We start from the raw sequence: 277912 nt of genomic DNA, 5'->3' as shown, positions 1-277912 counted from the left end.
AAGTCCTCATATCAAAAGCCTTCATGATGCTATTTTAATTGTCATGTATAAAAATTTACTAATTTATCAAGAATGCTCTAAGATTTTTTTTTTAAAGATTTTTATTTATTTATTTGACAGAGAGAGACACAGTGAGAGAGGGAACACAAGCAGGGGGAGTGGGAGAGGGAGAAGCAGACTTCCCGCAGAGCAGGGAGCCCAATGTGGGGCTCGATCCCAGGACCCTGGGATCGTGACCTGAGCTGAAGGCAGACGCTTAACGACTGAGCCACCCAGGCGCCCCAATGCTCTAAGATTTTTAATGACAGAACACTTTGGAAATTAGGAGTCCCGTGTCTTCAAAAACCTATGTTTATATCTGAAAGCTTTGTGAAATTATTTTTTAATAGAGTAGTTTTAGGCTCACAGCACAATGGAGTGGAAAATACAGTTCCATATACCCCTCCCACCAACCTACACGCCCTCCCAAATTATCAACATCCCCCATCAGAATGGTACATTTGTTACAATCAGTGAACCAACACTGATTGGGTGATTAACACCCAATGCCCATAGTTTATATTAGAGTTTATTTTTTTGTGTGTTACACATTCTATGAGTTTTGACAAATGTGTAATGACATGCATCCACCCTTGTCGTATCAGATGGCATAGTTTCACTGCCTTAAAAATCCCATGCTCCACCTATTCGTTCCTCTCTCCTCAGTGAAATCATTTTTTTAATAAACTTTCCTGCCCCGAGGTTCATGTCACAAATGCAAAAATCCGTATCAGTCGGAATAAATTCTAACCACGTAGAAAAACAAAGCAAAACATCAAATTCATTAACATGAAATGATTTCTCTTCACTCTGTATAATGTGATTTCAAAGAGGGAAAAAAAAAAAAAAAGATGTGTAGTGGTGTCCAGTTATCTTACTAAACATTAATGATTATCAACTCAATCTTCTGACCAAAATTATGAAGCAGGAGGGTGGGATTTTGAATGTAGCAATATGGGTATCTTGTGCTAAGGCAGAGACAAGAGAAATGTCTATAGCACTGTCAAGGTTATGGAAGCAAATGAAGATACAGGGCACCTGGGTGGCTCAGTTGGTTAAGCATCTGCCTTCGGCTCGGGTCATGATCCCAGGATCCTGGGATCCAGCCCCGCAGCGGGCTCCCTGCTTGGTGGGGAGTCTGCTTCTCCCTCTGCCTCTGCCTGCCATTCCCTCTGCTTGTGCTCTCTCTCTCTTTCTCTTTCTCTCTTGCTGTCAAATAAATAAATAAAATCTTAAAAAAAGAAAGAAAGAAAATGAAGATGCAGGACCTTCCTTTGGGATAGCACCCTATAGCTCAGACTCCCTATAACCTTCTATACTCTCACCTATGAAAGGACTAGTGCTTCATACCAGGATTAGCTGAGGATTCTCTGCCCCTCAACCTACTGCACAAGATATTTATGCCATCTGCTTGTTCCATTTTGTATCTATGTAAAAAAGCCTAATTCCGATTTATATTTTTTGAGTAACAACTGGAAAATCTCTTGACTGTCCCAAAGAGTAATTTTGAATAGAAAACTACTAATGTGTTTTTGCTGATGAATTTCTATGACGTAGAGGAATAAAGTAGTCACTTCCTTGGCACTGGAGCTAAGGAAAGACCACCACTCAGCAGGGGCGGTTATAAGGGAGCATAAGCATCAAATGAATGATGAGACCAGGTGATTTTTGAGAGTTTTTCAATCCTGACTTTCAGTGATTCCACCTAAAAAACAGTGCTCTACCAAGCCTTTTTTTTCAACCAATGAACAAACAAAAAGCCTTTTCCTAACATCATTTAAACATTTTAGAATTATCCCTTCCAATTTGCAGCATGAGCATCAGTATCAGCAATTCAGTAAATGGCCCATTATCCCGTGTTCCCACATTTAATAGCTTGAACTGGAAAGTAGCTATAAATTGCAAATTGAATGAATGGAGCAATCAGCAGCCATATATTACCAAATTTTGAAATAGACTAGATTACACTAATGCCCAGGAAACAGGACTGTAGTACACTTTGAGAAAAAAAAAATAGCAAGAAAAACTTTCTGACTCAAAGATCTAAACTAACAACTAGCTGATGTTTAGATAAAAAGAACTAATTATTGTGGGGTTATTTTAATGGGGTTGATGGTTAAGGAAAACACTTAAAAATGTCCAGATAACAGTGTCAGAAAGAACTATTTGGGAGAAAACCACCAGGCTGTCTTGGAATATTAGTACACCATTGTGTCACTGTTCATGGCAACAGCATTAGCAACATGAGGACTTTTCATGTTATAAAGATACCCTTTCCATCCCAGAGTCAGTATCTCCACCATGACTATCTTTGTATTTAAAAAAGAAGTATGTTAACCAGAAATTTTATTTCATTTCCAAAAAGCATACAGAAACCAAAGTATAGCCATGTCTCCCACCCCCTCACCTACCCACCAACCTGCGTCTGCCTTTTCTCCTTTGCCTCCACCCGTTACACCCCAGCTCTGTTCCCTTTGCTAACCGAAGGGCGTTGCTCTAACAATTCTCTCATTGTGTTCTGCATGATGGATTTCCCACTCTGCAGACGGATTCCATCAATATGTAAAAACATGTTGCAAGTACTCCCACCTTTTAAAAACACTTTCTTGACCCTATTTCTGCCAGGTCTTTCTTCCTACAGAACACTCCTTAAAATAGTTAACTATATTTGCTGTGTCCAATTCTGCTCCTCCTGTTCTCTCATTAACCCACTTTAATTGTTTGTCCCCACTGCCCCCACCAAAACTGCTCTTATGGAAGCTCCCCACTGACTTCTTTATTGCTATATCCAAGATCAGTTCTCAGTTCTCATTGACCTGACCTAAAGCAGCATTGGGCACTGCTGAGCACCTTCTCCTTGAAACACTTTCTTCACTTGACTTCCCCTGGTTTTGCTCCTGCCCCTTAGTTTCTTTCCTCTCAATATTTTTGCTGGTTTGTCCTCATTTCCATGGCCTCTAAATATGACCTTCTTCGGACACCTGGGGGGCGCAGTCAGTTAAGACTACAACTCTTGGGGCACCTGGGTGGCTCAGTTGGTCAAACGCCTTTGGCTCAGGTCATGATCCCGGGTCCGGGATCAAGCCTCATGCCTGGCTCCCTGCTCAGCGGGAAGTCTGCTTCTCCCTCTCCTTCTGCTTGCTGCTCCCCCTGCTTGTGTTCTCTCTCTCTGTAAAATAAATAAATGAAATCTTAAAAAAAAAAAAGATTCCAATTCTTGATTTCGGCTCAGGTCATGAGCTCAGAGTTGTGAGATCAAGCCTTGCATCAGGCTCTGCACTCAGTGGGGAACCTGCTTGAGATTTTCTCTCTCCCTCTCCCATTGCCCCTCCCTCCTTCCCCCCACTCATGAGCGCTCTCTCTCTCTCTCTCAAATGAATAAATAAATCTTTAAGTATGGCCTTTTCTTTTGTTATTTACTCTCACTCCCTTGGCGATTTCTTCCCATCACTTTGAATGCTGTCATATGTTAGTGGCTCCCAAATTTCTATCTCTAGTTTAGACCTCTGCATTCAGTTACAGACATATGTCCATCTGCCCCCCTGATACATTTGCTTTGATGTCTAATAAGCATCCTGCTCCAACATACTCCTCTTGACATCTTTGCCTTGTCAGGAAATGGCAACTCCCTACTTCCAGTGAGTCAGCCCCAAATTCTTGATGTTTTATTGTCCTTTCTCTCTCTTTCTTTCTCACCCCAATCTGGTCCAATAGAAAATCCTGCTGCTCTTTCTTAGTTCAGGCCACCATTGTTTCTCATGCAGATCGCTGCAAAAGCCTCCTAACTGGTCCTCCTGCTTCTTTCCACACTTGCCTTTAATTTTTTCTCAACCAAACACTATAGCACTCTTGTTAAAACATACATCAGATCACGTCATTCCTCTGCCTATAACCCTTCAAAGGCTCCCTCCTTGCTCCTCATAAAAAGCCTGAGTGTTTACAGTGACCTCATGTGATCTGACCCTCATTATTCTCCACTTGATCTTAGCCAAAAGTCCAAGAAGTGATGACCCTCATTATTCTCTAACCTCATCTCTATTTACTTTCTCCTCAGCATGTTCATCCTCAGCCAGATTTGCCTCTTTGCTGTTCTTCAAACATACTGAGCAAGCTTCCACCAACCTTTGCAACTCCTGTTCTCTGCCTGGCATACTCTCCTTCAACTACCAAATACCTATGTGGCCTGCTCCTCCACCTTTTTCAGATACTCACTCAAAATTCCATTTCTTGGAGCACCTTCCATGCCTAGAATTGTAATTCCCCCTGCCCTGATACTTCCTCTCTTTTCTCTGCTTTATCTTCTCCTTAGCACTATTTTTCAATACTACCTGTTTTACTTATCTTGTTTATTTCCTTTCTTTTCAACTAAAAAAGTAAGACTCCTCTGCATACAGAATAGCACCTGACACGTAGTAATCACTCAATAACTATTTGTTGAACAGATCAGTTAGCAGTGTAGACTTTATGCCAAGAGTTTTCTAACCCATAATACGGACATGTCCTACAATCCTCATTTACAAAAAATAAACTTGTGAGCAGTTAGGATAATACAATTGCCCTGGCCAAGGATGAGAGTAGGGTTCCTGTTTAGAATAGCTGAAACAATGCATGGGGACAAAGAGTGAAAGTAACCCCTGAAAGATTTTTCTGGTGCTCCAGGTCATGGGAGAGTACTGAGGGGAAGTACTGTCCAAGACCGTTATATTATTCTTGGTTCAGACTCATGAGGTAAGATGCAGTGTCATGACATAAGTATAATTAACCCAATGTTGTATAATTTGTTATTTGATACATGATGAATGATTCCCTACTGCACTTCTCCCGGTTCTCTCCGAATGGGACTCACATGGTGGGCACATAAATGGAGTCAGGCGGAAAAGGAGGAGTTGCAAAAGTTCAATTGATCCATGAAGCATAGTGCCTTTTGCCAAAGTCACCCACTGGTTTTTTAGGTAGTGCGGAGTTGATCCAGATACAAATGTTTCCAGTGCTAATCTTCCTTTTCAGCCTTTAGCAAACAGGAAAACATTTTCTGTAAGCATACTTACCTTTTCCAGTGTTGTGTCTTAGTGCAAAATTCATAGAAATCTACCAGAACAGGTTTAAGCAAGGAAGAATGTATTACAAGGACACAGGAGGGACTCATGGACCACAAGAGCAAGGAAGCAGCTAGGCTACAGGAATAAACTGGAATTAGGGACCCCAAATTCCTGGGGGAATTTCAGAGTTTCTCATCTCTCTGCCCTTTCCTGGCTGTCAACTCCTCTTTTGCATCACACAGCAGCTTTCTCAGCTTCTCATTTGCATAGACACAAACCATGGCAGAAACCCTTTCTCTAAGATTTACTTCTCATCCTCTCTAGAATAAGGTTATAAGATTATAACCAGTTCCAAGTTTCCAGATACTGCCCAAGCCCGGTACCCAGCTCCGAATCACCATATTTGTATAAATATGGATACTTTTATTTGAACGGGGTGGACGACAGTGGACAGTTGTCAGGACGTTTGGGAGTGGGCTGGGAGCAGACTGATGGAGACAACCCAGCAGACATCCACTCTATTTAGGCTTCGTGGACATTCATGATAAAAATGTTCTGTTTGTAATACTACCTTTTCTCCTACCTCTCAGTTCAGGGTCAGTCTGACTTCTCAAAGAAGGCAGTAGTATTTTATAGTAAGATTGGGGCAACCCCTAGTGAGCTTAAATAAGGGAGAGAGTGGGATTGTCAAAAAGAAGGGGCAACTTTAAGCTCAGTGAGCATATGGAAGGACCATGCCTGATTTGTTTACCACTGAATCTGCACTCAAAGTATCAGCCTATGATTAGGACTCTACTAAGGTTAGTTGTTACTATTACAATAAGGATGCAACAAAACTCAATGAATGCTGTGGATGGGGGGGGGGGGGGGGAAGAGTTACAAGAGTGTCCCCAATAAAAGCTTCTGATGGCACAGATATTTCCATTTCTCTGACTTCCTTATAGAACCAGAATATGTGGTGGTGGTAGCAACTGACAACAGCCAGGAGGATTTAACATTGTTAGGGCTCATTGCAACAGAAGAAGAGAAATTAAACAAATGGTTAGCTAGATAAAGAGGATCCATAAGACATAAGCCAACAGTCCTAAATAGACTTGGCAACCACCAGTCCCTTACATCCATTAAATCAGTCCATCCAGAGATGGCCGGAGTGTCAGTGTCTCTAATTCTTTCAACCTGTGTTTGTAGTCTGGGATAGGATTTTCATTCATGGTAATCTTGTATGCATCCTTACCACAAGGAACAGACATCTAAAAGGAAGATCAGATATCACTAGTGGTTACTCTTGGCTTAATTTCCCTCTCCTGTTTGACACATTCATAGAAACGGTAACAAAAACAACATACCCTTGTTTTACTTGGGGGAGAACAGGAGCTCCTACCAGGAATGAGCTCTCTACATGGATTGCTGCCCGGTCACCATGACTCCTTTCTTCCCTCCAGGGGAAAGGGAAAGTAGCCTTTCTTACCCCAAGGATGGAGAACAGCTCACGTCATCAAAAAAAAGACAAAACAAAACAAGGTCTTATACTGCAAGGAAGAGGAAGTGGATCTGTACTTTATACTGTGAAGAAGTTATTCCAAACAATAGACTGGGAACCAAGGAAAATAAAGCTATTAAAAGGGCTAGTGAGCTGAAAGCTGATTGTTGAGTAGAAAACAAAGGAAATTTGTGCTTTCCCCTTAGGCAATTGTAGATAACATCACTCTGATTAGTAGGCTGCAGGATGAAGTAGTTCAACCTCAGGCTACCCATTTATCTAAGATCCTTAAATGAACTAAAGTGATTTTACCTGCTTCAGTAGATACAAACTCAAAAGCTCTCTTGAAGGAAAACAACTCCGATTTAGGCACTCAGGATTGCCACCTGTTCACTGCAGTCAACCGTGAACTCACCATTTTGGAAAAAAAAAAAAATCAAATCATTGGCTATCAGTAAAAGTCCGCAGAAACAACAAATAACAGATTTATGCCTCAAGACTCCAAGTATGGGAATGATCAGATTCTGAATATAAAGTAACTATGTAAGACATGGTTCCGGGATAATCAAATTAAATGACCAAATTTAAACAAATGAACAGCAAGGGATGATTGAAGTTGATATAAAAACAATAACAAAGAAAACATTTAAAAAATGCAAAATATAAGTGTTGCAGGATTACTTTTCCTTTAGTGCCCGCGGTTCTTGATGAAGATGCTTCGAAGAATTAAGAGGTGGACCAGACAAAGAACGGCGAGCAGCAAAGCAAAGTTTATTGAGCGATAGTATAAAGTTCCCCAAGAAGGAGGGGACCCGAGAGGATTGCTGATTTGGTGGTTAATTCTAGGTGTTTTTATGGGCTCTTTGGCGTGGGGCTGTTTTACTGTGATAACCCTCCCGCACCTGTCACCCAATCAGGTTTCTGTCCACACGCTCAGCTACCTATCAGATAGTTAGTTGTTCACGTGGGAGAGGGTGGAGGCTCCTTCCAGGGTGGTGGTTCCTAGCTTCGGGGATGAAGAGCACGGTGGCCACCACTGCCCTTAACATAGGCCTGCTAGCCTCAGGCCACCAGATGAAGCTCTTTGTTTAAATATCCCATTGGCGACAAACCATGAGAGACGATGGACTCTGAAAAACAAACAGGGTTCTAGAGGGGAGGGGGGTGGGAGGATGGGTTAGCCTGGTGGTGGGTATTGAGGAGGGCACATTCTGCATGGAGCACTGGGTGTTATGCACAAACAATGAATCATGGAACACTTCATCTAGAACTAATGATGTAATGTATGGGGATTAACATAAGAATAAAAAAAAAAGAATAAATAAATAAATAAATAAATAAATATCCCATTGGCTGGGGCGCCTGGGTGGCTCAGTGGGTTGGTCGTCTGCCTTCTGCTCAGGTCATGATCCCGGAGTCCTGGGATGGAGCCCCGTGTCGGGCTCAGGGAGCCTGCTTCTCCCTCCGCCTCTGCCGATCCCCCTGCTTGAGCTTGCTCTTTCTCCCTCAAATAAATAAAATCTTAAATAAATAAATACATATAAAAAAATCTTTAAAAAAAGGAAATGAGAAAAATCTTTTTTTAAAAAAGATTTTATTTATTTATTTGACAGAAAGAGACACAGCGAGAGAGAGGGAACACAAGCAGGGGGAGTGGGAGAGGGAGAAGCAGGCTTCCCGCCGAGCAGGGAGTCCGATGCGGGACTCGATCCCAGGACCCTGGGATCATGACCTGAGCTGAAGGCAGATGCTTAACGACTGAGCCACCCAGGTGCCCCAGGAAATGAGAAAAAAATCTTAAAAGCAATCATGGAGACGAGGCAGATCACTTCTAAAGGAGTAACAGACAATTAAATAGGCTTCTAGAAGCAGCAATGAACAGAGTACAATAAAAAACTTCAACGTCTGAGAGAAAGTAAGTGGCAACCTAGAATTATGTATCATCAAGCCTATTTTCCAAAAATGAGGGCAAAGTAATGACATTTTTATATTAACTAAAGCCAGAGAGATTATCTCTAACAGACACTTGAAAAAAAAAAAAAAAACACCTCATAGACTGGGGGAGCCTGGGTGATTCAGTCAGTTAGGCGTCTGACTCTTGATTTTGCCTCTGGTCATGATCTCAGGGTCATGGGATTGAGCCCCATGTCAGGCTGTGTGCTCAGCGGGGAGCCTGCTTGAGATTCTCTCTCTTCCTCTCTCTCTGCCCCTCCCCCTGCTTGCTCTCTCTGTCTCTCGTCCTAAAAAATAAGTAAATCTTAAAAAAAATCATAGACAAAGGTCCCCAAAACAAAAGTCTAACATGCAAGAATGGATAGGTAATCAGTAAAAACAAATTAATATAAATATACACTATCTAGTTTTTCTTTTTAAAATTACATTAATACCTATCTAATGAGTTTAAAAAGACAATAATAGCAAGGAAATTGGGAAGGAATGATCAGGTAATGTTCTATTTTTTTTTTTAAGATTTTATTGATTTATTTGAGAGAAAGAGTGAGCATGAGCTGGGGAGGGGGAGGAGCAGAGGGAGAGGGAGAAGCAAACTCCTTGCTGAGCAGGAAGCCTGACACGGACCTATCCCAGGACCCCCAGATCATGACCTGAGCAGAAGGCGCTCTTAAAGTTACTTTGTGAAAATAAAGGTATATATTTATGTCTTTTGCACTCTCCTGGATGTTTGTTATACTTCTGTAAACACACACATATGTATGTATATGTACAAATACTTATCTATTTTCCTATTAATGCATTTCTTTTTCTGAGAAAAGAAAAATGCTTGTATCTGGCCAGTTTAAAAGCAAGTTTTACCAAAACTTGAAAGGAATCATCATTCCAAATTTGTAAAACCTCTGGAAAATAAAGACAGAGGAAATAGTCTCTTATTTGTAAAACCAGACAAGGACAATACAAGAGGAAAAAGACAGGCTAGTTTCAGTCATGAGTGAGATGTCAAAATCTCAAAACTGTATCTGATATAAATAAGATAACAAAGTTTAGTTTATTACAGGAATATAAGAATGGAATAGCATGAAACAATTAATACAATTCAATATACTAACAGACTGGAGGAGAAGACCTATATAATCATCAATGGATGCAGAAAAAAAACTCAGCTATTAGCTTTAAGAGGGAAAAAGACTCTAGCAAATTAAGAATAGAAGGGAACACCTTTTTATTTTTTATTTTAAGTAGACTTCATACCCAACATGGGGCTTGAACTCATGACCCCAAGATCAAGAGTTGCATGCTCCACCAACTAAGTCAGCCAGGCTCCCTGAAGGGAATATCTTTTATTCAATAAATTGTCTATGCCAAAAATACTGCAAACATATACTTAATGGAAGATCTTTAAGATAGTAAACAAGGTAAGTGATGCCCAACATCATTGCTACTGTCTAACATAGTATTTTGAGGTCCTCACCTACACTATGTTATAAGAGGTTAAGAGATGTGTACTTACATAGAAGATGGTCTGAGGGGAAAAAGAAAGGAAAGCTATCCCATGATTTGGGATGGACTACATCCATATTACAAAAACATCAATTATCTCCAAATTACTCTCTAAATCTAGTGCCATTCCAAACAAAATTCCAGTTGGATTTTTCTTGAGAAACCAAATAAACTTATTCTAAACCTTATATAGATAGACATCCATAAATAATTAAGTCAGTTTTTAAAAAGAAGAGAAAAGAAAGAACTTGCCTTTCTAGGTATTATAACATAATCCAAAGCCATTTAAATAAATTATAAAATGGTGATAGTAGCCCAAGTACAGATAAATAGCCCAACGGGACAGAAGAGAGAGCTTTGAGTTAGAATACATGTATATGGAACCTAACACACCCTAAAAGCAGTACCATAAATCAATGCCTGGGTGGCTCATTTGGTTAAGCGTCTGCCTTCGGCTCAGGTCATGATCCCAGGGTCCTGGGATGGAGTCCTGCATCGGGCTCCCTGTTCAGCGGGGAGCCTGCTTCTCCCTCTGCCTCTGCCTGTCACTCCCCCTGCTTGTGCTCTCTCTCTCTCGCTCTCTGACAAATAAATAAATAAATAAAATCTTTTTTAAAAAATGAAAGGCAAAACTATAAAGTGAATAGAGAATGATACATGATAGCATCTTTGGAACTAAAGAGGTGGCAAAGGAATTATGAAACAATTTCAAAAATACAAACCACATTGCTACATTTTATTTCAACAGAATTAAAGGATTTTTGTTCAATGAAGGATGCTGTCACCAAAGTTATGGAATGTAACAAAACCAGCCTGTTATCCTTAATGTCCCTCCAGAGTGTGAAAAGTAAGCTCAACCCGACAAGATTTATTACATGTAAGCATTACAATGGTCAGTTTGGTTTTGTCTTGGGTCACTTGCCCTAAGTGTGTAGCCATTCGGAACCATGGTTACACGGTTACATGGCTAGGCCATTGTGGGTCCAGTTTACGAGCAACAGCCTGGGAGCCCTGGATCCTGTTCCCTGGAAATTCTATACAGATATTTCATAAAGCTAAGGAATAGTAGGTACCGCTCCACACAGCCACCCAGTGGGAGAAAGACCAAACAGAGGACCGAACACTTGGTCAGGGAATGATGGATATGATATAAGGGGAACAATTCACTTGTTTCACTTGCTAGTGCCCCTGTAAGGCTCACGGCGTACCTTCAGGCAGTTATCAAAGGCATTACCTTCTCAACTAAAAAGTATCTCAAAAGGATGTCCTTGGCTCAGAATTCCGGAGAAGCTGGAATGGTATCCCAAGGCCAATGTAATGAGGGAAAATGGGATTTAACTCAATTTGGAAACCTTCTCAATTAAAGTTACTGTTAAATGAAGTAGCTTTTTAAAAAAAAAAAAAAAAAGACTTTATTTATTCGAGAGAGAGAGCACAAGTAGGAGGAGGGACAGAGGGAAAGGGAGAGAGACAAGCAGACTCCCTGCTGAGCACGGAGCCCTATGCAGGGCTTGATCCCAGGACCCTGAGATCATGACCTGAGCCAAAGGCAGACACTGACTGAGCCACCCAGGCACCCCTAAATGAAATAGCTTTATACAAAGTCAATGTAAGATAGAAGAATACTAAAATAAAACTACCGGGAAAGGAATTTTATGTGTGCAGTTCTTCAACCCCCTATGAACTGCACGTAAGAATGGGCCTTGGGTCTGGAACATTTCTTACCAAGAGATAAAAAGTCACCACATCCTCTGTTGAACTTGTCACCTTGTGTGGGAATATCTTTCTCTGTTTCAGACTCAGTGTGTGATCCTTTGTCCTGCTTAAGCATCATATGGCACCTGGCCAACCCCACTGCTATATCTGACCCCTGTGGGGAGGGGATGGGGTCCTTCTGCTGCAGTTCCAGAGGGGTGCAGGAGAGCCAACTGCCCCACATCTGTTGGGGGAGGGGTCTGCTGGCCATGGGAGACCAACACCCACTACTGAAGCTGATCTTACTTGTCCCTTCTCCTCGTGAGTAAAGGGATATTCCATCCAGTGCTGGACTGCACTGTGTTCTCCTTGGTGACTCCAATAGCAAGACATAGTGGACAGAAGTGTTCAGACTTTTCCTCCTGCCAATAAACAAGCAATGCTACTTGCTCAACAAAAACTTAAAGCAAACCCTAAGGCAAATATATAAATTAGAGACAAATTTGGAATTGTGAATAGTGATCCCCAGGCTGTTGAACTAAAAATAGGTTTGCCTAGAAATTCTGAATTATGGTTATCACCAGATTAGGAGTTATTATTTTGTTATTTGTTATCATGTCAGATGAACATTAGCCCCCTATTTTTAATTTAATATAAACAAAGACCAATATAAGAATATACTATGCCTCAAGAAAGCCTTCCCTCATTTGTCTCCATTCAATAGGAAAAATCAAAGAAGAATCCTTCCATGGAGCCAAGGCTTCCATGGAGGCTTTCATAAAGTCCCCAGAGAGCGGAAGTGGGCGCCATAACTGACAAATCCTAAGACACTAGGATGCGCTTTAGTAGCAAGGTCCTAGTTCTTGGTTTATCTTAGAGTTCTTGGTTTTACCAGTTGTGGTTTCGAATGAGCTGTACAGCTACAAAGAACCTCGGCATATAACATTCAGTCTTTCTGGGGTCCTGGGATGGAGCCCATGTTGAGCTTCCTGCTCAGCGGGGAGTCTGCTTCTCCTTTTCCTTTGCCCCTCCCCACACTTGTTCTCTCTCTCTCTCTCAAATAAATAAATAAGATCTTTAAAAAAAATAAATAAAATCAAGCTAATTTAAGACTACAGTGAGGGGCTGAGTTATATATAATGAGTGAGCATAGAATCCACATCTCAAGGAGCCCCCATCCCCTCTGTTTGCTCACCATGCTAAATATTTTGCAGGGAAGGTTTTAGACTTTGAAGATTCAGGAAGGAAAGAATGGCCAACTGAACGTAGAAAGTTCAGGTGAAGAAGATTGTGAAGATATCATTAGCACTCTGTGTTTGGGTATCTTTTCATGGTAAACATGCCTTTTCCTGTTAAAAATGTCTATTCTCTGTCATGGAGCTACACAGGTAATTCATTACAAGACCACAAATCTTCAAAAGCACATGTTCTGATGTAAATAATACTATGCTCTACTGTATTTGCCATTTTTATAAGATTGTTTTGTAAGAGAACATTTAAATCAATCTTTCCTCTTCTTTTAAACTTTAGAGTAGTTTTTAACGGATCATTTATTTCTTCTCTTCCCCAAAGATTTTTATTTCTTATTCCACTTATACATATAATCTCACCTCAAAGTACTTCCCATGCCTAAATGCTAAGCTGGTGGCCATCTCCCTTCTACTCCCTCTGACCCACAAAGGAAAGAATTTCTTGCAAAGACTTCATTCTTCAGTTGAGGGTTCAAGTATAGAGCAATGGTCTTTGATTTTTCTTCTTATAGATTAATCCTAAATCTTTTAAGTGAATAAAATGAGTGTTTAGGTATTATTATTTACAGACTTTTTAAAAAGATTTTATTTATTTATTTGAGAGAGAGAAATAGCACAAGCGTGTGCAAGAGAGTGAGAGAGAGAGTGCACACAAGCAGGGGGAGGGCAGAGGGGCAGAAGGAGAGGGAGAAGCAGACACCCCACTAAGCAAGGAGCCCAACACGGGGCTTGATCCCAGGACCTGGGATCATGACCCAAGGAGAGGGCAGACACTTAACTGACTGAGCCACCCAGGCGCCCCAATTTACAGACATTTTTTAAAAATAAAATTGAACCATGATTAAAAACTACATACAGCATTTGTACACACACAGATAAGATCTGGACAGAAAATATGGACAAATGAAAGCTGTTAGATATATTTGCAAGAATGTAGGTACATTTTGGGGCGCCTGGGTGGCTCAGTCGTTAAGCGTCTGCCTTCGGCTCAGGTCATGATCCCAGGGTCCTGGGATTGAGTTTATCCTGGGATCGAGCCCTGCATCGGGCTCCCTGCTCAGCGGGAAGCCTGCTTCTCCCTCTCCCACTCCCCCTGCTTGTGTTCCTGCTCCCGCTATGTCTCTCTCTGTCAAATAAATAAATAAAATCTTTAAAAAAAAAAAAGAATGTAGGTACCTTTTAATTTTTTATTTAATGTTAATATAGTTACCTAATATGTGAAATAATTTTGTAAAAATATTATAGTGATGACACTAAAGACGTCATATTGGCTAGGGAGAAAGATAGGATGGGGGCCTGTAGGTATATGTGACCAAATCTTTTTCTGAAGATTGTGATCTTTAGTTTTTTGGGGTTTTTTTTTTAAGATTTTATTTATTTATTTATTTGAGAGAGTGAGAGCATGAGATAGGGGAGGAGCCGAAGGAAAGGGACAAGAAGACTCCATGCTGAGCACAGGGCTCTATCTCACAACCCTAAAATCATGACCTGAACCAAAATCAAGAGTCTGATGCTCAACCAACTGAGCTACCCAGGCGCCCCTTGAACTAACAGGTTTTTTAATACTGTATTCCTATTTTAAATTACCGTGAGTTTTGGATGAAGACAGTGTTGCAAGCTATTATAAAGTTCAGCCTACACTCAGGAAAGCAAGGACGTACCTCAGTTCCCCATCTCTCTGCCCAGGCTCAGCTCAGTACAACCAATGCCAGGGTCAGATTTTGCTCAAATTATCTTTCTCTTCCCTCATTCTCATTTCCCTTTTTTGTTTTCAGGGAAAGGAAATGTTTGCTCCAAAGGTCCAAAGTATGTTTGTCTGGCTCCTGAGAGACAGAGAAAAACAGAGAGAGAGAAAGAGAACTTTTTACAAAATGACCCAGAAATGAAAAATTGTAAACCATTATAAGGCAGTTCATTTGGCTCATCTTTTATCATAAGACTATATAACATAGTAAACAGAAAGGATAGTTAGGAGGCCCTGTAACCAGAACTGAATGAACTGTGAACTGCAACTCATCCAGCAAACACTCTGACTTGCACCAAACTACAGTCTGCTAATTACCTATAAGGTTTGAAGAGCCAAGGATCTCCTTAACGCTATATAATACCTCAAGCAATATATTGCTATTCTGTATAATCTCCATCCACATTGTTCACGTCCACAATTACACAATATGTAGGGTTCAAAGCCAAACATAAAGTATTGCCTAAGCGAACAGCCATTAGAATATATTTTCCAAATTTCTCCCTGTTTGGGCTACCTTCCATATCAGGTAGAATATTGAGCCCTGCATTCAGACCCTAATATGGGCAACATTCTCATCAGCTTCTCCATGTAGATAACCATGAAGACCACTCTTCATGTCCACATGACAAATATCTGTTGCCTGCTCTTGTATTAACCTCTTGGCTTGGGGCTGAGCATTCAGTTGGGATCAGTACAGACCCTGTTCCTGCCTTCATGGAGGTTAAAGCTTGGTGTCATTTGGTGGAAAGTTTGTCAGAATCTTCCTTTCATAATTTCATAATCCAAAATATGATTCTAGTTTAGCCCTTGTCTTTATTATGCCATTGGATCTGCTGACAAAGCTTGGACAAACCATTGACATTAAAGGAAAAGTACTTAGAAATAGCAGAGTCAGCACCAACAAATCCTGTTATTTCATTTTACTCTTGCAGTGACCTTATCAGGCTTGAGGAAGGCAGGGGTATTTGCCCTCACATTACATATGAGGCTACATGGGGAGGTGAGCTGACTTAGCAGAGGTCACTAAAAGTTACTTGGTAGTAGAAAAAGTACTGGAATTTTGGTTTCATGCCAGGTAGGTTACCAATGAGTGACATCACTATTCTTTGCTCTTTTTGGGCCAAGTCTACTTTCTATTTTCCTCCAAAGTGCCCACCTTTGCCTGAAAAGAAAAATTCCCCAGTGGAAATCAAGCATGATCAGAATTAGCATTTCTTACAGCCTCTTTACTCAGTTGTCTTACCATATTCTTCCTTCAAGAAATCTTTTCCAGAGACTTCCCGTGTTCTGAAAGTCTGAACTTAGGCTGTTTCCTAGAGTTGGTAGTGAAGCGTCAAGAACTGGAAAGGTCATGTAGATAGTTGAAAGTTTACCTTGGTTTAAAAGATCACCATCTTCAGGGGCGCCTGGGGGGCTCAGTCGGTTGAGCATCCCACTCTTGATTTTGGCTCAGGTCATGATCTCAGGGTCATGAAATCGAGCCCTGCCATGGGCTCCCCACTCAGCACAGAGTCTGCTTAAGATTCTCTTTCCCTCTCCCTCTGCCCCTTCCCCCACTCACTCTCACTCTCTCTCTCCAATAAATAAATAAATCTTTTTAAAAATGTAATTTAGGGGCACCTAGGTGGCACAGTTGGTTGAGTTGCAGCTCTGGATGTGATCTCAAGGTTTTGAGATCCAGCCCCCTGATGGGCTCTGTGCTGGGCATGGAGTCTGCTTGAGATTCTCTCTCCCTCTGTCCCAACCCACCAAGCTCTCTCTCTCTCTCTCTCTCTAATAAATAAATCTTTAAAAAAAAACCCATAAATTAAAAACTGCAGTCCTTTTTTATATGCTATTACTTGCCTACCCCATAGGTAACAATACAATTTCTTTAAGGGAATTAATTATTTGCCCTTGATATTGCCAGACAAGATTCTCTCTAACGGAAATACTGAAGAAAAGAGGGTAAAATATGAAGTTAATCTATTAGAAGCATTCTTCCATTTTTCAGATATGGAGATGGAGGTGGGGGAAACCATCCCAGAGGGAGGACCAAGAAAAATAACCAAGCTGGTTGGGAGACTGAAGCCAGGGTAGCCCAGTCACCTGAGTCCCCCTCTGTCCTCTTCCGGCAAGGGGTCAGTAAAAAGGGAGGGGAATCAGCTTCTAGGCTGGAGTTGTGAGGGTGGGGGGCACATCCTGCCTCTCCCTCATTCTCACTAGAAATTGGCCAACATTTGTTCGTGGTGCTTCCTGAGACTCTCACTCCCCATCTGAAATGGATGTACAAACAGAGGCCATAGACATTATATAGAGTCTCAACTAGGAAGATAAGCCCATGATCTAAAATTACCAAATATTAGGGCTAGCTGACACTATGGAAGAGAGAAAATAAAGGGACTTATTTACTTGGGAGAAAACACAGGTAACCGAGCAAATAGGGCAGAACTTTATATATTTTAGAAGTATCATTAATGTCTTCAAACACTGAAGAGATCACATACATAAAAGTTCATTATATATTACAAAATTTTTAGAGATCTTGGAAATGAAATATCTAGTTGCTTAAAAATCACTTTGGGCCATCAGCAGATAAACGAAATGTGATATATATGTATAATGGAATATTTTTCAGCCTGGACAAGGAAAGGAATTCTGACACATGCTACAACATACATGAACCTTGAAGATATGCGAAGTGAAATAAGCCACTCACAAAAGAACAAATATTGTATGAATCCTCCTATATGAAGTACTGACAATAGGCAAATACATAAAGACAGAGAGTAGCATAGAGGTTCCAGGAGCTGGGGCGACCAGGGAATGGAGACTTAATGTTTAATGGATACCAAGTTTCAGTTTGGAATGATGAAAATGTTCTGGAAATGAAGAGTAATGAAGGTTGCAACAGCATTATGAATGCATGCATGCCACTGAATTGTACCCTTAAAAATGGTTAAAATGGCAGGGTGCCTGGGTGGCTCAGTGGGTTAAGCATCTGACTCTTGATCTCAGCTCAGATCTTGATCTCAGGGTCATGAGTTTAAGCCAGACATTGGGCTCAGAGCTTACTTAAAAAAAAAAAAAAGGTTAAAATGGCAGTTTTTATGTTATGTACATTTTACCACTCACATGCAAAATCACTTTGGGTTATATAGGAGAACGAGTTTAGCAGCTGATGAAGAATTTCACCCACCAATAAGAGGCATGGCAGATACATTTGAAAGTTCTAGTACTGAGGCACCTGCGTGGCTCAGTCGGTTAAGCATCTGACTCTTGATTTCAGCTCAGTTCGTGACCTCAGGGGTGTGAGATCGAGCCCTGCATCAGGCTCCATGCTCAGCGGGGAATCTGCTTGAGATTCTCTCTTTCCTTCTCCCTCTGCCCCTCCCCCTGCTTTCTCTCTCTCTAAAAATAAAGGAAATCTTCAAAAAAAAGCTCTAGTGATGATTTGCATACATTTTATTGACTTTATTGTCATCATTCCTCATCAGCGTCTCTACCAGAGAAATCACCGTAAGGGCCCGGCCCAGTCCACCCACCTAATAAGCCCCAGCTCTGCAGGGGTGGATACCTCCATGGCCCGACCTCTTCTCTTCTGAAGCACAGGTATCAGAAGATGAGAGACTGCAGAACCAGTGTTTCAATCACTCAAAAGTGCCAGAAAAATCTTCCTCTAGCTTCCAGTAATCCCAGGGGAAAAGCTGAAAAGTCCAGTGTCCTCACTTCGTCTTCTGCATGCCCCTCTTTGCCCCCGCTTCTCCCTCAGCCAGACCCCTCCAGGGTCATCGCTTTGTGGCTGGAGTCCTGTCTCAGCACCTCCAGATCCCCAAGCAAGGTAGGGAGGAAGCAGTCGTGTGGGTAGGAAGCAGGGCAAGCCCATGACCTTGGGCACACAGGGAAGGGAACTAAGGGGCCTGCCCATAGAAGGAAGAGGCAGGCTGAATGCTGCTTCTCTGGGCTGGGTTCTCCCCACTCAGCCTCCAAAAGAAGTGGCAGCACATTCGCCCAAATGTGCTCGGGTTTCCATCCAGGCTGACTACCTGCCGAGACCCTATCTGGCCCCCGTAATTCATGGGCTTGGTGTCTCGGAGTGAACCTGCTCCAGGAGAAGCCTTGTCCCGGGCCTGGTGACACCAGCAGGTGCCTTTCTATATCAGCCCAAGAAAACAGTCCGTCCTAATCATTTATTCATTAAATGACTGATATGTGACGGTGCAGCTGAGAGTACCCTCGCTGGTGGCCCATGATGTCAGCAGCAGACTCATCTGAGGGCTCACTGCATGTCAGGCTTGACGGGTGGTGCTGTTTATGGATCATGTCATCAGAACAACCATGTGAGGCAAGTGCTGCTTTCTCCTGTTTTTGACATGAGGAAATTGAAGCTCAGAAATGGTTCATAATTCCCCAAAGTCACAGAGGACACAAGAGGTGATGTCAGATGCGGCTCCGTGCGATCTGATTCCAGGGTCCGGGCATCGTGTTCCTGGAGTCTGGTTTTCATTCTGCTTTGACTCCCTGCGTGACTTTGTGCAAGTCATTCATCTGTCCCGGCTTCTCTTTCCTTATCTGTAAGGGATCATTAAGCTGCTTTTGACCTAAGGTTTTATGACTCTGATGCAAGCACTTGCTATGTAGAAGGCCTTCGCTGATAGACGTTGAGCTAATAAAAATGTTTTTGGTGTATATTAAGTTCCCAAGGCCATTTAGTTCCAGAGGCCTCTTTTGATTTCTAGACTTTGCTGCCTGGTTTGCCACTCAACCCCGAATTGTTCTAGTACATCCCCAAACACGTACCAAGTGATAAGCTTTTAGTTTTCTCTACGTTTGGACAAAGCTTTTTATATGGAGTCCGCTGTTTCTGGAGAAGCTTTTTTCTCCCCTGAGCTCTGGGTTGTAAGACCTACACCAGCTCTGCCTTGTGAATCTCCCCTTATTGCCTTGAACCTGTTTTCCTCTTGGAAGAGCTCAAACGATTATTTATAAGGATGTTTACTGCAATCAATTCCTATAATATACCAAATTCCATTGCAGCCAGGATCCACAGCAAAACCTGGTTATGTACAAATCACATATATGAAGCAGTCAGACAAACCCAACATCATTATGAGAAAATTTGGAAGGTGGGGTAAATACACCAGAACACTGTATTTGGATTTACACTGGAGTTCAAATTTCGGCACCTACTTTTTTTTTTTTTAAGCAATGTGACTTTGGACAAGTCATTTAGCTTCTCTGGGGTCCAAACTGGACCTCAAATTTCCAAAATAACATTTTTCCTATAATAGCAAACAACTGTATGGTGTGCTGAGTATTAACTTATTTCATCCTCACAACAACTTCACAAATAGGTATTTTACTATCCCCATTTTACAGATGGGGTAAGCTCAGACAGGTACTAAGGCGGGGGTGGAGTCAGAATTTGAATCAGGCAGTTGGTTCCAGAGCTCAGTCTCTAACACAGCAGAACGTTAACTGGCCTAAGTAGCGGGTATGTTATGACAACTCCCAACTCCCTGGCCTGCCTTTTTCCTTTCTATTAAAGTATAATTAACAAACAACATTATGTGAGTTTCAGGTGTACAACATATTGATTCGACAATTTTTAAAAATATTTTATTTATTTATTTAAGAGAGAGCGTGTGCACACAAGCAGGGGGAGGGGCAGAGGGAGAGGGCAAGCAGACTCTGCTGAGAGCAGAGCCTAATGTGGGGCTCGATCCCATGACCCTGAGATCATGACCTGAGCCGAAATCAAGAGTCCTGTGCTTAACCAACTAAGCCACCCAGGCACCCCATTCATTCAACAATTCTATACATTGCGAGATGCTCACCATGGTAGGTGTAGTCCCCATCTGTCACCATGCAACGTTATCACAACATTATTCCCTGTGCTGTACTTTTCATTTCCATGACTTACTTATTTTATAACTGTAAGTTTTACCTCTTCATCCCCTTTATCGATTTTGCCCTGCCCCCACCCCCCTCCCCTCTGGCAACCACCATATTTAAGAGTCTGTTTGGCTTGACTTTTATAACTCCAAGCTCTCAGTGATTTGTTATTGAAGAACCTAAGTACTAACCAGTATATAGGAGGAAAGTGGAGAAAGGGCAATACCTATAACTTTCATGCTCTTAAATCCCTGGCAAAAGTAGCTGCAGCATTTCCCATGATTTGATTCAACTCAGAAGATTTCCTCATGACTTCTGGGAAGGGATGGGGGCCTCTGCTGGTTCTGAAACTGGTGAGAGATTGAACATTGACTTTGAACTCCCTCTTCAGGGAAGGACCTGGCCTAGCCCATGGGGACACTGTGCAAAGCTTAATCATGGGTAGTCCACAAAAAGCAGAGGGGAGAACTTCTGATGTCATGAGCCCTAGGTTTAACTGAGAAGAGCCTAACATCTGTCCTCAGTATCTTTCAGCTTCTTTTGGGAAATGTTCTAGTGTGAAGGTTTCAAGTTGGTGGTGAATGGGCCCCATATGGCCCCCAGAACTAACTTGTTTGGCTTGCAAATTGTTGGGCCTACAGATCATTTAAAAATGTAATTAGATGGCAACATTTAGCAATAAGAAGGGTTCACATTTATACCCAAGTTGCTGGCCTATTGAAAAATCTGAAGGTCTGACAACAGTCCCACCTGTCAACCATCGGCTGGAACTTAGCAGATGCCATTAGATGGGTCCATGCACCACTTCCCTGGAGCTCCCCCCACCCCAGCAGCCCCCAGCAGCCCAGCTCACTAACGTCCACACCTCCTGGCCTCTGAATAGCCACGGCAGTGGCCATCCTTATCCCAGCCTTTTACGGTTTTCCCCTGACATTGGCCCCTTTCACCAGATGTTGTCCACTTCATTTGCTCAATTAGGGACTATTTCCAGGTTAAAAAAAACCTCAGCTTTGCTAAAATGCAAACATCTGCTTAGAAGACATTAAGGTAATGGTGTTAATAATAAAGATTCCAGGCATCCGGGAAATCCACTTTATCAAATGGCCTTTTGGCAAGGCTTGCTTAATAATAAATCATCCTCAGAGCATAAAATATATCCATTTTAAGACTCCAGGTTTTTAAAAGTTTTTATTTCACAAATGAACCTGTTGAAAGATGAGTAAGCCAAAATGCCAGAATTATATAGATAATATGCTCCAAATGTCATGCTTGCAGAAAACTATAATGATGATCAATGTATAGCTAACTTACAAATTGACTGCTTTTCTTTATCAAAGATTTTATTTATTTATTTGAGAGAGAGAGTGCGCGAACAGAGGGGAGGGCCAGAGGGAGAGGAAGAAGCAGACTCCCTGCTGAGCAGGGAGCCCCACATGGGGCTCGATCCCAGGACCCAAAGATCATGACCTGAGCTGAAGGCAGATACTTAACCAACTGAGGCACCCAGGTGCCCCGAATTGATTGTTTCTTGAAAACCCCTGAAATAGTATGCACATAAGACAGAGTTCTTCACAGAGAGAATTTTCTTCATGACAATTCTTCATGAGAAAATTATCAAAAAAAAAAAAAGAAAATTTTCAAACCTCTAAAATTTTCAAACCATATATATATATATGAATGAAAGACTAGGAATGAAATCCTAGTCCGGGTTACTTTTAGATATACTTCACCACTTATTATTCTTGACAATAGTTAAACCATACTAAATCAAGACCTCTGGAAAATCTAGAACTATAGTCCCACATATAATGAAAATCCACTCATTTGTGGATATGAACCAAGATAGCAATATCACCAAAACCACAGTTGAGAATATTGCTTCTCCCATTAGCAATCAGTAATTACAGATTTATGTTATATTTAGCAACTCTTAGAGCATGTACCATACAGTATAAGGAGCATAATAATTTTATCATTTCTCCACCAAGAATGAGAAAGCAGTGCTGACAGGCAGGTGTGCTATCCAGAAAGAATAAGAAGTGCTAAATAAAATCACAAATGACTAATTTCGTTCAATCTATGCGTCTATTTTTGTGCCAGTACAATACTGTCTTGATCACTACAGCTTTGTAATAGAGCTTGAAGTCTGGAATTGTGATGCCTCCAGCTGTTTCTCTTTTTTCTTTTCTTTCTTTTCTTTTTTTCTTTTTTTAAGAGAGAGAGAGATCATGAGCAGGGGAGGGCGTGCAGAGGAAGAGGGAGAGAGAAAATCTTAAGCAGGCTCCATGCCCAGCATGGAGCCAGATGTGGGGCTTGATCTCACGCCCCTGAGATCATGACCTGAGCCAAAATCAAGAGTCAGATGCTTAACCGACTGAGCCACCCAAGTGCCCCAAGCTTTGTTTTTTTTTTCAAGGTTGCTTTGGCTATTTGGGGTCTTTTGTGGTTCCGTACAAATTTTAGGATTATTTGTTTTAGCGAACGAAATTAAAAACCCAGAAATGAACCCACAACCATATGGTCAATCTTCAACAAAGCAGGAAAGAACATCCAATGGGAAAAAAAAGACAGTCTCTCAACAAATGGTGTTGGGAAAACTGGACAGCAATGTGCAAAAGAATGAAAGTGGACCAGTTTCTTGCGCCATACACAAAAATAAATTCAAAATGGATTAAAAGACCTAAATGTGAGAAGTGAAACCATAAGAATCGTAGAAAAGAACACAGGTAGTAACTTCTTTGACATCTGCGGTAGCAACTTCTTTCTAGCTATGTCTCTTGAGGCAAGGGAAACAAAATAAAAAAGCTTCTGCACAGCAGAGGAAACAATCAACAAAACTAAAAGACAATCTACTGCATGGCAGGAGATATTTGCAAATGCCATATCCAATGAAGGGTTAGTATACAAAATATATAAAAACTTATAAAATTCAACACCTCAAAGATGAATAATCCAATTTAAAAATGGGCAGAAGACATGAATAGACATTTTTCCAAAGAAGACATGCAGATGGACAACAGACACATGAAAAGGTGCTCAACACCACTGATCATCAGGGAAAGGCAAGTCAAAACCACAATGAGATATCACCTCACGTCTGCTGTAATGGCTAAAGTCAAACAACACAAGAAACAACAGGTGTTGATGAGAAGGTGGAGAAAGGGGAAACCCTTTGCACTGTTGGTAGGAATGTAAACTGGTGCAGCCAGTGTGGAAGACAGTATGGAGGTTCCTCAAAAAGTTAAAAATAGAAGCAGCCTAAGATCCAGCAACTTCATTACTAGGTATTTACCCAAAGAATACAAAAACACTAATTCAAAGGGATACATGCACCCCGATGTTTATAGAAGAATTATCTACAATAGCCCAAGTGTCCATTGATTGATGAATGGATAAAGAAGTGGTTATATAGGGGTGCCTGGGTGGCTCAGTTGGTTAAGCGACTGCCTTCGGCTCAGGTCATGATCCTGGAGTCCCGGGATCGAGTCCCGCATCGGGCTCTCTGCTCAGCAGAGAGTCTGCTTCTCCCTCTGATCCTCCCCCCTCTCATGTGCTCTCTCTCACTCTCTTTCTCTCAAATAAATAAATAAAATCTTAAAAAAAAAAAAAAAAGAAGTGGTTATATATATGTATGTATATATATGGAGAGAGAGAGAGGGAAACCAAGAAACAGACTCTTGACTATAGAGAACACACTGATGGTTACCAGAGGGTAGGTGGGGGGGGGGGGTTGGGGGAAATAGGTGATGGGGATTAAGGAGCACACCTGTCGTGATGAGCGTGGGGTGATGTATGGAAGTGTTGAATCACTACATTGAACATCTGAAACTCATATTACACTGAATGTTAACTAACTGGAATTTAAATAAAAACTTAAGAAAAAAAGAATAAGAAGCGCACATCATAATTTGAAGTCAAACCTAGTCCTCGATGTACCACATTTGACACAATTAAAATTATTTTCTGTCCTTTAAATATTTATAAAATAACTCATGGTTTTGGTTTACCTTTAATTTTCACAAAACACTTTAACCACAGCACATCAGAAAGAAAGAAGGCAGCCACCTACTTCTTCTATTGTATGGGACACCCAAAGCTACCTGCCACTCAGCATCACTAGGCTTTGACAGTCCCTGAAATCACAGCTGTTGGAGACACACGGTGCTGCCAACAAAATCTGCACCCTCTCTGACATTGATATCTTCTCAACTCATAAAACCACATTTCTGCCTATCTGCACTCTCTGTCATCTTTAATTTACCCCATCTCCAGTAAGCAATAAAAATCGGTATCTTCATTTCATTTTTCTCTATCAGTTACATTATTACTGTTGCTAGTATTTCCTACTCTATTTAGACCACTAGTCTCCAAACACTTTTTTTTTTTTTTTGGTAACAGCCTTATTGAGATGTAATTTACATATCATATAATTCACCCATTTAAAGTGCCCAGTTCAATGCCTTTAGTATATTCACAAATTTTGAAAACACCACCACAATCAATTTTGGACCATTTCCCCCAAAAGCAACCCCATACCTTTGGCATGCATCCCCCATTTCCCTCCAACCCCTCAGCCCCTCACTGTCTGTCTCTGTAGCTTTTTCCTATTCTGGACATTTTATATAAATGGAATCATACAATATGTAGTCTTCTGGGACTCGCTTCTTTCACTTGGCATAATATTTCCAAGGTTCACCTGTGTTCTAGCATGTATTAGCACTTCATTTCTTTTTACTATCAAATAATATTTCATTTTATAAATATGCCACATTATGAATCTAAAGATACTAAGTATTTCAATGATGTGGAATGATGAGAAATTTGCTGTATTCCTAAAGTAAAATTTTCAAACATTGTGAACTGGCAATACCACCATGGTTTAAAAAGTGGGTACCTAAGGACATAGCAATTACAGTCTTAGGTATGAATTCTATAGAAATGTTTGCACAGGTGTACAAGACACATACATGTACTCTCAGCTTTGTAATTGCAAAAATTATAATCCTTCTTACTATTCATGAAGAAGAGAATGGGTATACCATTCTCATGAACAGTATATTCATTCAATGGACTATTTCATAATGAACTATAGACATGGATGAAATCTTAAACATATGCCAACAGAACAGCTTTCCAGAACACATATAATGTGACATAATGTATATAACTCTTTAAGATTTTAAATAATACTATGTACCTACTTTTATATTTCTCTAAAAGTATTTATTTATTTCCAAAAGCTAGTCCCTTTACCCCTCCACAGCTAGGGTTCTTTGAAGTTTATAAGCAATAGAAAATAACTCTAAAATTTTTCAAATCAAGGGGATATACTAAGATATACTGAACAAGGATATATTAAGATTATACTGAACAGTCCATATAGTCAAAGAATGTGCTGAACCATAAAAATCTTGAAATGGAAATTATGGCAGCACCGAAGTCCTCAGCTGCAGGAACTTCTCTGTGGGCCCTGCCATTTTGACTCTGCTTCTGACCTTAAGTCTATTGTGGGTTTTCTCCCTGGAAATTGAAATTCCTGAAAGGCTATGTCATTGACCCACTTAGTCTCACTTCCCTTGTGGTAGGAGTGTGTAGGCTGACATGTTCCCTTCTCTTACTGATTGTACAGGCCAGGGGAATGAGCCTTTCAGATCTCTGACTGCAGGCTTCTGATGCTGTGAATCCATGGCCAGGCTGGCTCAGAGCCCATGATCCCCCCAGGCTGCTCCCAGCTAACCTGTGAGCTCAGCTGGGATGTGAGGCAAGCCTGGAAGTATCCAGGTCTGACAGCTCTCCCACCCTTTCCCAGCTCCCTCCCTATTTTCTCTCATAGGCATTTCCCCCAAAGAAATCTCTTTTAATCCCATTTTGCCATCTGATCTCAAAGGAACTGAGCTAACATATCAACTACCATGTGGAGTGGGTGAAGACAGCTCTCCAAAGATGGGTGCTGGGCAGAAAAGACACACCTATATTCCAAAACCACCATATTCTAGTACTTAAATTCCCAGCACACACACATTTATACACTCTAAATCCTTCTTCTGAGGCTTTCCCAAAATGTTCCTGAGATCCTGCAAGTTTCCACATACAACTGTAAACACTCTCATTCTCTTACCAGTGAAAGGCAGCCCAAAGTCATGCCTACCTCTTGCATCTAGAAATAAAGACTTGAATGTTTTCTGAGTTTACAAGCTCCCAATAATGTCCATTCCATTTCTGATTCCATCCCAATATTTCCTTAATATTCTGAAGTCCGTGGTGAATTTAACCATTGCCCAAACTCCTGCTAATAATGCGAGAGGTAAGCATAAAGAGAAGACAATTTTTCAAATAAATAGAAGACAAAGAAAATAAGGAAATACAGATTGAAGTAAAGCATAGTCAGAAGATACAGCTGGTGCTCATTGCTTCCCTCCTCCCTGTCACATCTGGCCAGCAGCTCTACTGGTCAGGGGTCTATGCTCAGCAGAGTATCTGAATGCTTTATTCCTGAGGGCTCTGAGACCATGATCCTTCTGCCACTGTAGGGTACCAGTAGTCCTCATGCACCTTTGCTATTAGGACTAGTGATTAAAGAAGATCCCAGGGCGCCTGGGTGGCTCAGTTGGTTAAGCGACTGCCTTCGGCTCAGGTCATGATCCTGGAGTCCCGGGATCGAGTCCCACATCGGGCTCCCTGCTCGGCAGAGAGTCTGCTTCTCCCTCTGACCCTCCCCCCTCTCATGTGCTCTCTCTCATTCTCTCTCTCTCAAATAAATAAATAAAATCTTTAAAAATAAATAAATAAATAAAAATAAAGAAGATCCCAGAGTGGACCTCCGACTCTCACCATTCTCTTCATGACCTCGTTGTATTACAATATATCAACATATCAATTTAGAAAATCTCCATTTAAAACTGAATAAGAAACAATCAACTTTATTTTCTCAAGAACGGGAAGTCAGAAAGTAGATTAAGTTTCAGGCGCATTTTGGTCAGAGCTCCTGCTCAATTTCTGGAATCTTCTCCTTGGTCTTCCCTCCTTTGTGGGTCAGCTTTTCTATGCTACCAAGGGTGACATGATGGGGGATTGGCTCCTGCCTTTCAGATACCTTGAATTAGTGACACATACAGTTTTTTTCTTCCCGTATAAGGATGCACAGATGCAGGAACCCAAGAGGAGAGCTGTGTGAGGGAGAGAAGAGGATTATTTCCACAGTCATAGCTCATGAACCACCTGCTTCCTTTCCCCAGGACTCTTGGCCCTATGGGTCTAAATGTTTAACTGATGTGTTCTCCCTCTTTCTATACTCCCTCCCAGGACATAGTAAGTTTTTTGTGGAGAAACAGAAGTTGCAGTTGCCACCTGGCTGTTTTTGTTTGTTTGTTTGTTTTTTGTTTTGTTTTGCTTTTTTTTTTTTTTGCTCAACCAGGAAAACAGACAACAAGGAGGGAGCTAGAGTTACAATGTTGGCAAATATGTGGCCCTGACTCTGGACAAGGGAAAGAGAATTTGTTCCTTATGGACACTCTTCCCTCAGCATCTGTCCCTCCCTTCCACCTTTGCAACAGATCTCCAATATTCATCAATCATTTATTTGTACCCCTTATGACTTATGTGATTCCAGAGACGATAATCTCATTCCTAGCCACAAGGGTGGGTCTTGATTTGTCTAAGCCAAATATGGTGATTCCATTGACCTTATGATAATAGAACCAGAAACCAAAATTAGAACCAATCATGACACCCCCAGGCAATTATCATTGGTTCAAGGTGGGGGAAGTGACCAAAGTTGGTCCAGTCAGACCTCTGGAAAGAGCTTTTAGTCTATGACCAGGATAGAGGTAAGTGAAGAAGTGTCTTGTCCTACAAGCTAGCAGCTATCTTGTGATCTTGAGGGAAGGCAGTCTGCAATCTTGTCTGCAACATTGCTTAAATACTTAATAAAGGTTATTGGATTCATGTTTACACAGTTCATTTCTAATTAATTTTAAAAGCACACTGCTCAAAACAGAATTCTGTTTTTCAAAATTTATCAAAAGAAAGTCAGAACTTTCTTCATTCCTTAACATTTCAACTACTAATTGAATGTCTGTTACATAATGCAACTGATCTCTTGCAATTTAATATTTCTTTTCCATAAGTAACCAAGTTTTAGCCACAATATAATGATTTTTAATCAGATTTATAATCTTAAAAAAATATTTTGATTATTCTTTCTAACATGTTCCACTGTGTTTTATAGTCCAAAATGGCTTGTCCCATTACTTGATTCTCAATCATTTCCTGTTGCAAAAGAGAATCCACACATAACGATGCTGGGGGAGGCAGGGCAGACAGAAAAGGCAAATCCAAATGCAGAATGTGTCTGTACTGGTGAAGGAAAAATTCCTGCCTTTTCCAAGAAGAATGAAGTCTAAGGTCACTGGCATACCACTAGGTAGCTGGCTGGTCATCTCAGGCCAGGGTGCCAGATTGGGGGTTCAGGGTGAATGATGGTGGCCAGCAAATTAGGCATTGCACAGTGACAGGTTTGGTGATTGGAAGTCCATGTAACTGAACTTTCACATAACTTGAATTCCTGCCATTGAGCATGATGGATTCATGAGCATGTTGGGTTGGCAAGGGAACCAGGAGACTAACATCCAAAACTTAGGTTGTCTTATGTCCTTAATTGAAAAGTTCCTCTGCAAGGGATAAAAATAATTTTCTTGTCTTTTGGGGAACACAGCAAGGGCATGAATGAGAATAACATTCATGCGGCTCAAAGCCAGTATTCTCAACATGCCAAGTCTTGGCATTCCTTCCTCTACATCAGGGTTTCTCAACCTTGGAACTACAGTCATTTGGGGCCAGATAATTCTTCACTGTGGGTGCTGTGCTGCTCATTGTAGGATGTTTAACAGCACCTCTGACCTCTATCCTGGAGTGCTCTCAGTTGTAACCATCAAAAATATCTGTAGACAGCTAATTGTCTGAGAACCACTGTTCTATTGTGCCAACGGATTACTTATCTATTTATATAATTTAACATGGGCACCATGAGGTCCAAGCTTGCAATAGGTAACCGAGAAAACTGTCGAAATGTAACCATCTATTAAGGTTAGCATATTGAATGCACACCGTGGTGATCATACCAATAGCAATACTTTTATCTGGATTCAAAATTATAATCCTCTAGGTCTATGGTCAACTAGGTGGCTCAGTTGGTTAAAGGTCTGCCTTCAACTCAGGTTATGATCTCAGGGTCCTTGGATCAAGCCCCACATTGGGCTCCCTGCTCAGTAGGGAGCCTGCTTCTCCCTCTGCCTGCCATTCCCCCTGCTTGTACTCTCTCTCTCTCTCTGTCAAATGAATAAATAAAATCTTTTTAAAAAATTATAATCCTCTTGGTCAAACACCTTTAAAATTCAAGTCCCACAAATAGTCTCCCAATTTCTAAGAAATAAAATGGTGAATTCTTACAGTTTATTTTTTTAATTCCTGTTCTGCAATCGGGCAGACCCCAACCACACCAGGGCTACACTGAGCCTGAAACTGGATTACTCGGTAAGCAAGTATTACTATTACTACAGTAGCTGCCTCTAGGACTGTTCCATGGCAGGCTTTGTGCTTTTCCCTTTACAAGTATTAACTTATTTAATTCTCCCAACAACCCCAGTGGGTTACTACTGCACTATCAAGAAGTTGCCTGAAATCACGCCACAAATTAGTGGCAATGCCGTGGGTGGGGGATCATTTGCTTTTCCCAGCTAGGAAGGCAACTCTGGCTAACAAAGAGGGAAGAGATGAGAGGGGCTGTGTTCTCTTTCTCCTGAGTTTTCAACAAGGGAGGGACCGTGAAGAGTGTTGTGTATAGGTGGACACTTGTGTAATTCTTTCCTAAATTCTTTAATTGGGTTACTGTATTTCTGGAGCCCTTATATATTCTTTCTTCTGATCCTGACTAATAAAATGATGGCTCAAGTCTGAGACTGCAAATGTCTAACTAGCAAATCTCTAATTCATGAAATCTTCTGAAGTAAAATGATCAGTGACCCAGGTAGCGTTAGAAGGCAACATCTGCTCAGTGCTACAATTTTAAAGATTGTTAAATATATGAAGGCTGAGAATTTTCTTTAGGGCTTCGTGATGGTAAGATTATAAATCCTCATCCACACTGAAGCAAAGTATTGGATATGGGACAGGGGGTTGGCTTGAAAGTCTAGGATACAAGAGATTAAGGGTGAGGGAAGTCCTGGTATAGGGTCATCTCCTTATTTTTTTTTTTAAGATTTTATTTACTTATTTATTTCTTTATCGTGCATGCATGCGAGCAGGGGCAGGGGCAGAGGGTAGGAGAGAATCTTAAGTCGACTCCTGGCTGAGTGTGGAGCCGGACTCCGGGCTCGATCCCAGGACCCTGAGATCTTGACCTGACCCGAAACCAAGAGTTGGATACAACCACCTGAGCCACCCAGGTGCCCCTAAATTTAATTTTTTTAAAAAAACTAGTATACTTCCTTGAGAGGATAAAATCAATGATGCAAGCCCTTTTGAGACATCAACACTGAACTTGTCATTACTCTTGGACAGAGAAAAAGAAGGAGGAAAAATATTTACTTCATCAGTCATCATAATGACACAAAGAGAAAAGAACACTACCCAAGTGGGGTTAAGGAAGGGCTGAATGTACTCTGAATTTTAGCATTATGAAGTTGAGTTTCTGGCTAATTCTTTATCTATGAAGGGTGAAACAATGTCCTGTAGTAATCTATTTTTAAGTACAAAAATTTTTTCCCTCTCCTATGGAATTTAATTCATAATCCTGAGTTTAGGGTTACAAGTGTGTTGTAAGAGGCTGCATTTATTATGTGTTTATTACAGGGAAATAACATTTTTAAATTCATGTGTTGTAGAAATTGAATTTACTCACCCAAGCTTTAATGTCTATGCCATCACTATGATGATTAGCTTATCTTTGTTCTATAACTTCACCAGTATACATGTGGCATGAATTCACTTTCTAGGCAGAAAGCACTGGGCGCCTGGGTGGCTCAGATGGTTAAGCGACTGCCTTCGGCTCAGGTCATGATCCTGGAGTCCCTGGATCGAGTCCCGCATCGGGCTCCCTGCTTGGCAGGGAGTCTGCTTCTCCCTCTGACCCTCCCCCCTCTCATGTGCTCTCTCTCATTCTCTCTCTCTCAAATAAATAAATAAAATCCTTAAAAAAAAAAAAGAAAGAAAGCACTAAGACACGTTGTCTTGACATTCCTTCTTAAGGTTTGTTTCAGAAAAGCACATTTTATGATCTTAACAGATTTGCCTAAGTAAAACGTGAATCTTGTTTCTCCAATAGCCTCAATATTCCTCTTAGATGGCTTGCGTATGGCATTTCTTGAAAAGGCAGTAAGGCGAAAAGTGATCTTTCATTAGCAAAGGATATACCTTCTTCCAAAAAGTTCATCAGAGAATCAAAATGTCTACATGATTATCCTACGTGTTGGTACTGTAACCAAACCCAAGCGTGCCAGCCTGGTGTGCAGCAAAGACCATCACCGAGACATCAAGTATTCAGCAGGGAAAAGGCTGATCTGAGAGGCAGCCAAAGGAGAGATGCGAGGGAGAGCCCAGATCTGCCTCACCCAAGGAAAAGAGTCAGGGAAACCTAAAGGCGGATGGATGAACAAGGCCTGAGGAAAAAGTTGTAGTTCTGCTTATTAGTCTGTAGCTGTGCTTATTAGTCCCTTAACCTTATGGTTACCCGTTTCAGGACCAATGCAAGAAATCCCACCTGCTCAAGGTTTTCTCTGAAGCACTCTGTTAAATGGCTAACAATGAAAAAATAATAATAACAAAGGCTTCAGGGCGCCTGGGTGGCTCAGTTGGTTAAGCATCTGCCTTCAGCTCAGTGGGGAGCCTGCTTCTCCCTCTGCCTCTGCCTCTGCACAACCCCCCCACTCCCCCCACTCGTGTGCACGCGCACGTGTGCGCTCTCTCAAATAAATAAATGTTTAAAAAAAATAACAAAGGCTTCAGAGCTCCTCGTTAGATTGCCACAGTGTTAAGAGATTGTGTGAATTAAATTGCACTATTTGCATTTCCATGACGCTAGCAAATGAATTGCCATTCTACCGCGACTGTGTTTCCGTTGACTTGTTTTTTTACTGAACGAGGAAACAGTTGACTAAACAGTTCTACTTCAACCTGAAGGTGCTGGGATGAAGATGTAATAACACACTTTGTATTTTTAATGGCAAGATGAATTTGTAAGAGTGAACCAGCTGGATACTGGTGCTCACAAATAATGTACTATAAAAGGGATAGTGGTGACTTGTTTCTTGGATTTTTATTTGTGACTTATATGAGTGACTTTTTGCTTGACATTAGGTTTTCAGGCCTTTTCTCAAGACACTTCTCTTTCTTTTGGGTGCCTGGGTGGCTCAGATGGTTAAGCGTCTGCCTTCGGCTCAGGTCAAGATCCCAGCGTCCTGGGATCGAGTCCCGCATCGGGCTCCCTGCTCCTTGGGAGCCTGCTTCTCCCTCTGCCTCTCTCTGTCTCTCATGAATAAATAAATAAAATCTTAAAAAAAAAAAAAAGACACTTCTCTTTCTTTTAAAAAATAATAAGAATGAAAAGTAACCAAAGTGAAAGACTGCTTTCTCACCCCATAGCATTTGAGTATAAAACTTTCTTCTATCACACAACAGAGGAAAACGTGAAATAATTCAGAATCATTAACTCTGAGTTTATAAAAAGAGAAATGTCACATGAAGAAAGATCTTTATTTTTTTTTTTTTTAAGATTTTATTTATTTATTTGTCAGAGAGAGAGAGCACAAGCAGGGGGAGTGGCAGGCAAAGGGAGAGGGAGAAGCGGGCTTTCCGCTGAGCAGGGAGCCCCATGTGGGGTTCCATCCCAGGACCCTGGGATCACGATCTGAGCCGAAGACAGACACTTAACCAACTAAGCCACCCAGGGGTCCCAAGAAAGAGCTTTTAAAAATCACCAACATATTGAGCTTGGCTGGCGTTCAATGTGCTAGACATGTTTGGGAGACTCTAAGATTTAAAAAACATAAAACTCATGCCATAATTCTCCATTTTTTCACACATTAACTTCTATAAGGCAACTCTTAATAAGATTAAAACAGATCAGAGAGTAATGTAACAAAACCAGCACATTAGGACCCTTTCCTCCTTTTCTCTCTCTCCACCCCCTTTTTTTTTAGATTTTATCTATTTGAGAGAAAGCATAAGTGGGGGGAGAAGCAGTGGGGGAGGGAGAGGGACAAGCAGACTCTGCACTGAGTTCAGAGTCCCAGGCAGAGCTCCATCCCAGGACCTGGAGATCATGACCTGAGCCGAAACCAAGAATCAGATGCACTCAACCTCAACCTCAACCTACTGAGCCACCCAGGCGCCCTTGAACCTTTTCTTAACTCTTCCCACTTTCCTGCTCTCTCCCGCTCCACCCAGGACCCAGGGGAAATCACAGTGAGGACTAGCACCACCGCTGTTTAGACAGTGGGAAATAAACCTCACCTGGTGGAGCCCAGGACAAGGTCATGGAGAGACTGACTGCAGACAGGGAAGGGCTGATTGCACAGCCCTGCTGATCATAGATGGCTAGTGAAGCTAAGTTTGTGTTGGCACTGAGTTTCTCCCTTCTGTCAGTCTGTACCCCAAGGCATTGAGAACCTCACAACACGGGGCTTCAGCACCGCGCGGGAACTCCTCAAGGTCAATGCCTCCCCACCCCCTTCATTCAAAACCACATTGATTGGCTCCATGTGGTTGCTCCCTTTTGCTTCATACTGCTTCTTCTCAAAGGATAGATCCATCACCTCCCTGAAGAGCCTGGTGCTTCCTGTGCAGGCCCCGTGGAGCAGGTCTCTGCTCCCAACCATCTGATCCTCCATCTCCACTCAGGAGTAGAGTCCCTTCTGTCTTGTCGCTTTTCTCCATCACTGGGGTCCATTCTCTGACTCCCTTCAGGGACTTCACCTTCTCCTTAAGAAGACTGTAGCTTGGGGCGCCTGGATGGCTCAGTTGTTAAGCGTCTGCCTTCGGCTCAGGTCATGATCCCAGGGTCCTGGGATCGAGCCCCACGTCGGGCTCCCTGCTCCATGGAAAGCCTGCTTCCCCTTCTCCGACTCCCCCTGCTTGTGTTCCCTCTCTCGCTGTGTCTCTCTCTGTCAAACAAACAAATAAATAAATCTTAAAAAAAAAAAAAAGAAGATTGTAGCTTGTATTTCTAATGCTGCTCTCTTGTTTGGGAAAAAGACAGCAGAGTATGTGTTCTGCAAGTCTTCAAATCAGTCCTTTGAACTTGGTCCTTATGTGAGTACTTAAGAGGATTTTCATTTTGGGGTATCACTAATGGGAGCGACTGCTGGGCTGACCCACATTCCTGGGATACACATGTCCCCCAGTGTGAAAGAAGTCACTTATGCCACCCCTTTCCTTCCAGACCCTCCCCAAACATCAGCTCTCCAGCATAATCCATGGATTTCTAATCTTACTATCTGGCTTTTTAGCATAGTCAAAGTACGGATTTTTGAAATGAAAAATTCGAGTTATTTTATAATAGTGCACAGAAAGCCAAGTATAAAATACAGGTTATACCCATTACAATTATAATATATATAGTTATATATAATTATATATGGTTATGTGAGTTATATAGTTATATGAATTATACATATATAAAGTGAATGCTCTGTATTGCTTGGTGACAAACAACCTCCTGGAAAGTAAGTGCAGGGTGAAGGAGCTATGAGAAGTTGTTTTTGAGTTATTGCTAACATTTCTGGTTCTGATTCAAATAGCGCTCCCACCCATCCCTGACCAGCTCTAGTGTGCGGAGCATCTCTTGCAGGTGGGGAGAGGGTATAAATGACCCCTCGATCTCTGCTCCAGCACCGTGAGAACAGAGCATCCCCTGCACAATGGTAGCTCCCATTTATTCAGCATTTGCTGTGTGCCAGGCACGGTTCCTAGCGGCTTACAGGTACTGAACATCTTTAATCCTCCCGGTAACACTTCAGAGCTCTCTTTCTTTGGAAAAGCATCATAACTCACCCAAGGTCGCATTCCTATGGAGTTGTGGACCCAGGATTTATACCAGTGAGTCTCTCTCCAGCGTCTGTGCTTTTACTTTTAGGCAGTCCTACCTCAATCATTATACCTTACGCTGGTTTTTACCTTTCTTCTAAGGGACAAGTGTAGGAGGAGAAGTCACCTCGTTCCAAAATATTAATGACTCCTGGAATATACTAGCATTGGCTTTGAAACACGTGCTTCTAATTTTTGTTTTCTCTTCAGCCCTTAGCAAATGGAAAGTATTTTCTATGAAATGCGTGCATTTCCAGAGGTCTTACCGCTTTCGTGTTCTGGTGGCTGGTGGCTGAAGTTGGCTTATGCCAATGGGGGTTGCAGGGCATCTAATCCCAGAAACAAACTGGAAGTGGGCAACCGAACACTGCCAAGACCCACTCCCTCGTACCCCTGTTCCTCTCTGAACATCTCTCTTCCCTTCAGCTCGCCCTGCAGACCAGCTTTCTCTGCTCCCCAGTTTATACAGAAGGACACGGATGGCCCCAGCACCAGGCTTCCCCTACCTCCCTCTTCAAACCCATGTGGTCTCTGAGGGGTATCTTGGTAATCAGTCCAAATTCTTAGCAAAGGCACTTTGACTGGCTAAGTGTGGTCAGGTGTGAACTCTTGTGCCGGGTCCTGGGCCTCGGGCAGGGCCGTTTTATCCAAATGGCCACTCCCTCAGCCAACCCATTAGAGATCTGTTGGTATGAATGAGCAGTTTTCAAAGGGATGAAGGTTAGGGGTGGCAGTGAGAAGGATAAACAGACCATCTAATAGGTATCTACTACACTTCAATTTCACTGAAACTCAACTGGGAGATAGTTGTTAGACCCCCATCTCTTCCTGAACCCCTTGGCTTAGGCTTAGTTTTGTGAGTTGGCAGAATAAGCTGTGGTCATTTGAAAGCGGGATCTGAAGCCATTTCCCTCTGTGGCATTTTAAGTAATGCCTTTGAAAAGCAAAAAAAGGATAGTCCGCAAGAATAGCAAGCTTTATTAGGTCTCCTTAAGTGGAAGATTTGCTCCTCCAGCCTGCCCTGACACAGAGCAGACATTTGGTAAATAATAGCTGCTATTTTAATTTTTGGAGAAGGCACAAAATGAATAGTATTAGATGTTGTCAAAGTGGGGTTATGGAGACGGGTGCTCGCACCTGAACTTGCTTAACTTCTCTAGAACAAGGCCTATCACAGAGCTATCAGCTGACAATACTCAGTAAAACTTAATATTTATAGGGGCACCTGGGTGGCTCAGTCAGTTATGCTTCTGAGTCTTGGTTTCGGCTCAGGTCATGATCTCAGGGTCCTGAGATTGAGTCCTGCATTGGGCTCCTCGCTCAGCAGGGAGTCTGCTTGAGATTCTCTCCCTCTGCCTCTCCCCACCCCTACGCATTCATGTGTATGCAGGTGCTTTCTCCCTTTCTCTAAAACAAATAAATAAATCTTTTTTTAAAAAAAAAACCTTAATATTATAAAGGACCATGTTATCAGGATAAGAAAATTTAAAACAAAGAGACAAGTATTTAAAAGACCAAGATTACATAAACTATGTTGTATGTTTAGATTAGATTTTCAACAGGGTTCTTTACTGGATGTTTCCTTCCAATAATTTGACATTTCCTTTGCTGTCCAGCCTGTCAACCTTTCTTTATCTTACAATCTGTATATATGAATTCCATAACATGCTTATTAGTTGCTATGATCTTGAAGCATTAATGTCACAAAAAATTGCTATCTTAAATTAAAAAGCTAGCTTAAAATATTAAATCACTCATATTAGTTATGTATTTACTAATACATTAGGTTAAATAGTACTAATATTAGTTTTAAATAGTTTGTGTCTTTTTGCACCTGAACTCAACTAAGTTACAGACATTTCCCAGTAAAGTGTCATTACGTCAAGCAGGATAATGGTCACCCCAGGAGAAGTTTGTTCTTCAAGCCTACGACTGTCATAACCTCAGCCTCTCTCCTCTCGGCTCTGTGGTTGGTATGGATGCTAGTCAAAGCCGGGGTGGCCCCGGACCGCTCGGGAATAATGGTCTTACCCTTCTTAGAACCAGGCATTCCACTACTCTCTAGTCCAGGTGAAAGGAAATGCAGTGAACCCTGCTGAGGTGAAAAGACTTCTGGATGGGGCACCTGGGTGGCTCAGTGGTTAAACGTCTGCCTTTGGCTCAGGTCATGATCCCAGGGTCCTGGGATCCAGCCCCGCATCAGGCTCCCTGCTTAGCAGGGAGCCTGCTTCTCCCTCTGCCTCTGCTGCTCCCCCTGCTTGTGTTCCCTCTCTCTTCCCTCAAATAAATAAATAAAATCTTTAAAAAAAATTTAAAATCTTGGTAAGTCTGATCCTACCCTTGGCATAAGCCCACTACAATTCAGGGGATACTATAAAAGAAACCATTAATGCATTTGAAGGATAGTAATATAAAATAGAAATATTATATTCTAATCTTATTAGTTCAAGCTTTTCTGTAATACTAAACTTGAGCTATGGAGAGCAATAGTTGCCCTTGGTGATCTACCTGAAGAATGCTGAGAAGCCCTCCCCAAGAAGCATGGATAGACTGAAGCACCCTGAGCTCAACTCAAAACATATTTCAATTTTTTTTTTTTTTTAGAGAGAGTGTGCAGGAGCAGGGGGTGGGGATGGACGGGGTTGGGGGGTATGGGATGGGGGCAGAGGGAGAGACAGAATCTTAAGCAGGCTTCATGCCCTGATTGAGCCACCCAGGTGCCCCAAGCGTCTGACTCTTGATTTCAGCTCAGGTCATGATCTCAGGGTCCTGGGATCTAGCCCTGCATCAGACTCCCTGCTCAGCAGCAGGGCGGGGGGGGGGGGGGTTGTCTGCTTCTCCCTCTCCCTTTGCTGCTCTCCCTGCTGTGCCCTCTCTCTCTATCTCTGTCAAAAAATAAAAAATAAAAAAATCTAAAAAAAAATCAGGCGCTTAACTGAGTCACCCAGGCACCCCAAAACATATTTCAATTTCATGTAGCTTCAGAGATTCATGGTCAATACCACTGGTAAGCTCTAAACTCATAAATCATTTCATCAGCATTCAGAGATTTTCTATTTGAAGGGTTGTTACAAAAGCTTTGAGGAAGGATAGATGATCCTTCTGTTGCTAGTCTAAGTATCAATTGGGAACTAGAAAAGAATATTCTCTATGATTATCTGAAGCCTACTTTTGTATCTACAAGATGACTTAAAAGAAATCAATCTTTATATATTTTACAGCACAAAGTATCTTTTTTGCATAGAAGTTTCTGTAAAAAAAAGTAATGTTTAATATGTTGTACGTTTTTATTTGACATTACCATAATATATGCCCATTTACTTCTCAGTTATGAAGAGACAATAAAAATACAAAATTTTTTGATACCTCAGATCACCCTATCATCACCATGACATAAAGATGGGGAAAGTGACCCACAAAGGCTTCATGTCTCCCTTTGAGCCAGGCAGCAACACGAGGAGGGTCTGCCTTCAGGCTTGAGTTCCTTCCAGACCACCCTCCGTGTTGTGGAAAGACCCCAAGTTATCAGGGTCTCTCAAGTCAAATTTGTTAATCACCAACACTCACACATCTCTGAGGAAAAACCAGCATCATTAAAGAGAGATGACAATCTCTATAAATGGATCATCTTTTTGAAAGGGCTGAATGGGGCTCTAAACTAACTACAGTTAATTTGTTTTGTTTTGTTTTATTTATTTGAGAGGGAGAGAATGAGAGACAGAGAGCATGAGAGGGAGGAGGGTCAGAGGGAGAAGCAGACTCCCTGCTGAGCAGGGAGCCCGATGCGGGACTCGATCCCGGGACTCCAGGATCATGACCCGAGCCGAAGGCAGTCACTTAACCAACTGAGCTACCCGGGCGCCCTACAGTTAATATTTTTAGTGGCTCAGAGACAATGGCACGTGCAGAAAATAGATGAGGTATGGAGACAAGATCTTGCAAGGGGAAGATAGTTTTTACAGCAAAAGAATTCACCAGATGGGCTGAATGTCAGAAAAGACACAGCTGAAGAGTAAATCAATGAACAGGAATATCAAGCCAAAAACTTCTTTGAGAACACAATACAGAGTGAGGGAAGACAGGAGAGAAAGTTGAAATATATAAAGGATGAACCCTCAAGTTCCAATATCATTCCCTAGTTGGTCTATTTACGTTGCCATCAGCTCCTTCCTAGCCAAAAATAAATCACCTGAACCAGCCTATTCTCCTCCCGAGTTTGGGGCACAGCAAAGCCCACCATAGGGGCCAAGGGCACCACTGCACCTGATGAGCTGAGCCCATTTGTACTTCCACACAGAGCAGGCACCAGAGAGTCCGCACTCCGCCCTCTTGTGCCCCATGGTCTGTGGCAGCCCCTCCTTCTGGACCCTGCTCTGCTACTTTTCCTTCCCAAACCCTGGTCTCAAGTAAAGGATTGCTCCTGGAGGAGGAGCACAAGTAGATGAGGCTCAGGAGGGCTTCGTTGCATGGAATCTCCGTCTGGTGAATGCACAGCCCCAGCATTTTGCCCAGGGCCTTTCAAAACGCAAGGAGGCAGATTTCTTTTCTCTCACTCTCTCTCTCTCTCTCTCTCTAGCCTCATACCAACCGGGAGTTCTTAGAACTTTCTTCAGTGGCTTCTAGGTGTAACTTGGCCACCGTTTTCACTGAAAGCCCAGTTTAGCGTGATCACCACCATTCAAACACACACATAAGCAATTACATTTTTTAAAAAACAACAAGCCAATGTACACAAACCTTCGGCAGCAGCACAGGGTGCATGAGTGATTGGAGTCCCTACCTTGGGAAATGGCAACAGAGGCTCGGTTCGGCGACCCAGGACTCTGGACCTTTGGCAGTTTCCGTAGTTGCAAATCCTAACGTGCCAAATCCTGAGGGACAACCTACCAACTGTAAAAGAGCAAAAATTCATCAGGATTCAAAGAGTGGAAATCAATTTGTACTGAAAAAGAAAGAAGCAGGCTTGCTGTGAATTGGCTGGGAGGACAGGCACAGATGAAGGCCGCTGTATGGGTCATGAGAACCATTGTTTCTTTAGGGTCATGCTGTCTCTGTAAAATGCTATGAGGACTCCCTCTTGGGGAACTCCTGCTTTCCTACCAATGACACCCCCCGATCTGCTTTGCTAGTCCCATGGATTCCTGGGGATACCCAATTGCTAAGCTACCCTGTCCTCATGACAACACCAGTTAATGGACTGAATGTTTGTGTCTTCCCCAAATTCAATGTCAAAATCCTAACCCTTAATGTGATGCCATTGGGAGGCATGGCCTTTGGGAGGTGATTAGGTCAGGAGATTGGAGCCCTCATGAATGAGATTAATGCCCTTCTGAGAGAAGACCTGAGAGCCTGTTCTGCCTGCTGTCGGCCATGTGAGGATACAACAGGAAGATGGAGGTCTGCAAACAATGAAGCAGGCTCTTGCCGGACATCAGATCTGCCAGGACCTTGATCTTGGACTTCCCAGCCTCTATAACTGCAAGGAATAGTAAATGTCTGTTGTTTAAGCCACCCAATCTATGGTCATTTGTTATAGCAGCCTGAACTGACTCAGGCAGGGCCCAAGTCCTGGTTAATCCCTGCTTCTCTACTAATTTCCCCTCAGAAAGAGCATCCGATCCGGAACTGACCTCTGCTTCCCATATACCTGCTTCAGACTCCTTCAGTGGGAGCCCAAACTTTGTAAAAGATGCTTTCCTCGTGGCAACCAGCACTCTATGGTTCCTGAGGAAAGTCCTCCCTCACTGTATTGCGTCAATAAATCTGATTTTAACAGACCATGGGCTTGTTCTTGGTGGCCTTCGGAAGATTAGGCATTAGCCCTTCTGAGAAAGTTCCTGAATGGCTGCTTCATGAAGGGGCAAACTGTGCCCCCAAAGCCTGTTTTGCCACCTTCTAATCACAGATGCACAGCTGAGACAAGACCACCCAGGTGCTGGTTTCTCACAGCACCTAATGCTTGGGCTTAGAAGTTCCTCATATGACGGTTCTGCTTTCATCAGTTTTTGACAAAACAGCCAGTTGGTGGTGGGTACAAAGTGCACTGATAAGCAATGTTAATATTAGGGAACAATTTTTTGAGTGCCAAGCGTGTGTGCATACACACACATCCACATACTGAGCATTGCGGTAAATGTCTGACAAGGACTAAAACATTGAAAAGACCCATTCGCTGATATTGTTATTATCCCTACTTCCTAAACTATGCAACAGGGTCAGAGAAAAAGAAGTGACAAAAAGGACCAAGATTTGAGGCAGCTACACTTCACAGGCAGCCTTGGACCAATAAGCACGTACACCTGCATCCAGTTTCAGCTCTGTGTACCGTTGCCATGACCTTGGATAAGCCCTTCATCTCTAAGGTTCAGGCTCTTCATCTGCAAATTAGGAATGTTTCAGGACCTATAACTTCTAGACAATTCCTGTGAACTCCATACTTAAAAATTCAGCTGCCTACTTTGCTTTTTATCAGGAACTGTGAAGGATCTGAAATTTTTATTGTGACTAGCCTGCTACAATGTCATGGACACTGGCAGGAAACGCAAGGTATTTGAGTCAAAAACAAAGGACTTTATTGCTAATGGCACAGCAAGTAGCATGAACTTCATGTTCACATTGGTTCGCTCATTCCCCAGGTACCATGGAGGAAACATGGGGCAGCCCAGGTGGATACTGTGCATGCTGAGGAATCCTGAATATAGGGACCCCAAATCTTTTATAATGGGCAGTAAGCCTGGCTGAAGTTTCCTTTTTTTTTTTAAGATTTTATTTCTTTATTTTAGCACACAAGCATGCACAAGAGAGAGAGAGAGTGTGTGGGCGTGTGCTCTGGCATGCAAGTGTGCGCAGGAGCAGGGGGGAGGGGCAGAGGGAGAAGCAGACTCCCAGCCAAGCAGGGAGCCCGATGTGGGACTCGATCCCAGGACCCTGGGATCATGACCCGAGCCAAAGGCAGATACTTAACGGAATGAGCCACTCAGGCACTCCCCTGGCTGAACTTCCCTTAGAGGGAGACATTATCATTATTACACAGGACAAGAAGCAAACCCTCCTTCTGCTCTGGAAAGAGATACTCTTTCCATATTTCAAAGATATTCACTATATAAACATCCTTAAAAAGATAGTCTGGAACCAAGGCTTCCAATGCCTCTGCCCACAAGATGTGCAGACATAAATCTGTGGAGAACCGTCTCCCACATTATCCACTCCTTATTTCTACACTCTGTTGGCTTCTTGTGAATTTTCTCTCAAGTGAGACATTCTGATGACTCTGACCAGTAGAGGCTAGGCCAAATCCCCTCATTTGGTCTCATAGAGCATTTAAAGTTACTATCAATAGGACAGGATGAAGGATGAAGCTAACCTGTGATATTGACCTCAGCCATGCCCTCCAGGCTCCTGGACCCAACCAGCCAAACAAATCTCATAAACCATCATTGTCATTAAGGTTCCGTACTGACCTTTCCACATGGTGCAAGGCTTTAACCCAGGTGTAGCAGGATGCATTAGTGATTGCACTGTCTCTGCCTTGGCCCTTCAGGAAGAAGTCTAGGCAGTGAGTTGAGACTGGCCTGACTGCTTCCCATAGCCAAACTGGTGGTCACTTCACTGAAGTCGGAAACAAATTTTGTACCACCTTTTCTAACTGGATGACTCCCATTGTAGGGAAAACCATCTGCAATATGTGCATAAGTAATAAGTCAGTCATCGCTATGAAAGATTCGCCTGAGTAACCAAAAGTAGCCTCATTTTAGGTGGAGCTCTGCCATCATCTTAGGGCTATATGACCTCCTGGTGGTCTTTCCTTAGGCCCACCCTTAAAGTACAAGTCCATGTCTTTTGGGAAGGAGGCAAAATAATGCCTGAATTCCACACAAGAAGTCCAGTTCTGGAGGTCCACTGCACCACCCAGGCACCCCAGGAATAAGGAATTTGATCAGATAATAAGAGTGTTAAGATATCAGGGTACCTGGGTGGCTCAGTTGGTTGAGTGTCTGCCTTTGGCTCAGGTCATGATCTGATCCCAGGTCCTGGGATCAAACCTGGCATTGGGCTCCCTGCTCAGCAGGGAGTCTGCTTCTCCCTCTCCCTCTCCCTCTCGCCCTCACTCATGTGCATGTACTCTCTCTAAATAAATAAACAAAATCTCAAAAAAAAAAAGAGTGATAAGATACTAAGGGTGAGAGATAAGGAATTTGATCAGATATCAAGGGTAGGATAAGAGATTTCTGAAAAATTGACTCAGCAGGATTCTTGCTAAAACTGGAATAAATGGGCAGAGCCTGAGTTCAGGGCCTAGGCACAAAGAGGACTCAGAGGAACCTGACTCAAGTTTGGTCAAGAAGAAAGTCTCCATCATGCATGACTCACTGTATTTTTTGCAGTCACACATTTCACTAATTCTTTTATCAGACATTCAGCAAACAAGAAACATTAAAACAACAGCAATAATAATAACAAATGTAAGCACTCTAGCAGAGACAAAGGCAGTGCAGAATCTGCCTCATCAGGTTTAGAATATATATACATGATTGAGTTACTACACCCACTTGACTTAATTGTTGAGATTAAGATGTAGCGCAGAGAATCATAGGGGAAGGGAGGGAAAACTGAATGGGAAGTCATCAGGGAGGGAGACAAACCATGAGACACTCTTAACTATACGAAACAAACAAGGTTGCTGGAGGGGAGATGGGTGGGGGGATGGGGTAACTGGGTGATGGGCATTAAGGAGGGCACGTGATGTGATGAGCACTGGGTGTTATACACAACTGATGAATTATTGAACACTATATCTGAAACTAATGATGTATTATATGTTGGCTAATTGAATTTAAATATTTTTAAAAGACACTAAAAAAAAGATGTAGAATAACTCACAAGATCCTTTGAGTGGAAGAATGTGTGGACTTTCTACACCTGTGCTGTCCAAATACCATGGCTAGCAGCCACCTGTGGCTCTTGACCACTTGAAAGGTGGCCAGTTCAAACGGAGAAATGCCGTAAATGTAAAATACACACTGGCTTTCAAAGACATATTATGACCAAAGGTTAGATAGTATTGCAACCCTCACATTGCAAACATTGCATGACATCTACAACTAATGGGGGTGGGACCCAAGATGGGAGAGGTCAGCCTGAAAGTCCATGATGTCAGAAAGAACATGGAGGAGAAATACTTATAATCCTGGAGTGAATGAGATAAGGCCAGTCAGGATGCCTTTTTTTTGTGCGATTCTGTATATGGACAAGGAGAATTCACTGGAGATGACATCTGTGTGCCTCACATTTTCAAAGGAATATTATCAAAATGCATAGAGACCCACAGCCATTGGTTAATTATGCTTGAAATGTATTCAGACCTACCCCAGTCCAGTAAAGTGTATCCTTTCACGTTTAGCTTCTCAATTTTGCTCTTCGGCTCCTCCCATTCTTGAAATCCCAACACAAATCCCATCTCTTGCCTAAGGACCATGAACTACCTCACTATCAAAGGCCATAGTGATTCATTCAAAACAATGTAATCTTGAGAGATGTGTCAGGTGCTGTTCTAGGGATTGGTGACACAGGGTGAACAGAACAGGTAAAGATCTCGCTCTCATGGAGCCTATTTGGTATTAAGGGGAAAATCCTTTACTTATCAACATGAATAGACTTACTATGGATGCTTAGAATTTCAGTTTTTTCTCGGAGATATCTCAGGTGATCATTTTGGAGGTGGTTCTCCTGAAAATCCCCTTGGAGGACTGATTTGACCTTCAGAGTCAGGAACTTTCCTAAAGACAGTGGCAACAGGAAAGGTGACAACTGGCACTCTTGCATTAAGAAAAAGGATCACAATGCTTGAAACACAGATATGCTGCTCAGCTGTCAAAAAGTCCACAAGGTTCCAAATGTGTGTGGCCAACTAACGGAACCTGTCGCTCAGAGGTTATCATCCTGAAGGGCAATGGGAAATCCCTCTAGTTAATGACTCTCCTTGACGGAGTCTTGACAATGGCCTTGATTCATTTACTATGATGTTTAAGTAATTGTCCACATTAAGGAAAGTGCACTGGGCACTTACGTTTCCATGATACCATCAAGGATATTGTTGTTCTATTAAAATTTTGCATCTACAGCTTTCACCTATGGAGTGGTTAAATCACTATGTGGTACAGATGAAACTAATGTAACATTGTGTGTCAGCTATAATTCCATAAAAAAATTTTTTTTGTGTGGTTTCTGATCTAGGAATCAGCCAGTGAATAATTCTATATCAGTGTCCAGTAACCAGGATAAACATGGAATTTATTTGTACTTCTGAGAGTAAGCTGAACTGTGATCAATGAGCCAGCTGGGCTCTCGTCACTACTCATTTACCCGGCATAATAGAGATACAAGAAGGTAAAAGGCACCTGAGGAGACCGATGATTTATATATTGAATAACATCTTGACAGGTACAAGTTGCAATTTGTGCTTGGTGATAAGATTTTTGGTATTTACTTTCTCCTTCCCTCAGCAAGTCAAGAGGGTTAAAAAGTAACTAGAGTTGAGTCCATTGTTTTTCTTTTTCTTTTTTTTTTTTAAAGATTTTATTTATTCATTTGAGAGAGAGCACAAGAGGGGGGAGAGTCAGAGGGAGAAGCAGACTCCCTGCTGAGCAGGGAGCCTGATGCGGGACTTGATCCTGGGACTCCAGGATCATAACCTGAGCCGAAGGCAGTCGCCCAACCAACTGAGCCACCCAGGCGCCCGAGTCCATTGTTTTTCTTAAATGTTTACAGAGCTATGGAACTCTCCAGTTTTCTTTACTAGACAGGATTAAATATATTAGTCATAAAGTTTAGAATGATTTATGTTGCTAAAATGAGAACTGTCAGGTTGGAGAAAGCTCATTTTTATAACTAACAGATTGACCGGGCTAGAGATTAATGAGTGCTGTGCTTAGGGTATCGAGAGTGATAAATTCAATGACTGGTCAACCTTGTTCTGTAATCCCTCCATCCCTGTGTTCCGCAGACCATCTTCTTCAGTACTGCACTTCCTGTAATTGCATTCAGAAAATCAGTTAACAGGACTAGGCTATTTGTTTTGCTTTTAAATCCAAGCCCCTCCGCACTCCTTGCCAGCCATCCTCTGGTAACTGACCACCGTCTTGGAATCTGCTTGTCACCCTAGAGTGGGAAGGAAGGACGGACCGCTCAGGACCTGCTCTTCCTCCATGATCTCGGGATCCCTTTCTCCACTCTTCTCTCACGCTTAACAACTTGGCCATGCCAGATAACAGCACCAACTTTCAGCAATCAGAAACCATCCCCAGATGATAAAATCACCAGCAAATGGAAAGAAGAAATGCCCTGCTTCTTTTTCCACCAACTTGATGAGCCCATAGAAGACAACAAAGTCCTTTTACAGAGCAGACACGTCCAACCCTGTAGGCGCTCGGTGGGGTTGCACAGTGGCTGGAGAAGACAGAATGGGAATGGGACAAGGAGAACAGTGGGTTTCAGCTTCTTGGAAACAGAGCCCACATCTAGTTCTATGTTTATCTCACCACTATAAACCCAGGTCAAAGTGCGGAGCCTGGAGCAGAGTAGTGGAAGCGCTCCAGAACTGATAGCTATTGCTATTTATACTACTAAAATTCCTTCCACAAAGGGCCAAGTGTCATAGCTTCCCCTGGCTTCCCACATTGGGCTGCAGCCAGGCCCATGGACTTAATGCAATGAAGAATCAAACTATTAGATTAAAGATGGCGAGAGGCATTTAACAGGACCCAGATCACAGGAGCTATATTGTATTGCAGGACCCAGGGTCTTACCAGTGACGAGGTGTTCACTTCTCTTAAGAGACTAGCTCCTTGGATCTCCCTCTTCAACCCTTTGCACCTATGTCTGGAGTCCAGCACCAGCACCCCATTTACAATCATATTGAATTTCTTAATATCACAGGAGAAATCTCATCAGAAATAAAAGTAAACATTACTTATTCCCCTTGTTTATTTTATATTATTTATTTATTTATTACAGAGAAAGAGAGACAGAGCACAAGCAAGGGGAGCGGCAGAGGCAGAGGGAGAAGCAGGCTCCCCAGGCAGGGAGCCTGATGCGGTACTCGATCCCAGAACCCTGGCATCATGACCTGAGCCGAAGGGAGACACTTAACCGACTGAGCCACCCAGGCATCCCTTATTGCCCTTGTTTAAAATTTAATGCAGGGCGCCTGGGTGGCTCAGTTGGTTAAGTGACTGCCTTCAGCTCAGGTCATGATCCTGGAGTCCCTGGATCGAGTCCCGCATCGGGCTCCCTGCTCGGCAGGGAGTCTGCTTCTCCCTCTGGCCCTCCCCCCTCTCATGTGCTCTCTCTCTCTGTCTAAATAAATAAAATCTTTAAAAATAAAAGAAAAATGATTTAAAATTTAATGCAGTCTCTCTCTCTCTTTGTCCCCACTCTGTCACTCATAAACACACATTCACAGAGTCAAAAACAATAGCAAGGTATTTCCCATTCTAATTCGCTAAGGCACTATGAGCTTAAGCTCAACCAAATCACTTTGTCTGCTGTCGCTCTATCACTCCTTGCCCCTCTCTCTGTCCCCAGAAGTGTCCGAAGTGTCACGGTGATGGCACCTTCTGCCCTCCCTCCACAAGGCTGTCATCAGCACACTCTACTCCCATCCCTCCACTCCCAGGCACTGGCTCTGCATTTGGCCCTGTGGTCTGCCCACTCCCAGAGCCTTTCCACTCCCCCCAAGGGGAAGACAACCCTTACTTCTCACCAGTGGCTGTCACGTGCCCTATATATATTGTGATGGTCAGCCCAGTTAAGAGTTTGGGAACCAAAGGACCTGCCTGTGGTTATGGATAAAACTGACTCTGGGGCTTGGGATGCATGATACCAGCACATGGTGGTAGATTGTAGATGGGTTAAGGAATTAACCTGAGTTTTCACATTGGTTTGTTCACACAGAACAAAGAAGACGCCCCAGATTTCCTATCTCCCCGAACAGTACTCTTTAAGTAACTTACAGCACCATCCTTCTCAGGCTTTGGGGGTGGTACCTTTCCAACCCCAAAGTCTTGATTCAATGCAGCACTTTGGGCTCTGAGACCTGTTCACGCCAGAATCACTCCTGGCTGGCAGCGATGGTTGGCAGAGGCCTCCCAAATGTCTTCCCTTCAGAGTTATCCTTGCGTCAAACTCAAAACTGTGGAACATATGGGACTTCCCTGTTGGCCTCTAGCACTAAAGCCCTATTGGACTTCAGAGGTGCTTTTTTATACCCACCTTTCTTAGAACATCACAGTGTGACTACTCTAGAATTCACTCTGTGGTTTTTCTCCTGCAGTGACTGTTTTTTTTAAAATTTTATTATGTTATGTTAGTCACCATACAATACATCATTAGTTTTTGATGTGGTGATCCACGATCCATTGTTTTCGTATAACACCCAGTGTTCCATGCAGTACATGCCCTCCTTAATACCTATCACCAGGCTAACCCATCCCCCTACCCCCCTCCCCTCTAGAACCCTCTGTTTGTTTCTCAGAGTCCATAGTCTCTCATGGTTCATCTCTCCCTCCAATTCCCCCCGCCCATTTTTCCCTTCCTTCTCCTAATGTCCTCCATGTTATTCCTTATGTTCCACAAATAAGTGAAACCATATGATAATTGACTTTCTCTGCTTGACTTATTTCACTTAGCATAATCTCCTCCAGTCCCATCCCTGTTGATGTAAAAGTTGGGTATTCATCTTTTCTGATGGCTGAGTAATTTTCCATTGTATATGTGGACCACGTCTTCTTTATCCATTCATCTGTTGAACGGCATCTCGGCTCTTTCCACAGTCTGGCTATTGCGGACATTGCTGCTATGAACATTGGGGTGCATATGGCCCTTCTCTTCACTACATCTGTGTCTTTGGGGTAAATACCCAGGAGTGCAATTGCTGGGTCATAGGGTAGCTCTATTTTTAAATTTTTGAGGAACCTCCACACTGTTTTCCAAAGTGGCTGTACCAACTTGCATTCCCACCAACAGTGTAAGAGGGTTCCCCTTTCTCCACAACCTCTCCAACATTTGTTGTTTCTTTCCCTGTCCATTTTTGCCATTCTAACTGGTGTAAGGTGGTATCTCAGTGTGGTTTTGATTTGGATTTCCCTGATGGCTAATGACGATGAACATGTTTTCATGTGTCTGTTAGCCATTTGTATGTCTTCTTCAGAGAAGTGTCTGTTCATCTCTTCTGCCCACTTTTTGACTTGATTATTTGTTTTTTGGGTGTTGAGTTTGAGAAGTTCTTTATAGATTTTGGATACCAGCCCTTTATCTGTAGTGTCATTTGCAAATATCTTCTCCCATTCTGTGGGTTGCCTCTTTGTTTTGTTGACTGTTTCCTTTGCTGTGCAGAAGCTTTTTATCTTGATGAAGTCCCAGAAGTTCATTTTTGCTTTTGTTTCACTAGCTTTTGGAGATGTATCTTGAAAGAAGTTGCTGTGGCCGATGTCAAAGAGGTTACTGCCTATGTTCTCCTCTAGGATTTTGATGGATTCCTGTCTCACATTGAGGCCTTTCATCCCCTTTGAGTTTATCTTTGTGAATGGTGTTAGAAAATGGTCGAGTTTCATTCTTCTGCATGTGGCTGTCCAATTTTCCCAGCACCATTTATTGAAGAGACTGTCTTTTTTCCATTGCATGTTTTTTCCTGCTTTGTCAAAGATTATTTGACCATAGAGTTGAGGGTCCATATCTGGGTTCTCTATTCTGTTCCATTGATCTGTATGTCGGTTTTTGTGCCAGTACCATGCTGTCTTGGTGATCACAGCTTTGTAATATAGCTTGAAATCGGGCAACGTGATGCCCCCAGCTTTGTTTTTCTTTTTCAACATCTCCTTGGCAATTCGGGGTCTTTTCTGATTCCATACAAATTTTAGGATTGTTTGTTCCAGCACTTTGAAAAATGTCATTGGAATTTTGATCAGGATGGCATTGAAGGTATAGATTGCTCTGGGTAGCATAGACATTTTAACAATGTTTATTCCTCTGATCCATGAGCATGGAATATTTTTCCATCTTTTTGTGTCTTCTTCAATTTCTTTCATGAGTGTTTTGTAGTTCCCAGAGTATAGATCCTTTACCTCTTTGGTTAGGTTTATTCCGAGGTATCTTATGGTTTTTGGTGCTATCGTAAATGGAATCGTTTCTCTAATTTCTCTTTCTACAGTTGCGTTGTTAGTGTATAAGAAAGCAACTGATTTCTGTGCATTGATTTTGTATCCTGCCACATTACTGAATTGCTGGATGAGTTCTAGTAATTTAGGGGCAGAGTCTTTTGGGTTTTCCACATAAAGTATCATGTCGTCTGCGAAAAGAGAGAGTTTGACTTCTTCTTTGCCAATTTGAATACCTTTTATTTCTTTTTGTTGTCTGATTGCTGTTGCTAGGACTTCTAGTACCAAGATGAACAACAGTGGTGAGAGTGGGCACCCTTGACGTGTTCCTGATCTTAAGGGAAAGGTTCTCAGCTTTTCCCCATTGAGGATGATATTCGCTGTGGGTTTTTCATAGATGGATTTTATGAACTTGAGGAATGTTCCCTCTATCCCAATACTCTGGCGAGTTTTAATCAGGAAAGGATGTTGTATTTTGTCAAATGCTTTTTCTGCATCAATTGAGAGGACCATATGGTTCTTCTCCCTCCTCCTATTAATGTATTCTATCACATTGATTGATTTGTGAATGTTGAACCACCCTTGCATCCCAGGGATAAATGCCACTTGGTCGTGGTGGATGATCCTTTTAATGTATTGTTGGATCCTATTAGCTAGGATTTTGTTGAGGATTTTGGAATCCATATTCATCAGGGATATTGGTCTGAAATTCTCCTTTTTGATGGGGTCTTTGCCTGGTTTGGGGATTAAGGTAATGCTGGCCTCATAGAATGAGTTTGGAAGTTTTCCTTCTGTTTCTATTTTTTGAAACAGCTTCAGTAGAATAGGTATTATTTCTTTTTTGAATGTTTGCTAGAATTCCCCAGGGAATCCATCAGGCCCTGGACTCTTGTTTTTTGGGAGGTTTTTGATCACTGCTTCAATCTCATTACTGGTTATTGGCCTATTCAGGTTGTCAATTTCTTCCTGTCTCAGTCTTGGCAGCTTTAGGTTTCCAGGAAGGCCTCCATTTCATCCAGATTGCTCAGTTTATTGGCATATAGTTGTTGATAATAATTTCTAATAATTGTTTCTATTTCCTTGGTGTTAGTCATGATCTCTCTCCTTTCATTCATAATTTTATTAATTTGGGTCCTTTCTCTTTTCTTTTGGATAAGTCTGGCCAGTGGTTTATCAATCTTATTAATTCTTTCAAAGAACCAACTGCTAGTTTCGTTGATCTGATCTACTGTGTTTCTGGTTTCTAATTCATTGATTTCTGCTGTAATTTTAAATATTTCTCTTCTAATGCGTGGCTTAGGCATCGTTTGTTGCTTTTTCTCTAGTTCTTTAAGGTGTAGAGTTAGTTGGTGAATTCGGGATTTTTCTATTTTTTTGAGTGAGGCTTGGATGGCTATGTATTTCCCCCTTAGGACCGCCTCTGTAGTATCCCATAGGTTTTGGACCTATGTGTTTTCGTTCTCATTGATTTCCATGAATTGTTTAAGTTCTTCTTTGATTTCTTGGTTGACCCAAACATTCTTGAGCAGAGTGGTCTTTAGCTTCCAAGTGTTTGAATTTCTGCCAAATTTTTTCTTGTGATTAAGTTCCAGTTTTAGAGCATTGTGGTCTGAGAATATGCAGGAAATCATCTCAATCTTTTGGTATCAGTTGAGACCTGATTTGTGACCCAGTATATGGTCTATTCTGGAGAAAGTTCCATGTGCGCTCGAGAAGAATGAGTATTCTGTTGTTTTAGGGTGGAATGTTCTGTAAATATCTGTGAGGCCCATCTGGTCCAATGTATCATTCAAAGCTCTTGTTTCCTTGTTGATTTTCTGCTTAGTTGATCTGTCCATTGCTGAGAGTGGAGTATTGAGGTCTCCTACAATTAACGTATTGTTATCAATATGACTCTTTATTTTGGTTAACAGTTGGCTTATGTAGATGGCTGCTCCCATGTTGGGGGCATAGATATTTACAATTGTTAGATCTTCTTGTTGGATAGACCCTTTAAGAATGATATAGTGTCCTTCTGTGTCTCTTATTACAGACTTTAGTTTAAAATCTAATTTGTCTGATATAAGAATTACTACCCCAGTTTTATTTTGAGGTCCGCTGGCATGGAAGATGGATCTCCATCCCTTCACTTTCAGTCTATACATATCTTTAGGTTCAGAATGAGTCTCTTGCAGAGAGCATATGGATAGGTCCTGTCTTTTTATCCAATCTGCAACCCTGTGCCATTTTATTTGAGCATTTAGGCCATTCACGTTGAGAGTGATTATTGAAAGATATGAATTATTGTCATCATGTTGCCTGTGAAGACGTTGTTTTTATAGATTGTCCCTGTAAATTTCTGTTGTATATCACTCTTGGGGTCCTTCTCCTTTTATAGAACCCCCCCTTAATATTTCTTGCAGGGCCAGCTTAGTGGTCACATATTCTTTCAGCTTCTGCCAGTCGTGGAAGCTCTGCATCTCTCCATCCATTCTAAATGAAAGCCTTGCCAGATAAAGTATTCTTGGCTCCATGTTCTTCTCATTTAGTACCCTGAATATGTCTTGCCAGGCCTTTCTGGCTTGCCAGGTCTCTGTGGATAGGTCTGACGTTATTCTGATGTTCCTCCCTCTGTATGTAAGGAATCTCTTCCCCCTAACTGCCCTTAAGATGGTTTCCTTGGTTCTAAGGTTTGCAAGTTTTACTATTACATGCCGGGGTGTTGGCCTGTTGTCCTTGATCTTAGGAGGGGTCCTCTCTGCCTCTAGGACTCGAATGTTTGTTTCATTCCCCAGATTAGGAAAGTTCTCAGCTTCGATTTGCTCAAATACATCTTCTAGTTCTTTCTCTCTCTCCACTCCCTCCGGGATTCCAATTATTCTGACATTGGAACGCTTCATGGTGTCACTTATTTCTCTGATTCTATTTTCATGGATTCTGATTTGTTTTCCCTGGCCTCCTCTTTTCCCTTTGTATCTATTATATTGTCTTCCAGGTCGCTTATTCTCTCTTCTGCCTCAGTTACCCTAGCTGTTAGATTATCTAGATTGGATTGGATCTCATTGATAGCATTTTTAAATTCTGCTAATTCACCTTTTATTTCTGCCCTTAGAGACTCTATGTTGCCATTAATTGATTTCTTCATTCTAGCCATTGTCTTCACAATTGCTAGCCTGAATTCCATCTCCAACATCTTGGTTATATCTGCATCCATTTGTAAATCTGCAGCATAAGTCATAATCTCTGAGTCTTTTCTGTTTTGGGGGCTCCTCCTCCTAGTTATTCTGTTGATGGGTGTTTGAGGGAATGTATAGAGTCCAAATTATTGACCAGAACCCAAGCAAGATGCACCTGTTTTCTTGGGACCTTAGGGTTGCTGGCCTCTTGTTTTCCCAGCCTGTCTTCTGTGGGAGGGGCCTGCCACACTGTTACTCAGGCAACCCTGTTGGGGCAGAGTTGCCCTGCGCCCCTGTGGCGGGGGATGGGCTCAGTGGGAATCAGTCTTTGGGGCTTTTGTTCTCTGGCGCCTTTCCCTGGTGGCTTTCCATGTCTCTTCCTTGAGTCAGAGCAGAAGAGACCGTTTCCAACCCTCTGCCTCAGAGCAGAGAGACCTCAGTCTGTTCTTCAGTGAGCTCTGCAGGCCACACTGTCTCCATTTCTCTCTGTGCTGCTATAAACTGCAGCGTCCTGGGTTGTGCGCCCCTCTGCAGCGCTCCCAGTCCTGCCTCCAGGTCGGGGCACGTCTCTGCTCTTTGTGCTTCTAAAACCGCCAGCCACTCCCAGTTCTCATGCCCGACCCCACCGCTCCGGGTTTCCGCCCCCAGGGCTGCAGTTCACATGTGTGACCCCTCCACTCCGGGTTTCCGTCCCAGGGATGCAGTTCGCAGGCGCGACCCAGCTGCTCTGGGTTTCCACCCCGGGGGCTGCCCTAAAGTCCTTTCCCCGCCGCTACCGGTCTGGGAGTCTGTGCCCGTCCGCAGGGCGCAAGGCTGTCACTCACCAGCGGTGTAGGATCCCCACGGCCAGGCACCTTCCCGCTGCCGTTTATCCTCCAATATCTGCCCGCGGAATCACGGCTCCCCGCTTCATACCTCAAAACCAACCACCTGCGATGTTCTGTTTGTAGAGATCCAGATCTTCTTACATCTCAGGCTGGTTTCGTGGGTGCTCAGAATGGTCTGGTAGATATCCAGCTCAATTCCGGGGACCAGTTGAAAGAGGGTCCCCTACTCCTCTGCCATCTTTCCCCCTGCAGTGACTATTATGGACTGAATTGTGTCCCCCAAAAGTCATATGTAGAATTTCTAATCTCCAGTGTGACTGCATTTGGAGATAGGGCCTATAAGGAGGTAATAAAAGTTAAATGAGGTCACGAGGGTCCTAATCTGCTAGGACTGGTGTCCTCATAAGGGGGAGAGACACGACAGCTCTCTCCCTGCCTCCCCTCTGAGTGCCCACAGAGAAGAGGCACAGTTGAAAAGATAGCTATCTACAGGCCAACAAGAAAAGGCTCGCTGGAAACCAACCTTGCTGGCACGATGATCTGGAACTTCTGGCCTCCAGATCTGTGAGAAAATAAATTTCTGTCATTTAAGCCACCCAGTCTGGTTGTTATGGCAGCCTGAGCAGACAAAAATACACTGATAAAGCCTTCTTTCAAGCTTTGGAGAAACTTTCTATACACTGTGCTCCATGCTTTTGGGTCTAACCCTTATCTCCATAGCTGTTGCTAATACTTGAGCCAGAGAAGTCATAAATACTAGGAATGTTGGAATTGGATAGGATATCAATAACCATCCAACTCAGTATCCTCAGCTATGAAGAATTCACACACACACACACACACACACAGAGTACAAACATGGTTATCCCACTTAATTACATCAGTGATTTCTTGATACCCAAACCCAAATGCCAGCTCCCCTTTAGAGTACTAACCTCACTGCTTCCCTGTGACCTACCCACCTCCATGCAGACCCAGGACCTTATACCTCAATTCCTGCCAAGCCAACAATAAAAGTTCACGATTCAGTTCTTACCTCTCGTGCTTTATTCATTACCTCCTAAGGTCTAGTAACCCCACCCTCCTCTTCTTTCCAAAAAAAAATCCACTGTTTCCTGGGAACCTTTCAGATGTTTTTTACCCCTACAATCTAGTTGGCCTCTTGTTTTCCCAGCCTGTCTTCTGTGGGAGGGGCGGTCCCGCGCGCCGTGTATGCTACGTATTTGGTACCCTATTCTGTCTTCTTGAGAGAGCTTGTTTGGAGGTTCTAGCAGGGGAGCGCAGCTACTCATATACCCTTGACCGAAGAACGGTCCTCCTCTATCGGGGAAGGTCGTCCTCTTCGACCGAGCGCGCAGCTTCGGGAGGGACGCACATGGAGCAGTGAGGGAGGAAGGGGACACCCGCCTAGCCAGCCAGATCAGCCGAATCAACCCTGGCGATCAATGGGGTGACAGATGTCGCAGCCAGATCGCCCTCACATCCCTATTCTGTCTTCTTAACAATCAGGGCTTTGACTTCTTGCAAAGGCCTCTGAAGGCCCATCACCTGCAGTAGATTGTACGTAGCTGAAGGTAGACTTTAACTAGAGTCTATTGTGCAAATACCTGAAGCAGTAAGTCCCTTGAGTGGTGAATGAGGCATGCCCACCTCCAGAGGTCTTGAGGTCCTCTCTTCAAATATACACAGTCACTCTGAACAGTCACGCCCTCCCTGAGGGAAAGGATGACCATCCAAAATCAGCATGTGGCCTCAGAGAGTTGCTGCTAGACTGTGCAGGCAGTGTTAAAGTCCCCCCATTTCCTTGGCCTCTCTCAGTGCTAAAAATCTCCCTTTCTATACACGAGCTTCCTCTCAAAATTCTTACCAATCAATAGAGGCAACTGGGTAATTTTCTATCTACATAACAAAAGTTCAAGGCTATGTAGTTTGAAGCAAATAATTTTGTACTCTACTGGGTTTGCTATTTTAGTAGACATATGTGTAAGAGAGGCAGTTAGAGAGAACTTTTGATGTACCAATTTAAATCTGAACTTATTCTAAGTTAGTCATTTATTCCCTCCCCTCTCTCCAGTGAATTTCTTTCAGGTCCTTAAGAGAACTGAGAGTTCTTATATAGAATATGGATGATCAGCATGACTCTTCGGTGCCTTGCTTGACCAAGATATAAAAGTATACAAACATCAACTTTCAAAGGATTACCTCCAGCAAATTCTTATGCTTACCATAATGTTAATTTTAAAAATTAACAGTTAAAAAATTAACTGTTTAGATGCAGTACAAAGAATCAATGTTTGTCATTTCTGTAGCAAATTATTACTGGTTTTTCATTCATCTTTGAGAATCATGGTGAAGATGTTTGGTTCCCTTTCAAGTACTGAAAAGAAGATACTAAAAAATATTTGGAAGGGCTCCTCTGTCACTCTTTCCTACCATCCCCATTTGTACATGAGGAAAGGGGGTGAAAACCTGGAGTGAGGAGGCCAGCAGAAAATGAAAAGGGAACTGGCTGAGAGACTAGAACCGAAGCTTCACCAAAATAGAGCCTTTCAGGAAGTAGAAAATGGGATATTTGCTTCCAGCTTGGAGCAGAGAGTATAGGAACTTTACCCAAGAAACAAACAAAATCCTGATGACTATCAGGCTCAGGAGGAATGGGGTGGGGTACCCAGGTGACCAGTAGGTTACAAACCTTGACTCTTCCCATTTTCCTCAAAAAAAAAATTAAAACCCTGCAGTTCCCTCCTCCTCATCCCCCTCCCTCCTGCAAAGAGAGTAAAAAACAGTGACTCTCAGGGTATAGAAAAATTAGTGAGACATAAACCAACAATCATAAACGTTGCCGAAAAACCAAACCATGAAAAAAAAGAACAACTTTAATATGTTTTATCCTTCTTTTCAAGAGAGAATTTGCACCTGAGTGGGGGGAAAAGTGATTAAGACATTAACATCAGTACAATTAAATTAATCATAGGGATAAGCCCGAATATCATATCATGAAATGAGAGCAGGCAGCTATGAAAAGAATTAACCGAGATCTTGGAAATACAAACAGCTACTGAAATAAAAAGAAACCTTTCAAGAGATGAACTGAATAGCAGAATGGGCACTGCTCAAAATCAAACCAGAGAGCTGGACTATCAAGCTAAGGAATTCTCCCAGAAGGCTACACAAGGAATAAAAAGATAAAAGCTATGAATGACAGGTAAGGAATTATAGAAGACAGATCTAAAAGTTTCAGCAGAGGTCTACAGACATCCCATTGGTTTGGCTGTCATCTTTCTTGCTTATCTTCTCAGGCAAAAGTAAAGCACCTCAGCGGTTGGGTTTTTTCCCAGTTATTGTTGGCTTCCGGCTTGGAGTCTCAAAGTGCTGGTTTGGGCCCCAGTTTCCCCCCACCCACCCCGGGATTCCCCTACCAGCACCTGGAACTTCTTCAGACAGGCTCCCCAGGAAGCCTAGGACTACCAGCGGCTTCAACGCTAGCTACCCAGTCGCGAGCCCTGCGCCTCCCCAGCTAACACTTTGGCACACTCTGCCCATTGAGCGCCCGGCCGAAGCGACGCCCCGGGACTTGAATGACTCCAGCCGTCAGATGCCAATCCAGCGAGGAGAAAGCTCCTGAGCTCCAGGAAGCCGCGTGTGGAGGCGGAGATGCTGGGCACCAAGACACCGGCATCACGGCCCCGCCCCTCCACGCAGACCCCGCCCCTTTATCGGCCACGCCCCGTCCGAGCGCGACGCCTTGTGGGAGTTGTGGTCCCGCGCGGCCGGGAGTCTGCCTCCTGCCGGAAGGCGGAGCCGGCGGCCGGGAGAAGCCGAGAACTACAGCTGCGGAGGCCGCTCCGCCTCCCCGGGGGCCTCGGGCTCCACGGCGGCCAATGAGGCAGGACCACGCGGGCCTCCAAAACAAGAGGAGGTGCGGGCGGGCGCCTTCCCCTCGGCCAGCAGTCTCCCCACCGCCGTCCCGCACTCCCGCGAGCCTCCTGGCAGGCTCGGAGTTCAGCCCTTCTGCCCTGCACCTGCACCTGCACAGCCCCGAGGCCAGGATTCGGCCCGGACCGCCCAAAAGTAGGGCTCTCCTCCTCTCTGTCGCCTTTCTGTGACCTCCTGCCTCCAGGCACTTACCAGCCACGCCTCCCCTGGCCTGAGAACTTTCTCCAGGTAGTGGGGTGAACAGTCGAGGACTCACCAGCTTTGGTTTTTGTCTCAGAGATCATCGTTCTTTGATGTAGAGTTACTTGAAAGCCATTGTTTCATCTATCTTGTCCGTTCTGGGGCTTGTTTCAGGCTGGACAAGGAATCGAGTCCATATCACTGTATCTTTGCTGGAAGCAGAAAACTAAGGGTGGCTTTTTTTCTTTTTTGATACTGTCTTAAACATTTTATGAAATCAACAGATCAGGATTCCAGAAAAACAGAGTGCACCAGAATTCATGCCTAGTGCTTGCTGATGAAATGATCCGTTTGTTCGCTATATTCTTGAGATTGGAGCTGATAACATCTAACTTTGTAAGTAGTACCGAATTGTACATACACGCGATAGCAGTATTTTTCAAACCCCACACTGGGACGTTTGGACTGCGATTTTTAGGCTTAATAATTAATAATTCATAGGAAGAGACAGTACTCTAACTACACGTTTACTGACTGATTCTGGTAGAAAAATGGAGAAAACAAAAGAGTTAAAGACTCCTTCCATAAAAATTGATGGTCCATTTGGTTTTAAAATTAAATACACTCCGATGGTATTTTCTTTTTAGAATCCTGTCCTTCACATCAATAATCTTTCATTACAGATTCAGGTTACTTTTGTATTACTGAAGCACATGTTCTTAAAAACAAAAAAAAAAAGTTTAACATGTAAAACCAGATTATACTACGAGTGAAGAAATAATGCTGAATAGTAGGTGTGCCCTTCAGAAAGAACAAGATGAAACAGGCATGTTTCTAGTCCTTAATTTCCAATCCCAGTACCTACTGTAAAACATTCATAGTCCAAGTAAAATTAATTTCTGTAATTCTAAAATTTCATCCTAAAAATGTCATCATGTAACCCATGATATTTATCACTTTCAACAGCACAAACAAATCGCTGGCTGGCATTTAGGGTCTTCTTCAGTTGAGCCCTTCCACTTCTTTCCAACCTTATCTCCCGAAGAATCTTTAGGAAAATGTTCTCTTATTATTGTTTGATTTCTCACTGAATGACTATCTACACTGGCCCCTTGTCTGCATGATCTTTGTTCCCATTTCTCCTCACCCCAGCTCCCATCCAATCATTCAAAGGCTAATGATAGTTTTTAGCTCTTGTTAGTTTTGTGAACTTTACAACTCAAAGGGACCTCTTTTTCTCCTATTTCTATCTCTTCTGAACTTTGTAACACTTACTCTGTATCAATCATTTGACTCTCCATTATCCAGCTATAGACATTATTATTTCACTCTATATGTCTTACCAAGAATATGTAAGCTTTTTGAAGGGATATACCTTTTTAATGAAATGATAATTAAATTACGAAATTATCATTCATGTTATAGACAAAAAGATTTGCTAATTACTTTCGGCATAAAGGGTCCTAATTTAAAATACTGTATTCTTAGAGAAGGCCAACACATTACCACCACTGACACCATAGCATATGGCCTTCCATCATTAATTAAGGTGTTGATAACAAGAAGCATCACTAGTAAATTTTGGTTATGGGAAGTGAGGTTTGGGAAACCACAACGGAGTGCCCTGGGCAGTCAGAAGGGGCTTGAGGGCTCATGGGGGAAGAGCAACATCCCAAAGAGGAGCTGGGAGCCTTGGGAATGATGGAGAAGGCCTGGAATGTGTTTTGCAGAAAGCTGTCTCCCACTGGGTGTGAGCTGATGACTCTTCCAGCTATTCAAGTGATACCAAAAATCCATCATGGCTCCCCATTCCCCGAGAAGATTCAACTGCCTTTGATGGGAACAACAGCAAACTCGTTTGGGAGGTGCGGTGCCTGGTGGTGGTTCCTCACTACTCTGTCAAGTTTCAAACAGGCAAAGAACTCGTTACTGTAAGATGCCAGGTTTCACCAACCCTTGTAGCTCCTACACAAGTTTTAGATCTTCCTCCTTCACCGACCTCTCCCTCCAACCCAATTCTCAAGAGTTAAAGGTTGCTCAGCTCCCTTGCAACTCGCTGGTTCCAGCATCAGGCAGGGGTCCCTCAAGCAAAGGCCTGAGTGCCTCTCAGCACCCGCTGCTCTCCCAGTGGTCTCTCCAGGAGGGGTCTTCTCCAGATCTTCTAGCAGGAGATGGGCACTTCCCATCTGCCCCTATTGCCAGACCAACAGTTACCTAGCCTGCAGGGTCATACCAGTCTGGCTTTTTATCTGTTCTCTTCCCAGTGGATACTTTGTCCTAAACGCTGTGCCTTGCTTCTGTCAGGACTCACCCTGGACTATCAAAACCCTTTTTCTTGTGCCAGTGAAGCCTAAGAAACACTCCTGATGAGTGAACCAGGAACTCGGATAAATCATATTTATCCTGAATGTTCTGTCCAAAATGAAAAATATTTACATTTTTGAGGTGCCTCAAGATCTCTGAGAAGGGACATTTCATAGACTCTATCATGTAGTGATGTCAACTCTGATTCTGTGCCAATTTTCCTACTTTCCCAGCTAGTAATTCTCTACCTCAGAAAGCCAACTCTCAACGCTTTCCTCTCTGAAAGGCCATTGCTCTTAGAGTCTGCACATGGTACATGGTGACTGATGGTATTTGGCTGCCCTCTCTACTTTGGGTCTAACTGCTGTGGGGTGTTAGGAAGGGAAGGATACCCAGCACGTCTCTTGTTCTAAGATTTAAGATAGTTTGGGGCACATAGCAAACAATAATCACTTTTTTGTTGATCCAAATGTTCACACTTTCTTAATTATTCTATTACCATAATTTACTGGTTCTAAGATTTGTCCTCCCCCCCCCATTTTAAAATCTCTTAAGGTGGCAAGCAACTTGCACTTGACATGTCATAGTTTCACAACATTTCTCTTTCTTAGCAGAACATAAAATATAGGGCATCTTACCCTTGATAAAAGCTAAGATGCAATTAAGTACTCTATTACAATTATGATTCCACTACTTTAAATCCTCCGGTGGCTCCCTGTGCCCCTACAGTGTAGTATCTCAGCTCCTCAGCATAGTATACTAACCATCTCACCCCCAGTGTCAAGTTCTGGGCTCATCCTCTATCCCCAGCCTCCCCCTCCCACCCAATGCTGCCAGATTGGTTGTCCTGAACTTACTGTAGTTTCCCAAATGCACGGTGCAGCCTCCTGCCACTTGGAAACCTGGCACATTCATACTCATTCTTCTGCGTTGCATTCACGTCTCACCTCCCCTGAAAATCTGTTGCTAAGTGGCTCCTTCCCAGCTCCAACCGACCATTGGCAACCTTTTATCTCCCTCTAGTAAAGAGCCTGTCACATTGTACTGTGGACGTGCCTGTCATCCCCCTGAGAAGAGGAAGGAGCGGTGAGGGCACCGAGCATTTTCAGCTCCAGTGCGGAACCCCATGCCTGGCTCGCAGGAAATGCCAGATCCTGAAGACAAATGGAGGTCATCCTCTGGCTTCAATGGGCTCTTCTTTGCCCACCACAGGGTCTGGATCAATAAATAGTAGCTGGTTATTATTGCTGTTGTTCTAGGGATTTCCCCCCATATATTTCCCAGATCTTTACTTTTTTTACATCACTTTAATTCAGGCCTCAACCATTTCCTGATCAGATGAGACGAAGCATTTTCCTTTCTGTACCCTCGATGTATTCCATACCTAGTAATTTATAACCTACATGGATTTGCTGCATCAAATAGTTCCATCTTCTCCAAATATAATTTTGATCAAGTCACTCGCCCTTCTTAGAAGCATGTCATACCTTGAGTAGCAAACTTGAAATCTTGGCCGTTGGTTTTGATTTTTGTTTTGGTTTGGTTTGGTTTGGTTTTTGTAACTTTAAAAATCCCTCCAGCACTTGGCTCTGTCTGACCTGAATTGCTTTCATCTGTTTCTGCAACAAAATGGTCCTGGCTGCAAAAACTCTCATTGTCGTCAGTGGCGCCCCCTTCTGAACGCCCCCATTAGTAGAAAGCTTTTTTTTTTTTCCCCCTATGGTAAATATGTAACAACAATGAGACATTTCAAAGAGGTGATTCACAGATAAATTTCTCTAAGGGTGGGATGAGGGTTACTCAAAAAGGAATTTTACAAGGTTTTTAAAGACACTGATAATTATTACAACTTAACATAACTCATAGTTATTATGCTCTTAACTGGCCAAACACTTGGTGGCATGCAAGAAAGAGTAACATGATTCTAGATGGTTCTAGCCAGCATTCCAGCACAGGGTCTCTTGAGGCATGGATTTTAGCCACTCACTGGGCAAGGCATGAGGCCTGTTAGTGATTCTATTTCTTCCTCTGCAAAATGGGCCCCCAGGTCCTTTCCACCCAAATAAATAATGTGGTGATTCTCTCAGTGAGTTATACTTTGGGTTTAAACAGCCAACTGTCTTTTAAAAGGACTTCAATCATTTTTTTTAAATCCCATATTTACTCCGATCCTGGAACTTTGTCATTTTGACCCTCTCTGCTGATTAAAATATTCTCTCCAAAACTTCAGTTATTTGCAGGTACTTGCAGTGTAGACATTCTTTACATATTAAAAAAAATCCATTCACAAGCTTCATTTACAATGACAATAGCAAGGCTTCTTAGTGAAAATCTCAGGAATCTAAAAGACTACCATTTGCTATTCATCAAATAGTTACGGAGTCTGTACTAAGTGCCAGGGCTTCAGAGAATGTGAGCTGAGAGGGATGTAGCATTTTTTCCACCTTCTGCTACCATATTCATTTCTTTGTTACTCAGGGGGGGCCTTCTTTGTAGAACATATTATCTGATCTTTTAAAAATCATAAAGCTGAATTTAAATTCTGTCCCTTCATTCCCCACAACCCTTATAAAGCCAAGAAGTATTGGATGGAAAATAATTTTGTTCCATTTCTTAAGAGCCCATAGATGGCATTTTTTAACGTTTTTGAGTTTTCGTCACTATTTATTTATGTTACTTCTGCTTTGGACAGATAAACAATTGCTAACAACAATGTGAACTTCCTACAAATGTACAACCAAAAATCCCTAGGTACACATTACTCAAGCTTTTTGTCCCCTTTAAACATTATTTCTCTCTTGATATGCATTCTTGTTTTGTATTGTCTTACATTACAATTTTTTTTAAAAATAGACTTCATGTTTTAGAGCAGTTTGGGGATCACAGTAAAATTCTCTTCCCCCACATACACACAGCCTTCCCTATTATCAACATCCTGTACCACAGTGATAATTTGTCACATGCACTGACCCTACACTGACACATCATTATCGCCCAAAGTCCACAGTTTACATTAGAGTTCACTATTGGTATTGTACATTCTATGTGTTTTGACAACTGTGTACCGCTATGTATGTACTATTAAAGTATCATACAGAATGATTTCACTGTCCTAAAAATCCTCTGTGCTCTGCCTATTCATCCTTCTCCTCCTTAACTGCTACAAACCACTGAGCTTTTTACCATCTGCATAGTTCTGCCTTTTCCAGGATGTCATATAGTTGGAGTCATATAGCATGTAGTTTTTTCAGATTGACTTCTTTCACTTATTAATATGAATTTTAAGTTTCTTCCATGTCTTTTCATTGCTTGATAGCCATTTCTTTTTATTGCTGAATCATATCACGTGGTCTTGATGTACCACAGTTTATTTACCCATTCTCCTACTGAAGGACATCTTGGTTGCTTCCAACTTTTGGCAATTATGAGAAAAGCTGTTATAAACATCTGTATGCAGGGTTTTGTGTGCACAGTTTTCAACTCTTTTGGATAAGTACCAAGGAGCACAGTTGCTGGATCATGTGGTAAGAGTATGTTTAGTTTTGTAAGAAACTGCCCAACTGTCTTCCAAAGTGGTTGCACCATTTTGGTGTTCTCACCAGCAATGAATGAAGAGTTTCTCTTGTTCCACATCATCAAAAGCCTTTTATGTTGTCAGTGTTTTGGATTTTAGCCATTCTAATAGGTGTGTAGCGATATATCATTGTTGTTTTAATTTACAATTCCCTAATGATACATGATGTAGAGCATCAGAGCATCTTTTCATAGGTTTATTGCCATGTCTATATCTTCTTCAGTGAGGTATCTGTTCAAGTCCTTTGCCAATTTTTAAATCGGGTTGTTCATCTTCTTATGTTTGAGTTTTAATAGCTCTTTGTATATTTTTAATAACAGTCCTCTATTAGATATGTTTTTTGCAAATATTTTTCTCCCAGTTTGTGGCTTCTCTTCTTTCTCTTGACAATGTCTTTTGTGGAACAGAAGATTTCAGTTTTAAAGAAGTCCAGCTTATCGATTATTTCTTTCATGGATCATGCCTTTGGTGTGTATCTAAAAAATCATTGCCACATCCAAGGTCATTTAGGTTTTCTCCAATGTTGTCATCTGTTTTATAACTTTGCAATTATATTTAGGTCTATGATCCATTTTGAGTTAATTTTGAAGGGTGTAAGGTCTTGGTTTAGATTCTTTTGTGTGTGTGTGTGTGGATGTCCAGTTGTTCCAGCACCATTTGTTGAAAATAATATTTTTGCTCCTTTGTCAAAGATCAATTGACTATATGACGATATTTATGTGGGTCTATTTATGGGCTCTTTATTCTGTTTCATTGATCTGTTTGTCTATTTTTTGCCAATCATACTATCTTGATTGCTGTAGCTTTATAGTAAGTCTTGAAGTTTGTAGCTTTATAGTAAGTCTTGAAGTTGATTTTTATCAGTCTGACTTTGTTTATCTCCTTATGTTGGCTATTCTGAGTCTTTGACCTCTCCATATAAAATATAGAATAAGTTTGTTGATATCCACAAAATAACTTTCTGGAACTTTTGTTGGGATTCTGTTGAATCTATAGATCAAGTTGAGAATAACTGACATCCTATCCATGAATATGGAATATCTCTCCATTTATTTAGTTGTTCTGATTTCTTTTCTTTGGGTTTTATAATTTTCCTCATATAGATGTTATACATATTTTGTTAGACTTATAACTAAGTATTTCATTTTGGAGGGTGCTAATGTAAATGGTATTGTGTTTTTAATTTCAAATTCCACTTGTTCATTGCTAGTATACAGGAAAGCGATTGACTTTTTTATATTAACCTCGTATCCTGCAACCTTGCAATAATTGCTTATTAGTTCCAGGAATTTTTTAACAATTCTTGACAATTTTTTTTTAATGTTTTATTTATTTATTCATCAGAGTCAGAGAGAGAGAGAGGCAGAGGCAGAGGGAGAAGCAGGCTCCCCGCCTAGCAGGGAGCCCAATGCAGGACTCAATCCCAGGACCCTGGGGTCATGACCTGAGCTGAAGGCAGACGCTTAACCATCTGAGCCACCCAGGCGCCCTGACAATTTTTTTACATAAATGATCATGTCATCTGCAAACAATGACAGTTTTATTTCGTCCTTCCCAATCAGTATACTTTTATTTCCTTTTCTTGTCTTATTGCATTACCTAAGACTCCCAGTGTTAAAAAGGAGTGTTGAGAATGGAGATCCTTATCTTGTTCCTAATCTAGTAGGAAAACTTACAGTTTCTCACCATTAAGTGTAATGTTAATTGTATTTTTTGGTACATGTTCTTTATCAAGAATGTGTATTCTGCTGTAGTTGAATGAAATCGTTGATAGATGTTGATTATGTCCACTTGATTAATCACGCTCTTGTGTTCAACTATGTCCTTACTGGTTTTCTACTAGATCTGCCCATTTCTGACAGAGGGTGCTGAATTCTCCAACTGTAATAATGAATTCATCTATTTCTCCTTGTAGTTCTAGAAGTTTTTGCCTCATGCATTTGATGCTCTGTTGTTAGACACATATTAAGAGTTGTTAAGTCTTCTTGGAAAATTGACTGCTTTATTATTATGTAATGCCTCTCTTCATCTCTGATAACTTTCTTTGCTCTGGAGTCTGCTCTGTCAGAAATTAATATAGCTACTCCTGCTTTCTTTTTATTAGCACCAACATGGTGTATGTATCTCCATCCCTTTACTTTTAATCTATATATGTGTCTTTATATTTAAAATAAGTTTCTTTTTTTAAGATTTTATTTATTTATTTGAGAGAGGGAGAGAGAGAGGGAGAGAGAGAGCATGAACGATGGGAGGGACAGAGGGAGAGGGAGAAGAAAACCCCCTGCTGAGCAGGGAACTTGACACAGGGCTCAATCCCATGACCCGGAGGTCATGCCCTGAGCCAAAGGCAGATGCTTAACCAACTGAGCCACCCAGGCACCCCTAAAATAAGTTTCTTATAGACAACATATAGTTGGATCTTGTTTTTTTGATCCACTTCAACAATCTCTGTCTTTTAGTTGGTGTATTTAGACCATTAACATTTAAAGCAATTATTGATATTGTTGGATTAACACCTACCATAGTTGTTACTATTTTCCATTTGGTGCCTTTGTTCTTTGTTCCTGTTTTTATCTTCCTCTGCCTTTTGTAGTTTTAATTGAGCATTTTATGTGATTCCATTTTCTCTTCTTTTGTAGCATATCAGTTATATTACTTTTTTTTTAAACTTTTTTTAGTGGCTGTCCTAGACTTTGCAATATAATAACTAATACAAGCCACTTTCAAATAGTGTAGGTACTATAAGATATTTTCTCTTCCTAAAGAACTTCTTTTAACATTTCTTGTAAGGCAGGTCCACTGGCAATTAATTCCCTCATTTTTGTTTACTTGAGAAAATCTTTACTTTTCTTTCACTTTTGAAGGATAAGTTTGCAGGGTGCAGAATTCTAGGTTGGCATTTTTTTTCTCTCAACACTTTAAATATTTCACTCCACTGTCTTCTTGTTTGCATGGTTTCTGAGCAGAAGTTGGATGTAATTCTTACCTTTATTCCTCTGTAGGTAATGTGTTTTTATTCTTTGGCTTAGTTTTTCTTTATCATTGCTTGTTTTTTTTTCTTTTCTTTTCTTAATTTATTTGACAGAGAGAGAGAGCAGAAGCAGGGGGGAGTGGCAGAGGGAGAAGTAGGCTCCCTACTGAGCCAGGAGCCTGACATGGGGCTCAACCTGGGAACATGACCTGAGCCAAAGGCAGCCGCTTAACTGACTGAGCCACCCATGCGCCCCTATCATTGCTTTTCTAAAGTTTGAATATAATACACTTAGGTATAGTTTTTGGTTGGTTGGTTGGTTTGGTTTGATTTTCTTTTTTTTGTCATTTATCCTGCTTGGTGTTCTCTGAGATTCCTGGATCTGTGGGTTGGTCTCTGATATTAATTTAGATAAATTCTCAGTCATTATCCCTTCAAATATTTCTTTTGTTCCTTTCTCTCTTTCTTCTCCTTCTGATGTTCCCATTACATGGATGTTAAAACCTTTGTAGCTACCTCTCAGTTCCTGAATATTTTGTTCTAGTTTCTTTTTCTGTCTTCTTTCCTATTTCTTTTCCATTTTGGAATTTTCTACTGTCTTATCCTGAAGCTCTGAGTTTTTCTCCTCAGCCATATCCCATCTGCTAATGAGCCCATCAAAGGCATTCTTTATTTCTGTTAGTTTTTTTTTTATTTCTAGCATTTAAAAAAAATTTCTTCTGAGAATTTACATCTCCCTGCTTAAGTTGCCAATCTGTCTACTTTATCCATTAGAGCCCATAACATATTGATCATAGTTTTCAATTCTCTGGCTGATAATTCCAACATCCTTGCCATGTCTGAAGCTGGTTCTAGTGCTGTTTCTTCAAACTCTGTTGTTTGCCTTTTTAGTATGCCTTGTAATTTTTTTCCTGATAGCCAGACATGATGTACTAGGTAAAAGCAACTGCCGTATACAAGCCTTCAGTAATGTGGTGAGTGTGGGAGACAGGAAGCATTCTGTAGTCCTATTATTTGCTTTCAGTCTTCTAGTGAGTCTGTGCCTCTGGACTGCAAGCTTCACAAATGCTTCTCAGTCCACTCTCGCCCCGAGATGAGACAAAATTGCTAGAGTGGGTTGGAGTTGGGTCATTCCTTTCCCCCATGTGGAAGGTTAGAGACAGCTGAAGTTGGACACTTCTTTCCTCCAGGTTGGTTAGGCTGTGGTAAAACCCCAATAGTTTCGACTATGGTAGAATAGTTCCTCTGAAGGCGAGGCCTTTTTAAGAACAGAATGCTGTGGGTATTTCAAAATTATTCTGTTTCTCCTCTTGCTGCTGATATTCACTGTGAGAACCTGGTCAAACTTATGAGGTAAAATTCATAAAAATGTGTGGTCACACATGGAGTTTTTATTTCTCAGAAATCCACACTGAGCCTTCAGCAATTGATCAATTACAGTGCAGGTTTTCCTGCCTTAATACTAATTCCAATGAAGGTTTCTGTTTATGGGTTTCTGTTCTGGTAGATTGTAATCCTCTGTACTGGCCTGTTGGATTCTCCAATTTTGAAAGCAGTGGTTTGCCCTGTGACCCCACTTCTCTGATGGATCTAAGGAGGGCTGTTGACTTTCCAGTTTGTTGAGCTTTTTACTTGTTGTCAGGGAGGAGTGGTGATGACTTTCTGGCTCCATGCTGGCCATTATAAGGTTTTAAGTATTTGAAAGGAAAATAATGATTTTATTGTTGTATCAATATATTTTTGTGATTATCATTAAGGTATCATAATTCAACCACTCTACTATTATTGAACAATTAAGTGCTTCTACTCTTCTTTTATTTCTTAGTCATACTTCAGCTGAAATTTTATTATCTTTGTGCACTTAAAATTATTCTTCTTTGGATTATTTTCTTCTTATATCCAAGTTCACATCCATAACCCTCAATCCCAAACTCTATTAAGAAAATGACTGTGATATTCATAATTGATTGGATCTTTTGGTTGGGAGATGAGGATTAGTCCTCTTTCCACACTTTCAAATCTTTGCACTGATTGAAATGGAAAATGTCTGAGTATCATAAGGAGTTGCCTGTTGAAACAAGTTAAGTGACAATCCACCCTCTCAACTAAAGAAATAAGTAGTCCTGAAACTGAGAAAGCTTTTATTGAAATGCTGGTGATGGGCATTTCTAAAATGCAAGTTCTCAATGATTATAAGAGAAAGGTCAATTAAATTCTGTTAACCTATGAGAAATTATATTCTACAATGTGCAACTTAAACTTCCCCTTCTGTTTCAACTGAATTAAATTTCTCTACATGCTAATTGTGTCAACTGTAACTTACTGATAAAAAAGTACACGTTTCTTCCACTGAAACTGCTAGTACAGATATTTGTTTGAGATTGTTCATGCACAGGTCCTCTGTACTTGTGTTTGCCTTTAGTGCCCTCTACCTTCCCTCTCAGTGCACTTCCTTGCTCCTCTTCATTATTTCCTCTCTTCCTAATGCTCCCCTGTTCCCCAGAGAACTGATTGGATAAAAATAATTGATAATAGCATGAAACTATTTGATTTTTAAAAGAGATCAAAATAGTGTGACATAGAGGAATGAAATGCTAATTGGTATATAATCTCAGATAGGAGAAGTCTCAAACCATTTCAAATATGCCAACCACCACTTTTTCTGTAAAATGGATAAAAAATCAATTATTACTTTCATATTTATGTCATAGTCTGCAATATTGAACATTTCATAGTCTGGGAAATGAGGAGAATGAAGGAAAATTTTTCAAGTGACTAAATCTTTGTAAACAGGTCAGCCTGAAACAGTGTTTATGGGGGTAGGGGACCTCCCAGCAGGTCAAGACTGATTTTGTTAAGCAGGCACCCTTATGACAATTATTCCCAAATTTTCTATTTAAAATTTTAATTAAATAATATATAAATATTTATGCATAAAATTAGAAAATTACAGAAAAAGCTAAAGCCTCTTTAAGCATTAATCTCTTCCAATCCTGGTTATCTTGCCCTGTTGCCCAGAGATAGCCATTATTATAGGTTTGGCATGTATCCCTCCTTAAAAAAAAAAAAAAAAAAAAAAAAAGCTTTATTGGGGTATAATTATCATACAGTCAACTACACATATTTAGAGTGTACATTTTGATAAGTTCTGACATACATATACATCTGTGAAACTATTACCCCAAGCTCTATGTGGTGAACCTATCCATCCCCCAAGTTTACTCATTTCCCTTTGTAATCATATTTCCCTGCCATCCTCCATCCTAGGCACCAATTGATCAGCTTTCTATCACTACAGATGAGTTTGCATTTCAATAGGTTTATATAAATGGAGTCACATATTACGTACTCTTCCTTTTTTCTGGCCTCTCTCACTCAGCATAACTATTTTAAGATTCACCCATGCTATTATGTGTACAATAGTTCATTCCTTTTATTACTTTGTAGTATTCCACTCTAAAGTTATACCTCAATATTTTTACCCATTTACCTGTTGATGGACATCTGGGTTGTTTCCAGTTTAGAGTTATTACAAATGAAGCTGCACTGAACTGTGCACGAGTCTTTATCTGGACATGCAATTTTTAAAAACTTGGATAAATATGTAGAATAGCAAGAGCATGTTGTAGGTGTATATTTAAATTTTCAAGAAACTGCCAAATGGTTTTCCAAACAGGTTGTACTCAACACTGCAACCACTGGGGCAGGAGAATTCCTGTTCCTCCATATCCTTGTCAACATTTGGCATGATCAGTCTTAAATTTTAGTCATCCTAACAGGTGTTAAGTAGTATCTCATTATGGTTTTACTTAGAAATTCCTAAAATACTAGTGATGTATCTATTCTTGTGTTTATTTGCCATCTTCCTTGGTGAAGTGTTTCTTTGAATGTTTTGTCCATTTTTCATTGGGTTGTTTGTTTCTTTATGTGTTGAGGGTTCTTTTCATATTTGGGGGGAAAGTCCTTTTTCAAACACATGATTTGCAAATATTTTCTCCCAGCAGTGGCTGGTCTTTCCATTATTCTAAATTTCTTTAGAAAAGGAAAAGTTTAAAAATTTGATGAAGTCCAGGGCACCTGGATGGCTCAGTTGGTTTAAGCGTCTGTCTTCAGCTCAGGTCATGATCCCAGGGTCCTGGGATAGAGCCCCAAGTCAGGCTCCCTGCTCAGCCGGGAGCCTGCTTCTCTCTCTCCCTCTGCCCCTCTGCCCTGCTCATGCTCTCTCTCTCTCAAATAAATAAAATATTTTTAAAAATTTGATGAAGTCCAATATTTCAATTTTTAAATTGGTATGTATTTTTGGTGTTGTACCTAAGAAATCCTAGCTTAACCCAAAGTCACAAAAATTTCTCCTCTGATTTCTTCTCTAGAAGGCTTATAGTTTTAGGTTTTATATTCATGCACAATTCTTTTAGACCTGTTTTAATTGCTCTTGAATGAATAATGATGGAATGGTTGGACCATATGGTAGGTATATATTTAATTTTTTTAAAGAAACTGCCAAGTTGTATTATTTCTGACTTCATATTGTCTCCTTTCTTGGCTTACTAAACCATAACTCTTGTTATTTTTGTGGTTGTTTTAGAGTTTATTTATACATCTTTAACATACCACAGTACAGCTTTAAGTGATATTTTAACAATTCCTGCATTAGAGCCTTAGAAGTGTATACTTCCTTTTCTCTCCTCCAGGTTTTTGAGTCATTGTTGACATTAATTTCACTTCTATATAGATTATAAACCCCACATACATTGTTACTATTTTGTTTTAAAAGTCTATTAGCTTTTAAAGACACTGACCGAGGGGGGGAAAGATCCTTTTCTATGTAACCGTATATTCATCATTTGTTCTTCATTCCTTTGTGTAGATCCAAATTTCTATCTGGTGTCATATTCTTGTCTGCCTGAAGGACTTCCCTTAACAATTCCTTTAGTGCAAGTCTGCCAGAGATGAACTCGTTCAACTTCTCTATGTCTGAAAAAATACTTCATCTTCATTTTTGCAATACATTTCTACTTGGTGTACAATTCTCAGTTGACAGGTGCTTTTTCTTTCAGTTCTTTAAAGACATTGCTCCCACTGTCTCCTAGCTTGCATGGTTTCTGATGAGAAATCTGTTGTCATTCTTAATTTTGGCCCTCTGTAACGGATCTCTTGTTCCTGTGGCTGGCTTACGACTTTGTCTTTGTCTATGGCTTTGAGCAAATTGATTATGTGGGGCTTGGTGAAGTTGTTTTCGTGTTTCTAGTGCTTGGGGTTCACTGAGCTTTTTGGATCTGTGGGTTTAAGGTTTCCATCCAATTTGGAAACCTTTCAGCCATTATTTCTTTGAACAATTTTCGGTCACCCTTCATCTTTCCATTTCAGGGGTTTCAGGCACATGTATATTAGGTGGCTTGAAGTTGTCCCACAGGTCATTTTCGTAAAACTATTTTTTCTCTCTGAGGTTCATTTTCAATGCTTTCAATTGCTGTGTCTTAAAGTCACTAATCTTTTCTTTTGCAATATCTTATCTGCTGTTAATCCCATCCAATGTATTTTTTTTTTCCTTTGGGTGTTACAGTTTTAATCTCTAAAAGTTTTATTTTGGGTTTTTTAATAGTTTCTGTGTCTCTACTTAGCTCATTGAACTTACAGAATACAGTTACAATAAAAGTTGTAATGTCCTTCTCTGTTAATTCTAACATTTGTGTCAGTTCTGGATTATTTTCAATTACCTAATTTTTCTCCTCCTTATGAGCCTACGTTTTCCTACTTCTTGCAAGCCTAGTAATCTTTGTATCCCAGACACTGCATGTACCTTATTGGGTATTGGATATTTCTTTATTTCTATATTTTGTATTTCTATTTATTGAGCATTTCAGGATGCAGCTAAATTACTTGAAAAGTGTTTGATCCTTTTGAGTCTTGATTTTAAGATTTGTTGGGTGGAACTGGGGCAGTGCTTGATCAGTCCTGGGATAATTATTCTCCTAGTTATTCTCCACTACTGAGGCAAGACCTTCTGTGTACTCTACCAAATTCCCATGAAATATAAGGTTTTTTTCCATTCCAGTTGGTAGGAATAAGCACTATTTGTGTCTCTGAGTAAGCACCATGTACTGTCCCCTCTAATCCTCTGACATAGTCCCTCTAATCATCCTTTCTCCAACTGTGGGTCATTTCCAACATGAATGCATCCATCAGTAAATGTTATGCTGAGTAATCAAGAGGGACATTCCATGGATCTCTGAGGAACTTTCTGTGAAGTCTGTACAGCATTCTGTCCTGTGACTTCTAGCTACATCTCTTCACATTAGGGAGTCATAGGGCTTTGCTGTGTTCCCTTTCTCTGCACTGCAACCTGGAAATTCCCTTAAGGCAGTAAGCTGGGCAATCATAAGAATCACCTTCCTTATATCCCAGCTCTTAGGAATCACTGACCTTTTTTGTCTGATGTGTAGTGCTTTAAAAACTGTTGTTTCATATATTTTACTTGGGTTTTTTATTGTTCTTATTTCAGGCAGGAGGGTAAATCTGGTTCCAAAGTTGACATGTATCCATTTTTTAAAAATTTTACATGTAGTTATAGAAAACATAGATTGGCTTGTGTCTACCCCTCATATCACATTGCAACTTGTTTTTTTTTTTTTTTTCACTTAAAATGTTTTTTAAGCTTATTTTTGGTAACTTCTGTAAAATATTGCATTGCATGATTATATTATATATTTATTTCTTCTCCTATGGGTTGACATTTAGGTTGTTTCTAATATTTGCTACTACCAACAATGCTGCAACCAACATTCTTATGCATGCCTCCTTGTATCACATGTAAGTGTTCCTTTAGAGAAATTTTAGATCAATTTTAGCCAAGTTAGCAATTTTAGGTCAAATTGCTCTCCAGTGTGACCATATCACTTTACATTCCTACAGTGTATAAAGACCTGTTTCTTTGTAATCTTACCAGTATTTGATATTGGCAAGCTTTTAAGTTTTTGCCAGTCTGCTAGCTCACTATTGCTTTAATTTGTATTTCTCTTATATTTATAAGGTTGAGCACCTTATCATATTTTTATTGGTCATTTTGGTTTCTTCTAGGAATTTTCTACTTAGCCTTTATCTGACCTTATATTATCTTTTAACATACTTTATTTAAAAGAATGCTGAAAACTTTGGATGCTGATCTTTTATTTTATATATATAAATTATATATTATATACTGTTCTATTTTATAATTTGAAATACAAATATTTTATAATTAAATTTTATTTTATCTTTTATTATAGTTATAAACTAGATTATATATAATTAATTTCTCTAAGTTTACCCCCATTTTATAATTTTCTATTGTCTTATGGTGCAGAATTTGAATTTTTATCCAGTTAGATCGGATTTTTCTTTCATGTCTGTTTATTTTTTTGCCTTAAAAAGCCTTTTCTGGGGCACCTGGGTGGCACATTCAATTAAGCAACTGACTCTTGTTTTTGGCTCAGCTTGTGATCTCACGGTCAAGAGATCCAGCCCCACATTGGGCTCAGCGCTCAGCACAGAGTCTGATTAAGACTCTCTCTCCCTCTCCCCCTCCCACTCACATGCACGCAGGTGCTCTCTTTCTCTCTCTCAAATAAATAAATATTAAAAAGAAGAAAGCCTTTCCTGCTTACTGAAGTTATTAAGACATTCTCTCTTATAGTCTTTCTTAGTAATCTTGCTATCTTGTAGGACAAATCCCCCCTTTTCATTATTCTTTCCCAAAATTCTCTTATTTACCCTTTCATATACATTTGCAACTTTTCATGTTCTAAGAAAATCTTATTAGCTTGACTGGATTTTATTAACTCCACATTAGTTAGGGAATCATGAGTGCCTTTATAATAATGAGGCCTTTTTTTTTAAAGATTTTTATTTATTTATTTGAGAGAGAGAGAGAGAGAGAGAGCACAAGCTGGGGGATGCGGTGGCAGAGGGAGAGGGAGAAGCAGACTCCCCGCTGAGCAGGGAGCCCACCCCGGCCCTCGATCCCAGGACAGTGGGATCATGACCTGAGCCAAAGGCAGATGCTTAACAGACTGAGCCATCCAGGTGCCCCAATATTGACGCTTCTTGTCTATTAACCTGGTATAGTTCTCTATTTAGTCAGATTTACTTTTTGTGTCTTTCAGGAAAGCTCTGTGGTTCTCGCAATTTTTTTTTTTTTTTTTTTTTAAGATTTACTTACAAATTTTAGAGGCGGGGCAGAGGGAGAAAGAGTCCCAAGCAGACACCATGCTGAGCGCAGAGCCCCATGCGGGGCTCAATCTCACGACTCCACGATCACAACTGGAGCCAAAAACCAAGAGTCAGGCACTTACCAACTGCACCACCCAGGCGCCTCAGTTTTTGCAATTTTTAAATAGTTTTATTGAATTTATCCCCAGTAACTTTATAGCTTTATTTGCTACTGTAAATGGGATCATTCCCCACAACCCCACCATTGGTTATTGTTGGTCCATAAGAAAGCTGTTGGGATTCCATATGTTGAGCTTTATCTCTCCTCCCACTTAAACTCACTTATGTTCTAATAGTTTCTCAGTTGACTCACTTAGATCTAAGCCCACCTACTTGTCTTAGCTCAGAATAAATTCTAAATGACAAGTTGTTAAAATAATTTATTTAACGATGGATGATTTTGTAGATTTCCAAGCACCAACTTGAGCCTCTGTTCCACTTTCTGGGAGTACACAACACAGGAAACTAAGCTCTGGGGTGCTTACCATACAAATTTTAGCTGGTCACTGATAACACCAGGTTTTCTTCTCATCTGTCCTCTTCTAACAGCAGAAACAATAAAATCTCTTCTAGCTGACTTTAGTTAGTTGGGTTTCAGGTTTTTATATAAAGTTCATCCCTCTGAACAGATTTTTCTCTCAAAATCTGGAGCAAGAAATAAATTGTTACATATATATTCACTAAGAAAGCAGCTAGAAGATGCTGAGCATGATGGCCTGTAAGATCAAGGCACCAGCACACACTTGTGAGTGGTGAGATCCCGAGGCTGGAGGAAGATTCTAGAATAAAGTGCTCATTAGAGAGCCATACCTTTTCTCCTGTCTCCTTACCTCTCCACCCCTCCCCCTTCCTATCCATTCGAAATGTTTTTAGCAACACACCATACTGAGAATCATCCACACTGTGCAATTCTCTTTGTGGAAAACTAAACACAGCACAAAAACTGGTTTTCTAGCTCATGCTTCTGGATGGTAAATAATTCAAAATAAGTTGGTAGGAGTAGGCAAGGGAGATTCAATTTTCTGTATGAAAAAGGGCTTTTATATAAGTGAGTAGAGGAACCTTTAAGAATTATTCATGTTTGGTGTGGAGCAAGATGGCGGAGGAGTAGGAGACCTGGATTTCGTCTCCTCTCAGGAATTCAGCTGGATAGGGATCAAACCATTCTGAACACCTACAAACTCAACAGGAGATCAAAGAAAAGAAGAGCAACAACTCTCTGAACAGAAAAGCGACCACTTTCTGGAAGGTAGGACGTGCGGAGAAGTGAATCCGAGGCGATATTCGGGAGGATAGACGGCGGGGGAGGGGCCTCCGTTGGCCGCTTCTGGCAAGTGATAGAGCCGCGGAGCACAAAATCAGAACTTTTAAAAGTCTGGTCTGCTGAGGGACATCACTCCAGTGGCTAAGCTGGGGGTGGAACCCCCCGGGACAGTGTGGTCTCAGGACCCTCGGGGTCACAGAAAGACCGTGGGTGCCTGAGTGCGGCAGAGCTCCCAAGTATCGGAGCGGGGAAGCCAGCTGCAGAGACAGAGCCCAGGCGCGGGCTCTCAGCTCGGGGTTGTCATAAACCATGGTCCGCGGCAGTCGGGCCACTGCTCCTCCAGCAGGGACCCAACAAGCGGCAGATCCGAGGAGACTCACCTTCCTCCCCCGGGAGGAGCGGCGCTGGAGCACACTGCAGGGATCTGCTGGGTTTGGAGACTCCACCCGGGGTCGGGTGCCAGAGATAGAAACGCGCGGTCACAGGCCGGGTGAGCACGGAGTGCGGCCAGAGACCGGGGAGACAGGAGTGACTGACGCCTTTTCTCTGGGGGCTCACTGAGGAGTGGGGCCCTGAGTTCTCGGCTCCTCCAGGGCGGAGATTGGGAGGCCGCCATTTTCACTCTCCGCCTCCAAAGCTGTACGGAAAGCTCCCAGGGAACAAAAGCTCCAGAGAGCAAACCCGAGCAGATTACTTAGCCGGGAGGGGGCAAGGGCGGGGCAATTCGGCCTCCAGCAAAGACATTTGGGAACCACGGCAACAGGCCCCTCCCCAGAAGATCAGCAAGAACAGCCAGCCAAGACCAAGTTTACCGATCAATGAGAACGGCAGAACTCCAGCGCTAGGGGAATACTACACATAGAATTCATGGCTTTTTCACCATGATTCTTTAGTCTTTCAAAGTTAATTTTTTTAAACTCTTTTTCTTTTCAATTTTTCTTTTTCCCTTTTTCAACCAACATCTTATCAATCCCTTTTTTAAAAAAACATTTTTATTTTTCATTTTTAGGGTCATATTCTATGCCTTCATAGTAGTTACCCATATTTTTGGCATATATATATATAAGTTGTTCTCTCTTTAAAATTTTGAGATAGTTTCTTCAAACAGATCAAAATATACCCTAAATCTCTAGTATATGGTTTTTTTTCTACTCCCCTGTCTGATTACATTCTCTCCCTTTTTTTTTCTTTTTTCTTTTTTTAAATCCTTTTCTTTCTTTTTTCAAACAACTTGTTATCAATTCCTTTTATAAAATTTTTTATAATTTCCATCTTTACAGTCGTATTCCATCCCTTCATCATATCAACCCTTATTTTTGTACATATATAAGTTTTTCTTTCTTTAAAATTTTGGGAGGCACTTTCTTCTAACAGACCAAAATACACCCAAAATCTAGTGTGTGGCATTGATCTATATACCAGCCTGATCATATTTGATCACATTCTGGTTTTTTGTTGTTGTTGTTTTGTTTTGTTCTGTTTCTGTTTGTTTTTATCTTTATCTTTTTCTTTTTTTTTTTCTTTTTCTTTTCTCTCTTTCCCTTTCTTTTCCCACTGCTTCAGGTCTTTTCTGATTTGTTTAGAGTATATTTTCTGGGGATGTTGTTACTCTGCTAGCATTTTGTTCTCTCATTAATCTATTCTCCTCTGCACAAAATGACAAGATGGAAAAAATCACCTCAACAAAAAGAACAAGAGGTAGTACCGACTGCCAGGGACCTACTCAATACGGACATTAGTACGATGTCAGATCTAGAGTTCAGAATCATCACTTTAAAGATACTAGCTGGGCTTGAGGAAAACATGGAAGTTATTAGAGAAACCCTTTCTGGAGAAGTAAAAGAACTAAAATCTAACCAACTTGAAATCAAAAAGGCTATTAATGAAGTGCAATCAAATATGGGGGCGCTAACTGCTAGGATAAATGAGGCAGAAGAGAGAATCAGTGATATAGAAGACCAAATGATGGAAAATAAAGAAGCTGAGAAAAAGAGAGATAAACAACTACTGGATCACGAGGGCAGAATTCGAGAGATAAGCGATACCATAAGACGAAACATTAGAATAATTGGGATCCCAGAAGAAGAAGAAAGAGAGAGAGGGGCAGAAGGTATAATGGAGCAAATTATAGCAGAGAACTTCCCTAATTTGGGGAAGGAAACAGGCATCAAAATCCAGGAAGCACAGAGAATCCCTCTCAAAATTAATAAAAATAGGTCAACACCCCGACATCTAATAGTAAAACTTACGAGTCTCAGAGACAAAGAGAAAATCCTGAAAGCAGCTCGGGAGAAGAGATATGTAACCTACAAGGGTAGAAACATTAGATTGGCAACAGACCTATCCACAGAGACCTGGCAGCCAGAAAGGACTGGCAGGATATATTCAGAGCACTAAATGAAAAAAATATGCAGCCAAGAATACCATATCTAGCTAGGCTGTCATTGAAAATTGAAGGAGATAAAAAGCTTCCAGGACAAACAAAAACTAAAGGAATTTGCAAACACAAAACCAGCCCTACAAGAAATCTTGAAAGGGGTCCTCTAAGCAAAGAGAGAGCCTAAAAGCAACATAGACCAGAAAGGAACACAGACAATATACAGTAACAGTCACCTTACAGGCAATACAATGGCACTAAATTCCTATCTTTCAATAGTTACCCTGAATGTAAATGGGCTAAATGCCCTAATCAAAAGACACAGGCTATCGAATTGGATTAAAAAACAAGACCCATCGATATGCTGTCTGCAAGAGACTCATTTTAGACCCAAAGACATCCCCATATTGAAAGTGAGGGGGTGGAAAACCATTTACCACGCTAATGGACACCAAAAGAAAGCTGGGGTGGCAATCCTTATATCAGACAAATTAGATTTTAAACCAAAGACTGTAATAAGAGATGAGGAAGGACACTATATCCTACTTAAAGGGTCTATCCAACAAGAAGATCTAACAATTGTAAATATCTATGCCCCTAACATGGGAGCAGCCAATTATATAAGGCAATTAATAACAAAAGCAAAGAAACACATCGACAACAATACAATAATAGTGGGGGACTTTAACACCCCCCTCACTGAAATGGACAGATCATCTAAGCAAAAGATCAACAAGGAAATAAAGACTTTAAATGACACACTGGACCAAATGGACTTCACAGACATATTCAGAACATTCCGAAAGCAATGGAATACACATTCTTCTCTAGTGCCCATGGAACATTCTTCAGAATAGATCACATCCTAGGTCATAAATCAGGTCTCCACCAGTACCAAAAGATTGGGATCATTCCCTGCCTATTTTCACACCACAATGCTTTGAAACTAGAACTTAATCACAAGAGGAAAGTCGGAAAGAACTCAAATACATGGAGGCTAAAGAGCATCCTACTGAAGAATGAATGGGTCAATCAGGAAATTAAGAAGAATTAAAAAAATTCATGGAAACCAATGAAAATGAAAACGCAACTATTCAAAATCTTTGGGATGCAGCAAAGGTAGTCCTAAGAGGAAAGTATATAGCAATACAAGCCTTTCTCAAGAAACAAGAAAGGTCTCAAGTACACAACCTAACCCTACACCTAAAGGAGCTGGAGAAAGAACAGCAAATAAAGCCTAAACCCAGCAGGAGAAGAAAAATCATAAAGATCAGAGCAGAAATCAATGAAATAGAAACCAAAAGAACAGTAGAACAGATCAACGAAACTAGGAGCTGGTTCTTTGAAAGAATTAACAAGATTGATAAACCCCTGGCCAGACTTATCAAAAAGAGAAGAGAAATGACCCAAATCAACAAAATCATGAATGAAAGAGGAGAGATCACAACCAACACCAAAGAAATACACACAATTATAACAACATATTATAAGCAACTCTATGCCAGCAAATTAGATAACCTGGAAGAAATGGATGCATTCCTAGAGATATATCAACTACCAAAACTGAACCAGGAAGAAATAGAAAACCTGAACAGATCTATAACCACTAAGGAAATTGAAGCAGTCATCAGAAATCTCCCAAAAAACAAAAGCCCAGGGCCAGATGGCTTCCCAGGGGAATTCTACCAAACATTTCAAGAAGAATTAATACCTATTCTTCTGAAACTGTTCCAAAATATAGAAATGGAAGGAAAACTTCCAAACTCATTTTATGAGGCCACCATTACCTTGATCCCAAAACCAGACAAAGACCCCATCAAAAAGGATAACTACAGACCAATATCCCTGATGAACATGGATGCAAAAATTCTCACCAAAATACTAGCCAATAGGATCCAACAGTACATTAAAAGGATTATTCACCACGACCAAGTGGGATTTATCCCTGGGCTGCAAGGTTGATTCAACATCTGCAAATCAATCAACGTGATACAATACATTAACAAAAGAAAGAACAAGAATCATATGATCCTCTCAATAGATGCAGAAATAGCACTTGACAAAGTACAGCATCCTTTCTTGATCAAAACTCTTCAGAATATAGGCATAGAGGGTACATACCTCAATATCATAAAAGCCATCTATGAAAAACCCACAGCAAATATCAATCTCAATGGGGAAAAACAGAGGTTTCCCCCTAAGGTCAAGAACGCGGCATGGATGTCCACTATCACCACTGCTATTCAACATAGTATTGGAAGTCCTAGCCACAGCAATCAGACAACAAAAAGAAATCAAAGGCATCCAAATCGGCAAAGAAGAAGTCAAACTCTCACTCTTTGCAGATGATATGATACTTTATGTGGAAAACCCAAAAGACTCCACCCCAAAACTGCTAGAACTCATACAGGAATTCAGTAAAGTGGCAGGATATAAAATCAACGCACAGAAGTTAGTGGCATTCCTATACACCAACAACAAGACAGAAGAAAGAGAAATTAAGGAGTCGATCCCATTTACAATTGCACCCAAAACCGTAAGATACCTAGGCATAAATCTAACCAAAGAGGCAAAGGATCTGTACTCAGAGAACTATAAAATACTCATGAAAGAAATTGAGGAAGACACAAAGAAATGGAAAAACGTTCCATGCTCATGGATTGGAAGAACAAATATTGTGAAGATGTCAATGCTACCTAGAGCAATCTACACATTCAATGCAATCCCCATCAAAATACCATCCACTTTTTTCAAAGAAGTGGAACAAATCATCCTAAAATTTGTATGGAACCAGAAAAGACCCCGCATAGCCAGAGGAATGTTGAAAAAGAAAAGTAAAGCTGGCGGCATCACAATTCCGGACTTCCAGCTCTATTACAAAACTGGCATCATCAAGACAGTATGGTACTGGCACAAAAACAGACACATAGATCAATGGAACAGAATAGAGAGCCCAGAAATGGACCCTCAACCCTATGGTCAACTCATCTTTGACAAAGCAGGAAAGAATGTCCAATGGAAAAAAGACAGTCTCTTCAACAAATGGTGTTGGGAAAATTGGATAGCCACATGCAGAAGAATGAAACTGGACCATTTCCTTACACCACATACAAAAATAGACTCCAAATGGTTGAAAGACCTCAATGTGAGACAGGAGTCCATCAAAATCCTAAAGGAGAACACAGGCAGCAACCTCTTCGACCTCAGCCACAGCAACTTCTTCCTAGAAACAGTGCCAAAGGCAAAGGAAGCAAGGGCAAAAATGAACTATTGGGACTTCATCAAGATAAAAAGCTTTTGCAAAGCAAAGGAAACAGTCAACAAAACCAAAAGACAACCGACAGAATGGGAGAAGATATTTGCAAATGACATATCAGATAAAGGACTGGTATCCAAAATCTATAAAGAACTCATCAAACTCAACACCCAAAGAACAAAGAATCCAATCAAGAAATGGGCAGAAGACACGAACAGACATTTTTCCAAAGAAGACATCCAAATGGCCAACAGACACATGAAAAAGTGCTCAATATCGCTCGGCGTCAGGGAAATCCAAATCAAAACCTCAATGAGATACCACCTCACACCAGTCAGAATGGCTAAAATTAACATGTCAGAAACCGACAGATTTTGGTGGGGATGAGGAGAAAGGGGAACCCTCCTACACTGTTGGTGGGAATGCAAGCTGGTGCAGCCACTCTGAAAAACAGTATGGAGGTTCCTCAAAAAGTTGAAAATAGAGCTACCCTATGATCCAGCAATTGCACTACTGGGTATTTACCCCAAAGATACAAAAGTAGGGATCCGAAAGTTTACGTGCACCCTGATGTTTATAGCAGCAATGTCCATAATAGCCAAACTGTGGAAAGAGCCAAGATGTCCATCGACAGATGAATGGATAAAGAAGAAGTGGTATATATATACAATGGAATATTACGCAGCCATCAAAACGAATGAGATCTTGCCATTTGCAACGACGTGGATGGAACTGGAGGGTATTATGTTGAGCGAAATAAGTCAAACAGAGAAAGACATGTATCATATGACCTCACTGATATGAGGAATTCTTTTTTTTTTTTTTTAATTTTTATTTATTTATTTATTTGAGAGAGAGAATGAGAGAGAGCATGAGAGGGAAGGGGGTCAGAAGGAGAAGCAGACTCCCCGCTGAGCAGGGAGCCCGATGCGGGACTCGATCCTGGGACTCCAGGATCATGACCTGAGCCGAAGGCAGTCGCTTAACAACTGAGCCACCCAGGCACCCGATATGAGGAATTCTTAATCGCAGGAAACAAACTGAGGGTTGCTGGAGTGGGGGGTGGGGTGGGAGGGATGGGGTGACTGGGTGATAGACACTGGGAAGGGTATGTGCTCTGGTAAGCACTGTGAATTGTGCAAGACTGTTGAATCTCAGATCTGTACCTCTGAAACAAATAACGCAATATATGTTAAGAAAAAAAAAAAAAGAAGAAGAAGAAGAAGAAGGTAGCAGGAGGGGAAGAATGAAGGGGGGGAAATCGGAGGGGTAGACGAACCATGAGAGATGATGGACTCTGAAAAACAAACTGAGGGTTCTAGAGGGGAGGGGGGTGGAGGATGGGTTAGCCTGGTAATGGGTATTGAGGAGGGCACATTCTGCATGGAGCACTGGGGGTTATGCACAAACAATGAATCATGGAACACTACATCTAAAACTAATGATGTAATGTATGGGGATAATATAAGAATAAAAAAATTAAGAAAAAGGAAAAAAAAAAAGAATTATTCATGTTTAATTATATGCACCAGAATGGTATGCCCCTTGTCAAATAGGCTTCAAATCAGCAAAAATGATAATATTTTACTTACATAAGTTTTTTAGTCCCTCTGTTAACATTTTGGAATACATCATTTTAACACACATCTGCAAATTTGTAAAGCAATCACTTGGTGTGAGACAATGAATGCTTCAAAAGGCAACAAAAGAACATTTACAATTTTCCAACATGAGTTTCCCTCATGTTTGGATAAGGATGCAAATTCAACTCTGTATAATAAATTACAGTGAATTGTAAAGATTAAATGCACTCAAGGATTGTGTTCTCTCCTTCCTCCACCCTACCCTACACACAGCTGCCCGACTAATCCTCCAAAAACACCAATTTTCATATGCTGCTTTTCAAAACTAGCTTCCTGGCTTCCTGTTGCCTGAAAAAATAGTCTCAAATGCTTTCGTCTGGCATTCAAGGCTCTCTATGATGTGCACCCTGGCAAACATGTCACTCTGCTCATTTCTTCCACCATGCACAAGTGGGCTAGTTATTTAGAGACCCATCTCCCCACTGACCCAGCAAAGGTCTCGAGCGTCTCCTAGACTCACGGGCTCACCCAGTGATGTTCTGAAAGGCCATTACTGGGTCACATGCCAACTGCTGGAGTCAGGAGTCAGGGTGAAGTTGCCACCACCTAACCACATGGACTGAAAGTGGGAATGGTGATTCTCCGGAAGAAAACTGGGGCATTATTATGAGAAGTCAGATGGCAAAACTGCCAAGGTCCCCTACTCTGGACACAACTGAGACAAGCGAACGTATTAACTCTCATTTAGGCCTCTTCCACCACCTGCAATTCCACAAGGCTGTATCAAGCAAATGCAACTGAGGGAGGCAGTGTTTCATTCTGGAACAAAAGGAGCCTCCGATAGCCCCCAGTCCATGCACTATCATTACAGCTCTAGCCACTTTTATATAGATCAGACCCTGTCCGGGAGCCCAGTTTGCTGGGTTCATTTATATACAATGCACATACCCTCAAGAATATAACATTTTATCTCAGATTGCATAAATTTAAATAACAATGAAAATCGTGTAAAATGAACAAAAACAACATATTCTGTGACGAATCAAATGAAATACATTTTGAGCTGCTCTTTTCCCCGTTTAAAGATAACATTTTTGGGGCACCTGGGTGGCTCAGTTGGTTAAGCGACTGCCTTCGGCTCAGGTCATGATCCTGGAGTCCCGGGATCGAGTCCCACATCAGGCTCCCTGCTCAGCGGGGGGTCTGCTTCTCCCTCCGACCCTCTTCCCTCTCATGCTCTCTGTCTCCCATTCTCTCTCTCACAAATAAATAAATAAAAAAAAAAACCTTTAAAAAAAAAAAAAAAGATTTAAAAAAAAAAAAAAAAAAAAAAAAGATAACATTTTTGATAACTGTCATTATCTGTGAAAAGACACAAGACCAACAGTTTTTTTGTGGTGTTGTGTTTTTTTTTTTTCTTTCCACTTAAGGCTGTAGCCATATTGTCATGAATAAAGATCTCAAATTTGCCTGGAAGCTTTCCTGGCAAATTGTCATTTTGAGGGTAGACACCACCCAGCCAAATGGCTTCGTACATCATCAGTGCCTTTCTTCCACACACACTCTCTTCCTGGTTTAAACGTTCGTTACCCTGGTTCTACAGTGAAACAGTTTTTGCAAATCTCTCCTGTCCCTAAACTCCTAAAAGTTGGGGACTTCTCACTTTGGTTTCCCCAGAGCTTGACATTTTGTTTGGTGCTTGGGGGGCAATGGGCCATTCAAAAAGTATGTTAATGCTATCACTCAATGCGTTGATCCATGCTATGCACCAACGCTGTAATAAATATTGATTCATTTCTTGTAACAAAAGCAGTAGGAACTTCTCCCAACGGATGAAATTCCAAGGACAGAATGAAGGCGGGAAGGGAGCTGGTATATTTGTACCTACTATGTGAGAGACACTGGTTTAGGTATTTTTATATACACATTATTCCACTGAACTGTCACAATCCTGCAAATTCTTACACACTTGGGTTTATATGTAGCAAGTTTAGCAAGCAACCCAAACTCACAGTGACAGGCCCATGAGTCAAATCCAGCATGCTTGACTCCATGATTACCAAGCCCACTATCTCTATTTATCATGATTCTGAGATTCATGAGTATGTAGGTGCTATCAGGAAATGTCAAAAATGCCCACTTGAGGGACGCCTGGGTGGCTCAGTCAGTTAATCGTCTACCTTCGGGTCAGGTCATGATTCCAGGGTCTTGGGATGGAGTCCCGCATCGGGCTCTCTGCTCAGTGGGGAGTCTGCTTCCCACTCTGCCTGCCACTCCCCCTGCTTGTGCTCTCTGTGTCTGACAAATGAATAAATAAAATCTTTAAAAAAAAACTTCTAAAAAATGCCCATTTTAAAGAGTGTTTTAAAACACTATTTAGACAGCAATAGAAGCAAAAGCAGAATGACATAATGTAACAGGAAATAGTTTGTATGGGAACCCTTTGGGAACTCTGGTGGATGAGTGTGTTTAAATTAGTTTTTCGTAAACTGCAAAAAAAAAAAAAGCTCCCATTTGTAGTGTACACTTTATAGTTCACAAAGCACGTGGCAACAATAAAGATAATGATGGGTTACGGTTGCAATTCATAGAAAAGGAGGTACAGGGAAACTGAATGAAAGGAAATAATAACCTAGGTCCATAGTCAATCTTCCTTGTAAAAAAATTAACCCGAAAGTGCATTTCTGCCACCTCTCTTCTGTTTGATATAATAAAGAATGGCCATGATACATGAATTATAGTTCAGGGTTTTGAAAAGCAAAACAGCTTTATAGCAACGCTTGAGCTTCTGTTGCTAAGATAGCTCAATTTGATATGCGGTTCCTGACAACCAACTTCAGAAATAATTCCATCGTCATGAGAAGTCAGAAAGAACCACAAACCAAACCTCAGAATAGATTCGAAGAGAAAATACTCTTAAAAAAATTTCCCTTCTTATCAGAAGCAGACCAAAGGGAAGTTTGTCCTCCCACTAACAAATTCCCCAGAAAGCTTCATTTAAGGTTGTACGCTCTTCAGACATCCAGCAGGACCCTCTTCTTTGAGCCTGGTATTTCTTCCATGGCATATTCTAGAGAATAAGACATAAACTAGAGAGCGCTACGGGCCTCAGGACTACAAAACAGATGATGAAAGGCACAAAGCAAGCCTCTGGTGACCAAGAGGGTATGTAGACATTTGCTGCTTTTCGGCATTTTTCAAAGCTGAGTATTTAGCTGCAGGCCGCTCCTTTACGATAAATTGCTGCTACCGAATACTAAAAGCTATTATCTCTTGCAAACCATTTCCCATCTTTCCATTCTCGTGTGCCAAGGCAGACATGGATTATTTAAAATCCTTAAGACACTGCTATTCAATTTAAATTACCTGTAACCTTTGTGTAATAGATTTATGATTGATAGGTATAGTTAAAACAGAACTATTTTAAATATATCCTTGGTAAACGATCCCAATCTGTGCTCACTTAAGTAACGGGTGCATAATCCCTTTTCAATTAAACCGTAGTGCTTTGCTTTTAAGGACCAATTCCGCATTTCTGAGAGAACCCCGAGCTACTTTTCTAGAATGGCCGTATGGGTGTGTGTCTTTTCACTCCCTTTGTGCAGCACCTACCCTGGAGGTCATGTAATAACCAACGACAAAGAAAAATCCAGATCGAAGTTATTCGGGTGTGCCACCCTGCCTGAAGACGAGGAGACGGTTTAAATAGCAGATCGCGGGCAGGCATCCCAGCCCAGGCCTGCGTTGGGAAGGCTGCGTCCCGGCCTCGGGCGCGATCAGGGAGCCCCCCCAAAGCGACCCGAGACTGCAGCCGGGTTTTAGGGCTAATCCTTTCCTCGCAGCCAGTCCGGACAGCACTCGCGTGGGCCGCGCGCCGACACCAGCTCGCGGAGCCTGGGCGCGGGGCTGGAAGGACGCCCGCTGCCGGCGACGCTCGGGGCCCCCGGGGGCCCCCCTCCCCGCGCCCAGGCCCGCGCCTCCGGAGGGAGGGAGGGAGGAGGAGGGAGGGAGGCGGCGGCGCGGAGAAGGGGCTTTGCTAATTGCCGAAGCAGGAAGTGAGCACGAGGAGGACGCGGCGGAGAGTCTGGGAGGAGGTGGAGGTGCTGGAGGAGGAGGGGCGCGTCGCAACTGCAGGAGCCGTCCGAGCAGCCCTCCCTGGCTTCCCGCACTCCAGCCCGACCCCGAGGCCGCGCAGCCCCGCTCGGGCGCCCGTCTGCCCCACCCCGCCCCATGGCTTCTCCGGACGACCCTCTGCGCGCAGGTAAAGGGACACCGCGCCGCGCCCTCCCTGGGAGCGGGAACCGCGGGCCGCGAGCTGGCGGGGCTGGCGGGGCCCAGCCTCCCGCGACCCCCGGGACGACCCCCGGACACAGCGCCGCGCCCGTGCTCGCGCGGGGTCGGGCCGGGGACGGCGGCAGCGCCGGGGCCCCGAGGGCGCGGCACGAAGTCCCCCCCACCCCACCCCGCGAGCGGGCGCGCTGGCCCCCATCCTTCGTCACCCCCACGCGTGCGGAGGACGCTCCTGCCCTCTTCCCACGCTGTGGCCCCACCGCTTTTGTTCTGGACTCGGGATCCCAGGTTGAAACAAGTCCCTCAAACCTCTCTGGCAGCCAAGAGCGCAAGGAGTGATTTTCATTTTTTCCTCCCTGGCTCTTCCTTCCTCCCCACTCACATGCCTTCCCAGGTCTCCTTTTCTCTCCTCATTTTCACTTTTATTAAATGGTTTTGTTCCGTCTATTGACCCTCAGAGCTATTTCGTAAACTAGTATACACGAAAGCGAGAGCCGGATCCCACCAGTGAGATCCCACCTGTAGAGGACTTTAATTAGAGTGGTCTCTAGTTCTAGCCTTAATTTAAAATACTGTGTGTACCTGAGGACGGAGTCTAGATTGTTCTTTCATCTCTTCCTTGAATTTGAAATCCTCCTCAAACTTCACCTTCCAGGATTTCTCTGTCCTTGCTTTCCCACAATCTTGGCCGGGGGGATCCGCCACGACTGTTGAACACAGGAATGAATGAATGATGTATTTCCCAGAGCACACTGGGGCTTTTTCTTGTTTTGCTGAGGTTGGAAGGGCCAGGGAGAGAACCATATATACAGATACAGAACTGCATGTAACTGCTTAGATAAACGTGTTTCCTATTTTATTGCTTGGGCTTGGGCAGGGCTTGAACATTCCACCATTAAGCTGTGGCTTGAGCAGTTAGGAGGAGACAGCTGAACTGGCATCGTGGTATGCTGGGTTTGGGAGGGTTTCCTGGAGATTCTAAAGAAAGATCTAAATTCTTCAAGTGGGGAATGATAAACATTGTATCGATGGGAGATGGAAAATAAATAAATTGGATATCCTTCCCTCCCCCATACCCATTATTTGGGAAAACAGAAAGGGAAGTGAAGAGAGAAATCCTCCCACTCTGATCCCCACTCACCTCCACATCCACCTTCTCTTCCAAGAATCTAATGGATGAAGTGCCAAGAAGTATTGGGCCTGATTTTACCAACAATGATCTCAGATCTCAAGGATCATGGTGAAAGGCATTCAGAAAGATTTTGGGGATACAGGGATCCACTGAATGAGGACAAGTGTAAAGTCCGCTTGGACCCCTAAAAGTTAATGGCACCAGAGAAGATGAGGCTCAAGAACTACAGCTTAATAGTGATACAATGTGTAAAAAGTTTCAGTGAGTCATAGTGTGAAGAGACCACCAGGGTGGCTAATACAGTCTTAGGTAACCTTATGTAATAGCACTACAGGATCTAGATTTCCCATGATGGTGTTCTTGGTCAGCCCGGCCCTGCCAAAATGGATACTCTCAACCTGGAACAAAAGGTCTCGGAAATCCCAGCATGTGAGGCGTGAAGAGAGGGTGGAATGATAGGAGGGTGTCCTTTGGAAGGAATCTGTCTCTTTGACTAAATTTTAGAGGAAGAACGCAAGTCTGTAGGTGAAATCTTTCTGGCCACAAAGAGGGGAGAGGCCTCCTAAGGTAGAGGTCTCCTCGCCCCTTGGAAAGATGTCAAAGAAAATATTCAGACATCTCAAAGAGGTCCTCATGTCCATCTATTCCCACTTGGAATTCTATCAATAGGGTGAGGGTTCCTCCAGTTAAAAAAAGAAAAAAGATCTAAAATTACTTCCCTTTCTCGTGTAATTTCTGTAACCTCCAGGACACACCCACCTACCCCTCCAGCGCTGTAATGAAGCTACAGATGGTACCAATCTGTGGAACTTGTTAAAGGCCATTTTCACGTGTACACCCCCGACCAAGTTCCCATGCGCCCTCACCTGATTTCCTACACTCACCATCTGGGGTGTTCACACCTGCACTTGCCTTTTACCAACCCCTTCGCCAAAAGGCAGCCAGAGTGACCTTTCAAAGACATATCAGTTCCTGTCATTTGTCTACTTAGAAACCTGCATTGGTTTTCTAACAGGTTCTCAGTCCTCAAAAGGTGTCCATAGTGCTCACATCCATCTCTCCCTACCCCTCCAACTGACTGATGCCTGTTCTGTCCCTGCCTCTCTGCCCTTCAATCACACTGCCTCCTTTTTCCTCTGGAGAGCCCTCGTCCCCCCTGCCTCTGAGCCTTTGCACAGGTGATTCTCATTGCTGGGAAGACCCTCTTCATCTCCCTCCCCTCCCCACTCCAGTTACCTCCTACTTACTCTTCAGACTTGAGCTCATAAGCCCCATGCAGTCTCCATGCACCCTGTTCTTTCTTATCTAGCACTGGCCTCCATTTCCAGCTGTGGTTATATCCCTGCTGTCTCTCCCCAGCTAGCCTTGAAGCTCTCGGAGGGGGTGCGCGTCCATTTAGCTAGAGCACCTGACACAGTGCTCGGCACGTAGTAAGCCCAGGTGAACTCCTTATTGCCTCACCAAGTGAGTGAAGGAATTTACAAATTTCACCACATGCGCTTCAAACTGTGGGCAGAAGAAGCTTTTCTTGGACTGACATTTTAGAAACGTATTCATCAATTTAGATGTGTTCCCTGACTTTACCTTGTCAGGTTAAAAAAAGAGGACGTTTGTATCCACGTTATGAGCTTCATGGAAAGAGACAACTTTTTACACTAAGAAAATATATAAGACTGTTGAGGTCACATAGAAGGAAAGTAGTCATGCTGGTTGCAGGATTGCTATCTTACTCTATCTCTGCCACTAATAAAAATCTAACACGGGATGAGTCAGAATCGTCTGTTGGAGGTGAATAAAATCTGGCTCACGTTCATACAGACGTGAAAGCCAGGAACGAAGAAAGAGGCTTTGAAAGCCTGGGTTGAGGAGGAGGTGTGATTCGCTGCAATGAGCTGAGTGCCCAGGGCCACCGGCATGCGGGCAAGTGTCCTTCCTTTGTTCTGGGGTCCCTTTTGCACCGCGTGGCATGGCTGGTGGCTGGGAGCAGCTCAGGACGGTGCCGGGTGGCATCTTACCTCTCCCAGCCCTCCTGTGGGCTCAGGTGGGTCCCAGGTGGCGGCCTGCCCTCCTGGCAAAGCCCAGTAGCACTGGGAGCAGAAACCAGGACCGGAGAGTGAGCGCCGTGTTTGACATGCCAGACCAGCCAGCTCTTCTTCAGAGGCACCGGGAGCCATGGCATGCTGTAGTTCTCCCTTTCCCCTCTCCCTTCTCCCTCTCCCCTTCCCTCTCTCCTTCCCTGCTGGTGTGCTTTCCCAATGCCCACTTCATCTCTTTTCCTTTCTTACATGCCTGTCTTCTAGATTTTCTTCTCTCTCTCCCAATTACTTCCCCTCGTCTGAATCTCCTCTTTGATCCCTTTGTCCCCTCTCTTCCCTCCTCCTCCCCTTCCCTGGCCCCTCCAGCTCTGTCCCCTCTGTAGGCATGAGCCTGACTGAATGCCTGGCCACCCTCCAGGGAAGTCACTCTTAGGTGGGCACCTTCCTGAGCCCCTGGTCCTTCCTCCACTTGTTCAGCCCCTGGTCTGAGGATGACAGAGCGGGGCTGCTGCAGAATCAGGGAAGAGGAGAGATTGAATCCTGCATCCACACCACCGCCCAGCATTGCGGCTCTAAGAGCTTTCAGAGTCCCGAATAGGGTTAGGACTCTGGGGTTTCTTCAGAACCAGGAATGAAAACAGCCGTAAGTCAAAAGAAAAGCTATCGCACACACACACAAAATAATAATCACGAATGAAAAATAAGTTGACTCTGAAATCCCAAGTTTGAAGAATTGCCTTGAATTCGTCACTAGAAAGCACCCAAGGCCTCACTCTCTTGGCTCTGGGTGCCCCGGGAAGGGCAGGAAGCTCTGACATGCTCCCCTCTTCATTGGCTTCCAAAGAACATCCTCAGAGGCCGCCTTTGAACTTCCTCGGAGAAACTGTCTCTCAGAACTGTTGGCCCTCGGCTGCTGGGACTAATGAAGGGAGATGTCAGGACAGAACAGTGCAGCTGTTGGGCAGCTCACGGGGGGCTGTGTTGCAAAATGTGAGATTGTTGCTTCTGAAGAAGCTGTGGGATGTAGTCGGCGGTTCTGATTCTATGGGTGAGATTTGGGTCTTCGAGGGGATGAGGCCTGCTGAGATTTTTGGACTTCGAGTCAATGCTGGAAAGACTAGTGCTTTGGGGGACGTTGGGTGAAGGTATTTTGCACATGGGAAGGACATGAATTTGGGGGGCCAGAGAGTGGGCTGTTATGCACTGCATTTCCCCCCAGAAACCTTGTTGCCCTCCTAACTCCGGTACCTCAGAATGGGACCTTATTTGGAGCTAGAGTCTGTACCGATGCAGTCAAGTTACAATGAGGTCGTTAGAGTGGGCCCTAATCTCCTGTAACTGACATCTTTGTGACAAGGGAAAATCTGGACAGAGAGATTATCCCCACTTTCAATGGTGGTCAGTGCATGAACTTCTAGAACCTCTGAAAGTAGTGGAAAACAGGCACAGGCTGGGCACTAGGTAAGTGGGAGCTCTAGCAGAATTTCAGATGAAGGTGCTGTGGACCTTGGCTTCCTATGTCCTAGTGACATTAGCCCGAAGATGCTCTTTTGCCCCCGGGGGCCCTGCTTCTCACCACTCACGGACCTTTAGATCCGGAAGGACATGTGGAGGCTCTCTGTTCACCCATGAATATTACAGATTAGGGACAGAGAAACAAGTGATCGTGCAGCCTGCCTACCTCGCTGGCTCTCACCTTCAGTCTCCAAGAGCAAGGCCAGGTGCCCTCTCCAAGGGCCATGCTGCGTGAGTTCACCCTGGGCCTCATGCCTTTTGAGAACTCTCCAGAAGATGTTCATATAAATTAAACATCGTCCTCGCTGCCACCAGTGAGATCCTTTTTGGTCAATTGCCAGCTAATTTGGGGAGGTCTGTGCCTTGCTTAGAGTGACCGATCCAGGAGAGGCGAGGTGGCTTTGGGAGGAGGGGACTGCCCGGGACAGCAGAGCAACAGCCGAGAGCCGCCCTGGCCTGAGCTCCCAGGGTCCCCCTTACTGTTTTGGCCCCTCCTGTGCCTCGTATCTCAACTGATATCAGAGCCTTGCCTGGGGGACCCCCTGCTGTTCCCTGGGGCCTATAAAAATAAACCTTTTAATGCTTCCAAATAAACGATTTGATTTCAGACTTAAAAATATTGTAACCGTGCAGCTCTAAGAGCTCTCAGAAATGCTTTAGGACAACTTCCTACTTCCAGGCCAGTATCAGATAACCAGGGTCAGCCCTCCTCCAAATTATCTCTTCCGTACACAGCCATCCGGGCCTTGCAAACAAGGGCAGTTGAGTGCGAACCACAAGGACTTTCCGGGCAGAAGAAGGCATAGGGTCAGGGCAGAGCACATCGGGCGCCACGGGGGCCTGGGTCTGTGAGCGAACTTGGCAATATCGCGCCTGCAAGAACTTTCTCCACGGTCTGATCCACATCAGAGGCTCCAGAGAACGTGATCAAAAGCCCTGAAAGTGCCTCCACGGCTGGTTCCGAGCCCGTTGCCTTTCCCGACTGCCCTTTCGCCTTGCGGCCATGCCTCAGAAAATGAGAAACCTAAATTCGTTGTGCCCTTCCTATCGTAAGTTCCATTTATTCTCAGGGATTTCAGACCAAAGCAAGAGACTTTGGGCCTCCAGACAGGTGCTGTCATTGGCCTGGCCCTTCCTGTTCACCTCACAGCCTCTGGAGACATGCTCAGGTACAACCCAAAGCAGGGTCAGGGTCTGAGGGGAGTGGACGGGGTGCCCACCCCCGGCCTGACCAGAACATCCATCTCCTGGGCCCCCTGACTGCAGGTTACAGGGGAAGGAACCTGAGGCAGCAAGCACTGAGGTCATCCAAGGTCACACTGCGAGGCTCGTCCAAAGTCACACCCCTCCACTTGTTCAAGGCCAGACTGCTGCTCAGCGGTGGCATGGCTGGGAGAGCCAAGGTCTGCATCCGAGCCCAGTCTGCCTTCCTTTTAACTGTGCTGTCGGCATCCTCACTGCTCCTTTTGGTGTAATTCTGCCTTTCCCAGCCATGTCCTCCATTTCCTTCCTCTCATGCTAATTTTTCTGTAGGAAGCAAAACTAACTTGTCATAGATACAGTGGGCGGTATCTGCACAGACCCTGTTGAGGGTCATTTAGAAACCACTTCCCCGCCTCCCCCCCACACACACACACCCCAGCTCCTGCACAGCCCATGGACCTGAAATTCCATTGTTGGTACCTGCTAATATACATACCGCACCCCTGATGGGGGGCATGTTTTAAAGTATTAACATCCAGCTCCACTCTAGTGAAAATGGAATTGTTGAGACAAGGCTGTGATAGGAGGGGTAGGAGGAAGGAACTTGAGGTGGCGTCTACCACCCTCTCCCCAGCCAGAAACCAGAATGAGAAGGATGGAAAGGCAAAACTCAAAAACCAAACTCGGTGAGTTTGGCTGGACATATCTGGAGTACACTAGTATGTCGTGTTCTTTCTCATCTCTCGGCCTTTGCCCATGCTGTTCCCTCTACCTACGATGCTTGTCCCTCCCCTTCTCCTGGCTCACTTCAGCTCATCCTTCCAGGCTCTGCTGTCAGTTCCCCTGCAGGCTCTTCTGCCCCGTTGCTCCCCGCCCCCCCCCCCCACACACCCAAGGCTGGGCATGGGCTCCTCCTCTTGTTTCCGTATCATTCTGCGCTTCCGTTACTGAACACTGAGTGCTCTGCGGTCTAAGTGCCTATTACTTGGGCCGCAGAAATCCTGCAAACTCGGAGTGGAATTAGCACCACAAGTGGCTCTTAATTTCTTTACATGGATTTAACTCCATGTTCGAGTCTATATCCTACTGGGCTGCCAGGAAATTCCATCTCAGTCCAAATGGGGCCCTGGGCCCCTCCTTAGCGTCACACAGGAATCCAGGAGGATGTGGTGCTGGGAGAACTAGGGTGGCATCTTGCTAGGCATCGATACCCTCGGGGTCTGAGCCTTAGAAGACCCTTGAGATCCAGCAGCCCTCTGCATCTGTGCCAGGCACAAATCACGGGTTTCTTTGCTAGGGCGGGGAAGTCCCCCTTGTGCATCCCCTGATGTGGCCTTGCTACCTCTGGGCCCTGCCAGGGACCAGGGCACAGTCCCACTCATGTGGCTGCAGACGTCTATCCCCCACTCCATGGGAGGACACTGGCAGAAGGCTGTCTCCGTTTGTCCCCACTCCTCTGGGCCACTAATCTCTCCAGTTAATAGGCTGTCATAAAACAGAGAGATGTTCCCTTCACACTGCTTCTCCTTTGGGCATTGTCAACACCTGCCAGGCAAAGATCTGTGAAAAGCCCAGACACATTCTAGAAGGGAGACATCTAGGGAGAACAAACACAAATTAATATATCAGTAAATCATCTTGATATGCTCGTTTTGATACCCAAAGGCATTTCCTGGGCCTGGTGCCTGGTCCACAGTGTATACTTAATTCAACTTAAGTTGACTCTTGGCTGCTTTAAGGCTTCCACTTAGGGTTTCTTAGGTTGTGCACTGCACAAATCTAGAGGCCCCCACTCAAATGGATTTGGTTCTTTATTAACATAGTTTTCCGGCAGATGTCTGGGCAAGTGTCTTGGAATGGGAGGGCTCTTTTCTGCTTTGAATAAATTCTTAAGATCTAGTGGTGGCCTCGACCAAGGCCTATACCTTTTTCTGTTTTTCCTCATTCAATTTCTTAAATGCAACAAGTGGTAAATAAGAAGCAAAATCTTGGGAAGTCAAAATCACTTAGATAATGATCCTGGGAAGTTGCTGACTTTATTAAATTACCTAAACCACAGCCAGAAGCTTAATATTTTTAAATAATTTAAAAAAGCATTACAGAAGAGTGGGAAACATGGAGAGAAGGAGAAATCAGGATCATGTCATCCCTGCTCAAAGTTATAATCAAATAATACCAAAGAGTCATGGGTACCATGTTTGCATAATCCATGGTTATATATAACTCCGAGTGTCTGTAGATCTCTACAGGTAAACTGTTCAAAGTATGGTGTTTTTTTAAAATAAAGTTTGTCTTAATCTCTTTCTTGGTGCCGTCTGACCCCATTCCTTCCTATTTCGTTTCTAGTAATGGTTGAAAGTACGTTTTTCTCAAGCCTGACTAGGGCAGCTTGCATGGATATGAAGATAATTCTCAAAGGACACATCTGTGCTCTTAAAGAAAATACTCTCCATTTGTTTTTGTTTTTGTTTTTTCTTACAGATCATATGGCAAAGGAACCGGTGGAAGACACGGACCCTAGCACTTTATCCTTTAACATGGTAGGTTACAATCTTTACATCAATGGTGACAACTCTTGTTAATCCTTTTTTCCCTTTGTTACATTTTTATTGCTCAGTATTTACACGAAGATCAGAAACCTTGAAGTAAGGTTTTCCCAAGATAAATGTCTTTATCACAGTGTTCTCTGTGATGTAATAAACTTTGGGTTTCTCAGGGCTAAAAATGGTATTAGATTCTGTTCTTGTGATCTTCTTAGATTATATCAGGCCTTTGTATACTTGTCTGTTTTAAATACTTACCTGGCTCCTTTTAACTTCCTCCTCTTCAAAATGCAAAATATTTAATGTGAGATGAAGGAAAAAACAGGACTACTGTACAGTTAACTGGGGGCTGCCCATTGGCTAGCTGGGCACACACTGTTTGGTTCACATATGCAACAACCCTATAAGATAAGCTCTGCCCATTTCATAGATGAACAGCTGAGACACAGGGGTTGGGGTAAGTGGCCCACCTTGGAAGCAGCCCAGGCGGGATGCAGACCCAGCAGCTGGCTTCAGGTCCCTGCCCTGCCCTCCCAGAACCAGTCCGTGGTGTGTCTGCTGCTGAAGGTTTACCAAGGATTTCACATACATCGTCTTCATCCTCCAAATAATCACTGAGATGGTAGGACAGCCACCCCATTCTACAGATGAAGTGATGAGTGTTAACGGATTTGTGTAAAATCACCCAGATGGGAGCCCTGCTTGCCGATATGGAACCGCCTCTTGCTTATGACCAGATCCATGCCTCTGGCAACATCACATGTGTTATTATGCATATAGGGTGTGACACATTCCTTTTAAAAAAAAAAGTGTTTGGAGGAGAGGAACCGCCCAGTCCATGAAAAATTCTGATTAATTTAGTTAGAATGACATAAAATACACACAACAATATCATTAGACAATATAATTCGATGAAATATCCTGAAGTCTTTGGTGATTCACGAGGCACCTCAGGGTCCTGAAGACCTGAGGTGTTTGTCCTTATGTCTCGAGTCCCCACTGCACATTTTGCTAAGGGACAGCGTGGGGGACAAAGCTGGACGCACGGTGGAAATCAGTATGGAAACATCCCCTGTCCCTACATTCCAGAAAGACAGAGCGTGGGCCGGCCCTGTGGCTATCGCTCACCATTCCCCGTGCTGTAGTCCTGAATGAGAACCTTCAGCGCTAGAAGGTGCACTCCGTTTGTCCTTCCGGTCCCCTTCCCCAGAGCCCAAACTGCGCTGCTCTCAGACTCCCACTCTCTTGCCAACATCAGGTTCTCCTTCCCTCTCGCCTAGGGTCACACAGCCCCCCCCCCCCCCCCCCGCTCACTTCTCTGTGCCAGGGCACAGTGATTTCCCCAAACTTTCCCTGGGTCAGTTTGCTGGGGCTGCCACAACAGAGGACCACACAGCGGGTGACCTAAGTGCCCCCCCACCACATCTGCAGGTTGGGAGGGCCAGGGCCCTTGTCCGCCCTCCGAAACCGGTGGGGAAGAATCCTTTCTCATCTCTGCTGGTCTGTGTGGTGGTCGGCAACCCCTGGTGGTTCTCAGCTTTCAGCTGCATCCCTCCAGTGCCCTCGCTGCCTTGGCAAGTGGCCGGATTCTCCCCGTGGGTCTGCATCTCTGCATCTCTTCTCTTGTAAGGAGAACAGTCCTATTGACTCGAGGCTCCAGTCTACTCCAGTATGATCTCATCTTCACTAGTCCTCTCGCTAAGTCTGTAGTGACCCTATTTCCAAATGAGGTTACATTTGGGGGGACCAGGGGTTAGGACTTCAACAGATCTTTTTGGGAGGACGCATGTCAGCCCATGACATTGCAGGTGCTCCCAGGATGAAGCCTATACTCCTCAACATAGCAGATGAGGTCATCCATGACCTGATCTCAGCATCCCTCCTGATGAGCCAGTTGAGTGTAGCTGTTTGCTGCTCCTGAAACACCCCACGCCTTCTCACCTTCCAGGGATGCTAACACTGTTCTGTCCCATGAGGAAAATCTCCCAGTTTCCTCCCCTAAGGAACTCCTGTGCTTCCTCCCCTGTGATGCTTTCTTTGCCTCACCCTGGGGCCTTGGGGTCTCCTTTCTCCACAACCCAACCCCTACTCTTTATCACACCATGCCAGAATTATTTGCTTGTGTGAGTTCCTGCAAGACTGTATTGAATGTCATCCCATATTCAATGCTGGGCACAAAGCAAAGTTTGATGGTCCAAGCTTCCAAGAACCTGAAATGGCACCCACCTAAATCTTTTCACCTCACTTCCAGAATCTTCCATGTAAACTGGCCCCCTCATTTCCTATCCATCCCTGTCCCTCTCTAGCGTGCATCTCGGCTTCTACACCTGTCACCCTTCATACCACCTGGATTTGCTCCTCTGTGTCCACCGTGCTCTTCCTCTTGGTCACCCAAGTTCATGGGCATTCTCCACGCCTAGCTCAAATGTCAGTCCTTCCAGGAAACCTGCATTTGCTCCAGTCTGTTGGGCCCTTCACGTCGACTTCTGGTAGATGCTTATTTGGCACTGAGTCAAAGTGTGGGTTTGCAAAGATCATAGTTCCTTTTTTTGGAAAAACTCTGACTTTATCTGAGGAAATAGGCAAGTCCGTACTTTAGAAACAGCCTGAGAAGTGTTATAGTATGGGTGTGTTTTCCATGCTCTGCGGAACAGACTAGAAGAATTTAGTCTCAGGGAGAATTTGACTTAAGTTCTCCATGATTGATGACTGATTGATCGTGTTCTTCTGTGGAAGAGGAGTTCGAGGCTTCTAGAGGTTTGGAAACTTCACTGTTCAGCTCCAAAGAAACTGCAAGGAAGGGGTTTTAAAGCAAAATCCTTGGTTCCACATTTGTTTCTTTTTCTCCTCTGTTGGAGGAAGACATGCATGAGACCTACAGGCAATTTGGAAGGTGCAGCCCTTTTTTTTTTAAGGCTGGAGGGCATGGACCCAAAGGCCCAGATGGGGAGTGGGAGCTGAGCAGGGGTTAGGGGACAGGATGGGGAGACTGGGCACATTCCCGCTCCTCTCAGGGAAGTCAAAGTTTAATCGGAAGTCAAAGTTTCCGGAATACCTGCATGGAGGTACCAAGAAAGAAATACATGATTGCAAGAGCCTTTGCTATTTTGAATTCCCTCCCATGGTACTGCCTCCATCCAGTGCACTGACAAGCTGTGTATAATTATACATGATGAGTAGATCTTTGTAGATCTTTGTGCAGTCGGTAGGCTGGTTGGCTTTTGAATCCTGTCCTAGTCAACCCAGAACAGAGCTCTACAAGAGTGAGTACTCCCTGGTCCACAGGCTTGTTGACCCAAAGGAATGCCACAGAAATGGGGACAAGAAATGGATCTATCCCCATAATTCACAAAAGCAAATGCTCCTCAGTTTTAAATGACAGGAAATGGGGGGTGGGTGCGGGGCATAGCACTTCAGAAAAGAGGAAGTGTGGTTTAGTGGTCAGAGCTGAGGAAGTTTAGAAGGCTTATTCTGTCTCATGTTCCAACATTAACTTCTTATCAACCTTGATTTCATTTTTATAGGCCGAGGATAAAAATAAGCAATGGGTCAGGCCTGTTGATAAATCCAAGGCTAGAAACTTGCAAGGTTTTAAACTAAAATTATGACTTTCCCCAAACAAAGCTTTCTTTTCACTTTGCTCTTATAACTGAGCTATGGGCTTTAAAAATAACTCTCTTCTTTTGTTGGTTTCCACAGTCAGACAAATACCCCATTCAAGATACGGGACTCCCTAAAGGTATGTACACTTAATATAACTACTTGAACTTGTGATTATTTTAAGATCTTGAACAAAGCACTAGTCAAAGTCATCTCTTGTTACTTAAAGTTGTTAAACAGAAACAGACTGAAACTTTAGCTTTTGACTTGTTGATTGTCTCAGGCATGGATTTTCTTATTAAAGTCTATAAATTATTTCATTACAAATTATACATTAAATCCTTATGGTGTTTTTAAGATGCATAAAGTGAAGAGAGCCAGGACTCTGGGTTGCAAGTGACAGAAACCTAACTCAAGCTGATTTTAAAAAGGGAGGGGAGACATACTGGCTTCGGGTCTTTGGGCATTTGAAGGATGCTCTCAGGCTCAGTCTCTCTGTGTCTCTCATTGGCTCTGTCTTTATCTGTGTTGGCTCCATTTTGGGGCAGGCTTTCCCTTCATGGTGGGAGATCAAGAGGTCACCGACACCTCTAGTTGTACGTGGTGCCTGTCAAGATGGTGCCCCCCTAGCGCCCACAGCACAATTCTAGAGATGACAGTCATTCGGGGAGTTTGGGTCATGTGGCCATCCGTGAATCAGTTGCTGCCATCAGGAGGATGGAGGACATTGGTCAGGTCTGCGCCTTGAGGTTGGGTGGGGGAGGGCATGGAGTTAGTTCCATGCAAACCACAGGAAAGAGGCTTCTGTTACTAGACAGAGGGGCAAAGGATGCTTGTCAGGCCCCAAAGCAAAAAGCAAAAAAAAAAAAAAAAACCACCAAAAACCCGAAACCCCCCAAAAACCTATCTTTTGTAGTTCATGGACTAATGTTTTAGCCATGGCATAGACATGGCTAGGCTTAGCCTCTCCTAATTTCTTCCGTGGGGCAGTCTGCAGAGCCATGTCTGTTGTGGAGGCTTTCTGGTTGCCCTCCTGGAGCATTTCCCCTGTGCTCTGCTGACAAGCCAGAGAAGGAGGGGTGGACGGACGGGGTGGGGGACCATCCGATCTGACCAGCTTCAGAGATGGCTGGGGCCCCCAGGTTCCTGGAGAGGTAGGACTTCCCAGCACCCACTAATGTGGGTTTTCCTGGCAGTCCTTGTGATAGGGTAGTCATAGGGTCACCCGACTGGAGGGTGGGGAGGGCACTCCCCGCCAGGGTCCACCTGAGGTTAAGTGCGGTGTTCTGCCAAGGCTCCCCTCCCTCCTCCAGTCTTTACTCGCCAGACTCTTCCCCTTACACCCAGAAATTACACCGCTAGTGTTTCATTCCTTTTGCCCCCCTGTGCATGCCCTGGGAGTGGCAGTGATGTAGGGAAAAGAGATCAAAGGCCAGGTTTGAGTCCAAATCCTGGCTGTGCTCGGGGAGGCTTCTGGCAAGCTCCCTTCCTCCTTTCCCCTGTTGGTGAATGACTCTAAGTGTCCTGAATCCTCCAGTCTGCGATTTGATTCTCTAGTTCAGCCAGGAGGTGGAAGATGCAAGCCAGGCGACCAGGGACAGATGGGAGGCAGTCTCAGGTGGTGTTCCTTAGACTTCAGTGTGCAGTGAAGAATTATCGGGGGTGGGGGTGGGGGGGAGCTGTTTAAAATCCAGATTCTGGGCCCAGCTGCTCTAGAATCACGATGTGGTAGGTCTGGGGCCAGGCCCAGGAACCTGTGTGTAAATGCATACCTGAGTGGTTGGGAAGCAGACCTCACTTTAACCTAAGAAGCTTCAAGGATTTGGTGTGTCCACCAGGGAGGCATATAGACAAGAGAACCAAACTGTAGCCAGACCACCAGCTGGACTCTGAGTGCCCTCAGAATGGTGGTTCCACATGTCAGGGTCTCAGTTCCCTGTCTCCTAGTGCAGGAAGGACAGTGTTCTCCTCCTCCCAGAACACTAGTGAGAATCCAGTGAAATTAGTCCAGGACGGTGCCTGACACAGGCAAGCATCAGATGGTGGAGGGAAATCTGGCCACGGAAATGTGCAAAATCAGGCTTGAGGATGCTTTTCCAGCCCCGTGGCAAAAACAGCACTGCTTGAGACAACCACTGAGCTACAGTGACTCTGGAAATGCAATGTCATGTCTTGCCCTATCTAAAGATCTTTTTTAACACCCTTGAAAGTGATTTCCTGTTTTGGAAAAAAAAAAGGGAAAAAAGACTGGTTGCTTAGCCACCTGATACAATAATAATGGTATTATTGGATTTCTCCTGGAATTTGAGATTTACAAAACCTTAATTAAACTGGTGAAGATTTTACAAGTAACATGACTGTGAAAACCACGTTTATGAGAAATGTGACTAGATCTTTCTTCTATCCTTATTCACAGAGAACAGTATAATTAAGCACATGATTTCTTATCTCTAAAGAAACACATCATCTTATACATAATGTCTAGAAGTTTAAAAACTTACCCCAAGGGGGCCTGGGTGGCTCAGTTGGTTGAGCATCTGACTCTTGGTTTTCGGCTCAGGTCGTGATCCCAGGGTCCTGGGGTGGAGCCCTGCATCTGGCTCCCTGCTCAGCGGGAAGCCTGCTTCTCCCTCTCCCACTCCCCCTGCTTGTGTTCCCTCTCTCGCTGTCTCTCTCTCTGTCAAGTAAATAAATAAAATCTTTAAATAATAATAATATCTATGACTTGATATCTGCTAGTATTTTTTTAAAACCTACCAATGGGGCCAATGTATAGATTTAAAAGTAAATATAATCTAATTAAGTCCAAACTTGGACTCTAACATTTAAGTGAATTTTAGGGGGTCCTGCTATATTTAACAGAGGATTTACCTGTAATTAGCTTGAACAATTTCCATATGGTTAAAAAGTTTTCAAAATTTATTTTCTTAAGCAGATTAAGCATGTTTCACAAAATCTTTATTATGCTTCTAGTATATTCCTACTGTATTCATGGGCAGTATAAAGCTATTCCTCATGCCGTCTAAACTAGAGTGGTTCTGAATTATGTGTTTTCACCATAAATCAACAGTGGAAATCTAATGTAACTCCAGTAATCAGCATGTTTTTGAGATGAAACATGTTGTTAAACTTGTTTTCTTATCGAGAACAAATGTGTAGCTTCTGCCTCCCCTGATTTTAGAGATTTCAGGGGGTTTATTTTGTTAGGACTCTTTTCTGAGAGCTGTTCTCTGAGAATCTGCAGGCACTAAACTCAGGACTAATTTAAGAGTGAGGCTTATTTTATTAATTTTTTTTATTTGAGTATAGTTGACACAATGTTACATTAGTTTCAGGGGTCGGACATAGTGCAAAACAGTATGGAGGTTCCTTAAGTGAAAATAGAATTACCATATGATTCAGTAATTCCACTACTGGGTATGTACCCAAAGAAAGCGAAAACACTTATTTGAAAAGATATATGTGCTCTTCTGTTTATAGCTGCATTATTTGCAATAGCCAAGATAAGGAAGCAACCTCAGTGTCCACTGACAGATGAATGGATGAAAAAGATGTGTGTGTGTGTGTGTGTGTGTGTATGTGGTAGAATATTACACAACCGTTAAAAAGGATGAGATCATGCAGTTTGTGACATGAGTGAAGCTTATTTTATATCACAGAGCTCCTGATATCTTGTAGAAACTGCTGGCTTGAGTGTTCTGAAGCGATTATGACTCTTCACAATTTGAGAGAAAATGTGTTTGGAAAAAAATTCTGATTTTTGAGCCACTGTTCCCAGTGAGGGGAAATTATTGCACATAAATACATCATAAATCAGTCAAGAGTTTATCATCTTTTTCTCTATGGTTCCTGCTCTTCTCTTTTATTGTTCAAAAAAAATTTGTGATGAATTTTAAGTTAAAGAGAAATAAAGTAGACTAATTCTATAGTTACTAAATTTGAGGCATCTGAACTCAAACATAGATGATTTTGGGGGGACCTTTTAGAACAGTTTGTTAACTATATGTATAAGTAGTGGTTCAGTTTGAAAAAGTTAGAAAAATAAATATGAAGATATTCACTAAAATAATTCGGAAGTAAAAATGTTTACCCTAAACTCACAAGCCAATATGTTGTATTTTATATGATCTCTCCCCTCATTGATTGATAGCATTTTGTTAATAGGCTTCCTTGTTCTAAGAGGAAACCAAACACCCCTCCTGCCTGCATGATTTGCTATGTCCTGGTCCTGCTCATTCCAAGTTCATTGCCTCCCACTCAACCTTGACTGGGACTCCTGTTACAATAAACTCCCTCCTCCCCCAAATTATATGGTTTGAATACAAAGGTGACCATCCTGCACCATTTTTGAAAAAGATTTTATTTATTTATTTGAGAGAGAGCAAGTGAGAAAGTGAGAGAGCATGAGCTGGGGGGGAGGGGCAGAGGGAAAAGCAGGCTCCCCGCTGAGCAGGGAGCCGGACGCGGGGCTCGATCCCAGGACCCTGAGATCATGACCTGAGCCGAAGGCAGACGCTTAACTAACTGAGCTGCTCAGGCACCCCCATCCTGCACAATTTTTTTTCCTTTGGGGGAGGGCAGAGAGGAGAGAGAGGGATATGACCACAGGAGTGTTTGGGATACCACTTCACAAAAGTAACTATGTAAGTTCAAGTTATCCTCATATTGGGGAGGAAAAAACCACGCTTTTACAAAAATGCTGGGTTGACCGTTATGACAGTAGCCCTACTGAGAATCAGTGTGACTGAAATCACACATCTGTTACTTTTTGCCGTAGTGCATCAGAATTCTGTGGGATGCCCGTTGGATGTCAGATTTCTGGGGGCCCCGAAATTCCAGTGAAGGAAGTCTGGTGTGGAGCCTGGGAATCTGCATTGTTAACCACGCAGGTGCTTTCGATGCCACAATGCTGGGCACTGTATCTTTTTTTTTTTTTTTTTAAGATTTTATTTATTTGAGAGAGAAAGAATGAGAGAGAGCAAGCACATGAGAGGGGGGAGGGTCAGAGGGAGAAGCAGACTCCCTGCCGAGCAGGGAGCCCGATGCAGGACTCGATCCCGGGACTCCAGGATCATGACCTGAGCCGAAGGCAGTCGCTTAACCAACTGAGCCACCCAGGCACCCTGGGCACTGTATCTTGAGAAGCACAGGCCAAGGCAAGATCTCTACTGCTCTTGCTTCAAAAGATACATGTAGAATCTTAGTGAAAATCCATGCTTTTAGTTTAAATTTCTCAGATAATACTATTAAGGGGAAAAATGTCCTTTAGTTGGAATTGAGTAGGAGGCCATGAATGCAGCCCCAGCAGCCTGGCACTTAATAGGTGAATGAATGTTAATGAATGTAAGAAAGAGATGAATCAACCAATCTCTCATTCAGTCTTAACTGTTGGCCCCTGATTCATGATTCTTTCTTTAAAGCTTTATAACTTTCAAGGTTTGCATGAACCTTTCTTTCATAATGTTCTGTGTGTCTCTCAGCTTTCAAGTTTAGAGTGCAGTATTGAATTCTACAAAGATTCAAAGCTGCTGGGACCAAAATCAATTTTTCACACATTTGGGCCACTACAAGCCAGGAGTTGTGAAGTTAACACATGTCAAACAACCTAAGAATGGAGGTTTCTTCCCCAAGTCAAGTTTTTAAAAGGTGTTCAACATGGCCCGTGCATTTCGGGTTCCTTTGACTTTCCCTAGCAAACCCCACTTTGACAATAGAGCTGACATAACTTTGCTTGTCTTTTAGGAGGCTGAGCTATGAAGACAGGTATAATCCCACTCTCTGCTGTCTGCCAGGCTTAGTCAAATGTCAGACGAGCAAATGAGCACAGTGGAATCTGATGCAGGGTTAAGCAGAGGGGAATGTGTTTGGAGTGCCGCTCACTCACCTGGCTGGTGAGGGAAGGATCCTGCCCTGGGGTTAGGCGGACGGCCACACGTACCTGGCACTGGACAGAGGAGATGGACAGCAGTTTATGAGTCACTTATCCTCACGGCCTGGGGGAGGGGGACGCGGACGCTGCAAGCCATGCAGGGTCACAGAGGGTTGCCCTCGGGAACAGCGTGAACAACCAGGGACTGCAGGTGGAAAGGGTGGCAAGAGGATGGAATGCCCTGGTTCCCCAGGGAGGATGTGATTGGCCCGTCTGAGTAATTCTGTGGGCTGGCAGGGAACTGAAACTCAGTAGTCAGGGGTATGTGGTGACTGTGGCTTGGGTTTAGCTAGGGGGCCTTATCCACAGAGCAGAGTGCGGTTCGAGGCCGTTCGAGGTCCTCCTGATTTCACCAGATGTCAAGACAGCACATAATATTGAGTCTAATCTTAGATCTTATACCCCAGTTGACTCCGCGGTTTCTTGACATCAATTTAAATCTTAGTGACGATTGAGACTTACAGGGTAGAGAAGGGCCTCCCTAAATAGCAAAACAGGCACTTGACCAGGAGAGAATGGGCCATGTGGTATGGCATGGGGGTAGTGAGGGCATGGCCCCAGAGGGCATGAATCGATATAACCAATGCCTCTGGCATGAGTGACACCAGGCAGGGGTTCTGTTTGCACTTTGTAACTAAAACAGGAATTCTGTGAGGAGCCCATTCTACCTTTCGACGGAACCTGTTGCCTATAGAGTAGATGGAAGTTGCATCAAATGGCTCCTTTTAGAACCAGGCGTTATTTGAGAAGTGAAATGAACATCTTGGTCCCTATCCAGTAATGTCTGGAGCTCCGAGGGGATAGAGAGTGTTCTAGCGAGGCCTTATATTGTGGGCTTACTTTAGGTAGAGACATCTGTCACCTTGATTTATATTCTGTTCATCTGTGAGGCAAGAGATTCCCAGAGTTCTTTACCCCAGAGTGGACAAGTCTTAGGCAATGGTTCAAGAGTTTGTAAAAATAATAATAATAATAATAAAATAATGATGCTGCTGATGGGACCATTTGTTGACCAGGGCATCCAGCACTAAGATGACAACCTGAAGTTTGGCCAGTTGTGCTGACCCTTGAATCCCATCTGTTATCAGGGACATCCTGAAAGGGCTGGAAAGCACAACTATCCATGAGCTCCATCGTGTATAATGGTGGTGATCTCATCTTTAGTGTCTACAAACTCCCACTGCTATTCACTCAGTTGATCTGAAGGGACTCCCCCCCACCCCCCAGCCCCCCGCCCCAGGTAACCCAGGCATCAGAGAAGAGTAGCCTCTTCCAGCATCATGGCATCTGGTAAGAGACTGAGGATAGTGGGGGATGCCCCCTCCCGTGGGTGGAATATGCCAGAGGGTCCAGGGTTTGCTCCACTCAGTAGCAAGGCCTCAGTAGCCATGTCAAGCTTGTGCAGTTCTGTTTCTGTGACCCAAGGCATAATGGGCAGCAGGGCATGGAGGCTCACAGTGAGAGCCTCTATTTCCAGAAGAGCTTAGCATGCAGCCAGCAATTGCTGCTCTAATGGTATATAGAGAGAAGGGCCTAGGAGGGCAGTTCCTTGCATCAGAAGCACGTGGACAACTTATGGCTATCATGGGTGGTCTGGGGACTTCAAGAGGAATATGAAGAGGTTGTTGAAACCCTGGCAATGAAGGGGTCTCTGAGAATGCTCGTAGACTTTTGTTGGAGGGAGCCAAATTTATGGTGGACCACTTTGCAAGTAACTATAGCAATGAAAGTAAGTAAAGTCTGTAAATGTGGGAATATGTTGCCTCCAGAGTTCCAAAAGAACTAAAAGATGTTGGACTTGTCTTAACTTGTAGGTACTGAGAGGCTCCATAACTCTTTATTGGCGGCGTCAGAGATGGAACTCTTCCGGTAAGGAAGAGTCTTAGGAATTTAACCAAGTTGGCAGGGCAGCGCACTGTGTTGGGGGGCAATGTCCCGTTCCCTTTCTGTGAGCTCTTTTATGGATATTTCTATGGCTTGATGACTATGTCAAATGGATGTCCTCCGAGGAGGATGTCATCCCTGTAATGTCATACCCGTGGTCCTGGAGAAGGTTGGGTGTAGTTAAGATCTTGCCTGCAAAGGCCATGCGGTAGGACAAGGTTGTTAGGTAACCCGTGGGTAGCCTGGTCGCCCTGTGTGGGTGCCTTTGCAGATGAAGGCACACTGCAGTGAGAGGGTGCTAAAGCAGACTCCGGACAGAATATATTAGCCAAATCTCTAATAGCCACATATTTACTAGTGGTGATGGGATGGAGTCCGTAATTTCAATAATACTGGGCATCAGGTATGGGGCTTTAAAGGATGGGACCACTGCATTAAGGTTGCAGTAATGCACTTTGAGGTGCCATTTGTTTTCTTCCGGGTTTAAGAAGAGGCCAAATTCAACTGTTAAATGGAGAAGCAGTAGATAATCAGCCTTTCTTTCACTCATCAGGTCTTAAATTAAGTTTTGATTTTTGAAGGTCCTGTTTAATTTACATTGGGCCATATCAGTTATTTGAACTAAGAGGTCTATGGGGTCTCATTTTGTCAAGTCAACTTCTAACTGTAAAAACTGAATATTAATTTATGGGGTCAGAGTAGCCATGCCCCCTGTGGGATGCTCTAGGGCAATGGGTGCTGTGACCATGGGATATTGAGGCAAAACGGTAGTTCTCATGGTCAGGGTGAGGCATGCCTGTCCTCTCTTTTACATTCAGGAGCTCTCCTAAGATTATGGGGTGGGGGGAACACCGTGTTGACATTTAGTGGCATCTCCAGGTGTAACTGTAATTGGAGCCCCAGTACTGATTAAGTCCATGAGGATTTTGCCAAGTCATGCATTTTAGCAAATATTAAAGCTAATTCAGAACTTAATTCATCAGGCAGAAGCATCCAGCACTTTATTTTTTTTTTTAAAGTGTGTGTATACACATGTGCTGGGGGAGGGGGCAGGGGGAGCAAATCTCAAGCAGACTCCATGCTCAGCGTGGAGCCTGACCCCGGGCTCGATCTCACAACCCCGAGGTCACAACCTGGGCTGAAATCAAGAGTCGGATGCTCAACCAACTGAGCCGCCCATCCAGCACTCTTTCATCTGTGGGCTGTGTAAATTACTGTAGTAAATGTTGGATTTGCCATTGGGTCAAACTCTGGACCTCTGTTTTCAGTTCTTTTTTTCCTTTTATGTCCTCCCCAGTATCCAGGTTTCTTTCCATCTTTCTTTCATTTCCCCTCCCCTTTTCTTTTTGCGTCACCAGATAAACTCTGGGTAGGTGGGGGAATCCTCTGCTCTGCTCATATTTCTACACTTCCTCTTCCACAGAGCCTCAGATCAGTACCATGGGGGTTGGGGCCTGCCGTACGGCAGTGGTTGCTTTCATATGGTTTCGGGACCCCAGGCTTGCGTCAGGCTCGAACTAACCCCTTGCCATGCCGCAGGGCGACCATGGGTTTCCCCTGTAACTGAGGATCCGGATCTTCATTGTATCAGGCACAGGTAGCCCAGTGGCCCAGTGGGCAACGGGCTGAAACTGGGCTTTTGGCTACAGCCCTGCCGTTCCTTTGTTTTTTAATGCTTTCTCTGTGGACTCCCTTGGAATATTTTTATTTCTACCTGCATAAAGCCTCAGCATTCATTTTCTGATCATTCACGGTGCAGACTTTCTGGGAGTTTATGGGGACAGGCTGGGGAGGCTGATAGCCCACCTCATAGGGAAGGCCAGTCAGTCTGCCTGGGGGTCCACCTCCAGGAAGGTCCTACTGCTTACGGGTCGCGCAGGGTCCATCAGGCCCGTGATCGCAGGATTGGTCCTTCGGCACAGCTGCGCTGAGCCCGGGCGCACAGGCGGGGGGCGTGGCATCGGCACAAGAGCCACACGCCAAACACTCCTCTCCTGTTCCCCCCGGTTCCTGGGCCACAGGCTGCCATGGATGTGTACCTTGATGCCTTCGGGGGTCAGGAGAGCACGTGTGCCAGCAGCAAGGGCAGCGACAGCAGAGGAGACAGACAAGGTCGCCGTTTGTGCCCAAACAACCACACGCAGGGAGCCATGTTTCACTCTCCCTGGGCTGGCGATCTCATTGCTTTCTGCAGACCTCCCAAAGGGCCATCCCCACAGCCATCCTGGCCATGTACAATCGCAGTCCTTGTGCACCTGCCCCGAGTACCGTGATGGCCACCAGGCTGGACACAGCTCCCGGAGAGCTCGAGCCCAGCCCTTGGTAGCTGGGACTTAAGTAGGGACCTGTCAGGGCACTTAGAGCTGGAATCCTCCAAGCTCACCTGCCAAGCATCAGTGGAACCCGACAACACATCACACTGGGGGACAGACAGTGAACAACAGTTTTCATCTTGGGGACGAGGACATTTTAGCTGGGAAGAGAGGACAGACACTGACGTGCATGTCTGGCAACTGGCAGTTCTGTCCCAGGCAGCCCTTGCTGGGCCAGTGACGTTGGCTCAGTCTGACCGAATGTCTTCCATAGTGGGTGGGCCATGCTGTCTGTGAGGCCAGTTGTCAGACCACCTCCTGTTCACCCGGCTGGTGGGGGACGGATCCTGCCCTGGGGTTAGGTGGACGGCCACACATACCTGACACTGGACAAAGGAGATGGACAGCAGTTTATGAGTCACTTATCCTCACGGCCTGGGGGAGGGGGACGCTGCAAGCCATGCAGGGTCACAGAAGGTTGCCCTCGGGAACAGCGTGAACAACCAGGGACTGCAGGTGGAAAGGGTGGCAAGAGGATGGAGCGCCCCTGGTTCCGCAGGGAGGATGTGACTAGCTCATCTGAGTAATTCTGTGGACTGGCAGGGAACTGAAACTCAGTACTCAGGGGTGAGTGGGGACTCTGGCTGGTGTCCTCCCTGGCAGTGGGGTGTAGCTTAGGGGCCTTATGCATGGATGCAGAGAGGGCAGGAGACCTGAGGCCTTCCTGATTTTACTAGATATCTAGGGAGCACATAATATTGCATCCTAATGGTAGGCCTTACACTGCAGAGCGTGTTCTTTATCAAGTCTTGTGTCTTTTTCCACCCCCCAGCTGAGGAATGTGATCCCATTACGTTGAACTGCCCAACAGATTCTGATGTGCAACATCAGGTAAGACTCCTTTTAGTTATATTTTCACCCTTAGGCTCTTGCTAATCCTTCTAGAATTTTTTAGAAATTCTCCTCCAGAGCTTTGAAAAGAAAGAAGAGGATTTTTAGGTAATAAAATAAGTCTGGAAATGATCTTTAAACAGCCCGGTAGATAGAGCACATCCACACAATGTCTGTTACTCCCAGTTACTATGGTAGCTTTAATCCGTTTTTCGAAAAAAAATATTTGTCTGTAGGCTAAACACAGACCATCAGTGTTAGTGAATGAAAGAGCAGAGACTGCTTTCTTTCAGATGGAGTTGGTATGCTGTGAATGGGAAGCTTTTTTTAAGCCACAACAAAACTGGATAGTCTAATAACATTTTTGTAATGTTTCTATAAAACTTTTCCTTTTTTCAGTAACACGTTATTTTTTTTGTCTTTCCCCAAAAAGCAAATCCCTGTACTGTTTTCTGATTATAGAAGAATGTTTGTTATTTTAAACTTCAGATAGGACAAAAATGTACCCCAAAAAACTGAGAATTGCCTGTCATTCCATTGTTACCTTTTGAGGTACATCCTTCCAGAAGTTTCCTTGGGTCACCTTGTGCTTCCGTTACTTCTTGCACTGTCCAGCCCATTTCTTTCTACTTGCTCAAAGCTCATTAGCAGAATTGCACAATGCTTCACATCTGCTGAACTATATTTAGAGTGTCAAATGTCTCAAAAAGCATGTCTTGCCTCAAGATGGGCTAGTTTGGTCCTGCCCGTTCCATAACACCAAGGTAATTTTTTAGAGAGACAAATTGAAAGTTCTGTTTAGGCTTACTTGTCAAACATCAGTCTGTCATAAATCATCAATAGTGATACTCTTGGATAGTCAGATCACTCTTGCAAAAAAAGCAAAATTATACTGTAGTTGGTAGAACTGTCAATTTTAATTGTATACAGCTCTCTTGAAAGTTGTCAGTCATGCTGCTTTTAACTTTGGTTTGGGGCTCTTCAGTCACCTATTGTGAATATCATATTCTTATTTAGTAATCCCTAGCATTTTCCTTGGAATTACGATCTAATGGTTGACTTTGGCACCGACTAAGTTTAAACAGTTGTAGTAAACCCAAAGTCTGAAATTTTCTCTTCTTGCATTCCTCAATTTGTTTAACCAAGTTTTGCTCTTCACATGTTTTGTAACATGATATAGATTCTCATGAAGATGTAAGAATGCTACATTGTTTGTTTAGCTTGCTTGTAGGGATTTTCCAAAACCGGTTAAGATTAGGTACAGAATATACCTTAGGACACTGTTCAGAAACTGTTTAATTTTAGTGTCATAGGTCTGGCTATATGAAGTAAAGACTAAAAGATGAAAATAGATCTATAAACGAATAAAAGGGGAAGAAACCTATTTGAGATTTTTTTTCCAGTTCTGTTGTAAAAGAAATTGTCATATTCCTATGAAAAGTAGGACTGTACCTACCTACTTCAGTTCGTTATTTCTTTGCATAATCTATAGGATTTGTTCTAACTGCTAGATATCCAGCGGATTCTTTGAAGCCAACTTGGCAGTTAGAATAAAGAAAACTCACCAGGAGAGACACGTTTAAAAAAACAAAACAAAACCCGTAGTCCATTTTCTAGAGCTCCGACATTAAAAGCAAGCTAAAGATATGTTCTTCAGAATATGTAACATTTGGTGTGTGAGTGCTTTTTATCATTTGAAAACTAAAATCCACTTCTTTGAATGATGCAGAGGGAAAACACTGCAGCGTCCTCGTGTGCAAAGTCGAAGTCTGACATCTCAGACAAATTTCATAGAGAATCCTTTACTTTTAGGAACTTAAAATCCATACCCCATCTACTAGAGCGTGTCCTACTTCTACAATTTATTACAAGTGGCATTTGTTGAGCGTATGTTCTGAGACCAAACCTGGACTTGGTGTTCTTGGATGTAAGAAAAACAGGGGGTGGGGCAGGGAGGAGAGAAGACCCCTAAAGAGCTTATGGACTCGCTGGCGAAGCAGGGCACCCAACATGAGATTCTAGGTGTGGGGATGGTTCACAGGGCTTAAAAACGTTCATGGAACTTGGGGCGGCTGGGTGGCTCAGTCGGTTAAGCATCTGACTCTGAGTCATGAGTTCAATCCCCATGCTGGGCTCCATGGACACTACTTAGGGGAAAAAAAAAAAGTCTGTGGAACTTTATGTTCAAGAAAACACTTTCCAGAACCTTTAGCCAACAATGAAGTTTCAACCATGTGAACTACATGCACAAACATCTGGCAAATGAGACTAAAGCAAAATTTGTTCCAGTTTGTAGCCAACAATCCATGCCAAGAGGAAACCGGAGTAATAATAAAAATAATAAATATCAGGTTGCTAACACGGAGTTAGAGGTGATAGAAAGAATGATGTTTTCCTCGATTTATGTTGTTTATTTGGTTTTACCAAACTAAAGTCTTTATCTTTTAAGTTTTAGAAACTACATGAAAGTACTGGGCTCATTTAGTTGTGACAAAAGTATCATACTAACGTAAGGTGTTAATAATAAAGGAATTGGGGGCTCCTGGGTGGCTTAGTCGTTAAGCGTCTGCCTTCAGCTCAGGTCATGATCCCAGGGTCCTGGGATTGAGTCCCGCATCGGACTCCCTGCTCAGCGGGGAGCCTGCTTCTCCCTCTTCCTCTCCCTCTCCTGTTCCCCCTGCTTGTGCTCTCTTGCTCTGTCAAATAAATAAATAAAGTCTTTAAAAAATAATAATAATAATAAAGGAAATGGGGTATAGGGTATCCAGGAACTCTTTATACCATCTTCTCAAGATATCTGTAAGTCTAAAAGTATTCTAAAATAAAAAGGTATTTTATCTTATTTAAAGATTTATTTATTTTAGAGAGAGTACGTGCAGGTGAGGGGAGGGACAGAGGGAGAGGGAGAGAGAATCTCAAGCAGACTCCCTGCTGAGCATGGAGCCCGATGTGGGGCTCGATCCCGTGACCCTGAGATCATGACCTGAGCTCAAATCAAGAGTCGGCTGCTTAACCAACTGAGCCACCCAGGCGCCCCTAAAGTAAAAACGTATTTTAAAAACCACACTAAGTAAAATTTAGAATCTAGGAAAATGAAAAACCTCATTCACAATTCCACTACTCTAATATAACTGTCTTTTTGTCATTTGGATGTATTCCCTCATACATTTTTTTTCATATGAATAATTGTAAAAACTGTTTGTAAATATATCTTCCTTCTGTCATGTAATGTTATCTCACAAACTTTATTCAGTTTGTGCCATGGCTGTGAATGGCTGCATGGTATTACCGTCTCTGACATGGAAGTGACTCTGGGACGTGTGTCCAAGAGCAGGACGAGAGCATCCCTGCTACCAGCTTTGGTACCTGAGGAAAGAGCCACTGACAAATACTTTGCCTGGAGTTGAAGGATTAGGAGATCCTAGGTGATAAGGCTGAGGGATAAGTTGGAGCCCGGGCCCCAGAGCCTTGAATACCAGACACGGGTGGATGGAAGGTATTGGGCGTTGTGAGTGATGGACCAACGACCATATCCGGGAGCCCCAGGGAACTGCAGAGAAGATGAGGGTAAATTTTAAGCCTGTAACTGGGACCTGTTCCTACCAAAAATATAAATAAAGAATTCAGGAAGAAGATAGGATTCATGTGTTGCTGGGATTTTCTGTTTGTCTGTGGGCTGTGAAACAGGAGATAGAGGTTTGAAGAGGTTGGGGTATGTGAGATTTGTGGCAATGCCCAGTAAGTGCTGGAAAACACAGCTCTAGGTCCTGGTTTAGGACTCTTGCATCAGGAGGTTATAGCTGAAGCCTCGGGAGTGGACGAGACTGCCAAGGAGGGAGTCCTTGTAGAAAGCAAAGGGGGGAGCCAGGGATGGAAGCTTGAGGAACACCTCATTTGAGGCCAGAGGAAGAAAAGGAGCTCAGAAGCAGAAATTGGTCATTGGGACGAAAACGTAATTGTAAGGCTTAAAGAGTGAGTGGGTGATAAGAAAGTTCATGCAGTCCTGGAAGATTCCTTAAGGGAGCAAGGAAAAAATATTGAATTCTTGTTTGAGGGTGTTAGAAAATACAGGGGAAAAAAGCTGCTGCTTTTCAGGATGGGAAACAGTGGATTTTAAAGGATAAGGTATTACCAGGAGTGGAGAGATTCAAAACAGGAGAAGGAGAAGTAGTAATTAGTGGGGTTTGTTTTCCTTACAGGGTTAATGTTCCTAGCAAATACTCTTGATCTCAGCTCAGGTCTTGATCTCAGGGTTGTGAGTTCGAGTCCCCACATTGGGCTCCATGCTGGGTGTGGAGCCTAATTTTTAAAAAAATGTCCTGTGGGGAACACCCAACATATTGGTTTCCTTCAAGGAATGTATAATCTGGCAGGGAAGATCTATGCACACATATATTAGATAAATATCCGAGGCACATACCAATGAGTTAGCATTTTAAAAGTAAGAATCTCAGGGTGCCTGGGTGGCTCAGTCGGTTAAGCATCTGCCTTCGGGTCAGGTCATGATCCCGGAGTCCTGGGATCAAGCCCTGTATTGGGCTCCCCGCTCAGCGAGGAGTCTGCTTCTCCCTCTGACCCTCCCCCCTCTCATGTTCTCTCCCTCTCACTCTCTCTCAAATAAATAAAATCTTAAAAAATAAATAAAAGTAAGAATCTCAACTTTTTCAGAGACAGGACAAAAAGAAGACTGGATAGGTAAAGATACAAACATTCTTTTTAGTTGTCTAGAAGCTGGGATAGCTGATGTCAGATTTGAGTAGCGCCTTGAACGGCGACCCTTGAGTGGGGCAGGAAGGGAGGAAATCTAGTGAGGAGATTAGGAGTTAAAGGGTGTGTTCTGTCCATATGGCAGGGAGGCCAGAGGCGGTCATGAATGAGGCAGTGGCATGGTGGCATTTGATAAATTGGAAATGGATTGCAGCAGGATAGATGATGCCGCATTCATCCATCTGTCAAGTCTGATACCGCCACTCTCTTAGGTACTGGGGATATAATGGTGAATGCTTAGACCTACTGTCAAAGTTAGCATTTTGACATCTCCGGCCTGGAAAGCTGAGTAGTAATGTTTCTGGATGCTCCCAGAACAGAGGCCCCGTAGGCAGGTAATCTGAGAAACTCTCCCTTAGATTCTTGGAGAATCTCAGCACATCTCCATAAAGGAAGGGAGGGAGAGGAGACAGCTGGTCAAGTTCATTTGGCAGATAAGCAAACTTCTCTGAACAGAGGAAGCCATGTTTCTCCCACCACCTGGGCATGCCTGTTAACTTGGGCATCCAGTGGGGTTAACAGCTCTACTTTGGAAAGGGCTGCTTTGGGCAAAGAGGTCTTGGTCTCCCAGACCTGGGGAGCTTCCTGAGTCTCCCCGTAGAGTGATGGCATAAGAACAGTTTTAGACAAGTCATCCCAGCAGTGGCTCGTCCGGGGAGGCCTAGGGAGAAACTCGGAAGCTGTGGTGCTCAACCAGGAATGGGGTCCCCAGGGCTCGGGTATAAGATGTGGAGGGTAGAATGAAGAGAGGAGGGTGCCATTCCGAATACCTGTGCTGGTGTCTAGGGCTGCTGTTGCCAAAGCACCGCAAGTGGAGTGTCACCACTCTGGAGCCTCTAAGTCCGAGATGGATCCTTCTGAGGGTGCTGGGGGCAGGCTCTGCCCTTGCTTGTCAATGGCCATCTCCTCCCTGTGCGTGGCTCTCTGTACGAAGGTCCTCTTTTCACAGGGACGCCAATCATACTGGTTTAGGGCACACCCTCATGACCTCATGGAACTCAATACCTCTGTAAAGAGCCCATCTCCAAATACAGCCACGTTCTGAGGTGCTGGGGGCCAGGACCCCAACGTATCTCTTTGGGGGAGTACATAATTCAACTCATAAGAACATTTGCAAACAGAACAAAACGAGAACCAAATCACAACATGTTTGGAAGGAGGTGAGAGGGTTTGGTGTCTGTCAGGCTTGGGACTGAAGAGAAGGGACACTGGTGACTGCTGGTGACTGGGCACACGGGGGTCACTGTCAGAAATAGGAAAACAGCTAATCTGGGCAGTGGGGAGGCGGGGAATGAATTGATCTTTCTTTAAGCTCTTAAAATGTCATCCAGCACATCACAGAGGCTTCGTGGGCGTGCAACTAAGTAAGGCTGACCAGGAACAAACGGTATAATATCGAGTGTTTCCACTGGTAATAGTGCTCGGAGGGAAATGAAGCAAGGGCGAGGGACAGGGAACCCCAGGGACTGGGTGGGAGTCGCCATTTGTAATCGCGACTTGGAATCAAGCTTGCTGTGTTCTGGGTACCAGGGCAAATGACACATTTGGGGAACATGTGAAAAGAAAGCAGTCAAGGCAGAAGACGTGCAGAGTCCCCAGAAATCAAGAGCCTCAGGTACCAGCAGCCTACCCCCTTCCACCCGCCCAGCCCCTCTTGTGGCCATGTGCCTTGCAGGGACCCACAAGGCCAGGTTTCTCCCTCCAGAAACCCACAGGGGAGCTGAGCTGGCAGGACACGCAAGGAAACAAACACAGCCCAAGGCATTGACTTCGGGGGTTTAGACAGGCTCCTGCACCTTGAGACCACCCTGCTGGCCATCATTGAGAAGAGAGGCAGGCGGGGTAGAGACAAGGGAGTGGGGCAGGTTGTAGGAGCTCTGAGCTTCCAGAATAGGAAGAGGAGGGCGGAACCTTCCCAAACCCAGGAGTAGATTCTAAAAGCCCTATAGGTGATTCCGAGGCACCCCACTTCCTCTCCTGCAAACAAAATCACTGAATGGGAGGGATAGCATCTGGCCATGGGTTAAATTCACCTGTTCCACAGCAAGGCTGATGTATGAATAATTTTAGTTCACATTAACATAAATCTACAGTTGCAGTTATTGCGAGATTGGTCACAACTGTACCTCCTACCCTTCATCTGCCATATCCTCTCACCACCCTATCCTTCTTGGCCATTTTTAGATAATCCGTGAGCTTGACATGTGACTTTGCACAGAGAAGGGGCAGGGGTCTTTCGCTCATCAAGTGGTTGCTGTATGATCTGACGCCGTAGGCAGGAATGAGAATCCTTAAGGACAGATTTACAAAACATGGAAAGCACCTATTAGTGACCCATAGAAAACATTTAAATTTTCGTACTAAAATTAGTGCCCACCTATGATCTGCTCAGCCCAATGGATCTGGACCCTGACTGCACATAGGAATCACTTGGAGAACTTCTATGATACGCCAATGCCTGGGTCCCATCCCTCAGAGATTCTAACTGAAACCAGGTTTGGTGTAGGCTCCCATCACAGATAGTTCTTTCCTTTTTTTTTTAAGATTTTATTTATTCATTTGAGCCACAGAGATCCAGAGAGAGAGAGAGAGCATGAGCAGGGAGAGAGGCAGAGGGAGAGGGAGAAGCAGGCTCCCCGCTGAGCCGGGAGCCCGATGCGGGGCTCGATCCCAGGACCCTGGGATCACGACCTGAGCTGAAGGCAGACGCTTAACCATCTGAGCCACCCAGGCGCACCTCACAGATAGTTCTTAATGCCCTGGGAACTTCACTGTGAGGCATAGTGAGGAAGGTTGGGGTAGATGTGCATCCATGCCGTGAGGGGTCCAGACCGCCCCCAGCATTACCTTTTCATTTTCCATGCATGCTCCCACCTGCTCCTTCCCGGTGTAGCCCTGTGTGGTGCCTCCCTCCAAATGTCCCCTTTTCATAAGGACGCCCATCCTCTTGGATGAGGGTTACCTCTCTTGAACTCGATTACCTCTGTAAAGACCTTATTTCCAAATACAGTCATGTACTGAGGTTAGGACTCTGACATATGAATTTGGAGTGGAGGGGGTGGGAGGAGGCACAATTCAACCTAAAGCAGCATTCAGTGATCTGGTGTTGATTATATTACAGCATTTATCTTGGAATCTAATACTCGGTAGGTATTTAATAAGTGGAATGGATGGATGAATACCTACCTTCTAGCATCTGGGGTATTGTGTGCCGACCACTAATCTGTGCATAAAACACACACCCTGATTGTTTACATCCTCTTCCAAGCAGAAGGCCAGGGCTTTTCCCAACTAACTAATCCCCAAATAAAAGTCATGTTCTTATGAAAAGAAGATATGGGAAGTATTATTTCCTTTTTTTTTTTCCCTTTGCGGGGATATAACTATTTTGTATATAGCTGTAATCACACTGTACATGTAATGTTTAAAAATATATATATTTATTTAGAGACAGTATGAGTGGGAGAGGGAGGGAGAATATCAAGTAGACTCTGCTGAGCGTGAAGCTCAACACTGGGCTCGATCTTATGACCCTGTGATCATGACCTGAGCCAAAACTAAGAGTCCGACTGAGCCACCCAAGCACCCCTCCTTTCTCAACTTAATACAGTGTCCTAAGCATTCTAAGAGGTTAATGGGATGTAATCAAAAGAATAATAATTAACCTTTTTAAGGCCAAGAGTTATTCCAAGCACTCACCTGTATGAACTCATTTAATCTCCCAAATAACCCTATGTGGGATGCACTATTATTATGTCTGTTTTACAGATGCACACTGTGACACAGAGAGGTTAAATAATTTCTTTACGGTCAGTCAGCTACTGAGTAGGAGAGCCAAGATTTGAACCGTGCAGGCATATTGACTCCAGACTCCATGCTTGGGGTTGCTACTGGCCTCACCATGGGCTTTGGAGCTAGGCGGACCTACAAGGCCCCTAGCTCTGTCACCTTGAGCTGGTTACCTCATCTCTCTCGGTCAGTTTCCTCCGTCCTAAAATGGGTAGAATAGTACCAGTCTCCTGGCACACAGTAAACGCTCAATAAATATCTGGTTAGTGTTGCATTTAAATGAACATCATACCGTACCTGCTTGACTCTTGGCCTTAAAGCTCAAAGCTTGTCTCCTCACCTCCCAGCTCAGGCCTGATTGAAATTTTGAGGCCCAAAGAGATATGGACGTAGTTCCTCTCTCCTTCCCCACGTGAGAACACAGCACCATATAATGACCTGATGTGGACGGAGCACTCCCAGCTGAATGTTTGCATTTGCCCCCAACAGCCAACCCCAGCCGCTTCTCCCCCAGTGGTATACCACACCGTCTTACCTGAGTAAGGCCCTTTCAAGATGGCTCTGATCCACTTGGCCACGGGAAATTTGTCAGGGGCAGGGACAGCTCCCTTGTCACTTCCTCATACATGCAGGTTCGGGCCTCCCAGTGGCAGAAGGGTTGGGCCCAGAGTATCTACATGTCAATCGGCATCCAGTCAAGGAGTGGGAGGCTGGCCTTCCCCTTTTGGCAAGCACCCCCCCACAGGTGGTGATCCTGAGGCCCCCTCACCTGGCTTGGATGGGCAGAGAGGCTCCCCTCCTAATGGCAGGGGAAGGGAAATAGCTGCTTCTTCCAGTTCCTTCAAAGAAATCTCTTACAAAAGCTGAAGGTGGGGTTGGGGTAATTAAAGGTCGCACCACCACTTTGGGCCCCTTCTTAGCCAGTCCTTCGGGATTTACCTGGCACCTCACTGGGGAATATATGCATACTATTGTCCTCCACTTGGGGCCCCAGGCAAAACTCTTGAGACACTAGGAAAATGTCCCATCTCGTATCCTGTGATATTCATGGTCATAGAGTAATTTAAGAGTTTCCTTATTGTGGAACTTGAGGCTGTTTCAACTGTTTTGCTCTCTGAAATACTGCTGTGAACATCCTTCCCCTGCCTCTCCCCTCCCCCCGCCCCGTATAAGGCTGTACATTTCTTAGACTACATTTGCATCTGTATTTACAGACTAGACCTACCAGGCCAGACTGCTAGTCTGACCTTCCTCCGAACGAGTTAGAAGAGCTCACATCAGTTCCTAGTGACAAACGCCACCAAATAAAAAGAAGATGCTGTTTTATCTGTTGAAAGCCTCTCAATAACTAAGTGATTTCTTTGAAATTGAACAAAACCTTTTTTTTTCCTGTTTTTTTTTATTCTTATGTTAATCCCCATACATTACATCCTTAGTTTTAGATGAAGTGTTCCATGATTCATTGTTTGTGCATAACACCCAGTGCTCCATGCAGAATGTGCCCTCCTCAATACCCACCACCAGGCTAACCCATCCTCCCACCCCTCCCCTCTAGAACCCTGTTTGTTTTTCAGAGTCCATCGTCTCTCATGGTTCGTCTACCCCTCCATTTTCCCCCGCTTCATTCTTCCCCTCCCGCTACCTTCTTCTTCTTTTTTTTTCTTAACATATATTGCATTATTTGTTTCAGAGGTACAGATCTGAGATTCAACCGTCTTGCACAATTCACGGCGCTTACCAGAGCACATACCCTCCCCAATGTCTATCACCCAGTCACCCCATCCCTCCCACCCCACCCCCCACTCCAGCAACCCTCAGTTTGTTTCCTACAATTAAGAATTCCTCATATCAGTGAGATCATATGATACATGTCTTTCTCTGTTTGACTTATTTGAACAAAACCTTTTAAAGATAAAGCTGCACAGTATGTTGCCCAGACTAGATGGGAGGGGGGCAGGGGGCCCACACCCAGTTTTTCAGCCATCGAATGCCAAGCATGCTTGTTGATAGTATTACACCAAGTACCCTACTGAGGACCAAGACTGAAGTTCTCAACCCTTTGCAAGCCAGAGAACGATCTTAGTTAATGACTGACGCCCAAGACATTGTGGCCAATCTTGAGTCTTGTTTGTTCATCAAAGAAACAGAAGTCTTTTATTTCCAAGGACACATGTTTTGTATCTTAGGTGGGACTCTCTCCCCCCACCCTGTGGCCTTGACCCCTCATCTACCATCCATGCCTCTTCTTTTTTTTTTTTTAAATATTTATTTATTAGAGAGAGAGAAAGCAGGGGGAGGGGCAGAGCGAGAAGGAGGAGGAGTCTCAAGCAGACTTCTGTGCTGAGCAGGGAGCCCAGATGGAACTCGATCCCACAACCCTGAGATCACGACCTGAGCCAAAACCAAGAGAGCCACCAGCTGCGCCACCCAGGCACCTGCGTGACTTCCTTTCTGATCTCTGGGTCCTCACCTTCCTCCCAGCTCCCAGAGGCCAGCTAGCTAGGCACTGCTGATCCTGACAATTTAGAACGTGAGTTTGGGCCCAGATGTGCAAACTGACAGCGTGGCAGGGTTCGGGCCGAAGGGGCCCCCAGAAATCATGTTCGTGGTTTCTGTTTTACAGCAGAGGGAACCAGAGACCATTGATGAGGGACAGCGTGGGGACCTGTGCCTTGACCTGGGTCACCCTCCCCCCCCAACCCCTCCCCACCCCCGATGCCCAGCATTTCTGAGTTAGTAGCCACTGCTCTTCCCAGTTGCTGCTGGGCCTCTTGCCTGGGGAGATTTTCGGCTTTTCCCACAGTTCTAAATGCTCTCTGTCTGGCAGCGCCGCGTGGGTCAGAGCGACTGCAACAAAACCGGTAAACGGTGGGCCTGCTCTTTTGCTTAAATTGGACTGAGAGGTAGTTGGCAAAATCCTCTCCAGCAGCCACATTGCCTTGGCAGAGCCACTGATCTAGCAGACTCTACAAACCCGAAGCAATTATGTGAGTTATAATAACAGGGAACGGACCCAGGCAGTGCTCGCCGGCGGTGGTATCTGAGGGGAGGCAGCCTGGCAGGTCACCACCTGCCCTTCCGCAGCAATCCGTTCAAGCGCCAACAAGATGTGCTTAACAGATTGCTGAGCCCTCTGGTTTGTTCTTTGAGGGAAAAGCAGGGAGCTCTGGCTGGAGGAGATACTTAGTCGTCTCTCACTTCATCCCTGAGACTGACGTTTCGAGAATGAGGAAGCAGTGCTGTTAAGTAAAACTAGAAAACTTTCTGTGGAGCCCGAACTTGCTATTTTTAACTCTGGTGAGAGGGACTTCCTTCGGCTTTGCAGTCCCTTGCCAGCAGTCCAAACTGGAGTGCCCTTTCTTGAAACAGGCTGGGAGAGGGCTCCTGAGGCATGGCTGTTGGGGCATTTAGAGGAAGGGGAAGGAATTTCAAGGGTGGGTTTTGCTGGGATGGAACCACCTGTTCTGTAAATGTAAGTATTATACATCTCCCACTTCCCCTGCTCCCTCTCTCCTTCACCTACCCACCTTCCACCCCTGCCCCCGAGTCTGCACACTTGACCACCTCACCTCTACTAAGGGGATTGGAGATTGGGGTGCCCCATGTGGAGAACAGATACACAAACCCCTTAAAACCAAGCAGTACCAGGTGAATTTGATTAGAGTCTTTCAAAGGGGTAGATATTTTCTTTGTCTTGATACCCTAGACAGTTTTGCCTAAAACACATAAAGATCTGACTCCCAGGATAGAACTTAACTTCCTCAGGTTGTATCATCTTACTTGTTCTAGACTAAATTTGTGACCTTCCACTGGCCTGCCTCCTCGCTCTGCTTGTGCCATCCCTGGGAATGACTGCAGCTGGTAGCACATCATCACAGGGAGCAAATCCTCTACCCCCACCCCCCAACACCCAACCTTGTCCCTTTTCTGCTCTTCCTCCTCCTCTCTCGCCCTGCCTGCAGGCTCAGGTCTCAACAGCCCTCACCTTGTCAGGCATTTCGGGCGGCGCTGCTCTTGCTGATTTTTGGTGGACCCTGCCTTGCCTCGCGCTCGGCTGGGGTAGACCAGGACCACCTGTATTCTGTGTTTCTGAATGCTGGACACAATAATGAAATGTAAACTGCTGTTCCCACAACAAATTCATGCTGTCCACTGCAGTCGTCATTCCAGGGCCTTGAAAATGTTTTCTTTAATAAACTTGTCAGAAATGAAATTTTAAAAGAAAAATCAAAGTACAGACAGTCCCCAACTTAGAATGGGCCAACTTAATGATTTTTTGACTTTACGGGGGTGCAAACACGAAACGTGTTCAGTAGAAACTGCACTTGAGATTTGAGATACGCGTATTTTCTCGGGCTAGCGATCCCCAGTACGATCCTCTCTCCTGATGCCAGGCAGCGGCCCCAGCTTCCAGGCAACCACACAATCACAAGGGTCAACAGCCAACACACCGACAACCCTTCTGCACCCACACAGCCGTTCTGCTTCCCACTGTCAGTAGGGTGCTCAGTCAATGACATGAGATCTTCTGCACTTTATCAAATGCTCTTGCCCAACTGCAAGAGATGCTCTTGTCCAACTGCGGCCTAATATAAGTGTTCTCTCTCTCTCTTTTTTTTAAGATTTACTTATTTGAGAGAGTGAGCATGCAGGAGGGAGGGGCAAGGGAAAGAGAGAAGCTTAAGCAGACTTGCTGCCGAGCATGGGGCTCGATCCCACAACCTGGAGATCACGACCTGAGCCGAAACCAAGAGTCTGAGGCTTAATTGACTGAGCCACCCAGACTCCCCAGCTAGTGTTAAGTGTTCTGAGCACATTTAAGGTCAACTGGGCTGAGCTATGATGTTTGGTAGGTTAGCTATCATAGGATATTTTCAACTTACAATGGGTTTATTGGGATATAACCCTGTCAGAAGTCAAGGAAGATCTATAATCTAATTTGATAGGCTAATGTGATATTTTATTAACTTATTTCTACTTTTGGGCCAAGTCAAAATAATATATTTGTGGTCGGACACATATAAGCCAAAGGGGAGAAATGCCAGCTTTCTAGCACTTAGTAATTATTTCCCTAGGAACAGCATAAGAGGAGCTTATTACTCACGAAGTTATACAGTCCCTCATTATATCCACTCTAATTGTTTGACTTAAAGGCTTCTGTTCTCATTATCATTTAGTGCTTTATTGACTGTAATGCCTTTGAATTTCACCAGTGAGTTAGAATTTCACTAGACTTCACGCTGGTGTGGGTGTGGGGTACAGCCACCTACATGCACGGCTGAGAGTGCAAACTGATACAACTTTCAGAACCCTGGTTGGCAGCATCTATTACTCATCGATCAGGCGATCTCCCTTTAAGGATCCTACAGAAATCACAGCAGAGTGTGTTTGAAATAGAGAAAAATTGCAGATAACCTACATGCCCATCTGTAGGGACTGGTTGAATACATTTTGGTACTTTGACACAGTACAATTAAAACCATTAGAAAGAGGAGAGACCACTGGCCTTAAAAGATATCCATAAGATATTATTTTTTTAAAGATTTTATTTATTTATTTGAAAGAAAGAGAGCATGAGCGGAGGGGAGGGGCAGAGGGAAAAGCAGACTCCCTACTAAGCAGGGAGCCCAAGACGGGGCTCGATCCCAAGACCCTGAGATCATAACCTGAGCCAAAGGCAGACGTTTAACTGACTGAGCCACCCGGCCACCCTCCATAAGATATTATTAAATAAAACAAATTGTAGGGGTGCCTGGGTGGCTCAGTTGGTTAAGCGTCTGACTCTTGATTTCGGCTCAGGTCATGATCTCAGGTTGTGAGATCGAGCTCCACATTGGGCTTCATATTGGGTGGGAATCCTGCTTAAAATTCTTTCTCCCTCTTCCTCTGCTCCTCCTCCACTTAAAAAAAAAAAAAAAGTGCAGACTAGTATGGTTTGGGGTTAAAAAACTGTCTCAGTCTTGGGTCCTGTGACTAAGGAATCAGGAAGGACATGCCCCAGATTGTAACCAGTAGCCTCTGAGGGGGAGATGGGCTGAGAGATTGAGAGAAAGATTTTCACATCTTTTGTGGCTTTTTGAAAAAACAGTTTGAATAATAATATTCCTTAACTTACAGTGGGGTTATGCCCTCATAAACCCATCGTAAGTTAAAAATATTTAAGTTGAAAATGCGTTACTGGGCGCCTGGGTGGCTCAGTCGGTTGGGCGTCTGCCTTTGGCTCAGGTCATGATCCCAGAGTCCTGGGATCGAGTCCCACGTCAGGCTCCCTGCTCAGCATGGAGTCTGCTTCTCCCGCTCCCTCTCTCTCACAAAAATAAATAAAATCTAAAAAAAGAAAAGAAAAAAGAAAATGTATTGCTACACCTAACTTACCAAACATCATAGCTCAGCCCAGCCAACTTTAAATATGCTCAGAACACTTATGTTAGCCTGCCATTGGGCAAGAGCATCTCACATGAAGCCTATTTGATAAAGTGCAGATCTCATGTCATTGACTGAGCACCCTACTGACAGTGGGAAGCAGAACGGCTGTGTGGGTGCAGAAGGGTTGTCGGTGTGTTGGCTGTTGACCCTTGTGATTGTGTGGTTGCCTGGAAGCTGGGGCTGCTGCCTGGCATCAGGAGAGAGGATCATACTGGGGATCGCTAGCCCGGGAAAATATGCATATCCCAAATCTCAAGTGCGGTTTCTACTGAACACGTATCGCATTTGCACCCCTGTAAAGTCAAAAAATCATAAGCCTTTTTTTAAAAGAAAAATCAGTCAGGAGCCATCTGTATTTTTTATTTTGTTTGTATTTTTGGTATTTTTTTTCAAATTAAAGTCATGGAATAACTCATTCAAACATATGAATGGTATTTAGGCCTAACCAACTTCCAGGGGTGCCTGGGTGGCTCAGTTGGTGAAGTGTCTGCCTTCGGCTCAGGTCATGATCTCAGGGTCCTGGGATCGAGTCCTGCATCGGGCTCCCTGCTCAGTGGAGAGCCTGCTTCTCCCTCTCCCTCTGCCCTTCCCCCACTCATTCTCTCTCTCTCTCTCTCTCTCAAATAAATAAATAAAATCTTAAATTAAAAAAAAAGGCCTAACCAACTTCCATATATTGACACTTGCAACCAAGTGGTCTGTCTTCAGCCCCACATAATTACGCACCACGGGAAGATGATAGGGTAAACTGCAGAGTGGTGAGGGTGCCTGCTCATCTTGCAGCCTTGCACGAGTGTGTGCTCTGGCATCGCGTGCATCCTGCACCCGCGATTTGCGAGTGTTAGAAATCTAGGCAGAAACCCCCTGCCTCTCCGAGACACCCTCTCCCTTTGCATGTGCAAACTGTAACCTCCTGTGAAACACTTGATGATATTTTGGAACAGTAATCAACTAAACTTCATGCTCAAGGGGAAAACCCCTCCCTCCTTCACCTTTGAAACAGTAGCAAGGGTGTGAAATTACACCTGAGCGTGCCCGGCCTCCAAGTCACAGGAGTAGCTGCTCCGGGCTTTGACCTCCACTTCAACTCCAGAAATAGCAGGTCTTCCTTACAGTTGGATAGAACCCTCTTTGAACCAAATGTACACAAACCCACAGGTTCGCTCTCACCCCAGCAAAGCAGTGCAGCCTTTATTTGAAATTTCCATTCTTCTGCCTTTCGTTCTTTCATCCTCAGTGGAACTTTCCCTGTTCCCTGAGGTCTCACTTGAATTCCTGCCCACCTTCGTGCTCCCCTGGCTTTCTCTCCGTGCCTTTCTAACACGTTACTCATTCCTTGTGGTTATCAATATTTATGCTCATGTCTTTGTTTCCTTACCGGCTTGGAACCTTGCAGCCGCGAGGATATGGATCCTTTGTCTCCATATTCCAAGCCTTAGAATGGCCTCGGACACTGAGTCGGTGCTTGGTAAATGTATCCTAAATTAAATACATTTCTAAAGGCCAGTTTCTGGAATATACTTTCAAATAAATAGATATGCCCAGCTTTTTATATATATAGTATACTTCAGTAAAAAGTAAAAGTGTAAACAGTTAGCTGCAACAATCGTATTTAATTTGCAGAAAAAAGAATTAAGTATAAATTGCTTTAGAAAAATCCAACAGGAGACTCATAGTCTAGTCCTAATGTGTAGAAGCAGATGATCGATACATTCATTCAGGAGAGTTACACAGATACCCACTGTGTCTTGGGAATTCACATCACTGAAAGTGGCTTGAGTTTCACTGGCTGTGTGACAGGAGACTCTAGAACAGTCTAAATCCGAGCTGTAGAAGATCTGTTACTATTGCACACCTAAGCTTTTAAAATTATATTTTCAAAGCCATTTACTAAAATATTGTCTTAAAGCACAGAGATCAAGCTTTAGCATTGGTTGTTCTCCCAAAGAAGCTACTCAAGGAATTTGATTGAACTGGTACCTCAAGTGGATAAGTCTATTTGCGTGGAAGGTAGCTCTTTTCTGGCTCTTTGGGTGTAATTCAGGTTGCTGCAACCAAGTGAGCAGTGATAACTTGGTTTGGGTCTTCATGGTGGTTTCCAGCCAGACTCCGGTGATAATCGGGTTAACCAACCTGTTGAGTGCTTTCCCACCCAGTTTTCCTTTCCCTGGTTTACAAAATAACAAAGATGGAACTCTTTATTCATTAGCTAAGCATAGACATTTAAAGATGGAACTAGACAGTCCAGAAGAGCATGTTTCCTAGAAGACTAACTCCTAGGTACCGATTAGTACCTTCCCCATCAATCTGTCAGCGTCTTCTGCTTATCAGTCCATCCCCACGTGGGATACACATCCATCTCTGAGGAGAAAGTTTCCCCACAGTGTGTTCTTGGCCTTTGGGTTTCTGTTGCCGTGTGAAATCTGTGAAATTTCCAGAGGTGGCTCTTTGTCACCCTAAGCAGAAATGGGACCTGGCAACTCATTTATAAGCTAACCAAAGTACAAAACGAGTGTAACCTAGCCAACTTTCTGCTCAAAGAATTCTTGGCAGCAGTTAACACCTTTTCCCAAGTGTAAGGTAATTCCCCCATATTCACAATGAGAAGGCTTTACAAAATGGGGATTTTCTTTAGCTTGCTTGGATATATAAAACATTGGTGTTCAACTTTGCGGTCCCTTCAAATTTCCTAAGGAGATTAAGAAAAATTTTTTTTATTGTGGTAAAATACACATAACATAATATTTACCATCTTGGCCATTTTTAAGTACATGGTTCTGTGGCATTAAGTCCATTCGGGCTGTGCAGCCATCACCACCATCCATCTCTAGAACTTCTTCATCTTCCCCAACTGAAACTCTATACCCATTAAATACTAATTCTCCCTTCTCCACTCACCCCACATCCCAGTAATCACTATTTTACTTTCTGTCTTTTGAATTTGATTCCTCTAAGTACTTCATATAACTGGAATCATATAGTATTTTTCCCTTTGTGACTGGCTTATTTCACTTGCCATAATGTCCTCAAGGTTCATCCATGTTTGTAGCCTGGGACAGAATCTCCTTCCTTTTTAAGGCTGGGTCATATTCGACATTTTGTCAATCCATTCATCTGTCAACAGTCGTTTGGTTTGTTTCCATCTTTTTTCTTATCTAGACCTTTCTTTTTTGGCACATGGACCCAACCATACCCAGAAACTATTCTCTCCCACAAAACCAATACTTTATACTTGAACTTAGTTCAGAATTAAAATAAAGCTTTTAAACAGAAATCTTTTTTGTCATTTGTAAATGGTAGTTCTTCGCTCCTGAGAAGTACTTGGAGTAGTCAGTGAGCTAACCCAAAGCATCATGTGCCTGGAACATAGTATGCACTCTGCAGAAGTAAGTCTTTGAGAAGTCTGGAAAGAATTAGGAAAGAAGAAAGGGGGTAGAATGAGGGGACTGGTTTCAGAGGTTGGCTTAGAACAGGGGAGACTTGTATGTGATAGGAGGCCCTGGCTCATTTCTCCTGCTGTCTTGGGTTGCTCACAGCTAAGCCCAGTGCCGTTCTGGCCTACAACTCTGTCCTTCTCCATGTTCCTGGAGCAGTTTTAATGGGAGCAGCAGATCACAAGCTACGGCTTGTGCAACTGAGCACCATTCATTCCCTCAGGCCCCAGTCCTAGGTCCCAGGGATGCCACAGGCTGGACCTCCGTGCCCAAGTCACAGCTCCCCCAGTCCCTTGGACTCCGGTTCCTAGAACTGGGCTTATGTTAGGTTCCCAACACCGCATACTTCCTGAGGACTGGTACTGGCCCCGTCTGCCACCCGGGATCATCTGCCCATGTTTCCTACTGGTATGTCACATCCCTCTGAAATCCAGGTGGAGCCCACAGTCTCCTTTTGGAAATCCCTCACATCAGCTGCTTCCAGAACCATCACAGAACTTGCCACATCCTCTGTATCCTGGGCCTTGTCCATGAGCTGATCCTCTGCTCCCTTGTCCATCTCAGACCACTCCTCAGGGCTGAGCTGTAGCAAGAGACCCCCCTGCGACAATGCTGGGTTCAGCTATATTGAACTAACATTTCTGAACACAGCATCTAAGCTCAGTGCTAGGCAATATAAAGATGGATAAGATATGTTCCAACCTTCCCGGTTTTAAAGTGCCATTAAAAACATCTGCACAGGACCATAGTTCAAGGATAAAGGTTGGGCCTTGAAGATGAAAAGACACCATCTCTTTGGAGATAGGAGAAAAGGAGAATACACAGGCCCAGCCCCTTCTTGGGATAAGGGACGCAAATGGGTATGAGGCCTTCAGCTGAGTGGAAAAGGTTTGGAACAAAACCCAAGGGGGCCTTAAGGAGGACAATGGAAGAAAAACCGAGGAGCAGTTGAGACCCAGCTGAGATCAGATATGTGATCTTATGAATGTGGGAGGTTTATTTCTCCCAAGTAATACTCAGCAGTTCAGAGCAAGACAGGGGGAAGGGAGGGCAGAGCTAAGGACTGGCCAGGGGCCAACAGCTGACAGACAAGTCTAGAGTGTTTATAAACACATGGCTAAGACACTGGACCATGACTGAGTGGACAGGAATCCAGGTGAGGCCAGAACAATGGAGTGGGGGTGGAGGCCACAGAATCAGTGACCAAGAAGATGAGGCCAACGAGTAGGGTCAGAGGGCATGAGGGAAGCATGGAGAGAGCATCATGGAGGATGGCAGTTCATCCCCTGCTCTGGAGACCACAGACTCCACACCATATTTGTGTCTTCTTTCCTCCTCCCTCCCACTCACTGTCCCTTCCACAGATACTATGTGTTATCTGTTTCCAACATGCTAATCACAGGACAGCCTAGACAAGGGCCCTTGCCTGGTAGTCCAGAGTTTAGTGCAGAAGAGAGACACTTCAACCCCTCACACCCAGTGTAGCAAGCGTCCTGTGGGGTGCACAGACAGGATGCCATGGGAACACCCCAACACATGACCCACACTGGGAGTTTGCAGAAGGCTTTCCAAGAAGTGATGTCTGAGCCGGGACCTCAAAGATAAGAGGAAGTTAAGCAGACAGAAGGGTGAGGGGAGTGTAGCTCTGCAGGCTGACACCTCTCCGCACCGCCCACCTGGTAGAAGCTGGCTTTCACTTCCATCTCTCAGCTGGAACTGCTTTCAGATATCACCACTCATCGCCTCACCACATCTTGTCTTCGTGGGGCGCACAGAGCCCCTAAACTTTCCCTAACTTGATGTTGTCACCTTTTGCTTTTCTCCCTCCTCTCTGACCTCCCTTCTCTGCTTCCCCCTTTGTGCCCTCCCCTGCCCCCGAAATATAGGTGTCGGTGTGTTCTTCAAGGCTGTGACCACACGTCTTGCTCTCCAGCATCTCTCTTCTTCCATAATCATGTCAACATCCATATTTTCCTCTCCGGCCCTGGCCTCCCTCAAGGACCCAGCACCATGTTTTCAACAGCCACGGACATCTCATGGCCTTATCCATCGCTCTTCAAAACTCTTGATTTCATCGCCTTTCGCCTCATGACGGTACCCCTGTGGTGGCTCCAGCCTTATCCCTTCCTTTCCCAGATGCGTGGTCTGGAGTCTCATTAATCGTCACCTCCGAGGCCATCTTGCTTGCCCCGCCCCCACTCCCCACAGTCACCTGGCCTGTACGTGCTCCCTAACTGCCATGTACCTGTGCTGCACACACAGTAGGGGGCATTTCCTGCTCCGCTCCCGCATAGCTCTGAGCAGGCCTGCTTCTGGAGGGAGCTCCCGAGTGAGCGCGCCGTTGTATTTGAGATGAAGCCAGCTCCTCAGACGGGCTTCCAGGCCTCAGTGTGGCCTCAGAGTGCCTCCCTCTATCGCCTCTCATGGCCTCTACTTCAGAGGAAGTGCCCTAAGGCGCCACGTTGCCACTTCCTTGCCGGCTCACGTGGGCCTCTGGTTCAGTGCCCTTGCCTCCAAGCGCCCACTGTCCAGACCCTTAGCAAAGCTTATCTCAAGTATCTCTGGTTCAAAGAAACCCCCTGTGGTTTTTTCCATCAGAGGAAACGTCTCCTCTCTGACTGTCTACACCTCCCTATTGGAACCCATCACTGTCTGCTTGTATTTTAGTTAGTTGTGTGCGTCTTTACTTCCCCAGCCTATCTGAAGGCAGGCCTTGAGGTCAGGGGTTCAGATTTCTTTATCTCTGTATACAGGTTCAACACAGGGAACTGGTACATCCTGGGTGCTCCATCCGGAGGTGTGGAGTAAAGGCGTGAATGTGGTTTCCGTAAGGCCATTTTAAAAAATGCAAAAATAAGTCTCTTCTGATTTCACTCTTAGAAAACTAACCTAAGGGGCGCCTGGGTGGCTCAGTTGGTTAAGCGACTGCCTTCGGCTCAGGTCATGATCCTGGAGTCCCGGGATCGAGTCCCGCATTGGGCTCCCTGCTCGGCAGGGGGTCTGCTTCTCCCTCTGACCCTCCTCCCTCTCATGCTCTCTGTCTCACATTCTCTCTCTCAAATAAATAAATAAAATCTTTAGGGAAAAAAAAAAGAAAAGAAGAAATCTATTAAAAAAAAAAAAAAGAAAAAGAAAACTAACCTAAGAAGTATCATAACATAATAATCAGAGCAAGAACAGAGATCATAGATATTATTCTATTATTCTGTCTCCATCAACCTTCACAAGTCATTCTGAGTCACGTCATGTCCCTCGTCTCTGTCACAGGGATGATTCTGGCCAGACATTGTCTTTGGTAAAAATGTTCTCCAGGTTATGAGACATCAGGTCACATTTGCCATGTAACGTAGTCTCTCGTTAAAGGAAAGCTCATGGCTTAGCGGGGACCTCCACTTTCACATTTGTGGCTCTCAACACCAGCTGAAGGTCCTGTTTCTGTTTGCTCCATGCATGTTTCCAATTCGGTGAGCAGAACCGTGACTTTGCTGATAAAAAAAAGCATGCCTGCCCAGTCCTGCCACACTTGTACAGATGTGGGAAGGCAGGTCCCTACATGACCCGTCGAACAGTGGCCCTACCATTGTGGAGCTTCTGGGGTTAGGCTTGTAAAAGTAAAAAAAAAAAAAGATTTTTGTTCTTTCAAAAATTTCCTATAATCCTGACCCCCTGTATGCATAGAGCGAGCAGGTTGCTTTTCATTCCAGTTAGGACAGTGATGAGAGGCAAGACTCAAACAGAAACAAGAAATATTTAGATTCGTTGGGGGGTAAGGGGGACGGGGATCTGGCTGGTTAAACATTGGAATGCTTCTTATGTGGGAAAAAAAAATGAGGCTCATAATTAGACAAATGTATCTACATGGCTGAGACATGGGGATTTATGAGCTCAGAGTGAGGGGGAGGGCTTCTTAGATGATGAAGAGAAAAAGACTTTTTAAAAGGCATGACCCCAGGGCATTAGCACATCTTTCAGGGCGAAACTGAGAACGCAGAGCACCTTAGGGATGAGCCAGTCTGTCGGCCACCTTAATCTACAAATGAGGATGCAGAGACCCAAGCCAGTAAGTGAGGTGTTTCAGGTTATTAGTGTAGCTGGATGAAAACCCAGGGCTTCTGACCCCACGCTGGTGCTGCTTCTGGAACCTGATGGAGGGGGTCATACTAGCTGCAGGGAGAGGCTTTCATTGTCTGAAGATGTCGTTAACATAAACAAACGTGTCCTGAGGATGGTCTCCTCTGCTGACTTCATTGAAAACACACACACACACACACACACACACACCACCCCCCCCACCCCCCTCCAGCGAGGGAAACTATATCCCTCCATGGAGCCTATCCTGTAGCACGGCCTTGTTTGTAAAAACAGAACCCCCAGCAGAAGGGCAGAAACGCGATCATCTCTCAAGAGATTTGGACACTTCCTTTGGACCGTGTCTCTTGGCCGTTTTGAAATATATTTTTAAAAAATACTATAGATACTGAAATGAATTACAACCTAGACTGACAGCAAGCCCAAACAAAGAGTAGATAGGGAATAAAATAAAAATCATCCCTCGTGTGAAATAAAAGTAAAATGGTAGCACATTGTTTCATCCACTGGGGTCTGCTGTGTGCCAGGCACTGTCCTGGGAACAGAGGACCCAGCACAGCGAGCAAACAGACCAAAGCTCCTGCCCTCCAGGAGCTCCTATTCTAGAAGAAACGCATAGTTTCATACCCATTACAATACTGTTCTTGGGATCCATCACCACCCACCCTGCCAGGCTCTGGTGGAAATTTAACTACATTGGAAAATTGATACTCTCTCCGTTCATATATGGGTATACTTCTAATGAAGGTTGCTTTCTGGTTGACAGGGAGAAGAAAATGGCTTTCCAGACAGTACTGGAGATCCCCTTTCAGGTAAAGGATTGATTCTGCAGAGGTCTGGGCTTTTCTGATAACTGGCATGATGGAATTAAAGATAATTTGCAAATATGTTTATCATTAACTTTAAAAATCTGTATTATAGGCTAGAGAAACTTTCCAACCACAGGCCCAGGGGAAGTGGAAGGAAATGGTAACCAGATTTCACAAAAGCCTTCAAAGAGTATTTTCTCCGAGCTGACCCTATTTGGCTTGTGAAGGGCACAGCCGGGTTCTCAATAGGAAAAGTTTAGGAGGGGATAACAGTCACAACAGAGCTGGGGGTCTTGGCATTGATGGAAAACTGCCAGGTGGAAGAAGGCAATGGGGCTGGGGCCAAGCAGGCCCATGGGAAGGGCCAGCTCAGCCAGTCACTGCCTCCCATCCCTTCTCTGTGCCTGGGGCACTCCATTAGCCAAGGAGCCCCTCCTGCACTGGCCATGTGCTCCCCCCAGTCTGCCGCTGGTGTGTTTAACCAGAGAAACAGTAAGATCTGCCTCCTTCCCCACTTGTTACTGTAAGTTGGAAACTTTGGCAGTCTTCAGATTTCTTATTAATTCATCATGGAGAAAATCTGGAGTGAGCATTAAAAGAAGCTACCAAAAGAATAACTAAAAAACATTAAAACCTCCCTAATGTTTTCTATACCTCTTAAAACACATATTGAAAGACCTGAGTCATCAGGGTTTTGTTTCTTTCTTTCTTGGGGGGAGGGTGGTGGACCCTAAAACCCTCAGGATAATGTGTCACCAATCCTACCTAGACTGTGCCCATGTAACCATGCTGAAAATCGGAACATGTGGTGTATAGTCAACTTTTTCCCCCCCTTAGAAACACAATATGAGCAGTGCCTGGGTGGCTCAGTCAGTTAACATCCCACTCTTGATCTCAGCTCAGGTCTCAATCTCAGGGTCATGAGTTCAAGCCCTGCATTGGGCTCTACTTAAAAGAAAAGAAGAGAAAGAAAAGAAAAGAAAAAGAAAAGAAAGAAAAGAAAAAGAAAGAAAGAGAAAGAAAGAAAGAAAGAAAGAAAGAAAGAAAGAAAGAAAGAAAGAAAGAAAAAGAAAGATAGATGTTAGCAGCAGTTATCTCTGGGTGGTGAGACTCTAGGTGATTTTTTTTTTCATTCAGTAGATTTTTATTTATTAAGGACCTACTGTGTGAGTCTCAGAGCAAAAGTATAGCTCTGGGAGACAGAAGTTGTGATCCTGGTTCCAGTCCAGCCACTACCCTGCTGTGATGAGAGAAGTCAAAGGGGAAACTGAGCCAGCTGAATTTGTACTGGAGCCTTCCCAGCAGGTTTCACGGTACAGGCCTAAGGTCAGGGTCCCATCTGGACACCCTGTTGGAACTTGCCTTCCCTGGACCACACCCCCCCACCAGAGGCTAGGACTGCTGGCCAGTAATTCTCTCTCTTCCACAAATGCTGCAGCCGACAAACTCAGAAGCACTAGCTGGGTGATGTGAGGAGGAGAAAGCATCTTTGCTCACAAGCAGTCAATTTTTGTTTTCTTTCCACTCTCCTATATTTTTTAAATTTCTAACATGAGTGGATATCAGAAAAAATATCTCTTCCCCCAAACTGTAACCTGTATATACAAATTTGTATATAACAAATGATCAGATGTAGGCAAAAATATATAATATGTGATAAAATAACCAAGGAAATCCATAAAAGCCTAACTGATCGACCTCAGTGGTAAGAGCATGAATTTTTTTCCCCTATGCTCATCTGAATTTTCAGATTTTCTGCAGTAAGCACATATTTCTTTTCTTTTTTTTTTTTAAGATTTTATTTATTTGACAGAGATACAGTGAAAGAGAAAGAACAAGCAGGGGTAGCAGCAGAGGGAGAGGGAGAAGCAGGCTTCCCGCCGAGCAGGGAGTCCCATGTGGGGCTCGATCCCAGGATCCTGGGATCATGACCTGAGCCGAAGACAGTGGCTTAACTGACTGAGCCACCCAGGTGCCCCTTTCTTTTCTAATAAAAAAAAAACACACAACACCTGTATTTAAACTTTTAAAAGACTAACACCCTACACACTAATGTGGAATGTGAGCTAAAATGAAAATGGATAAAGTAAGTTGTTTAGGAATATCTATAAACCTTTATGATTTAAGGTTGTTGTTGACTAATAGATTAACTTTAATCAAATTTCAGTTGTCTCTTAAAAAATTATACCTGTGTCAAAATGAAATGGAAGACTTTTGAAGAGAATAAACTTTTCACAGTGATAGGTAAAATGCTTGAGTACAGATGGTGCTGTTGAAGTCAATGCCTTTCGCACCCAGCATGCTACCCTGCACACAAGAGTGAGTGTTCAGGTGTTTGGTTGGATTTTTGTTTTTGTTTTTGTTTTTCATAAACAAGGAGATGAGAGACACTGACTTAATGGCTTTGCTCTTGAGTAAACTGGCAAAAGCTGATCTGTATATTTCGGTCTTTGAGTGAGAGTATCAACTTAAGTAAGCTTTATCGTTTTAGTTACAAACACTAATTTAGCACTTACTATATACCAGGCCCTGTTGTAAGCACTTTAAAGAGCCGCTTAGAAAAAGTGCACATGACAGCTCTGAACTTATTTTCCTCACAAGATGGAGGTTACAGAAGCGATGCAGGGTCACGTGGCTGGTGCTGGGTCATGGGAGTCCTAAGTGGGACTCAAGCCTGGGGCCTGGCCAGGAGCTCAAGCCCAACCACCAAACCAGGCTGCCTCTGGTCAGATGCATTGCCCGGGGAGTACACACATTGAATGCTTGAGTGTCATACAGCGGGGGTGAGGGTCAACTATCTCAGATACAGTCTTAATCGGGAACAAAGCCAAAGCCCACCCTCACACCCCTGCCCCCAAAGTCAGTCTCTGAAACACAGTAATACCTTTCACAAAAAGCTCGATACTTTCCCTGGATCAGGCCCTCAGGCCCTGAACTCAGAGCCTGGATTTTATTTAATTCTTGTCTTTGAAAACCTTAGTTATCTGTGATCCAACTTATAGCTGGTTAAAATAAGCAATGTGGGGACAATGGAAGGCACTGCCCCAGAGGGAGGGATTAGACAGACATGGGAAATGACAGCCGACAGTTTGTAAGCAAGGAAAGAAAAAGAATACAAATCAGAATCAGCTACCCCTGGAAAAGCAGAGTCTCCTTCGTGGAACCAATGAGTAAAGAAGCAAACGCCCGCAGGAGGCAGAGCACAAGAAAGAAGACTCTGCAGTGCCCCCGGTTAATAGAATAATGCACCTGCTCTCCACACTGGGCCAGTTTTTCAAGGATGATTTTCTGACAACCTTGCATAATTCAGCACTTGCCCAACCTAAACCTAATTTCCCCACAGAAATTCATGTAAAATAGGATTGTTACTTTTGTTTCAAATTAGGTCCATTACATGACACTTTGTTCATATGTTTGTGTCACGTAATTTCAGAATCCGAATTCACATGGAATTCTATGCTGAATTTTTACCTGGGTCCTTCCTGACCTAAGTTGTTTTTTTTTTCTTAAAGTGCCCTCTACACTCCAGCTTTGATGACAAAATCGAGGTGCAGGGTGATCTTATAGCCCAGATCCTTCCAATTTGTCAGGTCACAGCTGCTGCCAACTTGATGTCTCCTTAAAAGGGTGTTTTAGAGAGAGAGAGAGAGAATGAAATTGCATTGTTTTTCCCTTTGGTTAAGAGATCAAATGCCCACCAAAAGCCCTTGGGTTAGTTTCTTGGGAGATAAAAATAGTTCTTCAATCATTTTCCAGCTCAAAGCATATAAACTACCTCCGATGAATAATGTGGGGGGTGTGAGTGTGTGTGCACCCCAGTGACTTATCAAAGCCATAAGCTGACATTTTAAATATATTTCCAACCACATTGGAAACCACACACACATAGAAAAAAGCATGAGTTTATACCCTGAACACACATAACTGCCGAAGTATTTGACTCTGCTCTCACACTTTGTTGGTATTTTGCAGGCTCCAAATCTGATAATTTATAGACACTTGGGATAGAGTTATTTTATTTCAAGACCACAATATTTTGCTATTTGCTAAGTTGCCAATAAAAAAATGTTTACTATTTAATTGTTTGAATTAACTCAAGACCTAGTTATCCTGGGGAACATTATTATAAATGATCTAAGAGCTCACAGTGGTCCTGAGCACACTGGAGGGAAACACCCGTGTGGTAATAGTTCTCGAAAAGCCAGAGTGTACAAGATAAAACGGCACCTACCCTGCAGGGAGACACATTAAGTCAATCTGTGATCTACTGCCAGCATCTGACTGGAGCCAATTTCTAGGCTCAAGTAATCATGACCTTTGTGAATCCTGAATCTTGTTCCAGTTTACAATTAACTGTTAATTGACCAGTATTTTAAAACCCGCCAGCCCCAAACCGGAGTTAGACATTGCGCTGTTGGATGTGAGCTGTTTCTTACCGTTGTTTTAAATGACAGAGCCACACCTTGAGGGCGAACATTCTAGAATCCTGAAATGCTTTTTTAAAGTCTATGTAAATGTGTGTGTGAGAGAGAGGATGAAGAGTAGGGGGAGAGGACAGAAAACACCCCATAGGAAAACCCACTCATCTACTGTTGAGTGTGGGGACATGTTATCTGTTCAAAGACTTAATCACTGAACAGACACACCATCTCAAAAGTAGCTCTGATTCCAAAATGTAATTATGGTAGGCCCTTCTGACTAAGCACTTACTCTGCGGATGTCTTTAAGGCAATGGTTTTCAACTCTGGCTGCATTTTAGAATTCCCAGGGGAGCCTTTGAAAATTCCCATGTCCCTCCTGCACCCCAGGACCAATTAAACAAGGATTTCAGTGGGTGGGGCCAGAGGGTTGGGGGTGTGGGCAGGGTTCTGGGGGAGGAGGAGTTCCATCTTTGTGGCCAAGGTTGAGAACTACTGCTTTAAAAAGGGCTGTTGGTTGTGCTTCCTTACCCACAGCTATTAATCCTTTAAAGCCTCAACCCACGGCATGGTGGGCAGGCAACAATGGATGATCTCATTCAGTCCTTGCAACAACCTTGTGAAAGAGGTCTCACTGTCCCTGTTCAGGTAGTGAGGATATGGCCTTGGCGAGCTCGGTTACCTGTCCAAGTCGCACACCTGCATCGTGCTAGCTGATACTGACAGTCAGTTGGCATGCCTCTAAAGCTGTTCTTCATCTCTGTGGTACACAGGTTACTTCTTCTCCATAGCGACCAGGCATCTTTCTTCTGCCTTATATATGCTCAGTTAGCACAAAAAAAAAAAAAAAAAGTTTCAGTTGAGCTGGAATTTTCTAGATAGCTCTTCTTAGACTGCCCAGGGGTTTCTAATTAGACTATAATTGGACTATTTCTCCATGACACATTCTTCATTCATTTGATTGACTCAACAAATATTACTGAGTGCTTACTGTGTGTCTGGGATGAAGTGGTGACATTAGATACGAAAGTCTCTTTCCTCTTGGAGTTTATATACTAGTTGGGAGTGACAGACAATAAACAGAAATAAGTCATTACATATGGTGGTAGAGTGTGCCTTGAGGAAAATAAACGAGGGTAATGGGATTTTGCCTGGCAGGGGAGGATGCTGCTTTAGCTAAGAAGGTTCACGGAGACCTGAACAATGCAAAGGAGCCAGCCATGTGAAGATCTGAGGACGGAAGACTCCAGAGAGAAGAGCTAGCTGGTGTAAAGGTCCTGAGGCAGGCCTGAGCTTAGCGATCTAGGGTCAAGTGTGGGCAGGGAAGAGCGATAGAGAAGGAAGTGAGCTGAGAGGTATCCGCAGAGGCCAGACTACATAGGGACTCTTTTCTTCCCTGTGTCCTTAAAAAAAAAAAAAAGAAAGACCTATCATCTCTACATAAGACCTGACAAAAATGCGTTCACATCCTTTATCACATTTAATTCATGAGATAGAGAAATTATCATTTTCATTTTATGGATGAGGAATCTGAAGTCTGTGGATGTTAAATGCCTGGAGAAGTCAAGCTCTAAGAGGTTAGAGTGCTGAGATTTGATGAGCCCCACATGACACAGGTCGGAATGATGCAGGATCAAGTGCTCCGTGCCGGGCTGGTCGTACAGTAGCCCTTCCATAAATGACAGTTGGTGTGATGAAGAGACACTGAGAAATCCGGCACTTCCTCCTGTGACAGATTCTCCCCGAGTGTAAGCTGGTACTCAGGCTAGACTCACAGAGAGCGAGTCTTCCAGGGCTTTGGCCTCTAGAATAAGAAGTCGTACATTAATGGTGTGTTCCATTCTGGCTTCTCATCAGCAGAAGATACACAAGTCAGGCATCAAAATATGGCAAGTAAGGACCCTCATTAGCGAATCTGAGTGACTTTTTATACATAAGTAACTTCCTTTCTGAAATAGCCCTCTCCTCTCCTCCCCCAAATCTAGAATCAGTCCATTCTGTTGTATTTTTTTTTAAGATTTATTTATTTATTTTAATTTTTATTGTTATGTTAATCACCATACATTACATCATTAGCATTCTGTTGTATTTTAAGACCAATGCTGTATTGTTTTCCACCAATATCTGTTTATCGCCAGGAGACACCAGCAACCTTCCCTTTCTTTTAACTTTCTCTCTTCAGGTCCGAAGATTCATCAGACAATAATAAGAAGTCTCTAAGGGGGCGCCTCGCTGGCTCAGTGGGTAGAACATGACTCTTGATCCCAGGGTCATGAGTTCAAGCCCCACACTGGGTGTAGAGATTACTTAAAAATAACAAGCTTCCCTTGTCTCCTGGGAGAAAGCATAGTTCTTATTCATTCATCTGGCAAACAATTTCTGAGCTTCAACTGTACAGCAATCCTTTGCTTGTTTTTTGAGAGGCATCAGATAATAATCCCATTTTTCCCCATTTCTGATGAAAGCTTCTTTGGTCCTCTCTCTCTCCCCACAATTGTTTCTTCCCCAAGGCATCACCTAGCCTAGCCTTTTATGTGCACTATTACATGATAGGTGTTTAAAGCAGGGCAGGACAAAATATATTTGATACAAAACAAAACAAAACATGTTTCTCCTCTTAAGTCCGCCAGAGAGCTAATTATAGTTTATGATTCTAAAAGGCAGCTTTAAATTCACTAGTGTTGGCCGTTCGTGGAGCTTGCAGTTCAATAAACAGTTTGTGGTTTGTGTCACGGAAAATACAAAAGGAAAACATCGATAGATTTTTGGCACATCATCTATTTTCAAACAAATTAATAAATCCTCAATGTAATTGTTCAAAGAAAAGCTTCTCTTATACTAGTGGGCTTAAAGGAGCTTCACAGAAACCTTATTGATGTCTTTCTTCTTCTTTATATTATTTATTATTATATTATTTTTAGTTTTCTTCTTGACACCAAAGGAGAAAACCTTGCCAACAATGAGTCTTACAAAGGTGGTACCAGAGATCACTCTTCGGCACCAATATACTTAATTCTGGTCTTCGAGATTTAAATCCTCCTTTCTTTTTCTGTGACATCTAAAAATATTTTTGAGGTATCCAAAGAAACACAATCATTATTTAAAAAATTAGGAAATATCCATTGGTAACATTTTTGTTATAAATGCTTCCAGACTTTTTCTGTGTCTGTGACCATATAATATATGCTTTACATGGATATGAATTACTATATTGTCTTTTGGTCTTTTTAAAAAAGATTTTATTCATTTTTGAGAGAGTGAGCAGGGAGCCTGCCTTGATGTGGGGCTCAATCCCGGGACCCCAAGATCATGACCTGAGCTAAAGGCAGACGCTTAAGCGACTGAGCCACCCAGGTGCCCCTACTATATTGTTTGTTTTTACAAAATCAGAATTATACATACTCTTTGGTAGCCTGCTTTCTTGGCCATTTGATGGAATATTGTTCATTTGACCCTACCTTTAAATAAAAGCAAAGAAAATTGCAGGATTTCCCTTATACCTTTCTTTTAGTAAAAAATCACCTTTACCATTACAAAGTTCACTTTTTAAATAAATAGACTTCTGTCCCATTGTGCTGCTAAAGCTTTACTTTTTTTTTTTTTTAAGATTTTATTTATTTGAGAGAGAGAGAGAAAAAGAGCATGAGCAGAGGGGAGGGGCAGAGAGAGAGGGAGCAGACTCCCCGCTGAGCAGGGAGCCCGATGCGGGGCTCGATGCAGGGCTCGATCCCAGGACCCTGAGATCAGGACCTGAGCCGAAGGCAGATGCTTAACTAATGGAGCCACCCAGGCGCCCCAAAGCTTTACTTCTTAATGCATCATTATTAATATGGCTCAAGAACAGCTATATTACATAGAAATGTAATGCAACATTTTTAAACTCTAAGTTGTAGAGCACACTGCAGAATGATCTGGATCTGTTCTCAGGGCATTTAAGGTGTAATGAGGAACTAGAAAACCATGCAGAATATCTCACCGCAAGGGAGAGTCAGGAAATGCAAACAAAATGATGGGATTCTGAATGAGGCAGCATTCTGGGCCACAGCCGGGGAGATTTCATGCAAGGGGTGAATCTGAGGTGGGTTTTATAGGATGGATGAAGTTCAGCAGAGGGAGTCCTGCGAGAGGGAGAGGGAGAGAAGAGAGAAAACTGATCAGAGAGAAAACATCAGCAAAGACATGTGGAGGCAGAAGAATATGAAGCCTGATTTTCCCACCTGTGAAATCGACAAACATTTTTCACTCGGTGCTAACAAAGGTCAAGTGAGATAAGCGGCATCACTGTTCCCTGGTTGGAGTGTAAATTGGTACCACTTTTATTTCTGGAAAGCACTTTGGGGCACATGCATTGATAGTCTTAGAATGCTCATACTTTGGGGCCTAATAATCCCATTACTGGTGCGATGAGTATAGATGTGGCCAAAAATATATATGCAAGGGTCTGCATCAAGTTGTTCCTCTTAGTCGTGAGAATTGGAGAAAACCCTAAATGTTCAATAGTTTATACAAAATCTGTAATGGTATATAATTTCCAATTTTTCTATCCTGCGCTTTATTAGTCTTTTAATTAGTCTGAGGTAGGCTTTACAGGATGGATGAAGTTCGGGGAATGGAGTAGTCCAGCTGGTCTGGAGCACAGATTGTATTTAAGGAAGTTCTGGGAAGGAAGACAGGAATTGTAGCATGGAGAGCTTCCAGTGGAGGTCACGACGTGTTCACTGGTTGAATACAGTGAAAAAGTCTACAAGGACACCGAGGGAGCTGTGTCAGTAGGGGGGTCAGGGTGCTTTTGATGCTTAGGGGGAGACACTTAAGTACTGTTTTAGGTCCCCTGAGTTGGAGATGTCATCTGGACATCAAGAGGGGCTTCCCAGTACTCAGTTGTGGAGCCCAGAAGAGCAAGCAGGGCTACTCACTCATTTGTCCACTCATGCATTCACTCACTCATTCAATAAACATTGCTTACGCATTTGCTGTATGTCAAGGGCTGTGTGGGGGGTCAAAAGATTCAAAAAGAAGGGGCCTTCCATTTTAGTGGGAATGTGTGGTGGAGGTTGTTGGGAGCGGAGGAGGTGACCAAAGGGAGGGAGTGTGGGAGGGGAAAGCTAAGAACAGAACTGGAGCACTTCCTTGTCCCTCTCAAGGATTTGGCAGCGAGCGAGACAGGCTGGGATCTCAGCACGTCAAGTGATGGGGGTGGGAGGCAGCTGGGACATGGTGGGCTGGGGCTGGGGGTTTGGGGCTCGGCTTTTGGAAGGAATCTTCAGGGAGGATGCACCCTGCCATGCAATAGTGTCCAAAGGGGCAAAGGAGCCTTGGGCCCAGTTCCAGAGGCAGCCGTATCCAAGGGGAGCTGGTGTGAGGGGGGCATTAAAAGCCACAGGAGGTCCAGGTAACCTTCAAAGTCAGGTGGGAGCCTGCTTATTCATGTAATACATTGTGTTGGTTACCACAGAAATAAAACACCACTGGAGAAAGTTTGGAAAACAGAAACAATCTTACGGAATTAAGACGATAGCTATTACTATTTTTGTGCATTTCCTTCCATAGCATAGAGTTTTCACAGTTCTAATGTCAAGGACACACATTCTTTACATCTTGCATTTTTCACTTGAAATTACAGCACACGCGTTTTCTGGGTCGCTACATAGTCTTCATAGTTACTTAAATAAAATTCCATCAAGTAGTACAATAATTTATCCCACTAGTCCCTCACCTTTGGCATTTATTTTTAAAAAATGGATGATAAAGATAAGACTGTAATTAAAATCATTCATGTGTATACATATTCTAGATTATCTCCTTAGGCTGGATTCCCAGAAGTTATGTTAGTAGGTCAAAGAGTAGGAGCAGGATTTTCATGGTTCTTGTCACCTTGTCATTTGTGCTTGCCTCCAGATGGCTGGTTCTCAACCTTCAGATCACCGAAGACACTCCTTTTTCCCAAATTCTTTCCTTTCCTAAATTGGGAAGTCCAGGGCTCAGTATAGTAAAGGTCATTGTAACCAACCTCCCAGAATTTTCCAAGTCAGTGATCTCTCACGTAGCCTTTAGCAGTTAAAATCCCTGGTCAGAAGGGTCAGGAGCCTCAGTGCTGATGCAGAAGTTAAGACACTCAGGTTGCCATGTTGTGCAAACACCACTTAACAACTTAATCATAAATGACTTGCGAGCACTTCTTCCCTACTCCTTCATTCCCGCCCCCCCCCTCCCCGCAACATGCTTCCTTGTATTGAAATGAGGCTAAAGATGACTGATGGAAGAATGTTTGCCCTTCCTCTGGGCTGGGGCTGTGCCCTTCTTGGTGAGGCTCAGCTCAAAAGCCTCCTGCTCTTCCATCCCACGGTGCACACCTCGGGGTGTTGGCTCTACTTCAAAGGCAGAAGAAGTGAGGTGGGTGAAGAAAACACAGATAAAGGCAAAGGATGATAAGGTGGCCATAAATCTCAAAAGTAAGTTTTCTGGCATTATCAATTATCACTCCGTTTCAAATATGCATTTGGAGTGGATATTCCAGTTTTCAGTGTATGTGTGTTTAAAGGCCTTTTAAAGAACTGTGCAATCCTTTATACCCCAACGTGCTGTGTTTGGCATTAAAAAGCTGTCAGGGCTGACTTGTATTTTGGAAGGGGTAAGAGTGGAGGTTCAGGCAAGTATGGGCTGGTTTACTTGTGGGACAGCGCAGTGTGACTCCCACCGGGGACCCGCCCCCAGAGAGAGCCCTGCTCCTCGGAGCCCAAATGCCAGCCAGCAGTCTCGCAAATGCCCAATGTGAGACTCAGAGAGTCTCCGAAAGAAAGGGAAACTGGCTGTATAAAATCTTACGAGTGCTTCCAGCAAAGCCACCCATCCCTTGGCTGTCAAGAACGCCACGTTCGTTGTGTGAGCCTATGGAAATGAGTAACCTGAAAGCATCTATGAGTATCTGTAGGATACGCTGTGTTACACTCTCATCGGTGCTCTTGGCATTTGAGCAGGAAAATCAAGGACGGGAGAGATGGACGCGTGCGTTCGCTTTCTTGCTGACCTGTGGGCTGTATTGCTTGTTCCTGCAGATATAAGCAAAGGCGAGTCCTGCAAGGAGAACTGTACTTGTCCCGCCTGCTCGCTCCGGGCCCCGACCATAAGTGACTTACTCAATGATCAGGACTTACTTGACGTCATCAGGATAAAGCTGGATCCATGTCACCCGACAGTAAAAAACTGGAGGAATTTTGCCAGCAAGTGGGGCATGCCCTATGATGAATTGTGTTTCTTAGAGCAGAGGCCTCAGAGCCCCACCTTGGAGTTCTTGCTGCGGAACAGCCAGAGGCCAGTGGGCCAGCTGATGGAGCTGTGCAGGTTCTACCACAGGGCCGACGTGGAGAAGGTCCTGCACAGGTGGGTGGATGAGGAGTGGCCCAAGAGGGTCCGTGGAGACCACCCCAGGAACTTCTAGACCTCCGCTTCTTCGTACTGGCCTCTTTGGACCTTGAAACAACCACAGGTTGAGGATCAGTTCTTTTTTTTTTTTTTTTTTTTTTAAGAGTTTAGGATAAGGACACGGAACCGTGGACATTGGTTTTCCCCAAAGCTGGTGGTTTTTTTGGAGGGGTAGGTTATGTTTTGGTGGCGGATTTTTGTTTTAGTTTTGCACCTTGGTTTTAATTTAATATTTGAACCTGGAAGCGGGAAAGATACTTTGTAGGCTCCTATAGGGACCGGGGCCAAAGTCTACAATCGGAGTGGATTCATGCCATGATGAAAATAAAATTATCCTCTCCCTTCAATGCTGTGGAAGACTGAAATAAGAACTAAGCTTGTTGATGGCCCCAGTCGATTGTCATCCATGGGATCCTTCATGATGGACAGCACTCCAACAGCTGACAAGAAAACAGCACAGAGAAGTTACCTTGTTTGTTCCTTTTTCGGTCATAAAGTGCTTAGGTGAAGTAGCAGGGTACTGGTGTTATGGGGCCGTACCTTCACACCATATGTGCCATCTCTTTTATGCAAATACTTTGGTAATCTGTGCACTATCAAAAATGTCATTTGCTCAAGCATTTTTGGAAGAAATGCAAAATTGGTGGTGGGAAGAGAGAGTCAGGAATCGGGGGGAATAAGGACCTTGGGCGTGGTGTTTGACAAAGAGAGTACACAAAATGCCCTTTGTTACCCAAGACTTTTTAAAAATTAGTTTAATGTTTACTTTTACATCTTTTATATAAGGCTGAGTGTTTCGCCCCTGAGATCAAGCTCAGTTAAGAAATAAATAAAAATCACCTGGCCCATGGTTGCAACATAACCACTCTTCTAGCACCTACTATCCCAACTGGAAACAGGCCACTTGTAACAAGCACTACATAGCGGTTTAGCCAAGAACCGGGAATCGGTATTAAAATCCAAACTTCAAAGGATTTTAAACCAAATGAAAAATTGGGTCCAAACAATATCTGGTGTTCTTATTTGATGGCTTAAGGGGAGGTAAAGTGTGGAGGATGGGAGGGTTTGTTACTGGAGAGATCCGATATTCTCGATTTTTTGCAGGGTAACAGATACAAGGTAAAGCCTTGGCTTGCTTGACAATTTCATAAAAGCGCTATTTGGTTTTGGCTGTGGGTTCAGACAATTAAGGCACTTCTTTCGGTTTGGTGGGATTCTGTCCACATCCCTGATTAAAATAAGCAAAAATGACAAAGAGCATCGATTGGAGTACAAAAAAGATTAGGATTAACTCAAAAGAAAATTATTTTCTCAACCACTAACAGTTTTCCACGAACAGTTTTAGCGGGTTTTATTAGGTTGCTAATATATACAGTCAGCTTCGCTATCAAATGTAAACTCCAAACTAGCAAAATCTACTACAGAGATTTACTCATCACTTCTCCTCCAGGGTTCATCACACCCAGCTCATCTCACTTGTCTGATTTATCAGATAAATGTCAGGTTTATCACACGATGTATTTAAAGGAGCAGCCGGTAATGTGGAGATTTTTAAAAATAGGTTCTTCTGCAGTTGATGTCCAATGAGGGGGTTGTTAAATAGTTATTGTCAGCCATGCTCCAGGCACTGTACAGAAGTCATTAAAGGGGCTCTAATCTTCTAGGAATTTGATTTTTATGTTCCATGTTCTCATTAAGCTACACGTGACACGCCCCCCCCCCCCATATGTTAGCCCAAAATGTGCTGGGGAAAAATATAGAGGAGCTTTCGGTATTTGTTATTGACAACACTAGGGAAAAGGGTTGTGATTATTCAGTGCGGCATGGTATGGACCCCTAGCAGGGGATGCTGTCACCTTGTGTCCTGCCACCCTTGGGATACAAGGAGGGGATCCCAGCCTGACCAATGTCCTGCTGACCGCTGCCTGGCCAGTGCCACAGAAAATCCCTCCCCTCTCCGTGCTGCTGGGGAACTCCATCTTTGCACAGTACCCTCCTACCCATCTCCATCCTGGCAGAATCGTCACCCCAGCTCAGCACCAGGCTGCAGGGGCTCTGACCAGGTAGAAGCAGGGGGAGAGCCCAGAGGGAGGGAGACGGGAGGGAAAAGCCCTTTGGCTCCCTTTCTTCAGCCAGCTCCTCCTTCCTCCCGCCTCTTGGCCTCTCCCTACCCCCCAGACAGAGACCCAAAACAACAGGTGGTACCTCCAGCCCCAAGCCCAGCCATCATTCCCATGGCGGCGGGGGGGAAGGGGGGTGGGGAGGTCTCCCTTACTTCCAGAGACTTCCTCCGCCTCCAACTCACACAGAACAGAGGTGCAATGGGAAGAAAGAGCCACCTGAGGGAGGAGAGGATTAGAATAATACCACCCTACTACCCTGCCCTCCCTCCCCTCCCCTGCTGCCTCACCAACTTCCCTGGTTTCCCCCCCCCCTTCCCAGCTCACTGTTCCAAGCCACGTTCCAAGCCACTGAGGGCAGGTCACAGACCGCCCTCAGTGGCTTAGAACAGTAGTGGGCGGGGAGGGGGGGGTGCTTCTAAATTTCCATCCAGTAGGGCCACAGCTGCAAATTTTAAAAAATGTTTAAGGTCCTAATATCCCAGATGTTAAATCTGGGAAATAGGTGAAAAATTTTCCCATGGAAACATGGTTATACATGGGGATTAGGTTCTTTGGAACTGTCAGTTCTAGATTTCACAAATTCCTGAATTAAAAGTTTTTTGTAAGCTGGTTTGGGAACACGGGTCCCTGTAGGCACTGCTTCTATGGGACAGATTTCCAAACTCAAACTTCCGATCTCAAAACAGACTTTTTTTTTAACTTTTATTTTATTATATTATATTAGTCACCATACAATACATCATTAGTTTTTGATGTGGTGATCCATGATTGTTTTTGTATAACACCCAGTGCTCCATTCAGTACATGCCCTCCTTAATACCCATCACCAGGCTAACCAACCCCCCTCCCCCCTCCCCTCTAGAACCCTCAGTTTGTTTCTCAGAGTCCATAGTCTCTCATGGTTCGTCTTCAAAATGGACTTTCAATGGAATTTATCATTATATGTATTTTGAACATGGCTATTGTTCCTAAGTGTCTGTGGAACTGACCTTTGAGTTGGATCAAAAATGCGAAGACAGAATTCAGGGGATTCGGGTACAGGTGGAGCGGAGTGGACTCCTTTACTGTCAAATTCCGGAATCCAGGAAAAGCGCATGACCACAGAGTCCCACCCCTCATCTCCCCATTTGGCATCATTGCTTCCAAAGTCCTCATTGCTAATAATTTCCCATCCTGGCTATGAAAGCTTAAAATTCCCATTTATAATTGCATGGGGGCAGTGCCAGGGTAGGCGGGTTTTTTTTTTTAAATAGGGGAGTTGACATGACCATGCTGTTTGAATTTGACTCTACCATTATTTGCACCTACTGACATCTCTTATCGATTATCATTTACCTTATGAAAAGTTTCAATTATTAGAAGTATGATATTAGCAGAGAGAAATTTAGCCCAAAGTTTTTTTTTTTAATTCAAATTCATTTGGACTCTAGGCTTCGATTAAATGTAGGGTGACTTTTGTCTCTGTTACATTCAGGCATAGCAAAGAGTAATCCTCGACGGAAATAGAACCAGAACACAATTGCATAATAACCCGAAATACTTTTTAAGTTAATTTTCAGCAAATAAATACTGTAACAGTGGGGCGCCGGGGTGGCTCAGTCAGTTAAGCGTTGGACTCTTTTTTTTTTTTAATTTTTTTTTTTAAGATTATTTATTTGAGAGAGCGAGAATGAGAGAGAGCACATGAGAGGGGGGAGGGTCAGAGGGAGAAGCAGACTCCCTGCCGAGCAGGGAGCCCGATGCGGGACTCGATCCAGGGACTCCAGGATCATGACCTGAGCCGAAGGCAGTTGCTTAACCAACTGAGCCACCCAGGCGCCCTAAGCGTTGGACTCTTGATTTCGACTCAGTTCGTGATCTCATGAGTCATGGGATCAAGCCCCGTGTGGGGCTCCACGCTCAGCGGGAGTCTGCGTGAAGAGTCTTTCCCTCTGCCCCTCCCCCGAGTCGTTCTCTTTCTCTGTTTCTCTACAATAAATAAATCTTTAGCACAAATACCGTAACAGCATAAATATGGGAATGGAAAGGAAGGAAATCACTGAATGATTAATTGATGAAATAACTGTTAAAATGTAAGTTCATTAATACGTAAGAGTTTTTCTCATTATGTGTTCCTAGGGATCTTGGTTAAATTGACCATGCTGTGAATGAAACAGCTTATGATGAGGTCCTTTTGCCATCGGAAAGATGAAATCACTTTAGCTGCGTTCCAGGATATAGCCTTTCAAATAGCACTCGCATACTGCAGTGTTACACAGCGAGGCTTTATGCTATGAACGCAATGTATTTGCTTGCAAATGTGAGAAAGGGGAACAAAGCTGCAATAAACACCACGCACACACAAGACACATACACACGGAGGAAGACTCGCCAGAGAGACTCAAACAAGCCACGCTTTCCTTCAGTTGTAAGGTTTAAAATGGTTAGGGCTTCAGTTGTTTGCCACGATTGCCCACTGATATTTCTAGACACCCCGTGTGGACAAGGCACCCATTTTGGCGGCACCAAACAACAGTCATTCAACAACATAGAAAATTTGCCGGACTAGACAAAAAGATGGTACGGCTCAGGTTCTCCTCGAGAGTAATTTTTATGCGGTACTGCCCTCTGCTGGAGTATAAAAGCAGCACACACATCCTTTCTGGTTTGGGGGCCGTCCTAAGACCAGCCCAGAACCAACCTTGTATTCATTATAGGTGGTGGTGTAGAACCCTTACAGGTAGGCCCGATAAAAGATGGCAAGAGCCCAGTTATTTTCCAAATTGAGAAGCAGAACGAGGCCGGCATAACTGAGATGAGGGTCCAGGAGCCCCTTTATCCATGTCAGTTGGGTGACCAGTCTGCTCTACGAACAGGTCCATGCTCTGGGAATTAAGTCAGTAAGACTTTTCCTCCATGTAGTTCTAGAGTTAGCTATCTGTGGATGTTAGGTGTTTCTCCCTTTTGACTTAGCGACGCTCTTTCATATTCAGGGAAGTGGCCGTGAGCAACAGTGGGTTTCGTGTAAAAGGCAAAGGGATTGCTCTCCCTGAGTTACAGCAGACGCCAACCACGAGCACAAGCTTTCTTCTTCCTCTATAAGTTATAGTATAAAAATACGTGCTTTTAAATACAACATTCACAACTAAAGCCTAGCAGATTCTCTTTCCCTTTCTTTTCTATTTATTTAAGATTTTATTTATTTATTTGACAGAGAGACAGCGAGAGAGGGAACATAAGCAGGGGGAGAGGGAGAGGGAGAAGCAGGCTTCCTGCCGAGCAGGGAGCCCGATGCGGGGCTCGATCTCAGGACCCTGGGATCATGACCTGAGCTGAAGGCAGACGCTCAACGACTGAGCCACCCAGGCGCCTCTCACTTTCTTTTTTAAAGCAATAGATGTTTCATTTAGTTTTGAACCAAGACCACATCCTCCTTTCCTCCTTCTAACATTCTCCACTTCTGCCCTTCCTGTTCTATACTTTTCCTCTCCTTGGAGTCCATGTTTCTGCTTTGTATTGCTTACCTTAGAGCTGTTCACTTGTTTCTGAGTCATATTTCCTCGCTGTGCCCATGGCCCTCTCCCTCCTAGCTACGGACTAACATCTGCTTTCTTTGTTCACTTACATATGCAGGAACAATTTGTTGGATCATTTTTCATATTTAATGACACTTTGGGCCTAATAATGTTAAAACCTTTTCCTACCCTTGTAACTGAAACATACATAACTACACATCGCCCAAAGAAGTGATGAGAAACGTTCACCCTAATTTGTTGCATGATTTCCTGCTTGGGAATTCAGACTCACCCTTGAAGTCTGTGCACTTGGGTATAAATGGATGAGGGCAAGTCTTGCTTCCCGAGTGTGTCGAGAAGCTAAACCATGTGCTGGGCCCACTGGAGCCTTGGGGTGAGTGGGTGCCACAGCTGGAGAGTGCTCGGCACTCGAAGCCCACAGCAGACGAGAGCCTGTTCTCTTTTCTCCTGGGGCTGTGCTTTGCTGAGGATGCCTCGTAGAAACCAACTCCACAGATTGAACTGAAATGATCAGTCAACAGTGCAACTTGAGATGAAATGACTGAGTTTACTAACTCTTTGGAAATGTAAAAAAAAAAAAAAAAAAAGAGGGCGGAGCAAGATGGCAGAGGAATAGGAGACCTGGATTTCGTCTCCTCTTAGGAACTCAGCTGGATAGGGATCAAACCATTCTGAGCACCTATGAACTCAACAGGAGATCGAAGAAAAGAAGAGCAACAACTCTCTGAACAGAAAAGCGACCATTTCCTGGAAGGTAGGAGGTGCGGAGAAGTGAATCCGAGGCGATATTCGGGATAGACGGCGGGGGAGGGGGCCTCCTTTGGCCGCTTCTGGCAAGTGATTCGACTTTTAGAAGTCGGCTCCCGCTGAGGGACGTCACTCCAGTGGCTAAGTGGGGGGTGGAACCCTCGCAGGACAGTGTGGTCTCAGGACCCTTGGGGTCACAGAAAGACCGGGGATGCCTGAGTGCGGCAGAGCTCCCAGGTATCGAAGCGGGGAAGCCGGCTGCAGAGACGGACCCCAGGCGCGGGCTCTCAGCTCATAAACCGTGATCCGGGGCACAGTCAGGCCACTGCTCCTCCAGCAGGGACCCAACAAGTGGGAGATCCGGGGAGACTCACCTTCTTCCCCCCGGGAGGAGCGGCGCAGGAGCGCACTGCAGGGATCTGTGGGGTTTGGAGATTCCACACCGAGTTGGGTGCCAGAGATAGAAACGCTCGGTCACAGGCCAGGGGAGCAGCGAGTGCGGCCGGAGACCGGGGAGATGGGAGTGACTGACGGCTTTTCTCTGGGGGCTCACTGAGGAGCGGGCCCGAGTTCTCGGCTCCTCCGAGGCAGAGATTGGGAGGCTGCCATTTTCATTCTCGGCCTCCAAAGCTGTACGGAAAGTTGCAGGGAAAGCTCCCAAGAGCAAACCCAAGCAGATTACTTAGCCCAGAGCGGGCAAGGGCGGGGCAATGCCGCCTCCAGCAAAGACATTTGGGAACCATGGCAACAGGCCCCTCCCCAGAAGATCAGCGAGAATAGCCAGCCAAGACCAAGTCTACCGATCAATGAGAACAGCAGAACTCCAGCACTAGGGGAATACTGCACATAGAATCCATGGCATTTTTACTATGATTCTTTAGTCTTTCAAAGTTTTTTTTTTAACGGTTTTTTTTTTTTTGAATTTTTCTTTTTCCCTTTTTCAACCAACATCTTATCAATCCCTTTTTTTAAAAAAAATTCTTATTTTTATTTTTTATTTTTAGAGTCATATTCTATCCCTTCATAGTAGTTACCTATATTTTTGGCATATATATATAAGTTGTTCTCTCTTTAAAATTTTGAGATAGTTTCTTCTAACAGATCAAAATATACCCTAAATCTCTAGCGTATGGTTTTTTCTACTCCCCTGCCTGATCACATTCTCTCCCTTTTTTTTTCTCTCTTTTTTTAAAATCCTCTTCTTTCTTTTTTCAAACAACTTCTTATCAATTCCTTTTATAAAATTTTTTATAATTTCCATCTTTACAGTCATATTCCATCCCTTCATCATATCGACCCTTATTTTTGTACATATATAAGTTTTTCTTTCTTTAAAATTTTGGGAGGCACTTTCTTCTAACAGAACAAAATACACCCAAAACCTAGTGTGTGGCACTGATCTATATACCAACCTGATCATATTTGATCACATTCTGTTTTTTGTTGCTGTTGTTTTGTTCTGTTTTTGTTTGTTTTTATCAGTATCTTTTTCTTTTTCTTTTTTCTCTCTTTCCCTTTCTTTTCCCACTGCTTCAGGTCTTTTCTGATTTGTTTAGAGTATATTTTCTGGGAAAGTTGTTACCCTGTTAGCATTTTGTTCTCTCATTAATCTGTTCTCCTCTGGACAAAATGACAAGATGGAAAAAATCACCTCAACAAAAAGAACAAGAGGTAGTACCGACTGCCAGGGACCTACTCAATACAGACATTAGTGCGATGTCAGATCTAGAGTTCAGAATCATCACTTTAAAGATACTAGCTGGGCTTGAAAAAAGCATGGAAGGTATTAGAGAAACCCTTTCTGGAGAAGTAAAAGAACTAAAATCTAACCAAGTAGAAATCAAAAAGGCTATTAATGAGGAGCAATCAAATATGGGGGCACTAACTACTAGGATAAATGAGGCAGAAGAGAGAATCAGTGATACAGAAGACCAAATGATGGAAAATAAAGAAGCTGAGAAAAAGATAAACAACTACTCAATCACGAGGGCAGAATTCGAGAGCTAAGCAATACCATAAGAGGAAACAACATTAGAATAATTGGGATCCCAGAAGAAGAAGAAAGAGAGAGAGGGGCAGAAGGTATAATGGAGCAAATTATAGCAGAGAACTTCCCTAATTTGGGGAAGGAAACAGGCATCAAAATCCAGGAAGCACAGAGAACCCCTCTCAAAATCAATAAAAATAGGTCAACACCCCGACATCTAACAGTAAAACTTACGAGTCTCAGAGACAAAGAGAAAATCCTGAAAGCAGCTCAGGAGAAGAGATATGTAACCTACAATGGTAGAAACATTAGATTGGCAACAGACCTATCCACAGAGACCTTGCAGGCCAGAAAGGACTGGCAGGATATATTCAGAGCACTAAACAAGAAAAATATGCAGCCAAGAATACTATATCCAGCTAGGCTGTCATTGAAAATAGAAGGAGAGATAAAAAGCTTCCAGGACAAACAAAAACTAAAGGAATTTGCAAACACAAAACCAGCCCTACAAGAAATCTTGAAAGGGGTCCTCTAAGCAAAGAGAGAGTCTAAAAGTAACATAGACCAGAAAGGAACACAGACAATATACAGTAACAGTCACCTTACAGGCAATACAATGGCACTAAATTCCTATCTTTCAATAGTTACCCTGAATGTAAATGGGCTCAATGCCCCAATCAAAAGACACACGCTATCGGATTGGATTAAAAAACAAGACCCATCGATATGCTGTCTGCAAGAGACTCATTTTAGACCCAAAGACACCCCCAGATTGAAAGTGAGGGGGTGGAAAACCATTTACCATGCTAATGGACACCAAAAGAAAGCTGGGGTGGCAATCCTTATAGCAGACAAATTAGATTTTAAACCAAAGACTGTAATAAGAGATGAGGAAGGACACTATATCCTACTTAAAGGGTCTATCCAACAAGAAGATCTAACAATTGTAAATATCTATGCCCCTAACATGGGAGCAGCCAATTATATAAGGCAATTAATAACAAAAGCAAAGAAACACATCGACAACAGTACAATAATAGTGGGGGACTTTAACACCCCCCTCACTGAAATGGACAGATCATCTAAGCAAAAGATCAACAAGGAAATAAAGACTTTAAATGACACACTGGACCAAATGGACTTCACAGACATATTCAGAACATTCCATCCCAAAGCAACGGAATACACATTCTTCTCTAGTGCCCATGGAACATTCTCCAGAATCAATCACATCCTAGGTCATAAATCAGGTCTCAACCGGTACCAAAAGATTGGGATCATTCCCTGCCTATTTTCAGACCAAGATGCTTTGAAACTAGAACTCAATCACAAGAGGAAAGTCAGAAAGAACTCAAATACATGGAGGCTAAAGAGCATCCTACTGAAGAATGAATGGGTCAACCAGGAAATTAAAGAAGAATTAAAAAAATACATGGAAACCAATGAAAATGAAAACACAACTATTCAAAATCTTTGGGATGCAGCAAAGGCAGTCCTAAGAGGAAAGTATATAGCAATACAAGCCTTTCTCAAGAAACAAGAAAGGTCTCAAGTACACAACCTAACCCTACACCTAAAGGAGCTGGAGAAAGAACATCAAATAAAGCCTAAACGCAGCAGGAGAAGAGAAATAATAAAGATCAGAGCAGAAATCAATGAAATAGAAACTGAAAGAACAGTAGAACAGATCAACGAAACTAGGAGCAACGAAACTAATTCTTTGAAAGAATTAACATGATTGATAAACCCCTGGCCAGACTTATCAAAAAGAAAAGAGAAATGACCCAAATCAACAAAAACATGAATGAAAGAGGAGAGATCACAACCAACACCAAAGAAATACAAACAATTATAAGAACATATTATGAGCAACTCTATGCCAGCAAATTCGATAACCTGGAAGAAATGGATGCATTCCTAGAGATGTATCAACTACCAAAACTGAACCAGGAAGAAATAGAAAACCTGAACAGACCTATAACCACTAAGGAAATTGAAGCAGTCATCAGAAATCTCCCAAAAAACAAAAGCCCAGGGCCAGATGGCTTCCCAGGGGAATTCTACCAAACATTTCAAGAAGAATTAACACCTATTCTTCTGAAACTGTTCCAAAAATAGAATGGAAGGAAAACTTCCAAACTCATTTTATGAGGCCAGCATTACCTTGATCCCAAAATCAAAGACCCCATCAAAAAGGAGAACTACAGACCAATATCCCTGATGAACATGGATGCAAAAATTCTCACCAAAATACTAGCCAATAGGATCCAATAGTATATTAAAAGGATTATTCACCACGACCAAGTGGGATTTATCCCTGGGCTGCAAGGTTGGTTCAACATCCGCAAATCAATCAATGTGATACAATACATTAACAAAAGAAAGAACAAGAATCATATGATCCTCTCAATAGATGCAGAAAAAGCATTTGACAAAGTACAGCATCCTTTCTTGATCAAAACTCTTCAGAATATAGGCATAGAGGGTACATACCTCAATATCATAAAAGCCATCTATGAAAAACCTATAGCGAATATCATTCTCAATGGGGAAAAACTGAGAGCTTTCCCCCTAAGGTCAGGAACGCGGCAGGGATGTCCACTATCACCACTGCTATTCAACATAGTATTGGAAGTCCTAGCCACAGCAATCAGACAACAAAAAGAAATCAAAGGCATCCAAATCGGCAAAGAAGAAGTCAAACTCTCACTCTTTGCAGATGATATGATACTTTATGTGGAAAACCCAAAAGACTCCACCCCAAAACTGCTAGAACTCATACAGGAATTCAGTCAAGTGGCAGGATACAAAATCAATGCACAGAAGTCAGTGGCATTCCTATACACCAACAACAAGACAGAAGAAAGAGAAATTAAGGAGTCGATCCCATTTACAATTGCACCCAAAACCATAAGATACCTAGGCATAAATCTAACCAAAGAGGCAAAGGATCTGTACTCAGAAAACTATAAAATACTCATGAAAGAAATTGAGGAAGACACAAAGAAATGGAAAAACGTTCCATGCTCATGGATTGGAAGAACAAACATTGTGAAGATGTCAATGCTACCTAGAGCAATCTACACATTCAATGCAATCCCCATCAAAATACCATCCACTTTTTTCAAAGAAATGGAACAAATCATCCTAAAATTTGTATGGAACCAGAAAAGACCCCGCATAGCCAGAGGAATGTTGAAAAAGAAAAGCTAAGCTGGTGGCATCACAATTCCGGACTTCCAGCTCTATTACAAAGCTGGCATCATCAAGACAGTATGGTACTGGCACAAAAACAGGCACATACATCAATGGAACAGAATAGAGAGCCCAGAAATGGACCCTCAACCCTATGGTCAACTCATCTTTGACAAAGCAGGAAAGAATGTCCAATGGAAAAAAGACAGTCTCTTCAACAAATGGTGTTGGGAAAATTGGATAGCCACATGCAGAAGAATGAAACTGGACCATTTCCTTACACCACACACAAAAATAGACTCCAAATGGTTGAAAGACCTCAATGTGAGACAGGAATCCATCAAAATCCTAAAGGAGAACACAGGCAGCAACCTCTTCGACCTCAGCCACAGCAACTTCTTCCTAGAAACAGTGCCAAAGGCAAAGGAAGCAAGGGCAAAAATGAACTATTGGGACTTCATCAAGATAAAAAGCTCTTGCAAAGCAAAGGAAAGCAGTCAACAAAACCAAAAGACAACCAACAGAATGGGAGAAGATATTTGCAATGACATATCAGATAGAGGGCTAGTATCCAAAATCTATAAAGAACTTATCAAACTCAACACCCAAAGAACAAAGAATCCAATCAAGAAATGGGCAGAAGACATGAACAGACATTTTTCCAAAGAAGACATCCAAATGGACAACAGACACATGAAAAAGTGCTCAATATCGCTCGGCATCAGGGAAATCCAAATCAAAACCTCAATGAGATACCACCTCACACCAGTCAGAATGGCTAAAATTAACAAGTCAGGAAATGACAGATGTTGGCGGAGATGCGGAGAAAGGGGAACCCTCCTACACTGTTGGTGGGAATGCAAGCTGGTGCAGCCACTCTGGAAAACAGTATGGAGGTTCCTCAAGAAGTTGAAAATAGAGCTACCATATGATCCAGCAATTGCACTACTGGGTATTTACCCCAAAGATACAAAAGTAGGGATCCGAAAGGGTGCGTGCACCCCGATGTTTATAGCAGCAATGTCTACAATAGCCAAACTGTGGAAAGAGCCAAGATGTCCATCGACAGATGAATGGATAAAGAAGAAGTGGTATATATATAAAATGGAATATTATGCAGCCATCAAAAGGAATGAGATCTTGCCATTTGCAACGACGTGGATGGAACTGGAGGGTATTATGCTGAGCGAAGTAAGTCAAACAGAGAAAGACATGTATCAGATGACCTCACTGATATGAGGAATTATTAATCTCAGGAAACAAACTGAGGGTTGCTGGAGTGGTGGGGGTTGGGAGGGATGGGGTGACTGGGTGATAGACACTGGGGAGGGTATGTGCTCTGGTAAGTGCTGTGAATTGTGCAAGACTGTTGAATCTCAGATCTGTACCTCTGAAACAAATAATGCAATATATGTTAAGGGAAAAAAAGAAGGTAGCAGCAGGGGAAGAATGAAGGGGGGGAAATCGGAGGGGTAGATGAACCATGAGAGACGATGGACTCTGAAAAACAAACTGAGGGTTCTAGAGGGGAGGGGGGTGGGAGGATGGGTTAGCCTGTGAAGGGTATTGAGGAGGGCACGTTCTGCATGGAGCACTGGGGGTTATGCACAAACAATGAATCATGGAACACTACATCTAAAACTAATGATGTAATGTATGGGGATTAACATAACAATAAAAATTTTTTTTAAAAAAAAGGTAGCTTCTCTTGACTTTCCAAGCTGAGCCACGATCTTCCATGTTATATGACAGCCAATGACCCATTTTCCTTTGAGGCATGCCCTCTGAAGCTTCCCGGAGGACATTTCTTCAGCTGATAGAGACAATGCTTTTAAACGACTGAATTTTTGTGATACTCTATATATCGTAATGGTGTACTTTTTAAGCTGTCCTCATTTTGATCTCCTGTATGATTTTGTATTTTTCTTATAAACAACTAAAGATTATTTTAACTCTTACAATGCGTACTACAACATTAGAGACTGATGTCAACCATTATCTCTCATTGGTGCTTTTATATGGATTCCAACGCAATCATTGATTCATGTGATCTGTTGGTCAGTTGTCAATCAGAAAACTAGTGAATTTCTAAAATGTGTCCTGGACCCTGAGGATGCAAAGATAAGTAACACCTTCCCACTCTCAAGGAGCCTATAGAAAGGGGAGAATCTCTGTACACGATGAGAAATGTTCCTGGGAAGAGCAATGCACATGTGGTCCAGGAATGGGCAGAACAAAATTGAGAATCACTGAGGTAGGAAGAAAGACAGGTAAATAATCCAACCAAATGCTTCAGATACTCTGATAGCCGGACATGAAGGATGATTTTATGGTTACTTTCTGCCTCTTCTACCTTTCTGTCTCTGGCCATGGCATGTCCTCCGAGCTGCCAGACATCACAAACTAATTGCCTTGGACTTTCCACATGGATGCGTTCCCAGGTACCTCAAAGTCAACCTGTCCTAAAGTGAACCCGTGACCCTTCCTTCCAAACTGTTTCTCACCAGAGTTTCCTATCTCACCATTCACCCTGTTGCTTAAGTCATCATAAAGATCTTCCTCTCCTTTCCTGCCAATTCCACCTCCCAAATTCTGCTTAAATCTCTTCCTTCCTCCCCATCTTCATGACTGTTATCCTAACCCAAACAGCCACCCTTCCTCAACCTGTAAGGGCCTCCCACCCAGTCTCTACATAGTTGATGGATCCTGTCATCACCATGTTAACCTCTTCTATAGATTCTCATCTGCAAGATAAAGTCCTGTGAGACTGCCCCCCCTCACCTGGTGCCATCTTGCTCCATTCTCCCACAGCTCCTGGTGCTTCAGCCTCACTGGATGCTAGTTCCCCAAAGTTGTCATTCTTTTTCCTGCCCCTGTCTTTACCCCATGCAGCTTCCTCCACCCTGTCCACACACAGCTGCACTCACACCTGGATACACCATTCTTCCCAGTGGATCTTACTCGGCACCAGGCCTCACCCTCAACACCATTAGCTCAGAGAAACTACACCTGACTTCCAGACTTGGTTGTCTTCCTGTCATTTACTCCACAGCACGAACCACAAAAGTGACCACTTGATTGCAGTGTCATCCCGCTAGGCAGCAAACTCCTCGGGGACAGGGACCTTGTTCCCTTATTCACCTCTGGCTCATCAGTATTAACTGGCCTAGAAGAGATTCTAAATATGCTGAACAAAATGAAATGGAATTAGTGAATAAATAAATGAAAGACACTAAATAAAGCAGTCTGGCTTTACATGGCCTGCGAGGAGGAAAAAAAGGTTGTAAATAGAAAATCAAAACAAGGGGATTCACTCTCCAAACCATGAATGCCTCTGGACACTGGAAGTCTTGTTAATTTTGAGGAGGTTCACCCGTTCCCTCCTTCCCATGGGCTTGAAAGGTCAAAGCAAAAATGTGGAATTTACATAGTGGAGACTGGCCCACAACTTTGTGAATATTCTAAAAGCCACTGAATTGGGCACTTTAAAATGGTTAATATGGTGAATTTCATGTTCGGTAAATTGTACCCCAAGTGGGGGAGAAAAAGAGCTTTAAAAATCACCGCTGTCCCCACAGGAGAAAGTGAGACAGAAAGACCAGCTCCCAGCTGAGAGATAGGAGCCTGCAGCTGGGGGGAGCAGGGAGAAGGCAGGAAGGGGGGAGGCGAGCAAGAAGCTGGTTGCACGCCTAAAATGAATGTAACATGCTGTGTCAACTACACTCCAAATTTTCTTTGTAAAATAATAAAATGAAATATAAAAGTAAAAACAGAACACAAGCAAAACAGGGAGCTGGTCTTGACAGCCAGTAAAGGCTCTGCTCTGTGACCCCGAAACCAGGCCATGTGTCGTCCATCTCCTTAGTGACAGCAAGGTGACAAGAAGCACCCGAGAGCCCTGCCCTCCACTGCTCTCCTCTCCACGTGCCCAGGGCTGAAGATCCCGTTCCTCCGAGGGTCTGTGTAGTGAGGGACCATGCTCCAAATGCCACCATGCATCCAACGACCTTATCCTGATGGCACCTCGGCCCCTCCCTCTCCCAGGACAGAATAGGACAAAACACCGAAGAGGCCCAAGTGATCAGGGCTGTCGCTGTTGGATTTGTACAAGTTACAGAAAATCATCATATGTTTGGTTATAGACTCAATAAATAATGTAAGAGAACCGACTGGACCACAAAAACAGAAGGTAGTATAAATTGAAGACAAAAAATAAATTATGGTATTTGCCTTCCATCCAAACTTCTCCCACCGTAAAAAAAAAAAGGCCCCCAAGTTCAACTTCATTGTTGTCTATAGCTTCCTACCATCCCATCTTTCTCCTTTCTTTCACAGCCTAGCCTCTTAGAAGAATTTGTCTGCTGTTTTGGTCTAGAACTCTTAATTTCCCATTGGATTCTGTGACTTGCTGAAGTCTGATTCCAGTGAAAGTATCTGGCAGAGGTGAAGATTGACCTTCTAACTACTGAGGCATCCACTTACCCATACCAGTCCATATCCTTATATAGACAGGAGCTCATCTTGCTCCATGCATGGCCTCTAGTGTCCATTGGTGAAGTTCAAATCTGCTGACAAAGTGGCATCACAGACCCAACAGAGAATGGTTGCATGGGATCCAAGGAGCTGCTGAGCTGGAACTCCAGTCATGGCTACTACTAGGTGGATATGGACATGTGGGGATAATTAGACAGATCTTCCCACCAAAGTCATATTTGCAGGGACCTCCCAGGGGAGAGCCCAAGCTGAGAAAGGAACCAAGTATATAACAAACTCCTAAGGTACCAACACATACTCATTGGAAGGAAGTAGGGGTTTCCAGCATACTATAGTGAGTGTTTCTAAAATCTTCCACCAGTAGATGCCCCAAACCTGGAGATCCCTCCAACAAATAACATGCCTCTGAAAAACTGTGACTTAATGGGGAGGGAACCATGCCCCCTCACTCTGTCACAAATTCCCCTGAAGTTTTGGCACCTTGACTGCCTAGGGTGGCCATGGCAGAACAGGACCATGAATAGTAGAGTGGGGAGCAACGGTGCCTTTGACCCCCAGCTACTGCAGAGCCACAGCCATGTGGCTGGAGAAGGCCCACCATGCCCAGGGGAGAAATCCCTTATCCGGAGAATCCTGTGGGAGAGAAACACAGATGTAATGCCGCCAAGGACTCCCAGGGAAGCATTTCTGGTTGGAGAGAACTCAGCGGGTGCCGAGGGCCTCATGTCTGCAGGTAGAAGTGAGAAGCTGGGCAAAATTTTTCTTTCTTTCTTTCTTTTGTCCCTCCCTTGGCTTCTGAGACTCCATTCTCTCCCAGTTCTTTCTACTTCTCTGATTTTTTTCCTTCTCATCTCCTTTGTGGCCTCCTCTTCCTCACTGTCTCCCTAAATGTTGGTGGCCCTCAGTGTTGCATTTTTCCTTCCCTACCCTTCTCATGTTCTACTCAACCTCTCTGGCTTCGATTACAACCTCTATGATAGTAACCCACGATCCTATTTCTTAACCCTGACCACCTCCTGTGCCTCCTGTACAGAATGCAACTGCCCATTGAACAAGTCCCAAGTGCCTTAAATAGAATGCATCCAAAGTGGCAGGCATCATGTCCTGATTAATATCTGTTCTTCTCCCTAAATTACCTATCTCAGAGAAGAGAGTGCCCATTTACTCCAGTGAGGAACTGGGAAGTCAAGCTTGTTGTTGCTCTCCTTCATGACCACATCCCAGTGATCACCAGTCCCATTGGTCCTGCCTCAGTCCCTACCACCCAGACTAGCCCATGGCCTCATCTATTCTTGTCTAGCCCTACTGCTGTCATCACAACTGGGCTCCCTGACCCCCAACCAGTTTCCCTTTATGCCTTACCACCCCAAGTCAGATTACTATCCTGCTTAAATTCCTTTGTTTGCTTCCCCTGCACTCCCCTACCCTCCCACCCCCAGCCCAATCAAATACCTGTCCCCATCAGTGAAGGAGACTGTTTTCACCCTTTCCAGGGACATGATATATGTTTGTCTTGAAGCAATATGGTAGCTCAGCAGTAATAGTCTGTACAGGTCCTTGATGGATCTATTTTTACTTCTATTCATGAAAATGAAAGTCCTTTTACATACCACTCAGAAAAATACATAATGGGCATTGTTTTATCCATTCTTGGCAAAGACGACTCAGCTCTTAACAAGCAGGATGACTATGAAAATATTTTGCTTCAAGTTAACATTTAAATATTTAATTAGAAAGCTTTCAAATGGAGGAGGGCATTCACTAGAAGGTTGCTGAAAGTTTCATTCATTTCACAAATAATGCTTTTGTGTAAGCACCATGCCAGGCCCTGAGGAATTGGGTAGACATGACCTTGCCCTTCTAACCATGTGCCCAGGGATGGGGCAGCCCACGCCAACACTGCTGCCCCATCTCAGGCATGTCCCTCTCCCACTAAGTGCTAGATCTAGCAGCTTCTGGCCTACCTGGCTACGTTTTCCCCCATCGTAGTTAACAAAGAGGCAATTTCCAAAATGCAGGTGTATTAGGGTTCTTCAAAGAAGCAGAACCAATAGGGTGTGTATATACATACATAAGGAGATTTCTTCTAAGGGATTGTTTCATGCAACTATGGAGGCTGACATATCCCAAGATGTGCAGTGTGCATTGAAAAGCGAGAAACCCGGGAAAGCTGGTCATGTTAAGTTCCAGCCTGAAAGCTGGTGGGCTCAAGACCCAGGAAGAGCGATGTTTCAGTTTAAATGTAAAGACAGGAGAAGATGAGTCCTTACTCAAGGCCATCAGTCAGTAGGAGTTCCCTTTTACTTGTGGGCGGCTCAGACTCTTGTTTTATTCAGGTCTTCAACTGACTGGGTGAGGCTCACCCACACTGGGGAGGGCAATCTGCTTACTGGGTTTACCAATTCAACTGTTAATCTCATCCAAAAACACTATTACAGACATGCTTAGAATAATGTTTGACAAATGTCTGAGCACCCTGTAACCCAGTCAAGTTGACACATAAAATTAACCCATCACAGCACATCAATATATTTGACTGAACCTAGAATACTTTTAGAAAATATCAACCCTCTAATACATTTTTAGAAATTAGTTTAATACATTTTTAAAAAATGATTGAGGGCTTAGGGTGGAGAATCACCTGGGAAATCATTAAAGCTAGGTCCACATGGATGGACCTTGAGGACATGGTACTAAATGAAATAAGTCAGACAGAGAAAGACAAATACCATATGATCTTACTTATATGTGGAATCTAAAAACAAACAAAACCAAGCTCGCAGATATAGAAAAACAGATATGTGGTTGCCAGAGGCAGGGGGTGGGGTGGGGTGGGGAATTGGGCAAAATGGGTGAAGGGAGCCAAAAGGTACAAACTAATAGTCATAAATAAGTCATGGGGATGTCATATACAGGAAGGTCACTATAGTTAACAATACCGTCTTGTATATCTGAAAGTGGCTAAGAGAGTTAATCTTAAAAGTTCTCATCACAAAAAAAAATTTTTTGTATCTACGTATGGTGATGGATGTTCACTCGACTTATTGTAGTGATCATTTCACAATGTATACATATATTGAATCATTATGTTGTACGCCGGAAACTAATATAATGTTATATGTCATATGTTATATGTCAATTATACCTCAATAAAAAGGAAAGAAGATATACAGGTGGCAAATAAGCCCACAGAAAGATGCTCCACATCATATGTCATCAGGGAATTGCAAATGGAAACAACAAGAGACCACTACACACCTCTTAGAATGGCCAAAATCCAGAACTCTGACACCACCAAAAGCTGGCAAGGATGTGGAGCCACGGGAACTCTCCTTCATTGCTGGAGGGAATACAAAACAATTCAAACATTTTGGAAGACAGTATGGAAGTTTCTTACAAAACTAAACATACTCTTACCATATGATCCAGCAATCACACTCCTTGGTACTTACCCAAAGGTCTGCACAGAAGCCTGAACACACATGTTTAGAGCAGCTTTATTTATTTATTTTTTTAAAAAGCTGTACCTCTGGGGCACCTGGGTGGCTCAGTCATTAAGCGTCTGCCTTTGGCTCAGGTCATGATCCCAGGGTCCTGGGATCGAGCCCCGCATTGGGCTCCCTGCTCCACAGGAAGCCTGCTTCTCCCTCTCCCACTCCCCCTGCTTGTGTTCCCTCTCTCGTGTCTCTCTCTGTCAAATAAATAAATAAAATCTTTAAAATAAATAAATAAAAAATAAAAATAAAAATAAAAAGCTATACCTCCAACTGTGTATGAGAAAAACATGTTAATCAGAAAAGGAGGACTTTGTAACCTTGAATGAAAGCAGGAACACTCTTCTTAACTCTGGCCAAGTCAAGAAACCCAAATTGCAGCTCTGTATCACTGTGTTTCAATTATGCTTTTGAGAGTGCCCTATTGGGATGTCTAGGTGGCTCAGTCAGTTAAGCATCTGCCAGTTAAGCATCTGCCAGTTAAGCATCAGGTCATGATCCTGGGGTCCTGGGATCGGATCCCACATTGGGCTCCTTGCTCAGCGGGGAGCCTGCTTCTCCCTCTGCCTGCCGCTCCCCTTGCTTGTACTCTCTCTCTCCCATAAATAAACAAATAATTTTTTTAAAAAAAGAGAGTGCCCTATTGATCAAATTGTTAGATAATAAACTAATTCTAAGACCCACATATGTGAAGTTGTATTTTTTTCATTCTCCATATCACAAAACAGAATGACTGGCACAAGGATGAAGAAATACTTATTCAGAACACCAAGAAGGGCCAAATGACAAGAGTATTTAAAGTGTAAGACCCTCCTTTTCCTTGGAGAATCTAGTGCCCATTCTTGGTTCTGGTCTGTAGACCTCTCCTAAATCCCCATAACTGGCAGGGATAGTGGCTGCCTATGTTGTAGAATTTGAGCCAGAAAACATTTCCACTTCCTGCCACTACCATTGGTGTGGCTCTCTTAAGCTATCTTATTTTGCAAGAAAGACCTAGTTAAGATATGATAAAAGTTCAGTGAAGGTGTAACCTATTCTTATTTTCTGTTACTATGAGAGAAATTTTGGGGTACCTCTGAGATATAAGAACTGTGGCACTTAAATATGGCAAAAGTCATCGCCAAACCAAATGGGATGTGGGATTTCCAGAATTTTAAAAGTAATAACAGCTAATGTACTTACATGGTATTTACGACTTGTTTATATATATTACATATATTAACTCATTAAGCCCTCACGTCCCTATGAGGTAAGTACTCCTCTTATCTCCATTTTATGGATGAGAAACCTAAAGCACAGAATGGTTAAGCCACTTGCTTAAGGTCATGTGGGTGGTGGAATCCAGATCCTGACACGTGAGTCTGGTCCCAGAGGCTCTGCACTGTACCACTCAGCTCTGCTTTCATAACAACCTACGGACAGGAAGTGAAGAAACACACATTCAGAAATGACGACCATGAGGAAGTCAGAAGATTCCTGGAGTGTCTATAATTTCGCTCCTCTTGTTGTTTTTCAACAGCTCTGTCTGTTTCCCTAGAGTTAATCCAGGAAAATCTAGGAGGGAGGGAAAAAAGAAGGAAAAGAGGGAGGGAAGGAGGGAGGGAGGGAGGGAGGGAGGGAGGGACAGGAAAGCTGGGCGGAGCCCTGGACCAGTTGCATTCCCTTCTATTGTCCGAAAGGATTGTTGGTGGCCATGTAGATGGCAGCAGATTTAGGAAAGCAAAGAAAAAAAGGTTCAGCCTTTGGGGCTTCGAAGAAGAAAAAGGAAGTGAAGAGTGGAGCCTGGCTTACCAGAGAGAAGGCACACTGAAGTTGCAGACACACATCCATTAGCACCCATGAATCCCTTATTTCCTGAGATCACAGTTGGCCAGACTGTCCTATGGCAGAATCTTCAAGTCAAAGAAATGATTTGCTTTGATTGGGGTTTCCCCCTCATACAGAGAGTTCCTGAAGGGCCAGCACCTGACCCACAACACTTAGCAAAAACCCAGAGCGGCAGTTGGTTAAGCTACTGCCTTCGGCTCAGGTCATGATCCTGGAGTCCCAGGATCGAGTCCCGCATCGGGCTCCCTGCTCGGCAGGGGTTCTGCTTCTCCCTCTGACCCTCTTCCCTCTTGTGCTGTCTCTCATTCTCTCTCTCAAATAAATAAATAAAATCTTTAAAAGAAAAAAAACCCAGAGCGGGAACAACAAAATCACCAAGCACGACAGCCATGTAGGGAAGAAGACATTGGGAGTGAAGGGGGCCTTCAGGAGCTACAGTGGCCCAAAAGGATGGTATGAAGTTTTTGTTGTCTGGCCAATGACATTAAAAGTTCTTAAACAGCGACTTGATTTCATACAGTTGTTTTGAAGAGAGGAGTTGCTTCAAAAAAATTATGTGAACTGCATTATCAATGCATTTACAAATTATCGGTTGAAGCATAGAAGTTTCAAAGAACAAACCACATGCTCTTCACACACACCTCTAGTAACTAGGGGTGTAGTAATTTTGTGGAGGACATCTGGAATTGCTTTTAGGGACACTTAAGTACTGCCATGATTACCTAATTTTTCTCAAATCACAGTAGTCCTCCATTACACATTAAGAAAAGGTGATTAATTATTTATAAGACCTAGATTATTTTATTTGCTTTTTAAGATTTTATATATTGATTTATTTATTTAGAGAGAGCACGCGTATGCACGTGACCCTGGAGGGGGGCGGTGGCAGAGGGAGAGGGAGAGAAAGAATCCCAAGCCAACTCCGCTCTGAGCATGGGGCCCAACACAGGGCTCGATTCTGCAACCTTGAGATCATGACCTGAGCAGAAATCAAAAGTCAGACACCCAACCGACTGAGTCACCCAGGAGCCCCAGACCTACATTATTTTAAAAGATGAATTAAAAAAAAAACAAACCACAACTCTGTAAATTGGATTAATTTGTAGAATTTTACACACAAAAAAGATGATGTTGCAGAAAAAGCACAGCATCTTTATTGGCATATGAAGATATTCTTCGTGGTTGCCCTGGGTATGTGGCACATTAGTGTTCTTGTTGTTTATACGTTGTTTCTGTAAGAGCCTACTGACTTTTTACTAAAAAGGTACAGTAAAAATGATTTCATTAAAAACAAACCAATAGGGCGCCTGGGTGGCTCAGTTGGTTAAGCGGCTGCCTTCGGCTCAGGTCATGATCCCAGGGTCCTGGGATCGAGCCCCGCATCAGGCTCCCTGCTCAGCGGGGAGTCTGCTTCTCCCTCTCCCTCTGCTGCTCCTCCTGCTTGTGCTCACTCACTCACTCTCTCTCTCTCTGTCAAATAAATAAATAAAATCTTTAAAAAAAAAAAAAAACCAATAACTACAAAAACTCACAAGAGAAAGTAGCCCTTGGACTTTCGACTTGAATGAAACAAGAAACTTACCCCAGATTAAAAATGTCTAAAGGCTCTCTCGGGCCTCATGGGCAGAACAAGAACTATATATCCAATTAAATGTGCAATTATGATTAAATGTCTTTGCATCCGTGGCCCTCAACCAAATTCTCTAGGAAGTGTGTGCATTAATGAGCAGCGAGGCCACCGGCTAATGCACACTGAATGTGCTTTGATGAAAGAAAACGTTGCATTTCAAGGTTGGCAGAGATGAATGAAGGTGGGAGAGAAATCGGGTGCCTTTTCAGGGATGCCTTGGAGCTTCACGTACGCTAGCAGGTAGGATGGAGCTGGTCATTCTGCTAGGCTTGCTGCATTGCTTGTATTGTTTGGCAGGGTGCTCTGCCGGCAAAGCCCAGAATTTGAAACCAAACTGTCAGAATTCATCTTAACTATTTGGACATGATATTCCCCTAACAGATTGGTTTGAATATATATCTGCTGGGATAGAGAATTAATTGAATTCCTTGATGAATTTTATGAGCCATGCAGCTTTGTAATTCTAGCAGAGAGATGGCTTATTAATATGAATTTTAAAAAATAAATAAAAAGCAAGGAAATAAAACCATTTATCCAACATGAAAAAAACGAAAGAATCTTAAAAAGTCTGAAATTACAGTTTTCCCCTAAACACCTCCAGATATGGATCATTTCCAAAGAGCTAAGATCTCAAACAAATGTGTCTTAACTTTAAAGATACACATGCCCAAAGGAAGTTGAGATGGCACATAGATTTGAAGTATTAGTTGGGTTTAATCTGTCTTTTACAGCAACATAGGACTTCACCATGGAGTGGCATTCTAGAAGGAAGCCTGCCAGTATATGGGGTGAGGCCTGGGAAGGTGGCAGGGGAGCTGGGATTCTTTTTTTTTTTTTTTTTTTTTAACAGGTGTTAGCAGAGGAAAACTCCCGAGCAGTAAATCTGGTGCTCACTGAGCTAAAACAGCACAGGACACTGTTGCCTCATCACAGGTCCCAAGAACTGGCTAAGTACCCCCTTTAAATGTCCAGTGAGGGGCTTTGGTGTTCTCAGTCTACTTCACCGTGCCCCTTCATCCTGCTGGCAGGAGTCAATCCTTGCCTGCAGCCCACCCCACCATCAGGTTTTATGATAAAATCACTCTATTTCTCTTCTTCTTATAGTTCATCACTGAGAGATGGGGGAAAGTCATAGAAAGAAGGCATCTGGGCATTTGGGATTATATTAGATTTGTAATTAGATTGTCTTCACCTCTTTCAAAATATTTAGTTTCTAAATGAATCCAGCTTTAAATGCCTGAACTGGTTCATGCACAGATCTGCTTCCCAAATCTTGGGGTTTCATTCATGAAAAACTCTCCAGGGGTGTTGGGCTGGCTCTCTGAAGAGGTGCTCTTTCATATGCAGAATCTAGAATGATCTGACCCTTAAGAGTAACTGCTGTAGTTTAACAAACACACTAACCACCCAAAGTGCTAAAGGTTGAATTGTCTTTACAACTTCACATGGGGTCCTATACAAGCAAAGGGCTCTGTTCCTAGAAACAGACCAGCTTCCTGATATGGCCAAAGCCTCTTCTCCTTAAAGATGCTATGTTAGGGTCTAGTCTCTGTGCTATGAGGTATGGCTCTCACGACCCAACCTCATGGCACACCGAGTTTTGAAAATAGTCACACTTTGAATAGCTCTGATTCTGAGCGGTGAATATAGCTGTTAGTATAGATCTGTCCCCAGTGCCTACACAATGGGTATGTTAAGTATAACGTTGGTTGGCTATTAAATGATAGATGAGGAAGAATAATAAGCAGCAAGAGAGCTGGTAGTCTCAAATTCCAGCTCCTGTGCCAAAGTACCTGGGTCATTATTTTCATGACTCCTTCTCCTAAAAGCCCCACCGTCAAGGGTCCCACACACATTTCCCCAACCACTAGGTCAGTATCCAACCTGGGCCTCCAACAGTTCCACACCGATATTAATAGTTTTTCAAGGAATTTCTTTCCCAGATTAAAAGGGTGATGATCTGCAGGTAACGTGGGGAGCACGGGGTTCCTGAGTGTTTGTGGTTGTCAAACCCAGATGACTTCTTGCCTAATCATGCAGATTTAAAAGTCCAGAGTGGGCTCCCAGAAGCCCTTGCACAACACAGACGTCAACGTCTGCAACTTTTTACTGTCATGTACACGTTCTGCACAATCTGCCAAATTTGTTAAAACTCCAGTGAATCAGAGCTTACTTTCTTGTGCAGATTTTGGATTTATAACCAGGGGAAAAAATAAGACACACACAGGAAAAAAAAAGATCTAAAAGAAATTAGACCGAGCCAAAGAGAAACAAGCTTGTGATGAAGTAACCATTTCAACCACTTGAAAATATTTCTCTGCTTTTGATGCACTACTATTAGTTATATCGCTGTGAAAATAATGTTTGAATAAAAAAAGGAACTGGTGGGGCGCCTGGCTGGCTTAGTCGGTAGAGGTAGAGCGTGTGACTCTTGATCTCAGGGTTGTGAGTTCAAGCCCCATACTGGGGGTGAAGCCTACTTAAAAAAAAAAAAAAAAAAGCTGGTGAAAATGTGGTAGCCTAGTGAAAATTGGCCACTATGGTATGCATATGGTATGCATGAAATTAATTACTCATACACATAATTTTAGAACCAGAAGTGTTTCTGGAATTCATCAGGAGACTGATTTTATAGCTGCAGGAACTCTAACAGGTTTCAATTCAATAAAATATACTTAATTCAACATTCATGAGTATATTAACTCTCAAACATTTTTTTAAAAGATTTATTTATTTATTTATTTGACAGAGAGAGAGAGAAAGAAAGGGAATAAAAGCAGGGAGAGTGGGAGAGGGAGAAGCAGGCTTCCCACTGAGCTGGGAGCCCGATGCGGGGCTTGATCCCAGGACCCCGGGATCATGACCTGAGCCGAAGGCAGACGCTTAACAGCTGAGCCACCCAGGCACCCCTCAAACACTTTTTATAAAGAAGTCTTCCTTTGCTCACTAAGTTTTTCTTTCTTTTGGTCAAGACAATAATTTGTCTTCATTGAGCTCCCTGCAGAAATGGTGTATTTTAGGCCCAAGTAAACATTCAACCAGAGCTTTGTGATGGCCCACGTGGGCAACAGTGCAAATAAAAACAATGGTTTAGCCCATTTTTCTTTGATTTCTGTTTCTAGTTTTAATGTTACATAGGAGAAATGATGTTATATAATAGGAGAAATCACATTAAGTCAGTCAACAAACATTTTCTGATCACTTACTCTGGTCGGATCCTCTGCTGTATACAATTGATGACTGACAGTCCCCCAAACTCAAGGGGCCAACAAGTCCAGGAATGAAGACAGACAAGAAAACAGGCCATTACAACTCAGTGGGATAACTGGTATGATAAAGGTATGTTGCAAACTTGCAACAAATACCTTCATCCCTTATTTTAATGATCAGTGATAGGTTTACTGCCAATAACAGTAGCATAAGAATAAATGCCAACTCCAATTGGGCTTTGTGCACTTTTGGGCGTAGATGAGGACTTGGTCTGGGGTCCTTGGCCAGGGATCATCAATCTGTAATTATACCCTTTCTTGACATTGACCTGCCTGAGAAAGTACCTGCTCTGGGGCATCAAACTGTCTCTTTTCCTGCTTCCCATTTCACAATTGCCCTTCTGCCACTTTACCAAAGCTTTCCAGTCTTCCTATAGTTTGATATGGTGGTGCGTTGCCCTGAGGGATAAGAAAAAAAAAATCCACCTTGTCAAGTAAAAGAATAATTCAAATTGATGCCTGCAAACCTCCTTTCATAAATTCTGAAACCCCTATTAGGCTCATCAAAATAATCATCTTAGATAAAACTTTATGTTTTTTTTATTTACAAAGTAATAAAATTTGTGTCATTTGATCAATCATGTACAGGAAATGATAACAATAAAACGACTTGTAAAAGCTCAGTGTAGAAGAAAATTTAATAGTTCGAGCCTTATGATCATAGGATTGAAGAAATACCAGTTTATATAAACATTTTTTTGCAGAGACATATGATGGATAGGCAATAAAAGGCTTTGAAGCATTAAAAATGTATTATACACAGATGAAATTCTATGGGGGAAATGGAGTGGATATGATTTCATGAGAGAAAAGAACAATGTAAAAAAAACGTACAAGAAAAGCTTGGTCATGATTTCTTAACCGGATGATGGTGGATGTCAAGTCACTTTGGTATTTATATTCTACTTAATACATTTAAAAGAGTAATAAAACAAATTTATTTAAAACGTCAATATTTTCGGGGCATCTGGGTGGCTTAGCCAGTTAAGAATCTGACTCTTGATCTCAGCTCTGGTCCTGATCTCAGGGTCGTGAGTTCAAGCCCCACCTTGGGCTCCTCACTGGGTGTGGAGCTTGCTTAAAAAAATAAATAAATAAAGGGGCACCTGGATATCTCAGTCAGTTGAGCCTCTGGCTCTTGGTTTCAGCTCAGATCATGATTTCAGGGTCGTGGGATTGAGCCCCACTTCAGGATCTGCGCTCAGCGTGGAGTCTGCTTGGGATTCTCTCTCTCCCTCTGTCCCTCCTCCTGCCGGTGCGTTTTCTCTCTCTCTCAATAAATAAATAAATAAACTAATAAAATCTTTTAAAAAGTCAGTATTTGCAATATGCTAGAAATTATATTCCTTCCAACCGATTAAACCAAACATCCATGTAAAAAGTGTGAAAGCTTACATAGTTTACTATTTTTTAAGAACCTCATTTTTTTAGAGCAGTTTTAGGTTAACAACAAAATTGAGAGGAAGGCACAGAGATTTCTCATACCTCCTGCTCCCCCCCCCACACACACAGCCTCCCCCATTCCAATATCACTCACCAGAATGGTACTTTTTTTGCTAAGGAACATTGACACATCATAATCACCCAGAATCCATAGTTTACCTAAGGGTTCATTCTTAGTGTTGTATATTCAGTGGGTTTGGACAAATGTGTAATGACATATACCCATCATTATAATATGAAACAGAGTATTTTCACTGCTCTAAACATCTTCTGTGCTCTCTGGTTCATCTCTCCCCCACCACCTCCACTCCCCACCTATCCTTGACCTCTAGCAACCACTTATCATTTTATTGTCACCATAGTTTTGTGTTTTCCGGAATGTCATAAAGTTGGAATCATACAGTATGTAACTTTCTCAGCCTTCTTTCACTTAAAGATGTGCTATTAAGTTTTCTCCATGTCTTTTCATAACCTGATAGCTCATTTGTTTTTGGCACTGATTTTTCTGGATGTCACACAGTCTATTTATCCATCACCTACTGAAGGACATGTTGGTTGCTTCCAAGTTTTGGTAATTTTGAATAAAGCTGCTATGAACATCTGTATGCAGGTTTTTGTGTGAACATAAGCTCTCAATTCCTTTGGGTAAACACCAAGGAATGTGATTGCTGGATCATATGGTTAAGAGGATGTTCAGCTTTGTAAGAAACTGCCAAACTGTCCTCCAAAGACACTGTACCATTTGCATTCCCACCAGCAATGTATGAGAGTTTCCATTGCACCACATCCTCACTAGAATTTTGGTGTTCTGGACTTTGGCAATTCTAATAGGTACGTAATGTTATTTCATTGTAGTTTTAATTTGCATTTCCCTAATGACATGTGATGTGAGGCATCTTTTCATAGGCTTATTTGCCATCAGTCTTTTTTAGTGAGGTGTCTGTTAAGGTCTTTGGCCCATTTTTTAATTGGGTTGTGTTTTTATTGTTGAGTTTTAAAGAGTTCTTTGTATCTTTTGGATGACAGTCCTTTATCAGAGGTGTCCTTTGAAAGTATTTTCTCCCAGTCTCTGTCTCGTCCTCTCATTCTCTTGATATTGTCTTTCATCACCAGAAGTTTTTATTTTTAATGAAATCCAGCTTGTCAATTATTTCTTTCATGGGTCGTGTCTTTGGTATTGTATCTAAAAAGGCATCACCAGGGGCACCTGGGTGGCTCAGTTGGTTGAGCGACTGCCTTCGGCTCAGGTCATGATCCTGGAGTCCCAGGATCGAGTCCCACATTGGGCTTCCTGCTTGGCAGGGAGTCTGCTTCTGCCTCTGACCTTCTCTCCTCTCGTGTTCTCTCTCCCATTATCTCTCTCAGATAAATAAATAAAATCTTTAAAAAAAAAAAAAAAGGCGTCACCATACCCAAGATCATCTAGATTTTCTCCTTTGTTATTTTTGAGGAGTTTTAGAGTTTTGCATTTTACATTTAGGCCTATGATCCAGTTTGAGTTAATTTTTGTGAAAGAGGTAAGGTCTGTGTCTAGATTTATTTTTTCGTATGTGAATGTTCAGTTGTTCCAGTACCATTTGTTGAAAAAACTATATTTGCTCCATTTTATTGCATTTGCTCCTTTGTCAAAGACTAGTTAGCTATGTTTGTGTGAGTCTAATTCTGGGCTCTTTATTCTTTTCCTTTGATCTATTTGCCTATTCTTTCACCATTACCACACTTGATTACTATAGCTTTATAGTAAGTCTTGAAGTCTGTTAGTGTCAGTCCTCCAACTTTGTTCATCTCCTTCAATATTGTATTGGCTCTTCTGGGTCTTTTGCTTCTCCATACAAACTTTAGAATCAGTCTGTCGATATCTATACAATAACTTGCTAGGATTTTGATTGAGGTTACATTGAATCTACATCATGATCATATCTAGTCTTCTTAGAACATTGAATATCTCTCCATTTATTTAGTTCTTCTTTGATTTCATTTATCAGAGTTTTATAGTTTATCTCATATGTATTTTGTTAGATTTATACCTGGGTATTTCATTTTTGGGGGTGCTAATATAAATGGTATTATGTTTTTAATTTAAAACTTCACTTAGTCATTGTTGGTATATAGGAAAGCAATTGAATGTTGTATATTAACAACCATATATCATATAACAATCATAATTAACAATAATAATTAACAACAATTATATTGCAATCTTGCAATAATCGCTTATTAGTTCCAGGAGTTTTTTTGTTGATCCTTTTGGATTTTCCATACAGATGATCATGTCATCTGTGAACAAAGACAGTTTTATGTCTGCTTTCCCAATATATACACCTTTTTTTTTCTTTTTTCTTTTCTTATCTTGTCTTATTGCATTAGCAAGGACTTCCAGTACCATGTTAGAGGAAAGGTTACATAATTTTTCAAAATTCTATTAGAGGTTTTGTGACCAGAAATGTTTATAGACCACTTATCTAAACTAGTATATGATCAAGCCAGCACCAAGTTCCCTGTCTTTCTCAACTACAAAGCTCAAAGCTCATAAATAAAGCTCCATATCCTCTCCAGGTAATGCATGGTTTGCTGTTTTCCTGACTCTCCCATCTCCAAATTAACAAAAGTATCAACATGCTTCACCTCACATAACACCGGTTTTACCAGTTGGCAGTCACAGTCTTACCTAAAGGCCATTTTCATTAAAAAAATTTTTTTTATTAAAATAAACCATTTTAGGGGCACCTGGGTGGCTCAGTCAGTTAAGCATCTGCCTTTAGCTGAGGTCATGATCTTGGGGTCCTGGGATCGAGCCCCGCATCAGGCTCCCTGCTCAGTGGGGAGTCTGCTTCTCCCTCTGCCCCTCACCCCTGCTCGTGCTCTCTATCTTGTGCTCTGCTCTCTCTCTCTCAAATAAATAAAATCTTAAAAAAAAATAAACCATTTTATTAAAATAAACAACTCTTTACAATGGCTCAAATGCAAAAGACCATAAAATTTAGCCTCATCTTCCTCCTAGAGGTAGTTTTAGAGTACAATATTAGAGCTTAAAATATAGCTAAATTATAGAGAAAAAAGTGAATATAACCACTGAGGTGGAAGGAGGTTTTGGATGGATGATTGTTGCCCATTCTGCGTAACGCTTAAACCCAGCCAACCTGAGCAAGGTATGATTAGGCCATATGGCACCTTTGTGCAAATTAGAAAAAGGTGATCTTCTCCCCACCCTCATCCCTCTGCCTCTGGAGATGCAGCATCGTGCCAGTTTGGCATGTAAAGTATAGACTGCGTTTCAGCTACCACGTCTTAATTCAGCTAGTTGCCCTCATACAAACACATGCAATGACTTCTTGTCAGCCAGCCAAGAAGAGAATGTAGAAGAACAGCACTGTTCTGGGTTAATTACCTTGGACCTTTCCCAAACACATTTGCATTGATTCTTCCCACACTTCTCTTCCTGGATGGAAGCTTCCATATTTCCTCCTGGCCCCCTTGTGGAATCTCCTAGCTTTCCTTCCTGGCTTCTTGACTTTGGCTTTCCATGTGGTTCCTGGTCCTGACCACTCCTTTGGTTTTAGTTCCTCTGGCATCTCAGGTGACAGGTTCTCCACTAGAGCCTCTCAGGCCTCACCTCCAACACCCCTTTCCCATCAGAGTAGCCTGGACCTTCCCCTAAGGTGGAGTAGGAATCCTTCCCCTAAGGATTTGAGTGAATTCTCAAAAAGTACTTCAGCTCACATCTAGCAAAATTACATAGAGCTTAACTTTTGACACAAAAATCCCACTTCTAGGGATCTATCCCAGAGAGACAGTGTGCAAATATACAAAAAGATGTGCATAGGCTATACCCTGAAGCATTATTTATGATAGCGAAAGATGAGAAACAATCCAAATGTCCATAGGTTGAACAAACCATGCTTCTAAAGGATTCTGCATCCAGTTCCAATGTGCGTGTGTTGGGGGAAAGGGGGCATTTTCCCACACCAACAAGCAATTCTCCCACACCCGTTGAGTGTCCTAAAATTCAACCCAATTTTGACATATCTACAGAGATAGCATCAGATTCCTTCAGGTCTCAGTCCTACAAGACCCCCCTCCCACAAATGCCAGTTGCACTTGTGCTTCTGAAGGACCCACTGTAGATTAGAGGGTTCTTAAGACACCTCCTTGCATTCAGTTAGCTGCAATAGCTCACAGCTCAGAGAAACATTTTACTCGCCAGCTTACTAGTTTATTATAAACAGAGATAGAACTCAGGAACAGCGGATGGAAGAGATGCTCGGGGCAAGGTATGGAGAAAGGGTACAGAGCTCCCATGTCTCCTCTGAGAGTGTCATTCTTTCTAAATCTCCAGTTGTTCAGCGAACTGGAAGCTCCCCAACCCCATGCTTTAGGATTTTTATGGAGGCTTCATTAGATAGGCACAGTTGATTAAGTCATTGGCTGTTGAGGATTGAACTCAATCTCCAGCTCCTCCCTCCCCAGAGGTTGGGGTGGGACTGAAAGTTCCAGCTCTCTAATCACAGGGTTGGCTCCACTGGCCACCAGCTTCCATCCTTAGGTGTGGTCCAAAAGTCACCTCATTAACATAAAAAAAAGGCACCTTTACAGCTCTCATCACTTGAAATTCCAAGGAGCTCTGTGTCAGAAAAGGGGACAAAGAACAAATGTATATTTCTTTTAAACTGTATTTATTTTATTTTTTAAAGAGAGAGAGAAAGAGAGAGCACGTGCATGGGTGTGAGGCGGGGGAAGGGGCAGAGGGAGGGGGACGATCTTAAGCAGGGTCCATGCCCAGGACAGAGCTCAATATGGGGCTCTATCTCAAGACCCTGAGATCATGACCTGAGCCAAAATGAAGAGTCGGATGCTCAACCAACTGAGCCACCCAGGCACCACCCAAATATATATTTCTTACTATAAATCACAATATCACAGTTACATCCACTCAATAGTATAATATGCAGCTGAAAAAGAAACACAATATCTCTGTATACTATTATGGAGTGATCGTCAGGCTATGGTGAAGTAAAAAGAGCAAAGTGCAAACTATGCATAGTGTGCTATCTTTTTTCTACAGTGGAAGTGTGAATATAAAAACTATCTACATATGTTATGTGTAAGGAGAGGGAGGGAATAGGTTGGAGAGGACAGGGATGGAAACTAGGATTCCACGAATGTGTCTTATTTGTAAATTTGTAAATTTGGTGTTGGGATCATGTAAATATTTCATATAATTATAATCCAAAATTAAATCAAAATGAACTAAACTAAAAGCAAGCCCCTAAAATTGAAAGCAAAATGAAACCAATGAATCTAGTGGTATATTGAGTTGGTGCCTTATTCACACAGAGATAAGTTATTTCAAATTATTATTTTTTAAAGATGTCATTAACACAACATAAAATTTACCATCTTGACCATTTTAAGCGCACAGTTCAGTAGTGTTAAGTATATTCACACTGTCGTACAACAAATCTCCAGAACTATTTCATCTTACAAAACTGAAATCCTATACCCACTAAACAACTCCCCATTTTCTCATCCCAGCCCCTGGAAACTACCATTCCACTTTCTGTTTCTATGAATTTGACTTCATTAGATGCCTCATGTAAATAGTTGTCTTTTTGTGACTGGATTATTTCATTTAGCATAATGTCCTCAAGATTCATCTATGTTGTCTCATGCAACAGGATTTCCTTCCTTTTTAAAGCTGAATAAATTCCACTATATATGTCATATTTTGTTTATCCATTCATTGATCAAAGGACATTTGGGTTGCTTCCATTTCCTGGATATTGTGAATAATGCTGTTATGAACACAGGTGTACAAATATCTCTTTGAGATCATGCTTTCAGTTCTTATGGATATATAACCTGAATTGGGATTGCTGGATCAAATGATAATTCTATTTTTAATTTTTTTAAGGAACTGCCATACTGTTTTTCATAGAGGCTACATCATTTTACATTCCCATTAATAGTGCATAAGGATTCCAATTTGTCCACATCTTTGGCAACGTTTGTTAGTTTTTCTTTTTTCTCTCCCCCCACCCCCTTTCTTTTGCAGTAGCCATCCTAAGGACTGTGAGGTGGTATCTCATTGTGGTTTTGATTTGTATTTCTTTAATGATTAGTGATGTTGAACTTGTTGGTCATTCATTTATCATCTTTGGACAAATGTCTGTTCAAATTCTTCGAACATTTTTGATTTGGGTTGTTTTTTGTTGTTGAGTTGTAGGAGTTCTTATATATGTATTCTGGATATTAGCCCCTTATCACATATATGATTTGCAAGTATTTTTCCTCCTTTCATGGGTTGCCTTTTCACTCTGTTGATTGTGACCTTTTTTGCACAGAATTTTTAAATTTGATACAGTCCTATTTATCTATTTCTTTATTTGCTATCTGTGCTATTGGTGTCATATCCAAAAAATCATTGCCAAAATCCAATGTTGTGAAGTTTTCCCCTTCTGTTTTCTTCTAGGAATTGTATAGTTTTAGGTTTTATGTTTAAGTCTTTAATCAATTTTGAGTTAATTTTTGTATAAGGTGTAAGGTAAAGGTCCAGTTTTGCATGTGAATATCTAATTTTCCCAACATCATTTGTTGAAGAGGCTATCTTTTCCCTACTGAGTGGTCTTGGCACCCTTGACCATAGACATAAGGGTTTATTTAAGGGCTCTCTATTTCTGTTCTATTGGTCAATATGTCTGTCCTTTTTGCCAAAACTACACCATTTGCTTACTAGCTTTGTAATATGTTTTGAAATCATGAAGTGTGAGACCTCCAACTTTGTTCTTTTTTTTTTTTTTTCAGAGTCCCTTGAGAATCCAGATGAATTTTAGGATTTTTTTTCTATTTCTGCAAAAAGCACTGTTGGAATTTTGATAAGAATTGCAGTGAATTGGTAGATCATTTTAGGTAGTACTATCAAATTATTTTAAAATACAGAAATGTTATTATATATTGCTTGTGAGATATAGCTTAAAGACAGAAAGTAACTGCAAATAAATCTTCATTTTGTTTTGCAATCATGTTGTTACAACAATATTTAACTTTCTATCCCCAAACTATTATATATAATAGGTTAAAGCAAATAAGTAATTATGTTAATGTTATTAGAAACCAAGATTTTTATTTTACTTTTTAATCAAGATTTTTATTTTTAAAAATGAGGTATAAATATAAAATAAAAAAGCTAAATAAAAACACTGTAATCCTAAATTGAATGAAATCAGTATAAAGTCAGATATATTTATCTTTTATATATTTTTAGTTAAGTATATATTTTAAATATGTTTATATAATTATTTAAATATATGATTTAAAATAGATTTATGTATTTAATATATGTTATATTAAATATATTTATATACATGTATTTTTAAATAAACATTTTTCTTGGCTTCATCTACTGAGGAAGTCTAGAAACCAACCCAGTGGCCATAAGCATCCCTAGTCAAAAGTATGGTCTATATATACCATTTCCCACTAAAAGTTTTCTTGGAGAAACTGCTAAGTCCAGGTTTGGCAGGAAATAACACTGGTAGCTTGGGACATCTTGTCATACCACAAAGCAAGGAAACTATCTAAGATTACCAGGTTGTGTCAAAAGAATCCAGAAGCCAACTCAAAGGGGTTGCCTCTGAGGGGATAATGGGATAATTATGCATATCCCGTATGATTATAGGATAAATTATGGGATGATTTAAGTATCAGAAAAAAATTAAGAACACATCAAGTATATTAATATTCATCAATTCATAATGACCTCTAAAAAAACAATTTACTGATTACCTTTTGTGGAGGCTAGGGAGTTGACTTACTATTATGAAAATCTCTACATAAAGGGAAAGAACCCAGCACTTACCTTGACTTTCTGGTATAAACTTCACCTTGGGATCACTGAACCATATTTCCTTATACAAGAATTCCAACTCATAAATGCAGGAGGAATGATGGAATTGATATATCATTATTTTTCTTTCCTAGTGAAATAATGGATTGAGGCAATGACTATCAGTAGGTTAGTGCTAAAACCACTTGATCAAAAACTGATGAGAACTTTGTAATGGATGAAACAGGCTAACATCATCTGAAATCACTGGCCAGTCTTGATAGCATAAAAAGAAAAACCAGACATTAAGTGCCTCCTGATGACTTGCAATTGGAAGTACAGATTGCTTATGAAATCTTCTGGCCAAAAATGTGAACCTGGGTCTTAGGAAAACTTTAAGTGTAACTACCAGTTTTTAGAGATTAAATGAAGTCTGAAGATTTGCTTCAAAATGAGCCAGTGGTGGGGAAGGAGTGGGTGCAGTGCAGATGAGACAAGATAGGCCATGTTGATAATTGCTGGAGCTGGACAATGAGTAAATGGAAATTCATCATGTCATCTCTCAACTGATGTGTATGTTTTTACATTTCCAAAATAAAAAGGGGTTTTAGTACGTGGCCTCAATCACATTTTTCTAGTTGGAAAAAACCATCTGGGTTTCTGGCTTGCTCTAACCTCAGAAATTCTTCCCCTGAGGTTTCCCTTGTTACTTTATTTTATAATGAGCTGTGTAAATACAAGCTAGAAGAGGATTAGCTATGCACAAGAAGGATTGGTTAAATATTCAAATTGGGTTGCTGAGGGAGGTCTTTTCAATTAGCAGTAACTGCGCCTCAGATAAACCTCATTGGCTGTCATGCTGCCACTGTGCAAAGCTGAGGGAGGCCTTTTAATGGCATTAAGAATCTCAGCTAACTTTGCAGGAACAAAGATCACAATGAGTATTAACAGTTACTGACATCATTCTTTTGCATTTTAAAATACCTATGCATAATTACTTATTGTCTAATTCCCACTAGATGTAAGCTCCAGGAAAGCTGTATTTTCTACCAATTGTATCCCTAGTGCCTAAAATGTTACCTAGTATAATATACATATGAGTTTAAGTGTTTCCACTTTAAACATTTACATAATTTCAGATACAGTCTGATGTAAAATAACAGTACGGTATTCTTTCGTTAACATACCATAGTCTGCCAACCCTTTCAAGGAGCCTGGGTGGGTCAGTCGTTACGTGTTTGCCTTCGGCTCGGGTCCTGATCCCAGAATCCTGGGATCCAGCCCCGCATCGAGCCCTGCATCAAGCCCCGCATGGGGCTCCCTGCTCAGTGGGAAGCCTGCTTCTCCCTCTCCCATCCCCCCTGCTCGTGTTCCCTCTCTCACTCTCTCTGTCAAGTAAATAAATTAAAATCTTAAAAAAAAAAAAAGTAATCTGAAAAATAGGACAACATCTCATTCTTTGAGCCACTGAGATGAATTGGTTTAATTTACACTCCTCTGAAGATCTTTCACATCTTCAAGATTCTTTTATTTTATGACAAAACCATAGTTCTAGAAGCTTGTTTCTCACACCTGAAAAGACTGGATAAGGGACATGATCCTGTAGAACATAAGAGGTAAGCCTGATGAATCTGAACACAGGGGGTCTGAAGGTTGGAAAAAAGGGCTGAGTGCTCATGGGTGGTGCTAGTATGGGGGTGTGGGAGAGATTATTTCAAAGCAAGAGTATTCAAAGAAGAAATGAGTCCATTTACAAAGAGGGGGGACAGTAAGAAGAGGTCGATGACACCAACCATGAAATTTTCCTGGGAACTAGACCTATGTGTAAGACATATAAGTGCTGTGGTTTCATGCAGAATGTACTCCTCAGGTACTTGGCTGGCTCACAACTCTTGATCTTGGGGTCATGAGTTCGAGCCCCACGTTGGGTATAGAGATTACTTAAAAAAATAATAATTAAAATAATGCACTTCTAAAGACAGCATCATTTAAAATCTGCATAATTCAAGACTAATTTTCTCATGGGACTAAATGGAAAGCAGGTGTATGTTCTCAGAGCTCATAACTATTGTGGCAGATTTTTTAATATTGCTTTTTTATATATTATTCTTGCTAAAGGTTCTAGAGTTTTGACTTCTAAATGCACAGCATGATCTATCAAAGCAGTTATTTAAACTTCTTTACAGTGTTTTAGCACACCTAACTTGTATTCCAAAATTATTGATTTGAGGCCTATTTTCCCAGCCCTGGCACCACCATCCAATCAATGCTTGGAGGTAAAAAAAAATTTAATTATAATAATAAAAACACGGCAACACAATAACAAGCAAAATCACCACCAGAAGTGCTTCCTACCTTTAAACAACACAATCACATCATTAACAAACTATGGCAGGTATTTCTTTTCTTTTCTTTTTTTTTTTTTTAAAGATTTTATTTATTTATTTATTTGCGAGAGAGAATGAGAGACAGAGAGCACGAGAGGGAGGAGGGTCAGAGGGAGAAGCAGGCTCCTCGCTGAGCAGGGAGCCCGATGCGGGACTCGATCCTGGGACTCCAGGATCACGACCCGAGCCAAAGGCAGTCGCTTAACCGACTGAGCCACCCAGGCGCCCCTGGCAGGTATTTCTTTTTAAGGTGGTAATCCTACCAAGTAGCAAGAGCATACAGAGTTTCAATTCATAAATCCAAAATAATTTTTTATTACTTTTTAAAAAATTGGGGCAATATACATTAGTTCACATTTTGCTTATAAGACACTATTTTTATATCATACTATTTCTAAATTGGCAGCCACACTTACTATATATGTGTGTCTTCTTGGGTAAGGAAAGAGGACAATAAAGTGATGAAAAGAAATTGATCCAACTAGAGATGATCCCGTCAGCTTTGGAAGTCTAAGGCAACTGTCTGCGAATAATTTGTAACATCTATGTTACTGTTTTGAACTGATTTCTGAGTGTGTATTATGGTGTTTTTTGGGCAAAATCATCTAAAGAACCACTCTTGTAACCATCCCCTTTCTCCTACATCATTAGAGTTCTCTGTTCTACTGGATCATGCATAGAATTACAGTCAGTAATGTGGTGGCAAATGTTTAATATCCAGCTTTGGAGACTGGGTGAGTGGGGGGAAAGCCTTAGGTTATAGTGGTTGTCTATGCCTGTGGGGTAAAAACTTCCATTCCTGAACAATTTCAAGATACCAACATGGAAGCGATGCACAAATTGGCTCTCGCAAGCCAGTGTGAGCCAGCTCCCATACACCCCTGAAAATGTTCTTCAAGGCTCAGTTTACAACCCACTAATGGGTCTTGCAAACATTTTAGTGGGTTATAAGCAGCATTTTTTTAAAATGAAAAATTAGAATGCAAGAGTATTGTTTTGCAAAGTTTTTGTTTTCATAATTTTAAATATGTATGCAACAATTCACAATGTAAATGTAGTTGTTACTGTGGGTTACTTGTTGAAAGTCTACAAGGCACCACTGTAGTAACTTCTCTCTTTTTTTAAAGATTTAATTAATTTATTTATTTGAGAGTGAGAGCACATGTGTATGAGGTGGGGGGTGGAAGGGTAGGGTAGGGTAGGGGGTAAATTTGGGTGGGAGAGTGGGAGGGAGGGTCAGGGGGTGGGAGAGGGACAAGCAGACTCCACGCTGATTGCTTGAGGGCTAGACCCGATGACCCTGAGATCATGACCTGAACCGAAATCAAGAGTGGGTTGCCTAACCGACTGAGCCACCCAGGTGCCCCAGTATCCTCTCTTTTTAAAAACAAACAAAAACAGAAACAAAACAAAATCAAAATCTTTTTATCCCACTACTTCCTTAGCTACAACAGTTGCTCTGTTCTTTACAGCGAAACTTCTTAAAATATTGATAGTTCTGATTTTTGCCACTTCTTCCCCTCACATTTCTCAGCCCACTTCAGAGCGAGTCACTGATGACCTCCATGTTGCTAAATCCATTGGTCACTTCTATGTTCTCAGCAGCATGTGGCACCAACTGGCTTGTTCTCTCTTAAAACACTTTCTTTCGGGGGGCACCTGGGTGGCTCAGTCAGTTAAGTGGCTGCCTTTGACTCAGGTCATGATCCCAGGGTCCTGGGATCGAGTCCTGCATTGGGCTCTCTGCTTAGCGGGGAGTCTGCTTCTCCCTCTCCCTCTGCCTGCCACTCTGCCTACTTGTGCTCTCTCTCTATCCCTCTGTCAAATAAATAAGATCTCTAAAAAAAACCACAAAAAACCAAAAACCTTTCTTTCTTTGGCTTCCAGAACACCACTCCCAGCAGGTCTCCATGGCTGCCTCTTCTCAGTCTCTTTCATTGACTTTTCTTTTCTTGACTTATCTCCCCAGGGCTCGGTCCTAGGTCAAATTCTCCATCTATCTACTCTCGTAGGTGACCTCATCAAATTCTATGATTTCATCTCACATCATTGTCTCCTTTACTATGTTTCAGCCATGCTTGTGACCTCTCTATTCCTGAACACATTAAAATGCATTTCTCAAGAACCATAGGGATCTTCCATTAGCTGTTCCCTCTGCCTAGAATGCTCTTACCCAACATCTTCACTTGGCTGCCTCTTTCATTCACCAGCAGTTTAAACATCACCTCTTTGCAAAGGATTTCCCTGGCACCCAATTAAAGCACTCACCCAACGGCTCCCAATTACATTATCCTTTTCTATTCTTTTCTGAAACTCCTCACTATCTGTGACCCCCGCTGGAATGTAAACCCCACTGAAGCAAGAATAGTGAAAACTCCCTGTCCTCATGAAGCTTATCATTTGGTGGGTGAAGTCATATAAAATAAAAAGGTAAATTATATAGCGTATTAGAATATGGTAAGTGCTAGAGAAAAATAAAGCAAGGAAAAGTGATAGGGATTTTGTGTGTGTTTTGGGAGGGTGTTTGAGATTTTAAATATGGTGGTCAGGAAAGTGCTCACTGAAAATTGATGTTTGAGTAGACTTTAATGAGGAAAAGGTTGTCAAATGCAAAGGTTCTGAGGGGGCAGTGTGCCAAACAGGCCCTAGGAATGCCAAGAAGGCCAGTATGCTTGCTGGAAGAATGTAGTAGGAAAAGAAGTGAGAGTGTAATGTGGGTGGTGGGCTGATCTTGTAAGGACTCCAATATCTACCCAAAGAATGAACAACAGCTGTGGAAAATTTTAGCAGAGTAGTAACATTGTTTGAATTATGTTTTGTCGTGATCTTTCTGGTTGCTATGTTGACATCAGATTGGAGGGGAGCAAGAGCAAAAAGCAGGGGAACCAATTAGGAGGCTTTTGCAATAATCCAATTAAGAGATATGGGACTTCCTTTTTTTTTGTCTCTTCTCTGCATCTAGAAGGGTTCCATCAGGCAAATACTACAAAAACCTTTTAGTATACTTATATTCCTTATCACTGTACCTTGTCACGGTAGGCATTCAGCATATATATGTAGATTTTAAATGATATAAAAACATACTGAGCTCATTGAACAAAACAGGGACTAATGAATGGGTTATTTCTAAGAACAGGTTCTCTGGCTTTGTGGACATTTTAATCCAGAATTACTTCACCAACACTGGATTTCAGGCTGTTTTACTTTGCCACATTTGCACCTAAATACCACTTAACAAAGAAATAGAGAACTGCTGTGTATTGATTTCAACTTATTTTGCAAAGGAGAGGTACTAAACCCAGGCAAAATTGTGTAGACATTTAATTGCTCCTCACCTCATCAATAACCTATTATTTCAACCTACCATTTAGTGCCTACTTCATGAGAAGCATCACAGTGAGCGTGGGGAGCATGTAAGACAAGTTCCTCTTTTCGATTTAAAATCGAGTCGGATAAAACACAACGCACAGAAGGATAAGTACAAATCCAAGGCAGTGCATGTCATGGGTTAAATGCAGCTATTTACCTTGGCTCCTGAAGAGTGAATCAAACTTGGAAAATGAATAGGAGAAAGAGAGAAAAGTAACAGTAAATCGGAACGTGAGTTCACTGGTATGGGATTTGTAATGAATCCCTCAATTACAAAAACAATAAAAGCCGAAGCCACCGAGAAGAAGGCCCAAAGTGGCGACACCAAAAACAGGTCTTTCAAAACGAACGTGGATAAAAATCAAGTAGAGACACGTAGGAACATGAGGTCTTTGCGGTGCCGAACAGAAAACAGATGGCGAGCAGCCAGCTGTTTTGGGTAGCTTACATAACTTTATTTACATGTCTCTGTTTTTATGGCAAACGAGCGGCCAGTGTGGGTGAAGCAAGAGTAGTGAAAACTGCGCTGAGAAATCAGTTATTCACTGAATATCTAAGTCTGCTCGTAACTGTGCCCCATTCTGCTGGCATTTTTTTTTTTCCCTAGGGAGGCGTGTATCTTAGAAAACCAACACGTAAAGGACTTGGCGAGTCATCCACAGAGGCTGCAAGTCCAAGCTTAGAGTAGCCAGACGCGGCGCTTCGGGCTGGGCGCGGGGCCGCCGTAGCGAACCCACTTCTCCACCACTCCTGACACCCAGGGTGTGCACTGGCCAAGAGGGGCGTCTCCAAGTCGGGTTATCACTCACAGCACCATCTGGACTGACCCGAGGCAGAGGCTGGGACACCTGCGAGGGCCGAGGGAGCATCAGTTTTCTCCTTTCCAGCCCATTTCCGCTCACTCCCACCCCGACCACCGGGTAGAGGCAGGCGGACGCGCTCAGGAATTCTTTAAAACACCCTCTGCCGTGCATCCCCTCCGTCTGTCCCGCGGCAAGCAGGTCGCGGTCCAATCCCCGGAGGCTGTGCCGAAAGCCCAGCGCGGGGGCGGCCGGGAGCTCGCCGGGCCGCGCGCCCGCAGCGCCGCGAGCACGCCCCGCACCCAGAGGCGGGGCCGCCGGCCACGCCCCCGGGGCCCGCGAACCGGGAAACGGAGGCGGGCTGACTCCTCTGGCTTTCCGTAGTCGCCCACGCGTTCCGGGAGGTCGCGAGAGGCGCTGCGGCCGAGAGAGCGCCCGGTGCGCCGGGCTCCTGCGACGCCAGTCCCGGGGTGAGTCGGCCGGCGGCGGTCCGCCGGGAAGGGGCGGGGAGCGGCCGCGGCGGGGGGCGCGCCGGGCGAGAAGGGGCCGCGGACGTCGCTGTCTCCAAGTCGGAGTTTGGTGGGTGGGACGTCTCGGGTGCATAGCTTCCACAGGTCCTCTCCGCGGCCGCGTGGGGCGGGCTGGCGGGAAGCTCCCGGGAGGGAGTCGCAGCGGGAGCTGTGGTCCTTCCCGCCCGGCCGTCCCGGCGGCGGCTGCCCCGCCGCAGACTCTCCCCTCCCCGGGCTGCCAGCCCCGGGCCGAGCGCCGCCTGCCCCCGCGGGAGGACAGGGTCTGTACTTCCAGGGACAGACCTCTGCTCTCCGGGACTCTGAAAACACGTTCGTTCAAGATGCCGAGTCATTTGACTGCAGTGTTAAAAAGTTCGGAAGCGTAGGTCACCTTTGTGGCTTTGGCCGTCCGTAAAACATGACGATGGCTTTTTGTGAAGCGAATCAACAGCAGGACCCGTCCCTGTGGGTTTTTGGGAATGACTGGTTTCGCGCAAGCCTGTGCTTTAAACTGGGTTATTCTCTGGTCGCGATGTAAACTATGAATGTGGCTATGGCATCTCCGTATCCTTTCTTTTTGCTCGTATTCGCCCTTCCTGAATTTTACGGAGCAGAAGGAAGAGTTTTGAGGTTTTGACTAATGTCTAAATTAATGACAGGTTGGGGTTAGGTGGTAAACCAAGAGGGATGTAGTATTTTGTTTTTCTTAATACTGCTGTGCGGTATAATGACAGAATTGGCGGAAGTAAATGTAGGAAGCTTCACTTTCTTTTCCCTTTTAGCTCTGCTGGACGAATTTTAAGTCTTCCCTGGAGCAATTTAATTGGTACTTCTACTAGATGAGTACTTTTATCTTTAAAGTTGCGGCTGATGCACAGCACCCTCCCCCCCATAGTTTTTTTTTAAGCCACAAGGGAAACTATATCATTGATATCCACGGGATTGGATTTTTTTCTTTTCTCAGATTTTATTTATTTGAGAGAGTGAGCGTGAGCGTGAGCCGGGGGAGGGACGGAGGGAGAGGGACAAGCAGACTTCCCGCTGAGCTAGGAGCCCAGATCAGGACCCCAGCCAAAGTCAGAGGCTTAACCGACTGAGTCACCCAGGCGCCCCTGGATACTTTTTCTTTTTGACTTGTTTCATTTGGAGGAGGAAGAGCAATGCCTTCTATTAAAATAAGAACCAAAATTTATAAAGCACTTACTATTCCATTGTTTTATTAATTCATTTAATCAGAACAAACCTGTGAAGTGAATGTTACTCTTATTCTCACTTCACAGATGAGAAGAGTTAAATGAATATCTTTGGTAGTTGTACCAGACTATTTGCTATTATTTCATTTTTAGTAATAAGTTCCAAGTTAGAGATTTTCTGTGAATGTAGTGTTCTAAATTTATTATTTGGTTTTATTTCTGTTTGAGCAACTTCGGGATTTGGGTGGTAAACATAAAGGACAGTTAGTGCTGATTTTGCTTAGCACAGTTAACGTCTTTCCTCCTGCTGTTAAGTTGCCTGCGTGATCTGATAAACTTGTGTCTTCTTTTTTATTGAGGAATAATTAACATATAATATTGTATTAGTTTCAGGTGTAACATTGAGTCAGTATTTATATGAAGTTTATATACATTATTTATGAAATGATCACAATAAATCTAACATCTATCACCACAAAGTTGTTACAGTATTATTGACTATATGTAGTAAACATCTGTTACTGTAACAGAACCAACAGGAGTTTGCTCCTTGGTGAGTCAGATAGAAACTACACCCAGGTGAGTTGTCCCACAAAGGAAGCTTTATTTGCATCAAATAAGGAGATCCTGGGAATAACTTTCAAAGCTGGGACTCCCCCAGGAAGGGTGAATGGGTTGTTCTGTAAATGAGGTTTGTGCTCCTCCTTGGTATTACATTAGTATTATAATGAGATAAAGGTAATTGTTGGTTATTCCAGAGGTCACTCCATGGTCCATCTGTACAAGCCTGAGTCAGGGGTTTAGGGCCACTCGAGCTCTTCCTCTGGGCAGTCATTATTGCTTGAGGGGTAGTTTCCGTTTCCATCATGGGATGTTATGCCCACAGGGTCTTTTGCCTGAGTTAAGACATAAGCTGGAAAGAAGAGCTTAAGGAAAATGCAGGACCAAGGTTGGTGGGTACAAGGAGGTGGGTAGTAAAGGTCAGGTCTTGGGGTCTAGCTGGTGACATCACCATACAAGATTGTTACAATATTATTGACTATATTCCCTATTACATCCCTTTTCTTACTTACTTTATAACTGGAAGATTGTACCTCTTCATTTCCTTCACGTGTTTCCTCCATCCCTCCCACCCCTGTTTCCTCTGGCAACCCTCTGTACCTATGAATCTCTTTCTGTTTTGTTACTTATTTCACTTAGCATAACACCCTCTAGATCCATCCATATTTGTCACAAATGGCAAGATTTCATTCTTATGTCTGAGTCGTATTCCATTATATATGTATAAACCACATCTTCTTTATGAATTCAACTATGATGGACATTAGGTTGCTTCCATATCTTAGCTATTGTAAATAATGCTGCAATGCACATAGGATTATATATGTCTTTTCCAATTAGTTTTTTTTCATTTTCTTCGGCAAATACCAAGAAGTGGAATTGCTGGATTGTATGATATTTCTATTTTTAACTTTTTGAGGAATCTTCATACTGTTTCCCACAGTGGCTGCATCAATTTACATTCCCACCAACAGTGCATGAGAGTTCCCTTTTCTCCACATCCTTGCCAACACTTGTAATTTCTTGTCTTTTTGATTTTAGCCATTCTGACAGGTGTGAGGTGACCTCTCATTGTGGGTTTGATTTGCACTTCCCTGGTGATTAGTGATGTTGAGCATCTTTTCATGTGCCTGTTGCTTCTCTTGTATGTTTTCTTTGGAAAAAAGTCTATTCAGGTGTTCTCATTTTTTTTTTTTTAAGATTTTATTTATTTATTAGAGAATGAGAGACAGCATGAGAGGGAGGAGGGTCAGAGGGAGAAGCAGACTCCCTGCTGAGCAGGGAGCCCAATGTGGGACTCGATCCCGGGACTCCAGGATCATGACCTGAGCCGAAGGCAGTCGCTTAACCAACTGAGCCACCCAGGCGCTCCAGGTGTTCTCATTTTTTAATCGTATTGTTTGATATTGAGTTGTATGAGTTTTTTATGTATTTTGGATGTTAACCCCTTATTGGGGTAGAATTTGCAAATATCTTCTCCCATTCAGTAGGTTTCCTTTTTGTTTTGTTGATGGCTTCCTTCACTGTGCAAAAGCTTTTTATTTTGTTGTAGGCCCATTTGTTTTTTTTGTTTTGTTTTTAAAGATTTTATTTATTTATTTGACAGAGAGAGACAGTGAGAGAGGGAACACAAGCAGGGGGAATGGGAGAGGGGAAGCAGGCTTCCCGCCAAGCAGGGAGCCTGATGCGGGGCTGGATCCCAGAACCCTGGGATCATGACCTGAGCTGAAGGCAGATGCTTAATGACTGAGCCACCCAGGCGCCCTGGCCCATTTGTTAATGTTTGCTTTTGTTGTTCTTGCCTAAGGAAACAAATCCAAAAACAATATCGTTAATACTTACGTCAAAGACATAACTTACTGCCTATGTTTTTAAGAGTGTTATGGTTTCAGGTCTTATACTTAAGTTTTTAATCCGTTTTAAGTTTATTTTTGTATATGGAATAAGAAAGTGTCCCAGTTTCATTCTTTTTCATGTAGCTGTCCAGCTTTCTCAACATCACTTATTGAAGAGACTGTCTTTTCCCCATTCTTGCCTCCTTTGTTGTAAATTAATTGACCATGTAACCCTGGGTTTATTTCTGGGCTTTCTGTTGTGTTCTGTTGATCTATTTGTCTGTTTTTGATTACTGTACTTTGTAGTGTACTTTGAGATTTGGGAGCATGATTACCTCCAGCTTTGTTCTTTGTCAAGATTGCTTTGGCTATTTGTTTTTTGTTTTTGTTTGTTTGTGGTTCCATACAGATTTTAGGATTATTTGTTCTAGTTATGTGAAAAATGCCATTGGTATTTTTTTTTTAAAAGATTTTATTTATTTGACAGAGAGAGATACAGTGAGAGAGGGAACACAAGCAGGGGGAGTGGGAGAGGGAGAAGCAGGCTTCCCACGGAGCAGGGAGCCAGATGCGGGGCTCGATCCCAGAACCCTAGGACCATGACCTGAGCCGAAGGCAGACGCTTAACGACTGAGCCACCCAGGCACCCGCCATTGGTATTTTGATAGGGATTGCACTGAATCTATAGATTGCTTTGGGTAGTATGGATGTTTTGACAATATTAATTCTTCCAGTCTGTGAACATGGTATAAATTTATTTATTTGTGTCATCTTCAGTTTCTTTCATCAGTGTCTTACAATTTTGAGATTACAGGTCTTTCACCTCCTTGATTAAATTTATTCCTAGGTACTTTATTCTTCTTGATGTAATGGTAAATGGAATTGTTAATTTCTGTTTCTGAGAGTTCATTATTAGTGTATAGAAATGCAACTGATTTCTGTATATTGATTTTGTATCCTGCAACTTTACTGAATTCATTTATTCTAATAGTTTTTTGGTGGAAGCTTTAGGGTTTTTTTATACATAGTATGTCAGCTGCAAATAGCAACAGTTTTACTTCTTCCTGTCCAATTTGGATGCCTTTTATTTCTTTTTCTTTCCTAATGGTTGTGACTAGGACTTCCAATACTATGTTGAATCCAAATGGCATAAGTGGGCAGACTTGTTCCTGATCTGAGAGGAAAAGCCTTCAGCCTTTCACCATTGAGTATGGTGTTAGCTGTGGGTTTGTCATATACGTGGCCTCTATTATGTTGTAGTATATTCCCTCTGTACTCACTTTGTTGACAGTCTTTATCAAAAGTGAATGTTGAATTTAAGCAAATGCTTTTTCTGCATCTATCGAGATGTTCTTATGATTTTCATCCTTTGTTTTGTATGTGGTACATCACATTAAATGATTTGTGGATATTGAAAGAACCTTGCATTCCCAGAATAAATCCCACTTGATCATGTGTATGATCCTTTTAATGTATTGCTGAATTCGGTTTGTTAATATTTAGTTGAGGATTTTTACATCTATGTTCATCAGGGATATTGGCCTGTGATTTTTTTGGTAGTGTTTTTGTATGGTTTTGGTATCAGGGTAATGTTGGCCTTGTAGAATGAGTTTGGAGTAGAAGCATTCCTTCTTCAGTTTTTTGGAGTAGTTTGAGAAGAATAGGTATTAACAATTCTTGAAATATTTGGTAGAATTCACCTGTGAAGCTTTCTAGTCCTGGACTTTTGTTTGTTAGGAGTTTTTTGATTAACTGATTCAGTTTCATCACTAGTAATTGGTTACTCCAAAAAGTAATTGCTTTCTTCCTGATTCAGTCTTGGAAGATTGTATGTTTCTAAGAATTTATCTATTTCTTCTAGGATGTCCAATTTGTAGGCATACAATCATTCGTAGTAATTTCTTATGACCCTTGTATTTCTATGGTATCAGTTGTAATTTCTCCTCTTTCATTTCTGATTTTATTTATTGGGCCCTTTTTCTTGATGAGTCTCGTTAAAGGTTTATCAATATTGTTTCTTTTCAAAGAACCCGGTTCATTGAACTTTACTATTTTTTGTCTTCATTTATTTCTGCTCTGGTATTATTATTGCCTTCCTTTTACTACTTTTGCACTTTGTTCTTTTTTTTTTTTTTTTCTATCTTCTTGAGGTGTAAGGTTAGATTGTTTTTTCTTTTTCTTTTCTTTTTTTTTTTTTTTTAAAGATTTAATTTTATTTATTTGAGAGAGAGAGAGAGCACAAGAGTGGGTAGGGTCAGAGGGAGAAGCAGACTCCCCACTGAGCAGGGAGCCTGATGCGGGACTTGATCCCGGGACTCTGGGATCATGACCTGAGCCGAAGGCAGTCGCCCAACCAACTGAGCCACCCAGGCACCCTTTTCTTTTTTCTTGAGGTAGGCTATGAACTTCCCTTTTAGAACTGCTTTTGCTACATTCCATATATCTTAGAATGTTGTGTTCTCATTTGTCTAAAGGTATTTTTTTATTTCCTCTTCGATTTTTTCATTGATCCATTGGTTATTTAGTAGCATGTTCTTTAGTCTCCACATGTTTGGGGGGTTATTTTTTTCTTCTTGTAATTGATTTCTAGTTTCTTTCCATTGTGGTTGGAGAAGTTGCTTGATATGATTTCAGTCTTCTTAAATTTATTGAGACTTATTTTGTGGCCTAATGTGTGATCTCTCCTAGAGAATTTCCATGTGTACTTGAGAAGAATTTGTATCTGCTGTTTTTGGATTGGATGTTTTTTATGTATCTGTTCAGCCCACCTGGTCTAATGTATCTTCTAAGGCCAGTGTTAATTTTCTGGTTGATGATCTATCCAGTGATGTAAGTGGGATGTTAAAGTTCCCCACTATTACTGTATTGCTGTTAATTTCTCCATTTGTGTTAATATTTGCTTTATATATTTAGGTGCTCCTATGTTGGGTGAATATTTACAAGTGTTATATCTTCTTGTTGGGTTAATTTATCATTACATAATGCCCTTGTCTCTTTTTACAGTCTTTGTTTTAAAATCTATTTTGTCTAATATTAGTATTGCTACACCAGCTTTCTTTTCTTTCCTGTTTGTGTGGAATATATTTTTCCATCCTTTCACTTTAGTTCACTTTTAGTTTTAGGTGTGTGTCTTTAGATCTGAAGTGAGTCTCCTGTAGGCAGTATATGGATGGGTCTTGCTTCTTTATTTATTAAAAAAAATTACTTTTAATTCTAGTGTAGTTAACATACAGTGCTACATTAATTTCAGGTGTACAGTACAATTCCCTATATTACTCAGTGTTCATCAAGGTAAGTGTACTCTTAATTCCCTTCCCTTCTTTCACCCATACCCCACCCTCTCCCCTCTGGTAACCATCTGTTTGTTCTCTATAGTTAAGAGTCTGTTTTTTGGTTTGTCTCTTAGTTTTTCCTATGTTTGTTTCTTAAATTCCACATATGAGTGAAATCATATGGTATTTTTCTATGACTTATTTCACTTAGCATCATACTCTCTAGAACCATTATGTTGTTGCAGATGGCAGGATTTCATTCTTTTTTATGGCTGAATAATATTCCATTATATATATATGCCACATCTTCTTTATCCATTCATCTATTGATGGATACTTGGGTTGCTTCCATAATTTGGCTCTTGTAAATAATGCTGCAGTGAACATAGGGGTGCATATATCTTTTCAAATTGTTTTTGTATTCTTTGGGTAAATATCCAGTACTGCGAATACTGGAATATAGGATAGTTCTATTTTTTATTTTTTGAGAAACTTTCATACTCTCTTCTATAATGGCGCACCAGTTTGCATTTCCACCACCAGTGCACGAGGGTTCCTTTTTCTCCACATCCTCGCCAGCATTTGTTGTTTCTTGTGTTTTTGATTTAGCCATATCTCACTGTGGTTTTGATTTGCATTTCCTTGATGATGAGTGATGTTGAGCATCTCTTCATGTGTCTGTTGGCCATCTGTATGTCTTCTTTGGAAAAATGTCTGTTCATGTCTTCTGCCTATTTTAAATTGGATTATTTGTGGGTTTTTTGGTGTTGAATTGTGTAAGTTTTGGATACTAATCCTTTATCAGATATGTCATTTGCAGATATCTTCTCCCATTCAGTAGGTGGTCTTTTAGTTTTGTTGGTTGTTTCCTTTGCTGTGCAGGAGCTTTTTATTTTGATGTAGTCTCAATAGTTTATTTTTGCTTTTGTTTCCCTTGCCTCAGGAAGCATATCTACAAAGATGTTGTTATGGCCTATGTCAGAGAAATTATCGCCTGTGTTCTCTTCAAGGATTTTTATGGTCTCTTGTCTCACATTTAGTTACTTAATCCATTTTGAGTTTATTTGTCAGAATAAATGGTGTCAGAAAGTGGTCCAGTTTCATTCTTTTGCATGTAGCTGTCCAGTTTTCCAGACACCATTTATTGAAGAAAATGTTTTTTTCTTATTGCATATTCTTTTTCCCATTGCATATTCCCTTGTTTGTCAAAGATTAATTGACCATAACGTGGGTTTATTTCTTTGCTTTCTATTCTGTTCCATTGATCTGTGTGTCTATTTTTGTATCATACTGTTTTAATTACTACAGCTTTGTAATATAACTTGAAATCTGGAATTGTTATACCTCTAGCTTTGTTTTTTCTTTTTCAAGTTTGCTTTGGCTATTTGGGGTAATTTATGGTTTCTTACAAAGTTTAGGATTATTTGTTGCAGTTCTGTGAAAAAAAAAATGCTGTTGGTATTTTGATAGGGATTGCATTAAATGTGTAGATTCCTTTGGGTGTATGGACATTTTAACAATATTCGTTCTTGTAATCATGAACATGGAATGTTTTTCCATTTGTTTTTGTCATCTTCAATGTTTTTCATCAGTGTTTTATAGTTTTCAGAGTACAAGTTTTTCACCTCGGTTAAGTTTAATCCTAGGTATTTTACTATTTTGGGTGCAGTTGTAAATAGGAGTTTTCTTAATTTCTCTTTTTGCTGCTTCATTATCAGTATATTGAAACGCAATGGATTTCTGTACATTGTTTTTGTATCCTATGACTTTACTGAATTGCTTTATCAGTTCTAGTAGTTTTTTTGGTGGGGTCTTTAGGGTTTTCTATATATAGAGTATCATGTCATCTGCAAATAGTGACAGTTTTACTTCTTCCTAATTAATTTGGATCCCTGTTACTCTTTTTTCTTGTCTGATTGTTGTGGTTAGTACTTCTAGTACTTGTTGAATAAAAGTGGTGAGAGTGGACATTCTTGTCTTATTCCTGACCTTAGGGGGAAAGTTCTCAGTTTCTCCCATTTAGGATGATATTAGCTGTGAGTTTTTCTTTCTTTTTTTTTTTTTTAAGATTTTATTTATTTATTTGACAGAGAGAGAGACAGCGAGAGAGGCAACACAAGCAGGGGGAGTGGGAGAGGGAGAAGCAGGCTTCCCGCGGAGCAGGGAGCCCAATGCGAGGCTCGATCCCAGGACCCTGGGATCATGACCTGAGCCGAAGGCAGACGCTTAACGACTGAACCACCCAGGCGCCCTAGCTGTGAGTTTTTCATATATGGCCTTTGTTATGTTGAGATATGTTCCCCTCTAACCCTACTTTGTTGAGGGTTTTTAATCATGAATAGATGTTGTACTTTGTCAGATACTTTTTCTGCATCTATTAAAATGATTATATGGTTCCTGTCCTTTCTCTCATCGATGTGGTATATCACATTTATTGATTTGGGAATATTGAACCACTCTTGCATCCAAGAATAAGTTCCACTTGATAGGGGTAAATGATATTTTTAATGTATTGTTGGATTCGATTTGCTGATATTCTGTTGAGGATTTTTGCATCTATGTTCATCAGAGATACTGGCCTGTAGTTCTCTCTTTTTGTGGTATCTTTATTTGGTGTTGGTATCAGGATAATGCAAGCCTCATAGAATGAATTTGGAAGTGTTTTCCTTCCTTTTCTATTTTTTTGGAATAGTTTGAGAATAGGTATTAACTCTTCTTTAAATGTTTGGTAGAATTTGCTTGCAAAGCCATCTGGTCCTGGATTTTTGTTTGTTGGGTGTTTTTTGATTTCTGATTCAATTTCATTGCTAGTAATCAGTCTATTCAAATTTTCTATTTCTTCCTGCTTCCTGCTTCCAAGTCTCCATGTTTGTTTCTTTGTATTAGGTAGTTAGCTATGTCTCCTGGTCTTGAAGGAGCAGCTTTATGTAGAAGTCTCGTGGGGCACAGAAACACAACCCCCTTGGCCACCATAGACCGTTGCTGCAGGGCTCTCCCCTGTGTGGGGTGCATGTGCCCTCCTGTTGTGGCAGAGCTTGGACTATAGGTGTGCCGGTGGGAAGGGCTGTCCTCCGGCCCAGCTGGCTGTCACGCCGGCCCAGCTGCTTCAGGTTGTCCGGTTGTGTGCAAGGCCGTGCAGAGGCACAAGGTTGTGTGGGGCTCTCAGCAGTGTGCACCCCCTGGCATGAGCAGTCTGGAGGGCAGATCCGCATGATGGAATGAGTCAGCAAAAAGTTGCTGCCAGTGTCTGCGTCCCCAGGGAGAGACCCAGCTGTCCCCTGCCTCTCTGAGCAGATGCTCCAAGTTTAATAGGGGGTCTCCTTCACCTGTAGTCTCTGTGCTTTTTGTCTGGTCTTTTTGTGCTGGTTTCTGGGTCGAGTGAGTCTGCACACAGGCCCTTTAAGAATGGGTTTTCCTTTCCCTATGGTTCTATAGTTTTATGGGTGATTTCCTGGTGGTTTTGAAAGCCAGCTGTTTTGGGGTCTGTCTCATCTGTGCAGGATATAAGGCCTGATGTGAGCTTGAATCGCTCACTCTCTGGGAAAATTTCCATACCTTTGAGATCTGTCTGGACTGCGCAAGACCATGCCTGGGTATGGTTTTTCCATTAGTGAGACTGTGTTTCTGCCCCTTCTACCTGTCTCAGTGCTGTGTCTTGTTGTGGAGGTTCTGTTCATCCAGTTTCTAGGTCCCCCTTTAAAAGGAGGAATTCCATATGTAGTTGTAGATTTGTTGTGTCCATGGGAGGAGGTGAGCTCTGAATCTTCCTATGTGGCCATTTTGAGCCCTCTTCTCTACTAATGTATACTTTAAGTCACTATTTCCTGCACTGATAATCCAAAATTATCTAGTGTACAAGTACACAATGAAAGAATTGGGGTCACAGCAATTGCACTACTGGGTATTTACCCCAAAGATACAAATGTAGGGATCCGAAGGGGTATGTGCACCCTGATGTTTATAGCAGCAATGTCCACAATAGCCAAACTGTGGAAAGAGCCAAGATGTCCATCGACAGATGAATGGATAAAGAAGATGTGGCATATATATACAATGGACTACTACACAGCCATCAAAAAAATGAAATCTTGCCATTTGCAACAACGTGGATGGAACTAGAGGGTATTATGCTAAGCGAAATAAGTCAGTCAGAGAAAGACATGTATCATATGACCTCACTGATATGAAGAATTCTTAATCTCAGGAAACAAACAGAGTTACTGGAGTGGTGGGGGGTGGGAGGGATGGGGTGGTATGTGAATTGTGTAAGACTGATGAATCACAGACCTGTACCTCTGAAACAAATAATACATTATATATTAAGAAAAAGGAGATAGTAGGAAGGGAAAAATGAAGGGGGGGAAATTGGAGGGGGAGATGAACCATGAGAGACTCTGGACTCTGAGAAACAAACTGAGGGTCCTAGAGGGGAGGGAGGGGGATGGGTTAGCCTGGTGATGGCTATTAAGGAGGGCACGTATTGAACGGAGCACTGGGTGTTACACGCAAACAATGAATCATGGAACACTACTTCAAAAACTAATGATGTATGGTGATTAACATAATAAAATAAAATTTAAGAATTGGGGTCAGATCTTTGATTGTAATAGCATCCTATTTGGTAAATATAAGTAAAATAATTTGTAATTTAAATTAAAACATGATGAAGAAAAATGATGCATGCTAATTTTTCTTTCCCTCTGTTTTAATTTTACACAGGGCAAGAGCATCAGTTTCAATCTGGGAACCTTTAAATGAAACTTGCTTAAAATCTAGATCATACATAGAAGAGAGGCCTCGATCAACAAGGTGGAAAAGAGTGATGTTGTCCTTAACAAACCTGCAGAATATCATCTATAACCCGGTAACTGACTTCTATAAAATCACTTTTTATCTGTGGCAGGATTTAAAGCAAACCCAATTGGATAGTCATTATCCATTGCTGGGGAGGGGGGATGATTAAATTCAGTAAACGTATGGAAAGTACCCATCCTGTGATAGGGACTGTGGTGGTCGCTGACAGAAAAATAGATATAGCCCTTGGAGCTCAATCTAGCGGAGGATGAAGTCACAGTGACAATACAGGGTGGTGAGAATGAGTTCTGAGTGGAGAACATGGGGGTACAGTGGAGGGAAGCCAACTTTGGGGGTGCTGGGAAGATAATCACAAGACATAATTTTCAAAGGAAAATGGATTTGTTGCACTAAAATTTTTTAATTTGCTTTTTTGATTAGACCCTGTTCATGAGAAGTAAATGTCTGTTTTCCCCTCAGCTTTTCCCTCTTTCAAGTATTGCTTCATACTTGAGTGGGGCAAAGGTCAAAAGCTAGGGGCAAGTTGGAGAAAGAGAAGAATTAGGGTCTTTTGGTCCAAAAGCCCCAGTGACTGCAATTGCTAGAACTTTCAGTGTACATCCTGGGAAGTAATGAACTTGTTTTAGTTTTATGTGGCAATAAGAATCTTGAGAAATGTCTGGTTTCCACATATCTGAAGCTGAATCCTGAATTTGGGTCTGAGATAGAGTTGCTGCTTTTTTTTGTAACCGCTCGTCCTCCACCCCAGGAGACTAATGGGCAAGAGAGAGAGGGTGCAAGTCCTTGAAGTAGGGCCCTAAGCCAGTCTCATTTGTGTTTGTGGTCCCCTTTTTTTGTTACTTTCTAGTTGTAACTCTTTTTTATCCAGGTTTTGATGTCATTATGCAGAGTGAGGGACAACTACCACATCAAGCAGATTCCATTTTATTTAGTTAGTTATTTTAAAAGATTTTATTTATTTGACAGAGAGAGACACAGCGAGAGAGGGAACACAAGCAGGGGGAGTGGGAGAGAGAGAAGCAGGCTTCCCGCTGAGCAGGGAGCCCGATGTGGGGCTCGATCCCAGGACCCTGGGATCATGACCTGAGCCGAAGGCAGTTGCTTAACCAACTGAGCCACCCAGGCGCCCCAGCAAATTCCATTTTAGAAGAAATAGCCTTCAATAGTAGGCTTCCTTTAAAAAGGAAGATTGAGTTTGAAGTCAGTGGGACATTCAAAATGATTTTCTGTATCTTACAGTTAAAAACATCTCAAGGTTGGGGACGCCCAGGTGGCTCAGTCGGTTAAGTGTTCGATTCTTGATCTCAGCTCAGGTCTTGATCTTGGGGTCATGAGTTGAAGCCCCACATTGGACTCCACGCTGGGTGTAGAGCCTACTTAAAAAACAACAGCAACAACATCTCAAGGTTGTAGATGGACTTTCTGCAAAGATTAAAAAAAAAAAAAAAAAAGGCTGCCCACAAGGGTGCCTGAGGTCCAGCCCCGGCTCCTGCCAGGAGGTGGAAGGGATGGTCAGGTGATGCTCCTCAGTTCTGCCCTTCCTGCACAAAGGTGCCTTACCTGAATGTGATTTAGAAAGTAATTTTTTAGATTAAAATTGCTGTGCGTCTTGATACAAGCATGCTGATGATTCCTGTAATTTCTGCACATTCAGCTACAGGGTCGAAACAAGAGTGCACTGATGTTCATTTCGTGCCGAAGGGCCAGGAGCCGTAGTGGTGCTCTAGGGCAGGAATGCAGCCAGGGCCCCCACGTGGCCTCACTGCTGTTCTGAGGATAATTTATGGTGACATATTCTTCCAAAGTAAATACTTTTGGCAAATAGCCTTCTTTTTTTTTTTTTTTTTCCCAGTTTTTCAGTTTTATAGTCCGTTTTCACAAGCAGAAAAGGGTAGAGGTAGAAAGATTGAACTGAATAGCAAAAATGACCTTTTGCTGGGGTGCCTGGGTGGCTCAGTCAGATAAGCGTCCTACTCTTGATTTCGGCTCAGGTTGTGATCTCAGGGTCATGAGATTGAGTCCTGAGTTGGGCTCCGTGCTCAGCGGGGAGTCCGCCTGGGATTCTCTCTCCCTCTGCCCCCCCTTCTCTCTGTCTCTCAATCTTTCTCTCTAAAATAAATAAATCTTTTTAAAAAATGACACTGCTCCGTCTTTAAATTTAACTTCTTAAATATTCATAGCACCAAGTGCTCACACTGCTAAGCTCTTCTTCAGTTTTTTGAACTGATCACTAACAAAATAACTGTAATGCAAGAAAATAGTTCTTTTTAAGTCTAGCTTATACAATATCCTAATCGACTGACTTAAAATATCTAAGTTATTTGCAGCCTCTGTTTTTTTTCCCCATTGTGTTTTGAACACTGAAAGGACAGCTAGCTGCAAATGGAGAAGAGCTTAAGCAGTGTGGACACTCTTGTGTTTATTGGCTTTTTACTGTAAGCTTTATGAAGCATTATGAAGACACAGAACTACCGCCTTTTAATTTTTATTTCTTAATGTTTCAAAAGTTTCCATCCACACTGGCAGCAAATTCTACCATATTAAGTCTTCTTGGAAAAAAATAAAGTACACTGTGTAACAGTCCTGTGTGCTTTTTCATACCTAATTTATTTCACTGACTGTTGTTTATACAGTTCTTAATATGTGACTGAGTGTTAGCTGGTTAAGAAGTTACTTAGCAATGAATCAAATTGGTTAACATTCATTCCACCTGGTGCCAAAACATCTTCCAGTCTCCTTGGGAACCTCACTTCCACCTTTATCCTTTTCTCCTTAGTATTCTGAGTACCTCCCCTTCCTGCCTTACCACTTAATCTTAAAACACAAGACAGTAAAATCTTTCTTAACCTCCGAGGTCCCGTCCAGCCTCGTGTCCTTGTTCTGTCTCCCCTTGCTGACCATCGTCCTGAGAACGCGTCCATTCTGCTGTCTTGGTTCGCTCATAACAGCTCTGCCCTCTGATTTTTTTTTTTTTACTCTTTCTTAATTTCCTTTTTGTCTTTACTAGTCATGTCTTTCTCTTCATTTTGTGTCTTTACTGATCACCGTTCGACCTTTTGAGTATGTACACAGCTTGTGAGCAGTTCTGGCCTTTTAGCTAAGGTTCTTAGATGCCCTTGCTTCAAGACTGAGGAGTTCATATCTAAAGTTACGTCTTGCTCCCCGAATCAGCTTCCCTTTTGCGGGTTTCCATTCCTTTCCGTGTCTTTCTGCTGTTTAACTTTGCCGCCTCCCATGCCGCCAAGCCCCAGATAGTTTGAAGATAATCTGTGTTCCAAATTTAATTTCACTTATGTCAAACCCAGTGGCTTTTCCTTTTTTATTATTATTTTTAAAATCTAAAGATAGTATGTGTAAATCATTTTTAAAATTCAAACCGTATTTAAGGGTTACATGAACCCATAAATTTTCCTTCTGCCCTGGTACTCGGTTCCCCTCCCTGAAGCCAACCCTATTTACCAGTTTTCTGTAAACCCTTCCCAAGAATACATGTGAATATCCAAGACTGTGTGTTGTGTGTATCACTATTATTGGTCCTGTTTCTTCACACGTGTGTATCACACTACAGACCTCGTTTTATGGTGCTTCCCTCAAAGTGAGGGTCTGTGGCAGCCCTGCGGCAAGCAAGTCTGTCAGCACCATTTTCCCAACAGCATTTGCTCTCTTCACGTCTCTGTCACAATTTGGAAATCCTTGGAACACTTCAAACGTTTTCATTATTATCATATCAGTTACAGTGGTCAGGGATTACAGCCTGCTGAAAGCTCAGACGATGGTTGGCATTTTGTAGCAATATTTTTAAATTAAAGAAAGTACTTTTTTTTCCTTTTAGATATAATGCCACGCACACTTTAATAGACTTCCTTATCATGTACACATAACTTCTTTATGCACTGGGAAACCGCAGAATGTATCTGAACAGCTTTTTTGCGGTCTTCACTTTATGGAAGTGGCCCGGAAGCCCACCCCGCGGTATCTCCAAGGTGCCTGCATAGACACTGCTCAGGGTGCTCCTCTCCCCACTGAACGCATTTTGGAGCTCTCAGCACACTTGGGATTTCCTCGCTTATTGTCGAGGCTGCATGACTGGTCCATCGGATGGAGATACCGTCACTTATTCAGCCAGTTCCCATGAAAGGACTGTTTCCTTTTGTGATGGGACCCAGGGCTGTGGGTTACAGCCTGGTATGCGCATCCTTATGCATGTGTGCCCGAATTTTATAGCATCAGTCTGTAAAAGTGGAATCACTGGGTCAAAGAGCATGATAGCCATTTCATTATCTTTTTTAAAATCTTCCTTATTTTTCCATGTTAAGGATTTTGACAGTCTTCCCATATTGAGACTGACCTCCTGGAGGTGTCCAGCTGACCGATCCTTCTCTCCTTTCTCTCCCCATCCCCCCGAATCGAGGTCCCCAACACACACACCCAGGTGTGATGATTCAGCGGCACATAGTCCTCCTCACGGCTGTGGTTTATTACAGTGAAACGATAAAGAACAACGTCACTAAGGGAAAGGCACCTGGGGCAAAGTCCAGGGGAATCCAGGTGCCAGGTTCCACAGGTCGTCCCCCGGTGGACTCCCCCAGGACGTACTGAAATCCCCCAGCAGCAAGCTGTGACAGTGCGTGCGAAATGCGGCCCACCAGGGAAGCCCCCCAGACTCCCTGCCCAGGGATTCGCTCGGGAGCTGGGCACGTGGACTGCACTGCCTAACACGTACCGCAATGCCGGACTCCCGAGAGGAAAGCGGGGTTTAGCATACGCCACATGGCTTGCACAGTGTAGGTACAGGAGACCACCCTTGGCTGTCTGGGTGGTGGGTGCTCTCCCCAGATCCAAGTTCCTAGACCCCAGCCAAGGGCCAGCCTCGTCAGGAGGCCTTGCAGGGCTAGCAGTCCCGTCTGCTTTGTTAACTCTGTCCTGCATACACCCACATTTTCCAAACCATTTTACAAACCTTTGCCCCTGCCTTGTCCTCTCAGCTTATCTACTTTGATCCCTTTAATAATCTTATCTGACTGGGAGCATGAGTCCTGGCCACTCAGTCACCATGTGGCCCTGGATCCCCCACCCCTCTCGGTGTATGTTTTCCCAACCCATCACACAAGACGTGTTCAAAACTAAGCTCCTCTTCCTCCTGAAATCTGTTTCCTCCCCAGTTTTACCATTTTAGACGGTGGCCCCTAGAGATCGTTTCCTTTGAAGTGGTCTTGGTCTGTCTCTTCCTCCCTCGAGTCCCCCAGGGTCTACCACCATCGCCTGGCTTGTGTCCTTGTCTCCGGCTCCCAGCGAATCCGCTGCGCTCCAGCATTCTGTACCCCGCTGGACCGTTGCCCCCAAGCCCCGCTTTCATGATCTCATTGTACGCTCTCCCCCTCCGTCTTGAACTGCCCCCTTCCTCCTCACTGTCTGCCGGATCTGTTTTGGCTTTTCCTGCCTCTCTGCTTTTGTAAACGGACATCTCTACCAGAACGGGCTTGCCCCTCCCAACCGCCCAGCTCACACCACGCTCCTTATCAACGTTCTTTGGGCAACTTGGAATTCTTTATACATTTTTCTGAAGCACCGATCTGGTGCCCTGTATTTGAAGATGTTGAACTTACTGTCTGTAGTTGGAAGCACAGAGGCCAGTCCTAAGCAGAAAAGGAATTTATTCAGTGATACTCAGTAGTTCTCAGAATCTGTAGCAGGACTGAAGAACCACACTTGGCAACTACAGAATCACAGACGATACCTAGAGTCATGCTGTACGACTCTTCCCACCAAGAGGGTCCCTTTGCACTGGCAACCCCACCCGGGCCAGCCCTGCCTCCGACCCCGGGGACAGCTGCTGCCCGCCGGCAGAGCCACCACTCAGTGATCCCGGCTTCTTGTCGCTGGTTCTAACTTCCTGTCTGGAAGGTCTGGGGGGCCTGAGTGACCGAGTTTCATCCTATGCCCTTGCCCTTCCCTGCAGTTGAGATGAGGCTGAGTGAGGATCTTCCAGATACGGGAGAAGATGGTGATTCTGAACAGCCCGAGTATCCCATTTCCACGGGGATCTGACTTCTTCCCGGCTGCATTCCAGGCCCCTCCCGGACAGGACTCGCATACTTCTTTTAGCTGCAGAGTCCGCCGAGGAGAGACCTTTGTGGGTAGGAGACATTGCAGAAGTAATCCTAAAACAGGCAGAGCACTGTGAGTCAGCTAGGATGTTCCGGCAGGTAACACTAAACCCAAGTATGGCTTAAACTTACAGTGTTGTCTCCAGTGTGATCAGAGCTGTGCTTTAATTTTTTTTACTTAAATTATTCATGAAACATCAAAGCTTGACATTTACCTACAAAACAGCGTCCTCCTCCCTTTTCACTGGAGCAGATAGTCATGAGTTCAAGGAGTGGGCTGCAGGGCATTTCATGTCACTCACATGATCCAAATCACTTGAGTATGACTGATAACATGGAGGGAACTTTCCTAAGTAGGAAGTGTTAATCCAGACAACTAAAAGAGCAAATGGCGAAAATGTTCAGCACTGTTGTTTCTAGACTGGAACAACTTATTAACAATTGTGAAGAACTTACTGGCAGTGATGGGTAGATTATTGAGTCTCAGAAAGCTCTTTCCAACCCTAAAGTTAAATATATAATAAAAACTTGTGGTTGTAAAAATATAAATGCTTATTGTAGAGATCTGGAAAATATAAAAATACATGAAGAAAATTAACATCCCATTCCTCAAGAAAACTATTATTAACATTTTTGGTTTATTTCATTACAGTGTTTTCTTTTTTTAATGTTTAGCATTAACTTAGGTAAGATCATACTGTGTATAGTTCTGCAGGCTCTTTTCTCGCTAATATTTTTATCCCTGACATTTTTGCATCATTAAATATTCCGCATAAATATAATTGGAATGTATATAAAATTTGAAGTTATGAAGACTGTTCAGTCGATTAAGAGATTTACCCTGCGGAGGGTCCTGCTAGCTGTTCCTGGAATCGGCTGTGGCCCAGAAGATCAGTGTGGACGTGTAATTCCTTCCATATCCTCTCCACACAGCACCCAGCTGCTTTGGCATGGGGCTGTCGCCACCCTCTGACGTGTGCTGTGGTGTTTTCTGGTGGGATGGACTCTGCTCCTCCCACCCACCATGCTCTCAGCAGCTGTCCTGACACCAGGTGACACCAGGGGACAGCGGGCTTCCATCCTTTTCTGCTGTTCTTGGTCATCGCTTGGCTCACTGGTTAAGGCAGCAAGACGTGTCGTTGAGCTGCTACTCAGCTGCCACTCGTCTGCGTATGTGCGGTTTGCTAGAACCCAGTTTCTGGGCTGGTGAGAACTCACTCCTTCACCGTGCAACCACTGACCGGCTCCTGACCTCAGCTGTGGGCGTGTAAAGGTGCAGCTTACAATCTAGGCGGTGTCTCATGTGCTGTGAGGGGCCCTCGGAGAGGGGCAGTGTCCCTTGGCCCACGGAGTCTGAAAAAGGCTCCATGGAGGAGATGGTGCTTGTGCTAAGATTTTCAGCTTAGGAACCACCGATCTACAACTACTTTTATATGCCCTCTCATTTTAGGTCTTATTTCTTGACAATCAGAGCTACCTTGGATAGATTTTAGCATTATGTCCTAACGGGTGAGCCTGGTGTAAAGCATGATGGTGTCTGGCCCGCCTGGCTTGCTCAGATGCCCCCGAGTGAAAGGGGCAATGGTTGTGATGCAGGAGGTGCAGCCAGTGGGTGAGGAGGATGGTGGAGTCACCTCTGGGGAAGTGACAAGATCTGATAGTGTGTCCAGCCCCGGACAAAAAGGCTGGGTTCCAGGTGATGAGGGGGGCAGGCTGAGACCTGGATACTGTGTTGGAACCTAAGCCTGCAGACTGGACCAGGCCAGGCCAGGTGGGTGCTGTTTTGAGAGACCACAGGCCCCCAGAGTCATCCCTGAGATCACGTGGTTCTGATTCCCAGCAAGGGTCTGCAAGCCTGGGCTGTGCTCTGGAAGCCTGGCAGGGAAGATGAGACACTCGGATCCCAGGTGTGGAGGAGGGGCTATGTTCGGAGCCCCCTCCACAGGCGGTGAGCCAGTGTCACTGCCTCCATCAACACAGGCTCGGGGCCTCGCATGCTCTCGGTCCCCGTGTTGGGATCAGCAGTGGAACTTTAGGGGAGGGGGAGGGGGACAGGACTTCCAGCAAGTTTTTTTTCCTATTATCAGAATTATTCTATTAAGGAGACATTTTATTTCACAAAACCCCCAGCCAAATAAAAAAGTCTGTGAACTTTCAGCTATGTCTCTCTGTAAAGAACTCAAAAGAGGTTTCAGATACTGTCACTATCCTGTTTGAATAGTGACTTGGAAAAATGCTAGATTCCGAGATTTACATGCAGCCTTTCAAAATGTAGTCTTTCTGTTTTATGTAAACATCCACTTGTTAAAATTATTTTTTCCTAGGTAATCCCCTATGTTGGGACCATTCCTGGGCAGTTGGAGCCTGGAACTTTGATTGTAATACGTGGGCATGTTCCCTGTGATTCGGACAGGTAAAGCCATCATGTTAGATGAAACAGGTACACGACTGAACTGTCTTTTTGTGGGGAGACCGTTTTGGTACTTTGAGGCCTGGTTTTGCTTTCATCAGCAGCCCCAGTGCAGGTACCAAGGAGATGGGAGTAAATGACTGAAATAAAGGTCACTTCGGTGTTTAATTACAGTGAGTCTGGTTTGAATATAAAGGATTAGAGATCTGGTTCATGACGGGAATTGTGGTCAGACCTCAGGGACAAGGTCTAGTTACAGCATAACGTTCCCACAGCATCGCTTAAGATCCTTTCTGGGCGAGTTGTCTGATGCTTGCTCGGGGTACAAACTGTGGACGAGGCTGAATTTGAGCTGGGCCAGCTCTGTGTGGCTGATGCCTGGATAACAGCGGTGGAAGTCAAGTCTGAAGAAGACATCCCACATGTTTCCAGGCAACTCCATAGAACCTGGAGAAGCAGGCCTCTCCCGGCTCACGGTTCTGCTGTCCCTAGGGTGAGGTCCTCTTCCTCAGGGCTCGTGGCAGCTAGAAATCCAGCCCTTACACCATGTTTTGGGTGGCTGGGTGGGTGCCTTTGGGGTTTGGGGGAGTGGGCGGGGGGGGTGGGGGTGGACAAAAGGAGGCAGATGCTGGCTGACTTCGGGCCATTCCCAGGAGCCTTCCCTGAACACTTCCACCTCAGCAGAGTCTCCAGGACGCCTGCCTGCCAGGGAGGCTGGAAAATGTGGGCTCTTACTCTGCAAAGACGGGGCCCCAGCCACAGCTCAGGGCTCTGCACTGAGGAAGGAAAGGAAGATTCTGTAAGAAGGTATTTAGGCCACATGGGTGAAGGAACAGAGGATCAGTCATGGGTCGCTGAGGCTGGAGTTTCATGCTTGCTGGGCCTTCCCCCGCAGCCTCCTTCCAAGTGCCCATGCAGCCCCTCGCTCCTTGCTCTCGCAGGTTCCAGGTGGATCTGCAGTGCGGGAGCAGCGTGAAGCCACGCGCCGACGTGGCCTTTCATTTCAACCCACGTTTCAAGTGGTCCGACTGCATCGTGTGCAATACTCTGAAAAATGAAAAATGGGGATGGGAAGAGATCACCTACGACGTGCCTTTCAAAAAAGAAAAATCTTTTGAAATTGTGATGATGGTGTTGAAAGACAAATTCCAGGTAGGTTTTGGGGAATGTAGGTGGAATCCTCATTAATGGCCATAAGTGCCCAGGGCAGCTCTGCACCCCTCTATTGTTTCAGTTCAGAGAAAAAAGAGTGGCTTTATCATTTTGCTCAAAAGTAGGGGCCGGGGGGGTACCTAAATGGGAGGTGGGGCACACATCTGTCTGCCCTGCTGTTTCATCTGGAATATGGGTCCAGGGCAGCCTACCTTTTTATTAGATCCTGTTTCTAGCGTGGCTGAGCTTAGATCTGAATTGGCACAGCATCGTATAAATATGGGATAGTCAACTGTGGTCACCGTGACCCAAAGTGTGAGGCATCCGAAACTAACAGATGGATAGAGAATCAAAGTTCTGCCACAAGTTCTTTAGGATCATGAGATTTTAGATGCAGAGGAGGTCCTAGAAGTCCTACGTGTAGTAAATCCCACCCCTGGCTTCAAGCGGTAAATACCCTACACGTACTAGCGGCTTTGGATGGGGTGCACTTGCCCTCGAGCCCTGTGGAGCCTCGAGCCTCCCAGACTAGAGATCTGCTCGGCTTACAGTGAAGATTTCCCGTCTCTGGTGCGGGTCCTTTCTGTCCTTTGGGATATGCTCCCACCAGCACACTTGCCCTGACTCTCCCGAACTCCAGTCGTCCCTCCCCACCCTGGCGCTCTGAGCACCTGTATCTGCAGCATTCATTAAAACGCTCGGTCCTGTACTGTGTGCCTTTTCCTGTTTATTTTACCCGCCAGTGGGATTTTAAGCTCCTTGAGGTCGGAGACCGGTTTGCATCCGGCCCGTGTTTTCCCGACATCCCCTAGCTGGGAGGGAGGGACAGGGAGCCGAGCGGAGTGGACACCTGCCAGCAGGCTGTGTGCTGCCCGACTCTCGAGTGGCTTTATGGTCTCCTCACAACAGCAGCCCGTTCTTTGAGGGAGAGCCTTTTCCTGCTTACACTAGGAATCGCAGCTGAATTGCGTAGCTTGCCCATGTCCCTTCATTTAGCAGATTCAACAAATATTTACTGAACACCTGCCGTGTGCAGGGTGGTCTTCCTTAGAGTGTGGTCCTCAAGGACAGTGGGTGGGTGGCAAGCCTGCAGGGCAGATCGCCAACCGGGGTGTTCACAGGCCTAGGGCATCGGGGGACTCATGTATATGCACGGGGGCACACATGCGTATGCACATATACTTATAAATGCATAATCTGTCGGTGGGGTGGGGGGGTCCATGGTGGTTTCTCAAAGGAAGTTAAGAAACACTGCTAGTATTATGGATGCTTTCAGTTTGGTCAGACATGTAATGTGCAGACTGTGGGCAAAGATATAATTAAACCCAAGTAAACACTATTTAAATTTGGCTTAAATTTGGATACATTAGTAAACGTATTAATTGTTTTTTTGTTTTGTTTTGCCGGGGGTGCTGAGCTGTCTTCTGTATCCATTTAGGTGGCTGTAAATGGGAAACATATACTGCTCTATGCCCACAGGATTAGCCCAGGGAAAATAGACACTCTGGGCATTTACGGCAAAGTGAATGTCCACTCAATTGGTTATAGCTTCAGCTCGGTGAGTATCCTTCCATAGCCTGGGGTCTTCTTCGGTGATGTCTTCTGATGAAACGGTAGGAAGTATCTTTAACGTCTTCTGTTAAGATAAAAATACTGTAAATGTTTCCATCATTAGTGTATTAATTTCTTGGAAGTAAATCTTTCAGACTGGTAGTGTGCTGTGTATTGGCCAGGGCTTTAATGTCTATAGGAGCTCAAATCTAGTATGGTTTTAACGACGACAACAAAAACAAAACCCAAAACATTAACTACAAAACAAAACAAAAACCCTTTTTAATAGGGACTGATTCCTTGACATAGGAGTACAGGGGAGGATTTCTCGAAAATCAATTCCTAGAAGTAGAAAGTCTGAGTCAAAGGGTATGTGCAGTTTAAGTTACAACTGATACTAATTGGAGGGCTGGTGAGCTCACCCTCCAAAAAGACTTCCAACAATGAAGTTGTGGCAGCCATGCCCGCTCACTCACATTCTTCTCGATGCTCGTTCTTAGTCTCTGTAACGCTTGCCAGTTTCATAGGGGAAAGGACCCTAATGTGAAGTACATTTTTGGATTATAATTTTCAAGCATATTTTCATGTTTAGTATTATTTATAATTCTTTCCTTTTGATGTGTCAGGGAGGTTGTATTTAGAATTCTGATGGATGTTAAAAATTAATCTTATCTCCAGGATTTCAGAAGTACCCAAGCACCTACTCTGGAACTGACAGAGATAAGTAAAGAAAATGTAAATATTAAATCTTTTCATGAACTACCAGTTTAAAAATATTCTTTTAGTTTCCATGTAAATCAGGTAGCAGGCAAGCTGAGTTTTTTAAAATTATGTTTTTAATGTGAATAAATATTTTTAATTATTAATAGGCTGGAAGTAAGCATTTGAAAATTAAGGCATTTCCTTCTATCCCAGGCACTGTACGTTTTGCAGATGCTAGAGCTCTCAGTGTATCTGCCCACTACCCACCATTCTTACGTAAAAAAACAACAAAAAAACCCCTCTCACTCTTTAACTGTTGAAGAGAATTGTCACATGGTATTTATAAATACCAAACACAGTGCCTTGGCACATGAACTTCCACATATATCTTCTCCCCGGTAGGAAGAAGTACAGTCTAAACACTGAGTCTCTGTTATTAATGGAGAAAGTGATGCCTTAATGATCTCGGAACATGTGACCTAATAGATGGAATATAGCATCTCAGCATTTTGGGAGCACCTTGGAAAGAACAAGTAAAACATGTCTGAAGTTCACGTGTAGTCCTACAAAAAATTAATTTATGCTGGAGGATACAGGCTTCAGCTGACCAGGACCATGAGACTATCCCCAGCCTGAGTAGCCCATCACAAGTCCGCACCACCCCGTCAGGAAGCACAGGCTCTGGCTGTTATAACCAATAAGATCTGACTGCTCATGTTATAAAATGTAATTTTTCCCTTTCAAATGTCTTCACTTTGACTTTCTCTTCCAATAGGTACTGAAGTCCGACACACCACATTTTGTAAGTATTTTTGCCTAGGTTATAACACGGAATGTTTTATAAAATAACCCAGGACATGAATAGTTTAAACCTTAGAAGATAGCTTCATTCCTTCCCTACCTTACTGCAGAACTCTTTCCCCAACAGCCTAGTAATAGAGGAGACATTTCTAAAATCGTACCCAGAACTGTCTACACCAAGAGCAAAGGTTCGACTGCCAATCACACTTTGACTTGCGCCAAAATACTACCTACCAGCTGTTTGTCGAAGGTTTGAAGAGCCAAAAATTTTCTTAATTCTGTATAGCCAATTAAGTTTTAATTAGCTGGTAATGTGTAACTTCTACCCTCAGTAGAAGCCCAAAGCAGCCACTCTGCCTTTCTGTGCTGACCCCGGAGAAGAGTCAGCTGGGCATCGAGGCTCTAGGCTGAGTCTTTCTGTAAGCCTCCCCCCGGGGCTACTTCCCCTCAGGCTGAACGTGGAGCACGTCTGCAGACTCCAAGTGTAGGCGACTTTCTCGAAGTGTGTTTCACTCAGGCCCCACTTCACGTGCATTCATGTCCTCCTCTGAAACGTTTTCCTTGAGTGTTCGCTGTGAGCCAGGTGGTGCTGACCGCTGGGGCTCACAGGGGCAAGGCCTTTAAACATTGCCCCGTGTCTTTGGACAGTTTTCCCATGAGGTCACTTTCTCCAGGCTTCCTAGTGCTGACTGTGGTTTCTCCTCAGACTCTTCCATTCACTGCGAGGTTGAACTCCTCCATGGGCCCTGGACGAACCGTCTTCATTAAAGGAGAAGTGAATAAAAATGCCAAAGGGTCAGTACCACTGTGACCAGGACTAGTGCGAGTACTTTGCCCACACGTCTCTTACTGCCTTATAGCCCTACCAGTCTTGTGACCGAGGAGCAGGAGTAGTGTCCTGATCCTCACCGGAAAGGTGAGACTGTCAAAGCCACGGGAGGTCAGGCTGCCAACAAGACTGCTAACAACTAGCTGGTGGCAGAATCAGGACTAAAGGCCAATGTTCTGAGCTAGGCTTTTTGTGGCCAGACAAGAGGGTGGCGTTTTTGTCTGGGAAGCCCACCTGTGCCTTGTAGAACTCCAGGGCAGCCAGGAGGTCATGTGACTTGTAGAATCTCTCTTAAGAACCTTTTCTAGAGATGTTCAGACTTCTGAAAGCTTGAAATTAGCTATTTCCTAGAAAGCAATCACTTTCAAGAACAGAACAGTTGTAAATATTAAAATAGTACTTGAGAGGACCGCATCCTCCTGCAGCCAGAAGCAAGCATTTAGGTTACTTGCTCTAACCCTTCAGTTGCTTCCCACCCAGATCTGAGGCCTCAACTCTGATGTTCAAGTTTTTTAGATTTTTATTTTGCAAAGAGCATATTTACATCAGTGGAATGCTAACTCCGAATTTAAAATTTTACCTTCATCTGCATTCTTGTATCTGTGTGCACATGTTTTGTGTAATTGTGATATGAGAGCTCAGTTCTGATTGTTAAAATTGCAGAAACCACACTGCGGTCTTCAACTTGGTTTTGTTTTTTTATTCTCTCAAAAGCTTTAATGTTAACCTAGTATCAGGAAAATCAAAGGATATTGCTCTTCACTTGAACCCACGCCTGAATATTAAAGCATTTGTAAGAAATTCTTTTCTTCATGAGTCCTGGGGAGAAGAAGAGAGAAATATTACCTGTTTCCCATTTAGTCCTGGGATGTACTTTGAGGTAAGATTTTCTTACGGGACACGACAAAGAATCCTGGGAGGAGGAGTAGGATAAATGGACTTTTTAAATCAAGTCCTAGCTTAATATGTGGAAATTGCACCTGGCTTTTATTTGAAGAGGGTCTGTGTTATAAAAGGGGCGTTCAAAATACAGTCAGTATTTTGATTGGCATAAGTGGCACAGCCATTAGAATACTACCTGGTTTGCTTGGCATTATTACTATGTGGCCCCATATTAGTTTATAGGAATTTTAACCGGAACCTTGCCTCAGGACAGAGAAAGAGGTTTAGGATATTACCTAAGTGAACATAAGGACACAGGAACCATAAAATTGTTTGCTCTGTCACCTGCCATCTTGGTTATATATAGCTTTAGGTGGCAGTCCTTTCTTCCAGGTTAGTCCTGTTTGTATATTATTCAAGGGAAGAGATGTTTAGACCCTTACTAAGACATATGGTCCTGAGTCCCCCCAAATGTGTGAATATTATGGTCGCACAACCTTTCCCAAAATGTGTTCCTGGATGCTGAGCAGACAGTAATCTTGACGTGGATGCTGAGTGGTTGGCTAGGTTCACTCACCAGCTTAGGTGAAGCACTGCCTTACGTGGTCATTCAGCGTCACTGATTTAAGTCATGCTTCTATGTTCTCCAAACGGTCACATACTCTGGACCATTAAGTTGAGTTCTTAAGGACTCATCAAAACTAGCTGTTAAAGGCCAGAACGTCAAGGCTGAATAGAAGATGGCAATCGGACATTCATATGTATTCGTAAGTTCCCGGTATGTGGAGCAACAGATGTGCCCTAATCGTAGGAGGTTCCCTGGAAGGTGTGGAGATTGGTTTGGAATTCAGAAGGATGTAGGAGGGTGAAGTTAAAGGTGGGTTTTCCAGATTGAGAGGATGATTTGAGGTGTGGAGTGCAGCACAGGGGTTTCTTGGCTCGGCAGGAGTCAAGGTATCAAAGATGACTGGGGCTCACTGGCAGGAGACAGAGGTGACTGCTCCAGAAGGAAGTGGACCCTTGGGGCTGGTGACAGGAAACCAGTGACATAACTTGTTCTTTGAATCAACCCCAAGTTTGGTTCTGTATTAAAATGGAAAAGGACAGAATTCTTTTAAATAATCATTTTTTCCTTTTGTTAGTTTCCTACCTTAGGAACAGTAATTACCCTCATGTTGGACCGCTGTTTTTAATTTTCTGTAGTGATTGGTTTTTCTCTGCTTCAAACTCCTGCCTTTTTAATATGCTTTCATTGAGATTCTGGGACTATTCCATTATGCCATTAGCTTGATTTTAACCAGTATCTTCTGTTCCTTATTGTTTCAGATTCATTTATTCGGCTGCCACAGTCTTTTAAAAAATATCTTTCAGTTTTGTAATTTCTTTTATCATCAAATCAGGTTGTTATGAGCTGTTCTAGAACATCAGATGGTTGTGAGGGATTTTGTTGTTCCATGTTTTCTTATAGATTGTGGTCTTTCGCACATTTTGTACTTGTTCGGTGGTAGTGTGTTCCCTGGGCCGCAGGCGGTTCCCTTCCATCTGTAAGGCAGTGGTGCCGCGCTTGCTCTGGTACGATGCGGGGGACCGATGCGGGGGACCGATGCGGGGGACCGATGGACTCGTCCCACGACGCCTGTCTACTGCCCCTTCTGGGCATGAGGCTGTATTTTGTGTTCTCTTGAGATTTTGTTGAAGGTACCTCACCGAGGGTCCCTTCCACCTGGTTGAAACTGGGATTTCCACCACTGTTGTGAGGATGACAGAATCCCAGGTTATGGGTATTTTCCCCAATTCTCTATGTGGCTCTAAAGCCTTTGATTCTGTCACCTCTTTTATCCAGGGAATTTCCCCTCACAGCCACTTTCACTAGTAGAGCAAAAGAATAAATACACTCTTTGCTTCTTTGCAGATTTAGATTTTGCCTCGGCCTGGCCCCTGGGGATGGAGCCGGGTTAGCAGCAGGGCTGTGCTGCTCCTTTCTGCTCTTCTGAAGCCTTGACAGAGGGAAGAGACAGAAGGGAGAACACAGTGCAGGGTCACCAAACTGGTCCTTTGAGTGTGAGTGGAGAACAACTGGCAGAATTGTGGCTGACTGGCATCGGGAATGTGTTACCAGAAGTAGGTGTTTTAGGTGTAAAAGTGATTTTAAAAGGATCGTAGTTTCTTTTGGTTTTCGCCGTTTTGAGTTTTAGGCAAAGACAACTCTGAAAGCTTCACACCAGTCATGAATCTGAATTGAATCTTTGCCACAGTGCTCATTCCTGTGTGGATTCATAGAATCCTGAGCTTTTGGGAAACAGATGGAGACCAAGATGTGCTGAGCTGGGATGGAAGTCAGGGTCACCACGCAGCTGTGCAATCCTAGAGAGTGCCCTAAACTTCTGACGTTTTTGATTGTGTGATTTGTCTAAGACCCTAGAGTTTAAGGCAGAAAAGTCCCTTGGTTTTCAACCTGTAAGCTAGAATCCACTCCTCTGTGTCAGTCTGGCAGCAGTTTTTGACGTCATTACAGTTCCCAAACATGGGTGGGGGGCGCAACTTTGCTGGGAGCGACGGGCAGGAAAGGGCACAGCGTAGGTAATGTGCTAAGGGCACGAAGGCCTCAGGCCCTGGGGACAGTGTGAGGCTCCACGCATACTCAGAGTCACTTCCTTGAGTGGGACAAGGCAGAAGGTGCTACTACCAGATAAACTTTAGAGTCTTAGAAGAGAAGTTAACAGCAGCAAGCTGGGAGAACGCCTCTGTGTATAAAGCAAACCCAACGGGTTTACTTTTTGATATTTTGTTAATGTGCAAAAAAAACCCAAAAAATGTTAAACCAAGAGGAGCCACTAATGTTGTGTGTACTTTCCTTTCAGATGATAATTTATTGTGACGCTAACGAATTCAAGGTTGCAGTAAATGGTGTACACAGCCTGGAGTACAAACACAGGTTTAAAGAGCTTAGCAATATTGACACGCTGGAAATTGATGGAGATATTCACTTACTGGAAGTAAGGAGCTGGTAGCTGATATGCTTGCTACAAAAACTGAAATACAAAATGGCTTATGTAACACTGGCCTTGTTAAAATGCATCTATTGTATTTGTGTATATATATTGTTAAAATGAGCTTACATAACATGAAGTCCTACTAGGTGTTCTCAGGCCTTGCCACGCAGTGTAGCTTTGTCTAGCACAGAATAAGGACCTTTGAGGCAACAGGTAACTTACAGTCATTATTCAGGCCTTTCTGTTCTCTCTCGCACTCTGGCCTCTGCTTTTTTAATCTGCCTCACATTCAGCAAGTACCGGTTGATACAGAAGCTAACGTACATGGAGCACGTATTCTCGTCAGCCCTGTGCTAGGAGCTGTGGAGAGAAGTATACAATGGAGCACAGTACCACTCTGTTCCCCGTTTTCTTGAGCTCAGAATCTTCTGTGCTCTGATAATCGTGCCACTGATTTTTCTACAGGCATTAATCACATAAAGTAACCAGAGATAGCTACTCAGCTGTGAAGTCACCTACATAAACTAATTTACAAAACACTACTTCTCTATCGATCACTTTCATACCCAAAGTTCAATCATATCCCATAATGGAAAGGACTGATGTTGCCTTACATCTGGCAGTTTCCTTTAGCATGATAAATACCTAGCTGTACTAGCTGTAAGCATTGCCAAATAATTAACACTATGAAATCTGAACACAGCACAAAGATTAAGGCAAAAAACACAGCAAAACAAAACCAATGGTATTAAAATTAACTTGATGTCAGGCCACTGATGTCTGTACCAGTAAATGCTTAAGAGTACCTGAATTCAGGGTGAGTCCGAAGTGTACACATACTCCAGTAGAAAGTTCAAGGTAGACTTCAACAAAACAATGTCAAGATTAGGTTTCATGACTTCATAAAATAGGCACTATCAATCAGAGGGTAGAATACACCGAGACCAATGGAGTAGAGAGAAGTGGTATAACAATCTATTGCTTGTCCTCATGCAAACAAACCTTGCCTCTCTGCTCTTCTAAAGATTAGTCCCTCATCATTAGCGATAGAGATCAAAACACTGTTCTACTTTAAGTGATTAAAATCAAACCTGTATCAGCAGGTTAAACTGTTGCATTTCTGTAATTTTTTCTATTACTCTTTGAAGCGAGTTGGCAGAAGTTCTTTGTACAATTCTTACAGGTCAGATCTTGTTACAAGAAATTTCCAAGGCTTGGGAGTGGGGAGGTAAAAAAAGCTGAATCAATTTGATCATTTTATCCTGTTAAACTGATGGGCTGAATATGCTGCCAGCATTTACAAATATTTTTCATTACAAATTTTTGGTTAGTCTTTTTGGTATATGGGTACAATAATATCTAAGACTAGTAATCTGATTTTTTAGAAGTACTCAGTGGAGAAGCTTCTGGCACTTAATTCTTTTCTATTCATGTTAATTTATTATGTTGTATCTTGCCAAGCTCATGGGAGGTGGAGGAGGGGGGTCCTAACTTTAACTGGGAAAGTTGTAGAAGGAATCCCCAGGTTTTCTTTTTTTTCCCCTTTCTAAAGAACATCAGAGGACTTACTCAGAGAAAAATGAAAGCCCATGTACATTGTTTCCTCTGATACCTAAATATACCTTCATGTGTAACAAAAGAGTAAACATCAAGTATTACAAGAAAGATTGACAGAAAAACCCCAAAATATTAATGTGTTTTAAAAAGATTTCTTAGATGGGAGTACACATTCCTAGCAAGTGGTATCTCTAAAGCTGCAATTTAGCCTTTTGCTTCGTCACAGTTCTGCACTGTTTCTATATTAAATTAGAACAAAGGCTTTCAAACTAAAATTTTTTAAAGGCATAAGTAATTAAAATGCCTTAAATAAAGGCAGATTTAATTTTTTTTAAAGCCTTTACTTCAAGTGACATCAGAGATTAGAAAACCTCAAAGCTTTGAAACAAATCTGATACTTTCTCGTACAAGTAATTCTTGGATTACCATCAGTGGAAATGTGATCACTTCTAATCCTGGAGGAGCCATGCCACCTAGTGTTTCTGGGCCTTTTCTATTTGTGGGATCTGCCTACACAGCCCACTGCCTTGGCTCCCCAAAGACTGAAGGGTAAAGAAGACAATCGTAGTCCTAAATGGGAAATGCATTCCAGAACTAATTTCCTCTGTGGCCACAGACACAAAAATTAAGGCTGAAGTGTCATCTACCCAAAATGAAAAGTATTCCAAATAGCTTTATAGTCCAAAGCGCTGCTGCTGAGTAATGTCCTTTTCTTGAAGAGCTACCTTGAGTGAAATCTCTGACATGGATACCATGTACATAAGACATCCCTTTCTGGAAGAGAGTTAAGGTTTTATGGTCTAAATGAGGTACTTTCACCTTTGAGTGCCCAAATTAAATACGTCCCTAATATCAATAACTTCAATCAGAAAAGACTTCAACAAATGTTTAAGCAAACACAGCAGTCTGTATACAAATCCCAGGTATCATTTACTCTTACTGCAATTCTGTACAGGTGGCCAGAGAGGTTTCTATGGGAGCACAAACCAGGTGGGAATTTTGTAAAGGAGTCCACACAGGTGTCAGGGTACCAAAAGTAGTATGGTACCAAACACCCAAAAATAAAAATATGAAAAATAAATCTGACTTCTGAGCAGAGTAAGAAACACCAAACCCCCGAAGTTTTAGAAGTAGCTCTGGAGCGGCTCTCCCAGTATAGCTTCCAGTTGCTGAATAGTCTTTTGGCACTGATGTTCTACTTCTTCACATTCATCTGAAAAACAAAAATAAAAACTGAACCAATCTCCTGCTTCAATTATCATTCGTCTAATACTTCAGGTCTTAAATTCTCTGGCCATTGTTCAATCAAAAGAGGGAAATGAAAATTCAATGCAGCAGAGAGCATCTCCTCTCCTCCTCCTCTGCATGCCCCCCCTTCTTGCCTTTGTTCCCTTCTTGGTCTCAGACCTAGAAGCTGAGTAAGACAGAGCCCCCAAAATAGTGGTACAGTAGTGAAAATTCCGAATTCCTAGTGATGCCCCTCGTCCAGGACATAAGAAACAGAGGTGAATGTACTTTTAGAAAAGTAGTGAACCATTAATATGAAAAAGCCATTTGTCTACTTGGCTCCGTCCGCCCTGCCTAATAAGACGTGAACCGTTCTCCCTCGGCCTGCGTGGTGGCACGTGTGCAGTACGTCCACAACTGCTCAGAGCTGGATTCAAATGCCACTTCTACCTATCACACTCACGTTATCAAACTAATCCTTGTCAAGCCTCTGGTTTCTTCCTTTTTGAAAACAGGGATAATGGCATACAGCCCGTCATGAGGATTAAATGAGATCCTCCATGAAGAGCACAGAGTAAATGTTGGTCATTATTAACAGGCAGCTAACCTACTGCAATCTTTTTTTTTTTTTTAAGATTTTATTTATTTATTTGAGAGAGAGAATGAGAGAGAGCGAGCACATGAGAGAGGGGAGGGTCAGAGGGAGAAGCAGACTCCCCACTGAGCAGGGAGCCCGATGCGGGACTCGATCCAGGGACTCCAGGATCATGACCTGAGCTGAAGGCAGTCGCTTAACCAACTGAGCCACCCAGGCGCCCTAACCTACTGCAATCTTAATGGCACCAGACACTCTGCTACAATAACCCTATGTCTGGGGACCAAAACAGTCAATGACCTAAATGTCCAAGATTGATGAAAAACCACATTGTAGTATGTTTTTACCATCATAAACACAAAAGTAAAGGTAGTGAAGATTACACTGTGAGCAAAGTTTCTTATGATCCTGGGGCAGCCCCCTAGCATGCTCCCCACCCTACTCAAAACAGGAACTCGGCCTCCTGTGTCTGCAGCAGGAGATGCGGTGCAGGCGGAAGATGGGAACCAAGGGCTCGTCACATTCTATCCACATTGCCATTACCCCTGGGCACATTTTCACAGAATTTTACTGTAATTATTTCTTAGTAGTTTAGGAATTACCTTCCATCAGTTCAGCTAAGAAAGGAATGGACTCTGGCAGCAAGACAATATAATTCTCCTTTAGTTTCTCAGCTAGTGCTAACACGGTAATCAGAGCAGCAAAGCGGACCTGAAAGGGATAAAGAGGTGAAGAATAAGGATTTTAAAAAACCCCCAAAAAAGTATTGCCACATTTATATCTTATGACTCACATGAAACAGCCTCTGACTTTTTACGCTAAATGTTCCTTTACATGAGTTTGCTCCCCTTGCGTCCACTCAGCTTTCATCTCAGAATACCAATTTAACAATTTGGGCTCCATTTATAATATGAGCAACCTTCTACAAACCAGTGTCTTCCAGTACTGCAGGGCTTAATGTGAATATATTTTTTATAACATTTTCTTTTTTTGAGAGAGAACGCGCATGTGCACACAGGTGGTGGAAGGTTGGGGGCAAAGGCAGAGAAAGAGAATCTTTTTTTTTTTAAGTTTTTATTTATTTTATTTGAGAGAGAGAGAATGAGAGACAGAGAGCATGAGAGGGAGGAGGGTCAGAGGGAGAAGCAGACTCCCTGCCGAGCAGGGAGCCCGATGCGGGACTCGATCCCGGGACTCCAGGATCATGACCTGAGCTGAAGGCAGTCACTTAACCAACTGAGCCACCCAGGCGCCCGACAAAGAGAATCTTAAGTAGACTCCGTGCTGAGCATGGCGCCCAATGTGGGACTTAGTCTCACCACCCTGAGATTAGGACCTGAGCCGAAACCAAGTCAGAAGCTTAATCGACTGTACCACCCAGGCGCCCCCACATCTTCCTTTAAAAATAAAATGCTACAGGGCGCCTGGGTGGTTCAGTTGGTTAAGCGACTGCCTTTAGCTCAGGTCATGATCCCGGAGTCCTGGGATCGAGTCCCACATCGGGCTCCCGGCTCATCAGGGAGCCTGTTTCTCCCTCTGACCCTCTCCACTCTCATGCTGTTTCTCTCTCTCTCTCTCTCAAGTAAATAAATAAATAAAATCTTTAAAAAAAAATAAAATAAAATGCTACACACAAACTCAAGAGTATCATTCCAAATTTCTGTACACTGGAACTCACTGGCTCACCTAGCTGTCAGAGATGAGGCTGGGCTGGCTGAAAAGCATCCCTGGTCACCTCAGGCAGGGCCCCTCACTCAGAACCTGGTGTCACCACTACAGTCGTGGGAGGGGATGGGCGCTGGCTCTGGTCTCATGCTCAGCACAGAATTAAAAAACACTTAATGTATTATGATGTTCCAGTCTAGGAACTTAAAAAAAAGTGTAGGTGTCTCTCACATGACTGGTCTATGACAAGTAATACAAGCAGTCGTCGGGCACTGTTCGTGATCCACTATTTTTTGTTTTTAAAAGATTTTATTTATTTGAGATAGCAAGAGAGGAAGAGCACAAGCCGGGGGGGGGGGGGGGGGCGGGGCAGACGAGGAAGGAGAGGGAGAAGCAGCTTCCCCGCTGAGCAGGGAGTCCAATGCAAGGCTCAATCTCAGGACCCCGAGATCACGACCTAAGTCGAAGGCAGATGCTTAATGGACTGAGCCACCCAGGCGCCCCAGTGATTCACTTTGAAATCAAAGCTGTACTAGTCCTCCTGGTTTTGGATCATTTAAAAAATATTTGGATACAGCAAAATTATTTAAAAAGCGTCTGTAACTACCTATGTTCAAACCAGACTTTCTTGATATTATACAATCAAAACATTCAAATAAATTTAATGCTACAACAACTTTGTAAGAACCTGCAATTTAAAATTTGGGGGTTCATGAAAATAGCCTCATTGTTCTCTTTGTTCTAATAAATAAATATTACAAATTTCAAGTACGAAACCTTTCAGTAAAATTCTGTTTTGGTCTGTTTTATTCACTGAGGCTCTTGTATGATAATTAGAGAAATGGTGATGCACTGCCAACTAGTTTGAAAACACTGACACTCAGGCATGGAATTTAATTTCCATTCATCCTCACGCAGGTCAGTGAGCTGCTTACCTTTTGTTATTCCACAAAATCCTAAGCCTGATAAATACAATGGAGGTAATATCACTGCTCTAACTCAAAGGAATGTTCTGCGGGCAAACTGAAAGTCTGTCTCTGGGAAAACAAGGACATTTAAATGGGGCTTAAGAAGCACAAGGAATTACTTCAGGTTTTTTCAAAATTTGAAAGTATTTAGAAAATGTTAGTACTTGTGTCTAACGTGGGGGTGGGAGAGAACTTCTATTATTTATAAATAACCTTTAAGTAAAAACCAAAAATTTTTCAGGCTCAAACTTCTGCCTACTTCTGCCTCACAAGAAACCTCTAGTTCTAGAAGATGAGCAGCATGTCCCTGCTGATTTACCAGGGTCCTATATCCTTGACCACTTTAAGGCTGTTTGGGTTGTATGATGAATACACGTAGCTTCGGTGCTTGTCAACCACAGCTCCTACCTTGGGTGAGGAGTCTCTTGTCTTGAGCAGAATCTGGTAGTTCAGTGGTTTCCAAAGAGAGTCATCTGCCATGGCCACTGAAAATTGCGCGATGCAGGGGATCAGGTGCTTCGTCACCCGCTCCTGGTAGCGTGCATCCCCTCCCAGCCTGTTTTCTAGCTATGAAGAGGGAGACAAGGACTTTGAGTCTCCTTTTTGTTTGAAAAAATACCCAATGTATAAATAATTTTTTACTCTCTTTCATGATGGCAGCAGGCTCAAAAACCAGGTGTAATTCTAGTACTCTCTCTCTAGAACAAATTTACCATGGTTTTGGAGGTCAGACTCTTCTAGCCCTTAGCATCACCCCTTTCCCTCCAGCAGAACAGCTGAGAGGAGTTCTTCCAGAGAGCAGACAAGTCCTAAAATATTCTCGATAAATCCAAGTTTAGAAAATGAAAAATCAATTTTGAAATAAAAATTTCATTAAAAAAAAAAAAGCCTGGAGAAGAAAACCCAGCAGCTGTAATTTTTAGTAGATATAAAATCTAGTAACACTTACGGCTTCCTCACAGTTTGTCAAAAAAAAGATGGTTCTATTTGGTTACCTGGTCCACCAGGGGCATCATCAAGGCCTCTGCTCTCTCTTTACTGATAAAATGCTGAGTATCAAAAAGGAAGATTTTATATAAACAGTTCAAAACAAACTGTAAGAGCAAGCAACACTTTTCAGGGTCCTTGTCAGAGTCAAAAAACGCTTCATCTGTAGATAGGGGAGAGTAAAAGGGAAAAAAAAAATTTGATTTTCACAATTTAATCTCCAATGTTTAAATTCAGATCACTATTAACACCATAAACAGAAAGGTATTTCTAAAATGATACAGAACTCAATCAGGATGAAGGCACAATATGAATGGCTCTCGGATATGTGACTCCTTTAAGAGAAGATTCTCAGTCAAGATCACTTAGTTTGGCAAGTTCAGTTAGCAGCTGTCCAGCAGGTTACTCATCAGCAGTACGGAACACACCAACCTGAACATTTTACAGTTACTTTCAATAACTTAAAATTAACGCCCATGTACTTTATTCTTTCTCCCAAGGGCGTCAGTTGATCATAACATGTTTTTATGAGCCTGGAACGACTACTTCAATGCCTGTCGACTGACCATACAGTAAAAACTTCACCTTCCTTATACTTACTATACTTACTGCACCATGTGTAAGGTACACACAGCAAAGGTGTCAACTGAACTGGAGTCAGCAACCAACCTGTTTTGGAGATGTTCACCTGGTTCAAGGTGTCAGCAAAAGGCTTCACCAAGTGGCCGGCAAACAGAGTAAAAAGCCCTTTCAGCTTTTCAGCAATGCAATCTGCCAAGTTGTAAAATGTCAACAGTCTGTCCTTTGGGGCATCCTCTGTTTTAGCCCAATCAAACAGCTAAAAAGATAAAGTAGTATTAGTTTCTTCTATATATCTTGTACCATTTTATCTGAGTACAAAGGAGATGTGGAAGAAGAAAGCTTACCTTGAAGAACAGGGGCCTGAACGTTACTTCAGAAAGTTTTACAACCATGGCTACTAGACAGTCAATGATACAATTTTCTGTTTTTCCAATTTCCTCCAGATCATTCTGAAAACAGAAGAGCTGACCTATTAGCCAGATTACTAACATCTGGCTCTAAATAACTTTTGCAAGTAAAACAGGTTACATAGCTAGATTTTTCTCCGGCTCTTAAACAGGCAAATCACTTTAGGATTTGGGGAAGTGGAAATAAGCTTACTTCAGAGTGCTGTGCTCGGAAGTCCAGGGCTTCCAAGAAAAATATAGTTAGCTGAGACTGATGGGAGGTGAGCTCTTCCTTCTTCATGACCCCAATGTGCTCTTGCAGGATGCTCATAAATGGACCCAGGTGGTTCTACCAGTAACACAGTAAAGAGATGTGCCAATTTTTAATATTCTTAGAGTTCGTTAATGCATTCACCAAAGAATTAAATAACCATCCTCTTCTTTAAGTGAAAACTTAAAAATTTCAGTACCATATTTCCCTTCTCCAAAGTCTAATACCCAGTATGATCTAACCTTCCAGTTCTTCTCAATTTGCTTGTACGTTCTGTTGATTGCTGGCAGTAAGACTCGGGGTGAGAGTGTAGTAGCCAGTGTCTTTTTAAGGGATGTGATACGGACATTAGCTTGTGAGGCAGAACCCATTTCACTAGTGATTGTCTCTAAATGAACCACCTATAGGAATATAAAAAGAGTGATCAAAGCCAGTATGGGAACTCACTGACAATGTCTCCACACTTGCAAAACTCAATTCAGATGCTAGTGGTTGCAGAAAGCTCAGTGCACTTCAGTTCTACAAGAATTCCTTTTAAAGCCAGTCTTGAACATCTGTAGAGAAAAATGAACAGATGTCTCTTTCCCAAGTGGGAATCAGGGATGTAGGTAAATAGTAGAAGGCAGAAGGACACAGAGCACTCCCGACTTTTTTTTTTTTTTTTTAAAGAAGACAGGAATGCAGAGACCATGAGAAGAGTCAAGTTCTTCCTTACTAAAAAATTCTAGAAAGCTCCTCAGATGTAGTGGTCCCTTTCTGTAAGAAGTCTACTTTTAAGTCTTGGCTATAGAGTGTATGAATCAGCTAAATAATTTTCATCATGGCAGTTAAGACTCCTAATCTCATAAATGGCAAATGACAGAATAGAAATCCTAGGGCATTTTCAGTTAGAAATGCCACTTGCCCACTGCCTATCTGCCAAGTATCCACTGAACTGGAATAGAGGAATTCTACTTTGGAAGACATCTTAGGATTAAAAAAACCCTTATGTTAGAAACAGGGCATACTAGTTTCTGCAAGAAACAAGAAAAAGCAGCTCTACCAGCCCAACGCCAAAAATCTCATGGGGGACAGGAGGAGGCAGAAGAAAGGCAATAAAACACATTTTGCAGAATCAAAAGAGATGAGCCTTATAAGAAAGCAGTAACTATATCCATGTCATGATCAAGCAGGTGGGACAATGGGAGAGAAAAAGGGCACACGTTTTTACTAAAAGGCAATACAGCTTTTCAGAAATAAGAACCTTCCCTGCCAAACAGAAACTAAAAACTTAATAAAATCGTTAGACTTGTAATTTCCCCTCCCCCATGCCACCCCAGACAACATGTTGAGGTCACTGTGGCTCACCTGTGACAGGACCCCTTCTAGGTAAGGACTGATGAAGTGAGGGAGGGTCTCCACAACCTTCTGCAGGGCCGCCAAAGCACTGAGCAGATAGACCTCGCCAGAGACCAGCTCGCTGGTGCTTTTCATTGTCGTCAGCAATGATGGCATCAGGCTAGCATTAAAAAACAAGAGTTGTAAAGTAACTTTAAGAAGAAACAGAATGGAGTAGAAGTCATGAAAAAATCCAAACAACTGTGCCCACTACATCACTTCACGGCACAGCCTATAAAATGGTGCCTACATATGTTACGAGACTAAGAGCAAGAAATCTCCCAGTACCCATGGTTATGCAGTCATTTTTAAAAATAACAGGGTTTCTCAATTTAACATTTGCTATGTGTCAGGCACTGTGTGAAAAATCTTACATGCATGGCCCCACCAGACTCTTGTGCGGTAGGTTTTAGAGATGGCAAAGTTCTAACAGACTAAGTAACCTGCCCAGGGCTGCGCAGCTAGTAAATACCAAAGCTAAGGACAAAGTCAGGAGCATCCAACTTCCAAATGTGGGCAGCATGACACAGCTTTCGCCCAAACAGATGGGCCCCTCTTAGAGGGGCTTCACCCACCACACTTCCTAGTTATAGCAGGCCAAAGGGGAGTGAAAACGGGGGGACAATAAACATCATAAAGGGAAATGATAATGTTGTGGGTTTTAGCTTGAAGAAAAGATCACATCTTTAACAAATCTAATCTTACGAAACTTTTACTTAGAGGCAAAAAGTTGCTAAGGTACTATTTTTCAACCTGTACCAGACACCCGACGTGACAGTTCCTGTCCCAGGTCCCAGTCAGCATACCTGGGAAGCTGGGGGATGGCCAGTGCTTCCAGGGTGGAGGCCACCTCAGCCACACACAGCAGAGCACTTCCCAAGACATTCTTCTCTTCTTTTGTTTCTGGTGCAATCAGTTTCACTGCAGTGTTTAGCACTGGGACAAAATGCTCTGGATTTTCTGCACCAAAATTCTTGCATAAAAGCTTCAGGGTATACAACGCTGTCTGTCTGTTTATTGCTTGTTCTTCTACTGTCTTTTTTTTATGCTGCACAATGGCCAAAAGGACTGGAACCAGTTTGAGGAAACGATAAACCTGAAGAGGTCAGCCAAAATTTTCACATAATTTAAGCCACAAAATAAAATACTAGTCCATTTTTCCACTTTTACTGTTTGAGACTACCTAACTGGAAATCAGACCAAGAGGTCCAATGCCACACAATTCTACACAAGCAATGGTTTCTCCATCTGCTTTACCACTAGCCAGTGAATGTGCTTATGACCAATTTTGGACGTATTTATATAAAGCACCCTACAGGTCTGGAGTAGAAGAGGATTAGAATTATGCCAAAGTATGCTAAACCACAATGTCTGGTCCGTATTACCAAGAATTCCATTAGGCTGAGATTCCATTCTAAGAACTCTTACCACAATTCCTATTAGAAGTAACATCACATTTTAGAAACACACCTCACAGCATTACGTTCAGATAATGATATACTTATTTAAATTGTACTGCTGGACAAACTCAAGGGAGTTAAATGCAGCTCTGATAAAGCAAAGAATGCTAAATGGGTCCAGCATCGGTCTTCACTTACAATTTTCTTTTTCCAGGATGTATTCTGCTGTAGCTTATTGTTCAAAAGGTCCAATGCTTTCCGGCGCACAGAGGGCAGCGGATTATCCAGCAACCCCCTGATCACAGCAATGAATGTCTCTGTGGACAGCAAGGCATTGACCTGCATGGCAGTTTCACAATGAACAAAAAAATTTTTTAAAAAAGGAATCTTCACTCAGATTAAGACAGACTTCTATTCACTGCAGAGCTTCTAGGTTCCAGGCACTTACAGGTCCTTTTTCTTATTTCTTATACTAACCTTTCAGGGAGGCATTATTAACCACGTTTATTTAAAAAAGAAAAAAACCAAAAAATCTGAGGCTAAGAGTAAGTGAACTGCTCAAAGTCTTGTAGTTAGATTTTGAACAGTGATCCTCATGTCAAGGCCAGTGATATTTCTAATACCCCATATACTCTACCTAAAAAGGTATTTTTCTCCTATTCCACTTCAATAAAAGTGGAATATGATATAGTAATAGATGACTGAATATTCAAAGAATATTTATTGAGACACATGTTCTCATAATTGGTAGAGAAAAATCCTTTTTCAGATGAATTTCTTCCTAGCTATCAAGAGATACTTTTCTGAGAAAAATGTGAGCTGCATTATATTAAGAAAAGTCTATTGCTAAGTTTATTCTTAAAGTAAAACCTTGTATGTCAGTTTCACAATGACATAAAAACAGCCAATAAAACACAGCAGATGGGGAGAAATGAAAACCTACCTTATCTAACATGTCGTAAGCTTTGCTCAGCAGTGCCCGCCAAAATTTCACAGTTAGTTTGTCTGCATTTTTCTCCATGGACTGTGCTACAGCATTAATATAGCCAAGAACAGTTTCCAGCAACCTAAAACAAGGGAGACTCATATGAGAATTTTGTGCACTATTCTTCCGGCTTTTTGATAGAAAGCTGGAAATTATTTCCAAGTTAAAAAAAAAAAAGTAACATACCTCTGTTCAAGGCCTTTTAAAACCTGAGGACCACCACTTTCAACCACCTAATTTTTAAAGAAAACATCATTAGAACAGTATGGAAGTTAGTAATAACATCATTTGAGTAGGTGCAGTGAAACTCATCTAAGACTATTCAAGTCAAACTTCCCAGGGGCTGTTTTCTGACATTACAATTTAATCAGGTTCAGATCATCCCCACCACAGTAATAACTCTGGTTCCCCTTCCTTTAACTATTCTATTCATATTAAGGATACTCTATAGATACTTGTTGACATTTGTAAAGCACTACAAAGATTCAGAAAAACATAGTCATCTATACTCATTTACCCACTAATTTTATGAAATGCTTTCCTTAGTTCTTACCTAATTTTAAGATATTCAACATTATAGATACAGGTATAGTCCCCTCTGTACTGCTCCCTCTTCCCTTCTCCCAGTACCCCCAGCCCCACGAATTTGAACCTGCCATTAAATGTAGTCAGAGTACACAGCAGTTAGCAACGTGCTTTTCTGGGAATGTGGGAGTTCTGAGATCTGTCTACGGGGACTCATGTTGTCCTAGTGCTCATTTAACTGCACACAGTGCTTCTTGCATACACCACAGGACACAAGATGGCCTATCTGCTCATCCACCTGTTTACCGTGGACATTTCATTTATGTCCATTTTTTCTGTTGGTAAGAACATCAGAAAAGAACATTCTTGTGTATCTCCTTGAACAAGCAGGCACGTTTCTGTAGAGCCTATACCCAAAAAAGGGAATGGCTAGATCAGCGGAGATGCGCATCTCCAACCTGACTGGAGACTGCGAGTGCTTTCTGTGGAGTCGCCGTCCAGAGACATTACCCATCGCTGTGGACACAAATAACCGTGTCCCCACAGCCTTGCCACTTCTTGGTAGTAAGAGCTTTCAAATTTTTGCCAATTTGATGGACATCATAGTGGCATCCCATTTAATCTGCAATTTCCTTCCTACCAGGAAGGTTATTCTGTTGTATATTAATTGGCCATCTGTGATTCCTTTTTAGTGAATTCATGTTCTCTGCCAGATGTTCTAATGGGAAGTGAATTTATGAACTTTATGTCTGTGGCTTTCTTTTCATTTTGTTTATGGTGGCTTTTTGTTGAACTGAACTTCTAAAGAAATTCTTCTCCATCCTCTGGTCACAATGTTCTCAATTTTCTTCTGAATGTTCCTTTTCACACTGAAGTCAATTTTTAATCTACTTAAAATTCTCTTTTGTATACAGTGTGAGCTCAGTCTTCTTTCCCCAAATGGAAGACAAACCATGCCGGCTCTAGTTATCGGACAGTTCTCTTTCCCCAACTACTCTGTAAAGCCCCTGCCACATTAACACCTTTCTTACATTCACATGGGTGTGCATCCAGACAGAAGTCAGTCACACTAACCCAACTGCTCTTGCACCACCACTGTCCTTGGCAAGCGGATCCAGAGTAGTGTCCACACTGATCCCTCTCAAGCAAGCTAGCAAATCTAATTATTAGTTCTAGGAATTTGGTGACTATCTTTTCGGATTCTTACACTTCATTCTTCCGCTGAATAGAAACAGCAACCGGACAGGACAGGACATCCTTGTTCCGGACTTTATAATGTCTGTTTCATTAAGAAGTGTGATATAAACCAGTTTGTTATCTCTGTAAGGCCAAGGAAGTTCCCATCCACGCTGGATGCTAAGAGGATTTGTTCTTAAACCATGAATTAGTATTGAATTTATCAAATTATTTCTCTATAAATACTTCAATTACCATAAGGTTTCCCCTGTTGACCTGCTCATGCAGTAGACATAGAACACAGACTTTCTAATGTTCAACCACTCTGATGTTCCCAATCCTTCCTTCTCTTCGTTTCTGTATTTCCTCCTTCCTCTCTGTGTGTAAAGTTTAAGACACAAGGAGGGTCCTCTCTAGCCTTCAACGTTTAATTCTAAAAGTTCACAGATGTGTCTCCTAAAGGCATATAAATCACAGGTACAGAGCTTGCGTATGCAGGTAAAGAGCCTATAATTATAAGCACTTCAGAATCCTTCCTCTACTTGACCCCCATTACTACATTTTCCCTCCTTCCCAAAGGTAAACACTACCCTTACTTCTAAAACCACAGATTTGTTTTGCCTGTTTCTGAACTTTATATGATTGGAATTAGGGTGTATTCTTTTGTGTCTGCCTGCTTTCTTTTACTATTATCTTTATGAGATTCATTCATGTCCATTTATGACGACGGACACTTTATCTGCTCCACTGCTGAGACACCTGGGTTGATGCCAGTTCTGGGCTACCACAAATATTGCTATTATGAGTATTCTTATCAATGTATTTTAGCACATATGCTAAATATATGCTCATATATTTCTGTTGGGTAGACAGGCATACCTTGGAGAGACTGCAGGTTCAGGTCCAGACCAGCACAATACAGTATCACAATAAAGTGAGCCGAATGAATTTTCTGGTTTCCCAGTACATATAAAAGTTATATTTATGCTAATTGTAGTCTGTTACGTGTGCAATAGTGTTGTATCTAAAAAACAATGTACATACCTTAAAAATACCCTATTGCTAAAAAATGCTAACCATCACCTGAGCTTTCAGCAAGTCATAATCACTTAATCACAGATCATCATACCAAATATAATGAAAAAGTTTGAGATAGAGACATGAAGTGATCAATTGCTGTTGGAAAAATGGTGCTGGAAGACTTGTGTGATGCTACAAGTCTACAATTTGTAAAAAATACACACCATCTGTGAAGCACAGTAAGTGAGGTATGCCTGTATACCACTTGAGAATGCAAATACAGAGTGGCCAGGTTTATATGTGTACAACCTTAACAGATCACTCCAGTTTATGGTAAATTCTACCGTTTTTTTCTGTTATCTTTAAAGGAATGCCTCATGTTTTATATCTCTTTTTACTAGTTTAAAAGATAGTTCCTTCAGAAAAAAAAATATTTTTTTTGTCATAAATACATTTAAAGAACACATCACCTTTCTGATAAAATGGCTGGAAGCCAGGAGCTGAGACATGAAGGACACTGACAAGAATTTAAAATGCCGCAGTTGCTTGCTAGTGTGAGTGTCTATATTAAAAATCTGTAGCATTTCTTCTTGTGATTCGCTTTTAGTTGACACTGCTTTGGGAACAGCTTCTGAAAAAGAACAAGACAAGTTACCTCACTCATCTTCATGTGGAATCTTTATAAAGATATAGACATAAAGAGCATGGTACATGGGATATAATTTTGAGTGGAATTTGTGAATCTGTCACACTCAGTTTTTCCTCTTCTGAATTAGTGAAAGATGTGTATTTATCAACAAAATATCCAAAAGCCCCAAGATGAGTGTGTGTAAGACAAAAATAAACCAACAAAAAACTCAGGGCAACTGAGACAAGCAAATGAAAGACAAAAACACTACAAAGATGTCTTTAAATGTTGCCGCCATTCCCAATCCTGAAGCCTCAGAGGTATTTACTTGGTGGCCCCCAATAGACTGAAGGAGGGTCCTCTCTAGCCTTCAACGTTTAATTCTAAAAGTTCACAGATGTGTCTCCTAAAACTCTGTAGAATCCCATATCCAAATTTACTAATATAACAGGGTTTGAGGGTGCGGTAATTTGGAGTCCACAGCAGGCCATTTAAAAAACATTGCCCTAGAGAGTGACTCAAATTGAAGACTTCCTCCATAAACAGGTCACTACATAGAGCTCTCCAGGCTGGTCTGTTCCTGCCAGACCTAAGCAGACTGTAGGATCAGACAAGCCACTGCCTGGCCAAAACAGCTAGCCATACAGAAAATAGTCCTCACGGAGTCCTTAGTATCTTCTTTCCAATGCTCCTTGCTACTGTTTCAAAGGGCAGAGAACTAAGAACACATCAAACCCTTTCTTAAACCAGTCTCATTGGTGATGCAATTAGTGGAATTTGTTTCAAGACTCATATATACAGTAAAATTTTAATATTTACTTATTTATTTTTAAAGCTTTTATTTATTTATCTGACAGAGAGTAAGAGAGAGAGAGCACAAGCAGGGGGCACAGCAGGCAGAGGGAGAGGAAGAAGCAGGTCCCTGCTGAGCAAAGAGCCAGACATGGGGCTTGATCCCAGGACCCTGGGATCATGACATGAGCCGAAGGCAGCCACTTAACCAACTGAGCCACCCAGGCGTCCCTAACATTTTAATATTTAGTTACCAAAGTTGTGTTGTTTTTTCTCTTCCTGTGTCTTCACAAATATTTTAATGGAAAGACAAGAGACAGCTAATAAGTTCCTCCTAACTTGCTGTCATTTTACCAATGCATCCTGTACACCTGTTAACACTCCACAGCCAACACATCCACACAAAAGCACAGAAGTATAAAAGCCAATGTGTGTGTGAGGAGAGGCGAGTAGAAGTCCTACTTTCTATCTTCCCTAAGGATTTGAGAAGACACACATACATTTAAATTAAAAATTATTGTTACTTGCAAAAAACCCTTCTAAAGATGTACTATGTGTGCTAAGGATGATAACCTGCATGGTCTTCTGCTTCTCTTGGTCTTTCAGATTAAACAATAATTAACACCTGATTATGCTTACCATCTTTTTCCTCTGGCAGCTTTATTAAGTACTGAAGAATATTCATCAAGCTTTGTATCTGATGTTGGACACTGAATTCACAACAGACTGAAATCCAAAATTCAGTGTCTGCCTCTAAAATAGCATCCTGTATAGAGAAGAGAAATAAGTAATAAAACTATACCTATCAAATTTATGTTAGTAAGTACACGTTAGGGAAATATTTTAAAAATATTTCTTAGCGTGCAAAGGCATTACATATTGTTCCTTACGGTCATGTGTATCAGCAGATGAATGAGTTACTAAGTGTCCTACATAAAAAAGCCAATTCATGAGAACTATGTGGGCATAATTCCAGGAAAATCTGCACTATGATTTCTAGCAGAACTGAATGTGCTCCTTTACTTAGGGTAGCTCTAGATCTATTCCCAGATCCTATGTCTAAAAAGTCATTTAAAACCAGTCCTTGACCTAGAAGTTCTGCCCTCATCTATGTAAACAGGGCTCTTTAAAACAATCACCAGTGTTAACAATTTTGATGATCCTGACACTCCTCCCTTTCTCCATGAAATGCCTTCAAAACCATTTTCAAGAGACACAGTTTAATTACTTTACAGCTGTACTCTGTTAGGCTTAAAAAAGAACCACCTAACATGGCACTACAGACCAGTTCGTAGGAAAGTCAAATCACCCACAGCAAATGATCTGTTGCTACTGCGGGTATTTAGAGTGCCACAGGCTCTGAAAGCAATTGTAAAGAATGTCAAAAACATCTTTAAAAACAGTTCTGAGCGAGTACTGTTAAGTAACAGACATAAGCATCACTGGCCCCACACATAAACTGGGAAATATCACAAAGTGCATGTGAAACATCAACATTTCCTTCTAGTCACCCCACCCTATACTCTGACCTTTTCTCCATAGGCAGCCACCAGCACTGTTTTAGTGACATACTGTTCAAAAAGCAGGAGGAGGAGAACCCAGAGGAATCTCTCTGCACCTAATGTATCGACAAGCTGAACAAGGATGGGCAGGCGCCTGTGCTCTGGAACATGGGGCAGAGCGTCCACAAACACGTTAATGATTTTCACCACGACTCCTTCCACGTTTCTTGTGACTTCTACAGAGTCTCCACCATCGGACTGCAGAAACAGCAAGCAGGGACAGTGAGTAGGAGCAAATAACCCTTCACAAGGAAGTTTTCAGGTGGACATGGAAAGGCCTTCCAGATGTGCCCCAAAAAAGTAATCAAAAGAACGTGAATAATCAAGGACCTATTAGTAAATACTCAGTAAGTACAGATTACGTCCCAGGTACTATATGGCCCCGAGGGGAATACAAGGTGTAGGATGTGAGCCCGGCCCCAAAGAAGATCTATCGTCTGTATGAACAAGATTCACGTGGGGAAAGATAGCAACAGGAGGTCCTGAATGACAGATGCCAAGGTATGTGGCACTTATAACAAATCTGCTCTCAGGCCAACTGGAAGCCTGCACACATCAAGCAGGATTTGTGTTCTGCCAGGAGAAGAATGGGTGTAATCTACATAAGCAAAGCACAAAAAAGGCCAACAACTCCCTGTTCCTTTCAGAATAACATTCAAACCACTTAACTCTGGAAATGATACTCCAAATATGGTTGTTGAATGAAAGAATGAATGAGCCAATGCCCTCTACTTCTCCCTGTCTCAACACCCTACACTCCACAAATCAATCTACAGTACATTCTTCACACACACACTGTACACATTCCTGGACCTTGCCATTTCATTAAGCAAATCCCGTCCTTCATTCGTATCAGTTCAAATTCTATTTCTTATAAAACTGTGGTCTTCCTGGCCCATAGCTGCTGTCCTTTATTCTGAACTCTTCTAGCACTGACCTATTCAACTAGCATATATGATACGGATGCATAGTTATTTTTCTTTTAACATCTGTGTCCCATACTTGCCGTCTTGTTGGACACGGAGAATACCAACCTAATACCAAGATTAAAAGGAGATGGTGCTGAATATGGTCATCCCTGGAATGGTCAATAATGTGAGGAAGACATTAACAACAGGTGGAGGTAAACAGAAAATTCAAGCAGATGACCAAGCTCTTTCATCTTTAAAGCTGCTTTTTAGTTTCAAATGGTATATCCTTACTGCCAGAGACTCAATCATCTCTAAGTACACGGCCCTTAGAGAACGCCTGGAAAATGTTTGTTGAATTGCATGTTAACAAATTTGCCACTGTAGCTCTAAAATGTCCTATCTTCATCGACCTGCGTAAGGGTATTATCCAACTGCAATGTCCTGAAATATACAGCAAATTTAAATTCACTTTGTCAGAGTAACATTAAGACACATGTACAGTTACACCCTTTTAGCACAGCAGAACCAGCTACGCATATTTATTCATATTTTTGGGAAGGACATTGTTATTAAGACTAATTCTTAGCTTTACTCTTCTGAAATTTAAGAAGCACAAATACCTGAGCATTTCAGAAAGGCTTTTAATGTCACTTATTTACTTCTACTTTCATACTATGTAAAAATTTTAAGATTAAAAAAAAATACTGGGGTGTCTGGGTGGCGCAGTTGGTTAAGCGTCCGACTCTTGATTTCAGCTCAGGTCTTGATCTCAGGGTCGTGAGTTCAAGCCCTGTGCTGGGCTCCAAGTTGGGTGTGGAGCATACTTAAAAAACCAAAAAACTACTGATGGTATAAAGACAGCTTACCTGAATAAGTGCTGGAATAACCATCTTCACTGTCTTATTAATAACTTGAAAACTGTAAGTGTCATCTAGACGCATGACACTGGCTCCCATAAATGTAAAAATAGACATGATATTGTGTAGAACTTTATCCTGAAAGAAAACACATCTTTCAGCATCTTCCATTTTAAGCACACCAAATATCAATGATTCCTTATAACCCAGCAATAAAAGAAGAAAACCAGTTTAAAAATGGGGAAAGGATTCCCAAAGACATTTCTCCAAAGATAAAGAAATGGTCAATGAGCACATGAAAAGATGCTCAACATTAGGCATTTAGGGAAATGCAAAATCCAAATCATAAGAAACGTCACACACACTAGGACAACTTAAAAGAAAAAAAAAAATCAACTAGCAGTGAGGATTTGGAGAAATTATAATTCTCATACACTGCTGGTGGGTACAAAATTATATAGATGCTTTGGAAAATATCCAGGTCAGTTTCTCAGAAAATTAAAGTTAACTTCTGACTCAGCGATTCCACTCCTAGGTATACACCAGGGAGAAGTGAAAACATGTCCATACAAAACCTCATATATAAATGTCCACAGCAGCATAATTCACAACAGCCAGAAAGTAGAAACAAATGTCCATCAACTGACAAACAAATAAGCAAAATCTGGTGTATATATATACAATGGAATTTTATTTGGCCATAAAAAGGAATACTGATTCAAGCTTCAACACGGATGAACCTTGAAAACACTGCGTTAAGTGAAAGAAGTCAAGCATTAAAAAGGGCACATATAGTAGGATTCCATTTATAGGAAATGTCTAGAATAGGTAAATCTACAGAGAGAAAGTAGATCAATGGTTGCCAGGGGCGGAAACTGTAGTGATAGAGGGAATGAGGAGTGACTGCTAATGAGTATGGGGCTTTTGGGGGCGATGAAAATGTTCTGGAAGTAGGTAATGGTGGATGTTTATACAACAGTGAATAGGACACCTATTTAAATGAATTATAAGGTGTATGAACTATATTTCAATAAAAGCAAAGAAAAAATATCAATGATTCTTAATTGTTTCTAGATTATCAACTCCTCTGAGGGCTAGTGACTCTCTTCCTCCAAGGAAAAAAATCCTATATGCATAAAATCTAGCACATGATGTTAGTATATTGAAAGATCTGCTAAAGCTCAGAGAGAACCCCAGGTTAAGAATCTGTGACCTAAATCCCCAACAGGAAAAAAATTTCAATCTTCAAAAGATGTACTTCTAAGGAACATTTCTCTAACTGAGATGTCTAAATAATCAAATTACTTTTTCTCAACTCACTGGATGAAGGCTGTCTGAGGATAATGGGATGGTAATTTTTTTCAAGTAACACTAACACTACCACTTATCAGTTACACGGTGCCAGGCTCTGTGCTGAGTGCAAACCATAAAGTACTCAGTCACATCCTCACAATAATCCTATGAAGAAGGTTACTATTATTGCCACTTTACAAAAAGAGGACCCGAAGTTTAGCAAGAACCAGCTTATACTGCCTCAGCTATTAAGAGACAGGACTGAGAGTCCCACCAATAAGACCCAAAGTCCACTGAATTCAGACCAGTGAGCACCTATGCATTTCCAATGAAGAAAGAAAATATCAAAATATTTGCTGAAGTCTCAAATCATTAATACTTACAGGAAATATTCCAGCAACAGTACCCAAAAGTAAAAGGGCATGGTGATGGGTCTGCGGCATCTCTGAAACACGGATGCACTGTACGATCAATTCCACATTGAACTTCTCCTCATCTAGAACATCTACAGCGATGAGAAAAAAAACAAACCTCTAAGTGGTAGGTACATTCACACGCAATAGCAAGTAATCCTTCCACCTTTCCTTCCAACAAAGTACATACCCTTTGGTATTTTGCCACCATCTGGAGAGAGTTTCTGGCAGATGTTGAGCAAACAACTAAGAATTAATTGTTTGGTGTATTCCATATTTCCCTGCTCTGGCGGCAGAGGTTCTAAACTCCTTCAGGACCCCCCGGAAAAGACATAATGGGAAATGAAAGTTACACAATTTCAGTGATGCATTAATGACCACTGTCCAGAACACATATTTAATTAGAAATAACTAAAATATTAATTAAACATAGTCTATAAAAAAGATCAAGATTCTAATTGATTTTTTTTCTCATACGGGCAGGTGCTTAATGTCAAGTTTTCTCCCTCCTCTCTGTTGCACCTTCCATCAACCTATCTGAAATCTTAGAGGACAACCTTAAGAATACGTTCCTTGGGCGCCTGGGTGGCTCAGTTGGTTAAGCGACTGCCTTCGGCTCAGGTCATGATCCTGGAGTCCCTGGATCGAGTCCCGCATCGGGCTCCCTGCTCAGCAGCGAGCCTGCTTCTTCCTCTGACCCTCCCCTCTCTCATGTGCTCTCTCTCTCTCTCTCATTCTGTCTCAAATAAATAAATAAAATCTTAAAAAATTAAAAAAATTAAAAAAAAAAGAATACGTTCCTTTTCAGACAAAAACAAATATCTACAATACAATGGCATACAACTACAGTCATCTGGTAATTCACACCTAAAAAACATTGCAAGTTTCACACTTCATCTTTTAAAGTAAGGATGCCCCAAGGACATGGTGCTGAAAGTTAAGAAGCAGGCTATACAGGGAATGGCCATTCACTATACAACACAGGAGGAAGATCCGTTTGGGGCACGGACAATGGGTACCTAACACCTTTCTTTTAATCTTTCAACTATAGTACTTAACTTGCTTTATTTTACAGACTAGTTAAGAAAAGACTATATTTAAAAAAGAATGTTAAGATGTGCATGAATTAGAATCCTTTTCTCTCATAGATCAAAGGCAAAGGCAAGTGTCAGTACCTTGACAGCAGATTAAAAAGAGTCGGTATCAGTATCTGAGGATTTTTGAGTTTCTTTTTGTGCTGCAGTAATTCTAGGATGAGGGTTACTCTTTGCCAGTAAGAACCTCCAACTTCCTGAACAGATTCTAGATCTTGTGATTTTCTGGGAAAGAGAGAAAATATTGGAAAAGCAAGTATTATCAGTGCAAAGCAAAAATTACCATACCCATTCATGCCAAATTGATGGGTATCAAAAAATCATAATGGGGCCTGGGGAATGAATGGCATGTTCTCACTGCACTCCTAGCTCTTACTTCTGCTGCATTTTTTGTCTTCTTGTTTGCTGAATTGTGCCCAAGGATTTCGTTTTGTCTGGTGGCTCCAGTTCTATTCTGACTTGTTCAGCATTAACGGAAATCTGAAATATGAAGGAAGAATGACTGATGATACACGTCCACGGGATAAAATTAAAGAAATAAATGTTGACTTAAAAAGTAACAGTGAAAATGTCCATGTCCACTTTCACATTTTCCTAGGACTCTAGAGCCCAAACCAATCCCCAAAGGCAAATGCCACTGACTATATATTCTTTTCCATATCCTAACAGCTGTATAAAGATGAAAACAACAACACACAAACAGGAGTGTAGTATACACACTGCTCTGCACCTTAATTTGTTTCACTTAGAAATTCGCATCTTAGAAATCTAAGAAAATATGTCAAAATTCTGAGAGCTGCTGAATCTGGGTACTAGGACTTCCCCATACTATTACCTATTTTTGTGAACTTGTTTTCTGTGTTTTTAAACAACAAAACAAAGTAACTAAGTGGTTGTTCTGATGTACAGCTATGTTTTAACATATATAAACCAACAAGCAGATGCTCAATTCCATTATATATGCGTCATCAAACAACTATTTAAATTACGTATAACCTGTAACCCGTTGAACATCCTTGCATGAAACAGGTAGATCCCGTCTGAGTAAGATCCAAACTAACACACATACCCGATCTGGTTAAAACAATAAATATTTCACAAAATAAAAATAGTGGTGAAGACTTATAATTTTGATTATGCACTTCTCTATGAGCTACTTGTCCATGATTCTTATTAATGCTAACATCTGACCTAAGAGCCCCGGAATCAGAGGGTGGTTAAACATGGCTGTCACTTGGAAGAGAACAAACGTTAATAAATTATAGAAAGTTTGCAACTTACCCCTTTAAAAACACTGCCAACAGTCTGAGCACAATGTGAATTTTTACAATTCACCAATAAATCAAACAACATGTGCAAAAGCTTCTGCTGAACTTTTTCATCTGATATAGCTGCAAAAAATGGCTTTGTAATCTAGAGGAGGTAGAAAAAAGGCAATTGAGCTCAACAAACGGTGAATTCCAAAAATGACCTTTATACTGTTCTTTCTTACGATGTAATATTGTTCCCATTTTGTCAGCTAAAATAGTTTTATCACACATGTGTATCACTCAATTTTGCAAAAGCAGGCCAAACAGATGATATTCCTTTTAAAATATGTCCAGTCCACTTTAGCTTCTCCAAGTAAAACATTACAAAATTTTAAGAGCTTGAACATACTTCAGTTTCTGAAAAAAGTCACTGACCTTTTCAAGAGCTGTTATCTGAATGGTTGGCATTCCTGTGTAAAGTTCCTTTGTTGTATGCACAGCTTTTATAAATATATCTAGACTCTTTGGGTCCTTATGTAAAAGGGAAGCTGAATATTCATTATATTTTCCCAGAGTGAGATGTAAAATAATGGCCTCATCTTTCAGGATAGCTGTCGGTTCCTTCTGGATCTTTTCTAACAGTTGTTCAGCCATAGGCAACAGCTGAGAAAGCACCATCTAAAGTTTGGGAAATTTATTAGCAAACAGTTATCTATATTGACATATTTTTGCTTGCTTTACAAAGACACCCAAAGATAGGATGTTGCAAGACTGGGAGCTTAGCCTGGAGAAAAAACCCAAATAAAGATGATCCCTTGGACATGAGGAAGGGTATTTAATCCAATTAAGCATTCAGGTCCCCTCTGATAGTTCAGTTTATAATGGTCAAAAGCTCTAAACCTTTCAGAGATGAGGAGTAATCTGCAGGTGTCCCAAGACTTTTTGACAACAATACAAACTAAAGTTTTAGACCACAAAAATAAATTTTAGCTTTCTCTAAAATACTGCATGTTTCCTCAAACAGAACTTCCAAATTATGTATGTGAGGTCTTTAACAACTATATCAAATGCCAGCACATTATGGCTTGTGGGCCAAATCCAGAGGACTACCTGTTTTTGTAAATTTTATTTATTGAAACAAAGCCAAGTTCATTTGTTTACATAACTGGCTCCAGCTTTCACAATACAATGGCAGAGCCGAGCACCTACAAGAAGAAATACTGTGGAGCCCACAGTGCCTCAAGCATTTACTATTTGGTCCTTCACAGAACAAGACGGTCAATTCCTAATTTAAACTACAAGGGATGACACAAAGCTGATAAATGCCATCTGTTTGCTGCCACCAGGAAAATCTAATTATGCGGTTTTCACTCCACTGTACCCCTGCTTTAGTTCTCCAGATGGTAGTCAGTCCAAGACTGGTGAAGCATCCAGACTCTTTTGGAACAGTTTGCTGATCACACATGACGTCACATAAAAACAAGTGCTTCACAACCTCCTTTGTATCACAGGCCTCCCTGACAAAATAATGAAAGCTATGGGTTTTCCCCTATAAAAATGTTCAACCACACACATTTTATGAATGAACAAAGGATTCTGGAATGTTCACTCTTATGTCCAAATATATTACCTTGTGGAGGATTTCCACCAGAAGACACAAACAGTTTTCTCAGGATTGCATCTTCAGTGTTTCTCCCCACGTTTTTTTTAAATTCACTTCAAATCAAGTAAATGATTAAGTAGGGATAACACACAATTTTAAAATGGAAAAAAAAAAAACACCAATACTTACTTTTTGTGTCCTCTGTTTCTACATCTCAACACTTCTCCCCTCCCAAATTAGAAAGAAAATTTTCACTTCTGAGTGCATATTTGTAACTCCTGCAAATGTCTTCCTCATGCATGAGCCAATACATTAGTGTTTAGTAACATTACATAGAATGTATAAGCCATTTGAATTGCACATACCTCATTGTTGACTTCCTGAAGTACTTTCACCAAATCTTTTGCAATGTAAGATGGGCAACTATATACACAATTAAGTAGGTTTTTCAAAGTTTCAGATAACTTCTGATGAGATTTCAGTTTCTTTTCTCTCTGTAGTTCCTCAAATAAAGTAGCTAAATCCTAGGACACCAAAAAAAAAAAAAAAAAAAAAGGATAAAAAAGGGTTACAGAACTACAAAGGCTAAATGTACTAATATGGAAGATGCTTTTCCAAATCACGTGATACTGATAATCATTTTTCATTTCCCCTTGAAACCTTAACAGGAAATAGTATCAATACCTCCAAGTTAGCTTACTATCAAAAGCCAAATACTGACCTTTTAGCCAAAGAAAGCAAAGCAGAACTGAAACACTGTATTGCTATCTTTTAAAAACAGGAGGAGAAAGTTGTGCAGATATTGACATCAGTTTCTAAATTCAGTGACTTAAGTCGATCAAAATCCCTACAAAGCAAAATGTCAAGAAAGGACGAAACTGTTCACAGGTATACAGAGGCATGTGCACACGATCAATCTTTGCTGATGAGTTTACCTGAGCAACATAGGTGGCATCTGAGGTGATCTCCTCTGTTTTAGGAACCAAATGATCTATTAGCAGACGGAACTGAGACACCACTCCACAGAGGGCCTGGAGACAAAGAATGGAGGCCCTTCGTACTTCTTTTATGGGGCTTCCCAGATTAATGAGTAGAGATATCACCACTAAAACCAAAGGGAAAAAAATTAAGCAATTTAAAAAACTGAAACAGTACAAAACTTAAATAGTACCAAAGGGTATGTCGAAGTTTTCCTCCTCACTGAAATTCTCCCCGAAGACCATTCATTGTCTGTTTACTATTCTAGCAAAATGTTAGATATATGCTAGTATATCCTTTTGAAAACACACAAATGAGAGCAGGGCACACGATGTACACTCACAGACACACAGGAACGATCACATCTCAATTTATTTTGAAGTGTTTTCCACGTAAGTGTGTGTATCTAAATTAAATCATTCTTTTAAAACTGTACGGTTTTCTGTATTTTCTGTATTTTTTAAACCAGTATCTTACTGGTGAAAGTTCAGTTGCTCTTTGTCTTTCAGCATTACAACTGCTACAACAAACACCTCTGTAAATACATCCTTGTAAGTATGCAGAGTAAACTACCCATGGTGCATCAGGCTTTGCAAATATTTTGTCTTTAACAGATGTTTGAGTTTCTAATGGAGAAATCAGTCTAATTTTTCTTCTAGTTTTGTGTGTTGCTTAGAGAGGCCCTCCCTACACTGAGTTGTTCAAGTGTCTATCTCCATATTTAGAGAGGCCACATGTACTACATGTTCTCTTCTAATGCCAGAGCTAAGTTGTGTGTGTGTGTGTTTTAATGTGTAATCCTTAGTTCACATGAAATTTTTGTCTAAGGAATAAGATTGGAGTCAAACTTTTTATGTTTCCAAATGGCTAGCCAGATGTCCCATTTAATAATCCACCTAAGAATTCTACAGCTTTATCATTCATACATTCCGTCAGTATCTGAAACAGCTAGTTCTGCCAACTACTACTTCTAGAACGAAATCCAATAATAGTGATGAATTTAACAGGAATGCTTTTGTTTCCCCAACTCTGCAGTGAAAATGCTAGCTTTTGATTTGAGAAGTATTTTTATTACATCACTCCTATTTTGCTGTCACTTAATTAGAAGTAATGATTATTATCTAATGCCTTTTCAGTTCTTTAGAAAATGATATGGACTTTCTCCTTTAACACTGATATGGCCAATTGTATTAAGAGTTTGTTATTTTGAACCAATTTTCTATTGTTGGAATGAACTCTTTTTGGGTAAATGGTTGCTTTTTAAAATATGCTGGACTCAATTTGCAAATATTTAGAAACTTTGCATTATTATTCAAAGCAACTTGGACTATTATTTTGTTTTTGTCTGGAAGCACTCTCAATTTTCAATGTTATGCTTGTTTTAGACAAATCATCTGGAAGCTTTTCTTCATTCTATGTCCTGCTCAGTTCAACAGCACCGAAAAACCTGCTTCAAAAATCTGATAGAATGCATCCATAAGATCAACTGGATTGGGGTTTCTTGAAAAGATGTCTTTGGGATAAAAAGATACCTAAATTCCTTTTATGGTTATTAGTTATTTAAGCTTTATTCTGTGCTATCTACTGAGACAAGTTGTGGCGACTTTTACTTTGCTAATAATGATCCATTCCATATATTCCACTTCTGGAATGCTAAGAGCTCAACAAATTTTCGAACTTTTCTGAGAAGGTAAACTGAAAACTGGAAATCTTTCCTGGTCTCTGTAATGTTAACTCATAAAGTCAGAAACAAATAGCTGTAAAGTTGAATTCACACAAAGGGCAGCTTCAGGCCAAGATACTATTTGCTAAAATTCCCTGTATAACTCAAAAACAAATTCAAAGTACTAAGTACTTTGTTCAAGTAATGTACCGGAACTCAAGGTAAGCAAAAACTACCTTATTTAAACAATCAACTCTTAGGAATATTCTTCCATTTAAAATCTATGTGACTTCATTCTCCAACTCATTTTATTTAGATTTAAAATAGCATATTTTACATAAAAATTGAAAAACAAATACTGAGCTTTGGTTTTAAATATATAAATAAATTTACTATATTGATCAGGTATTAAAAAACCATAGGCAGTCTACATCTTTTTACAAATGAGGTTAAATGTTTATTCATCTAATAAAATTTCCTCTATGTAAGACTGAGCTGGAATAAGTATCTGCACAGAAAGTAGTAAACGGTGGTTAGATTCCCAAGCCACTGATAAAGACTTAATTCATATAACACCATACTATATTAATATGGCAATACCTTCTTCTTTTGAAAGGCATAACATTTTTTGTAAACAGATTAAAAGAAGTACCAGCCAACACTTCCTGGACTCCTCACAGACAAGGTATGCATAGAAGCTCACTGCATACTCAGAGAAGAGAGCACGGAGGACAGGTGCAATGGCTAAATGACCTTCCACTTTAGGCCCCCTGGGACTCTAGTGCACAGTCCTTGAGCTTCCCAGTAGAACAAGGTGCATCTCTCCTGTTTTCAGTGCAGTACTGTTACATTTCTAAGCAGCATAAATGCAAAAACACTTTAGGAAGAAGGAAGGTGACAGATGACAAGGCAGCAGGGGGAGGCAGGGAGCCTATCTTGCAGCAAAACTGGGGAAAAGTTAAGTTTTTTGGTCCTGGAGACTTACATTCCTCAGGAACCACTGCCTTTGATACCAAAAGATAACAGACATTTCATACTTAATTAGAAAATCAAAATAGTTATGACCTCTAAATAAAATATACATACCGTTATGAAAACTCCCAAATTTAACAGAAAATAACCATTTTAATAAATCATGCTATTTCCATACAATGGAATAGTCTACAGACATTTTAAAATAAAATTTTATATAAAGTATTACTATAGAATACTTGTAATACTTATAATAATATTTTTATTAAATAATTAAAGTTTAAAAAATGTACAGGAGGGTCTTCTCATCCAAAGGGGAAAAAAACCCTGAAAAAATCTTCTTAAAGTAAGTTACCTAAAAACATAGACTGCAATTTTATAGTAAAGAAATAATTATATTCATGGGATTTTATTTTGTAAGTAAAACTTGAAATCTATGTATGTACGTTATCTTGTATTTAACAAAATTTTGGTTACAATTATGTGCTCTTTCACAGAGCTAATGAAAGATAAACATTGAGAAACTGTTTTGGGAAGAGCATATATCATTCACTTTACTTTCACAGAACATTTATAAAAAGCAGTTTTAGAATTAAAAAAAAAAAATCTAGAACACCTTCAAATTTCCCAAGGGCCACTCTTATTCCTTTGACATTAAAATATTCCAGTTTATCAATCATATCCATCATCCTTATCAGTTCTCTCATCTTTAATCACCACAGGGTCTAATTCTACCAGATTCTCTGATTTGTCAGTAGCTTGTAAGGTAGTTTTCAATATCATGCTCATCAACTTCATGAAATTCTGCATCTTTTGCAAAATTTGCAAATTTCACTTTATCAAAAAATCTAATTTGGGGGTATTTTATTAGTGAGTGCCCAACCTGAAAATGACTTATACCCGATAAAAGAGACAAATCCAAAAAGGCTGTCTGAGTGGAGACCCATTTTATAAATATTCAGATGAATACAGAACTATATTAAATGGCCTGGCTTCTCCATATAACCCTGTACTGCTGAAACACAGAACATCAATAGTTGGATATTAATAAGCCATGATTAATCATCTGCCATTTCTACTATTTTGGTGATTAGAAGTAGTTTATATAGGGGCCCCTGGGTGGCTCAGTCAGTTAAGTGTCTCAGGGTCCTGGGATCGAGCCCCACATCTGGCTCCCTGCTCAGAAGGGAGTCTGCTTCTCTCTCTCCCTCTGCCCCTCCCCACCTGCTGGTGCATGCGCCCTCTCTCTCAAATAAATAAAATCTAAAAAACAAAAAAGTAATTTATATATACATATATACAATTTATACATACATAATAATTTACATGTATATACATAAATTACACATACACAGAGAGCAGAGAGAGTGCACGCACTATTTAAAAAAAAAATTAAAAAAGACATTCTCCCAACTACAACCTACATAAACTACATATAGAGAAAGCATTAAAGTTGGCCATGACAGAACATAACAGGCTACTCACGATACCTGGAGAAGATACAGATGCCAGCTGATGTTTATTCTGTGCCTTCTGAGCAGAGAGCATCTCACAACCTACATAAAGAGCTTGAGTCTGCAGTGCTGTTTTTACAGTGCAGTTAAGTGGATCTGAAAGGCTAGACCCGTATGTCCATAAAACAGAAAAGAACTTGAATAACTGAAAAATGTCTTCTAGATGCACCTAAATTAAATAAACGACAGTGAAGTTTAATTTTTACTCACATTTAGTTGGTTTCAAAGCCTCTTTTCACTAGTGTACAATTACAGAAAACAAATACTTTGTTGCAAGGATTTGCCTTGTCCCATGACTTAAAATTTTCCATACTTATTTTAACCAATGAGAAGTATGTAAATGAATCCAAAGGACTCTCTATAACTTTGCATTTGAACACACTGAACAACAATAACACAAGAAACAAAATAAGCAGAAAACCAAGACGCGTGATGCTGGGGAAGCCTCATTAAGATGAATTCCAAGATGGAATAAGCATCACCAACGGTGCCAAATGCTGCTGAGAGGGGTCAGTGAGACAAGAACAGAGACTTGACCGCTGGACCTGGCAATACGGAGGTCACTGAAATTTCTTAACTGAGTTGCATATGCTAACTCACCCCCCTGAACAGCAGTTTCTCCCTGGGAATGGAATTGTGATTAGTAAATACATCATAGGCCTAACACACTAGTAGGCATGCGGTAATGTTAGTCTCTGGCCTACTGACTGGTGTCATGATGATACCGCTACTTCATGGGGCCCGTGTATATCACCACATACGCTTCACTGTTTAAAAATCTACTTTCATTTTCATTAAAAACTGCCATAACTAAAATGCTCTGCTCTATCTTCTAAAAGGAAGAGTACGCCTGAAAAAGATGAGCCTAGTACCTTTATGAAAAGTTTCATCAGAACCCTAAAATGAATGGCATCAGCACCACTGAGTATCATCTCAAAGAGTCCAATAAACAAGTGCAGAAAGGCTCTGCTGTCTTCTTTCAGCTGTTCAGGATTCCACCATATATCATCTACATGGACATGAAGAGAAAGAGAAACGATGAATAAACTTATGTGAACACACTGGTGGGAATTTTCACTCAAGACAAGGAATAAGTTGTGGAGACAATAATTCAGTTTTCTAGAGTATCACATTCAAAAGTCACACTTTGTCCTACCTTTAGGAAAAGATTTAGGAGCCTTTAGTGCATGAATAAAATTTTTCAGTGAAAATATGAGTAAAACAGAGTCCTCCACAGCAACACGCCGGGCTGTGTTCAGCTGCTCTATGTAATGTGCCCACAGTTCCACTGGTATCTCTCTGTCCATCATCAGCTCAAAATGCCATTCTGAGGGGATTTCCTGAAATGGTAAAGGAAACAAAGAGCATAAATATGAAGGAGTTCTGAACATGGGTTATACTCAGAGGACCTGCAATGGATAAATGATTGGGTAATATGCAAAATTTTGTCTCTCTGTGCATTTAAGTGAGGAGAGGATTATTAGCTTTAACCAAATTTGTAGAGAGGTTCGACCATCACTATTTACAAAAGAAGGATACAAATAAATTATCCACAGCTTCATTTTATCTATATTTTCTTGAAACATATCTAAAAACAAATGTTATCCATATAAATTGTGTTTATCTAGTGGCACATTTCTACACAGAAAGGAGTTGGAGCTCCAGGAGACCCTTAAAAGGACCTTTCTCATGTCACACACTTCTAGTCTGAAGAGGGTGCACAGTAAAATCTCCAAACTTGGAAATAGTTCTAAACAAGTAGCAAAATGTGAGGGTGTTTGAAATTATACCCTAGATACTAAAAAGCAGCATGAGAAAACATGAAGAAAAATGATAAATGAGACTCTGTACAGGAGAGTGCAAAGTAGTAATTTAGAAGGAAAATAACCCAAAGCCAGACTTTTGAGAAAATGTCTCTAGTGAGGGATTTCATTGGCTCAATATGCTGCTGCAACTGGAAAGAGACTCAGGACTCCCAGAAAGGGGACTAAATATAAAACAGCATATAATCTGCACATATACAAAACACTCCATTTGTTCACACTTTTAACACCAAGGGCAAACACCATTCAGGGTATCACGTTCTACAAAAGAAAGAAATTAAGAAGGGCTTATCTGGGCTACTTTTTAAAATATGAAGATTCACTCTTTTATATTTTTTCCTAAGATTTTTATTTATTTATTTGAGAGCAACAGAGAAAGAGAGCACACGTGAACAGAAGGGAGGGTGACAGAATCTAAAGCAGACTCCACACTGAGCACAGAACCCAAGGCGGGGCTCTATCCCATGACCTGAGATCGTTACCGGAGACAAAACCAAGAGCTGGATGCTTGACCAACTGAGCCACTCAGGACCTCCGAAGATTCATGCTTTTAAAGTTTACATAATTTTAGGTAACAATGACTATGGCTAGAACTTATGTAAATGTAAGAAAGATGTAGTTCATTCAGCAAATCCTAAAATGAGGAGCCCTCTGAACGTTGGAGGACAGATAAAAACAAAATACTTTTAAAAATATTAAAAGAAATAACCGTTATTACCTCAGGATGTGATACTAGGTAAAAATACAAATAACTGAAACATGTTCCTTAGCCAATACTGTCAAAGACAATAGTAAGCTGGTGAGATCCAAATCTGATGTAATATTAAAATAATACAAAAGATCAATTCTTGGGGCACCTGGGTGGTTCAGTTAAACGTCCGACTCTTGGTTTTGGCTCAGGTCATGACCTCAGGATCATGCGACCATACCACACACGGCTCTGTGCTCTGCAGGGAGTCTGCTTGAGATTCTTTCCCTCTCCTTCTACACCTCCCCTCGAGCATACTCTCTCTCAAAAAAATAAAATCTTTAAAAAAAAATCAATTCTTTTAAACAACAGAATGAAGTAATATTTTGTTCAAGCACTAACAAGCCTAGTGAATTCTTCATCACAAAGGGTAGTTAAGTATAACTCAGATAATTACTCAATAAATACAGGGGAGAGTCAACTATCAGGTACAAAACATCACAACCCTGAAATTCTATAATTCAATTAAATTTTCTAGTTCACTACCTATTGCTACCCAAGGCTGTTTCACATTTCACCCCTAGTATCCAAAGATTTAGCATTTCAGCCCCCAGTTTTCAGTGTTGCTATCATTAACAAGCCTGTCTGCCACTTTACTCAATGTTCCAGAGACTTTGCACTCCTTACCACTGCAGTAATGACACTTTCAAGCTTCTTTATTTTTTTCTGCAACAAATTGAAGACTCTTATCGCAAATGGAAAGTGAGTTTCTTTTAAAGATGAACAGCAAGAAACAAGCACAGCCATGATCACGTGAAAAGTCACTTTCTGCTTCAGGCTAAAGCACTCCTTTTCCCCAATGCTTATTAAATCCTCCACCTTGAAAAATAAACATACTCCATTACTGGTAGCTCTTAGTTTGAATAAAACAATTTTTTCTACCTCAGACCTACCTATTATGTATTTTACATTTAAAGTGAGATGACAAATATAAAGCCTTTAAAAAGTAGCAAGCACTGATTTCTAAGTAATAATAAAATAATTTCAGAATTATAATGAACGTAATTACATCTGACAACTGGATAAATGCTTTAAAATTATACACCTAATACCTTGACAAAGGTTTATTTACTAACGCAAAAAAGGAAAAAAAAATCCTTTTAGATATTATGCTATTTTAACAAAAAATATGACTTTATATTTTAAATGACAGGAAACAGGAAAGCGAAGAAGTACACACTATTCTTACTAGTCCAATGTAAAACCACAAAAAAGTAATATAAAATGTAAAAGATTTTAAACAATCTGCAGAATATACTATGTAACACTATACATGTTTAAAGCATAACAAAGTAGTCAAAAAATGCAAAATTATTTTAAAAAATCTAGTAAAGCAAACACTGAGAATCTAATAAAATTATAACAAGTCCAGGGGTGGTCTCTGACAGCATACGTACCATCTTTAACATTGAAGAAGGATCCCCTAAACTTATGTTGTCAGCCAATAATGCAATCATCTTTTGATTTGCTACACCAATTAGTTTTCCTGACTCTGTGCTTTTAATCACATTTTCAAGAGCTGTTAAAAACAAAACAAAACAAAACAAAACAAAACACAGAGGACCCTTATATCACCAATACTCACCTAAAGAATTCTGTAGAGTAAGAAATTTAGACAAAAGTTTTAGTTTTCCTATGAAGGTTTGCTATTTTTCCTTTTATCCAATTCTGAATCTGTGGGTCAGCCTCCTTTTCATTGTAGCTGACTGTCCAAAAACATGCGGGATAGGGTTGCCAATGCCCCTCCCCAACACAGTCGAAAATCTGAATATAACTTTTGATTCCTCAAAAACTTAATTACTAATAGCCTACTATTGACTAGAAGCCTCAACATAACATAATATAAACAGTTAACACATCTTTTATATACTATATGTGTCATATACTGTATTCTTATAATAATGTAATCTACAGGGGAAAAAAGTACTATTTAAATAACCATAAAGAAGAGAAAAGGTATTGTATTTATCAAAAATTACCTGCACTTAAGTGAATCCGTGTGGTTCAAACCTGTGTTGCTCAAGAGTCAACTATAGGTTTTTGACCTTGGCAAAAATTTTTAAAAATCTTGCTGACACAGATCATAGCAAGCATGATTTCAAATAATGATTAGAACCAACTTTTAATTGTACTTATCTTCTTTTTAAAGTGTTTTTTTTTCCCTCAAAGGCAACCGAATTTCTTACCTTCTTTCCAGCCTCTTAATATAGGGTGCAGAGAGCAAATTCCTGATTTCGATAAATATATAGCAATTTTCGTATCAGCGGATTCCATATCATTAACAATAATCATAAATGGCAGCAAATGCACCACCACCTGATTTGACAACTGATCATTTTCACTCAGTATCTCTTCCTTAATTAATATGTCTGCTGCTACCTCAAGTACCTTGTACCTGAGACACAAACACATTTGGTTGAGAGACCCATTAGAAACTTAAATTCAGCAAAAAATTATTACATTGTTCCCACTCAACTGACACTATCCTGATCTCCTCACCAAACATGTTATTCAGAGACACCTAGACAATCAGTCAAAATCCATGCTAATAAGGGAGCTATTTGGGACAGTAATTAAACTGCTAATTCTGTCAAATTTTTTTTTTTTTGAGAAATCATTAGGTTAATTTTAACATAAAACATGTATCTCACAATGTATCTAACTCATAAGTTAAAGAACTATCTGAACACACAGTATGTGCTAAGAGCTAAATATGACAGATACAAAAATCTGTAAGACATGCTCTCCTCCCCTAAAGAGCTTAAGTCATTTTTTTTCCGTGCAAAAAGCTTAGAAATGCCAAAAATGAAATAATTAGAGCTCATCAAACACTACAGAAGGTGACCATGTGCCTCTGAGCTTATTTTAGTATGTTTACTTTTAATTATAAAGTAATATACTATCCTTGTATAGAATTATATAAAGCAGAAAATTAAAACTACTTCCCATCCTACTTTCCAGATTTCAGTTTTACGTCACCCATTATATACTCTCTCCATTTGATTAAGAAAAATTTCAAACAGAGAATATTATAATGAACCCCCACAAACCCTAATTCTTTTTATAATTCAAGAGTTACATTATGAACCATTCCACTACCATGACCAAAGGGCCATGTAACTAAATTATAAGATGCAAAAATGTAAAGAAAAAAAATAAAACTGAAACTGATATAGAATTCTGTCAATTCAAAATAGGAGGAGAAATGAATATATACCATTCTCTATTTTTTGAAAGTTCTGCTCTTCGAAAGAGGTTGAGAAGATTTGAAACCGTTACTTCCAAACTAAAGTGTTGTTTGAAAATCTAAAGGGGAAGAAACGTACATAAGTAAATTTTCACTTGCTTCAGATACATATGGTGCTTGTTAAATGAACTTTAAAAAATAATGAATTATAAAGAATTTATCTCCCAACAGTCCTCATATAATTTCAAAGCTTTATGAGAGTAATTTCTCCAAAGTGGCATTTATGAGACAATTTTCCATGATCCCAAGGTATTTACTATCGATAAAAATTCACAAAGTGCTTCTCCCTTTTGAAAAACTTCCATATACAAAAAGCTGTGCAGTCTAATTTTTCCCATGAGCTTTCCTTAACCAGGCTTAAGTCTATGCTCTCAAGAGAACAAATTTCCAATGAAGGAATAATTTCCAAATATGTTCCTGCCTAGAGCAGAGAATCACCTGGGAAGGGCAAGAAAATATTTACAAATTGTGTGTTTCAACAAACAACAAATTCACTCACCTTAAAAGCATTTATAGCTGACAAAACAACATCTATGCTATCATCACCTAATCGGGTCAAAACAGCTTCTTTTATGAAAGACTCATCGACACTCTCCTAAGCAAGAGAAAAAAAATACATAAATTTGGTTGTTGCCAAAACCTCCTAAAAGTTTACACTAGAAAGAAAGCTTAGTTTTATGAAAAGCACTCCAGATTATTAGTCAAGAAATACAGGCTCTGGCCTAGACACAAATTCAAACACTCCAAGCATACTTGCACTGAACTAGGTAACCTCTAAAGGGCCTTTTTAGATGAGTAATTATTTGGTACAAATTTTTCCCAGTTTCTATTCAAAATACCATAGAATATGTATAATCCGAACACAATTTAGGCATTAAGAAGTTTGACTTGTTAAATAAGAGCCCGGATATTGAGAGTGCATAGACTAAAGAACCAGAACGTCTAGGTTTAAATCCTAGCTCCACCACTTACCAGCTGTGTGACCTGCAACAAGTTACTTAACCTTTCCAGGTCTCACTATTCTCGTCCATAAAATAGAGTTAATAATAGTACCTATCTCAAAGGACTGCCACAAAATGAAGTAATACATGTCAGTGCTTAGAACAAGACCTTACACACTGTAAATACCGTTAAAAGTTAGCCATCATTATCAAGATTTTTACAAGGACGTCGGCTGAGAAGCCAGTTGCCAGTCTGTCAAAAAGAGATCCTATTTTTCTTAATTAACAAAAGAAAATAAAGCATACAATCATTCAAAGTAATGGAAAAGTGAGACTACAAGCCAATCTAAATATATCCCTACCTGTAGATGGTGAAATAAATATAACTAAATAATGCTACAAAAAAGTAACAGGTCACTCTGTTGGGAGATAAAACCAAAATCCCTAGAATTCACAAAACTGAAGTCCAAGTCTGCTGTATCAAATGTCACCAAAATTTTCTCTAGAGTTGACAAGTAGCCAAATATCCCAATCTGAAATTCTAGAATAGAATCTATGTTCTGTCCCTGATGGGGAAGGGAAAGTGAAAGCAAAGCATGCAGAGAAAGACAGTAACTGTAGTTACAATACTTAAACCTAAAGGGTGCCCTTTATTGAAAAACTAACCAGATCCAGAAAAGGACAGGGGAGGAAGGGATTAAGAGCAAAAGAAGGCTGAAAACAGCTTCAGGAGTATTAGGAGCTTCCAAGAATCCCTTTTTCATTCTAGACACTGGAATCCTCCCATCACAACAAAGACCAGTATTCAATAGTTCAATTATCAAAAAAAAATCAGTAACACTTATCAGCAGTTTGTGAAACACAACTTATGCCAGATCAGAAATGAATCAAATCAAGCAATAGATTATAAATCTGAGTACTACATCAACCATTTTTAAAGAAACATTCTCACAGATCCTAATGCTGTTTTTATTATTTACAGATCATTTTAAAAAGTGACTCAAAAATATAAAAATATTAAAAATACAAAACAAAAATTTTTAAGTCCAATATTTAAAAACCCTGCAAAACCAATAAAACTCAAATTGAAATGAATTTACTATGGTAATTATGATTAGATGAAATTAAATTCTACTTGTGATGTGAATCTGGTTCTACCAACCATGACACAAGTTCAAGTTCAGCATGTTTATATTAATACGTGCCATGGGGAAACAACTCTAGGACCACTTTTCTTTATTCCAGAAACTTTCTAAATATGCAAACAGTAGTACATATACAAGAGAATTTCAGATTATCACACAAATGAACACTCCCATTTCAATTATAGTAACTACAGTAAACTATCTATACCAATTAGTTCTTCAAACCCATGATTTGATGGCTATAAAAAAAAAAAAAGTCCATTTAAAAGCAGGAGAAAAATTTTTAGAACATAGTATCAGCAGTAAGCAAACAGCAAAAAATTGTGAGGGTATTGTTTGAATGGCTTTAAGTCTGAAAAATACTGCTTCATTTCAATCATTACAAAGTGTTTATAAAATACCATTTTGGTATAAAGACATTATTTACAAATTAAGTCAGCCTTTGTACTTACTACCTGCAGCCACCACAATGTGAAACACAAATACAACTGCAGGTACTGAGATCATGGAACGGTGTTCCAAAAGCTCTCATTCCCATGTCCCCAAATACACTCATGTTGACCTTGAGACTATCAAAGTCAAATCTCAAAACTAAAACATTCTCAGATAATTTGCGAACCTCTGTAAAGGATCTAGAAATTCTAGTCTGAAAACACTTTAATAATCTGCAACGTGGAAACATGTGAAGATAGTTGTTATTAGAGCACACAAAGGTTAAAGTGCTGGCTGCTGGCATGTATGGTCCTAAATCTTCCTCCAGTGCATTCTCATCTGCTTTATTCATCTTATGTCTGTAATTACACAGTATCAATTATAGTTGGTAACTTCAATTTCTTATTCTAGAATCACACTGTTCACAATAAGGATAAAAATACCACAAATGAAGCTATTTGACACAAACCTCTGATGTTTTCATGATATTTTTCAGATGATTAATGGCCAGAAGTCTCACAGGAGCAAGTGGATGATTCAGACTGAGCATCAAGGAGGTATCAGAATCTGCTAAAAACTATAGGATTCATCACAATCACCAAATGATTTCACCATTAAATCTGAGCAGCATTTGATCAAGAATAAGAACTAGAGAAAACCATCCCAAAATACCCAAAATATTTGATAACAATCATCTAATTTCAGAAACCAATAAGTAAAGTAAAATCTTTGTCTCTAGAACATGGTATGAGTTACAACAGATGAACAAAATGTGTATTGTTAATGTTGTGATTTTGAGTACCCTCGTGGCTATGGGTAGGTTTATTAAGCGAAGCAATTCTATGAAGTAACTTTGCATTCTTTATGTAGATCTGACTTCAGACTGAGAAGTACCTAAAATAAATCATTGTATTAGCACCTAAATGAAAATATAAATTTAAAAAATTGGTCACTGAAGACAAAAAGCAATTTGTCTAAATGCTACAACAATGACAGTCAAATTTATGACAACTTACTTCACTTAGTAATCAGACTAAGAAGGAAATCTGTCTATCATTCTAAGATTTGGAAATGAAACGCCATTAAAGATGAAAGTCTAATTATGGAAGAGAAAAACCAAAACAATCCCATTTCTCTTCATAATATTTATCTTCAAGGTTATTTGTAAGAACTGCTTAAGTGTCTCACTTCTAGTAGAAAGATTTAGGGTGAATCACCAGGAAATTTCTAAGTTCTAACATGCTCATGAAATTAAAATCCACCTACCTCTTTCTAATCAGTGACTTAAATAGCCACATGTAGCTAGTGGGTACTGCACTGGAAAGTGCAGATATGGGAGAAAAATAAGGACATGCTGGAAACTAAGTGAAGCCATCTTTTAGTGATTGCTAATGACCATTTGTTAACATTTCCAAACAATACTCTTCCTGAAATATATATCCCATTCAGTTAAACTACTGTGCCTTTTTCTAATGATTCAACCCCTGCCTCACAGCCTTACGTCAGGGAACTAGGTAAACTGTATCAAATCTCACCTGTCCATTAAACTTTCCATAGAAAGACATGAAGTAGCAAATTTCCTTCCAGACCTCTTCAAAGAACCACACAAATATACCCATAATTGTAGTAATTTCTCTGAGGAAAAACTTACCTGATACTTTCCTCCACTTGTAGAAAGAGAGATAAACTGATGAAAAAGTTCTTGTTTTTTTAGATCTGTAATTTCTTTTAAGCGTTCCTCTAGTACAACATCTAATGTTCTGGGATATCTGGGAAGAAATTCGTGAGTTAATTATTCTTAGTGAAGTTACTGACCACACGTACCATACACATATTAAAGAAAAACATAAAAAATTACTAAGACTTACAATTTTAATAAATGGTATACATAAAACCAAATAATGTTAATCAAGTTACTATGACTACTGCAACAATGTCTCTCTATAAAAAAAATTATACTCTCTACAGTCTCCACACAGCCACTATTCCCTATATGAAAGTCATATTTCAAATATACCTAAATCCCCCACCTGTCTTCCTTAAGGGCGGGGGGGGAGGGGGGGAGGACAGCCTCTTTACAATTCAGTCACTTTATCATGACGTGACCTGTGAATCTTCTTTTTATAAATCAAGAGGCACACATTAGAGAAGGGCAAAAACACACAACTTACTTGCTTTCTAGAAGTCTGATAAGTGGAAGAAACTGTTCGTTAAGCAAAGATACTTTATCAGGATCGATTTCTTCCTGTGAACTATATGAAGTATACTCTTCAAAAAGAAGGCTGCAAAACAAAACAAGTATCACCAGGCATGAGAGCTACTATTTACTGAGTACCCATTATGTTCTAGATGCTTTAGAAATATTATCTGCCACACTTCCACAAGGTAGAAGTCATTCTTACTTTACATATATAAAAACTGGGGCTAAGAATTCTTGTAATTTGCCTGAGATCAAAGGAGAACCACCAGAGCCAACACTTAGCGAGTCCTACTGTGCCGTAAGAGGTAGAGCAGGTTTTCAACCCCCAGTTTGATCCCGGGGCCCGCACTCTCCACAGTACCTCCCGCGTATACTCTCATTTAATTCACAAGCCAACTCTGTGAGCAAGGGGCATGAATGACACACACCAGCAGACAGGCCAATGTCACCCAACAGCAAAACCAGATCCAGGCAGTCTGACCTTCAGAATTTACTACTCTACTCTCCTGGAAATGAGAGAGGCAGGATTCAAGCCCATGTCTGACTGCAACGCCTACATTCTTTGCACTTGTATCAAGTTGCCCTTTAAGTAAACAAAGAAAATGGGAAACTGAACTATCTTTACAGAAAAGGAAGAAATAACCTTTATTTCACACCAACCCTCAGTATTAAGTTTCTAATTGGTATTTACTAAATGCCAACTGTGAGGTATCGTTTCAGGCATTTTGATCACTTAATAAGAAACTCTAAACAGCCACTAGTTAGTTACATGTAGCTATTACCCAAATTTAGCTTAACTATTAACTTTCCATGATCATACATAAGCACTAAAGAGAAATTACTTTTTCCTTCTATTGCCACAATTATTGCACTAAGTACTTATAATTAGTGAAATGATACCGACAAATCAAGAAGTACATCATACAGACACACTGGAAAACTGCTAGCCAATTCTAAAAAGTATACAAAACCACAAAAATATAAACCAAAAGCATGTCAGAAATAATACCTTACCTAGCCAACAAACGGTCTAAGTTGTCCTTCAGTGATATATTTGTAAGTATGGCTTCTAAATGTCTCCTGTAGATTTGGCCATCTATCCCTTCAGTTTCTTCTCCTTCAGGATACAACATAAATTAAAATTGGGGAAAGTTTTTTGCACTTACATTATTAAATTTATTTACAGCAGAAAACCCTTCTATAGGAGTAACTTTAAACCATATCCATCCATAACCAGCTTTTTACCTGTTTATAAAAGTGTATTTTACCTATTTAGCCATTTATATATTTTTACAACATTTTTGTATACATTACCCTCACTTACGCTTTACCTGAAATTCTCTTTATTTTTAACAAGTTTTTCATGCCTAGCTTATTAAAACAGAAGTCCAAAAAATAGTCATTCCAGGTCATATTAGAAGTGGCTGAAGTTGGGACCCAAGCCTAGGTCTTAATAAACTAGCTCTGAAAACAGGCTCAACCATCATCTCAATATGCCTTCCTGAACCAAGAGCTGTCATCTTCTATTCCAGAATGACGATACATGTATTATGAACCAGATGCTGGTCCTGCCTTCAAAGACTGGGACCACATTATTCATCACCATCAAATTAGGAAAAATACACTTTTATACATGCTAGTCATGTTTCTGAAACACATATGTAAACCAAGATGTGGTTAAGCAAACCTAATTTTCAATAGACTGACATAATTTAGAGATGTCTTCCTTAGTATATCCTTCTCAGCCTAAGTGGCAATAGGACCAAGCATTTCTTCTTGTCTTTCTGTATTTATTGAAGGATAAAAAGCATATAATGGGAATAATCACTTTTAATTACCTTTTTTATGGCTTTTTAAAAATTTAGATTTTTATGTATGAGATTTTCTTGGTCTATGGTCAATGACTCAAAGGAGAAAAACTTTTTTGGCAACTGAATATTTATTATAAACGAGTCACTGAAGTTCATTAAATATCTAAATGAGAAGGGAAAGTTTTACTTGGCAACATATATTAATCATTTTAAAATAATTCCATAAACTTTTTCACATAGGGATTGTTTAGGAACACACGTTAAAAAAACAAAACAAAAAAACCCAGAATTCTGAGTATATCATTCATTGAACAAGGATCTCCCTTCAACCAACCTACTCCCCACCCCAAATGTTTTTCACATAAGAATAAGTTACACAAAAACAATTATATAGCAGAAACTTTAAATATCTTAAAGATATTAACAAGAGTGTGATTCCTATTTTAAGAGAATCAGATCTTAGACACTAAGTTTCTCAACATAAAATGTAAAACCACATACCTGTAACATGATTAACAATGGAGACAACCAGATGGGGAAGCATGTAACGCAGAAGAGGACTGATGTCATATATTTCAGAAATCCCATGAAGTATTGTAATAAGATCAGGAACATTACACAAGTGAGGAAATGGCCTTTGAAGAAATAAGTACATGTTAACTTTAAAAATCACATAATATATGGCAATTAAAAAAAAAAAGTATAAAATTTATCTTTGAAAAGAATTATTCAAAATAACTTCATTCTCCTTTAATTACTATCATTTCTCAATTCAATTGTACATACTTTTTCCCAAGGCTCTCTGGCTTCTGTCTCTGCATGAGCACTATCAAGCAACCTAATCCATCCTTGATCAAAGACGGAATTTTGGTCAGCGTTTTGATGATCTGTGAAGCCAACGAATTAACGAAGGTATCTTCCATTGTCACTTTCACAGATATCTGACATATTATCATATACGTTGCAGCTCTGTAATCTGGTAAAGATGATTTCAATCCCTAAATATTTTTTAAGATATAAGGAAAAATGATAAACTATACCACTGAATTCTACTTAAAATGTCACTTTACCTTTCAAATTGAAAATGCCATAAATTAGAGATTACTACTACCTAACACACACTGAGAGTCAATCACTCCTCAGAAATTGACCTTTTCCTGAGCACACAGAGATAAGTCTCCTGGATCACAGCAGAGATTTCAGAAGGTCTCCCAACTCAAATATCCACCATTTATGCTAACAGTGGCCAACAGGCTCTTCTTCTAAAGGCAAACACCCACCAGTGTAAAGGAGACTTCAGAAACAAAACAGTGTGTAATTAAAGATAATAACTTTGGGACACCAGAAGTGAAAGCAGTAAATCCATGAGGAATCTGGAAGGGTGACAGGCAACAAGGCACTTGGGAAGAAGAAACCCTGACAAGCACAAGTCACTGTAAAAAGAATAAAAGAGCCCATGCCTTGAGATTTTCTAATCCCTTCCTTTTCCGGTGAGTCAACATGACTGCTAAGAAAACAGATCTGGAAGACAGTGGCAGGGCCAAATAGCCAACATTAATTCTTAAGGAACCCTAATTAAGATCCCACTTCAGTTAAGTTTTTAAGACAAAAGAAGTCATATTTTTTTTTACCAGAAAATTAAATCTTACTGACCATCTGAAATAGGTCTTCAATTTTTCAAATATTTATGTCTAAGTGAAATTTTTTAAAAGCCAGGAAATTCTTTCAAGTATAAAATAAACTACTTAACATATGAGCAGGACCAACCTTGTGGATGTATGGAAACAGCTTGGCAACTATATTATCCAATTTGTCCTCAGCAGTCACTAGAGTAGACACCATGGTAGAAGCATAAAATGTTAAGAGCACCCTCAACTGAGCTGAACTCCCAGGATACTCAGCAAAAACCTAGAACAAAAAACACAAAGCACATATAAAAGTGAAAGCCCAGGGGCGCCTGGGTGGCTCAGATGGTTAAGCGTCTGCCTTCGGCTCAGGTCATGATCCCAGGGTTCTGGGATCGAGTCCCGCATCGGGCTCCCTGCTGGGCGGGGAGCCTGCTTCTCCCTCTGCCTCTGCCTCTCTCTCTCTCTCTGACTTTCATGAATAAATAAATAAAACATTATAAAAAAAAAAAGTGAAAGCCCAATTAGATAAAAGTATAAGAATATTTATAGCTCTCCTCAACTACTTCAGGCTGACATTTTCATTTTTACCATATACAACATTAAATACACAAACGCAACGGTTCAATTAAGTATGACAAGAACGAACAATCGTGACATTTTTCGATCATCTCTTTAACAGTCACTAAAAACAGAATTTGGCAAGAAACAGAATAATTCATCTTTGTAGGAAAACACCTTTAGTGATGAAAGACTCATCAAACTGCTCATGCTCCGGAACAGTAGAGGTCACTTAAAAGGAACTTCTTGAAAGGACAGTAATTAGGAAATGCCTTAGCAGGCTTTCTTCATTCCAAGCAAGCAATCTTTTAATGGAATTATAGAGTCAAGAAACACGGTATTACTCACCTTCACAGATTTTGTCACCAGACTACAAATGAAATCCATGAATCCGAGATCTTTGTAGCAGTGGGTAATCAAAGTTCCCCTAGCTAAGGGCACTCCATGTTGCTGTTATAGACAGAAAGAACCAACTATCATTACGGACATCCATCAACGATTATTATTTTTTAAAGTACCTTCCACAGTAACAGCTTCATACTGGTGCAGTTCATAAATACAAAATACAGTCTTTCCATACAGCTTGTGGTAAATATGAGATTAACATATAAAATTGTGCAAAGTTTAGAAATCCAAGAGGTCAGCAGCAAGGGTGCAGGCACTCAGTGAATACTGCCTACTTATCATGTTTTGCATTTTGATTATGTATTTACCTAAATCTGGATTGTCCAGATTCTTAATAACTCTAATAGATTGGGTTTTTCAGCCAATGTGATAGGCTGTCTCTGCTTTACAATAACACTAGTAATAGAAATAGACTAGGAACACAGAAAATTTATACTGCTATTCTCACCGCTTAACATCATGCATGGCATGTACTGGGTGCTCAATAAATACTGAATAAATCAAAGGAAAGAGAATCTGAAATGAACTTCAATAGGTGAGTGGGGTTTGCATACCTAAAACAAGTGTGTCTAGAGAGCATCAGTGTCTGTGTGTAGAGTAGGGAAAAAAAAAATGGTCCTGATGTTATTAGCAGAGGGAGTAATTTGTAGTAAGCCTATCATGCTTGGCTTTCTCTTCTTAAACACCCTTTAATGTGCTTTACACTCAAACTCTTAAACTGTACTTCCTTTCTTTTTACTAATTCTGACCACTGACCTCACTATCATCATGCATAAAGTTAACTCTTTCCATGGTCCTACAGTCTGTTCGTCTACTTTTGTCCCCATTTGTCCTCCTCCTAACCTGAACTGCCATGCTCAATATTCAGCAAAATACGTGTCATTCAACAATCATACCTTAACTGGTGACAACCAAAACCATTTGTGCTTTGGGTTATTAATTTTTAGGAGCTGTATAACCCGTACAAATATTCTTGTCTCATGGTACGGTAGAACACAAGCAATGAGGCTATCTTGATTATAAAGATGGATATGGAACCTGGGGGGAGAAAAGCAAACGATCCAAACTGACACAAAACCTACGAGCACATATTTCCTTACATGTCCAAATTGTATGTCAATGAGCTAAAACTACTCAGAGTAAATATCAGTGAAAACAAGCACAAAATTATAAATAAGATAAAGAGCATTAAATGTAAGTCTCTATCTTGCAAGATTTGGTCAACTCTTATGCAGTAGTATTTTTTAGTATTTTTCAGTATCAAAATTTACACGCCATTCACTTTCAGCTTTTTTTTTTAAACCTATTATTAAATTAATAAAACTGTACGATCACTGCAGTCAAACCAACAGAAAAGCCACCGGTCAACTAGGCAGCAAAGCTCGGCTCCTCTTCATGCTCTAAAGTTCACCTTCCACAGCTTCCTCAGCTTCCCTAATTATCAGAATTCTAAAACCAGAAGACTAATGAAAAAGAAAGTCACATTATTTTCTCTGAATTAAAAAACTGTTAAATTACAACCATTTATAATTTGTCCCTGAACTTCACAAAACTTTGTATTGGCTCCTCTACCATAATAAGAGGTTCATTAATTACATCAGATACATTAAATCCTTTCCAGCTTTGAAGACCTAGCTCAAATAGCTCCTTTTTCAGAATGCTTTTCCTAATTCTCCCAGTGAAGTGATCCCTCATGTCTGTCTAAACTCTAAACTTACTAGCCAAGATGCTACTTTCTCCATGAAGCTTTCCTCTACCTCAGGCAGGACAACATGCCTCAAACTTTGCATACACCTTTATTTTAAAACAATAACCAAGGGCGGCCTACTCATCTTGTATTGAATTTAAAATTACATGAATACAAAAAGTACTCCTTACAATAATCAACTATGGGGGGGGGGGTTTAAAAGCTAGAAGAAAAAGGGAAATATTATGGATTTTTTTTTTGTCTGATGACTCTAATGTTCTGATAATCAGGAGACCCAAGTTAAACTTATGTTTTCTCAATGACTCACTTTTTTCCAGAAGGGAATCACTTTATCCCCATGTCTCTAATTAATGACATGCAGGTCCTTCTACTTTTGAAACATATTAACACATGGCAAAATAAACAAAACTGTGTAAGCTGTGATGTGATGGCAATTAAGTGAGAATATAAACTGAGTATACCTACTAAGGCAATTTCCAAAGAGTTGATAAAAGATCAAACCTTGGAAACCATCTTGTACCTCAGCTTACTACCTGTGTGACTCAGGTAACTTAACTATGCCTCAGTTTTGTATACTGTAAAATGGGGAGAATACAACTATCTTCCCAAGGGAATGCTGTAAGCACTGAGTGCATGCAAAGTGCTTACCACAGAAGCTGGCACAAAAATGTTCAATACACATTAGCTATTATTGTTTTTTTTAAGTTACAGTATTTTAGAGGATACTATCTGCCTCTTCCCAAAACATTGGTTTTGTTATTTCGGCAAGAAAGAAGTTTAAGAATACCCTTTGCTCCAAATATGCAGTAACAATTTGTAACAGCAAAGTAACATGAGCTCCTTAGAACTAATGAAGTTGGCCTATTTTTTTTAAAAGAGAGAGAGCACAAGCAGGCAGAGTGGCAGGCAGAGGGAGAGAGAGAAGCAGGCTCCCTGTGGAACAGGGAGCCTGATGTGGGGCTCAATCCCAGGACCCTGGGATCATGACCCGAGCTGAAGGCAGACGTTCAACCAACTGAGCCACCCAGGCGCCCCCGAAGTTGGCCTATAAACTCAAGATCTCTAGGAGTTCTAGTTCTCACTATCAACAAAACTGAGTTTAACAGGGGTACATGCTTATCTCACCCAAAAGACATGGTGTTAATCTCTTAACATACCTAATTTCTCAGCTTTAAATTGGTTTAAGTGTTCTCATTACTTATTTTTTTTTTTTAAAGATCAAATCTATTAGCCCATAATTATTTCTGTAATTTTATTTGCTACCTGTGAATCAACCACTCCAGACACTTCTGTGCTGGCTTCAGTAGGAAGTAAGGAGACAAGTGAATAAGGAATAATGAAATGTTTTCATCCAGCTGCTTGTTCACTGCTTTGGTCTGAACGCTGCGCTCCAATGTTTTTGCTAGCTGGCTGAACAACGATGCTTCAAACTGCTCAAAGGAAGGGTCGATCCCCAGCAGCTCTTCCAGGCCAGTGCATCCTAGGAAAAGGCCAGCTGATTTAACAATTCTTTGCAAGCAAACTCATCTCACCCCTCTTTTATAGTTTTACTCACCCCCCAAATCTCTGTATTCTTTTAGCAGGTATAATCGTAATACAGTCCCAAATAAAGATTTCTAGTTTTCAATATAAAAAATAAGTCCTATCTCCCTCACTGGAACATAAAGTTCTGCTAGGCAGATGCCATTCCTTTAAAAACAAACAAACACGGGGCGCCTGGGTGGCTCAGATGGTTAAGCGTCTGCCTTCGGCTCAGGTCATGATCCCAGGGTCCTGGGATCGAGTCCCACATCGGGCTCCCTGCTCGGCGGGAGGCCTGCTTCTCCCTCTCCTGCTCCCCCTGCTTGTGTTCCCTCTCTCGCTGTCTCTCTCTCTGTCAAATAAATAAATAAAATCTTTAAAAAAACAAAAAACAAAAAACACCCTTTCAGTAACTAGGCCAGTCCTCCTAGGGATTAGGAGGACTCCTGCATCGCAGTCACTGCCTCCAGCCTTTTTTGAGCTGTTCTTCGCTCTACCCACCCATTCGTTGACCTCCCTAACCTCCCTAACCTTGTTTCTTCATCTGTGAAATTCAGATACCGCTACCTACATACGTTTCAAGCATCTAGCACATGATTATCTGTTATTCTCTATCCCTGAACAACATAAGTCAACAAGTTAGAAACTGCTAAGAAAGAGGGAGGGTCAGAAGAGAAAACGATACAGCAACATCCACAAAACAAATGCCTCAGAGCTTTTCTTAGTTAACGGATAGCTCACCAATGGCAAAGGCCGTGTCCCTGTCGATGGTGGCCGCTTCCTTGGGGTCAAACAACAAAGAAGCAACTTCATCTCTCGATAACAAACTGCGGTCACTCTGAGGGAGGGCGAGTCGCTGGAGTTGCTGGGCTAAGGATGTCATCTCTCACGCCGGCGGATTCCTAAAAAACACAGGCTAGGAAAACAAAACCACTGTGAAGTCTCCAAGAAACTACCAAGTGACTTAACTACAAGCCCCTAATGCCTCCCATGTAAGTAACTTTCCTCGCGCTCAGCGCTGTCCCGGACACACAACCGGCTGCCCCGTGACTCACGGACTCCAGGCTGCCGACACCACAGCAACAGCGTTAACTAATTAAAGCTCCTGGGGCCGCGCACCACGGCTTTCTTCAGCCCTGACTCCGCGACACTCGAAAACCCGCGGACGCCTCACCCTCCCTTCTTATATCGTCTACTCCCCTACCGCTCCTGCTCACCGGGAACTTGACTTCGGGAGGCGCGTACAGAGTAACAAGTCTTCACAGCAGTTCCCACATGCTACCCAAGCCGCCGGCTCTCGCCCGGAAATTCATAGCACGCTTCAAGAGAGCTTCCGGTTTCAGGCACTACGGCAAGGGAAGAGGTACAAGCTTGTCAGAAACGCGATAAGATGACTCCACCTCCCTGCATTGAAGTCCCACCCCTTCGCCGTGCCAGACTTCCGGCTCTGGCTCTGGCTCTGGGTTCCGTTGGGCTCGCACGCTGGGGGCTGCCCGTCGGCACAGAGCGGTTTGCGCCTGAAGGGTTCAGTCTCAGGGCGAGCCTTTTGTGAGCATTAAGGATCTGTAACTGGAACCATTTATTAGACCTACATTTATCCAAGCTTTTACTATGTAGCAGCAGATTCGCCAGGGGTTAAAAACATGTGAGCTGTGAAATCACGTTGGCTGGGCTCAAACCCCGGCGCTAGCGCCCCTGCGCTGTGTGAGCTTCACCGAATTATTTCATCTCTGTGAGTTTGTTACCTTCTTTATAAAGTGGGGAAAGGCGGAGGATTTCATGAGATGAGCTGCTGATCGCGCAGTGTGAGCTGCTCTGTAAATCCTGGGTACCACTGCCCTGGAGCTTGGGGACCTTCTTGTCCCACTTTCGCATTCCTGGAGAGCACATACTGAATATTTTCTTCTTTTAAAGTTAACCCTGTTGAGATACAACTTACAAACCGAATTAACCAACTCAGTTCAACAGTTCTACGAGTTTTAACAAATGAAGATGTAACTTACCTCCCCAGTCAAGACACAGAGTTTCCATCACCCCTAAAAGTTCCCTCTTGCCCTTGTGCTGTGATACCCACTCCCACTCCAGGCCCCAGGCAACAGCTGGGTCTTGGCATCATTAAAGATTGATGTTGCTGAAGAGTGTTCCATATGGATGTACCACCGTCTGTTTCCAAAGCAGTGTGGTATGTGCTATAATTGGGAGCTTCTCTCCAAGAAGCTATACAGGGCACAGGAGTGAATGGATATCCTATACCTTTTCTGGATGCATTCATTTCTCTCAAGAGATGGAACTTTTCAGTACCAGGGTGTTAGTCTTTCTTTTTTTTTTTTTTAAGATTTTATTTATGTATTTGAGAGAGAGAATGAGAGAGAGCACGAGGGGGGAGAGGGTCAGAGGGAGAGAAACTTCTTTCTTGCCGAAATAACATCAGGGAGCCTGATGCGGGACTCCATCCCGGGACTCCAGGATCATGACCTGAGCCGAAGGCAGTCGCTTAACCAACTGAGCCACCCAGGCGCCCTACCAGGGTGTTAGTCTTTCAGTATCCCTCTTCCCCTGAAGATTGTTGGAAACAGTTACAAATTTGAAGGCTCTCTGCTTCTATAGTCAATGCATATTCTCCACTTTTTATTAACACAGTCTTTTGTTCTTGTTTTACTTTAACAGCATTCGGAACAACCCAAAAATCTCTTCAGTTATTCCTACAGATAGTTATTAATCTCCTTTTTCATGTGGTGTTAATTGCCTTAAGAGAATAACAGGATTTTTTAAGTTCTGGTGGTATCTACTTTACCCACACAAACGGATCTCTTAAAGTGCTGGAGTCCAGCTCCAGCCGGGGTGGGTCTCTCGTAGGAAAGGACAGCGTTGGCGAATGAGGAGACACAGACACAGGATCAGGTTGCAAGCATCTCCTCCTGACAGCCTCGGAGGAACTTTATTTATATGTTAGGATATTTTTGTTTTTCCAAATCTTAGATCATTTTCTGGATTACAGCCATAGCCTTCTTTCATTTTTCCTTTGTAATGATTAACATGACCTTTATTGATTTCTGCTTATTGGCTTTCGCTAAAACTAAAAAACAGTACGCAAAGAGAAAGGTGCTAGACAGAGCGTGACCGTCTTGTTATTTTGTTCTATAGAAACTAATTCTTCGTGGAATTAGTTTCATTATGATTGCCTAGATAGGCGTAACTAAGATGAGTAGTCACTTTATCATGAAACCCCAGAAATATTCCCACAATTATAAAGATTGCCGTAAATAAAATGAAAAAGAATAGCAGGAGCCAGCCCAGAAATATTCCCACAATTATAAAGATTGCCATAAACAAAATGAAAGAGAATAGCAGGAGCCAGCTGTGGAGTCTCCTGTTTTCAGGATTGTCTCCCATACTTGGACTTTGTCAAACAGCATGAGTAGCTTGGCTCGCGCCATTAAAGAAATTGTTTTGTCCTAATGTGTCAAAGGGAATTTTGCCTTTACAAAAGCAATCAGCTTAGGGAGAAGTTAAAGTAGTAAGAAATGAAAAATCAGTACCATTTTATCCACAAGACAAGTTTGCTTTTTCACTTAAAAAATCCTGAATATATTTTTTAAAGCTTTATAAAAATGAAAATGAAAAGTGCTACAGGAATTTGGTTCAACTCTTTGTCAACCAAGAAAGAATTCACTGAGATTTCGAGCAAACAGGCATTTATTTGGGCAATGAGAATGGCAATTCGGGAGACAGATTCAGATAGGAACTTGAATTATGTTCTGAGGAAGACAAGGAGGGGACAGAGATGTAAAGGTGAAAGGTCATGAGTGCAGTTCTCATTTAGGTCCTCTATGCAAAATAGGAATTGAAAGTATGTTAATTGGGATTGGTTGGGTTAATAGATAAATGAAGGATTGAAACTTGTTAATTCAAGTTGCCTCCTTTCAAAGTGAAGAATTTGAAAGATTCAGGTGTCATGATGATAAAGGAATTAAATCCAGGCTGAGGGCTTGCAGCTGGCAAAAAGTTCATGGTTCCTCCAATGAGGATATGCATAAATTTTTCCTCCTTTATGGCCTCTCCACCCTATTTAAAAGAGCTAGGCTTAGCTAGGCTTGCTTGCTCTGTTTTGAAATCTTTTATGCCTTTCTATGTCAGTTACAATGGTATACGGTGCCATGTTGAATTTTATTTTGGAAGTAAACTAGGGAAGTAAGAAAACAAGTCAGAGATTCATAAATATATATATATATAATATATATATTTTAAAAAGGGTTTATTTTAAAAATATACCATGATCTTGAATTATATCTTTTTCTCCATTTTAAAAGAATTCTTTGGATATATTCCTGATTGTTTTCTGATTATCTCCTCCTTGATTTTACTGTTATACGCCTATCTCCTGTTTGATTATTCAGTTGAGAACCAGAGCAAACTTACTTTCTCAGTTATTTGAATTTAAAATATCAGTTGTCTAAAAATCCTTTTCATGGCTTTTGCTACTTTACATTCATTAAATCCATAACTTTAGCTGTAGCTGATGCATACTTCTTGATGATGCATAACATTGATGAAAACATGGTTTTCAGAGATGGCATTTTAACCATACGCTCTTTCATCTGATGCGAGATGTCATTACAGTAGAGTGATGAATTCTGTTCCTCAATTCAATAACTATTCAAGGCAAGGACTCAACCTCCACCCCACAGTTTCTAAGGGTGATTTGAATGAGTAAGTTGTTTTTTAAAAGATATTCTCCCTCCTTCACCCTACCCCTTTTAATCCCTAGTATTGATACTTTGGTTCATTCCATGTGTACTTTAAACCAGGCTAGGCATATAGTGGTGCACAAGACAGCTGGGCTTTCTACTCTAATGGAACCTACATTGCACCAGGAAGAAACAAACAGTAAGCAAATAGATAAACCAGAAGAGCATCAAGTAATGTGATAAGTACTCTAATGACACTACTACAGAGCCATATGATAGGGGTGACCAAGAAAAGGCATCATTGGGGCGCCTGGGTGGCTCAGTTGGTTAAGCGACTGCCTTCGGCTCAGGTCATGATCCTGGAGTCCCGGGATCGAGTCCCGCATCGGGCTCCCTGCTCGGCAGGGAGTCTGCTTCTCCCTCTGACCCTCCTCCCTCTCATGCTCTCATGCTCTCTGTCTCTCATTCTCTCTGTCTCAAATAAATAAATAAAATCTTAAAAAAAAAAAAGGCATCATTAGTTTGAGTGGTTGGAAAAGGACTCTCTGAGGAGGGAACATTTAGGCGGAGACCTGAATGAGAAGTCTTGACAAAATGGAGATCACCCCAGATAGGACTGATCTTGACATTTACTCCACTCCGGTCGCAACAGAGCATCTTTCTATCCATTAAATACACCAAGCTTGTATTTTCTTCACAGCATTTTTGACTACCTGGAACAATCTGATTTGCTTGCCTATTTATTTCCTGTGTCCCCTCTCTTGAATACTGTCTTCACATAGGCTGACATGAAGTCTGCCCCTAAGATCATGGCAGCTGAACAGTGTGCAAATAGAGACTCACCTACCGTTGGTCTAAATATATATATATATTTTTAAGATTTTATTTATTTATTTGACAGAGAGAGCACAAGCAGGGGGAGCGGCAGACAGAGGAAGAGGGAGGCAGCGGGAGAGGGAGAAGCTGACTCCCCTGCTGAGTAAGGATGCCAACCTGCGGCCAGATCCCGGGACCTTGGGATCATGACCCGAGCCAAAGGCAGACACTCAACTGACTGAGCCACCCAGGTGCCCCTAAATATTTAAAAGTTTTAAGTCAACCTAACACACTGTTAACTCCTCCTCCTCTACTGTTAACTGTTATAACCTCCATTTTTGACAAGTAAACATTTATAATGACAAAATAAAAATGTTTTTGTATGAATGAAAGATGGCAAAATATAAAAGATGACAGTACTTAATTATTGTACCTATGTAATATAATGTTGATTGGCTGATGATGTTGAATGAGTAATAAAGACATATAGGGCTAATGCATTCCCTCTATATTTATCCCATAAAATTTTGCCTTCATTTCAGCAAAATTACCAATCATGTTGTTTCACCCAGATTTTCATAAATTGTGTTCTATTGACAAAAATTATCAAAAAGATTAAAAAATAAAATGTCATTACATTCGAAGTATGCAAAATGAATATATTTTCATAAAAATATAAATTAAGTAAAAAGTCAGTACATTTTATTTTCCACTTGTTTTCAACAGTTATCTTTTTTTTTTTTTTTTAAGATTTTATTTATTTATTTGACACAGAGAGAGAGGGAACACAAGCAGGGGGAGTGGGAGAGGGAGAAGCAGACTTCCCGCCAAGCAGGGAGCCCCATGCGGGGCTCAATCCCAGGACTCTGGGATCATGACCTGAGCCGAAGGCAGATGCTTAACGACTGAGCCACCCAGGCGCCCCAACAGTTATCTTTCTTTTTTAAGATTTTATTTATTTATTTGAGAGGGAGAGCGCACATGAGGGAGAGCACAAGCAGAGGGAGTGGCAGACGTAGAGGTAGAAGCAGGCTCCTGGTTGAGTAAGGAGCCCAACGAGGGGCTCGATCCCCGGACTCTGGGATCGTGACCTGAGCCAAAGGCAGACGCTTAATCAACTGAGCCACCCAGGCACCCCAACAGTTATCTCTCTTTTAAGAAGACAAAATAGATTATAATTAATGACAAAATTTTAAATAAAATTTTAAAAAGCTGAAGTTTTAAATTTTTTTGTAAATATTATTACCTTATTAAACATTTTCACAAGGGGCACCTGGGGGGCTTAGTAGGTTAAGTGCCTGACTTCAGCTCAGGAGCTGACCTCAGGGTCCTGGGATGGAGCTCCACCTTGGGCTCCCTGCTCAGTAGAGAGTCTACTTGTCCCTTTATCTCTCCCTCTGCCCCTTCCCCTGCTCATGTTCTCGCTCTCTCAAATAAATAAACAAATAAAATTTTTTCATAAAAAATAAATTATTCACAAGTTTGTAATTCAATGTCCATCTAGTTGCCAGTGTATAGAATCAGTATTACCCTTCATGGGTGTTACATCTCTACCTACCTATTTTCAAATTTAAGAGTCATATGAATTGTTTAATACTGTAAACAGTCTTCAGCTACCATATCCAATTGTTGAGAATACTTTGCTGGTTCATGAGTACATCCAGACTTGTAAATTGGAAAACAAAAGGAAACAAGAAAGTACATTTGGAACTACTTAGAAATAACACTTCATTATGCAGAAATCTATTATGTTCATGCAGTCTGAAAGGAAGAATGTGACAAGTTAATTAGTTTGTTTGTTTTTTTCTTACCTAAGCCCTTTTACATACAAATCTTCCTTATGCTCTGACACAGTGTCTGGAAACAGTACAACTCATAAGCCTTCAGTGCATTCAAATAAGGTTTTCTTTTAGTTGAGGACACAGGACAAGAGACCTCTTTCCCTGATGCTTAACACAAATCGGAGACTGGATGTTCAGGCTCACAGGTTATGCTACAGCAGTGCTAAAAGGCAGATTTTGAGGGACAGCCTCCCACATTTTTAAACAAATTTTTTTTTTATGCATCTGTGATATGTAGGGTGCAAACCTTACCCCGGTCCAAGGGTGGTGTTGAAATCAGGGCTTTCTCGTGCTTACTACTAAATCCCTGGTGTGAAGTAACATGCCTGGGATGTGGTTGACAGCAAATATTTATTGGCTGAACAAGTGAGTGAATGAATGTATATATGTGTAAGCTGTGTCTGTATGTATCTCTGTCCTGTTCAAGAAATGTATATCAGAATGTAAGTGAATGAAAGTATTGTTACAGGATTGACTTAGAAATATTCTAACTGAAACAAAAGTAAATTACTCAGAAACTTCCAAATTCTTTTGTTTGTACATTATTTGCATCATATATATCACAACTGTTGGGACACTATCTATCTGAAAATATATCCACTGGTGAGAAATGAAAAAAGATGTATGTAATGAGCAATGTCAATTCAGCATGTGAAATCTACACTTTAGTCAAGTGGCAACAAATACATGATTAGTTCAATGAACTGTGAAGTTAAATATTTGTTCTTCATATTATGTCCTAGTCAGAGTCATTTACATTATTATGAATTTGAACACTTGTGGTCCTGTCACCAGAAATGGCAATTATTTTTCTGGTTATTTTGAAATGCAGTCGTGGGGAGCTGGGAATTGGAAAAAAAAAAAATTTCAGCAAGCAATTAGAGTAAGTGCCTGATATAGCTCTAGGAACCAGCAGATGGCACTGAAACATTTTCCTGACCCCCCACAGAGGACATTAAGCAGTATCCCCAGGTAACATGTGGAGCAACAAACTTTTTAAATTTGAAAATTGTGTACAATTATATAAAAATTAGTTCATATGATTTTTCGATATATTATAAAAAGCAATAAAAGGAAGGCCTTTAAACACAGGACTTGAAAGTGTTTAGATTTTCTTAGCTAATGAGAATTATTCGGTCATCTGTTTAATAAACACACATAACTGTAGGTGTGGGTGTCCTGAATCCCCTTCCCTGTCCCCACCTCATTCTAAGTTAATTTCCATTGAATGTTTGTTACTGGGGAGATTTTTGTGTTGAAAAGGGTCATGGTGAAGTACAGAACTGGGAAAGCCAGCAAGGGGAGGTTAATAGAAACATAATGACAAAGAGTTATCAGAAAATCCAGGAAAGTTTAGATAGTTGGTGTGGAGGAGAAGGATTTTTACCTGGGGATACTGCTTAATGCCCTCTGTGGGGGGGTCAGGAAAATGCTCTCTGTGAGCTGGCTTTGAAGAACTTGGGGTAGAGAAGAGCTGGGGTGATAAATGGAAGAAAAGAGCAGCTCCATGTGTTAGATGGTATTAGGAAGTAAAGAGAGAAAAAAATTTTTAAAGTTTTCTTTGTGTTACATTTGTATTCTCCTTTTGGTTTTTTTTTTGGCTGGGTACAGTATACTTTATTGATGGTACATGACAAAGTAGGGCTCTCCAAGTCCCTCCCCTTCTTCAGGGGGTCTGGGATGAAAACTGTGTAGTAGAGGTTGGGAGATTCTCAGTGTGTTAGGGGATGAGTGGGGGTGAGGATTCCCCAGCAGTGGAGGGCCTCTCTCTTCCTCTTGCTCTCACTGGGGCTGGTGGTCCAGGGGGCTATTACTCCTTGGAGGCCATGTGGACTAGAAGGACCACCACCTGGTTGCTGTAGCCAAATTAATTGTCATACGGGGAAACGAGCTTGAAACAGTGGTCGTTGAGAGCAATGCCAGCCCCAGCACTGAATGTGGAAGAGTAGGGGTCACCTGTGAAGTCACAGGAGACAACCTGGTCCTCAGTGGAGCCCAGTGTGCCCCCAAGGGGACTCTCTGATGCCTGCTTGATATCACTGTCCATGGCAGCTTTCTCCAGGAAGCAGGTCAGATCCACCACTGACAGGTTGAGGTGGGGACACGGAGGCCATGCCAGTGAGCTCTCCATTCAGCTTCGGGATGACCTTGCCTACAGCCTTGGTATCAGTAGAAACAGGGATGATGCTCTGGGCAGCCCGTCGAACTTCTCAGAGGGGCCACCACAGTCTTCTGGGTGGCAGTGATGGCATGGACTGCGGTCATGAGTCCTTCCATGATGCCAACATTGTCATGGATGACCTTGGACAGAGGGGCCAAGCAGTTGGTGGTGCAGGAGACGTTGCTGACAACCTTGAGGGAGCTCTCATACTTCTCATGGTTCACGCCCATCACAAACATGGGGGCATCAGCAGAAGGGGCAGAGATGATGACCCTGTTGGCCCTACCCTTCAAGTGAGCCCCAGCCTTCTCCATGGTGTTGAAGACCACAGTGGACTCCACAACACACTCAGCACCAGCATCACCCCATTTGATGTTGGCAGGATCTTGCTCCTGGAAGGTGGAGTTGGGCTTTCCGCTAATGACAATTTTCCCGTTCTCAGCCTTGACTGTGCCATTGAACTTGCCATGGGTGGAATCATACTGGAACATGCAGACCATGTAGTTGAGATCACTGAATGGGGTCATTGATGGTGACAATATCCACTTTGCCAGAATAAAAAGCAGCCCTGACGACATGGTGCTCAATACGGCCAAATCCGTTTACTCCAAACTTTACCATCGTGTCTCGGGAACTGACGGGCACTGCACCAGAAGATGCAGCTATTTGTCCAATGGGGAGAAGCAGAGAGTCTCCCTTTGGTATTCTTTTTTTTTTTTTTTTTTAAGATTTTATTTATTTATTTGAGAGAGAGAGAATGAGAGACAGAGAGCACGAGAGGGAAGAGGGCAGAGGGAGAAGCAGACTCCCCGCCGAGCAGGGAGCCCGATGCGGGACTCGATCCCTGGACTCCAGGATCATGACCTGAGCCGAAGGCAGTCGCTTAACCAACTGAGCCACCCAGGCGCCCCTCCCTTTGGTATTCTTAAAAGACTTCTCTGAAGATCTCAGTTTATTTCCAGTTCTAAGAGCCAGACTAATATTTTTTGTGCTATAACTCTATGCTGTTACTAGTTTCAAGACCCAGTAAACCAGTTTGGTTTACCATGGGTTATTTAAGTATTGCAAATAAAGAGATGAAAATAGCATTTTTTCCCAGCAACATGATTATATACCTAGAAAAGCCAAGGATTCAGTTCTAGAAAGAACTGGATATAGTATGGAATATAGGAAACTAAATAGGTGAGAGTATAAATGCACAGACACACACATGTGATGTCCATAGCATTTTATCTGTAATTGTAGGAAAACAAACCAACAAAATAAAGGCCAATTTCCAATAGCAACACACACACACACAGTAT

The 277912-nt window shown here is 42.1% G+C and overlaps 3 protein-coding genes, 1 long non-coding RNA gene and 1 pseudogene across 10 annotated transcripts; 2 read left to right on the top strand and 3 right to left on the bottom strand.

Annotated features, from left to right (window-relative positions):
• Positions 1–58591: 58591 nt before the first annotated feature.
• Positions 58592–148513, top strand: EDARADD (EDAR associated via death domain). Of its 2 annotated transcripts, none has more exons than XM_064594595.1 (6): positions 58592–59301; positions 97139–97197; positions 100900–100939; positions 111758–111816; positions 135088–135133; positions 146604–148513. In XM_064594595.1, the coding sequence occupies exons 2-6, from the start codon at positions 97144–97146 to the stop codon at positions 146984–146986; spliced, it is 582 nt and encodes a 193-aa protein (XP_064450665.1). In that variant the 5' UTR covers positions 58592–59301; positions 97139–97143; the 3' UTR covers positions 146987–148513. The 2 variants fall into 2 exon arrangements, with proteins under 2 accessions (XP_064450665.1, XP_045733741.1); XM_045877785.3 differs by lacking the exon at positions 58592–59301 and adding an exon at positions 88535–88742.
• Positions 148514–189801: 41288 nt separating this feature from the next.
• On the top strand, positions 189802–219798 carry LGALS8 (galectin 8). 2 transcript variants are annotated; one of them, XM_045877780.3, is made up of 11 exons: positions 189802–189963; positions 201162–201306; positions 209689–209777; positions 210716–210926; positions 212365–212484; positions 213156–213212; positions 213955–213981; positions 214108–214230; positions 214687–214775; positions 215524–215689; positions 218553–219798. In XM_045877780.3, exons 1-11 carry the CDS (start codon positions 189923–189925, stop codon positions 218700–218702), a joined length of 1218 nt encoding a protein of 405 aa, XP_045733736.1. In that variant the 5' UTR covers positions 189802–189922; the 3' UTR covers positions 218703–219798. The 2 variants fall into 2 exon arrangements, with proteins under 2 accessions (XP_045733736.1, XP_045733738.1); XM_045877782.3 differs by lacking the exon at positions 214108–214230 and having other exon boundaries at positions 189810–189963.
• LOC135364754 (uncharacterized) lies at positions 207282–208341 on the bottom strand. Its single transcript, XR_010412421.1, has 4 exons — positions 208205–208341; positions 207821–207929; positions 207580–207740; positions 207282–207418 (listed from the first exon to the last, which is right to left on the bottom strand). It is a non-coding gene; the product is annotated as an uncharacterized LOC135364754 (long non-coding RNA).
• A 1348-nt stretch (positions 219799–221146) lies between the features above and the next one.
• On the bottom strand, positions 221147–268445 carry HEATR1 (HEAT repeat containing 1). Of its 5 annotated transcripts, none has more exons than XM_045877776.3 (45): positions 268320–268444; positions 267844–268018; positions 266845–267061; positions 264770–264911; positions 263817–263918; positions 263050–263190; positions 262069–262280; positions 261784–261917; positions 260486–260588; positions 259443–259553; positions 258923–259040; positions 257741–257848; positions 255253–255348; positions 254724–254812; positions 253693–253901; positions 252904–253025; positions 252134–252325; positions 250092–250275; positions 249808–249944; positions 248912–249104; positions 244744–244913; positions 244174–244332; positions 242641–242883; positions 242237–242368; positions 241332–241435; positions 241037–241180; positions 240052–240170; positions 239832–239953; positions 238165–238293; positions 236355–236585; positions 235465–235591; positions 233876–234036; positions 230871–230917; positions 230643–230766; positions 229898–230038; positions 229106–229395; positions 228270–228420; positions 227165–227323; positions 226866–227000; positions 226610–226714; positions 226353–226521; positions 225692–225846; positions 225105–225263; positions 222666–222774; positions 221147–221454 (listed from the first exon to the last, which is right to left on the bottom strand). In XM_045877776.3, exons 2-45 carry the CDS (start codon positions 267983–267985, stop codon positions 221366–221368), a joined length of 6426 nt encoding a protein of 2141 aa, XP_045733732.1. In that variant the 5' UTR covers positions 267986–268018; positions 268320–268444; the 3' UTR covers positions 221147–221365. The 5 variants fall into 5 exon arrangements, 4 of the variants coding, with proteins under 4 accessions (XP_045733732.1, XP_045733733.1, XP_064450663.1 ...); XM_045877777.3 differs by having other exon boundaries at positions 233876–234033; XR_008506312.2 differs by lacking the exon at positions 221147–221454 and having other exon boundaries at positions 222707–222774; positions 226372–226521; positions 268320–268445.
• A 7812-nt stretch (positions 268446–276257) lies between these two features.
• LOC123847039 (glyceraldehyde-3-phosphate dehydrogenase-like) lies at positions 276258–277229 on the bottom strand (annotated as a pseudogene).
• Positions 277230–277912: the final 683 nt, after the last annotated feature.

This window comes from Mirounga angustirostris, unplaced genomic scaffold (assembly GCF_029215605.1).
Source record: "Mirounga angustirostris isolate CCGP_5_RB_7025 unplaced genomic scaffold, mMirAng1.0.hap1 SCAF_6, whole genome shotgun sequence".
Classification (NCBI taxonomy): Eukaryota; Metazoa; Chordata; class Mammalia; order Carnivora; family Phocidae; genus Mirounga; species Mirounga angustirostris.
The sequence above is the reverse complement of the archived record's forward strand: the minus strand, read 5'-3'. Positions and strand labels throughout refer to the sequence as shown.

Excerpts from the sequence above, each read along its gene's own strand:
- EDARADD (XM_045877785.3), top strand. The coding sequence starts at position 88,712 with ATGGCTTCTCCGGACGACCCTCTGCGCGCAG. Across the intron at positions 97,198-100,899 it reads GCACTTTATCCTTTAACATG|TCAGACAAATACCCCATTCA; the intron begins GTAGGTTACAAT and ends TGGTTTCCACAG. Across the intron at positions 111,817-135,087 it reads ATTCTGATGTGCAACATCAG|GGAGAAGAAAATGGCTTTCC; the intron begins GTAAGACTCCTT and ends TCTGGTTGACAG.
- LGALS8 (XM_045877780.3), top strand. The coding sequence starts at position 189,923 with ATGCCGAGTCATTTGACTGCAGTGTTAAAAAGTTCGGAAGC. Across the intron at positions 210,927-212,364 it reads TGTTGAAAGACAAATTCCAG|GTGGCTGTAAATGGGAAACA; the intron begins GTAGGTTTTGGG and ends GTATCCATTTAG. Across the intron at positions 213,213-213,954 it reads CAGAGATAAGTAAAGAAAAT|GTACTGAAGTCCGACACACC; the intron begins GTAAATATTAAA and ends CTCTTCCAATAG.
- HEATR1 (XM_045877776.3), bottom strand. The coding sequence starts at position 267,985 with ATGACATCCTTAGCCCAGCAACTCCAGCGACTCGCCCTCCCTCAGAGT. Across the intron at positions 242,369-242,640 it reads AGATAACAGCTCTTGAAAAG|ATTACAAAGCCATTTTTTGC; the intron begins GTCAGTGACTTT and ends TACCTCCTCTAG. Across the intron at positions 238,294-239,831 it reads CTGTTGCTGGAATATTTCCT|GATAAAGTTCTACACAATAT; the intron begins GTAAGTATTAAT and ends GTTTTCTTTCAG.